The sequence below is a fragment of the Notamacropus eugenii genome, chromosome 1 (genome assembly GCF_028372415.1).
Source record: "Notamacropus eugenii isolate mMacEug1 chromosome 1, mMacEug1.pri_v2, whole genome shotgun sequence".
NCBI classification, from domain to species: domain Eukaryota; kingdom Metazoa; phylum Chordata; class Mammalia; order Diprotodontia; family Macropodidae; genus Notamacropus; species Notamacropus eugenii.
The window spans coordinates 442,308,550-442,596,907 of record NC_092872.1 but is presented as its reverse complement, the minus strand read 5'-3'; the positions used below and the strand labels follow the sequence as shown (position 1 = coordinate 442,596,907).

General features: G+C 38.6%; 2 protein-coding genes and 1 long non-coding RNA gene across 5 annotated transcripts in view; 2 read left to right on the top strand and 1 right to left on the bottom strand.

Annotated features, from left to right (window-relative positions):
- The first annotated feature begins 54,306 nt into the window (after nt 1–54,306).
- GGTA1 (glycoprotein alpha-galactosyltransferase 1 (inactive)) lies at nt 54,307–179,513 on the top strand. The gene is made up of 7 exons (XM_072631799.1): nt 54,307–54,957; nt 126,403–126,491; nt 131,508–131,543; nt 138,597–138,668; nt 139,682–139,735; nt 140,699–140,836; nt 176,843–179,513. Exons 1-7 carry the CDS (start codon nt 54,781–54,783, stop codon nt 177,534–177,536), a joined length of 1,260 nt encoding a protein of 419 aa, XP_072487900.1. The 5' UTR covers nt 54,307–54,780; the 3' UTR covers nt 177,537–179,513.
- Nucleotides 126,294–143,667, bottom strand: LOC140519096 (uncharacterized). Of its 2 annotated transcripts, none has more exons than XR_011972098.1 (5): nt 142,771–142,994; nt 140,845–140,896; nt 135,087–135,301; nt 127,430–127,506; nt 126,294–126,549 (listed from the first exon to the last, which is right to left on the bottom strand). It is a non-coding gene; the product is annotated as an uncharacterized lncRNA (long non-coding RNA). The 2 variants fall into 2 exon arrangements; XR_011972099.1 differs by having other exon boundaries at nt 126,434–126,549; nt 142,983–143,667.
- A 98,013-nt stretch (nt 179,514–277,526) lies between the features above and the next one.
- The window catches only part of LOC140519094 (N-acetyllactosaminide alpha-1,3-galactosyltransferase-like), a 20,438-nt gene continuing 9,606 nt past the window's right edge, over nt 277,527–288,358 (top strand). Inside the window, exons 1-3 of one of the 2 annotated variants that reach the window (XM_072631797.1) lie at nt 277,527–277,650; nt 279,623–279,711; nt 283,904–283,969. In XM_072631797.1, coding sequence (XP_072487898.1) covers nt 279,632–279,711; nt 283,904–283,969 — 146 coding nt within the window. In that variant the 5' untranslated portion in view covers nt 277,527–277,650; nt 279,623–279,631. Of the gene's footprint in view, nt 277,651–277,676; nt 277,770–279,622; nt 279,712–283,903; nt 283,970–288,358 lie in introns of those variants that run through there. The other variant, XM_072631798.1, reaches the window with a different exon arrangement.

Genomic DNA, 288,358 nt, shown 5'->3' with positions numbered 1-288,358 from the left:
CATTTAAAAGTCCTATTCTGATAAGAGGTCCTTGGGTTTTACCAAATTGACAAAGGAGTCCATGATACACAAAAAAGGTAAAAACTCCTGATTTAGGGGATGGAAGCTCAGACATGGGAAGAGGAAGGAATGTAGGCATATGGTTGTATGGCGGTCGAGTGAAAAAAATACTGAATCTGGAGCCAGAAGAAATGGATCTGAATCTTAGCTTTACTACAGAGGACCTATGGGACTTTTAACCTCTTTGACAATCATTATTTCATCTATAAAATCAGGCAAGGAGAGAATAGGATTCAATTAGATTAGGTTATCTATAAGAGATTTTCCAGCTGGAAAATTCCATGACTCACCCAGCACCAATAGAGCTAAGAGGAACCGCAGACATGAAGAAAGATCATATCAAGGGCTCAAGTCCAGGGCATCTGACTTGAAATTCAAAGTTCTCTCATTCACATTCTTTGTACTGAAAGGCATGTGCCTGTCACTGCAAAGAGAGCACATGCTCTCTACTCTCCTCACTCCCAGAGGTTCCCTGTCCCATCCCCCAACAAGCCCGAAGGAGCTTAGGGCAGCATCACTTAGCTCTAGCCAACCCAACAGGGAAGGGGTATGTGTGTGTGTGTGTGTGTGTGTGTGTGTGTGTGTGTGTGTGTGTGTGTGTGTGTGTGTGTGTATCTCCAAGTTCCTTGGGAGGCTTTGTGGTCAGACAACCAAGGATGTGGGTAGGTGATACATACAGTCTTCAGTCCTGATGCTGCCTGTTTACTTGCCTTTTCCTACGCTTTCAGACATACCCACCATTCCCTTTTTAGCCTCCCCCAGAGCCTTAATTATAATACTTCAAAACTTCAAGGACCCATCATTTCATCATTGAAAAAGTTCTTCCAATGAACCAGAGAAGTAGGGTAGCACAGTGGAGTATGGACTCAGAGGAGCTGGATTCAAATTTTACCTCTGCTGGAAATTACCTATATGAACTTGGGCAAGTCAGAGCCTCCATTTCCTTCTTTTTTTTAATTCAATTTTTTTCTTATTCTTATTTCTTATTCTTTCTGTACTCTTTCCTTCTCACCTCTACCTCCTATTGAAAAAGCAAAAAAAAAAATGAAACCTATAACACATATATATAGCCAAGTAAAACAAATCCCTGCATTGGAAAAGTCACACAAATATGTGTTTGTTTGTGTGTGTGTGTATGTGTGTGTGTGCATGTATGTAAAGACAAACAACTTTGAAAGACTTGATTTTTGTTAACTCGATTACCAACCACAATTGTGTATATGTATATTTATAACATATATACACACATACATACATATTTGCATACATATACATGTATATGTATATAAAATACATGTATGCCTCAATCTGTACTCTGAGTATTACCTCTCTATTTGGAGGTGGGCAATGTGTTTAATCATGAGTCCTTTGGAATAGCAATTCGTCATTATGCTGATCAAAGTTCTTATTTCTTTCAAAAGTGTTTATCTTCATAATATTATTGTTATCACATAAATTGTTCTCCTGGTTCTGTACACTTCACTTGTATCAATTCAAAAAAGTCTTCCCAGGTTTCTGAAACCATCTGCATAATTTCTTACAGCACAATAATATTCCATCAGATTCATATGCCACAGTCATTCCCTAATTGATGGACACTCCACAGTTTCCAGTTCGTTGCTACCACAAAAAGTGTTGCTACAAATATTATTGTATAAATGTGTATTTTTCCTCTTTCTTTGATTTCAAGCATAGACCTAGTAGAGGTATTTCTGGACCAAAGCATAGACGCAGTTTAATAGCTTTCTGGGCATCGTTCCAAATTGCTTTCCATAATAACTGGACCAGTTCATAGTTCCATCAACAGTGCACTAATGTACCTGTTTTCCCACAACTCCTCCAACATTTGTCATTTTCTGTTTTGATCCACTTTTAGGTCTTAATTTCCTTTTGTGTAACATGAGGGGGCTGAATTAGATGACCTCTGAAGCCCCATTCAATTCTAGATCTATCTTTGCCCCCAACTCTTCCAAATTTTCTTATAACCATCTAGGACAACACCATCCTCTCTGCCACCAACAACTTATAACCTGGGTGTCATCCTCAACTCCTTACTCTCATAGCTTATATCCAACCTATCACCAAGTCTTACTGAGTCTACCTTCTTAGCATCTCTCATATATTCTCCCTTCACTCTCACACTGCCACTACTCTGATCCAGGCCCTGATCATTTCATGCCTGGACTATTGTAATATTCTGCTGGTTGTGTCCCTGCCTCATGACTCTCCCCCTACAATCCATTCTCCACTCAGATGTCAAATTGATCTTCCCAAAGTACAGATCTGACAGTCACCTTCCTATTCAATAAACTCCAATGGCTTCCTGTCATAATTTCCAGGATCTAATAAAATCCTGTTTGACATTCAAAGCCCTTAATAACCTGACCCCCTCTTACCTCTCTCATCTCCTTACACATGATTCACCCTCAAGTACTCTGGGATACAATGACGCTGGCCTCCTTATTGCTCCTTATATACGACATTTGTCTCCCAGTTTGGGACATTTTTACAGGCTCTCTGCCTGCCATATTTGAAATTCTTTGCTTCCTCATCTCCCTCTCTTGACCTCCCTAGTTTCCTTTAAGTCTCATGTAAAATCTGACCTTCTACAGAAAATCTTCTGTAATACCTCTTTTTAAATTTATTTTTAATTTATGGAATAAAGCATTCATTTCCATAACATAGTATGTTAAAAAAAAGATGATTGCGTATGAAACTGCAATTGTGTTTGTTATCCCTTCTCCATGTTGATCAGTTCCCATTTATCTTGAATATAACTTATTTGTACAAGTCATACATGTATATTGTCTCTCCAACTTGACTATGAGATCCTTGAAGGAAGGAGTTGTCTTTTCCCTTTCTTTGTACCCCCATATCTCAGCACAATACCTAGCATGTAGGTGGTGCTTAACCAATGCTTGTTGACTAACTGAGACATTCTGTGGCAGGGGTTCTTCTCATAATTCCTTAAAAATGTGTCCACTATAATGTGTACAGAACTGAACAAGAGTCATTTGTATTTAGATTATTTGGGGGAATGAAAAGTTTCCAGATTGGGATGCCAGGAGATCTAGCGGTGAGTTAAGCCTTGGCTTTGTCTTGTGTTTCTATTGATAATATCCCTGTACAGTAACCTACAAGAAATTCTCCAGAATAAAATTATAGAACTTCAGGACTGGCATGACCTTAGAACACAGAAATTTAGAGCATAGGATGTTGTATATGACAAGGGTTTCAGAGATTAAGTCTCTCTTTTTCTAGATGAGGAGCTCAAGCCCCTGAGAGGGGAAGCATCAGAAAATCAGCAGCAGACTAGGGCCTACACTCCTGATCTCCAGGCACCCGGACCAGGGCTCTTTAAGCCACACTCCACTGTCTCAGATAACTTCCTGGTTTCTGTCAAGGGAACTGCCATCCTTCTAGTCACCCAGGCTTCCAGATACAGAGTCATCCATGACTTGTCACCAACATCCCTATGTCCAATTAGTTGTTAAGTCTCGTCCTCCTCCCTGATGTCATTTGCACCTGTCTCCTTCCCTCCACTTACTCAGCTACCACCCAGTTTAGGGTCTCATCTCCTCCTGCCAAGATTACCACAATAGCCTCCTAATGAGCCTTCCTGCCTCCACTCCTTTCCTTCTCTAATTCAGCCTTCATACAAATGCCAAATTGATATTCCTAAGGCATAGGTCTGACCATGTCATTTCCCTTCACAAGAAGCTTTAGCAACTCTCTAGGATGAAATGCAAACTCCTCAATTGGCATGTGAAGTCCTTTACACCCTGGCTCTATTCTGTCTTCCAAGATTCACTGCACAAAGTTCCCCTTCTTGTACTCAGTGTTGCAATCCAACTAGCTAATGTGCTGCCTTTAAGTCACACAGAACATCCTGCTTTCAACCTCCACGTTTTTGCAAACTTTTTCCTTGTCTGTGATGCACTCCCTCATTGCTATATGCTCAGCTTTCTTCACTACAAATCAAATGCTGCCTCCTAGACAAAGCCTTTTCTGAGCCTCCCAGTTTTTAGCGCCTTTCCTTCACAAAGAAATTACTTTGTGTATGTTTTTATTTATTTAGTCTGTGTATCTGTTCCTTCCCACAAAACATAAGCTCTGTGAGGACATGAATTCTTTCTTTTTATTCTTTCCCTCCTTCCTTCCTTCCTTCTTTCCTTCCTTCCTTCTTTTCTTTCTTTCTTTTTCTTTCCTTCTTTCTTTTTCTCCCTTTCTTTTTCTTCCTCCCTTCCTTCCTTTCTTCTCCTCCTCCTCTTTGTATTCTCAGAAGCTACCATAGAAACTGACAGTTAGTGGATGTTTAATAAGTACGTATTCAAGGAAAGAAGGAAGAAAGGAAAAAGAAAAGAAGGAAGGAAGCCCTTTGAATGCTAAGAGAAGGTAGTGGAATGAACACTGTGTTTTGAGTCAGAGGATCTGGGTTCAAATCTTGACTTTGCTACCTGTGTGATTTTGGACAAGTCATTTGATCTTTCTGAGCCCTCAGATTGGAATAGAAAACTTTGAGTTCCCTTCCAACTCTAAGTCAATGGTCCTGCGATGCTAGACCAAGTTTAAAGTTGCTTTGTATTAGACAGCAGTGCCTCTCCTCTGTGAATACAGATGATTATAATAGGTAGCATTTATTAAGAGCTTTAAGGTTTGCAAAGTACTTTACAATTATTATCTCATTTTATCCTCAGAACAACGCTGGGAGGTAAGTACTATTATTACTCCCCATTTTACAGATAAGGAAACTGAAGCAGACAAGTCTTAAAGGAATTACCCAAAATCACAAAACTAATAAGTGTGTGAGACAAGATTTGAACACAGGTCTTCATTACTCCAACTCCAAAGCACTCTCCCCAATGCCATCTAGCTGCCTCATACTACTAGTAGTACTAGCATTATCACTACCAGTACTACTGCTGAAGAAGAAGGGTTAATAAAGATTTGACTGGGAGCCAAGATGGCAGAGTAGAAAGATACACATATGCTAGCTCTTACCCCGCAGCCCATAAAATACCTCTAAAGAAGAACTCTCAACAAATTCTGGAGCAGCAGAAGCCACAGAACAACAGAGTGGAGGAGATTTCTAGCCCAGAGTGACCTGAAAGACTGATGGGAAAGGTCTGTCCCACCAGACCAGAGCAGAGCCCAGCTCAGCCTTGGCCATGCAGCACTGAGAGAAGCAGATCCGAGCAGGCTTCAGGAACAGAATCTTCAGTGGCAGCACAGATCCCTCAACCCACAGGTACCAAAGGGCAGTGAGAGGGTCTTTTCAGCTGACCAAGAAGGGAGCAGGGTGTCCCCATAACTCGAGCCTCCTCAGGCAGCAGCAGTGGAGGCAGCAGTGGACAGGGGCTCCCAAAGCAGGCAGCAGCCCACATCCATTGTAGAAGGTCCCATTGTAAAGCCCTTGAGGGATCTGAGCCCTGTGTGGCAGCCCTGCCCCCACCTAAGCAGCTGATCTTAATCTCACACTGAATAGCAGCCCTGCCCCTGCCTAAAGCCCCTGAGGCTTTGGAGCAGCTCATCTGAATCTCAGCCCCCAGTGCTGGTGGAACTAGAGGCCAGATAGTTAGGAAGAGGAAACTAAGAGATCAGTTAACTGGCTGGGAAAATGGCCAAAAAAAAGGGGGGAAAAAATAAGACCAAAGAAGGTTACTTTCTTGGGGAACAGGTATCTCCCTCCATCCTTTTGGATGAGGAAGAACAAGGCATACTGTCAGAGGAAGTCAAGGCCTCTGCCTCCAGGGCCTCCAAAGGAAACTTAAACCGGGCTCAGGCAATAGAAGATCTTAAAAAACAAGTTAACAGCTTACTAAAGGAGAACCAAAAAAATGCTGAGGAAAATAACAGCTTTAAAAAGAGGCTAACTCAATTGGGAAAAGAGGTCCAGAAAGCCAATGAGGAGAAGAAGACTTTGAAAAGCAGAATTAGCCAAATGGAGGAGAAGGTCCAAAAGCTCACTAAACAAAATAATTTGTTGAAAGAGAGAATTGAGTTCAGGGCAATGAATGACTATGAGTTAAACCAAGAAGTTAGTAAACAAAACCAAAAGTTTGAAAAAATAGAAGATAATGTGAAACATCTCATTGGAAAAACCACTAACCTGGAAAATAGATCCAGGAGAAAGAATTTAAAAATTATGGGACTGCCTGAAAGCCATGATCAAAAAAAGAGCCTAGACATTATCTTCCATGAAATTATCAAGGAAAACTGCCCTGATGTTATAGAATCAGAGGGCAAAATGGATATTGAAAGAATTCATTGTTCACCTCTGGAAAGAAACCCAAACAGAGAAACTCTTAGGAATATTGTGGCCAAATTTCAGAGTTCCCAGATCAAGGAGAAAATACTGCAAGCAGCTAGAAAGAGACAATTTGAGCACTGTGGAAATACAATCAGGATAACACAAGATCTGGCAGCTTTAGCATTAAGAATTGAAGGGCTTGGAGTGGGATATTTCAGAAGTTAAAGCAACTGGGATTGAAACCAAGAATCACCTACCCAGCAAATCTGAACGTAATACTTCAAGGGAAAAAATGGTCATTCAGTGATATCGATGACTTTCAAGATTTCATGTTGAGGAAAAGCTCAGATCCATATTGAAAAATTTGACTTCCCAAGACAAGAATCAAGAGAAGCATGAAAAGGTAAACAGAAAAGAAAAATCATAAAAGACTCTCTGAAGCTGAACTGTTTACATTACTACCTGGAAAGAAAATATTTTTAACTCTTGAATCTTTTCTCAGTATTTGGGTAGTTGGAGAGATTGTACACACACACACACACACACACGCACGCACGCACGCACACATTCACATAGATAGATGGAGAGTACAGGGTGCGTTATATCAGAAGAGATGATACCCACATACACACACAAAAAAATAAAATAAAATAAAATAAAAATTAAGGGGTGAAGGAGGAAAATTCCGGGAAGAGAAAGGGAGTGATGGAAGGGGGCAGGTTATAACTCATAAAAGAGATAAGAAAAATCTTATTCAGTGGAGGAGATAAGGGAGAAGGGGAGAGGGAGGAAATAAAGCTACTCTCCCCACATGTGGCTGAAGGAGGGAATAACATGCTCACTAAATTTGATATGAAAATTTATATACCCCAGAGGAAAGTAGGAGAGGAGGCAACAAGTGGAGCGAGGGGAATGTTAGAAGGGAGGACAAGTGGGAGAAGGGAGTCACTAGAAATAGACACTTTTGAGAAGGGACAAGATCAATTGCAGGGGGGAAAAATAAGGGGGGATAGGGTAGGACTGAGGGCAATATAATTAGTATTACACAACATAATTATTATGGAAGTCTTTTGCAAAAGAACACATATTTAGTCTGTATTGAATTGCTTCCTTTCTTAGTGGGGCTGGGGAGGGAGGGGGGAGGGAGAGAAGTTGGAATTCAAAGTATTATAAACAAATGTTGAGAATTTTTATTGCATATAATTGGGAAATAAGAACTACAGGGAATAGGGTATGGAAATTTATCTTGCCCTTCAAGAAAAGAGAGAAGATGGGGATAGGAGAGGGGTGAGGTGTGATGGAGGGGAGGGTACATTGAGGGAAGGAGTAATCAGAATGCAAGGTATTAGGAAGTGGGGGAAGGGGAGTGATGGGGAGAAAAAATGGACATGTTACAAAGTGAGGTAAAAGCAATTAGTATTAAAACAGTAGACTGAATTAATTACTGAGAATAAATCAATGGTATCTTTAGTTTGGAGAAAAGAATTTCAGTCTAAATTTCCTAGAGGAAGGTAACCTCGAGTAAAATTTAGCACTGATGGAAAAGTCAAGGTTTTAATGGTAAATTTGATTTTATGATTGCTATATAATCAGGAAGTAGAACATGTATAGAAAGACATGTAAGCCACATAAGACTTGCCTCAAAAGATGTTCCTTAGTCAAAGTGAAATTATAATCATATCTGAAACCTGGTTATTGGAACTTGCCATTTTTAGATGCTATCAGACTATTAAGTGACTGTTCTTCTGAGTCTAACTGCAGGTATGGATAGCAAGAAAGGTGGTCTGAGCCTCCAATCCATGATGCCAGTAAGCTGGTGAGATGCTGTTATGAACTGCAAGGTGATCTCACGGTAAGGGTGGGAAAGCAACTGTTCAGCCTGGGCTGAAGTAGGATTCTCCTGACTCAATTTCCCCGTTGACATCTGGCAGACTTTAAGCCTGACTGAATGCAAGTGGACAATCTAATCCTGCCAGGAATTGACATGAAGTTGGGGAGATATTGTATCCCTGCAATGTCCTTACTCTTGGTGGCAATTTCCTATAGTCAAAAGATTTGTAAGCTTAATACCAGATCTATTCAATTATAGATTATTGGTAGGGGAACATCCGAGGTTGTCTAAAATTAAGGTATTAGGCATAGGACTTCAGACCAACAACAATAAGTTAGGGTCCTTTAATTCTTAGTAATACTGTGGAGACAATTAGGTCAAGAGTTTGTGAAGTTAGCAACATAAATATTATTTGTGTCTCAGTTGGTTAATGTTTAAAAAAAAAATTATTTTGTGGTCCATATTGTAAATGCTTTAAAAAGACGTATCACCTGACCAAAAGTTTGAATTGCTTTATCTGTTATAAACTGTGTTAAAAATAAATTAAAAAATAAAAATAAAAAAAGATTTGACTGTATGCCACAAAGGGGGAAACTTTAGAATGAACCGTAACTCAGTAATGCAGCCAATAAGCATTTTGCATGACTGCTCCTGTGTCCACTGTTTACCATCTTATCTAAAACCTTGATGATCACCCTGAATACCCAATGGTCCTGACAGAGAAAAAAGACTCTTATCCATGAGCACCCCAGAAGCTCAGTACCAGATAATTCAATGCACACAGCACAAGAGTAGGCAATCAGTTCAACCATCAGTCTGTAAATCTTAAAAAATCAGTTGAGATTTCTCGAAGGGACTGTGTATAAGAATTGGAAATAACCACAGAACAAAGGACTGAATTCAGAATGCAGAATGTTAGCAAACTAATAGAAAGTTAGTACCCTTTAAGGATAAGCTAGGTGGCTCAGTGGGTAGAAGGCTGGTCCTCCTTCCTGAGTTCAAATCTGACTTCTGACACTTACTAGCTGTATGAGCCTGGGAAAATCATTTAACCTTGTTTGCCTTAACTTCCTCATCTATAAAATCAGCTAGAGAAGAAAATAGCAAATGACTCCAGTCTCTTTGCTAAGAAAACCTCAAATGGGGTCATGAAAAGGTCAGACATGACTGAAAATAACTGAACAGGCATGACAAAACAACATGACAGGCAGTGTACTGAGTGCTGGGGATTCAATTAATAAAGACAGTCCCCACCCTAAAAGAGTTCATAATCTAATGGGAGGAGACACCATACAAAAATGTGTGTGGTTAGGGAGCATTAGGGAACACCTAGTGGGAATTGAAACCAGGAAGAGCAACAGGGTATTTTCTGTTTATTCAAAAACTGGGGTCTGTAGTGAGTCATGTAGGTGGGACTGAAGGGCAGCTTTCATTTTATCAGTGATGTTGTATATCCTTGATTCAATATTGTCTTCATTGGAAAGGGCTTACCTTATTTGACCTTCAGAGCAAAGAGCTTGGAATGTACATAAGATATCCCATGGCTTTTCAGACTGTGACTCTGTAATGGCAAGCAGAGTGGGATCTTTTACTATTTTTGATTTAGTATAATTTGATGCCTCTGATTGAATCTTGCCTTTATCAACCAAGAGTCTTTACTCGTGTAAAGTACAGAAACAAGAGTTTCTTTAACTAGAAATAGTATATGTATTTGTATTTTTGGTGTGATTAAAGATCTTCCCCACCCATTTATTGTTGGGCTCGCCCTTTGAGGGAAGCTTGATTAGGGGAGTTGTTTTGTAGGAAGGTCTCAAATACTATTTATTTTTTCTGCTAAGGCACTGGGTCAGAGGGTAAGAAGCTTTGTGTGCTAGATGAGACTCTGGGAAGCCTAAGGAGCCCTGCCTCCCCACCTTTGAAAACCCAGATGCTTCCCTCTCTAGCAACTATGGTCAGACAACTGTCTGTTAATTTGCTATATATGTGTTGCTTATGTCAGATAGTTTGGAAGCACTGCCTGTTGATTTTCTGAACTAAGTGAATGATATATGTGCTTCATTAAAGGAGATTGTTAACCCCTCAGAAAGTTGCCTTTCCTTTTAGAAAAGCAGATCAAAGAAACTGTGATAGCAGACTCCCCTGTGTATGTTGGGGCACTTACTGTTACAGACCCTTGGCAGCCACTCTTTCCAGAAAACTATTGTACCAGAAGGTAATTTGGTATTAGTTGTCAACTATGATGTTGCCGAGGTAGACTCTTACCATCTTATATTTTCCCACATGGCAATTTGCTCTACTGCACCAGGCAGGTGCAGCTCAAACCCTTTGTTAAGTTGTGACTTACATCTCTGTTGACCCTTGTCACTTAATCTGCTTCCCTCCCTTGGGACCCATTATGCATTCCACCAAAATGCACTCTAGGAGGTACACCCTGTGCTTGGGTGAAGTCAAACACAGAGGCCTAGGATGTAGGGTCAAATTTCAAGCTACCAGTGCTGGATAAGAAAGCAGGAGGTATCATGAATCCCTAGCAAAAACCCTTCTCTGAGCTTCACCTTTGAGTCTTCTTCCCTGGGCACTCTTGGTTTTTCATCTCTAGGTTCAAAAACAAGGACTACTGGGTGCCTGACTGATCATCTGCAGTCTAAGTGCCCAGCTATGGAAAATTACTCCCTTCCTTCCTTCAACATTGAGTAGAGCATCTCTTTCAAAGGTCTCTTAGGCTAACTGAATCCTTTTCTGCTAAGGAATTAATTCCCTTAAATCCAAGGTTGGGTGGTAGTATGGTGGGAAACAAACAGAAACTGTGTTCTGATGATCATATATTCTAAGGTCCTTTCTAGCTCTAACATCCTATGTTCTAATGTCTAAGGTATCTTCCATATCTACTATTTTTCTCCAGTGCCTTATACATAGTAATCACTTGATAAATACTTTTTGGATTAGACATTCTTTGTCCTAGAATTTTGTATCCTAAATACTTGCAGTTGTCACTCTGTTCTGCAGTGAAAAGTTAGTTTGTAAACTAACTAATATGGCATTTTTGATAATTCAGTTTGAATTCTAGGAAGAATAGGCTGTTGGCATCTCTAATATTCCTCCACCCAGCTGCCAAGATGACATTCCAAAAACACAGATCTGACATGCTTTAAATATCTTCTGTGTCTCTCCTTTGCTTCTCAAATAAAAGGCATTCTCCCCTATTCAGTATTTAAAGGGCTCCATGACTTGGCTCCCACTTACCTTTCCAGTCATATTTCTTATTACTTCCATTCACTTACTCTCTGTTCCAGTCAAACTGGCCCTACTAGCTATTTCTCCATACACAACAAGGTATCTTCATTCTCTGTACCTTAGCTCAGGTGGTCCCATGGTTTGAATGCACTTGCTCCCTACTTCTGACTTGTAGAGTCTATAAGGACCAGGTGCCACCTTTTACCACAAGAGCTTCCCTGAATCTCCTTAAAGTTAGTTCTTTCTTCCCTCTTTAAATTCCTTTGGACATACGTTGCATTCACTTCTCTGTATACGCCTATAGTATCCCCGCAGAAAGATGTAAGATCCTGGAAAATACAGACTTGTATCATTTTTGTCAATTTGTCCCAGGCACTGGGCACAGTGTCTGGCCCTTATTAAGGGCTAATAGATAAATATTAGATTAAATTCAATTGAGATAAAAACAAATGAAGTGCATCTCATGAAAACTGATAAAAACTCATATGGAGTGTTGTGAATCTTATCAAGAGGGCTTAAAATAGTAGAGTGAAGAGGAGGAAAAAGGCTAGCCATACCAGATAGATGTCCCAAGATAGAAACAATATGTTCCACACAGGAAGGAACAGCCCTCAAGGGGACCAGCAATTCATAGAAGACAGCATCCAAAAAGAGAAAAGGCAATAAAAGTCATGAGCATAGATGTCTCCACACAAATAATGTGACATGGTGTGTGAAATGAACAGGGTAAACAAGATATCCAAAAACAAGAAGGCATTATTTGACCTCATAGATATCCCTGAGATATAGCAGGATTTAACTCAACACCAGAATATGACTATGGAAAGGCAAGCCTTGTTCAAAAGGCTCAGAATAAAAGAAATGATAAAGGAACAGTCAATCAATGAATGTGTGTGTATGTGTGTGTGTGTGTGTGTGTGTGTGTGTGTGTGTGTATTAAGCACCTACTATGTGCTACGCACTCTTCTAAGTGATGAGGAAACAGAGAAAAGCAAAAGACAGTTCCTGCTTTCAAGGAGTTCACAGTGTAATGGGGGAGACATGCAAACTATGTATAATCTCTATACAAGATAAATTGGAAATAATCACCAGAGGGGAGGCTCTAGAGTTAAGGGAAATCAGAAAAGCCTTCCTGAAGAAGATGGATTTTAACTGAGACTTAAAAGAAGCCAAGGAAGACAAGAGGCAGAGATGAGGAGGGAGAGAATTCCAGGCATGATGAATTCTAGCCAGAGAAAATGCCTAGTCAGGAAATTCAGTATTTCCTGAAAGGATCTCAGCCTTACATTAATCAAGTTAAGATCATTAATCCTTGTCTTTTTGCCTTATAACTTCCAACTTTGTTAAGGTCTAAAAGAAACACACCTCTAAAGTGGCATTAAGAGAAACATTACATCTCAAAGTACAAAGTATGGGAAAGAAAAGGTATTAGACTCTGTAGACCAAACTGAAGGTCTACAGAGCCATTGTGCTGACCTCATAGTTGTATATCTGTGATACATGGACAGTCTGCCAGCATCATGCCAGAAAACTGAATCACTTCCATTTGAACAATCTTAGGAAGATTCTGAAGATCACCTGGAAGGATAAGGTATCAGACACTGAGATCGTTACTTGAACTAAACTGCCAAGCATTCAAACTATGCTTCAGAGAACTCAACTCCAATGGTCTGGCCACATTATTAGAATGCAAAACGTATACTTGCCAAAAAGACTACTTTATGGAGAACTCACACAGGGCAAGCAATCACATGGTAATCAGAAGAAGCGGTACAAGGACACTCTCAAGGTCTCTCAAGAACTTTGGGATTGATTTTGTGACATGGGAGTCACTGGCATAGAACCACTGAGCTTGGTGTGCCCACATCAGAGAAGGTGCTATGCTCTATGAGGAAAGCAGAATTGAAACATAGGATGCACAAATTTAAAGAATCCTTCCTCAAATGATCACATGAACTATTTGTGCTTGACCTACGATAGAGCATTCTGAGTTTGTCTGATCAGCCACAGTTGGATATAATGAAACCAGACTCTAGTGTAGTTATGTCCTTTTGGTCCTCTTTGAGAATTAAGGATAACAACCAACCAAGATCTAGAAGTAGGGAACTTAGAGTTCTGCTATCAGAGGATAGCCTGGGCAGATCACTTAGAAAATATTTTTTAATTTAATATTTTATTTTTCCCAATTACATGTAAAAGCAATTTAAACATTTTTTTAATTTTGAGTTCCAAATTCTCTCTCTTCCTCATTGATAAGGTGAACAATTTGACATAGGTTGTACATATGTTATCATATAAAACACATTTCCATGTAAATCACACTGTGAAAGAAAACAGAAACAAAAAAACAAGAACAAGTCAAATAAAGAAAGTAAAGAAAAAGTATCTTTGATCTGTATTCAGGCTCCACCAGTTCTTTCTCTGGAGATGGACAGTACCTTTCATCACACATCCTTCAGAATTGTCTTGGATCATTGTATTACTGAGAATACCTTATCACTTAGGGAACATTGATTTCATAACTGGATTCCATATTTAATGGCAGTTATAAGTTCAAGTACATTCAGAATGGGTGACTAGAATGGAGAGATGACTAGAGTTTATGTCATAAGAGGCTAACTTGAAGGAACTGGAGATGTTTAACCAGAAGAAAAGATTTGGGGAGATATAATCACTGCCCAATATTTTTAGGGCTTTCATATGTAAGAGAAGATAAATGTATTATTCTTGACACTTAGGGGGTAGAAGTTGCAGAGAGACGGATGTGAGCACAATACAGTGAATATTTTCTAGCTGTTAGAGCTGTCCAGGAGTGGGCTGCCTTTGAAGACGCTGATTTCTCCTTCACCAAAGGTCCTTATTTGTAGAAAGAATGACTACTTGTTAAGGGTACCAAAGAGAGGATTAGGACATAGATTATGTTAGATGATCTCAGAGATCTCTTCAATCAACTCTGAGATTCTTGGACCCATGCAATTCACTTTCTGTATCTGTAAAATGGAGGAAAGGGGTTGGACCTAATCATCTCTAAGGACTTGGAACTCTAAAATCCCATGACCTCATCCTAACACTATAATTTTCTAAGGTTCTTTCCAGTTCTCTTTTTATGCTCTATTGTCTAAAATTCCATGTTCTAAGGTCCCTTCTCGCTCTATTTTTTTTTTGTCCTCTGCTGTACCATTCTGAATGAAGAAGAAGAAAATAACTGTCACCTTAACAAACGTTTATTGACTGACTGATCTTCTCCCAAGGTAAACGTATGGCTTGTTATCTACAATCGCATCTGATACCCGTACCAGGGGAGAAGGGAAGCCAAATTTTCAAGGTTAGAAGAATGTGGGAAAGAATTCAGAAGAGAGAAGAAACAAGGTGTACTTTGGAAGAAAACTAGGATTAAAGCAATGAGATTTTTCAATGAGCTAAGAGAGGATGTTGCTTAGGTGGCAGGATATAAGGAAAAATATGACCTAGAGTGTCTAAAAAGAGAAAGTCTAGATCTGACTGGAAAGGGAGAGGCTATAAAAATTGTGAACAAAGTTGAATCCTGAATTTCTATTGTGTACCTGTTTTGACCTAACTTGGAAATGACCTGTTACTATATGGCCCTCACTGTAGCCAAATACTTTCTGATACACTCAGAAGGACTGGTCTGAGTATGGGTTTCTAGTGAAATGACTCACCCTAAAAAAGGGGGCAGGAATTTGGGGGAAGTTAAATTCCTGTAGCCAGAGTTAATAGATTCCTAACAGATTGCACTTGGGTGGCGGCTGCAAAGGATAGATCCAGTTGACTTCAGGACATCTCTAGGGATCAAGTTTAATAGATTTTCAAAATTTTATAGAAAACATTGAGGGAGAGAAGGTTCAGAGGAAGCTGGGATATATGTAAATGCTTACAGTCAACAAAGATGAAAAGGTAGGATGCAAATGGAGGGACTTTTTTGTACATGAGGAACATCCAGGTCAGATGAAGGAATTGGATTAGATAATGTGTAAGCTCTTTTTGAGCATTCTGTTCTGACATCTCTCCCAGAGCTATGTTCTAAGGTCTCTTTTCCTAAAATCATGTTTTATTAACAAACTCTCACATTATATAATTCTACAGAAAGGACTTATTCTGGATACCTGTCAGTATCTTATGCCCTCACTAAGGGTCCCCAAGTATGCAAGGGCACACAACCTGGGATGAATCCAAAGCCTGTTTGTGCTAATTAACGGCTCTAAAGCACTTTAGTACAATTTAACTGAAAGTCTCTAACATGGATGCCAGTTCATTATTAAAAATGCATAAGCCACCAATAAGCCATTCAATTAAACTGAAAAGTGCTTAAAGAGAAATGCTACATGTTTTCAGAAGGTGATAAGACTGAAAAACAAAGAGATGAAGTGGTGCTATCTTCATTGTGACACAGTGGAAAAGTGTACAGATCCTGGAGACAGAGGACATAGGCTCAAATTTGACCTCTGATACACATGATCTTGCAAAAGTTGCTTCACCTCCATAGACCTCAATTTCCTCATCTGTGAGATGAGAGGGTTGGACTGGGGTTCTATCCAACTTTAGATACAAGATCAGGAGAAGTATCTTGAGGAAAACAATCATATTATATACTTTCCCTAAGGCAATATTCTGATTAAAAGGGTCATTCCTTGACTCACTTCTTAAATAGGGTTATTCATTAAATGGGTGTTGCCTCACTCAAAGTGAGAACTTGGAAAGACCTTAGCTTAAAAAAGCCAAGGTCTCCTACTACACCCTGGGTCATCTCCAGTCATCCTGATCTATATCTGGCCACTGCATCCAGATGACTCTGGAAGAGAAAGGGAGGCTGGTGACTTTGCACAGCCCTCCCTCACTCGAATCCTGACTATTATTTACTAATCATTGTTGCCTTGGACATTTCACTTAAATTCATGGAGCCTCAACAGTTTCATGTGTAGCCCTTAAACTTCCTACAGAAGCAGGGCCATAGAGTAAGTAGCAGAGTATTTCCAAGGTAGATCATAACAGGTACACAATAGAAATTCAGGATCCAGTTTTGGACACAGTTTTTACAGCCTCTCCCCTTTCCTGTTATGATGATTAAAAAGTTCAAGAGACATAGATTCTCGGTAACTTAATTTTATTAACAAGGTCAGGAGGTTATTAATAAAAGGACGGTCATCTGGCTGTCTCTTTTAGACCAAAGACCCCTAATATTGATGAGATCACAGTTTATGTGCCCTTCAAAGATGTTCCTGAGGGGTGGCTACTCAACTCTGATTCATTAATCAAATGGGTAGGTAACTTGGGTAACTCAAATCTTGATCAAAGAGACATCAATTTCCATTTCACTTGTTTTGATAATAGGGAGAATCAAACTTTTCCCAGGACCTGTCTAAGCAAACACAATGAGAAAGACTATACCCATTAACCCAAGCTTATTATTCTTTTACTGTCTGATTAGATCTTGGCCGTGGTCAGTCTTTGAGAGAGAAATCAACCACACTGGTTCTGGATAAGGAAGTAGAAAAGGGGAAAAACTTTGGTCCTAATGTAATAATCAGCTATGAAATATAAGAAATATTCATTTCTTACACTAAAGAGGTATTATAAAAAATTATCTTAAAAATTATAGAGTGCTGTGGAACCTGGCCCTGGATCACAGAATCAAGAAATCCAAGGTCCCCCACAGTACGCTACACATAGTAGGTGCTTAATAAATATTTGAACAGGGTTTAAAGTTGAAGGTACCTTAGAGATCATCTAGTTCAATTTCCTCATTTTTCATATGGGAAAACAGGTTCAATAAGTTTAAGTACTGGGCTCCAAGGACACAATGAATAGCAGAGTCAGAATTCAAGGTCATGTTATCTGACTGCATTTCTAAACACAGTATTCTTCCACTAAGTCACACAAGAAAACAATACTTTATTTATTCCTTCAGCATTTTTTATTATGGTTTTCTCTTGGTTGTTCAAATCCCCTTGGTCAATTCAACTCAACAAGCTTTTGTTTATGTCTATACAGGCAGATAGGTGCCACAGTGAATAGATCACTGGGTTTGGGATCGGGAAGATTCATCTTCATGAGTTCAAATCTGGCCTCAGACACTTACTAGCTGTTTAACCAATGGGCAAGCCACTTAACCCTGTTTGCTTCAGTTTCCTTATCTGTAAAATGAGGTAGAAAAGGAAATGGCAAACCACTCCAATATCTCTGCCAAGAAAACTCTCCAAAAAAGGGCTATGAAAAGTTAGACGCAACTGAAATGACTAACTATAACAATAGATTCCTTTCATAATATTCATTCCATCATTTCAACCTGGTTTTGGTGTTTCTGACTTGTCTCTTTGACTGGATGTTCTCATTCATAAGTCCTGGTTTAAACAACAGCTTGTTGCTTTGTCCTCTGTTCCACTTCTGCTCAATTCCCTCAACTATGCACATTTAGATTTCTAGGACTAGATATTCTTCCTGGTTGTTAGCATGTGAAACAGACCACTTATTGTTGGAATAGAATATTAAAGGTTGAAAGAGTTGAGGCAAGCTCAAGAATGAAAAATAAAGGGAAAGCAAGAGCCAGGGATCAAAATAAATCCATGAATCGAGAACTAGATAAGGTACCTAGAACGCATATGTGTTGGAGGGTAGGAGGCAGTATATAGATGCTGAAGGTCAGAACAAGCTCAAGGGTCCAGGTAGACTTGTCAGGCTTGTCAGCTCATGTAATATCAAAAGTCAAGACAGGTAAGAGGTGCCCTACCAGAAGACTGTCTGGGCACCAAGTGGTCAGAACCCAGACAGGGCTTCGAGGCATCAAACAGCATCAAACAGCGGGACCTCAATCCTGAGTCAAAGAATTGCTTTACACATGTACCTTTGGCTTGCTTCCTGTGGACCCAGCAGCCAGTGCCAAGGTGGTCACTACCAAAGTGAGCTGCTCAATGGAGTTGGTTAGCCTAGGATGGAGGCACAGACAAATAGTACACCCTGGCATTCAGACTATAACTCGTGGCATGTATGTGGTTGGAGTGATTCAGATAATGTTAATCAGAAAACATGCTACCATCACCCTATTCTCTCTTCTGCTAGGGAGGTTTATTGCTTGTTCCCTCAATGTCTCACACAAACAATTTTGATAGAGTGCCTTGGATCTCTCTGACCTGATCAGTCTAGTGCTAGCCTGGGATCAGATCTCCTTAGGATTTAATCAGCTCTTACCCTCTCTGAGCTCTTTGGGTACTGCTTAGCAGCCTAGAGATAGAACAATTAGTCTAATTCCATGGCAGCTCCTTTCTCTCAGGAACACATAGACAAGACTCAGCTCCCTGGATCCGTACTAGAATGGGTGGGCTCTGAGAAAAAACTGTGAAATCATACAATAGGAAAATACTGAGCAAAAGAGTACTTTTACAACATCTCTTCACCACATCGCTCTCATTCCTGCTCTATTGCAATTGCCTGCTGGTTTGTACTCCCTGCCTCAAGTCTCTCCCCATTTCAGCCTACCCTCCAAGCAGCTGCCAAAGTGATCTTCTTAAAATACAGGTCACATCACCCTGCTGGGACTCAACAAACTCCAGTGGTTCCCTATTACTTCCATTGCTGCCATTGTTGCTGTTTTGTTCTTTGTTTTGGAAGAGGACCGTGACATCATGAAAATGATACCATGACACGAAAGCGGATTTATATGAGGGAGGGCTGTGCAAAGTCACCAGCCTCACTTTCTCCACCAGTGGCCAGATACGCATCAGAATGACTTGAGATGGCCCCGGATGAGGTGGAAGATCTTGGCCTTTTAAAGTTAATATCTTTAGCAGATCTCAGTTTGACTGAGGCAATACCAATTTAGTGACTAAGGCTAGGTTAAAAAAAATGAGGCAAAAATGACTTCTTTAACCTAGTCCAGGAAAAAAACAAATTAACTGGAAAGGGAAGACCCTATCACTTCCTTGATCAAATATAAAATCCCCATTCATCCCCTGTGCATTTTTGAGTGGAGGACAAGCTTTTGCATAAGGTTATATCTGCCTTCTAAGTACTTCTGAGCGTATGATCCTGACAGAACACTCTGGCCACATCTTCACATTATGTATGACCTGGAAATGATGAAAATGACTCAAACTTCTGATATCTGGAATTACTAAAATAAGTCATCCAACTTAATTATTTTCCTCCTCAATGGTGGGAAAGTGGTATAGTGGGGAAAGTAATGGATTTTGGAGTTGGGTTTAAATATACACTCTTGTTTACAACTTGTGTGACTTTAATCAAGTCACCTTTCTGGACTGCTATAAAATGAAAGGGGTTTGATCTAGATGACCTCTAAGATCTCTTTCAGCCTGAGGTAGGCTGGTAAATGTTGAACAACCAGCTCTTACAAGGAAAAAAAGTATGTAGAATCTACTTTTAAGTTTAATCTGCATTATCAACATTTTCTTCATCACTTTTATAAGTCTAGAAAATCAATAATAGAATAAACCAAGCCATGATTTATACCATCTGCCAATTTCCAAGGTGTAAATTCTTACACTGAAAATTTAATAATCAACTCTTGCAAGCTGTTGGAGAGGGTTCCAGCATGCCACTACTTCTAGTTCTAAATAGACGATCTGAGCAAAACAGAGATAGGAAAGAGCCTCTACCAGCCTTCTTTGCCCTTAAGTCATTGCCTAGTGTGGAATTAAGGGTTTTCTGCACATTCTCCACTCTTGCTTCCCTGGGGCCACTCCTAAATCTCCACATACTCCCATGGGGAGAAGGAGTTCTGCTAAACTGATTAGTTTTTCTGTCTCCACAAAATTGCATTATACTTGATGCCAGGGAAGGGACAGGGTAAAGAGCCTTTCCTGCAAATTCATAAATGCAATTAACTGTTTCAGCTCCTGCCTAGAATAGTGCAGATCCATTGGTGACCAGAGAATATGCTAGAATAAGAGGAAGTTCACAGATCATTAAAAATAGAAATAGGTTTAGAATACAGAATATTAGGGTGCAGGATATAGTATATTGATGACCAAAACCTTGCATATTAGAATGTCACCTCCTTGAGAGTAAGGACTGTTTTTCTGTTCTACTTTTTTTATTCCCAGCACATAGTAAGCACTCATTAAATGCATTCTTCATTCATTCTGTTAGAATTAGAACAAAGGACCTTGGGAAGCAACATAGCATAACAGAAAGGGTGTGAAATTTAGATTCAGGAGACCTGGGTTCAAATCCTTTTTTGAACACTTACTAGCTCTGTGACCATGGACAAGTCATTCTCAGAGCCTCAGTTTCTTCATTTGTAAATGGGAATAACAAGATTTACATTACTTACTGCATGAAGCTATGAGATAAGTTTTACTGCAAGCTCCTTGAGAGTGGAACTGTTTTTTGTCTTTCTTTGTATCCCCAGCACTTAGTAGTCATGTCATCATCTTGATGTCATGGTCCTCTTCCAGAAGAAAGGACAAAGACAAACCGGCAAGGAGGTACATAATACGTGGTACATAGTAGGTGCTTAATACATGCTAGCTGACTGACTGAAAGTGCTACCTAAATTGTTAGAACAGAATGTTAGCACCAGAAAGGACCCTAGAGCATAGAATAAGTGCCAAAACTACAAGCAACCTTTGCATCATTTTGTATCACTCCCATATTTCCTGCATGAGGAAACTGGAAACCAAAGAGGGGAAGTAGTTTACCTCAGCTCATAAAAAGAATTACTAGCTATTTCTTGTTTCCCAGTTCAGGGTTCCTCTTCTACCTCATTGATTTTTTAAAAATTGTATTTATTATTTTTTAAATTTTTTAAATTTGTTTTAGTTTTCATGATCACTTTTCTAAGATTTTGAGTTCTAAATTTTCCCTCTTCCCTTCCCTCCCCCTTCCCAAGACAATATGCAATCTGATATGGACTATATATGTTGATCATATTAAACATATTTCCACATAGTCATGTTGTGAAACAAGAATCAGAGCAAAAGGGGAAAACCTTGAGCAATAAAGAACGCAAGAAAAGAGAGAGGGGAAAATAGTGCTTCCATCTGCATTCAGACTCCATGGCTCTTTCTCTGGATGTGGATGGCATTTTCCAGCTTTAGTTTTTTGGAGTTGTCTTAGATCATTGCATTACTGAGAAGAACTAAGTCCATCGAAGTTGGGCCATTTCATTGATTCTTGACATAGACCTCAGTTCTAGGCTCAGCACAGGGCTGAGCACCAGCAATTAATAAATTCTTTTAGAATTCCAAGAGAAACAATATTCAAGGGAAGAGGGGCACGGTGACCTTTTGGGAGCAGATAGATACACTTGGATTCATGAGAAATAGGGATTCCTTCTCCGATTTTATTGGTAAAAGGAGATCTCAAAGAAAACTCCTCTTACAAATGCAGGGCAATCCATTTTCTGTAATTTAAAGACATTAAGTGACTTGCCCAGGGTCAGACAGTATGCATCAGAGATAAGACTCAAACCCAGGTTTTCTGAGTTCTGATACTGACTTTCTGAGGTGTATAGGGTTCTCAGAGAAGACTAGCACCTCTGGTGTAAGGGCTTGCCAAGCCTTTTCCAGTGCTGTTCATTCACCTTTGGTGTGACTTATCACCAAACTCTCTCTCACCTGTGGTTCCAAGAAACTGTAGCATGCACAGAGGTCACATTTCAGTGAAACCACTCCACAAATGGGCTGAAGCATGTTGAGGGTAACCAACAAGTCTAAACCCATTGATGAGTTAGGGGGATGTCTACACCAAGCATGGGAAGACTTCCATCAGCACAATGGGCCAGTGAGAACAGTTTGTTCCAATGACCAAGAAGATGGCTAAAGCAGGAACTGTGGAGCGCTCAGAACTTGGTCAGGCATCAAAGAAGCCAAGGTCATTCACTGCATTCCAGGCCTTTTGCCACTTGTCTAAGCTTTTATCATTGTATTTCAATGACTCTGGAAGAAAGAATGAGGCTGATGGAACTCTGCCTCACTTAAATCCAATTCATGAGCCAGTCAAAATATCATCTACGGTGTCACTGGTCCTCTTCAAAAGTGAAGAACAAGAACTGGTTCTCTATCCACTCCACAGGTTACCTGAGAGAGATGCGGAAGGAAAGAAGAGAAGGCAGTCTGAAGCCCTCAGTTCAAATCCTGCCTTTAATGAGGGCTGTTGGGATAGGAGCAATTGGCCAAAGTAACTCTGAACTCATATTATTCATGTTGTCTGGTAGAGAGGGATACAGGCCATCCTCCTATCTTCTTGGACATGAGGAGCTTTTGAGAGCTTTATTTTATTATTATTATTTTGAGCTGGTATACAACCAGGAAGTGAACTGGAGAGGCATTACGCTATTTCCAAAAGAATACTCATTTCAAGTTCCAGTTCCCAGCTCTTTAGCTGTATAGTCATGGCCAACTCTTTTTCCTTCTCTGAGTCATTTTGTAATTCACCCCAACCTCCTACCAACTGGCCAGTGGAAGAGTTGAAACTGGAAAGCCCTCTAATATTGGTTTCTTTCAGACTACATTCAAAGAATGTTAAAGCTGGAAGACACCTTAAAGGTCATCTTGTTGATCCGGTTGGTATTGGTGTTCAGTTGTGTCCAACTCTTCGTGACTCTCTCTAGGGTTTTTTTGGCAAAGAAATTAGAGTGGTTTGTCATTTTCTTCTTCAACTCATTTTATAGATGAGGAAGCTGAGGCATAACAGGGTTAAGTGACTTGCCCAGGGTCCCACAGCTAAAAAGTATCTGAAGCTGTATTTGATCTCAGATCCTCCTAACTCCAGGTCCAGCACACTATCCATTGCGCCACCTAACTGCCAACCAAACCCCTATTTAAAGCAAATATCTCTCTTTGGTATCACTAAGAAGTGCTTATCCAGAATCTAGTAGAAAACATTCAGAAATTCGGAATTCACTACCTCCTAAAGCAGGACCTCAAGACATTTTTAAGTGTTAAGTTCTTCCCTATACTGAGACCAAAGCAGCTGCCTCTCTGCATCTTCCACCCATTGTTCCCAGGCCATCCTTGTTTCCCACCTCCTCCCACTGCAGACCTGATTGAGGTTTAGTCACGGACACACCATCCCTTTAGCCTCGTTCACTGTTAACCTCCCTTGGCTGACTATTCTGGAGTGTCCAGGCCTTTGGTACATAAGGCAATTCTCTTCCTGTGCTGGCTGGCTGGAAGCCCAGTACAAATGATTCCCTCACACTCAGTGCCTGGTTTCTCACACACACAACAATCCCTCCCCTCCCCCAGCTAAATTGCAAAATGATGAGACAATGAAAACTTGGGGCCAAATTTCCAACAGGCCTGCCAGCAACCCACCCCCAGCATCTGCACGCACATCTGCATACAGTGCAGCAGCTGATCCGGGCTAAGATGACAGAGTGGAGGTATCCTGGTGTACTGGAAAGACTCATAGTCTACTAGGAGCAGGGGCGTGCTGGTGAATATTTAACAACTGGTTCTCAGGGAGGGAAATGTAAATTTAATCTACCTTAGTAATGTTTTCTCCACCATTTTCTTAAAGCTAAACAATCAACAAAACAATAAACCTTGATTTATAGTGTTTACCCTTCCTGAGATATAAATTCTGACACTGAAAATTTAACAATCAGACAGCGGGTATGAACTGGGAGCAGGGCATTTCTGGTTAACAGGTTTGGTTCCACATGTTGTATGACCTTAGAATGATCTTTAATTTAGCGTCAATAGTCTATATTCTTAGTGCCAACATTCTAGGTTCTAAGAGTCCTTCCATCTCTAACGTTCTAAGTTCTGAAGTTCTTTCTTAGAATGTTCAAATATTCTAATATTGTATGGTCTATGTCCTTTCCACATTGAACATTTTATGTTCACAAGTTCCTTTTAGTTTTTTTCTGTGCTATAAAATTCTATTTCCTGAAGTCTTTTCTAGCTCTGTAGACAATGAAATGATAACAATAATGAAATGTAAAGTGATAAAGAGGATATTCTATGATAAAATGTAAAATATAGATAATGACACTGTTACCACCTACCTAAAGGTTTGTTGTTAGGTGGGCTAGTTCAGGTCAAGTATTTTGAACAGCTATGTCAGCAGACATTCACCTATGTGTTTCATAGGTTACAGAGAACTGTACAGACGTTATTTAATATGCTGCTAACAGTAATCGAGTTAGGCAACGTTTTACATATAGGGACACTGAGGTTTAGATAGAGAAAATGGATTTCCCAAGTTAATCAATAAACAAATGATTGAAGTTGGAGTCAAATCTTGGTCTCTGTTACTCTTCATGCTGTACCAAAGACAATATTATTAAAGAAAAGGATGATTTATGTTTAACTCAGAAAACAGAGAAGGAAATTATGTTACTTCTTGTAAACTGGCTCTAAACTGATGGTTTTTTCTCAGTGACCCCAGAGAAACAGAACCGTTTCTCCACTCCTGCTACACCCATTTTGGTCATGCACTTTCATCCCTCTTCCTAATGTGTATCAATCTGGTCCTCACCAAATAAAAAACAAAAGGGGAATGCATTTCTGCAAAGAGTACCAGTTACATTGTTAGTTAGTCTTCTTAGCCCAGGATCAGTGTTATCTGTCTTCCTCCCAATTCCCTTGGGAGATCACGGAACATTCTTCCCCTTTAAGCCATCAGCAACAGCAATACCAGTAAATGTTTCCATTGACTGAGTGCCCACTGAGGCAGAAGCTCAACTAAGTGCAAAGGAGTCAGCCTTGGCCCTCTGGCTCTCTTATAGAAACAAGATAAAATCTGGTCTGGTGCTGTTTGGCAAGTCATTTTCCCACTCAGGGTAGAATGCTCTCTGAAGTCCCTTAAAAGTTGTAACAGTCCATATTCTAATATTCTATACAATCCTTCCCAGCATTAACATTTTAAGGCATATTCTACCATTATGTTAAAACCTTGAGACAGTGAGAGAGAGAGAGAGAGAGACAGAGACAGAGAGAGACAGAGAGAGAAAGATAGAGAGACAGAGAGACAGAGAAAGAGAAGAGACAGAGAGACAGAGAGAGAGAGTCCCCTTTCAAATGTTTGAAGGGCTTTCAAGTGTAAAAAGAATTAATCTGCTTGGGCCTCTGAGGGTAGTAATGGGAGCTATCAGGCCCTGAGAAGCAGAATTAGACTCTCTCTATTTAAGGAAAAACCTTTAACAATTAAAGATATTCAGAAGAGGAATGAGATGCCTTTGGAAGCAGGGGTTTACTCTAATTGAAAGGGTTCAAGAGAAGGCCAGTTGGTCACTTGCTGGGGATATTACTGAGAGAATAACCTATGTTACAGGTCTGAGGCACCTTCTAAATACGATTCTTTGTACTTAGTTTCCTTTGTACTCTAGAATGTTATACTCTGATCAACATTTTATCTTGTAAGGCCTCTTCCAGCTCTAACATTCCATGTTCTAAGACTCCTTCTCCATATCATTCTATGATTATTTAATCATACAGATTCTGAGGTTATACACTAACTTTCTTCTTTCTTTCTCTTTTTGCCCAGAGGTGCATAGGAATTCCCAGATTCATAGATTGTCAAGGCTGGAAAAGTATTTAGACGTAAGATATTATTTCTCTCCAAGTCTCTCACTTCATGGCTGGGGAACTTAAGACCCAGAGGGCCAAGTAAACTTTCCCCAGTCACACATCTAGCAAATGCTTAAAGCAAGGATTAAAACCCAGATCTCTTTGAGCTAGGCTTATGTTTTTTTACTCTGTAGAATTGGAGAAATGCCCTTTTTCTTATCTTAAGCACTGCATATAAAAATTACTGTCAGCTTCTCTTGAATTTTTAGGGGTTGAGAAGCCTCTATCTGGATGGAAAGAACTGAGGCATCTTCAAAATAAACTGAATATAGACATGTGAAATGCTAGTTGCCATGGAAATGCAGCAGCAACCTCTGGCTTTCTGTTTCCCCTAATAATGCAAACAGTCCACCACAAATTCCCTCCAGTTCTTTAGCTGAAACCCTTCCTCTCTCTCGGGCTACCCCACTGCACTCCCATGCCCCCAGGCACATGTTTTCCAAGGCCCAGGCTTATTCCAGATGCTGGAGGATGTCACAGCCAGCCACTCCTCTCGTTTTGCTTAAGGAAAGTTGGGATTGTTAGTTTCCTCAGTGAAAGAGGTAAATCCAGAGGTCAGAAATTGCTGAGGTATAAATGTACAATTTCCCAAAGACGAGGCTAAATCAGTGTGTAATAAATAAAAATGTGTGTTTGTGTCTCTATGCATACACACATGTGTGTCTATGGACATGGATGCTGGGGTGTGGGTCTGAGTCTAATTAGCTAAATGCTTCTTATACATCTTCCTTCCCTCATACCAAACATAGGAATCTGTTCTTCGTTATAGTAAGACACTCCCAGTGCCTTAGGACATGCTCTACATAGATTCTCAGAGCTGAGAGGAACCTCAAAAGTCATTCAGATCACCCCTTACCTGAAACTTAAATTCTCTCCCACACATCTCTAAAGAATAATATCCACACCTTGACTGTTCGACCTGCAGCAAAGCGAAACTTACTACCCCTGAAAGAAACTCCTTCCTCTTGGGATAGCTCTAACTGTTTAGAAGGCTACCTCTATGTGTGAAACTGATCCTGCCCTGCATACAATTTCTACCCATTCTGTTCCTCTGAGACAAAGCAAAATAAGTCTAATCTTTCTTCTACATGACAACCTTTCAGTTTTGTAAGGCAATAATCATGCCCCGTTAAGCTCTCTCTTCTCTAAGGGAAATACATTCATTCTTCTATGGATGACATGGTTTCCAGACCCTTCACAATCTTGGCTGACCTCCTTTGGTCACAGTCCAGCTTGTCAATGTCTTTCTTAAACTGAATACAAATTCTACATGTGGACTGACTAGGGGAGAATATAAAGAGCTATTATTGGTCAAAAACATTTCAGAATTGAAAAAAAACCAAAACCCAGACTGGTGATTATCCAGTTCAGCTCTTTCATGGAAAGGAAGAGGAAACTTAGGCCCAAGATGAGTGAAGTGACTTGATTCATGTCAATAATGAGTCTGTGGGAAGAGCCATGTCTAGGGCCCAGATCAAATCAATGCAATTTAATTCAAAGTAATTTTCAGTTCAAACAAATAAACAAGTGCCTACTTTGTTAGAGGATTTAAGTTCCTCCTGTAGTGAAGTCCCTATGTGAGGCAGGGAGGATACAAAGACAAAGCAAAGCATGATCTCTACTCTCAAGAAACACATTTACTTGGGGAGATAAAACATATACCCAAGTAAATATACTACTTGGTGCAGTTGATTCAGTGCTGGACTTGGAGTCAGGGTTTGAATCCTGCCTCAGACAGCAGCAAGCTGAATGACCTTGGGCACATCTCTTAGCTTCCCTGAGCTTTAGTTTCTTCATCTGTAAAATAGGTGTAATAATAGCACCTACCTCATGGGGTTGTTATGAGGATCAGATAACATACACAAAATGTTTTGCAATCCTTAATGTGCTATATAAATATTAGCTGTTATTAGTAAAAGCATATGTACTGTATACATTAAATGCCAATAACTGGGGGGAGGGGTTGGTTTTCTATCCAGTGCTCTTTGGACTTCCTCACAGTTGCCTCTCATCTCCTACTTCTATTATTGCATTAGCCTTTCTGGCAGTCACTTCTGCCAAATTTTGTCCAGGCCTCCCTTTATTATTTAGATGAAAAGAACCAGGCTTCTTAAAGAAATGGATAGAAAAGGAGCATGTGAACCTCTCAGGAGTTCTGCATGTATGCGGTTCCTGAGGTTTAATATTTGACTAAGGAACAGAACAGCTACAAACACAAAAGCCCTGATAGCCAAAGCTCATAGAAAAATGGAGAAGTTGGCAAGGGGAAATTTTATAATTGGGATGATTTAGAGCTAATGACAAGTACTCTCATTTCTCTAGTTTCCAGCACTTGCAAATGTCATTTATTCCAATTGTTCTCATAAAATTGCATCACCTTATTTGATAGAGAGAGAAACTGAAAGAAAGGAACATGTCTGTGGTCAGTTCACAAGAAATGTGAGAGAATCTTTATCTACTAGCTTCTTTCTCTGAACTAAGAAAGACTCCTGATCAAAAGGGAACTCTGTCACAAAACATAATTCTTTCTCTGAAAGATCTTTTGAGCTTGATTCCACCCCTCCACTTCCAAGGCCACTGCCCATGTCCTCACCACCTGTTAAATGTCTGCAGACTTCCTCCTAGGGATTTTCTCTGCATTGTTCTCTCCTGGCTGCACAGTTCCCACCTGCTTTTTCTGGTGTAGAGGACTGATAATAAAGAAAGCTAGCCACTTTCTGACAGAGTGGTGGTGGACTAATTATGCAAGATGAAACATATTTTTGGACATGGACCAACTTGGAAATTTGTGTGACTATGTATATCTGTTACAAGAGTTTTACTTTTCTTTTTCAAGGGTGGGGAGTGAGAGGGACAGAAAATAAATGCTTCTCAATTTAAAAATTAAATTTCACTAAAACACAATTACATTTAAAAATAACAAATGCCAACAAATCTCTTCTGCTCAAGAAACCACAGTGACTCTCAACTACCCATTGTACTAAAATTACTTTTTATTTATATTTTTTTACATTTTTTATATTTTTTTAATGAATAAGCATTTATTTTCTTTTCCCTATACCTCCCTCCACTGCACTGGAAAAAGAACAGAAAAACAAAACCCTTGTAACAAATTATAGTTAATCAACACAGTTTCCTACATCAGCCATGTGCAAAAACATAAGCCTCATTCACTCCACCTTTCTATCAGGAAGTGGGTAGCATGTTGAAACATCATAGGCCTTCTGGACTCATGGTGGATCATTTCATTGATCATACTTCTCAAGTCTTTCAAAAGTATTTTGCTTTACAATGTTGTTGTAAAGCAAATTTTTCTCTGTATTGGGTAACACAAATCTTCCTCAATTTGTTGGAAACCATCCCTTTCATCCCTTCTTATGGTACAGTAGTCCTCCGTTACATTCATATACCCTAATTTGTTCAGTCATTCTCCAGTTCATGGGCACACCCTTAGTTTCCAGTTCTTTGCATAGCAAAAAAAGAGTTGCTAAAAATATCTTTTTGTATGTGCCCTGGAGTTCAAGTCTAGGTCATTTACATATGACTCCTCAATGATGGAAAAGATGATGACCCAGTGCTGTATGAGAGGCAGGGTTGGTATGAGAACTTAGAAGGAAGACTTTCTTCCAACTCCCAAAGAAAATACACATAGTTCTAGACTAGGGGTGGGAAACCTGTATCCTTGAGCCCACATGTGGCCTTTTTTTTTTTTTTTTTTTTTACAGAATAAATCCTTTTATTAAAGGGATTTGTTCTGTAAAGTTTAGATTCAGTCAAAGGGTCAAACTTGAACTTGACGACCTAGAGGGCCACATGTGGCCTTGAAGCTTCAGGTTCCCCTCCTCTGTTCTCTTTTGGGGGAAAAAACTCGAAGAGACAGGGAAAAGACTTTGGGAAGTCTCAGACATATAGAGAAGCCAGGGCCTCATCATGCCCATGATCTCCAGCTTGCCTCTCTAGAGATTTCAGGGAATTTCCCTTTGGGTATGATCAAAAATTCTTTCGCAATGGGGAGAGGGGAGAGAGAGAGTGGAGAGGTCTCTCTGTGTCTCTGTCTCTGTCTCTGTCTGTCTCTGTCCCTGTCTCTCTCTCCCTGTCTCTCTGTCTCTCCCTCTCTCTCTGTCTCTCTCTCTCTCTGTCTTGCTCTCTCTGTCTCCCTCTCTCCCTCCCTCTCTCTCTGTCTCTGTCTCTCTCTGCCTCCCTCCCTTCCTCCCTTCCTCTGTCTTTCTTTCCTTCACGGTTCTGTTACCTGTGTGACCCAGGGCAGATCACTTCCTCTCTCTGGGCCTCAAATGCCTCATTTGTAAAATGAGCAGATGAATTAGGTGGTCTCTAAAGTCTCTTCTACCTCTAAGTCAGTGAGGTGACATGAGGGTCTTAATAGATGACACCCCTCAAAAAAAGCAGAGCTCAAGGCTTTCTTGTCTACATCTGCCTCCATGAAAAGCTTTTGCCATCCTTCCCTGTATCCATCTTAATACCAAAGTCACTGAATATCAAGGTAAATATTGATTTAATTTTGAGTTATTCATTAAACTCTCTTGGGGATATTTTATAGTTTGAATCATGGAATATCATAGCTTGGAAGAACAAAAATTTCAGATAAGCCCAAGGGCAGTGGAAAGACAGGTGATAGGTATCGTTGGCAAGTTGCCGTATATTCCCAGGGATGATTTATGGATGATAAGAGAAGTAATGGTATTAAAAGCCTTCCTCTCAGCAGTGGATGGGAGGTTACAGATATGAAACACATCAGAAGTTACATGCTCCATGGATTGGCTTTGCCTAAAAGTTTTTCTTTCTGACAAGGATACGTGCAGTGAGAAGAGGAATTTAAGAGGAAGTAACTAGTATAAAAACAAAAGGTGACAGTAAAACTTTTTTTTTTAAAGATATCAATCATCAATGATAAAAATAACTGGAACAGGAGATGGGCTGGTAGCTGCATTTTGAGAGTGAGAGATTCTTGAATGTAAGAGGACAGACGGCTTTTTTCAGTAATATCTAGGAAATGTGAAAAGAAATAGTGGAAGTCTTTTGGTGGGTTGAGAGGATTTAGGAAAATATGGATATGAATGTTACAGTATCAAAGGGCATTGGTAGGTTATGAGCTGTACCAGCAGAGAAAGTATCTCTATTAATGAGCCCACAAATTCATTTCATTCATTCAACAAACAGTGAAATGCTGACATAGTCTTAATTTTTAAAAAACTGTCCTGTCTTCACAAAAGCACTTGTGGTCTCACCATCAGAATATATAAAAACATAAAAGGGGTAAAGAAGTTGCCTTGAAATAGAGGAAGATGCACTAAAGGAAAACATGTTGACTATAAGATCATAGCTCTAGAACTAGGAGAGACATCAAATGTCATCCAATTCAACCTTCTCATTTTAAAGATGAAGAAACTGAGACACAAGGAAATTGTGACCCCTCTAAGGTTTAGGGTCAGAAGGAAGTTTGAAACCTAAATTTTCTGACTCTAGAATGGCTGTTCTCTCTACTCTACCCCACTTCCTTCTTCTCTTCCAAGAAGTGGCTGCACCTGGAGGGCAGGGTGCCTAGTCCATTCTGGGGATTTGGGGCCACACTGGCAACCCTAAGGAGGGATTTTATGGGGAAGAACTCTATTAGGACTTAACAAAGAATCCCTGCTGATAGAAATCCAGAAAAGAAGGTGCTTTGAGGTTCTGGATGTGATCAAAGTCTCCCTCCTTCCCCCCTCCCACCTCCTTCCTCCTGCTACTGTTCTTTTCAATTCTTTCCAAGCTTAACTCAAAAGAGCCAGATGTGCCCATATTTTCAAGGATGGGGTAGAACCACAGGAGATGGAGGCAGTTAACAAGTAAGAGAGACATTGATTATGTAATAAGTGGTTTCAGAGTCAGAAGACCCAGTTTTAAATCATAATTTTCTTACTACCTGTACAAAGTCATTTTCCTGAACTGTGTCTGTTTCCACATTTGAAGGATAGACATGTGGGGCTAGAATGATTTCTAAGTTCCCTCCTGGTCCTAAGTCTTAAGACGTAGAGATGTGAGAGAAAATGAGATATTACGTCATCCAGCAGAGTGTTGACTGATTACTGGTGCTGTCATCTCTCACCCCCTTCTGAGAATCAAGACATTTCTCCCTCCCTCCCCCTCATGAAGCATTGTGCAACAGAGTAACAGTTCTCTAGATGGGAATCAGAAGATATGATTTCTAATCCCAAACTTAACGTTAATTTGCTGTGTGATCTCCTGGGCCCCTCTCTCTTCCTATAATCTGAAATAAAAGATCCCTTTCAGATCTAACAATCTATGAGTCAGTAAATCCACTCTGCCTACAAGAGTAGGGCACCCCTCTTTTGTTACCACAGATGAACAGGGATCAGAATTTGAGGTTCCCACAGACTGAAGGGAATGTTCTGTAGGGCAAAAGTTTTTAGAGAAGAATAAACCAATTGCCTAACATTCTAATGCTACAGCTGCTGCCAACTTGGCTGAGGTCACTTAGCCTCTGTTCCTGAATCTAAGGAGCAGAATTGCCCACCAACAGCAAGGGTGCTATGGAGAAAGTCACTATATACTGAGAAGGATAAGCAACTGAAAGACACCCACTATTTCTCCTTGGTGAAAAGGGAATTTTCACTTTGTCATTTTTGTAGGAAAGCAACTTTAGATATCACTAATTTTAAAAGCAACCCATCTCTAAAGGGAGTTAAGGAAATCAAACCATCTACTTTTTTTTTCCAGAGTGAATCATGTCAGAAAAAGCAGGGGCAGCAGAAGGAAAGGGCTCCTATTTTAGTCACTCAGTCAGTCAAGCAATAAGCATTGATTTAGCATGTGCTTTGTGTAAGATATTGTGTTAGGTCAGGGGAGACTAAGCAAAGACGAAATAGTCTTTATGAGTTTACATTCTCATACTTACTATCACCACCTAAGGCTTGAGGCACTATCAGGTGATAGTAGTAGAGGTGGTGATGGAGAGAAGAGGGTATTTCCTGTTGTCCATGACTTCACAACTTGTCCTTTATGTCTCTGTTGCCTACAGAATTACAGAACATAGAATGACAGAGCTTAAATGAAACTTAGGACACAGAAGGGGAGCTAGTAGGGAATTTAGAACACTGAATGTTAGGCTATAAAAGATAGGATTTCAGTATGTAAAGGACTCCTCTCCCCATCCCATTTTACAGATTTGGAAACTGAAATCCAGAAAAGGGAAATGACTTGCCCAAGGGTGACATGAATAGTGACAACCCCTGGGATAGAACCAGGTCTTTAGACCTCCACTGTAATGCTCTTTTTAGGATATCATAGTCCTCCATCCTACCCCAGCCCTAATCTCAGTCCTGATGAAAACAGGAAATTTCATCCAAGATTCAGATGTTTCTAAAATGGATGTTTTACATCATATATATCTGTCCTCACTGAGGGCACCTCTTTGATAAAACATGAGATTTCCTGCTCTTGGTGAGTCAGAAGAAAAGCTGTGATTCATTATTCATTATCACACCTCCTATTCCTCACGCTGAAAGTGAGGGAGCCTTCTAGTCAAGCACAAGATGGTAATGCCACAATGAAAAGTGGACTGCTAGAGAACCCTCCAGCTCTGAGTGTCAGTCATACTAGTCTTGGACGCCAGTTCTGAAGTTTTACAATTTAACTACCCTCTACAATTTAATATACTGTGTTTTAAAACTATATATACCAATATCTTTTCCAACCAATACATTCCTTACTCAACATTCTCAATTAGAAGGTCCTTAGTAGAGCTAAAAATCCTTTTAAAAAAAACTCTATGGGAATAGAATAAATGGAGGGCAGGATAGGATGGAGGTAAATATAGTTAGTCTTTCACAATATGACTTTTACAGAAGTGTTTTGCATAACTACACATGTAAAACCTATATTGAATTGCTTGCCTTCTCAGTGGGAATGGGTGGGGAGGGAGGGAGGGAGAGTAGTTGGAACTCAAAAGTTTTAAAAACGAATGTTAAAATTTGTTTTTACATGCAACTGGAAAATAAGATACATGGGCAATGGGGTATGGAAATCTATCTTGCCCTATAAGAAAATAAAAGGGATGGAGATAAAAGAAGGGAGGGGTATCATAGAAGGGGGAAGTGGTAACCAGAATGCATGCTGTCTTGGAGTGGGCAGAAGGGAGAGATGGGGAGAAAATTTGGAACTCAAAATCTTGTGGAAATGTCTGTTGAAAACTAAAAAGAAATAAATAAATTTTAAAAAACGTTATGGGTCTATGACAATATTCCAAAGTTTTCAATTTTTGAAAAGAGAGATTGCATAGATTAAGATAGAAAAAAAGGAGAGAAAAGAGTAAAGACATGAAAATTAACAAGAGACAAGAGAAATGAATACAAAAGAAATGAGGGAAGAAAGAGAAAAGAGAAACAGAAAGAAGAGAGAAAGAGAGAATAAAGAGAAGAATCTGGAGAGAGGAAAGAAAGAGTATGAGATAGTCAGGGTGTTGCTTTGTTTTGTTTTACTATCCTTACTATCCTAGTTACAAGACAAGTTTTATAAGGCGGGGAAGGGAATGGAAGATAGTAATGTGAAAGAATGAAAGAAAGAGAGAAAAAAAGGAAAGAAAGCAAGAAAGAGAGGAAGGAAGAAGAAAGGAAGGAAAGAGCATCAATAAGAGAAAAAAAGTCCATGAGAGAGCATAAGAGAGTAGGAGAGAGGATAAAGGAAAAGAAAAGAAAATTGGCTTTAATCAAAGTTAATTTCACCATCTGGACAAATCTTGTCTGAAATATTTAGGAGGAAAAGTCAAAATCTGGGAGGGACCGTAATTTGGAAATTAAATTCTATATAATCTACCTTTTTGCCTTAGGCTAAAGGACTAAGATACTTATTCCCCTAGTCTCATTAACTGTAATTCTTTATTCACATTTGGCCTTATATCCAGGAAGCTCTTTGTATCATGTTTCACTGATATACTGGATATACATGGCATGTTTCAGAGAAAGGATTCAGGGAAAGGATCATAAGTCCCATTTTACAGAGGAAAAATTGAGGTTCAGATAGGCAAATTCAGTTACTTAAGGTCACTTAGGAAGAGAAAACAGTTATTCTGATTTGTCTAAATCAAGTAGAAATAATTTTCTTTCCTTTTAAGAAAAATTAAAAAAAAAAACACAGACTAATTGATACAATATCAATCTAGCTATTCTCTACTCCTGCAGAATGATTTTCTCTTGCCAGAAAGCAACTTTTTTCTTCTCTCACTCATTAAAAAGAAAATGCAACCCAAAGATAGCAACCCCATTTTCCCCAAATGCTGGAAAAGAGAAATCAAAAGGTATTCAATTTCTGATTTATGCATGCACATATAAACCTGTATACTCAAACACCCAACAGGCAACACATATAGACACTCATACACAGATGCTAATGTATGCATGTACTCACTAATATATGTTTGCACATGTACAAATAGTAAACACACACAAGTGCACATATTACACACAGACACTAATATACACAGACGGTAAAGTTCTACATTAGCTATTAGTCCAGTTGATCTCTTAATCAAGAACTGGTTTTAAGCCAAGGAAGGAGTTTATACTCACCATTTAGTTTATTCAGACTTTTTTATTAGCAAAGAATGTGTTTTTTACTTAGAATTTCCTCTGGCTCCCGGATACCCAAATGCACTAGATATCCATCATGATACAACATTTGCTTCTGACTGGAACTAGAGCTCTTCCACAACTCAGTGGAACAGTCAATCAGTCAACAAGTACTTATTAAGCACCTAGTATGCACCAGATCCTGTGCTAAGCACTAAAGATGCAAAGAAAATTAAAAAATACAGCCCCTAAAATCAATGATACATATTCTAATGAAGGAGACAACCTGAAATTAACTATTAATTATTTACAGAGTAGGAGACAATAATACTAGAGGAGCAGATAATTTTCTAATGAGAAATTTGAGATGGCATTAGTGCTATATGTCAGAGGGTAAGTGGGATGATGATAATGCCCTTAATGATAATAAGGAAGTTGGAGAGAGGGGAGAATTGGGGGGAAAGATTATGAATTCTGTTTAGGGCATGTGAGTTTGAGATTCTTAAGAAACATCAAATTCAAGATTGTCCAAAAAGCAGTTGGGGATCCAAAATTGGAGCTCAAGACAAAGTCTGGTGTGAGATAGAGCATTTATTAAGCATTTGCTACATACCATGTATTGTAGATGTGGGAATTCTCTGCAAAGAGATGGCATTTGAACCTATGGGAATTAATGGTCTCTCTTAATGAGACAGTATAGCAGAAAAGAGAAGGGAACCAAGGACAGAGCCTGGAGGATATCAACAGATAGTGGCTATCACATGGATGAGGAGTCAAAGGAGACTGATAAAGAATAATGACAGAGGTAGGATGAGAACCAGGGGAAAGCAGTGTCACAAAACCTAGAAAGCAGAGAGTGTCTAGAAGGAGAAGGTTATCAATAGTGTCAAATGCTACAGGAATTAAAAATGAGAATTCAGAAAAATCCACTAGATCTGGTAACTAGGAGATCATTGGTAACTGTGGAAAGGGCAGTTTCAGTTGAATGATCAGATGAGAAACCCCAGATTGCAGAAGAGTATGAAAAGTATAGGTAAAGTCAACTACCACAGGAGTTTTTTTTCCAAGGAATTTACTCAAAAAGGGTAAGAGAGATATCATACATTAGTAGTTATTGGGGATGATCAGAGCAACTGAAAACCTGGAAAAGAACTAAGAGGTGAAGGAATTGGAGGTCATGGTGAGGATGAAGAGCAAGGTTAGTTGATATAGGGAAAGGCAGAATGATAATATGTTGTGATGAGATAAAGAAATTTTGGTACTCAGGCATGGAAATGGAACACTTGTGAGTTACAGTAAGATCAGAAGTATGACACTCTCTGTATCTGAAGTGGAGTAGAGGAGCAGGTCATGGGAATTGAGTAGATTGAGGAACTTGGAATTTAGGCTATTTGAATAAGCATCAATACGTATTTTGAAGTTTCCTAGAGTGACGGCAGGAATTGAGGTGGAGAAAGAGACAAGTCAGGCATGGAACTCATTGAGAAAGGAAGGAGAATGTTCTGTGGACCAATAGATATAAGCAATCAGCATCTCCATTAGATGATTATGTATATATCACATATTTCAGAGGAAAGGACATTGCTGAGTGATTGTGGTAGAGGGAGAATCTGGAAGTGGAAATAGGGAGCAAGGAGTATTCTGATTTCCCCATCATGATCAACAAGTTGAAGGGTATGAAAGTATAGCTAGTAGTAGAGAGGGTGGCAAGGGAAGCAGTATTATCAAGAGGGTGCCAGATCTTAATCTGTGCTAGAAGATGGAAAGAATGAAAGATGAAAGGAAGTTTATAGAGCAGAGGGCACAGTAGACTATGGAGAGATCCAAAGCTAGACTTTAGTGGGGAGTATAGCTGTAGCGGATGAGTTTAAGGGAATAGGCAGTTGTAGACAGGCACTAGGCTTAACCTGTTGGTAGCTGGGGGTGGAAAGTCAGTGACATGGGGAGAGTATAAGGGGGTAGGAGTAAGCTAACCATTGAGGAATGAGTCCTAGAAGAGAGTTATTGCTTGGAGAGAGGTTTGTTGAGGGGAGAAGAGTGAGTTCAAATGCCTTCCTTGAGATCTAACCTCACAGTAGGTAGTTGTGTACCAGGAGATCCAAGAACACCTGTGTCATAGGAAGCAGGATCAGGAGAAGGTAAGGCCCTCACTCAGAGTCCAGGCTCCTGGACAGAAATTAGGAAGTGGCTATGCAAGGTGGGTCCTTCAGAAGAATACTCTGGGGGCTAATATAGAAGCTGGGATTTGGGTGGTAGAGTCGGATCCTGAGAAGGCTGGGTGATTGACAGTCAGGATTCTCAGAACTCGGTCTAAAGTCTACTGACATTGGGGAATATTCTCTAGATTCAGTTCTAAAATCTTTTTTTATTTAAAAATTTTCTATTAAAATTTTCTTTTTTATTACACACAAACATCAACAAACATGAACCTTTCAATAAATGAGGAAGGACAAAAAAGGAGATTGTATGTGAAACCATAAATTTCTATTAGGTATATTTTTTAAAATTAAATTAAATCTAACAAAATCATAACAGAATTGCCTTGTTTTCTTTGGAACTTCTTTTTATTTTCTTCTATTTTTTAAACATTTTATTTATTTATTTTTTCCCTCCCCTATCTCCACCACTCTGCCACTATCCATTATCTCCCATCTACTGTAAATTTGTTTATTTACTATCTTCCCTGTTAGAATGGAAGTTCCTTGTAAGCAAGGTTCATTTTTGCCTTTCTTTGTATCCCTATCACTTACACAGAGCCTGGAACATAGCAAACACTTAAGTTTGTTGATGAGCTGATTGATTGACTCATGTTTAATGATTAAGCTTCTGAAGTCATCATTGGTCACTGTATTGATCAGAGTTCTGAAGTTTATCGAAATTGCTTTTTTTTATATTATTGCATATAAACATGTAAATTATTATTCTGGTTCTGTTCACTTTACTCTGCATCACAATTTATGATTCTTCCAGGTTTCTTTGAAACTGTCATGTTCATTATGACATAATAATATTCATTACGACATAATAATATTCATTACATTCATATACCACAGTTTGTTCAGTCATTACCCAACTGATATGTACCTATTCTGCTTCATTTCTTTGCCATAACCAAAAATGTCATTATATGATAGTATCATTAATATAATAATATTTTTGTACAAATATAATAATATTTTTGCATATTTTTCTTCTGTCTTCAACCTCTTTGGGGTCTATGCCTCATAATGGTACACCTGGCTCAAACTAAAGGGTACACGCTCTGACTTTTTGAATATAGTTCTAAATTGTTTTCCAGATTGGCTACACCACTTCAAGGTTCTATGACAAGTGAATTAGAGGACCAGTTCTCTAACAGGCCCTTCTAACAATCACTATTTACCTCTTTTGTTATCTTTGTAATCTGGTGGATATGAGGCAAAATCACAGATCACAGAGTTTTTTTAATTTTCATTTCTCTTATTACTTGTGATTCGAAGCATATTTAATTTAGTTGTTGATAATCTGCATTTCTCCATTTGATAAGTACTTTCCTGTTCCAATCATTTGACCATTTATCTATTGGGAACCAGATGTCATTCTTAGGTATTTGGATCAATTTCCTAAATATCTATTTCACTTTTATATCAGACTTTTATTTTAAAAATTTGCCACAGAGATTTTTCCTCTGGTTAACTATTTCCCTGCCAATGCTAATTGCATTGATTCTGCTTGTACAAAAAGGTTTTCCATTTTGTGTAATGAAATTTGTCCATTTTATTTTCCAGGGGAATCAGTCCTCCTTCAAACACAAAAAAACATAATGGGGTTGATGAAGGTGTAGTGTTTTACAGAGTTTCCAGTAGCAGAAACAAAAGCTACAGCCTTGAACCAATCAGTCTTTCTAATTATAATTAGAATTATAAATTATATTATTTAAATTTATAAATTATAAATTAGAATTAGAATTATAAAATTATAATTTTTAATTATAGTCTAAAGAATTTTCGTATATGAGGGGGGGAAACAAAACAAAAAACAAAGAAACAATAACAGGAAAGGAGAAGTTTTGATTGCCTTTGGGAAACTGAGCAGTGTTTTATTGGCCAAAGGATTCTTTCTGAAGCAACAGTGATGCTGTGTGACAATAATGAGTCATGAAATACCCCAGTCTCTCAAGACTTAAGGTGGAGGGTCACACCAAGGACATGTGTGGCATGAGCAGACTACACTACCCTACCAATGAATAATAGTGCAGAAGAAGCAGCACAAAGATAGAGTGAGGAATAAATGGAAAAGGAGATGAGTTGGCCACACAATGAGAGTGAAAGGTCATTATTGGCTAGCCTGTGAGCTTCACTGCTATCAATCAACTATTAAGAATGTACAGGAAGACCCCTAACACATTGGAGCCTCGGATTTTTTTTTGAAGGATACAAACAATCATTACACAGGTTGAGAATCATAGAATTTAAGAATTCATAGAAACTGAAACAGCCACTTAGTCTAATCCAAACATAAAGAAATCTCCATCCTAAATTACCCAACACGTGGTCATCTAGCCTCTCCTAGAAGACCACTTCTCAGGCAGCCCGATCTATTTTTGGACAGCTTTAACTGTTTAAGAGTTTTTCATGACAAAAGCGCAAATTGATCTTTTTTCAGATTCCACCCATTGCCCTTAATTCTTTTTGGGGGTCCAAGTGCAGCAAGTCTAATCTGTCTTCCACATGACCATCCTTCAAATACTTGAACACAGCTATCATGTCTTCCCTAAATCTTCTCCAGGATAAACACTTATAGATCTTTTAATGGATCCCCATAAAATGTGGACTTGAGGCCTTGGTTGTCTTCCCCTGGATATCCTCCAGTTTATCGATATCCTCCTTAAACCCTGGCACCCAGAATTGAATATAATTCACCAGATGAGGTTTGAAGAGGGAAGAGCATAGCGGAATCATATTGGTCCTTAGTCCTAGAAGCTATGTCTCTCTTAATGCAACCCAAGATTGCATTAATTTTTGGCTGCCACATCACAACTGTCTTCTATTAAGTTTGTGGTCCACTAAAAAGCTCGCATCTTTTTTTAGAACAACTGCTGTCTAAACTATGCCTCCCCCAAGCATAAGACTTTATTTTCATCCTCACTGAATTTCATCATATTCATTTAAGCCCAATGCTCTCTATCCTGTCGGGATCTGATCCCTTTGGCTCCTGGTTCTGTCATCCACCATGTTAGTTATCCCTTTTAGCTTTGAGTTATGTACAGAATTGATGACCTTTCCATTTGTGCCTTTATCCAAGTCATGAATAAAAATGCTAAATAGCACAGGGACACACACACAGATCCCTGGGGTTCCCCCACTGATACTCTGGCATTCAACAATTGACAGTTACATTTTTTTTTAAAATTTAGTATTTATTTTTCCCAATTACATGTAAAAATAATTTTTAACATTCTTTTTAAAAAGTGAGTTCCAAATTCTCTCCCTCCCTGTGCACCACCCTCATTGAGAAGGTAAGCAATTTTTTTCTATCATTAATGATGAATGAATAATAAACCTTTATTGACTACTAGTTGACCTTTATTGACACCTTTTATTACAGTTGCTTAAACTACCCCTTGTATATTTCAGGTACTTCTTTTTTTTAAGTTAATTTATTTATTTTCATTTTCAACATTCACTTACATAAGTTTTAAATTTTCTACCTCTACCTCCTTTACCCCCTCCCCAAGATGGCATACAATCTGATATAGGCTCTACATATACATTCTTATTAAACATATTTTCACATTAGTCCTGTTGTATAGAAGAATTAGAATGGGAGGAACCATGAGAATAAAAAAACAAAACAGAACAAAACAAAAAAAGAAAATGGTCTGCTTCACTCTGCATTCAGACTCCATAGTTCTTTTTCTGGATGTGGATGACATTTTCCATCATGAGTTTGAGAAAGTAAACAATTTGATATAGTCATACATGTATAGTCATGCAAAACATGTTTCCATATTAGGAATGTTGTAAAAGAAAATATAGACCAATATAAAAACCCAAGAAAAATAAAGTAAAAAAGTATGCTTCAATCTGTATTCTAACTCAATCAATTCATTCTCTGAGGATGGATAGCAACTTTCATCATAAGTCCTTCACAGTTGTCATTGTATTGCTGAGAACAGCTAAGTCATTCACAGTTGATCATCTTACAATATTGCTGTTACTGTACACAATGTTATCTTGGTTCTATTAACTTCACTTTGTATCCATTCATGTAGGTCTCCCAGGTTTTTCTGAGAGCATTTAGCTCATTATTTCTTAAAGTATAATAGTATTCTATCAAAATCATATATCACAACTCATTCAGCTATTCCCCAATTGATAGACGTCCCTTCAGTTTTCAATTCTTTGCTACCAGAAAAGAGACAGCTACTCTTTTAATGTGATTATCCCATCGGTTATTAATCTGTCTAATTGTATTATCCTCTAGTTTTCCTCTCACCATCTTCCACAAGAACAGTTTCAGATACTTTGTCAAAAGCTCTAAAATGTAGGTAAAATATATTGAAAGTATTGCCTTCATCTACTAATCTGGTAATGCTACAAAAAAAAAAAAAAGGAAATGAAGTTAATCAGGAATGATCCATTCTTGATGAAGTTATGCTGACTTGTTGTATGATAGCACCAATGTCTACCTGGGTTCTCCTCTTCACCCCAAACAAGGATTACTTTTCTCTAAAAGGCAACAACTCTCTCCCCGGGAACTGATTGGCCTTTGCCTCTCTTGATGAAGCTTCCTGGTCACTTAAAGTGATACAAAGACACCCCCCCTCCCCCAAAGAGGAGTTCAGAGCCCTCCAACTTGGTAGATTTCTGAAGACCACACAACTTTTCACATTCAGCCATCTCGGCCCTACTGATCTGATTAACTTCCACATAGAGATGAAATTAGTAGTCTATAGAAGCTAAATGCTATTATATCTTTGTTGCATTTCCTTGCTACGTTAGGACTAAGTAACCCTCCTTTTCTTAACTGCCCAGTAGCTTTTAAGTGTCTCATTTACACCCCATACCAAATCTGAATTATCAGGGTACCTGCACTAGACCCACCCCTAACACTTTTTGTTTATGTATAACATTAATTTTTTGGAACTATGCCCAAAGGGCTACAAAAATGTGCATACCCTTTGACCCAGCAATATCGCTACTAGGACTGTATCCCTAAGAGATCATAAAAATGGGAAAGGGTCCCACATGTACAAAAATATTTATAGCAGCTCTCTATGTAGTTGCCAAAAACTGGAAGTCAAGGGGATGTCCATCAATTGGGGAATGGCTGAATAAATTATGGTATATGAATGTAATGGAGTACTATTGTGCCATAAGAAATGATGAACAAGAAGACTTCAGAGAGGCCTGGAAGGACTTATATGACCTGATGCTGAGTGAAAGGAGCAGAACCAGGAGAACTTTATGCACAGCAACGACCACAGTGTGTGAGAGTTTTTTCTGGTAGACTTAGATTTTTGTAATAACACAAGAACTTCTTACAAAAAAAAAAAAAAATCCCAATGGTGGATCTCAAGGCAAAATGCCTTCCACACTCAGAGAGAGAAATATGGAAGTCACTCACATAATGTAGCAGATCATGTTTGTGTATGTGTATGTGTTTATGTATCATGTTCTGATTTGTTATACGATTTCTTTCATTTATCTTAGTCTGACTACATAGCATGACTATAGTGAAAATATACTCAATAGGAAAGTATATGTAGAATCTATACAGAATTGTATGCAGTTGTGGGGAGGGAGGGAGGTAGTGGGGGGTAGGAGGGGGGGATAAAATCGCAATTGTATGGCAGTGATTGTTAAACATTAAAAAAAAAAAATAAAATGTATAACATTAATTTTGTTAAATTTTGGAATGGCAAATTCTCTCCCTCCCTCCCTCTCAATTCTTTCCCACCCATTGAGAAGGCAAATGATATGATATAAATTATACATGTGAAGTCTTACAACAGATATTTCTATATTAGCCATGTTGCAGGAAAAAGGCAAGAAAAATAAGGTGAAAAAAATCTGCTTCAATCTGTACTCAGAGTTGACCATTTCTCTTTCTGAAGGTGAACAGTATTTTTCTTCATGCTACCCTGTATCAGTAAGCACCCTGACATATACAGGGGGGCCTGCTATCACAGATTCTTACATCTGCATTCAGAACAGGAAAGGCAACTTTTGAGGGGTTAACAACCACTTTAATCAAACACATATATCATTCACTTAGTTCAGGGGGAATCGTCAGCACCTTGAACTTCAGAGAAAACACAGAGAAATCTAAATCAACAGATAGCACTTCCAAATTGTCTTACATAAGCAATACATACATCACAAATCAACAGACAGTCCAACTGTCTGGAAAGCACTCATTGGTGGCTTCCCAGAGTCTAAGTCTGGCACATAAAGTTTTTTCCAAAAACTAATCCCCAAAGTAAAACCTTGACCTCAGAGTATTTATACCTTTTTTTAGAGCCAGAGGGCATCCCAATCCTTGAGAACCAGTGTCTCATTAACAAAAGGTATGGGCCAGCCTTCCCTACAATCTTCCCTAATCAAACTCTCTTTAATGAGTAGGCCTATTAACTGGTAGGGAAGATCTTTAATCTCATTAACAATATAAATACCCATACTGTTTCTAGTTAAAGAAACTCTTGTTTGTATACTTTACTCCTAATAAAGCTTCTTGGTTGATAAAGGTAAGATTCAATCAGAGGCACTTGGTTATACTAAAACAAAAATAGCAAAAGATCCTACTTTGCTTGCCCTTACACACCCCTAATATCTTGTAATCATCACTTCCCTTTCTTGATTTTTCAACTGTTTCATTCATGAACTCAATTTTTTGGCTAAATTTCAATCTGGTTCCTTAATTTTTCTTTGAAAATTAGACATTTGTCCTTCTCTAGCCTTGTGGTATCACTCTCAATTTCCTTCATCTTTCAAATATCACAGATAGGGGTTCAATAAGGATACTTGCCAGTTCTTTTAGTGTTCAGAGAGAAGAGTTAATTTATGCCAGATGGTTTGATATTATCAAGTGCAATTAAATGCTCTCAGAATTTCCTTACTTATCTTAGATATCAATTCCCTGTTAGTGATTTTTGTTTTACTATTTCAAGTGCAAAGTTCATTTTCCTGAATACAGTAGAAGCAAACAAGAATTGAGCAGCTCTATCTTCTCTTTGTTGTCACTTATCATCATGTTAGAAGTGAGCCTGACTAACAGGCACCCAACAGTGAGAAACATGCTTACCTTAAGTAAAGAACAATACCTATTGTGAAATCAGGAAAGCTTTTATTAATCTTTATGTTCATTCCCCTGAGGCTGAGAAAGGTTAAATGACTTGTCCAGGGTCACACAGCTATGAAGGTTCTGAGGCAGGATCTGAACTCAGCTCTTACAGTTTCCAAGTCCAGTACTCTATCCATAATTGTACCTAAGCTGCCTCTAGCATCTTAGTTCATAGGATCCTACCTATCTTTCCTCTGAACCCTTTGAAATCTGATTTCCTAAAATCTAGGATGCTTCTTAGACTATGGAGGGATTTCCTTTCCTCTATCACAAACTCTGTGAAAGGTTGGTCACTTTTCCTAAAGTTCTCATAATACCTATATCCTTTTTAGTGAAATCCAGAATAGAATTCTCCCTGTTCTTTCTTCCACCTTTTGAAGGATGAAAGTTCCTTCTGCTTCTAACATTCTATGTTTTATGAACATTCTTTAAGTCCTCATCAAATCCTTTAAATGAGGGCGATGTACTAGTTGAGAGATAGCTCAGCAAAGTAGAAAGAACATTGAATTTTCGATCTAGATTCAAATACTGGATTGCAAAACAAAATCAATAATAGTTAGCATTTACATAGCATTGTTAAAGTTTTCAAAGCATTTTCTATACTTTATCTTATTTGATCCTCACAACAATCCTGAGAAGTAGGTGCTATTATTATTCTCAGTTTATGGAGAGGAGGAAACTGACAGACAGAGGTTAAATGACTTACCTAGGGTCACACAGGTAGTGAGTCAGAATTTGAACTAAGGTCTTCCCGACTCTAGGTTCAGTACTCTATCTACCATGCCATTTATTTGCTTAGCTGTGTGATTTTAAGCTAAGGACAACCTCACTGAACCATGGTTTTCTTACCTTTAAAATGGAGATAGTAATACTACCTGCTTCACAGAACTGTTAGGAAAGCACTTTGTAAACTTTTTGGTCCAATTCAATCCCCACCAGTTCTAAATCATATGTTTTAAGCTCTTTTATAGCTCTAACATGCTAAGTTCTTCATTCCAGCCTGGCCATTCTATGTTGAAACACCTCCCTTTGTTAGCTGGGAGACTATCCAGCCACTGCCTGCTGGCTCTCTTCGTTGGCTCTGTATGTCTTGTTTAATTGGACTATACACAACTGTTCACATTCAGCTGTCAAGAAGGATGACTCTGTTTAGAATGGGAAAAAAAATCCCTTTCTCCCCTGAGGTATGGCCCTTAGCTGTCTGGAACCATTGTTTTCCATGGAAACTTAATTTGTTCAGTTCATCCAGGTTGTCCAGATAGGCCAAAACAGTTTGCAGGCATCCATTTGGATCAAAGTCCGTTCCACAAATTTGTCCTGAAGACTGCTTAGACTTTTGTTGATGGAGAACCTGGCACCATTCTTGTACCTCATGGAGCGAACTTGATTCCAAACATCATGCAGGGAGGCAAAAAAGTGCCTCAGCTTGACTCCCTTTACTCAAAGTCTTACCTTGTGCAAGGTAAGTACAAGGATCTTGCAGGCGACATGAGAAAGAAATGGTGAGAGGCAGTGTGATGTAACAGCAACATCATTTTTATAGCATCTCTAAGTTTGCAAAACACTATAAATATCTCATTTTATATTCACAACTCTGGCACATAGATGCTCATTTTACTGCTAAGGAAACAGGCTGAGAGAAATAAAATGACTTACCTAAGGTCATACAGCTAGTGAACATCTGAGGCACGAGTAAAACTCAGGTCTTCCTGACTCTTCATTTCAACAGTTTTCATCTATTTAAAAAATATGTATTTATTTATTTTTAGTTTTTGACATTCACTTTTATAAGATTGAGTTTTAAATTTTCTTCCCCTCCTTACCTTTCCCCCTCCCCAAGAGAGCGTGCAATCTGATATAGATTATACATGTATCATATTAAACATATTTCCACGTTAGTCGTATTGCAAAGAAGAATTAGAATCAAAGGGAAAAACACCGAGAAAGAAAAAACAAAATTTAAAAAAAGGGAGAGAAAATAGTATGCTGCAATCTGCATTCAGACACTATAGTTCTTTCTTTGGATTTGGATAGCACTTTCCATCATGAGTCTTTTGGAATTGTCTTAGATCATTGCATTCCTGGGAAGAGCTAAATCTATCAAAGTTGATCATCTCAAAATGTTGCTTTAAAAGCTTTCATCTTAGAGTTTCTTCTGGGTTTAAGTTCGAGTAGCTTAACCTCTAAGATCCATGTTCTAAGGTCCCTTCTGATCCTAAAATTCTATACTTCTATACTTTCTTGGTTTTTTTCCAACATTAGAGAGGCAGCATGACTTTAACTTCTCTCCAACATTCTGTAGCCTTGTGCTGTAAAGAAAGTCACATAATCGCTCTGACAGTTTCCTTATCTATTAAATGTGGATGACATGCCTGTAATATTTCTCTCACAGCATTGAGTTCTTTTCCTGACTTTTAAAAAATGTCACAAGAAGAGTGTGCCAGTGAGAGAATGTATGTAAAATCCTTTGCAATGTGTAAAGCACCACAGTATATATCACTAATTATTTTTAACTTAACTATAAAAACATTTCAAGATATGGAGAAAAACAGGGAAGAGGATCATAAAAGAAACTGTTAACACTTATTGTTGTTTTCAATTGTTTTCAGTCTCTTTGTGACTCTATTTGGGGTTTTCTTGGCAGAGATACTGGAGTGGTTTGCCATTTTCTTCTCCAGCTCTTTTTACAGATGAGAAACTGAGGCAAACAGGGTTAAGTGACTTTTCCAATTACACAGCTAATAAGCGTCTGAGGACAGATTCAAACTCATGATTCCAAGCCCAGGATTCTATCTACTTTGCCACCTAAATGCCCCTGATCCTACATAGAAGAGTTTATGTTAAAGCAACAGTGGACTACTTGTGTGTTGTTGAGAAGCTGCTTGTACTACAAAAAGGGACTGCAGGAGAGCAAAGATGCCTCCTGTGTGAGGATGGAAAACTATTGCTACAACAAAATGAGATCAAAGTAAAAAAGGAAGGGATATACTGGAGGGTAGGGATGGGGAAAGCATTTAATAAGAACATATATGTTAGGCACTCTGCTAAAATTCCACTCATTGGGGTTGGAACATTGAAAGGTGAGTATCTTCATGTCCAGGCTGATGCAGTCCCTTCACTAGGCAGGTCTGATTTCCTAATTCTTGCAGAACCATCCTTGATGCCAGTTTGTACCTGTCTCTGTAGTACAATCAGCTTCTGATGGGTAGAGATTTAAAGTATCACACAAACCTGTTACTTGCTGCCTGAATGACTTCCCTAAACTACTTTGGAGCTATTTCATCTTTCTCTTGGCAACCCCCAACTTGTCTTTTCATTGAGGCTTACCTGTTTGTTGACATAGTTCATCCTTGCGGAAAGTCCTTATTAGGGCAATGCTGATGAGTTGGCCGAGTAAATTTCTGATTGTAAGCCCTGGACAATTAATCAAGGGAGAGTGGAGTAGGGGTGGGAGTGGAAAAGGGGAAGCCTGGGCAGATTTCCCCAAATGACCAAATTAAATAACTGAATGCGACAATAACTAAAGAATTAAAATACACATGATAAGAAGTGAACATATTGCAGACCTGGTTACCTTATGGGCCCAGTACAGAGAAAGGGGAAGGGAATAACCATTTCTATAGCACTTACTATAGGCAAAGTGCTGTGTTGAGAACTTGGCAAATATTATCTCGTTTGATCCTCACAACAGCCGTAGGGCATGAGTACTGTTATTATCTGCACTTTACAGTTGAGAAAACTGAGAGAAAGAGAATGATTGGCCCAGGATCACACAACTAGTAAGTATCTGAGGCCAGTTGTCAACTAAGGTTTTCCTGACTCCAAGCCCAGGGCTGCATCCACTGTACCATATAGCTGCCATTACAGATGGTAAACTCGGTGGGTCCATTGTGGGATACAGCAGCCATGTAATATCAGGCTGTATTGAGAGGTAAAGTGTTCAAGAATAAGGAGGTGATGACACTAATCTTTCCCCTGGTCAGATCACATCTTAAGTTCTGTGTTCGGTACTGGGTATCACATCTTAGAGAAGACATTGATAAATAGGAAATTGTCCACACAAGTACAATCAGAATAGGGAAGGAACTTGAGAAGCACAGTAGATAGACCTGAGTTCAAATCTAGCCCCAGACACTTATTAGCTCTGTGACCCTGGACAGGTCATTTAACCTTGTTTGCCTCAGTTTCTTCAGCTGTAAAAATGGAAATAACAATAGCACCTACCTTGTACAGTTATTGTGATAATCAAAGATGGTAGTATTAGTAAAATTGCTTAGCACAGTGCTTGTCACATAGTAGATTCTATGTAAATGTTTATTTTTTTCCCTTTCCCTCTCTTTCCTTTCCCTCCTTTCATTCCAAATGAAGAGTAGTTAAAGAAACTAGGGATATTTAACATGGAGGAGATTTAAGGGAAATGTGTTAGCTTTCTTCAAGTAGCTGAAGGACCGTCACATGGAAGAGAAATTAGATTTGTTCTCTTGGCCCCACAAGGCAGACCTAGGAGCAATAGGTTATATAGAAACACATTTAGATTTGGTGCAATGAAACACTTCCTAACGACTAGAATGATCCAAACATAGAACTGCCTTAAGAAGTAGTAGGCTCCAAAGGATAATAAAACTGTCCATACCTTTTGATCCAGCAATACCACTACTAGTTCTATATCTCAAAGAAATTTTTTTTAAGGAAAAGAACTTATTTGTACAAAAATATTTATAGCAGCTCTTTTAGTGGTGGCTAAGAATTGGAAATTGGGGGATGCCCCTTAGTTGGGAAATGGCTGAACAAGTTGTGATATATAATTGTAATGGAATATTATTGTGCCATAAGAAATTACGTGCAGGACGATTTTAGGAAAATCTGGAAAGACTTACATGAACTGATACAAAGTAAAGTGAGTAGAACCAGGAGAGCATTGTACACAGTAACAGCAACATTATAAAATGGAACAACTGTGAGCGATTTAGCTCTTCTCAGCACACAATGATCCAAGACAATCCCAAAGGACTCATGATGAAAAATGCTATCCACCTCCAGAGAAAGAACTGATATCATCTAAATACAAACCAAAGCATACTATTTTTCATTTTCTTTCTTTCTTTTTCTTTGAGTTTTCTTGCACAAAATGACAAATATGGAAATGTTTTAAATGATCACACATGTTTAGCCTATATCAGATTTCTTACTGTCTCAGGAAGGGGAGAGGGGAAGAGAGGAAGGGATAGAATTTGGAACTCAAAACTTTAAAAAAAACCTCAACAAATATTAAAAAAAATTTTATATGTAATTGGGGGAACAATAAAATACTATTTTTTTAAAAAAGAAGTAGTGAACTCCTCAATGGAGTTCTTCAGGCAGAGTAGATGACCCTTTGCTGAATATGATGTAGAGAATATTCTCATTTAAGGACAAGTTGAAACTAAATGACTTCTCACATAAATTCAAATTCTGAGAGTCTGTGAAATTATGCATCATAGATCACAGGAGTCTCTTGCTGAGAGATAATCCCATAAGTCAAAGCACATACAAATATTACAGAGACACACAGGAGGAAGGGAGAGAAAAGAGAGTAAACACACCCTCATAAGCCCACACATATGTGCATATTCATATTAAGATATATCAATGAATCAGTCCTTTCCAGAACTGCCTGTTTGTTCCCTTAGTCATTCCTCCCTCTCGAACCACTTGGTCTAGGATGATGATGAATTCTTCCACTCCCTTCTCACTTCCTTTCCCCCTCTATCCTGGGGGTTGCTAGACAGAGAAGGGAATTGGGCCTTTCTCATTCATTTGAGATGAATTATGCCTAAAAATGATATGGGTTCCCCAAACCTTCCCCACATCCTTCCCATGTTAGATTTCATACGTATGCATGTATACCTATATGAGTGTGTGCACACATGCATGCGTATGTGTATATATCCATATGTATCTATAGGTGTTTTAGACACCTCAGGATGTCTAAAGACCTTCCATAACTTGAATTAAAACCATTTCAAAGAATCTATTGTAAAAAAAAAATCATAGTTTAGAATGCAAAGTAACATTTAGTCCAAAAGTTTAAAGGAGGCAAAGTTTAAAGTAGACTAGTTCTGATTCAGGATGGTTTGATACTCCAAGTTAGAAATTGGGATGAAATAAGATACTTGCACACCATGACAAATAACAAAAAGTGGTTTACTTAGCAATAGCAGAAAAAGGCTATTCAGCAAGCACACAGCAGTGATTCAGATGGGCACAGCTTTCCTTCCTTTCTATAGGCTATGCTGATCTACTTGAAAGAGGAACTCCTAACTGAATATTTGCTAACTTTTTACTTAGGCCACCAGGAAGCTGTATCTGGGATTAGGGGCTTAGTGTCCTGGACCAATTAAGGCTCAAGACCAATTCTAATACCTTCTAAGAGAAACAAAAACAAAAAACTAGCCTCAAGGACTCCTGGCTGCACTACTCACCCACCGAGAAAGGAATGGACTAGACCTCTGAAATTTCCTCTGGTTCTTACATTCTATATTTTATGAACATTCTATAAGTTCCCATCCACTGAGCCACCTAGCTGCTCTGTTACAGAGTTTAATATAGATATATGATAGATAGATATAGATATATCCACATACGTACACACACATACACATATACATACATATATACGTATGAAATCTAACATCGTAGTAGCAAAATTGCTTTGTATCACTTTCTCCATATTTTTCTTTTCTTAATTTTAAAAAAAAATGCTTTATTGATACTTTTCTCCCATGTCTGTCACTACCCATTAACATTCTTTCCCTCCCCCAAAGATCAACCCTCCTTCGTTATCAATATGTATAGTTGAGTAAAACAAGTCAACACATTGACCATATCTAAGAATGCTTTTCTGATTCTGTTCCTCTAGTCCATTACCTCTTTTCCAAGTGTGAGTGTGCAGGGGGGGGAGGGGGAGGAGGATAGAGAGGGTTAATCATCAGTCTTGAAATCTTCATAAGTTCTTGCTTTGGTCAAGATTCTGAGGGCTTTCAAAGTTGTTTCTGTCACACTATTATTGTGGCATTGTTCTGATTTTTTATTTTGATCTGCATCACTTCACACAAATCCACATTTCTCTGAATCTGCTGCATTCATCATTTCTTATGTTGAGTTATTTTCCATTTTATGGGTAACCCCCTTAGTTTCCAGGTTTTCTGTGACTGAAAGTACTGATGCAAATATTCATATTCTTATTGGCTAATTATGTGTTCTAATATCTATCATTCTTTTCAACTCCACCATTCCATAATTATATAACCCCCTTATAAGGCAGTTTGGTAACTCAACACAACAGATCATTTCTTTCCACCAGGGTGACCCTGATCAGCATGTACTACAAGGATGGAGTGACAGTCATGGATCTTCCCATTATTTTGACATTTTTTTAAGGTTGGGAAGAGAAAACTTTTAAAGTTTGATGGAATTCAAGGAGGGTCATTTTATTAATATTATTTACTTAGGTCCAATAAAATTTTATTTCAGGCTACTTTGTTTCTTGACCTTAAGACACTGAAGTTGAAAAAAACCAAAATATCCTAAATGTATTTTTAAAAAAATTGGCTAATCCCCTCTGTCTCTGCCTTTTAAATTTGCTGTATGTAAATACCAGAAGCGAAATTTAATATCATTAAAAACAAAAGACTTCCAAGTGTTTGACCAAATAAAAAGATAGGGAGATTTTCCCCCCTTAAAAGTGATGGTTTTAGGAGTTTTTTTCCCAAGTTCAGCAAAGGGCAGATAACCTGATGGGCTTTTGGGGAGCCAGGTTGGTCTACATCCTTCACTGCTCGTGAATTTCCCTCTCCTTGTATATTGCTAAGGAAAAAATGGAAGAAATTTTCCTATATGATTCAAGAATAAGACAGTAATTTTTTTTCAGTTTTCTGTGAGGAAAAAGCTGGTAGCTGGTAGTCTTCCTCTGCTTCTTTCCTCTGGTGTCACCTTGGAGCTCACTTGTCTGAGGTAGTTAGACTAGAGGATCCTTAAGATCTACTCCAGCACTGAATTCTAGGATCCCCAAATCATCAAACACTTTATCACGTGACTTCCCTCCTCCAGAGTTTTAAACTTCCCCTTTCCTGTTCCATTGAAATGGAAACTCTGGCATTTACGGGGAAGAGGTGGAAGGGAGAGGGAAAACTTTTGTTTTCCCCAAAAGTACATCCCATTTCTTTCAACTTTCAACTTTCATACCCAAATTGTTTGGGGGGGTGGGGGGGAAGAGATACCTTCAAAAGAATCACTTTGCATTTATTCTTACATATATCCTGTATGTACTTGTCTGTGAACATAATGTATCTCTACAGTAGCATATAAGTTCCTCAAGAGAAGTCACTCTCACTTTTCCACTTATATGCCCAAAATTTAGCACAGTGCTTGACATATAATACATATGAAATTAATTCTTTTTGGCTGATTGATCTATCTCTTTGTGGTCTCCTAAGTTGGAATCTTCCTTCATTCATGTTATTCTCCTTGGTGTTTAGAGAATATGTGAGGTGGATCTCAGAATATAAAATGTTGGAGCAAAGAGCTTGAAGAGACTTTAAGATGTAAATATTAGGATTAAGGCAGCTAAATGTCACTGTGGGTAGAGCACTGGATCTGCCATCAGGAAGACCTGAGCTCAAATATAGCCTCAGAAACTACCTGTGTAACTTTGGGCAAGTGATTTAACCTCTATTTGCCTCAGTTTCTTCAACTGTAAAATGGGGATAATAGCACTTACCTCACTGGGTTGTTGTGAGGATCAAATAAGATAATATTCTTGCAGAGCCTGGTACATAGGAAAAACTAGCTATTATTATTACTTAGGAATTTTGACTACATAACAGAACACTAGAACTGGAAGAAATTTTTGCACACAAAATATTAGAGCATCAAATTCTAGAACTGGAAAAGACATTGAAGATCACAGGATCATAGATTTTGACCTAAAGAGACTTTAAATATCACTCTGTCACTTCCTTTCTTATTTTTTTGAGGAAGATATTGAGACAGGACAAGTGAAGTGCCAGTCACACATAGGAAGAAGCAGAGAAAGTATTTGAGCCTATGTGGCTTGACTAAGCTTATGACTAAGCTTAACAGATCATTTTACAGCAGAAGAAACAGTCTCTCCCAGCCTCAGTTTCCTCATCTGTTAAGTAAGAAGACAACTAGATAATCAAGTCATCTTGATCTTCTTTATGCTGGCAATCTGATTAATATTTTAGCAGCTTGAGTTTTAAGGTGCTTTCCTTCAGGCATTCTGTGGCCTAAAATCCCTTCCAGGTCTAAAATTAAGGACAAATCCAGCCTAACCCAAGGCATGCAGTGGAAACTACCAACAGTCCATTACAGAGAAGACAATGTAACTAGCATTTGGTTGATTTCCTCCTTCCGGGGGAAACAAGTGGTGAAATAGATAGGCTGTGCCTTTGATAATGTGCTGTGAACACCGTTTATTTTTGAATCAGGCACTCGGCAGTATTAGAGCCAAGCTCCCACGTCCCCCTCCCCATCAAGGGTGGTACTAACCCCCTTCTCCAGCCCCTGGATTGCCCTGTAGTCTCTCCACATCTGCTGTGGCAAAGAGTTTAGGCAGGGCAGGGTTGCCCTGATGAGTTTTTTTTCTTTTTTGCTAGCTTCAGGGTTTTTTCCGCTTGAGTTAAATTTTTTTTAAGGGGGAGGGGGTGTAGCTCGCAGCTGTCTGCCTAGGGTGGGGGCTGGCAAAAGCAGCGAGAAACATTAACAGGGCGGAGAGAGGAGAGTTCTGGGTTCTGGGGTAGCAGTCCCAAGCGCTCTGCCCGGCATGTGCAGAGGAAGAAGAGAAAAACACATTCACTCGAACACACACACACATACATACACACACACACACGCACACGCACACACACCCAGCCAGCGCTATTTGTAAGGGAGGAGGAGATAGCTGGAGTAATGCATAGGCAGGAGAGGAAGCCGTGGCCAGCGCCGAGCGGAGGAGGAGGAGAAGGAGAAGGAGAAGGAGAAGGAGGAGAAGGAGGGGGAGGCGGCAGCAGCCGCTGCCCCTCCAAAGATCTAGTCCACCGACTCTGCTCCCGCACCAGCCTCATGGCTGAAGTTCTGTTCCGGCAGGTGGGTCCTAGCGACCGGCTCGTCCTCCCCTCCTTTCCCTTTGCCTTCCTTTTCCCAAGGCGGCTTCTTTACGGCTGAACCCGCATCTCCCCCCCACCCCGACCCCGGGTCGCCTCCAGATCTGGGAGGGAGTCTGGAAGGGCGCAGGACCCTGCTTTCAGGAACGAGGAGGGTGTCACAGTGTACGGGAGTTGGGGGCGAGGGGAAGGGACGCAGAGTGCAGCCTCGCCCTATCGGGCAGCGTCCGGAGGCGAGAGGCGGCGAGCAAACCCCTAAGGGAGTCATAAGGACAGTTACGATTTCTTTGGGCACTAGGGGACCTTCGTATGCCTAGGAGAGGGGAAAAGAACACTGGATGCAGGAAGAAGGAGAAATGAGACGAAGGAAAGTGTTGGACATTTATTTCCTTCCTTCCGTCCTCTCTCTCCCTCTCTCTCCCTCTCTCTCCGTCCCTACCCCCGCCCCCCCCCACCCCCACGTCTCACTGAAAACTTAGAGAATGTGAAAACTTTAAGGTAATTTAGAATAGAGAATATTACAACACAGAACATGTGCTAAAGCTTGAAGGGACCTTAAATGTGTGTGTGTTGTGTGTGTGTGTGTGTGTGTGTGTGTGTCTGTGTCTGTGTGTGGACATAGACATTCCCTGAGGTCACGCAGTTAATAAATTAGGACTCGAACCCAAATCTCCCGGCTCCCTGGCCAGTGCTCTTACTTCTACCACATGTCTGGGAAGTTCTCAAAGTTTCACTGTAGTAGTTAATAGTTCTTGCTCAGCCGAAGTTGCCAGAGATCTAAGGGTACAACTTCAATCTAGCCGTCAAACCTTGCCTCCTCTCCACAAAGCCTCCTCTCCACAAACTCCAGTTCCCAGTCTCCCATATGCATATGGATATATGGCAGAAAAAATAGAAAAATGAACCGATTGCAAAACTCTTGAAGGATGTCCGAGACTTTAAAAGGGGCAACCTCCCCCAAAACAAAACAAAACCTCCACCTAAAATGAATGGGATGGAATTGAGAAGGGAAGGAGGAGAAAGCCCAGAGATTGGATTCAGGTTTCCTAAAGGCTTTGCCAGGAAAAGAGTGCAGCCATCAATTCTTTCCTTTATCTGTGACCCCTCCAAAGCCCTCCCCCTCAGCAGGCAAAACCCTGAATTCTAAACATTGCACATTATCACCTGAATCCTTCAGATGGTTCCTACAGCACTCTCTGGTGCTAAGAGGTTGGGAGCTTCAGAATGGATAGGATTTGTAATTGACAACCCTCCCCAGGTTCCCAACTCTCCTCCTTCCCCCAAGACAGAACTTTATTTGGCCGCTTCCTCTGAGCTCACAACTTTGCTCATAGACAGTAGATATGAAATAAATGCTTGTTATCTGTTGAATGAATATTGAGTGCTGTGCTGTTAGATGAATTTGTTGGTGGTAATGCTTAATTAAAAAAAAATTATTACAAGGGAAGCCACATTACACTTCAAGAGCATTTCCTGAAATGACCAGAATATGAAAACAAAAGGCATCAATACATCTTTAAGCAAATATTTTGAATTGTAGTGCAACTAGAATAAGGTTCCCTCTGCCCAGGATGAATCTTGAGCCTCAATTTCCCCATTTGTAAAGTGAAGATATTGGACTAGATAAAATCCAAGCTGCCTTCCAGAACTAAAATCCTATAAAATATATGGGATGTCATTTTTAATCTTTGCACCTCCAGCACCCAGCCCATATTGAAGGCCTTGTACTTAGTAGGAGCTTAATAAGTGTCTGCTGTATTTAGTGAAACTAATAAAATTTAATGAAATAAGATATTAAGGAATAGGCTTAATTTTTCCAATTTCTCTCCCTCCCCCACTGTCATAGGTGGAATGAGTTCCGTCAAAAGTAGCGATAGAGTGTAAGAAATTAATAGGAAGGATAAAATGAAACATTTTTTCGGTACCTACCATATACCAGGCACCGTGCTAAGTACTTCGTAAATATCTCTTGATCCTCACAAGAACTTTGGGAGATACATGCTATTATTATCCCCATGTTACAGTTGTGGAAACTGAGGCAAATGGGTTAAGAAACTTGCTCAGGGTCACAGCTAGTAAGTCCTGTGTACCCTAGACAAAGCCTCAGGTGCAAGTCCTTACTTTTAAAAATTATACACCTGGTATATTTCTGTCACTCCCCTATCCCCCTTCTCTTAATTCCTCCCTCCACTTTGAACTTCACCTTAGCACAAATACTTCACTTGTCACAAGATAAATTTGCTATAGGTCACAGAGAATAGGATTTTTCTGGCACAAAAAATATATACCTTTATAGAATTAGAATGTTGAGTAGAAAGAGACCTTGAACTGAAAGGGATTTGAGAATATAGATTTATTAGAAAAGAAAACTGAAAATGGAAGGGGTTCGATTACCTAGTTCACATAAAAGAAATGGATAGGGATCGCCACATAAAAGAAAAGGTTTCAAGAGTCATCAGAAGTATGTGGCTGTAGTGAAAATCAGGACACTTGGGCACCTGTTCTGGCTCTAACATTCATTGGCAATGTGACCCTGGCAAGTAACTTCACCTTCTTAGAACTCTGTTTCATCATGGAAAATGAGGGGGTAGACTTGATCAGTTAAGATGCCTCATGTTTTGGGCTATTATTGATAGAATTTTATGGGGTCAGAACCTTAGCTTGATACCATTTCCTGATGACTTTGTGCTCCAAGGGCATCATTAAAAGATAAACAGACATATTCTTCCTGGACTCAGAACAAGCAAAAACCATTTACCCATGGAAGCATTAGGTGTCTAGATTAGACTAAAGGCCTAGACTCCTTGATTGTAAAGATTGTTAAGTCCTGAAGTGGGTTAGTGACTGGAGAGAAACTTGGATCTCAAGAAGGAAATCTAGAACACAATTGAAAATATCAAATTGGGTAAAGAGAAGAGTAAGAGATACATTGATTATATAAGGAAATCTTGTTAAAAATATTTATTCATTTACATTTTACCCAGAATTCTCTGTATATGTAAAGAACATTTGATTCTAAAAAGAAGAAATTTTGAAAGAGGCAACAGTGAGCTAATATATTTTTTTTTTGTTGGAGAAATCTTAAATATAGAAGCAATTGGCATTACTTTGAGAGACAGCATGGCATAGTAGGAGGAAATCTGAACTGGGTTTGAGGAGACCTGGACCCTAGCTTTGTGATTTTGACATTTTCCCTTTCTAGACCTCAGAGTTTATTTGTCCGTTGGAGATAATAAACTGCCCTTACCTCACCAGATTGTGGTGAGGAAGATAATGAGATGATGAGTCAGAAAGTACTCAAGAAAGAGTCCTAGCTGTGCAGTAAGGAGGTCTAGGTTCTTGCCATGGCTCTTACCTTTGGTAGTTTCAGGAGCTTGGACAAGATAATTCTTTATGAAACTTAGCTTCCTCTATAAAATAAAAAGTGTTCTTTAAAGTTCCTCCCAGATCTGAGATATTTATTTCTATGTTCTAACATTCTGTGTTCTACAGATCCTTCTGTTGTTAATATTCCATATTGTAAAGGTGTCTGCCAACTTTAACATTTTGTGTTCTAAGGCTCTTTCCAGTTCTCACATTCTAGGTTGGAAAGTTCTGTCCAGCTCTGAAAATTCCATGTCCTAAGACTCCTTCTGATTCTAATATTCTCTGTTCTAAGACCCCTTCCAGCTCTGATATTTTATATACTAAGATTCTTCCAAGAAGTATGTTCCATGTTCTATGGAAGGGAATATTATTATCATGTATTCAGCACCAAGGAAATTTAATTATTTCTCCAACTTAGTATTAAATAATATTGCCCCTCAAAAAAAATTTTAAAAAAGAGGAATTAATATCAGTGTAGCTGCATTAAGAAACAGAGTTTAGATTTAAGTACAATTGAAAAATGCAAAACAAATTAGTCAACCAACCCTCAGAAGAATATCCCTAGGGTTAGGGGAGGATTTGGTACATAGAGACTCCAATTACCTTCTGGTTTCCCAGACTTATTTTGCCCTTGATGAAAAAAATATGTCTAAAGGCCAGGGAAAGCCATGCCTGAACTAAAGGCAAGAAAAATAGAACTCTCCCTTATACAGAAGGAGGATGGGGCCTAATACATGGCCAAGGCCAACGTTAGGAGTAAGCAATGGAGACAGATTAGCCCCATGTCCCAAAAATAACAAACCTAATTCCTATTGTTAAAGCTTCCTTCCTTTGGCTCTTGAAAGCTATTTCATCTTTCAGAGTTTCTTATTAAAAATGACTAGGCCCTCCAGAGGAAAGAAAAGTCCCAAAGCCTTTATTAGCTGATGTTATATGAAGTATGATATAGCAGGAATAATTCTGAACTTTAAGTCAAAAGACTTGGCTACCGCATTTATTAGTTTTGGAAATGCTCAGTTTCCTTGTCTGTAAAATGCAGATTATAATTCTTGAACTCCCTACCTCACAGGGATATTAATAAGAAAAATACTTTGTAAGGACTAAAGCAATACAGAAATGTAAATTATTATCAGTTATCATAGACTGCTAGAGCCATATGGGATAGATTGAGAGCTGGAAGAGTTGAGGGGTAGTCTAATCTAATCTCCTCATTTTACAGAAGAGGAACCGAGGCCTAGAGAGAGAGAAGTTAGGTGAATTGCCTGGGGTTACATAGCTGGTAGAATCTGAAATGGGGTTTGAGCTAATATCTTCCTGACTCTTTGTAACAGTAAGCACCCCAACATACACCGGAACACCTGCTATCACTGGTTCTTAGATCTGCATTCATAAAAGGAAAGCAACTTTCAAGGGGTTAACAGTCACTTTAATCAAGCACATGTATCATTCCTTTAACTAAGCATGTATATCATTCACCTAGTTTAGGGGAGTCAGCATCCTGAACTTCAAAGAAAATACAGATAAATCAAAGATCAACAGGCATGATTTCCTCTGCCTGACCCATCAACAGACAGGTCAGACTGTCTGACCATAGTTACCAGAGAGGGAAGCACTGACATCTGGGTTTTCCAAGGGTTTTCCCACTCTTCAAGTCAAACAAACACTTCAGTAAGCCCCAAAGTAAAACCTCAACTCAGAGTATTTATACCTTTTTTAGAGCCAGAGGGCATCACAACACTTAAGAACCAGTGCTTCATTAACAAAAGGCTTGGGCCTTCCCACAAATCTTCCCTAATCAAACTCCCCTTAATGGGCAGGCCCATTAATGGGTGGAGAAGATCTTTAATCACATTAAAATAATTAACAATACAAATACATATACTGTTTCTGGTTAAAAGAAACTCTTTCTGTACTTTACTCCTTGTAAAGACTCTGGATTGATAAAGGCAAGATTCAGTCTGAGGCACTTGAGTATACTAAAGCAAAAACAGCAAAAAATCTTATTTTTCTTGCCTTCACACTCCTGGCCCAACATTCTATCCATGCTGCCTCTCAATATGAATTGTCAGGCCAGAGAGTATAGAATATTCTGGTAGCAGGGGCCCAGTAACATAGAATGTTAGAACAGAAAACAAAGAATGTTAGAACTACATGGGAACTTAGAGATGATTTATTTTAACCTTGTTTAAAAGGAGAGTGAAACCTAGAAAGAACATGATTGGTGGGAAAATACTGGATTTGGAATCAAAGGAACTTCTAATTCCTTCTCTTTTGCTTATTACCACCTGAAAAATGGGTTGGGGTGATGGAGCAGGATAGATGGCCTTGGAAGTAACTTCTAGATATAAATCTACTGAAGTTACATTGATTACTTAGTGACACCCTCAAAGACAATTGTGTGATTAGGGGTGTTTGACCCAGCACTAAAGAGTTGACTCTATCCAGTCATTCTGGAGAGCAATTTGGAACTATGCTCAAAGGGCTATAAAAATGTGCACACCCTTTGACCCAGCAATACCACTTCTGAGTCTGTATCCCAAAGGGATTATAAAAAAGGAAAAAGGAACCACATGTACAAAAATATTTATAGCAGCTCTTTTTGTGGTGTCAAAGAATTAGAAATTGAGGGGAGACCCATCAATTGGGGAATGGCTGAATAAGTTGCGGTATATGAATGTAATGGAATACTTTTGTTCCATAAGAAATGATGAGCAGGTAGATGTCAGAAAAATCTGGAAAGACTTATATGAACTGATGCTGAGTCAAGTGAACAGAACCAGGAGAACATCGTGCAGTGATCAACTGTGATAGACTTAGCTCTTCTCAGCAATACAAAGATCTAAAACAGTTCCCAAAATCTCATGATGGAAAATGCTGTCCATATCCAGGGAAAGAACTATGGAGTCTAAATGCAGAGTGAAGCATACTATTTTGACCTTTTTTCATTGTTTTTCCTGTCTGGTGATTTTCCCCGTTCATTCTGATTCTTTCTTCACAACATGACTAATATGGAAATATGAAAAAAAAAGTTGAATTCATGGATTTGTTTTTTGTAGCTTTCCATCTTACTTTCTTGATTTTAATCTATGGAGTCCTGCTTATGAAAGTAATCTTGCCTGTCTTTATCAATTGTTTGCTAACAGCAGAGGTATCCCACCTGATTTCTTTTCTCTGTTAATAATGATAAAGATCGTATGAGATTTTGGCTTAATACCTATTACAATTTACAAAACAGTTGAGTTTCATTGGCTCATCTGAGACTCGCAATTTTGTCTGTCTTTGGAAATCAGTCCTTGTTGGGGAGTTATGAGAGGTGTTGTAAAAGTGGAAAGAACACTGTCTCTAAAGTCAGTAAGAGCCAAATATACATCAAGTGATAAATGACAGGGAACATGAGAAGGCAGTTTTCAAAGGGAGAAATCCAAGTTATCAAATTTGTATCCTTTGTGCGACGTTGGGAAAGTTTTTAAAACTCTCTGGGCCTCAGTTTCTTCCTGTGTAAATTGAAGGGGCTAAACTGCATAAACTAAACTGGATCCCTCAGGAATGAAATCAGCAAGCATCTATTAAGTGCCTACTATGCTCTAGGTACTGTGCTAAGCATCCCTACCTTCAAGAAGCTTGAAATCTAATGGAAGAAAGGAAATAAGCATTTATTAAATCCCTGGTATATGCTGGGCATTGTTCTAAACACTTACAAATACTATCTAATTTGATCATCACAACAACCTTGGGAAGTAGGTGCTGTCATTATCTGCATTTTACAGATGAGAAAACTGAGGTAGACAGAGGTTAAGTGACTTTGCTAGAGTCATACTAGTAAGAGTCAGGGACTGAATTGAACTCAGATTTTCTTGACTCTTATCAGCTAAGCTCCTGGCTGTCTGCCTCTGACATGGTGCAGACAACATTCAAACAAGATATATGCAGAGTAAATTGAAGAGAATGACAGATAGAAGGTAGAACACAGTATTTTTTTTTAAATTCTAGATCGGAGGGCCTAAGGAATGATTGAGAAGACTAAATTAAGTGGATAAAGAAGGGCTGGATCAGTATGGGAGAGAAGAGGACTGAACAGGAAGTGGGAAGAGAGCAGAGATAAACCTCAGCTTCTTCACTGTTTTGCTGATGGTCTAGGTTTTAAGCCCAGCCAGACTTCCTTAAGTGGCTGTACAGTAAATTGTACCTAGTTTTAGAATATTGCTTTGCACATAAGGTAAAATCAAAATAGACTTCACTTCTGAGTTGGGACACCTTGAGGTAGGCTGGAAAGAGAGAAATGTCAGGTTTTATGATTATTTCAAGATGAAAATGATTACCATTTTCTTTATTCTCATTGGGATACAGACTTAGAGCTGTTACTGGGACAAAGGGTATATATGGTTTTATAACCCTTTGGGGTAATTCCAAATTTCTCTCCAGCATGTTTAGGTCAACTATGATTTTGAACTATGCTCAAGGGACTATAAAACAGTGTCTAGCAATACCAATACTAGACCTGTACCTGAAAGAAATCAAAGGAAAACAACCTATGTGTACAAAAATATTTATATTAGCTCATTTTATGGTGGTAAAGAATTGGAAATTGAAGAAATGCCCATCAGTTGGGCAATGGCTGAACAAGATGTGGTATATGAATGTAATGGAATACTGTTGTGCTGTAAGAAATGATGAGTAGGATGATTTCAGAAAGACCTGAGAAGACTTACATGAGCATTAGCAAAGTGAAATAAGCAGAACCAGGAGAACATTGTACACAGTAACAGTGATATTGTACAATGATGAACTTAGATGTTCTCAGCAATATGATGAAAAATGCTATCCACTTCCAGAGAAAGAAATGGAATCTCAATGTATATTGAAGCATACTTTTTAAAAACTTCCTTTGTTATTCTTGGGGTTGTTTTTTTTTGGGGGGGTCTGTATTTTCTTTTGTAACATGGCTAATAAGGAAGTGTCTTACAAGATTGCACATGTGTAATCTATATCAAATTGCTTGCCTTCTCAAGGAGGGAGCAGAAGGAGGGAAAATGTAGAAGTCAAAAATTTAAAAATAACTTAAAAATTTTTTACATGTAATTGAGAAAAAATAAAAATTAAATGTAAAAAAAAAAACAAAACAGAAAATGAACACCACACAGCAGTTACATTGATATTTTAGGTAGGACAGTGACATAAATGTCACCAATTCAGAGTCCCTTCTTTGGGGCTCATTTTTCTTGTTTATAAAATGAAGCAGTGAAAGCAGATGATCTCTAAAGTTCCTTCAGTTCTAACATTCTCAGAAGCTTGGAGCTAGAAGGGACCAAGAAGAGGTCATCTAGTCTAACTTAAAACTGAGTAAGATTCCCCCCTTCTCAACATATCTGAGAAGTAGCCATCAAATCTTCACTTGAAGACTTCAAAGAAAAGTAACCATCTGGGATGGCACAATAGAAAGAGTGTTGGACTTGGAATCAGGAAGACCCAAGTTTGAATCCTATTTCAGACACTAGCTATATAATTTTGGATAAGTCATTTAACCTCTGTGTGCCTCAGTTTCCTCTCATGTAATGTCTGGATAATAGTAGCACCTATCTGATAGGATTGTTGGGAAGATCAAATGAAATTGTGTGTGTGTGTGTGTGTGTGTGTGTGTGTGTGTATACGTATACTCTGTCAAACTTAAAGAACTATATAAATTCTATTTTTCATAACCCACTACCTTTTGTTGCAAACCTATTAAGCTTTTTGTTGACTTTAATACTTGAGAAATTTCTTTGAGATTTCCTTCCTTTGTCCTCTGATTCTACTTAGAACAAACCCAATCCTTTCATGTGGCAGGCCTTTGAATAAGGTAGTTATCATATTCCCCTTTCTTTTCTCCAGGCTAAATATTCTCTATTCCTTCAAGGAATCCTATATCATGAGTTCAAATCCCTTCATCCTCCTGGTTGCTTTCTTCTGGATACTTTCCAGTTTGTCAATATTCTTCCTAAAATGTGGAATCTAGAACTAAGCCCTATACTCTAGCTATGGTCTGGGCAGAACAAAGTACAGTGTATGGGAACATGGAGTTTTCTATATAGAATTTTGATCTGCTCCCTGGTCCTTCACACTGCGGCTCTCTTGAGAATGCGTTAGCTTTTTTGGTTGCCGTATCTCACTATGAAGTTCTTCTTCAACTTGCAGTCCTTGAAAATCCTCATATTTGTTTTCATCTCCTGCATTTTGTACCGATGGAGTTCTATAAATTCATTCGTTCACTCATCGTTCTTTATTTACTTGTTTGTTTTTGAACAAAGAAGTAAGACTTTATTACATTTGCTCCTGGTAAATTTCATTTTGTTAGTTTCAGATCAGTGCTCTGGGCTGCCAGAATCTTTTTGAATCCTGATTGTCAAGTAATACACAGGCGATCCTTACCTAGCCCTCTCGTCTTTGCATCCTCTGCATATTTGACAAGCATTCTGTCTCTGCCTTTATCCAAGTCATGGATCTAAATGTTCAGTAGCTCAGAGCCAAGTGCAGGTCCCTGGGGCATTCCACTAGCTCTTAGCATTCTGTATCCTAGCGTCCCAGCTCTAATACTCTTTGTTCCAACATCCCTTTCACCTCCTAAAGCTTGATGTTTCAAGTTCCTTTCACTTCCCCTATTTTATGATATGCTAACTAGGAAATCTACCCTGCAGGTGCTTAGGATAGAGAAAGTCTTTTTGCTTGTGTGAAACTTTAATCAAGGACATTAAGGAGCAGCTAGTTGAAGTGACTATGTCCCTGTTGAAGGCCATGTCACCCAACTGATGTTGAGGCTTGGAAAAAATAGGCACACTTCTCCCAATCTCTTTTTCATCCTCCAAAATGTAAATCATTTCTCACACCTGCTTGCACATCTGTTCAGAGAAGAAACCGTCCTTGGGTCAGTAGGGACCATCTCAGTGCCCTTCAGTGTTTTGTGATTTCTGGGGTTTGATACCAGCAAATGTTTTCTTCCTTTTTTAAAAAAATGATATCTTTCATTTATATTTAATTTCTCAATATGTCCCCCTGTTTTCCTGAACCAGAGAACTACCCTGACTTAATCAAAAAGGAAGGAAAAAAGAAAGTTTTGTTGAAGTGCTTACCTCCAATCTAAATAATATATCATTTCACACCATGGGGAACTCTATGAAGATGGCAAGGTAGATTTAGCAAGGATTTTGGAAAGGTACAGGTCAGGGTGCGGGGGAGGGATGGAAAGAATTTTTTAGGAAAAGATTTGAACCTACGTAGAATTTTTTTTAAAAAAGAGCAACATTTAGGAGAGGAGCAAGTGAATGTTTAAAATGCCATGCCTCATCTTATACATGAGATGTCTTCCTCAAAAGGTATCAGGGAAGCAAAATTTTGTCTAGCAAACCCCCTTTCCCCATACACTCATGCTAAATAATTAGACCTGTTTTCCTCTCCTTAGGGTAAAAAGAGTGTGATCAGAAATTCAGAATTTCCAAGTAACTTTAACATAGACTAAAAAAAAATGCATTCCCTGATTTATATATGTATATATACAGGTATGTATATATACGTGTATACATGTACACATATATGCACATGAAAACACATATTCTCTGATATATGTATGTATGTATGTCTTACAGATGGGGAACCTGTGGCCTTGTAGAAGTTTGGATTTATTCAAAGTTCTGCACTTGAGGACCTAACAGATCACATGTGACTTCAAGGCCACAGGCTCCCCACCCTTGGCTAGTATGTCTGTATCTTTTTGAACTAGACTTGTGGTTTCAACAGTATAGGTAGCTTCAGGTAAGAAATTTCCTTTACTGGTTCAAATAATATAGTCTTAGAGAGTTACCTGGGTCACTTGAGAGGTTAAATGACTTTCTATGGTTACAGATCTAGCATGTGATAGGTGAGACTTTAACCCATGTCTTCTTGACTCCAAAAGATATAGAGAAAGAAATGGCAAACCATTCTGGTGTTGTTGCCAGAAGACCCCAAATGGGGTTGCAGTCAAACATGACAGAAAGTAGCTGAACAACAGCAAATCATTTGGGGGCAGCAGGGTGGTACAGTGGATAGAGAGGTGGGCCTAGAGTCAGGAAGACCTGAGTTCAAATCTGGCCTCAGATATTTACTAGCTGTGTTATCCTGGGCAAATCACTTTCCCCTGTTTGCCTCATTTTCCTCATCTATAGAATGAGTTAGAGAAGGAAATGGCAAAGCACTCCAGTATCTTTGCAAGAACAAATAAAGAAAAAACCCAGATGGGGTCATGAAGAGTCAGACATGACTGAAATAACTGAACAACAATACATACATACATACATACATACATACATACATACATACATATATAGACATTAATTCCTTCAACAAATATTTATAAAGTGCCTATTTTGTGTAATACACCATGATCATCGTTACAGAAGTTTTTTTTTTTTGTTTTTGTGAGGAGAAATGAGGAATTCACCTCACCAAAGCAGACAGGCAATTGTCTGTAATACAGAGGCTTAGAGAGTTGCTTTGGGCATTGAGGGGCTACGTGACTTCCCCTATCAGTATGTGCCAGAGGCAGGATGTACTCAGATCTTTTTGCTGCCAGGGCTGGCCCTCTGTTCACTAAATCTTATTGATACTATGTGTTAAAAAAGTAAGTGCCTCCCTTCATGGTGCTTCTAGTGCAGCAGGATGATAAGACATATAGATATTATAATATATGACATTTAAGTGGTAAGTGCTTTCAAGAGATGCAAAATGTTACCTGTCATTGGGCTTGAACTAGAGTTGGAGAGAAAAGTCATTTGTAATCAGATTTAGGGAAGACTTCTTGGGGCCGGTGGCATTTGAGCTGGATTTTAAAGGATGAGCAGGAATTCAAGGGGCAAAGAAGGGAAAGGAAGACCTCCCACGTGTAGGCAATAGAATAACAGGGGCCAGGCATGGAAGCAGAAAAACACAGGCCATGTCTGGAGGACAGAATGTCCTTCTGTTTATCTAGAATATAGATTTTGGAGGCTCTTAAAAGCTAGACAAAGGACTTTGAATTGGGAAGGGAGTAAGGAACCACTGAACAAATTTTAAAAAGAACTATCATGATCAGACATATATCTAAGAGAATTTTTAAAAAGTTTGCTTTGGGAGGCACCTCAGGGATGCAGTGGATAGAGAACACTGGCCCTGGAGTCAGGAGGATCTGAGTTCAAATTGGACCTCAGCCACTTGATAGGTCCTAGCTCTGGGCAAGTCCCTTATGACCCTGGGAAGTCACTTAACTCCAAAAAGTTTGAATGTTGTCTTTCTTTTTCACACTATTGTTACTCCCCTTTACATTCATATACTGAGTTGATGAGCACCCATTTTGTTTCCAAGTCTTTGTTACCGCAAAGAGTGCTGCTATGGGAATTTGCCTGTACTGGAGTCCTTTTTTACGTCTTTGGTCTTCTTGTGGTTTATCAGTGCGATCTCTGAGTCCGAGAATCTGTACCTTTTAAAAAATTAATTCACTGATATGTTCTTTTTAGGAATTTTTGTTTTGAACTTAACCAACAAACTTTTAAAGTTATAAATAAATAGGAAGAAGATTGTATAGGAAATTGTGAATTTCTTTGTGTATAGTGGGTTAAAAAAAGATGTATAAGGCATTCCAAGAGTCTTAGTGTAGCTGTATCTTGAAAACTACACTAAGACTTTTTGGGGCAGTGTGTGTATGTGTGTGTGTGTGTGTGTGTGTGTGTTTATATAAAATTTAATAAGACAGTAATAAAACATGTGGATGTTTCCATAATTGTTCTTAATGCATAGCTCCAGATTGCTTTCCAGAATGGGTGAATCAGTTCACAGCTCCACTAACCAAGTATTTAGTATGCCTGTTCTCCCATAGCTTCTCTAACACTTTCCTCTTTTGTTATCTTTGGCAATTTGTTGGGTGTGAGGTGAAGCCACTGAATTGTTTTGATTTGTATTTCTCTTATTAACTATATTATTTTTTATTGTTAATAATATAATTGTTTGCATTTCTCTTATTGTTACTAATCTGCTATATGGTTAATAGTTTGCAATTGTTCTTTTGAATACTGTTTGCTCATATTTTGTGATCACTGGTTTATTGGAGGAATTGTTCTCGGTCTTATATATTTGTGTTAATTCTGGGTATGTCTTGGTTATTAGATCCTTATAATTTGATATAAAAATCCTTTCCTCCCTTATTAAGTTTCCCTTATCTCAACTGCATTGATTTTGTTTGTCTAAAAACTTTTGAATTTCACAGAGTTAAAATGATCTGTTTTAACTTTGGTAATCTCCATCCCTTACTTGGTTTAAGAATTCTCCCTCTAGCCATAGTTGGAGAAAGTCCTGTTGTACATTTTCCTTCAATTTTTTTTAATGACCAGACATTTACATGCATACATACATGTATGTGTGTGTGTGTGTGTGTGTGTGTATCCCCTTCCCCATAGAACTCTTCCTTGTACAAAGAAAAACGGTTAAGCAAAATAGCCAACATATACTTAGGACCCCAACTTTGTTAGCATATACAATATTCATTCAGCATCCATAGAGTAAACCTAAAGTAGGGAGATGTATTTCATTATCTGTCCTTTGGGACCAGCATTGGTCATTGTATTTATTTCATTGTTTCCTTTCAGGATTGCTTTCATTTATTCTTGTTGTCTACATGGTTCTCTAGTTTCTACTTCTAGGGAAGCTTTTTCTTTCAGTGTGTGAAAGATGAGCTGGATCAGTGAGAAGGTAGAAGCAGTTAAGAAGGCTTTGATAAAGCAGAATGCGAGTGGAAATGTGTACCTATATGTGGTTGCTGGTGGTAAAAAAAAGTAGAGACAGAATTTGGCAACTATCTGGATGTGTGTGATATGGGAAAGGAAGAGTCAGAGGTGGTCTCAACTTTTCAAAAATAGGACACTTAGTGACGGTCCATACTGGACTTGAAAGACTAAAGTTAAAATGCTGCCACAGGTACTTAACAGCTGTGTGACCCTGGGTAAGTCATGTAACCTTCCTTAACTTCAGTTTCCTTGTTTGTAGAAGGAGGGTAATAATAAAATCTACATACCTTTCAGGTTTACTATAAAGGTCAAATAATACATGAGCTATAAAGTGCTTTGCAGACTTTAAAGAACTATATAGCTACTACTGTAACCTTTATAACATTCAGCAATTTATTATCTACTCTGATCTTGGGGGGTTGGCCTAATTGAAGTTCCAGATGTAAATTCATGCTTCAGTTTGGAATTTATCTACCTGGAATAGAAAGTAAACATCCTGAGGGCAGGGTCTGCCTCATTTTTGTATTTGTAGCTCTGCTGCCTAGTAAAATGCCTGGTATATGTTGTTGTACAGTTATTTCAGTCATGTCTGGCTCTTCATGACCCCATTTGGAGTTTTCTTGGCAAAGATACTGGATTTGCCATTTCCTTCTCCAGCTCTTTTACAGATGAAGAGACTTGATTAAGTGACTTGGCCTGGGTCACACAGTTAAATAAGTGTCTGAGGCTAGATTTGAACTCAGGAAGATGAGTCTTCCTAACTTTAGGCTTGGTCCTTTATCCTAGTTGTCCTACTTGGCACATAGGAGATGCTTAATAAATGCTTTCTGATTGATTGACTTGTGCATAATGAGGAAATATGTGTTCCTGGTAATTATTCAAGCTAAGAAGTACCGGGATATTTCCAGACTCCCTAAGTTTGTTGCTTGGTACCTAGAAATTCATTGTCTCAAAGAAACAGTGCTCTTGTGTCCACAGTGGTGAGGTTTCAGCTCATGAAAAGCCTTATAGACCCTGAAATATCCTTGAATTAAAAACAATTACTGAATACCTATTATATGTACCATTTGAAGTGCAGGTAGAGCCTGTAGAATCATGCCAAGCAAAATGTTGTTTTGTATTTACAGCTTTAAGTTATCCCATAATCATACACCAAGATGGCATAGTGAAATTCCAAGGTACTGTTTGACAGGTTGCCTGAAACCAGCTCAGCCCAGCCCACTCTCCTGGTTTCTCTAGTTCAACCCTGAAATTTGTCGGCCCACAAATGTATCTCTCACTTATTGTTCTTTGAGAAGAAACTGTGTAACATTGTATTTTTATGGAACAAATTAACACCCATTGAAGAACTGTGTATGCTTGTATGGTAACGGCAAACCTAACCGCCATATGTAACAAACTTTTATGAGAAACTGTATCCCATCTTAGAGCCCAGGCACCATGGCTACAGTGGGATTAGGCCTTGGGAGAGTAGGCTGCCTTTAGTTTGAATGCTGGCACTGTTACTTGCTACCTCTGAAATGAGAGGGTTCAACGCAAGTAGCTCTAATTCCTTTCTAGTTTTAAGTGTTGTGTTCTCTACTTCCTTTGGGCCTCTAGGTGGTGCAGTGGTTAGAGTGCTGGGACCAAAGTCATCTTCGTGAGTTCAGATGTGGCTCCAGATACTTACTGGTTATGTGCTCCTGAGCAAGTCACTTAATCCCGTTTGCCTCAGTTTCCTCATCTGTAAAATGAACTGGAAAAGACAAAACACTCTAGTATCCTTGCCAAGAAAACCACAAATGGGGTCATGAAGAGATGGATATGACTGAACAACAATCTCTGCTCTTCTGCTTTTCATGTCCTTCCTCTAATGTATCTGGAATAATTTATTCCAAGAGCAGAGAGTGAGTAAGATAGGACCTAGATGGGACCTCAGAGGTCATTTAGTCCAATGCCCTTATCTACACATGAGGAAACTGAGGCCCAAAGAAGTAAAGTGACTTGCCCAGTGTTTCACAAGTAGTAAAGGTGGAATTTGAATGCACTCTGTCTTACAACTGAGCCATGCTGCCTCCAGGTGTCAGGTCTAGAACCCGGGGCTTCTGGTTCTAAATTCAGTGCCCTTTAGTTACCCTCAGCTCTTTGAGGGCAAGAGGTGGGAGAGACCACTCAAGAGAAGAACTTAAGATAATTTATTATTATTCTCTTGAAGAAGCTCTGCCTTTAATGGAGGCAAAAAGTTTGCCACATTTGGTGCCCTATGGCACGAGACCAATAAGGAGCAAGGCCTTCCTTCAGCCACTGTATGGTGTAAAATAGGCCACAGAGCAAAGCTGCCTGAACTGGGGCTGAAAATACCTCCTGCTTTGCTGAAACCACAGCTTGGGTCCAGAGCCCACTCTGAGCAAAACAAGAAAGTCCAAGACGGGTAGAATAAGGATAACAAAGGGGCTTGCCAAGATGGGCGGGTTAAGAGTTCTTTACTCCCAGAAAGTGAAAAACCATGTCTTTCTTCTCTCTCTTGCTGTGACTGGAGGGAGACATGTATCAGACATCTGCAAGACGATTATGTACATATACACATACATACGCGCGCACGTGTGTGTGCGTATACACTGAATTGTTTAGAACCAAAGAGACTTCAAAACTCATAAACTTAACAAAAAATAGCAGCCCTTGGTAGAGCAGTTTAAGGTTTACATCGAGATGTCCCCATGACAAACCTGTGAAGTTGAGCAAGTGTTATTATCCCCATTTTACAGATAGGCAAACTGAAGCTTAGAGAGGTGATGTAGTTTGTCCATATCACACAGTCAGGTTTCAAACCCAGATCTCCTGGCTCCAGGTCCAGCACTTATTTCCCTAGCCTCATGCTGTCTCTTGGGAGAAAATGTCTGGGAGGACAGCTACCAGGGCATGTGATAGATAGATGGTGTTTTCAAGTTTACTGGCCTTTCTGTACAAAGTATAAATAGCATTATTCCCATTTTATAGATAGGGAAGGTTCCATAAGACGTACAGATATCAGTGCTAGAAGGGACCTTATAGAGCACAGACTGTTTGTTAGAACATGAAAGTTAACAACTGGAGGGAATTTTAGAGACCTTGGGAAGGGTTTTGTAAACGTTAAAAACCCATATAAATGTAAGTAATTGTTAGTCATCTCTCTTATACCAAGAAGTTAAGGCTTAGAAGACTCATGGAACTCAAATTTACATAGTGCCTTAGGGTTACAAAGCACACATGTTGTCTCATTTGAGCCTCATAAAATGCCCTTGTATTAATAATAACAATAACTAACATGTTTCTAGTGCTTACTGTGTCAGACATAGTGCTAAACACTTTACAGTTGTGTTATTGGATCCTCACTACAGTCCTGTGAGGTGAGTGCTATTATTATCCCTGTTTTACAGTTGAGGAAACTGAGGATCAGTGAGTTATTTGAAGTGAGTTATCCACATGATTAGTAAGTTGTAGGGCTTGGTCTTGCACCCAGGTCTCCAGGCTCCTATATCAGTGATCTTTCCTTCAGCCCCACCCTTGTTTCTCTCTCCTGAAAAATATAATTTAGAGAAAAGCTACTCTACATGAAAACAAGCTGAAATGTTGACAGTTAGTAGCCCCATGACTAATACTGGCTTGTCTCTGATATCAAAGATCCAGAAGAATAATAAATCACATTTATATTGTATCTGAAGAGTTATGCAATACTTTATATAATTTTCCCTTTTGATCTCCACAATACCCCTTTGAAGTCAGTAATACAAATATTATTATCCCCATTATTATGGATGAAGAAATCAAGAAAGTATGTGACTTGCCCAAGATCACGTAGCTAGAAAGTGGTAAAGTCGAGTTTTGAATATGGATCCCCTGACTCCAAGTTCAGTGCTGTTTCCATTGCCCCAGCAGAGGCTGTTCACTTTCCCAAGGAAGTTTATCTCAGGCTGATATTTTAATGAGTTGGCTTTCCTTTAAGAAATGCTGGTGATAATGGTGGAGAGCTGGGGGAAAGTTAGGGAGGATAACCCAGTGGTATAGCAAGTGATTAATTTTACATTTGCTGAGAAGAACCTCCATACTGTTAATAGTACCGGAGTTCTGTCTCTGTTGATTTCTTTACCATGTCTATTGCGTACCTGTGGCTGTTAGACTTCCTTAGAAAGTTTTGCACTAAACTTGCTCACTAATTTGATATGTGACCTTTAACAAATCAGTTTATCTGTCCTCAGAGAGAGTTCTTAGCCTTTTTTAGTCATGTATCCTTTTGACAGTCTGGTGAAACATATAGACTCTTCAGAATAATATTATTTAATGCATAGAATAAAATGAATAGTGTTACCAGAGATACTAATTAAATTTAAATACGCTAATCAAAATATTGAGAGAAGAAAGCTTTTGCTCCCCAAGTTTCGCCTTTATCTCTGAGTGTCACTTTTATTCATCTGTAAAGATACTTGCTGTCACTTTCTTGTCTGCCTTTTTTAAAAAAAATATGGATGGCCTTGGTTTTTTTATAACAGTAATTTCCGAAGTCTCCCCCCACCCATATAGTACCCAACCCTTGTAATAAAAAAAATCATTAAGTAAACACATCATAATTGATACAGGCAACTGCCTATACCTGCAGGTCTTCTGCTTCTATTGGAAGGAGGTAGTGTGTTTGTTTCTTTGTCTGTTCTCAGAGTTTAGCTTTCTTCTGGAGTGTTCTTTTCTTTTGAAGGCTTTTGATAAATTCATATGTTCTCCTAGTTCTGCTCACTTCACTTTTCCAAGTCTTCCCCTATTTCCCCTGTTTCTCTAAATTTAATGATATTCTGTTCATTTGGTCAGTTACCAGTTAATTGTCAACTTTATAGTTCTAGGTTTTTGCTGCTACACATAGATAAGCTACTATGAATATTTTGGTACTTAGAAGGCTTTTTTATGCTTTTTTTGAATCTCCTTGGGGTATATGTCTAAAAGCGGGAACAGTTTAGTAATAAGAAGGGGTTATTCCTCAATAAGCAATCAAAGAATATGATCCATTTCTACTCAAAAAAAGAATCACGAACTAATACCAACTACATGAAATTGAACAACCATATGAAAATTGTTTTCTGGAAGGATCGAAACTTTCTGTTTGGATTTAGTCAAAGGGCCACACTTGATGACCTAGAAGGCCACATGTGGCCACAAGTTCTCCACCCCTGGATTAGACCAATCCACAGTTCTACCAGTAATGCATCAGCATGCCTGTTTTCCTACAGCACTTCTAACTGTGTCCATCTTTTGCCATCTTTGGCAATTTGTTAGGTGTGAGGTGCAACCTCAGAGTTAGTTTAATTTGCATCCACCCATCTACAGTCTAATAAGTGACAGAGCCTAAACTGATGCCCAAGTCTCCTCATTTCAAGTGTAGGACTCTTTCTGCTACACAGCAGTGCTTCCTCTCTGGGGCTCAGTCACCAACTCACTGTGTGATCTTGCACAGGCTGTTCGGTATCTCTCATTCAGTATTACAATATTCAGTATTATATTCTGCTCAATATTATAGAATCACAGAATTTTAGATTTATAAGAAAACTCATTAACCGTATAGCTGATGCCTGAAAAAGGATTCCACTCCCATGTACCCAACAGATGTTTATCCAGCCTTCTCTTGACGACCTCCAGTGATAGGACACCCCCTAATGACCAGAGCAGTCTAGTCCACTTTTGGATAGTAGAGCTTCCTTAGGAAGTTTTTCCTGACATCAAGCCTAAATTTGCCTCACTTCCACTGCCCTTGAAGACCAAAGAGAACATATCTGGTCCCTTTTCTGTATGATAGCCTTTTATATGATTGAAGAGAGGTATCATGGTCTTCCCACTCCCAATCAATCAATGAATATTTATTAAGCATGCACTATGTGCCAGGGGAAGCTAAGTGACATAGTGGTTAGAGCACTGGGCTTGGAATCAGGAAGGTATATCTTCCTGAGTTCAAATCCAGCTTTAGACACGTATTAGCTTTGCAGCCCCAGGCAAGTCATTTAACCCTGTTTGCTTCAGTTTCCTCATCTGTAAAATGAGTGAGAGAAGAAAGTGACAGAGCCTTCCAGTATCTTTGCCAGGAGAACCCCAAATGAGGTCACAAAGAATCAGATGGGACTGAAACAACACAAGAATGACATATGTCAGGCACTGTGCTAAGCACTGGACATACAAAAAGATGAAAGACAGCTTTCTCTTCTCTAGGCTAAACATCTCCAATTTTCAAATAACCTTTATATGGCACAGACTTGAAGTCACTTGCCAGTCTGGTTGCCTTAATCTGGACATTCTCTTGTTTATCAATGTCCTCTCTAAAATGTGATCGCCGTTATTACTACTTGTGATTTGTTGCAGTTTTGTACATGATTGTTAATAGTTTGCAGTTCTTCTTTTGATTAATATTTGCTTATATCCTTTAGTCATTTATTGAGGAAAGACCAGTCCATCTTCAATTGGGGAAATTAAAATCCAGGGATATTGAATGGCCTACACATGATCACATAGTAAACTGGTGACAGATCCCCAGACAGAAAGCGCTGAAATATAGTGGAAAGAGTCCTGGACTTGGACTTGGGAGACATGGGGATGAGTCAAGCCTCTGCCACTTATTAGCTGTGTGACTGTGGCTGGGTCACTGAACTCCTCTGAACTTTCATTTCCTACTCTCTTGAATTTACATGATCTCTAAGGTTCTTTTCACTTCTGGAATTCTTGCTTCTAATATTTCAGAGGAACAATTTGGTGTAATGTAAATAATATATGATCATTTTCTCTTCATAAGCAAACAGATAAGCAGCTGTGACTATTGCCCTTCCCAACTTGTCCTTATATTCCTGGGATCTTAGAATTAGATGGGGCCTTAAAGGTCATCTAACCCAAAGATCCCATTTATAGGCAAGAAACTGAGAAGCTCATGGAGGGAAAGATATGCCCAACCTTAAACAGGTAGCAAGTGGGAGAGCCAGGCTTCTAACCCAAGTCTTCAGTGCCTTTTAAAACTTTTCAAATGTCTTATTGCAATTCTTTTCTTTTTAATACCACTTTCACTTCTTAATGATTCCCTTCTACCCTCCCTTTTAACAAAGTCAAGCAAAACAAATCAAGACAACTAAGATGTCTTCAAATGTGCCTCATTCCTCAACTACAGTCCACCATTCTGTTCCAAAATGGCGGGCAAGAGGTATGCTTTACCAGCAGTGTTTTGAAATCTCCAGTACTTTTCCTACGAAATGCTTTCTAGCTGTTATATTCTGAAACCCTAGCCTTTCTGACTCTTCCCTAATACAGTGCCTTTCCTATAGGGGGCTGCTTGTTTTGAACCTGCAGGAGGTATGTGTACATGCATGCATGTAGGTATATACATAATATAGACATATACATGCATCATGTGTGTATGTAGATGGATATATACATATATAATGTACTCATATACATACTGTATGTATGTGTCTGTATTATATGCATATATGCATGCATGCACATGTCCTGCAAATTCAGAGCAGGCAGCCCCCTATAGGATGGGAACTGCATTACAGAAGAGTCAGGAAGATGAATACGAATAAATGAATGAATGAATGAACAATGAATAAATAGATGAACGAATAAGTAGATAAATATATGTGTGCATATGTATACATACACATACATATACGTGTGTGCGTATGTTTATGTATTTCCCTACCTCCCCCAAGGCCATTCAGGCATTACTGTTGGATTTCTTTCACAGGAATTATTCATTCCATAGTTCAGATAATCTTATCTATATGGTATTGATGGCAATACAAGATGATTTTTAATATACTCTTGAAATGGATAGAGAGCCAGCCCCAATGCCAGGTACACATGGGTTCAAGTCCAACTTCTGACACGTTCTGGCTGTGTGACCCTGGGCAAGTTGGAACCTCGGTCTGCCTCAGTTTTCTCATCTGTAAACTGAAGAGAATCACAGCATCTGCCTCACAAGGGTTTGTTGTGAGGGTAAAGCGAGATAATATTTGCAAACCTTAGAGTGCTACATCAATGCTATTATTATTATTAGTCACAGTTCTAAGTGACTCTATAGTACTGACTATAGATGCAGAGATGTGGCCCTGCATTGGTAAAGGGAATATCATCCTCACCTGGAAGTGATAAAAATAAAATCAAAGGTCTAGTCCCTATTCATATTGAGGAGTTTATAGACTAGCTAGGGGGAGACAACATATACACATGGATACACATGTATATTTCTCTTCTGATGTAGAATTTCATATGTACACACACAATAGATACAGGTACTTTTGTAGGGAAGGTACAAACAGCTGGAGGAATTGGGAGAAGCATCATGTAAAGCAAAGTGTTTGCTCTGAGCCTTAACAGTGGCCAGAGTTTCTAAGATGAAGGCAAGGAGGAAGTGTTCCTGAGAATGATAGATCAAAAATCAGAAAAAACCTCAGAGGTCACGGAGTCCAACTCCTTCATTTTACAGTTAAGTAAACTGAAACTCAATGAGGTTAAGTGACTTGTGCAGGGTCACATAGCTATAAGGATAGCATTTGAACTTGTGGTTTGTTTTCCAGCACTCTTTCTACAGTGTCACCCTGATACTTACAGGAAGGGAGTTTCTTTTTTATCTTGGTATTTTAGTACCTACCACTAACTGGAAGGGTCATAGAGTCCAACCTTTCATTCTGCTGTCACACAGAGTTTGTGTCTTGCTTAGAGCCATACAGGCTGTAGGTGTCTAAGGCAGGGTTTAAACCTAGGTCTGACTCCTGACTCCAAATTCAGTGCTTTATCGGCTACACTAGCTAAATGCTTGTTAAATTCAATTAAATCCCTAGGCAAACTGATAGGGAACAATGTCTTTTCTTTCCTCAACTCCCTCCAAAATGTTGCATTGTTCTGAAGCAACCGGATAGGTACAAGGAGTAATAAATGTGTTTTGCTTCAAGAATTTTTTTGTGTCACAAACAGCCTGAAAAATACTCAGAATAAAGACTTTCTCTTCCAACATTTTGTTTCCTGTTTTCGTGCCAAGCTAGAAATAGTTTTTTGGGTGAAAGGGTGAGGGGTGGGGGTGAGAGGCCTCCTGGATTTAACCAGTCCCTCATACCGATTCCCTTTATTTCCCATTCCCAAAAGTATCTTTAGAAAAAGCCTGGAGAGTTTGACTCTGGCGTCCCAGCTGCCTGGCTTCTGGCCCATTCCCTGGGGGCCTGGCCCACTTTTAGGCTATCTACGTAATTCCCAGGTGTTTTGCTTAAGGTGTGGCTCCTCTATTAGCAGCTATCTTCATTTAAAAAAGACATTCCTCTTAGAATCTTAGAAAATATGTACATACATGTGTGTATGCAAGATTATGTATACTGTATGTTATTTATACATATATACACACACATATACATACATACTAGTCCAACTCTTTTATCTTATATCTGGAAGAGTCCTTAGCATCCAGTCCAGGTCCCTTATTGTACATATGAGGAAAATAAGGATCAGAATAGTTAAAAGACTTGCTTAAGGCCATACTAGCCTTTGACAAAGGCTGTCTGGCATGCTTTCTGCTGTACAAATAATAAAGGAAGTCTCAGAGTTGCCAGAAATTTTATAAGATTATAGCCTTGTTATGCCTGATCTTGGTTGAAAAATCTTAATTTTTTTCATGGACAACCCTATGTTTGATTGTTCTTAGGAATCAGTCCCACTCATCTTCTCAGATCTCACCTTTATTCTCCCTTTGATGCTTCCAAGTGCCCTCATCATCACCACTGCCTTATATGAAAAAAGCTTATCTTAAAAGGTTTCTGCCTTTCTTTCTCATGGGTAAACCACAGAATAGCAAAATAGGGGATAGTAGCCAATCAAATCATAACATTTTAGAGCTGTAAAAATCAGAGGATCATAGGTTTTAGATCTTGAAGAGACCTAAGAGACCATCCGATCCAGCCTGAAAAGACCAACGTACAAGTGGGTTGAGTCCTGGTGTAAGGACAAGTAGGTTGAGTCCAGGAGTAAGCCTGGGTTCAAGGCCAACATTTGTTACTCACTGTTTGACCTTGGGCAAATTGTATTACTTTCCTTGGACTACAAATTCTTCAGCTGTAAAGTGAGGGGTTTGGACCAGATGACTTTGAGGGTCTCTGCCATCTCTAAATCTTATCTCCTATGTCAAATGATCTAGAAAATGAAAGGACAGAGTTTTGTTAGATGACACCTAAGGTTCCTTTCATTTCCATTACTATTTTGTGATTCTGTAACACAGAACCAGAAAGAATGTCACAATGATAGGACAGAATGACAGAATTGGAAGAGAACTTAGAATAGAGGAATATTTCTCAAACTTTTTGGTCTCCCGAAACCTTTCGTCTTAAAAATTATTGACAGTCTTCCCCTTCCCCCTAAAAGCTTTTGTTTACGTGAGTTATGTCTATCAATTACTGTATTTGAAATGAAAATATCTCAATATTTTTATGAAAATAGTTTTGGCTTCACAGACCACATTTTGAGAATCACTGAAATAGAGTTATCAAAGCTGAAAGAGACCTTAGTAATGACTAGTATAACCCTCTCATCTAACAGGTGAGCAAGCTAAGCCCTGCAGATTGAACCTGATGCAGTTGTAAGTAAGCAGTGTAAGACTCTATAACTCACATCTCCAGTCTGCCAGGCCAGCTGTTTCCCAAATCACCTTTGCTTGAAGTGAGATTAATTTACATCTCGGGAAAGTTCTAAACAGGCCTTCTTAGGAGAAGAGCTGGATTGGGTCTTGAAACACATGCAGCAATTTTGTATTAATGGAACCCCAGAAATGATTAGGAGGTACATAGAAATGTAAATAATGGGATAGTGTGGGATTTCCAACTGGGTTCTGAGGGTCCTGAAATTGGGCCATATCCTCAGATGACTCTGGTTGGGATAGCCCTTAGGCCAACCAGCATATTCCTGAGGGAACGGTAACTACAATCCATCTCTGTTTCATACTCTGTTCCAACTTGCTTTCCTGCCTTATTCTTGTGATTCAGAATAATCTCTGAAGCCTTGTTTGGTTTGTTTCATAATTACCATAGACACTACCTGAGAAATGTGACATGACAGCACTCTGGGTGCTTCCTGTTGAATGCTTTAGCTATAGATTTCATAGAAAACTTGACTTCGTAGAAAACCTGAGCCAGCAGGGACTTTAGAACACAGACAGAACATAGAATGTAGGATTATAGATTTTGAGGTGGAAGAGACTTGAGGCCATCTAGACTAATCCCCTCATTTTACAGGTAAGGAAACTGAGAACCATAGAGGTTGTGTGACTTAAGCAAAGTCACACAGTTAGAACGTGACCAGGCCGAATGTTGAACTAAGGTCCTCTAACATCAAAACCAGCTTTCTTTTCTCTGGACCTGGCAACCTCCATTAAATGTAATAGCTGGCAGGAACTTAGGGCTGGGAGAGACTTTAGAACATGGAATGTTAGGGCTCAAAGGGTTCTTACAACATAATATTTACATCTGAGTCGTGCTTTAGAGTTTGCAAAATACTTCACATCTCTCCTCTCACTTGATCCTTACAGCTTCCATATTGTCATACTCATTTTACAGAAGAAAAAAAACCTGAAGCTTCTTTGAGCAGCCACTTCCATTTGGCTATATGGCTAGCAAGTAAAAAATATTTTGACTCTGAGCCACATGCATTTAATTCACATTGCCCAGCCTCTCTTATATAGAAGATAAAATAGGAGAGCTTGATGAGACACTCAGACGTAGAATATTAGGAGAAAGGACAGAGTGTCCAAACATATACCTTAAAGTTTAGCTTATGGTTCAGTCTTACTCATTGTACAAGTGGAAAAACTGAGGCCTAGAGTAATTAGCCCCAAGGTCACAGAGAATTAGTAGGGAAGCCAACTAGGTAGGATAAGAAGAGCCCGGGTCTCCTCACTTTTTAAGGGAGTGACCACATTTAAAATTTTTCCTCATTTCAGAAAGTTCCTCTTTTTTGCACTTTAGCTGATATCAGACTTTGGTTCTTCTTTAGGCCAGTGGTGCAACTGTACTGGCTGACAATCTGCTGCCACTTACTAGTTTTTGTGCTGAATGAGTAGCTAAGTTTAGCGTAGCTACTTTATTTCCAAGTTATAACCCTGCCAGGAATCTTTGGTCTCTGGGTTGCCTTTATTTTATCATTTTTTTGTTGATGGCTTCTGTTTTTATATCATCTTTATTTCTGAACATATCTCCTCCCCCTCTCCTATTCATCCAGCCATTCTTTATAACAAAGAACAAAACAAGAAGGGGGGTATTCCTTACCCAGAGTCCCTCACCTCTGCAAAGAAGGGTAGGAGGCGAATTGTTCTTATCTCTTCTTCTCAGGACCAAGCTCAGTCATTATAGTTACACAGTGTTTAGGTTTTGTTCTCGTCATTCTTCCCATTCAAGTGATTTGTTATCATTAAAGCTGATGTAGTCGATGTAATATACAACAATTTCTGGTTCTGTTTAGGTCAGTCTGCATTGGCTTGTATCTGGGCTACCTCTAAGTTAGTAAAATCCAAAGAAAAAAGAAAACCCAGAACTTTCCACTTATAACTTCAAAGTATTATAGCTTTAGAACTGGAAAGATCTTACATTTGATCTATTTTCAATCTTCTTACTTTAATAAAAGAAAAAAGCTAAATGCTTATTGACAGACTGAGTAACTGGTGCAGAAAAGGAGAAGTACCTTCTAGTAGAACTTAAGATCCCAGAAGGCTGTGGGGCTGCTTTCATTTTCCTATTTGTATTCTCAGATTCTGGCACTTAGTGCTTAATAAATGCACGTTAAATTGAATTGTCCAAGATTTCACAGAAATAAAATGGGTATCATAATATCTGTTATTACCTACCATACAGGATTGTTGTAAGTAAAGTGCTTTGTCAGCCTTAAAGCACTTTAGAAATGTTAGTGATTATCATTCTGACCATTCTCATCAAAAGCAATCTGACCCCAGGGTTCAGGGTTCAGGGAGTAGTACCTGATGGTAAATGTTATAGAGAGTCTATAGGCAGGATGGTGGACTATGGACTGGGGTTAGTTAGGGAATTCTTCAAGGAGGAGGTGAATCATTCCTACCTGGGTCTTGAAGAATGGAAAGAATTTGTATGGGCGCAGAGGAGGAAGGACATACTGAATGAAAAAGAGAATGGCATGTTCAGAAAATTATGAGACCACCAAGTATGGCTGGAACAGAATGGAGAATCATAGAAGATTAGCTGGAAAGTGAGCTGGAGCCTGATTACAGAGTTGTGTTCTACAGGGAAGTAGGAAGCTATTGAGTAAGGCTTTTTAGATGTGTTGACTTAGATTCCACTAAATTATATCAAGTGTCAAGTGTTCTTTTCCTCCAGTGAAACAGCTCCTATTTTTACCCTGTAGCATAAGTAATGCAAGTATTATCATGCCCATTTTATAGATGAGGAAACTGAGATACAGAAAGGTCAAATAAATAGCTTGCCTCTGGTCACAGTTAGCAAGCTAAACTTAGTATCATTTGTCCTTGTTTTTGAATTTAAGTAATTGGTATCCCTGAACAGGATGTATCTTAAACTTTTCTAAGCACCCTGATATACAGGCTTATTCAATAAACAGGTATCTACAATTTAGTAGAGGAGATAGGACATAGGAAATATATATGAAACTGCCTGAACAAACACTTGGAAGTGGAATGGGTCCATAGCTGTATGTCAGTGCTGAAGGAATCCAGGGAAAGGGGAAAGAGGAGGCAGAGGGATCAAGGACAGTTTTTGTCCTTGCTTTTGCATTAAATCCCTGCATTACTTTGGGAAGAATGACTTCTCTGGGCCTCAATTTTCATGTTTATAAAATGAACATTCCTTTCCAGTTGTAAAGTTGTGGTCTGTGTTCCAACATTTTTCATTCTAAGGTGCTTTGAGTTCCGACATTTTGTGATTCTCTGGTGCTAGAAACTTTCTGTCACTATATGTGAAAGACTCTAAAGGTTTCACTGTGGAGTTTGATCAGCTGTGGTGGGATGAATGCCAAACAGACTCTGAGCTTAGAATTTCTTCCACCACAGTCAAAGTTGGAGAAGCATGCTGGATAAAGTCAGAGAAGGACGATGGTCTGGGGTGAGCGTCAGAACCTTTAGATTGTCCCCCCAACAGAGGTTTGGGCAACTCCATTTTCCAGAGCTAGGGCTTAGAGACTGTTTTTGGCTTCTGCCTCTGGTCTTCTTCCTAGTGAGGCATGGAGGATGTGCTTTGCAGGAAGGTTGGGGAACACTGTCCAGAAGCCACAGCCAGAAGCCCAAAACATAGTAGGCAGTAAATTTTTTTTGAGATCCTACTATGTGCCAGTCACTTTGCTAAGCAATGGGGAATGGAAAAAGAGGCAAAGAACAGTCCTGCTGTCAGGGAGCTCACAATCTAAAGGAGAAGGAGCAACTAGGTAGCACAGTGGATAGAGCACTGGTCCTGGCCGGTCAATCAGGAGTTCAGATAAAGCCTCACTTACTAGCTGTGTGACCCTAGGCAAGTTACTTAACTGGATAAATTAATTGAATAACTAGGAAATAATTAAAAGAAGGAACTCACTAGAATCAAGAGGGGTTGGGAAAGGCTTCCTATAGAAGATTGGATTTTAGTGAAGTCTAAAAGGAAAAGAGACCACTCCGACAGAATCATAGGATTTAGAGCAGAAAAGCCCTTGGAGTCAGTTAGTTAAGTTCCTTCATTCTATAGGTTAGGAACCTGGTGTTCCAGAAATAGGAACTGAAGCCACAGAGGTAGTAAGGAGACCTCTCTATTCAGTATTCTAGCTATTCATCTTGCTCCTTTCATAAGTATACTTTTTTGGGGTTAAATTTTTATTTTGGTTTTGAACTTAAACACTAAAAAAGGAGCATTTTCATACATAAGATAGAATATACAATTCTGTGAAACTCCATTTCACACAGCTTCCTTTTTAAGGACATAATGAATTCTACACAAGTCTTTCACAACTGTCCTGCTTATCTGTGCTTCCTTCTCTTCTCCTCTGGGCTTTTTAACAGTGTTAGAATAGTCTTCTTTTTTTGGTATCACCATGACTAACCTCCTCTCCCTCCCTTCCCCAATTAATTAAGAGAAAGGATGAAAATTAAATGCATATATGTGTATGTATACATGTGTGTTTATATGTAGAGAGAGACACACACATATATTGTATGTGTATTTTTATACAACTATTGTATAGTCACATGCATCCCCAGGGATGGGTCACTTTCCTCCTGAGAAGCCAGAAATGAAGCTTTATGTCCATTGACCTAGAAAGGACCCAAAATGACCAATCCTAAGAGATAAGAGATTCAGGGAGTTCTCAGCACCAGAAACATCTGGCTTGGGACTCCCGAGTGGCTGGAAAATCATATGAGAACCCTACCTTTTCTCAAAGGCATTTTCCCCCTGGCTTTTTCTCTCTTATTTCTAGAACAGGAACCAGGTGGAAAGAGAAAGAAGGAAAAGACCTACACCTGTGTGAAGCATAGGGGATTGGAGGAATGAGGATCAAATGATAATATGCGTAATTTTTTATAGTTATAATAGTAGAAAATATGAAAAAAAAATTAGCTGTCATCATTAGGGATGGCAGTTGGACCTGTTATTTCTTTGTTGTAGGGAGCTCACAGTGAGGAACTTCTGCCATTATGAATCAGTTCTTTCCCTGTGACTTGTAGTCTTAGACTAGGATTTTTTTTAACCTTTTTGGTGGCATGGGCCTTCTTTTGAAGCCTGGCAAAGCCTATGGACCCTTTCTCAGAACAATTTTTTTTTAAATACATACAATAAAATATATAGGATTGTGTTGAAATAAAGATGTAGGATTTTTCCCATATAAGTTCACATACATGCATGCATGTCTCACACATACACACACACACACACACACACACATACACAACTGAAATCTGTCCATAAATCATGACCCCCAGGTAAAGTATTTCCATCTTAGAGAGTTGCCTAGAACATTGGGAGGTTAACTAACTTTCCCAGGGTTACTCAACTAGTGTGTGTCAGAAGTGGGACATGAATCCAGGTTTTTATGGCTCTGAGACCAGTTTTCTATGCCAGCTGGTCCCTTATGCTTCCATAATTATCATCATAATTATTATATGATAGAATATAAGCTCCTTGAAGGCAGAGATCTTTTCACTTTTGCCTTCATATCATCAGTGACTAGCTGATATTTAACAAAAGCTTGTTGATTGATATACCAGATTGGTTACAATTAAATTGTTGTGTGATGAACATCTCCTCCATGCCACTACTGAAAGTAAAATCTAAGACAAAGCTGATACATTTTTTTAAATAAATTTTTTTTCCAAATTGCATGTAAAAGCAATTTTTAACATTTGGTTTTTTTTTTAATTTTGAGTTCCAAATTCTCTCCTTCCCTCTTTCCCCTCCCTCCTTCTTGAGATGGTAAGCAATTTGATATAGGTTATACATATGCAGTCATGCAAAACATTTCTATATTAGTCATATTGTGAAATAAAACACAGACAAAAAAAAACATGGAAAAAAATAAAGTGAAAAATAGTATGCTTTGATCTGCATTCAGATTCCACCATTTCTTTCTCTGGATGTGAATAGAATTTTTTATCATGAGTCCTTTGGAATTGTCTTGGATCACTGTATTGCTAAGAATAGCTAAGTCATTCAGTTGATCATCATATAATATTGCTGTTACTGTGTACTCTGTTTTCCTGGTTCTGCTTATTTCTCTTTACATCAGTTCATGTAAGTCTTCCCAGGTTTTTCTGAGAGAATCTAGCTCATCATTTCTTATAGCACAGTATTATTCCATTACAATCACATACAACAACTTATTCAACCATTCCTCAATTGATAGGTCTCCCCTCAATTTCTCATTCTTTGCCACCACAAAAAGAGCTGCTTTAAATATTTTTGTACAAATAGGCACTTTTCCCTTTTTTAAAATCTCTTTGGAAGACAGACATGGTAGGTCACATGATATGCACAAAACTGACATATTGCAATGAAATTCATTGAAGAATATGGGTTATTGTGGAGATGAATTAAAGCCATCTCATTTTGGGCAAAAAGTGAGTGTTCAGAGGGGATTACTGCCATGGTTCCTTTGGGCACTTCCAAATGAAGGGCAAGTTCCTTTCAGCTTATAGAGTTTCTTCTGGTCCTATCCCATTCTTCTCCATGGTAATAGTACCCATATTTATGTGAGAGTTGAAGACATCCATACAATTTGAGGCTAGGTTGCACTTGCTTTAGCAATGAAACAGTTCTACTTCTGACAGGAGTTCTTTCCAGGAAGGCCCCATGCTCTTAACAGGTTCATGAAGTTTTATGAATGCTAATTGGTCAGGTTGTGCATGCCTAAGGTGGCAACCATTTTTTTCTGAGTTCTCATTTTCCAGAGTACACAAGTCTAACTCAGGACAATATTTTCCATATTTGTGCTTGGTCACTCATGCTCAGTTACTCAGATGTGGGTACTTTAGATGTAGTGAAATCTGGGATTCCCATAATTAATCCAAGGATGATATGCAGGCTCATGGCTTTGAGTGTTGATGGTTTTATCTGAGGATGGGCAGTCTACTCTTCTTGGATATTAATAAATAGTCATTCCTGAGGATGACTTTGACCTGAGCTACTGTTATCTTTGGTGGTGGTGATGGGAAAGTGCAGCTGACTTTCCAGGAAAGCTTAGAAGGAAAGGAAATACTTGTTGAACTTTGGACAAGCAAATTTACAAGGCTCCAAATAAATCACTATGCCTCAAAGGCAATGATGAATTCAACATGGAAATAAAAAGGGTCATAATAAAGCATGCTTAATACAAAAATTTCTTCTTAGGAAAGAAATCTCTCAAAATTGGGGGAGGGGAGGCACAATTATAGTTACAGTCAAAAATAAGTAATAATTAAAATAACCTTAATAATCAAAGAGCCTTGATCCAACACTTAGCTTCCCTAGTACAGGTAGAAATTCATAAGTTGTCCCTCAAACTGCAAGGATCCTTCAGAATAGTAAAGTAAGGTAGTGGCTAATGGAAAAGAAGGCTACCTCAGAGAGGTGCTCTTTACCTCTTATCTGAACTATTAAAATTGCTTCCTAATTCATCTCTCTGCTTCATATTTCCCCTTTCTCCCATTCATCCTCCATGTGCATGCTAGAATCTTACTAAGGTACAGGTCTGATCATGTCACTGCCCTACTCAGAAATATCTAGTGGCTCCTTATTGCCTCTAGGCTTTACAACAAATTCCTCCTTCTGGCATAGCTCAATCTAACTCCAATCTGTGTTTCCAAACTGATTTCATCTTGCTCCCTTTCTCACATTCCACATTCCAGCCAAAGTGACTTACATATGAGAAATCAGTATTCCATTTATTGTCACTGTTAAAATGAATTCATTTACTTATTTGTTCATTCAACAAGTATTTGTTAAGCACTGAACTGTGTAAAACATTGTGATAGAATCTGGGGGCAAAGTCAAAATGAAAAATAGACTCTAACCCCATGGAACTTAAATTCTGTTGGAGTGATTTTAATGGAATGTCAGAGCTGGAAAGAACATTAGAACGTAAAATGTTAGAATTGAAGGGATCATCAGTGTCAACTATGTTACAAGGGACTCAAGGCAAAATGGTACTGTAGGTCCCTTCTCTGCTCAGCTGAGATGCATTCAAAACAGTGTCCTCCCATCTTTATACTGTGCAGTCTGAAGCTTGATTTTTTTTTCTGTGAATCAGGTGATGAAGGGCATTGTTAACAAAAAACTTTAAACATTGAGGTCTTTTTTCCTTGACTGGAATGACAGGATTTCCTCTCCTGACGTAATGGAGATATACCAGACTAAACCTCCAAGGAACCAAAATCTGGTAACTTCTGGCATCATACAGTTCTTGTAATGCCTTTTTCAGTGAGAGTTTTGGGGAATTTTAGGACTCCAGATATGGGATTAATCAAATAATTGAACATAAGAAGTAGGAGGTCCATTAGGACATAGACTGTTACAGAATGGATTGTCAGACATGGAATGTCAAAGCAAAGAGGGACATGGGAGATTATTCAGCCTGTCCAACCCTGTCATCACAAAGAAGGAAATTAAAACAGAAGTACTGTAATAGCATGTCCAAGAGCATACAACTAGTTACTGGCAGAACCAAGTCTAGAAACCAGGTCTCATTTCTCCCAGTCCAGTGTTACTTGCCCTTCGATAAACTTCATCACCAATAAGAAAGTAAAAAAATTAAAAAACAAAAACCCAATACTGTGCTACTTAGAATAATTCTCCCATTGATTTTTGACATTCTTTCTAAAAGCTCAGAGCAGGAACTGAATGAAATTAAATACAAAGCGTGAGAGAATCACATCATTCCACTACATTATTCTGCCTGCTGCCATCTGTTTCACCTGTTTTAAGTTTTCTTCTTATCATGGTGGGAGATAGGAGAGTCCATGGACATAGCCTATGCCCATAGAAACAGATGAGGTATGTATTTGTCTGTGTTTGTATCCCTAGCACCTTAGCACAATGCCTGGCATTGTGATCATTTAATGAAGTCTTCTTTTCCTTCCTTGCTGGCTCTCCCTCCTTCCCTCCCTCCCTCCCTTCCTTTCTTCATTTACCTTTCACCTCTTTTTCTTCCTCCTTTCCCATACCTGCCATCAGTGGTAATCCAGATTAGTCTAAACTAGATCCTGTAACTATATTGTATATCTGTCTTTCTCTGTGACCCATACCTGATTCTAGTGGTATCAGTAATTGCTAGCATTTATATAAGCCTTAAAGGTTGCACAAGCAATCTCATTTGATCCCTATAGAAACCTGTGAGATCAGAATTATTGTTACCCTTTCTTTTATGGAAGAGGAAATTTAGGCTGAGAGGTTCAACAATTTACCCAGAGTTTTAAGGTAGGATTTGAACTCCTCTCTTCCTAATGCCAACTTGAATGCTCTAAACCATTCTCCCAGGAGCTGCCCCTTGACAATTCAGAGACATCAGGTTAGTCTTTTCATCTGTCTTCCCTCTGGTCAAAACCTTCAATGACTCTTGTCTATAGGATTTGTCAATGCAGCATTCATGGACTACCCAGTTTTCCTGATTCAACCCTGTGTTCTGTCTTCTTCCTAACACTTCCTTGTGAAACCCATAAACAGTTTTGAAGACTTTAGTAACAATCACTCACATTTCTGCAGAAATTACTTTTCTCACAACATCCTTAATAGGTTGGTAGGTACCACTTTATTTCCATATTACAGAGGAGGAAGCCCCAGTTTAGTGACTTGTCCAGGGTGACCCAGCTAGTATTGGAGATGAGTCCAAGGCTCCTTCTAATACCTGGTGCTATCTCTCCTTTGAAAACGAATTGCCTCTTAGGAACCACAATAAAATAAAGCCAAAAAAGCAAAAGAGCAGAGAGACAGCTAGAGTTCAGTTTTCTGATTTGCCTTGGGTGGGAGACAAAGATCATAGGGTCATAGGCCTTAGTATTTGAAAGGACTTCACAACCTAGAATGTTCTGATAGAGTTAGAAAAGACTTAAACACTGGGGATACAGGATACTAAAGAGAGAAGGAGACTTAGAGAGCATCCTTCTAGTCCAGTATCTCACCAAACATGTAAAAAGTTTCATAGGATTTAGAGATGGAGGAGACCTTGGCAATCACAGTCCAACACTTTTATTTTAGAGAGAAAGAAACTGAGTCCCAGAAGAGGGGAAGTGATTTGTTTAAGGTTAGACAAAATACTATTTGGTTTTATTCTAGCCTCAGCTTAGTTTGTTTTTGAAGCAATGGGGTTAAGTGACTTGTCCAGGGTCACATAGCTAGTAAATGTCTGAAACTGGATTTGAACTCAGGTCTTCCTGATTCCAAGCCCAGTGCTCTATTCACTGTACTTATTACCTAACTGTATTTTGTAAGAGTAATAACATCCATGCTTAAAAACCACAGAATTAAAAACACAACCAAAGAGATCAATGAAACATATATAGCATGAAATCCAGCACTCAGTTCATATAGAACTAACTAAAAATGTGAAAATGTGCTTAATCTGGTTTCATCTGGTCAACCCAGACATTGATTCAGTCTAGCTCATTAGAAGCCCAAATGCATGAGCTTTGGACCTGTGATTTTACTGGAATGGGGGAATTCCCAGGTGAGGGAACTCTCTCCCAATCCTCGTTGGAATCTTCTCTGCAACATAGAGTTTTAAAGTTTCCTAGAGTGCTGAAAAGTTAAGTGACATTGTTGGGGGGAAGGCACTACTACCCTTATGTGGTAGAGGAAACACTTCCTGGTTTTGAGGCTGGCTCTATCCACTATGACGTTCATAAAATGAAACCATCCCAATTATTACTCATCCCAAGAAGTGTTCGTGGCATGTAATAAATGTTTAATAAATGCTCAAAGATGGATTGACTAGATGACCCCTAAGGCTCTTCCCTGCATAAGCAGATTGTAGCCCAGAAAATTCTCCCCTTTGCAAGAAGAGTAGAAAATGAAAGAAATCCTGGCCCTGACCAATGGGACTCTACATGCTTGTTTATACTTTACAGCAGAGGAAGTGAGTGATTCATTACAGACCCTTGGTGTTGACATGGCAGGCAGATACTAATTCAAGATAATAGGTAAATTCATTACATATCAGCTAAAGCAAAGCTCTAAACTAAAAAAGCAGGAAAAGAAAGAGACCCAAACCCATTAAGGGAGAGAAATGTTCTCCTGTTACTTTTATGTCTAAGCCATGGTTTTTGGTTTTGTTTTCATTTTGTAAAAAAATTTTAGCTCTTTTGATCCTCTCAGTAGCTGTCAGGTAGATAGCACAAATATTAATGGTCATAGCGCTAGAATATTAATCTAGAATTAGTCTAGAATAATAGAGCACTTGAAGTTCTCAAGATATCCTCTGTGTTCTGACATTCTAGGCATTTGAGCGGCTAGATTGCGCAGTGGATAAAGTGCTAGGCCTGGAGTTAGGAAGATCTAAATTCAAATTTTCCTCAGATATTTACTGTGTAACCCTGGGCAAGTTACTTAATCTTTTTAGTTTTCTCAGCTGTAAAATGGGGGTAATATCAGTGCTCTACCTCACAGGTTTGTTGTGAGTGTCAAGTGAGATAATTTAAAGTTATTAGCACAGTGCCTAGCCCATAATAGGCACACATTCCCTTCCCATTCTATGATGGTTTCTAGCCACAACTCTCTAAGTTCAGATGGCTTGAAAAGCAACCACCACAACAAGGAAAGTACGTTAAGACACTTGAATTTTAAAATATTGGGAGTCTTTTGAATTGGAAAGGACCTTTTAAGGTCCCCTTCACGTCTAGGAGGTTTTCTTTGGTCACTTACAATCAAATCTGCAAATCTCCCAGTACCCCTGGAGAGCTGATTGTAAGCTGCATGCATACAGAAATGAAGGAAACCCACAAGCAGTTCCAGTAAATGCTTTCAATATGCATAGGCCCTAGCTATTCAATTATTTCCTTTACATTTTATAGACATGAAAAAAAATGAGTCTGCTCAGGAACCAAACTGGAAATAGTGCTAAAGGGTCAGTACTTCCCTTTGGTACACAGACACTCCTTTTAGCAGAACCCACTGGGAAGCTACCTCATTGGGGCACACATTTGAGGCAATCCAATGGAAGGAACAGGAAAGAGGACCATAGGGTTTAGTGTTGTTAGAGATATTAAGGGATCATTTAGATCAACGATTAACTTTAGCGATGAGCAAATTGAGATCACCAGAGAGGGGCAGTGATTTACCCCAAATGACAGCTAATAAGATAGGATTCACATGTCAGTTTCCCATGTCCATCACACATTACCCCAGAGAGTCTCATGCTCCACCACTATCAGGTAATGTTTAAGTAAGATAGGAGAAATGAAGAGAAGCCAGGCACCCAGCAAAGGTGAGGGAAGGAATTGTGATTACATGAGAATATCTTTTCCTGAGGAAGAGAGGACAAATTTTATCCTGCTAAATGTATCCCCTTTCTTTCTCAGAAATCATCCTTTTATAATATGGGGGCTCGAAGTGTGGAAGAGGGGGGAGGAGGGAAATGAACATTCTCCCAGAACTTGCCACACACTACCTCTGGTAATAGATAAAATTTCGTGTGCTGCTTTATAAACAAGAACAAGATGTGACAGACCTATTGGCTCCTGCTTCTCTGCCACCTTCTGCCCAGAATGCTTTTTCTCCTCCAGAACTTTGTACATCCTCCACAAAGTCCCATTTTAATTAGCCTCCCTAGCCAACTTCAGTTATTCCAGTAAAGTTTATAGGATATTAGAGCTGGGAGATACCTTGGAGATCCTTTAGTCCAAACCCCTCTCCCCAATCCCCATTGCATAGATGAGAAAATTAAGATCTCGAAAATGGAGAAAGGTCAAATTTTGTAGTGAAACAGGGTACTAGACTTCCTGAGACTGGGTTTCAAGCCCGTCTCCATTTCTTATTACCTACATGATTCTGGACAGATCATTTTAGCTCTCTGGGTCCTAATTTTTTATCAGTAAAATAAAGGAGCGAGACAAGACGCCGAGTACCACAATCCTATGAGTTACCGATGGTCCCACATCAAGTGGCAGAACCAGGGCTCAAACTCACTTTTGGTTTTTTTTGTTTTTATTTTTATTTTTTCTGATTTCTAATTCCAGGTTTTTCCTGCCATACAAAGTTGCCCAATTGGGAGAAGGGTGGGACACTTTATTTTGGACCATAAGGCTTAGATTTGGAAGAGAATTTAGGGATCATCCACCCCAGCCTTCTCATTGTACGAAGGAAACTGTGGCACAAAGGATAACAGAGGTTGGAAAATCAAGTGTTCCTTCTGCTAGTTATGCTGCCTATTTACACCACTAGAAGTTCAAAAACTACTCTTAACTTAATGCTCAAGAGCATTCTTTTTTTTTTTTTAAGATCCATTTAAAATGTTCATTTCTCCTTTTGGAGGAGAACTGAAACCTTCAGAAAGGCAAAGAGTAAGAACCACAGCCCCTGGCAAGGTAGTTCCCTCCTTTCTCCTCTGCCTGCATTGCTGCAGAGTTCTGTGCAGTAGAGGGGCATGGAAACACTGAAATCAATAGTTTGGAGATGCAGCTTCAGATGCCAGCTTGGGTGACCCTGGGCAAGTCACTTAGAATCTCTGAACCTCAGTTTCTTCATAGGTAAAATGGAAATGATAATTCTTCCGCTACTGTTTTACAGGCTCTCTTGTTGGGAAAGGTGCTTTTTTAAACCTTAATGTGCCATAGGACAGGTTGTTATGGTTATGACTTCATTTTAGCCTGCCTGGTCATTTCTGAGGCTTTGTAGGCGGATTCCCTACCCCAGCTCCTGCCACAGTTAGAGGCCCTGGGGCAGACAAAGCACGTGAGCCCCCGTGGGGGTGTAGGAGGAGGGGCTTTCCGCTGGAGCCTCTGCTTTGACTTCCTTTTTGTTTCTGTACCTGAATTAGCACCCTCATTTCCTCTTCAAGCAAGAAAGCCCCAGGCCCAGGCTCACATATCTCCTGTGGAGAGGACTCGGGAAGGTTGTTCTGCTGTGCTGGCTGGACCACACAGATGTGGCCCATCCTTGGCTTCTCTTGCTTGCACATGGAAAAGAAAACAAGCTTGCTTTGGGGCTGTACCTCTGACAGAGTTTCTCCAAGAGTCTGGACAAATTTTGGACTTGATGGGTATTCTGGACGAGGATAGTAAGACTGCTTCATTGTCCCCTCTCTGCTGCTTGGCCTTACTCCAGTCTGGAGAAAGGCTTGAAGAAAGACTGGGGTAGGTGAGTTCGGGAGGCGTTGGCCTGGCATGGAGACCGTTGACTCTCTGATTCTCAGGTTCTCACTGTTCTACTTGTTTCAAGATCAGATGAGCTGTTCCTTATCTCTTTCCCTCCCCTCCCCTATTTTCCTTCAAATTCATCATTATTTAACCCTTTGAACTGACAGGGAGTTAGAAGGAGAGATGAGCTCCGCTCTGCTTGAGCCCTGTTGGGTTTGGCTGGGGAAGAGGGAAGAGCAGTTTCACCTGAAGGAAGCCATAAACTGTTGGAGCTGAGAGGGGCCTTAGAACATAGAATGTGGGAGCTAGGAAAGGCCTTAGAACTTAGAATGTTGGATCTGGGAGGGCCCCTAGAACATAGAATGCTGAAGTGGGGAAGGAGCCCTAGAACAGAATGCTGGAGTGGGGAGGGGCCTTACAACATAGAATGTTAGAGCTGGGAGGGCACTTAGAACATAGAGCAGAAAGGGATCAGGAACAACCATGGAAATCATTCAATAAAACTCTTGTACACAGCGAACCTGTAACTCAGAAAGGAAAGGGATTTTCCATAGTTTTGTTAACCTGTTGCACCGACCTCCCTTCTCCTCTCTATCATTTTAGTTGCTGGACCTGCTTAGTGATTTGAATGTAGAGCAAACAAATAGGATGAAGATTCAATGAGAATTACAATGAAATTTTGTTTCCCCAACCAGATTGTGAGCTCCCTGGGGAGGGGGAGCCTGCATCCACTTTTTGGGGGGCTGGGAGAGGGAGTAGGCAGATCTGGCATGGGCCAACAGGACACTGAGTAGGTCCTCAGTAAATTAGCAGTTGGTTGAAAGAGGAAACTTAAGCTGTGGGTGTCAATGAATACTTTGATTGATGCAGCCAGATAGGACCGTCATTAGAAAATCACCACAATCTCAGAAGCATGACCAGGAAAGAAAGCTGTGGAAAATGGAAAGGTTATTCCTTGGTACACTTGACCCAATCATTAGGCAGCTAGAGTCCATTGTCTGGAGGTGGGTTCTACAGCTGAAGAGAGCTGTGGAAAATTTAGAGCATCAGAGAAATGACTAAAGATAATCACTGTCCTGAAAAAATTACGTAGACTCAAGAAAACAAGTCTGAAGTCTTCTCCCAGTGAGGGCTTTTACCCAAAGGATGATAATTGGCAGCTGGCATTGCTTGCCCTTTACTGACAAACTAAACCAGGCAGTATCAAGTATGGAGAGGCAGTGGGGCTTAATGACAGGATCACTGAAACTAGAGTTGAGAGCTGGTTTCCAGTGGTGGTTGGGGAATGGGGATAAGAATATTTACCTTCTTTTCCTCCAGATACTAGTGGAAAGGGAGGTTTTGAAAGTGTTATGTGGGAATGGCAACCATGGTTATTTACGAATGTACAGAGGTAGAGAATCTGCTGCCTTGAGGCCACATGTGGTCTCCTTGCTCCTCAGGTGTAGCCTTCGGAGTCCCAAGTTTTACCAAACAAATGCTTTTATTAAGGGAATTTCTGTGAAGTTTGGATTCTGTCAAAGGCCACATTTGAGGACCTAGAGGGTCCCTGCCCTGGAGCTCTATGTAAATGGTTGCCCTAGGTGGAATGGTGAGACCCTGGGAGCAAAGATCCATTTTTTGCTAGATCCACCTGGGCCTACTAGGTAGGATCCCTTCTAGCCAGGGACATCTTAGTAGGTGGGGGGAACCTATGTGGGTGAAAGTTCCTCGACCTAATAGTATATGAGGCTGGGATCTTAACCTTTTTTCATCTTGGATTCTTCATGTGATGAAACCCAGATACCTTCTCAGAATGATTTTAAATGAATAATATAGATAAGATTCCAAAGGAACCAATTATATTAAATTATAGTTATCAAAATATTTTTAAAATCAAGTTAATGGTTCCCTGTTTAAAAACCTTTGCTATAAAGAACATGGTTACAGACCAGGGAAGCAAATGCTGTTGACTTCTCCTTTTTCATCTGGAAAACAAATCAATGACTAGACCCCAGAGAAGAGGAAGCGATAGAAGAAATCTGAGCAAAGAAATAGGAAGTGGCAGGAAACCCTGCATAAACAAATTCCCTTCACGTAAATCCTGATCATTCCACAGCCTCCTAGATATACTTTCGGAGTAAAAAAAACTTTGAAGGCTGGAATCACTCGTCTCTTTTTAAAGGTAATAATGGAGATGGAGGCATTTTCCTAAGGTACTGAGGGCAGATTGCACAGATCTATGACAGATAGGGTGGTACAGTGGAAAAATCACTGGGTCTGGCATCAGATGATCTGGGTTGGAATGCAGTCTCTTCCACTTATTACCTGAAAAGCTTGGGGGAGAGTCACTTGATGTCTTTGGAAACAGATGAGCCTCTAAGGTTCTTTCCAGCTTTGAATCCTGTAATTAGGGAGCCAAGTAGGAGAGCAGGAAAACCAGGAAGAATAGGAGACTCTTGCTGATCTTAATTGTGGATAAGAAAAGCTCAACAAGAAAGAAGGCAACATGTAGGGTTAACTTTCTGGTGTGGTGGACAACGTTTAATAGAGGTTCAGCAGGTTTGGGGAGAGATAAGGGAAGAGCCTTTAACTCCACAGATTGGCTTCCAGCAAAGACCTCTGGAGGGTGAGGGAAGATGCATGACATTTTGTTGGGGAGACTTTGGAAATCCTAGTCCCCTGAGAAAACTTTAAAAGTCCTTTAGGATGGTCTGACTTGGCAGGGGCAGAGGCAGCAGGTACAATATGGGATGGCTTAGCACCTCTGAGATTTTATGACTGAGCCTAGAAAACAAATAAAGTATTTACTGCTAAGTAGAGACATAAGGAAATATTTAATATTTTAATATGTATGAGTAATATCATTTGTATTCTGTTGCCCCATCTCAATGGATGTGGAAGCTTTTCTAGGTTCTTGAAGGTTATTTCAGCAGGGTGTGAAGTCTAGCAGGTTCTAACCAGCTGGAAAGACCAGGCAATCAAATGAGAAGCTTCTATTAAGGTCATCCTAGGCCAAGTGAGTACAAGGATAAAATTTAAACTGACTGTTCTCTGGGTGCTTGGGTTACGTATCAGTGTGTATAGAATAGGAATTAAGTCAGTGGAAGAGGGAAGCACTAATCCTAAGCCTGGAGAACTTCATCCATAGAGTACTGTCTATCAAGGGATAGATTTCTTTGACTACAGTGGCTCATGAAGGTTCTCCACTAAGGTGAGGTAGGGCTGTGACTTACCTTGATGGAGCCAGCAACCACATCGATTGCAGCATCCTAGATTTTGATAGAACTGCAGGGGAACTTAGAGCATTTTACTGATCAGCAACTGAAGTCTGGAAAGGTTAATTAAGTTGAGGGTCATGCTAGGAGTGAGTAGCAGAGCTGGGTTTCAAACCTAGGTTCCCAGATTTCAAATCTAACCCTATATCCACTGTATCATGCCATGCTTCCCCTTAAAATACAGTGAATAAACATGTATTAAGCATCTGCTATATGCTAGAGATACATACAAATACAAAAAGATATTTAGAGCCTACAATCTAATGGAGGAGGACAAAAGAAAGATAAAAGAGGGTGTGAGAGGTAACCAGTGAGTTTAGAGGCATGATGAAGTCAAAGTAGTCCAAAACAAGTCCTGCCAGAGGAATGTAATTTAAAAAAAGTCCCAAACAAGTACATGAGTAGAATGGTTGAAAATTTAAGAGATATCTGAGGATATATACAGTTATTCCTTCTACATCATGGGGGTTAGGGGAATATCACCCCTCTGATCTGGAAAATCGATGTAAAATTTTATGGCCCTCCCTTTGTACCAGAGAAGAAGTCTGAATTTTTTTTTCTTTTATAAGGTTTCAGTATGAAAAGATAAAATATGTAGATATTATACAATGCGTGTATTTTATGCATTTCTGAGTTTCTAAACTTTTTCTCTGTCATCTAGTGGTCTTCACGTGCTGTCTGCAGCTTCAGTAAAACTCCCCCAAAATTCCCATTTAATTTCTTTTGCCAATCCCTGATATATTGAAACCAAGATGGGGAAAGTCAAGATGTGGAAGGGATAACTATAGTTGAATAAGGTAGAGAGAGATAGAGAATATTTTTATTTCTTTCCTTCCTTCCTTCCTTCCTTCCTTCCTTTCTTCCTTTCTTCCTTCCTTCCTTCCTTTCTTTCTTCCTTCCATTCCTTCTCTATATGTATGTATATATGTATATATACATATATACATACATAGTATGTATATATACATATATGCATACATAGTATGTATATACATATGTTTGACATTTGAATATTATTTGAAATTTGATACAACTATATTATATATACATATATACCATTTGTGTATATACATTATGTACACATACATATACATGTACATATATACATACATACGTATATATCATTTGTGAAATGTTCAATCCAAATGATTCAGTTATGCTTCTTATCTCAGATGTTTCCCAATGAGTCACATCATAGGTGAGAAGAGAGCACTGAACTGGGCCTGGTTTTGAGGCTTATTTTTCTCACTTTTGTCTTTCAGCTAAGCTGGTTCAGATTTATATACAGGTTTAAGCCTTACAAACACTCACGCATGCACACACACACACACACACACAGTAGGGAGAGAAAGAGAGATGAAGTATCCTTAAAGCATATTTTAAAACTACATGGAATGTTAGAACTGCATAGAACCTTGAAACACAGGATACTGGAACTAGAAGGGATCTCAGAACATAGGATGCTAGTGCTGTCTTAAACCATAGTGTTAGAGAGAATTCATCTGGTTTAATTCTTTTGTTAAGTTGACAAAACCAAGATGCAGGAAGATGAAGTCACTTAATTAAGGTTATACTGGGAGCTAGTGGCAGTTGAGACTTGAGCTTCAGGCTGGTGTCTCAGGCTAGTCACTAAGCTCCATGGCAGCTTTCTTCCGCCACATTTCCTTGGGAATTGAATCGGAATGCTTCCTGAGCTCATGGGAAGTTTTTCATTTTGACCTTTGAAGTATAAAAACATTCTTGGGAGTGGAATGTAAGTTTTACTGTTCAGCCAGGTGGTAGGAGCACCTATTGCTTTTGCGAAGGGATGGAAAAAATAAAAGACACGAGCTTCCCTACTTTTTCTGATTGGATGCGTTAAGCTCAGTGTGGCATCAGCACCTAGAAAACAGATCAGTAAGTGACAGGCCCTGCCTGGGGCATTTCTGAGCATTGCACAAATGTTTGATCCAGATGATTCGGACAGAACTCTCCTAATAAGCTGGAGCATAGGTGAGTAGAGGAGCACTGAACTGGGCCTGGATTTGAGACTCATTTCTGCTTGTCAGCTAACCCAGAGGCCTTAGGATAGTAACTTAATGATGACTGTATTGGTTCATATTTATGCAAGACTTCAAGACTCGCTTAAGAAGAGTTTTATATATACTGTCTCTTGATCCTCTCAAGAAGTGATGCATCTTAGTCATACCTTCAATGAGTTACGTTATTGCTCTCATTTTACATTTATTAGGGCTAATTATTCTCTAATTATTTACATTTATTTGTACTAATTATTTATTAGTACTTAGAATTTGCATTTATATACTGCTCTGTGTACATTTAATTTATCCCTCACAATAACTCTATAGCTATTATAATCCCCATTTTACAGAGGAGAAAACTGAGCCAGATGTGTTCAGGGTTACACTGTTAATAACTATCAAAATTGGGAGTTGTGCCCAGATCTGACTGTCCTCCTCCAGCTTTTTGGCACTATACCATATTGCCTGCCTTAGGTCTCAGGTTTCTTATTTGTAAACCGAGATGTGTGGGTAAGGGTGGAATGGAGTAGATGATCTTGAAAGTTCTTTGTTAACTCTTAACATTCTAAGCTCTGTTCTAAAGCACCTACCTTCTAGCTGTAAGTCTATGGTCTATATTCTAAAGTCCCTTCCAACTCCAACATTCTTTTATCTGGCTTATCTGTTTGTATCTTCCTGAAAAGGTAGTCAGAAGGATTAGTAGAGAGAAGCAGATACTTGTCCTGTGGTGCCAAAGAATGAGTCCACAAGAAAGCATTTATTTCCCAAGCATTTCCCATTTCTTTCATCTGGATACCTGGGTGCATATAAGTGAGACAGAGAATGCTGGAGCCAGGTACCAGATCTCACTTCCTTGTCTTCTAACTATCGCTTAGACTTTCTTCATCAGGCAGGCAGCTGTACCTCAGGCATTATATTTTCTATGGAAAGCAGAGCCCAAGCTGGGTGAGGTTTCACAAAGTTCTCAACATTTTTATGGTTTTTATTTGTAAATAAATACCTCTACCTTCTGGACAAGGTAAAAAATGACTGGGAGATATGCCCTTCTTAGAGGTCTTGACTTAACAATCGCTGGGATTTGAATATTCTTGTCAGCAAAAATGCTGACAGAAAAAAATATCTGTGAATAACTCCTTCAAGATTTAAAGCTGGAAGAGATCAGAAAAACCAAATAGCCTAAACTGCTCATTTTATAGATGAGAAAACTGAGGTCAGGCAGGGTGAAGTTGCTTGTTCAGGCAATGCATCTTATTTATCCTAATGTGTGCCCCAGTGCTAGTAAATTAGATGTCATTATTTATCCTAATGTGTGCCCCAGTGCTAGTAAATTAGATGTCATGTAGTGAGCACCTTATTGTCCCAACACTAGTAAATTTGATGTCATGTAGTAGTCACCTTATTTGTAATAGGGATGTTATTGCTCCAACACTAGTAAATTAGATGTCACATAGTAGGCACCTTAATGCCCCAACACTAGTAAATTACATGTCACAAAGTAGGCATTTTATTTGTCAAATGAATTGAATGAAAAGGTTTTATCCCCTGAGATGTGATCTCCTTCAGAAAAGTAAAGCTTTTCTCAGTGGAGATGACTTAGGTACTGTTCTGTCTGAAGACAGGCAGATATGCTAAATAGTCTCTTGAAGTCTTTTCAAGCTTAGGTTTATGAATTTGGAAGATCATAGAATCCTATGATATTAAATCATATGATTTAAAGCTTGGCAGGCCCTTAGAGATCATCTGACAGTTACAATCCCTTCATTTTACAGATGAGGAAACTGAGATTTAAGTTGTGAAGCTCTAGTCTCTGCTTTTAAAAAAAATCCTTTACAGATGAAGGTTTTAGAGAAAACCATTTAAATAAGCAAATATTGCAGTAGACTGACTGAGGAGAGAGTCCCTTAGTTTCTCCCTTGTTGTCTCCCTAGTTTTGTTTTTTTTTCAGATTTTCCGTTAAGCGTCAGTTGCTGCAGCAGCAGCTAGCAGACGTATTTGTTCATTTCAGCTATGAGGTGGCTGACTATTTTTGAGTTTGCAGAGCTCTGTATGTGGGAGTGTGGAAGGGGGCAGGCAGACTTGTTTGGTGGTGCCTGGTGGGTGGGAGGCTCTTGTCCCCCGCAGACACAGCCTTTTGGCCAGGGGTGGAATTTTGGTCACCGGAGCCAGCATGGTCACAGTCCAAGAGTGAGATATTATGGGCTTTTGCATTTGGCTCTGAATCAGTTATCCCAGTAAACAACCTATTTCCTGATGGTCTAAGGAAAAATGTTCTCTGCAGCCTAGAGATCAGTCTTCTGTCTAACCCCTTGCTACTGGTGATGATGTTTAGTCTCTAACAGGAGGCCTGAAGCCTGGCAACTTCCTTTAATTCCAGTTCTGCCTGATTCAGCAGAGCTGGACCCAGTAGAACTTTTCTTTTCTCCCCATTTATACTTGAGGAAGGGAAGAAATAGACAGTAAGCCATACGAAATACTAACAGGGAACCAGGCAAGTTATTCCTTAAGGTTTGCACTTTACATACCTTATTTCATTTCATCCTCACGATAACCGCTGTGAATTATGATTCTCATTTTATAGATGAAGAAACTGTAGTTGAGAGAGATTAAGTGACTTCTGCAGGGTCACAAACTAGTATGTCTCCTCATTTGTAAAATGAGAGGGCGAGGTTTCCATACTCCCTTCCAACTCTAAATCTCTGGTCCTATGAGCTGATGACATGATTTACTTCTACATTTGTAGACGTTCTTGAGACATTTTTTGGTAAATTAAGAGGAATTTCCTGTATGAACCTACCTGGGGCAAAAAAGAAAGGTTTTGATCCTTCCTATCCCAATCTTTTAAGATCTCCTCATCATGAGAAAAGACAAAGTTCTCTTTCTTCCCATTTTGGACCCAAAGTGTGAAAGTTGAATATTGACTTTGGACTTTCCAAGTAGGTTTCTTCTCCACACTTGTTCATCCATACCATTCTTCATTTTTGCACCTGCCCTGACTGAGGACTAGAGGTTGACTTCGTTCTGCCCTTCCAAAATAAGATTCAGTGGTATTGGGAAGGTAGACTCTAGCAAACACAGCATAAGAAATCAAATAGATAGATTTCAGGAGCCCAGAGACCCAGGTTCAAAGTTCAGATCTGCTCCTTTCTCCCTTTGTGACCACTGGCAAGACCCTTTGGGTCACCATTTTCTCTTCTAGAATGTGGACATTGACCTAGATGATCTTTAATATTCTTTCCATCTCTAAATCTGATTGTTTTCTGATGCCCAGTCTTAGCTCTGCCACTTACTATGTGACTGTAGGTAAGCAGTCTCACCTTTGAGCCTCAGATTTTTCTGTGAAATAAGAGGGTTGGTCTAGAGTACCTCTGTAAAGTTCATATTGGCTCTAAAAATCTGTGATTTACTGAAAGAAGGGAGAGTTAGCAATGTTGTTACCCAGCATAGAGCATCAGAGTTCCCCCACTCTGCAGCAAGTTAGTGCAGACCACTGAAGTAGTTGCCCTTGTAACCATACTTGTATGCTGGAAATCATAACCATGATGTCTTGACTCTCTGTAGTACGGACAGCTGGGGTGTGTGTGTGTTTAAAAATCACTGTTAAGAAGTATATGATGGGAAGTTATTAAATACATGATAACATGAAATAGATAATCATTAGGTTATTAAATATATCATTGTATATGATTATATATTAAATATGTGGTAGCAAGCTGGTTATTAATTATAACAAATTAAGATACCACTTTGGTCTTATGCCTTCAGTTGTCTTTAAATCTGAGTACTGTAATTCTCTGTGGTGAAAAGACTGTCCGTTCCCCATAGCAAGTAAGTGAAGTAAGTGGGGGAGGAATGAGTCTCACTATTTGACAAATCAGGAAGCTGAGGGGCCCAAGTGGTTAAATTGCTGGCTACGAAGTGATAGAGACAGGACTGAAACCCAAAGCTTTGGCCCCATTTTACAATATACGTTGTTCCTTACTCTGTGGCTTCCACTAGTTTCTATAACCTGTTTTCATACTTCCAAGAGCTGTATGGTTTCCATGTCATGGGTCTTCTTTCCACTGATATATCTGGTAACCTCTCCTTGCTCTCTTGCCTTGACACAATCATTGTTTGTGTTTTTCTTAAAAACAGAAACAAAAACAACTCCATAGAGAATCTTTTCAAGGTGCTGGAGATCCACTTGGGATTTTTGGAACCCTTGAGGCATATCAGTGCTTGGACTGGATGAATAACCTATCTCCTGATTCTGATATTTCCTACCCAAGTGACCTTGAAAAAGGCACATCACTTCTTTGACCTTAAGTTTCTCATCTGTAAAATGAGAAATTGTACTAGTTAGCCTCTGAGGTCACTTGTGGCTCTAAAACCATGACCCTTTTCCCGGCTTTCATTTCCTTAATAACTTATCTGCCTAAATTCTCCATTGATGCCTCAGAATCCCTGAATTTGAAAGTTGGGAGAGAACGCAGAAACCATCTGGTCCAACTGTGAATGAAAAATATACAATAACATAATTGACTCATGTCATAGAAGGGATGCTATTATACCAGCAGAATGAAAACTTGGTTTGTCAGGTCCCACCGACTTGGTAAGACCTGGAAACAAAGGCATATCTGGTGCCCAAGGACCAGTAGAGCTAAGTATGAAGAGCCATGTCTCTAGAAGTTTGGCCATATAACTCAACCTTGAAATATCTAAACAGGTACAATGTGGTTAGGATGACTGAGGGAGCATTTTTGTTTATTCTTATTATCCATAGGAAATGAGACCTAAGCTTAGATCATATGCATTATTTGAATGACCCTTATCCAGGAGCTATTGTGAATGGTGGATAGAGTACTGACCCTGAAATCAGGAAAACTTGAGTTCAAATATGGCCTCACATACTTGTTACCTGTATAACCCTGGGTGAGACACTTAAGCTCTGGCCTTCCCTTTCCTCATCTATAATGTGGAGTTAATAATAACAACACATACCTCCCAGGGTGGTTGTGATGATATTTTTGAAGTGTTTTTATGAACTTTAAAGCACTCCATATGACATGTAATACATAATCTATTATTAATGCTCATGTGAAGATGTTTAAAAATCTGTGGTTTGCTTGATTATTTTTATAGTTTGAATCTTATTTTTTTATTTTTTTAAAGTCCAATATCAAGATGAAACTAATTCGTCTGGCCAGTGACTTAAACATGAACAATATGAGGTTAATAGAGTCTTCTTAAAGAAGACTGCATGGTACCATGAATTTCTTTTAAGCATTTGGAATCATACTTCAGTGAATTCATGACTTCATTGATGACAATATATATTTCATTGGCATAGCTTATCCATCTGTGCTTTTTCATCCTGCATGATTCCTGTTCATGTTGGTCTACATCTTCAACATTGGATTGATCCAGTCTTGGAAGTCTTCGCTTTACCCCTTTCTCTTGCTTATTCATGTTCTCTTGCTCTGTCTCCCTGCCTCCCTTCCTTCACTTCCTGGGTAGCAGTGCTGTCCCTCCACTATCCTGTGTTCATAATTACATGGCCAGCCAAACTCCTTTTCAGATTATTTATTTTTCACAGTGATTTCTCTCATATCACTTATACATAATAGATTATGGTGTGAAATGTGCTACCCGCTTTTGCTCACCATGCTTATTTTCATCACCCATTATGTCTCCTGCTACTTTAATCTTTTGAAGATTATGATATTCCAAGATTTTCAACTACATAGCATTGCAGGATGAATGTGTTTAAAAAAATATGGTTTTTTGCATTTGTGAAAGGCTTGGAATGTTTAAAAGTACTGTATGTTAGCCCCAATGCAAGCCATCTTTTTCTTCTGATTCAGTTCTGAGCCCAGTTCATTGTCCCTCTGCTAGGTCTATTCCAGATAAATGTACTGATGTCGTAAATGAGTCTACTTACCATCCAAATGCATGTCAAAATCTGGACAACAAGTATTTTATTTTGATTTGATTTTTAATCAAATTTTTAATTTGATTTTTTCCTCTTGTTAAATCTCTTTAAGTAAGTAGGTATCTTACTAAGGAGTCTCTGAAATGTTCTGGGGCTTGATGCAGTGATGCATCCATAAGTATGAACCTCTATAGGACCTTATCACTTATAGCAGTTCTCAAACTTTTTTGTGTGTCTTGGACCCCTCTTTTCAGAATAATTGTATACACACAAAATAAAATACATAGGACTATTTCAAAGAAAACCATAGATTATTGAAAATAAAGATGTGATTTACACACACACACACACACACACACACCCATCCAAGTTAATGGGTTCATGGACTCTAGATTAAGAACCTTTGCTCTACAGAGAATAATCCCTCTTCTGTTTAGATTCTGGGTAAACTGTCCCCCATGGTTACCTCACTTATGGTAAGCATTGTATTTCCTTGATTTTTACTTTGCTTGACAGTAATCAGAGGGTCGTTGAATGGAATTTTATCTCTAGGGTTGCATTTATCAAGGCATATCGTATGGTGTTCATTTATACATGAGAATCCCCTTGACAAGGAGACACTTTAAGGTATTGTTTTTACTCAAGTTCATTTTTATAACCAACTAACAGTGAATGGCAGTGGGGTCTTGCCTTCTTTTCATCAGTCAGAGATGCCTGCTATAGAAAAACTGTCTTCTGAAAACCTGCAAGGTAGGATGGATTGAATGAAGGACTTGAAGTAAGAAAGAGCGAAGTTCAAATCTTGCTTCTGTTTTATACCATCTGTGTCACTCTGGGGAAGTCCCTTAACCTCTCTGAGCCTCAGTTTCCTCATCTGAAAAATTATGATCATAATGGTACCTACTCGCAGTGTTATTTTGAGGACCTAAGGAAATAATGTGTTCAAAATGCTTTGCAAAATTATGTGGCTATCAGCTATCATTATTATCCCATGAATTTTTTTCAACTTTTTAATTTTTGTTATTTTTAAAAATTTATTTGTTTTCAGTTTTCAATAATCATTTCCATAAGTCTTCAATTTTCTCTTCTTCCCTCTCCCCTCTCTCTCCAAGATGGCATGCAATCTTATATGGGTTCTACACATACATTCTTAATAAACACATTTTCACATCAGTTTATGTTGCATACTCTTGAACTTTTTTTAAAGAAAATATTCACTGAGTATTTAGATTATTCTGTCAAAGATTTTATAAAGATAAGATTATTGATCAGTAGTTAATGATGTTCTCATGATTGCTTTTGTGTGTATATTGTATTTTTTGTAATCAAAATAATTTACTTTATTGACTATGTCCCTGTGCCCTGCTGTAGGGCCTTTAAGACTGTTTTTAAAAAGCATCTTTGCTGCTTTACTCATCATGTGATATTAAAGGACTAGATCTCAGCCTGCATATTTATTTAGTCATAGAGAGGTCTGCTGTTTAATTGGTTTTAAAATAATAATAATATTTTATTTTCCCCCTATTACATGTAAAAAGTTTTTTGATATTCATTTTTAAAGCTTTGAATTCCAAATTCTCTCCCTCCCTCCCCTCATCAAGAAGGCAAGCAATTCGATATAGGTTATACATGTGTAGTCATGCAAAACACATTTCTGTATTAATCATGTTGTGAAAGAAAACATAGACTTTAAAAAAAAACCTCAAGAAAAATAAAGAAATTAAAAAAGTATGCCTTAATCTGCACTCAGACACTATTAGTTCTTTCTCTGGGGATGGATAATATTTTTCATCGTAAGTCCTTCAGAGATGTGTTGGATCACTGTATTGCTGAGAATATCTAAGTCATTCACAGCTATTTATCTTATAATATTGCTGTTCCTTTGTATACAATACATTTCACTTTGTATCAACTCATGCAAGTCTTTCCAGGTTTTTCTGAGAGCATCCTGCTCGACAGTAGCATTCCATCACAATCACGTAGTACAATTTGTTCAGCCATTCCACAGTTGATGGGCATCCCTTCAATTTCCAATTGTTTGTCACCAGAAAAGAGCTACTATAAATATTTTTGCACATGTAGATCCTTTTCCTTTTTGTTTTTATCTCTTTTTAGATACAGATCTAATTGTGGTGTTGTTGGGTCAAAGGATTTATGGTTTTGTAGCCCTCTGGGCATAGTTCCAAATTCCTCTAGAGAATGGTTGAATCAGTTCACAACTCCACTAATAGTGCAGTGTCCTTTTTCCCACATCCTCTCCAACATTGTTCTTTTTCCTTTTCTGTCGTCTTAGCCAATCTGATACATATGAGGTAGTACCTCAAAATTGCTTTAGTTTTCATTTCTCCAATCAATAGTTACTTAGAGCATTTTTTTCATATGACCAGAGATAGCTTTGGTTACTTCATCTGAAAACTATTCCTATCTTTTGATCATTTATCAATTGAGGAATGGCTCTTATTTTTATAAATTCAACTCAGTTCTGTACATGTTTGAGAAATGAGGACTTTATCAGAGAAACTTGCTTCAAAATTTTTTTCACTTACTACTGTTAATTGTGTTTCCTTCCATCCTATTCCCTTAACTCAGTTTATTCTATGCTCTCTCTCTCTCCCCTTTTACCCTGTTCCTCCTCAAAAGTGTTTTTGCCTTTGACCACCCCTTCACCCAATTTGTCCTCCCTTCTATCATGACTCCCACATCTTTGTCTTATCCCTCCTACTTTCCTGTAAGGTAAGATAGATTTAATTGTGTATGTTATTTCCTCTTTAAGCCAGTTTTAATGAGAGTAAGGTTCACCCATTTCACCCTTACCACCTCCCTGTCTTCCTCTCCACTGTAAAAGCTTTTTCTTGACTCTTTTATGTGAGATATTTTACATTTTACCCTCTAGTTCTTGAATATCAGGGCAGTTTTCCTTCATAATTTCTTGAAAGATGTTGTCCAGACTTTTTTTTTTTAATCATTGCTTTCAGGTAGTCCAATAATTCTTAAATAATCTCTTCTGGATCCATTTTCCAGGTCAGTTGTTTTTTCAATGAGAAATTTCACATTTTCTTTATTTTTTCTTCTTTTCATTTTATTTCATTATTATTTTATTTTATTATATCTTGATGTCTCATGGAATCATTAGCTTCTACTTGCCTTGTTTTTATTTTTAGGAATTTAAGAATTATTTTCTTCAGTGAACTTTTGTACCCTCTTTTCCATTTGGCCAATTCTATTATATGTATGTGTGTTATTTATTTTTCAGTTTTTAACATTCGCTTCTACAAGAATTTGAATTCAAAATTTTCTCCCCATCTCTCCCTAACCCTCACTGCAGGACAGCATGCACTCCATGCACCCCTTTTTCCAGTCTATCCTCCCCTCTGTTACTCACCCTTCTTCCATCCCCCTTCCCTTCTATTTTCCTATAGGGCAAAATAGATTTCTATATTCTATTGCCTGTATAGTTTAATTTCCAGTTGCATGCTAAAACAATTTTTAACATTCATCCTTAAAGCTTCGAGTTTCATATTCTCTCTCTTTCTCCCCACCTACCCTCATTGAGGAAACAAGCAATTCAGTATAGGTCATACATGTGTAACAATGCAAAGCACTTCCATAATATTTATGTTGTAAAAGACTAACCACATTTCCCTCTGTCCTATCCTACCTTTCATTTATTCCATTCTCTCCCTTGACCTGTCGTCCCACAACAGTGTCTGCTTCTGATTATCTCTTTCCCCAATTTACTGTCCCTTCCATTACCTTCCCTCTTCTATTCCCTTCCCCCATGCCTTCCTGCAGGGTAAAATAGATTTCCATATCCAATTGAGTATGTGTTACTCTCTCCTTAAGCCAAATCCCATGAGAGTAAGGCTCAATTATTTCATCTCCCCACCTTCCCCTCCATTGTAAAAGCTCTTTCTTCCCTCTTGTGTGGGGGATGATTTGCTACATTCTACCTCTCTCTTTCTCTTACTCTTAGTGCATTCCATTCAACAGTAAATTTTATTTTTTTAGGTATTCTCCTTTCATATTCAGCTCACCCTGTGCCGTGTGTGTGTGTATGTATATGTATATGTAAATATATATGTGTATGTATATATATATACACACATAGCTGTAAATATACATACCTACACATATATAATATACACATACATACATACCCATACACAACTACACACACACACACACACACACACACACACACATATGTAAATATATTCCCTCTAACTACCCTAATATTGAAAAAGGTCTCATGAGTTATAAATAACATCTTTCCATGTAGGAATGTAAACAGTTCAACTTTAAAGAGTTCCTTAAGGCTTCTCTTTCCTATTTACCTTTTCATGTTTCTCTTGATTCTTGTGTTTGAAAGTCAAATTTTCTATTCAGCTCTTGTCTTTTCAACAAGAAGGCTTGGAAGTCATCTATTTCATTGAAATTCTGTTTTTTTCCCCTGAAGTATTATACTCAGTTTTGCTGAGCAGGTAATTCTTGGTTTTAATCCTATCTCCTTTGACTTCTGGAATATCATATTCCAAGCCCTTTGATCCCTTAGTGTAGAAGTTGCTAAATCCTGTGTTATCCTGATTGTATTTCCACAATACTTGATTGTTTCTTTCTGGCTGCTTGTAATATTTTCTCCTTGACCTGAGAACTCTGGAATTTGGCTACAATATTCCTAGGAGTTTTCCTTTTGAATCTCTTTCAGGATGTGATTGGTGGATTCTTTCAATATTTATTTTACCCTCTAGTTCTAGAATATCAGAGCAATTTTCCTTGATAATTTCTTGGAAGATAATGTCTGGGCTCTTTTTTTGATCATGATTTTCAAGTAGATCAATGATTTTTAAATTATCTCTCCTGGATCTGTTTTTCAGGTCAGTTGTTTTTTCCAATGAGATATTTCACATTGTCTTCAATTTTTTCATTCTTTTGGCTTTGTTTTATAATTTCTTGGTTTCTCATAAAGTCATTAACTTCCATCTGCTCCTTTCTAATTTTTAAAGAACTCTTTTCTTCAGTGAGCTTTTGCACCTTTTTTTCCATTTGGCTACTTCTGCTTTTTAAAGCAGAATTGACTTTTTGGACCTCTTTTGACATTTGGGTTAGTCTATTTTTAAAGATGTTATTTTCTTCAGCATTTTTTTGCTGTTGACTTGTTTTTCATGATTTTCTTGCATCGCTCTCATTTCTCTTCCCAATTTTTCCTGTACTTCTCTTACTTGATTTTGAAAATCCTTTTTGAGCTCTTCCATGACCTGAGACTATTGCATATTCTTTTTGGAGGTTTTGGATGTAGAAGCCTTGACTTTTATGTCTTCATCTGATGGCATCCTTTGTTCTAACTCATCTGAAAGGATGGAAGAAAATACTTCTTCACCAAAAAAGTAACCTTCTATTGTCTTATTTTTCCCCCTTTTTTGGGCATTTTCCCAATCAGTTTCTTGACTTTTGAGTCCTTTGTCAAGTGGAGGGTTTACTCTAGGGACCTGTAAGTTCTCGGTTCCTCCAGGGTGGCATAATCAAGGGAGAGGAATTTACCCCTCTCCTGGCCTGCACTCTGGTCTGGGAGCAACCACAAGCATTCTTGTCTGCCCTGAAACTGCAAGTAGGATTTCCTTTCCACAATTGCTACCAGCTCCACCATGCCAGCACTCCTCCTCACCCCAGAACTGCCACTCAGAACTGAGACGCAGATCAGCCACTCGATTCCCCCAGGATCTTTAGGCCGAGGGCTCCAAAAGTGGATGCTGCTGCCTCAGTGGCTGCTGGCACCAGGGGCTGAGACTCAACGGTGCTCCCCTCTCACTCAGGTGAAAGAGCTTTTTCACTGACCTTTGAAGCTGTCTTTGACGTTTGTGGGTTGAGAAATCTGGGAACCGCAGCTGCCACCCATGATTCTCCTCACTGAAGCCTGCTCTATTCCTTTCCATGCTGCGTGGCCCAGGCTGGGCTGCGCTGTGCTCTGAACCTGGTGTGATAAACCTTTCCTGTTGACCTTCTAGGCTGTCTTGGGCTGGGAATCTCTTTCACTCTGTCATTTTGTGGCTTCAGATGCTCTAGAATTTGTTTAGAGTCATTTCTTACAGGGCCATGAGGGGAGAGTTAGAGCAGGTCCGTCTTTCTACTCCACCATCTTGGCTCTGCCCTGGCCAATTTTATTTTTTAAGGTGTTATGTTCTTTTGTTTATCTTTTTCCATTTTCTGTGGTTTTTTTAACCAAGCTAGTAACTCTTTTTTCACAGTTCTTTTGCATTATGCTCATTTCTTTTCCCAACTTTTCTTCTACTTCTCTAATTTGCTTTTAAAAAATTTTTTTTAGCTCTTTTATGATATCTTTTTGGGCCTGAGAGCAAATTACATTTTTCTTTGAGGCTTCACGTGTGTCTATTTTGACACTATTTTCCTCATCTAAATTTGAGCCTTGATCTTGTACAGCACCATACTAACTTTCTATAGTCAAGTTGCTTGTTTTGGTTTTTGCTCATTTTTTTCTGCCTATTTTGTGATGATATTTTTGTGTGAAAGTTGGGCTCTGCTCCTGCACTGTCCCAAGCTTCTTGCGCTGGGACTTAGGGCCTTGTTGCAGGCTTTCACTAGAAGGGACACTTTCCTGTTGGCCTCCCTTGGGCATGGGGTTGTGCAGCTGGTCTGCCTAAACAGCAGCCTTGCTGCTATTATAGAAAATGCCTTTCTAATGCCGGGCCCTGGGGGAGGAATCTCACTGTTACTTGGCCCCAGGTGTGTGGTTTTACTTCCCACCATTCACCTGTGAATGAAGCTTCACCGGTGGCCTGTGTTGGAGGTGGGGCTGCTGTGGTAGGGCCTTGCTGTGCTGAATAGATCACTTGCTTGTCTCCAGGCTGTTGACTTGCAGGAGGGCAGGGCCTTGCTGATGGATTGCCCCAGGGCTCAAAGCCTGGTTACAAACCCCCTGACTGTTGCTGCTGCTCTTGAGCTTAGCTTCCCTCCCAGTGAGAAAGACCTTTCCTGCTGAGTTCCTAAGCTACTTCCCTACTCCTAAATCAGTTTTGAGAAGGATTTCAAGTTGCTTGGAGGGGAATTTGGGAGAGAATCAGGGAGTTCCTGCTGCATGCTGCCATCTTGGTACCAGAGTTGTCTGTTTCCCATCTTGGGCATATTGACAATTCACTTGACTATATCCGTTTAAGATGGTAACATTGTAATGGTCTTTTTGTCCTTGCACTGTTGTTGGTATGTAAACTATTGTTAGAATATAAGCGCCTTTGGGGCTGAAACTTTTTTCTCTTTTTGCTGTATCCCAGAGCTTAGATCATGAGCATTGTATAATAAGATGACAAAGAGTCTCATGAAATGATGTTTCTTGTTGCTTTTGGTTGGGCCCACAATGAAACTAACTGCCTACTCCTCTAGGGCCTTGGGGAAGAAGAAGTAAATTTGTGTGGTATGTTGAGCAAGGCTAGTGAGACTGGAACCCTGATCTTCTGCCTCTCAGCTCATTCTAATACAGCACTATATGATTTCCCTGGGTAGATTTCCAATCGGTAGAATCCAGTTGTTCAGTTTAGGGAATAGGCTTAGGAGGTTTCAAGCAAGAGTTTTGAATTCTTTGGCGTAGTTCCTCTAATCCATTGCTGGGATCCTTAGTCATTCAGCCAAGGAAAAAGAATAGAGTTAGCTGTACTGTTTCTGTTTTTGTTATAATGTTTTTGTGTGTGTGTTTGTCCTTCATTGCTGAAGAAGACCATGCCATCAGAGAAATGATGACATGACTTGCACTTGACTTTGCTTTGACTGAGGGAGGGCTGTGCAGGTCACCAGCCTCAATTCTCCTCCAGAGCCATCTGAATCCAGTGACCAGATATTCATCAGGATGACTGGAGATGAGCCAGGATGAGGCAATTGGGGTTAAGTGACTTGCCCAAGGTCACACAGCTAGTGAGTGTCAAGTGTCTGAGGTGAGATTTGAACTCAGGTCCTCCTGACTCCTGCAGTGGAGTCTATCCACTGCACCACCAAGCTGCCCCAATGTTTTTGTAGTCACTGTGTGAATGAACTGTGGTTTATGTGAGTATCTTAGTTTTTCCTCCATTTGACTTAACTGTGAACTCTAGCAGATCACTACCATTTTCAACTCAACAGGTATTTATAAAGCACTTTATTCCATATTGAAGGTCCTGTTAGGCCCTAGGACTGCCAGAGTGGAAAGGTGAGTGCTGTGGTAGATAGAGAGTTGGATTTGGAGTCAAGAAGACTTGGGTCAAAGTCTAATTCTGACACTTAGTGAATATCCATGGGCAAATCACTTAATCTCTCTGAGTCTCACTTTTGTCTTCTGCGAAATGAGGATAAAAATACCTTACAAAGTTGTCGTGAAGCTCATGTGAAGTGCTTTGCATGCTTTTATGCTATATTAATGCCATTTGTTATTAATCTTATGGTTTCTAGTAGGGTAAAATGTATACACAATTTATAACATAAAATAGAGGCAGGTAGGTGGCACAATTGGTCAAGAGGTAAACCTGGAGACAGGAAGACCTGAGTTCAAATCTAGCCTCAGATATTAGCTTTGTGATCCTGGGTAAGTCACTTAACCTCATCTATAAAATGAAGATAATATCTTCTACTTCCGCAGGGTTTTTGTGAGAATGAAATTAAATGATATTTGTAAATTATTTGTAAAACACTTTGCAAAGTTTAAAATGCTACAGAAATGCTATTTCAATAACAACAATTAGAAATGCATAAAAAGATGTAAATAAAATGCTGTGAGTAATTTTCATAGGAATAAGAGCTATCTTCAGAGGGTTGGCAAAAGCTTAATGGAGGAGTTAGCCTCAGAGTCTTAAAGGATGAATAGGATTGTAACAGGTATTGGGGGGAAATGTTTCAGATAAAGAAAGGACAGGAAGACCCTTTGGGGAACTGTGAAACAGTGGGTTTTAGTTGAAAGAGCATTGGATTCAAAGTTGAAGGACCTGGGTTCATACCTCAGCTCTGCTACTTACCAACTTTTGTGATGTGAGATGATTTTCTTACCCTCTATGGGTTTATCATTTGTTAAGTCAGACTACAAGACTTCTAAAGTTCTTTCCTTGGTCTAAATCTTATGATCCTCTGGCTTAAGCAAAATAGCACATTTCCAAGTGTTTTTCTGCCAACTAGACAAGATGATCAGCAGGCCATCAGCTGTCAGAACTGAGGCAATCTTGAAAACTGTGAAAGGTCTCCACTCCAAGTTAGCTGCCAAGTACCTAATTGTCTTCCAGGAAAAAATGGGAATGTGTTTCTCAAGATATGTTCTCTGCCAAGAAATCTCTGAAGAGCCAGTGATATATGTTGTCTCCGAGGCTTGGAATACAGAAGTGGAGAACTCACAGATTCAACCAACACCATTCTGAAATGCTTTGCTATGGGAAACAAGAATAAATCTTTCAGGAAATATTCTCAGCTTTAAGCTTCAAACAAAAACAACCTTTAGGTTCATCAAAAACCAGCATAGGCAAGCATTTTGTCATGACAGTCAGAAAAAAGTTTGTTTTAAATGTTGCCTTTCATACATTAGCTTTTCAAAACAATTTTTAAACAAATGTTCCATTTGGCCGAGAAGTATCACGTCAATCTGTTTCTGCCTCTCCTTGATGAAAATTTCAAGTGTCTCCAATGTGTGGGGCCTTGGCTTAGTTTCCTTTTTCCTACTGCTCATTTCTAAGAATAAATGTTCTCATGCAACTTGAAAGAGATACAATTTCAATTCAGCCACTTAGAATTCACTACTGTGTGTAAAATCCTGTGCCAATCTAGTGGCCAAATGGCAAATACTGATAAAGGGAGAAAGGCATTTTGGTATTACCAATAGAGGGCTGGTGACAAAGGCAGAAAGACATTTGTTCATACTTGGCTCTGGGCAAGTCTCAAAGACTGTAAGCTGCAGAGAAGGGGCCAGTCTGTTTTAGGTAGAGGCAGTTCTCTAGCTATTCCCTACATGGAAGAAATCACAGTTCTGATAAAAAACAAAGCAACATAAGGTTAAATGCAAAGAAGAGATGAACGCAAAGTTCTGTGAGAAAGTGGAGGGAGAAGAGATGATTTTCAACAGGCATTTTTGGCTTCATGGAGGAGGCAAGGGGAAGGGTGTGTGCAAAGGTCCAGAGACAGGAGAAAGAAAGCTAGGTGAAAACCAGATTTTCAGTAGAAGACAGTGAGGTTACCAAAAGCTTGGTGCAAACTGCTTAGTGATAGTTATTTAATAAATGATCATGAATTTTTATTGCTCGCTTGTAAATGCCACATTTTTCAGACTCCAGCAGTACTGGGTTTTATGATCATATTTTCAGATATAAAAAGCACCTTTGAGATGGCATTGACAACTCCTTTATTTTATAGATTAGGCAGTTGAGGTTGAGAGAGTTTAAGAGGTTATCCCAGGATTACGCAGCTGGAAGTGTTTGAGGTAGGATTAGAATCCCGGATTTTCCTGACTCCCCACCACTCCCCACCACTCCCCACCACTCCCCACCACTCCCCACTACTCCCCACTACTCCCCACTACTCCCCACTTGTCGTGCGTTGTCCTGTATTTGTCAGTTTCCTCTACACTCACCCATTCCAGAACAGATCATTCTGTGTCTTGTGACTTTATGAGAGAGAGAGGGAGACCAGAGTGAGGAGAGGAGTTTTATCACCTATGGGGGGAAGAGAGAGACAGAGAGACAGACAGAAAGGCTTTTTTCGTTTTGTTTCTCCTCAGCAATAGGATTTGATATTTTAAACTTTGGAAGCACTAAAAGATGAATAAAATATGGGGTTTTTTGTAAGTTCACTCTTTTGACAGTTCTTTTGTACAGTTCCCAAAGTGACCTGAAAGAGGTCATGTGCAAATCTCAAGTCTAATGAAGTGCCTAGACGTTGCCCTGCAGGAGCCACATTTGAATATATAGTACAAGTCATAAGGTTGATCCCAAACAAAGGTCAAGTCTAGGCTTCTTCCAAGATATAGGAGGAGACACTAAATATCACTAATTTGGTGTATAGGGGTTAAGTCTAGCACCCTATCCACCATATTCAGATGTTATAGTCCACAACTATTTATTTAGAAAGCTATGTGTCAGGTACAATGCTTACCATCAGGGAAATGAAAAAAACAGGAAAAAGACAGTCCCTGCCCCACAAGGAGCTCACAGTCTGATGAGGGAGAAAGACAACAAGCAAACAACTTGTGTGCATTAAGGAGAATCAGGAAAAACTTCTTGTAGAAGATGGGATTTTAACTGGAACTTGAAGGAATGGGGGCCAGCCGGTGAAAAAGGCCAGATGGAGTATCTTTTTCAAGCAACAGCAAGGAGACCAGTGTAACTGGATAGCAGAATACATGGGCATGAGTAAGGTGTAAAAGCTGGAAAGTAGGAGGGGGGACCAAGGATTTGAACCAAGGCTAGGAAAGGCTTTGAATGCCAAACAAGATTTTCTGTTTGATTTGGGAAGTGATAGAAAGCCACTGGAATTTACTGAAGGGCACAGCCCAAAGGGAGCATCACATTACCACCTCTTTTTGATATAATGCTTTCCAATTTATAAAGTGTTTTGTGGCCATCGTCTCATTTTCCCCCCACTATAGTCATATGATGCATTGCTATTGTCATCTCCTTCCTACAGAAGAGAAGCAAAGAATCTTGTCTCAAATTCTTATAGCTAGGAGGTGACGGAATTGGAAGTTGAACCCAGAATTTCTAAAGTCCAGAGCTCTTTCAACTATTGTACACCTCAGTACAAAAGGAAAAAAAGCAAATTACTCAAAAGAACAAAATGATTTCTGTGAAACTTTGGATCTGATGGGAAAACAACCGCTCTTCTTGCACCCCCAATTCCCCAGCAAGGGCAGAGCAGGGCCCTACTATACTGTATAAAGACTATATCTCATAGATTTCTTCCTTTTGACATACACACTCATGTTTGTACGCTCCATTAATATCAACTGTGGATGGCATGGATTACAGTAAATATTTCGGTGTGTCATCAGTCCAAAAAGCACTTAAGAGTGAAAAATGTAAGAATACTTATTTCCACATCATTTTATTTTCCCAAAGTTCCAGTAATGTTGATGCATTATCAGTATAACTTAGTGCTTTAATTTTCTTTTAGTAGAAGTGATAAATTACACTGAGTCATCCAGTCTTTTTTCTTCTTCAGTCTGTGGAAATCTTTTTCTTTGGTGGGGGTAGGAGGAGACTAAGTCTCCCTATCTCACCCAGGGTAGAAGTACAGTAGCCCGCACTCATGGATCAGTCCTAATACTGATTGGCACAGTTTAGCTGTTCCATTTTTCTGACTTAGACTACTTCACTCTATCATAAGTCATCTGGTAGCCCTTCACACTCAGGGCCCCTGCCATATTTGTGCTCAGTTTAGTGCTTTTGTCCTACTGTAGCTCAGAACTCCTGAACTCAAGCAGTCTACCAGTCTGAGCCTCCCTCAGAAGCAGGAATCACAGGTGTGGGCCACCATATCTGACAGGACTGCCTTTGAATAGAGATACACATTTAGTTATCCTTCTTGTAACTGTTTCCTACAGGGCTCAATCTCATACCTTTGGCTTCATTATCACCAAACCTTAGGTGCTGAAAAGTTGGCTCAGACATGACAGACATTGAATTAGTGGCCTCTAAGATCCTTTCCAACTCTTTAATATTTTATTATATACAATCTGTGATTAATGTTAACATCATAAATATTATGCTAATATAATAAAATTTGTTCAATTGTGTCCAACTCTTTGTGACCCCATTTGAGGTTTTCTTGGCAGAGATGCTAGAGTGTTTGCCATTCCCTCCTCCAGCTCATTTTACAGATGAATCATCTAAGGCAAACAGGGTTAACAGGACTTGCCTAGGATCATACAACTAGTAAGTGAGGATGGTTTTGAACTTTGGATCCTGGGTCTTGCTGACTCTAGTTCTGGCACTCTATCCACTAGCTAACTAAGTGCCCTATATACTAAAATTATAAGAGCTAAATAAATGAGCTCAATCTGTCAGTATATTAACAGGAGTTGTCAGTGGTCTTGTACTTATGCATATCATTTGTCTAGCGCCTCTGACTTCCAAGCATTGCCATTCAGATGTCTTCTAGTCATCTCCAAATCTGACTCCTCCAAACCAGCCTTATCTCTTGCTTCCCTGTTTCTGTGCTATCTTATCATTTCCTATTCAGAGGGACTGACTGGAGACTTTTACATATATATGTGTATATACACATATACACATATATATACATATATATGTGTGTATCTGTGTGTGTGTGTCTGTGTGCATATATATATATATATGAAATAGTTATTCCTTTCTACCTTCTACACAGACAGTCTATAGTGTGGTGCAAAGAAAACATGATTTAGGATTCTAGAACCTTGGTCTCAATCCTGACCCTTTATTTCCTACCTGCCTGGTCTTAGGCAATCATGTAACCTTCATTGGAATATGTGATTTTTGAGATATAATTCCATTCTTTCCAAATGCCCAATGATAGGACTTTGAGACCTTCTATAAACTAGCTTCAATCGACTTTTAGGTTAATTTTCTGTGAGTCTCGTACATGTAGACTGTTAATTTTCTAACCTTGTCATATTTCCCCTCCCCAACATATCTTATGCTTTCCTTCCCCTGTGTTATTCTTAATTGAATCCTCGTATAGAATGGCTTTCCTTAGTCTACTCCCCCTTCCCAGTATGTTAGTCAAAAAATCCTAGGGCAACAACAACAAATGGTGGGTTTACTGTCTTCTACTCTGGTCAGATCATTTTAAGAAAGAAATCAACAAACACCTAGGTGGTACAGTAGTTAGACCTTTGGGCTTAGAGTCATGAAGATCTGAGTTCAAATCCTGTCTTAGTCACTTAATGGTTATGTGACCCTGGGCAAGTCACTTAACTTCAGTTTCTTTCATTATAAATGGGGATAATAACAGCAGTACCTCACAGGGTTTTTATAAGGATCAAATGTGATAATATTTGTAAAAAAGTGCTTAGCACAATACCTGGCATGTGGTAGGTACTGTATAAATGCTTATTCTTTTGGCTCCCAGATTCCTAAACTGCCATATAATGAGAATACTGGAAACCATAACATAGGACCTTTAAGGGAACTGATGATATTCAGCTTGGAAATTAGACTTAGGGGGTATATGACAGCTATTCAAGTATTTGAAGGGCTATGATGTGGAAGAGGAATCCAACTAGTTGTACTCAGCTCTAGAGGGTAGAAGAAGAACAATGGGAAGGAAATTAAAAGCAAAAACCTTGATTTTCATGTAAAAAAAAGATTTGTAATGATTAAAATTGTGCCAATATAAATAGGTTCCCTGAGATAATAGGATTTCCATCCTTAGAGGTCTTCAAGCAGAGGCTGATTTAAAACTTGTTGTAGAAATTGTGGGTGACTGGCAAAGGTTGGACTAGTTAACTTTAGAAAATTCTTCTAACCCTAAAATTGCATGATTCAAGATCAGCTCAAATGCTGTCTCCATAATGAAGCCTTATTTTGTTCCCTCTACCTTGGTATGATTTCTCCTTTGATGAGAACTGGATTCAGACAGTTAAAATATAAACGTGATGGACTCATGATCAGGGATGAAATGCACTCCATAAGGATAGGTTCACCTAAAATCTTATTCATAGGATCAAGAGTTTTTCAAATAGAAAAGAGAGAGGAAGGATATCTTCCAAGCTAGATACATGTGCCATAGAAGATAGTGGGTATAATGCAGAAAAAAAGAATATGGTACAGAGGGTCAGTAATTAACAAGAAGAGACCCAGCAATTTAGCCCATGACCTTAGATGCCTACACTCAAATGCACAACATATGAGCAATAATCAGGAAGAACGAGAGCTCCTAATGCAAGGAGGCAGATTTCATTAAAGCTTGGTAAGATAGTGTTCATGGCTGGAAAAGAACTCTAAAGGAAAAGCCTCATTCAGAAAAGAACTGAGATCCAACAATATGGTGTTTCCAAGAAACATACTTGAAACAGAGAGATGCTCACAGAGTAAAAATAAAGGACTAGAGCAAAATCTGTTATGTTTCAGCTGAAGTAAAAAAGGCATGGGTAACAATCATAATCTCAGACAAAGCAAAAGTAAAAATAGTTCTAATTAAAAGAGATAAACAGGGAAAATATATTTTGCTAAAAGATACTGTAGAAAATGAATTATCAACACTAAACATATGTATCAAATCATATAGAATAAAAATTTTAAAGGAAAAGTTAAATGAGTTATGGGAGGAAACACAGTAAAATTATATTAATGAGGAACTTCAACTCTCCCCTCAATGATATAAATCAAAAGAAAGAAAGAAGTTAAGGAGATAAATAGAATTTTAGAAAAGTCAGATATGATGGACTTCTGGAGAAAATTGAATGGGAATAGAAGGGAGCATACCTTTTACTCAGCTGTACATGGTACTTCCACAAAAATTGACCATGTAGTCAGGCACAAAATTAAATTCAATAAAGGACCAGGGCAACATGGATTAAAGATTATTTGGAAACTGAATAATATAATGCCAAAGAATGAGTGGGTCAAAAACAAATCATAGAAACAATAATTTCCTTAAAGAGAATGACAACAGTGTAACAACATAACAAAATTATGGGATGCAGTGAACTCAGTATTTGGGGAAGAAAATCTGTATCTAAACACATCAGTGAAATTGAGGAAGAACAGATCAATGAATTGAGCATACAGTTAAAAGGAACTAGAAAAAGAATAAATTAAAAATAACAAATTAAACAGCAGTTTGGAATTCCTGAAAATTAAAGGAGATTAACTTTTGAACTATTAAATAAAAGGAGTTGATTTTATGGGAAAAAAGCCAAAATAGATAAACCATTGGTTAATTTGGTTTTAAAAAAGGAACAGCAAATTACCAGTATCAAAAATGAAAAAGGTAAATTCACCACCAATGAATAGGAAATCAGAGCAATTATTAGGAGTTATTTTGCCCAATTATATGCCAATAAATCAAACATCATAAATGAAATGGATAAATGTTTACAAAAATATAAATTGCTCAGATTAACAGAAAAGAAAATAGAATATTTAAGTAACCCAATCCTGGAAAAAGAAATTGAACAAGCCATCAATGAACTCCCTAAAAAAATATCCCAGAATCAAATGAATTCACATTCACTGAATGTAACCAAACATTTAAAGAACAGTTGTTTCCAATATTACATAAGCTGTTTGGGAAAATAAGCAAAGAAGGATTTCTACCAAATTCCCTTTACATCATAGTTATGGTTCTGATACCTAAACCAGGAAAAACAAAAACAGAGAAAGAAAACTGTAAACCAATTTCCCTAATGAATGTTTATGCAAATTTTTCAAATAAAATATTAGCAAAGCGATTAGAGCGATATGTCACAAAGATTATACACTATGACTGGGTAGGATTTATGCCAGGAATGCAGGGCTGATTCCATTAGGAAAACTATCAGCATAATTGATGATATCAATAACAAAACCAACAGAAATCATATAATTATCTCAATAGATGCAGAAAAAGCTTTTGACAAAATACAACATTCCTAAAAAAAAAAATCATTTGAAAGCATAGGGATAAATGGAATTTTTCTTAAAATGATAGGTAGTGTCTATCTAAAACAATCAACAAGCATTATTTGTAATAAGAATAACTTAGAAGCCTTCCCAGTAAGATTACGGGTGAAGTAAGGATATCCAATATCACCACTTTTATTCAGTGTTATACCAGTGTTATATCAGTAAGAGAAGAAAAAGAAATTGGAGAAATTAAAAAATTAGAATAGGCTATAAGGAAACAAAACTATTACTCTTTGCAGATGATATCATGGGGTACTTACAAGAATCCTAGAGAATCAGCTAAACACATGTTGAAATAATGAACTTCAGCAAAGTTGCAGGAAATAAAATAAACCCAAATAAATCATCAGCATTTCTATAACATTACCCACAAAATCCAGCAAGAAGAGATGGGGATATTTAAAATAATTGTAAATAGTAAAAAATACTTGGGAGTTTGCCTGCACAAACCCACAAACCATTTGAACACAACTACAAAACACTTTCACACGAATAAAGTCAGATCTAAACAATTGTAGAAATAATAATCCCTCATGGTTAGGGTGATCTAATATAATAAAAATGGCAATTCTATCTAAACTAATCTACTTATTTGGTGCCATGCTAATGAAACTACCAAAAAATTATTCTATAGAGCTAGAAAAAATAGTAACAAAATTCATCTGGAAGCACATAAGGTCAAAAATACCAAGGGAATCAATGAAAAATGTGAAGGAAGGTGGTCTAGCAGTACTAGTACTGCTAACTAAGGCAAACAGTAATCATGGCAAAGAAATACAGTAGTGGATCAATGGAATAGATTAGGAACACAATGCACAGTAGGAAATGACCAGAGTAACGTGTTGATAAATGCAAAGATTCAAGTTTTGGAGAGAAGAATTTACTATTTGACAAAAATTTTTGGGAAAACTATAAAGCAGTTTGACAGAAACTAGATATAGATCAAAATTTCACACCATACACCAAGATAACATCAAAATGAATACATGATTTAAAAATAAAGAGTGATATAAGCAGATTAGGGGAGCCTGGAATACTTTACCTGTCAGATCTATAAATAAGAGAAGAATTTATGACCAAAAAAGAGATGGAAAACATACAGCCTACAAAATGGATAATTTTAATAAAAAGTTTTTGCACAAACAAAACCAGTGTAGCCAAGGTGAGAAGGAAAGCAGGAAACAGAAAATTTTTACAGCAAGTTTCTCTGATAAATATAGGCCTCAAATATGTAGAGAACTTATTCATATTTATAAGAATATGATTTATTCCCCAGTTGATAAATGGTCAAAGGATATGAACAGATATTTTTCAGAAGAAATCAATTCTATCTATAGTCATATTTTAAAATGCTCTGAATCATCATTGATTAGAGAAATGCAAATTAAAACAGCTCTGAGATATCACCTCACACTTATCATATTGGCTAATATGGCAAAAAAGGAAATGATAAATGTTGGAAGGGATATGGGATAACTGGGACACTAATGCACTTTTTGTGGAGTTGTAAAGTGATCCAACTATTCTGGAGAGCAATTTGGAACTATGTCCAGGCTATAAAGCTACCCTTACCCTTTGACCCAGCAAGCCACTACTAGGTCTGTATCCTAAAGAGATTAAAGAAAAATCAAAATGTCCTATATGTACAAAAATATTTATAGCAGCTCTTTTTGTGATGGCAATCAAATGGAAATTCATTGGAATTGGAAAGAGATGCCCATCAACTGGAAAATGACTGAATAAGTTGTGGCATGTGATTGGGATGGAATACTATTGTGCTATAAGAAATGAAGAACAGGATGATTTCAGAAAAACCTGAGAAGACTTATATAAACTGACACAAAGTAAAGTGAGCAGATCCAAATCATTGTACACAGTAACAGCAATATTGTGTAATGACCAACTATGCATGACTTAACTATTTTAAGCAATACAGTGATCCAAGCCAATTCTGAAGGACCTATGGTGAAAAATGCCATTTACCTCCAGAGAAAGATTTGATGGAGTCAGGATAGAAATTGAAGCGTATTTTTAATTTTTTCTTTAATTTTTCTGGTTTTTTTCCCCTTTCTTTTTGTTCTGGGTTCTCTTTTGCAATATGACTAATATGCACATATGTTTTTCATGACTGCACATATATAATCTATGTCAAGGTGCTTGTTTTCTCAAGGAAAAAAAGGAGGGTATTTTGGAACTCAAATTTTAATGTTAAAATTATTTGTCATTGAGAAAAAAAAATAAAAATAACTTGATATTATACAGCAGCGGTGTCAAACTAAAATAGAAACTTGGGCCACTAAATTATCAATATGGAACCCTGTAGCATTATATTGACTTATGTAACCACATATTAACATTATCTATGTTTCATTTTATTTTTGTTTATTTTTGTAAAATATTTCCCAATAACATTTTAATCTGGCTTGCAGTATGGGCTGGGCCACATGATAGAAACCTCTTTGTACAGTTTATTGTGAAGAAGCATGTTAGAGAATATTTAGAGGAGGATCAATGGAGGGAGACAAAAAAAAGTTAATATTTAGTATTCTATAGACCATTTGAGGGAAGAAGAAATGAAACAGTTAATATTGAAAATAACAATTAAAATAGCCTTTAAGGTAGTGCTTTAAGGTTTGCAAATTGATCTACATGTTATCTCATCACAACTCTGTGAGGTTGATACCCATTAATATCTCCATTTTACAGATGAGGAAACAGAGTAAGTTTTGTAGTGATTTACCCAGGGTCACACAGCTATGAAGTGATGGAGCCATCTCAGATTTTACAACTTGTAGGAGATGGTAGCAAGGGCAAGTGATGATTGTGGACACACACACACAAAAAATGTCAAATCCTGTAAAAATAGCATTAGGTATACTAAAGCTCAGAATGAACTGAGACTGGGAAAGAATGTGCATGACAACAAACACGCACACACACGCACACACACATACAATGCACAGGCTTCTTTATACCTTGGCTAGGGCAAGAGTTAGTCAAGAAACATTTATCAAGTGCCTTCTATGTGCCAAACACTGTGCTGATGCTTGTGTGTGTGTGTTCATCCTTAGTTGCCTAAGAAGACCATGCCATCAGAGAAATGACTTGCACTTGACTTTGTTTTGAGTGAGGGAGGGCTGTGCAGGTCACCAGCCTCACTTTTCCTCCAGAGCAATCTGAATCCAGTGACCAGATATTCATCAGGGTGACTGGAGATGAGCCAGGATGAGGCAATTGGGGTTAAGTGACTTGCCCAAGGTCACACAGCTAGTGAGTGCCAAATGTCTGAGGTGAGATTTGAGTTCAGATCCTCCTGACTCCTGCACTGGTTCTCTATCCACTGCACCACCTAGCTGCCCTTGTGCTAATGCTAGGGATACAAAGAAAGGCAAAAGATCCTGTTCTCAAGGAACTCGCAGTTTAATTGAGGAGCTCGCATTTTGAATGTAGGATCAAAGATGGAATAGAGTCACTGCTCAGGATGATGGGAGAATAACGATTGTATTTCCAGTGGGGTTTTTCCTCTTGCCAAAGATTCTGATCTTTGGACTGATAAAAATAGTTTAGTGAGAACTGAAGCTCAAAGTGAGAGAACAGATGGTGAGACTGTATGGTTGTCCTCAGTACATTCAAGTTACCAAGCCCAGAGGAACTATTTGGCAGAGTACAATGTTCCTCCTCTCCAGGTTTTAGGAAGGATGTTGAAAATTTGGGAATCATCTAAAGAAAGGGACCAGGATGGAGAAAGGCCTGCAGACCAGGCCAGAGGTTCATCTGTTGAAGAAACTAAAGGAATTTAACCTGATAAAGGGAAGACTGGGGAGAGGAAGGGAAGAGGGGTATGCATGTTAGCTCTCTTTGATACTTAAAGGGTCTGCCTGGAAGAGGTATTTGTATAGCTCTGCTTGGTTCCTGGAGGCAGAAATAGAAACAATGTAAGGGTGTGGGGGGAGGGAGTATCAGGAATTAGGGGAGTGAAATTTTAAGATGAATTTAAGATTGATGGAACTTACTTCTTAAGTCACAGGAAATAGGGATCTATTAAAAAGGTCATCAAGAAGGGGTACGTGGTGCCTCCGTGGTACCTCTCATACCACTCTGGGAAGTCTACATCATAAAAATATTGCTGAAGAGCTACTTATGCAGGTCTAGTTTGGACTAGATAGTCCCTGAGGCCCCTTTCTACTCTGAAATTCACCTGTGAACTTCCTTTAGGACCATTGTTAATTTCCTCATAGGTGGCCCTTTCTCTCTTCTGAATTGTGTTTAACTAATAATAATATCGAGCATTTATATAGTGCTGTTTTTTTTTTTTGCAAACCACTTAACCAGTATTACCTCATTTTAACCTTACAACAACCCTAAGTGGTACATGCTGAAGCAAGCAATGATTAAGGGACCAGCCTGGGGTTACCCAGCTAGTGTGTCCAGAACTGGATTTGAACTCAGGCTTTCCTGATTCCAGGTCCAGTGGGTTATCCATTGTCTCTGTTCAATTCAACAAATCTTTACTCTGTGTCTACTGTTAAAAGGCAATATAGTAGACATTTATGGGATACAAGGAAGGCACAACTTTTGCTGCCCCCCCCACCACCACCATGATGTGCCTGAATTATCAGGAGGTCTTTGAATTGTAGGTTAATGAATTAATGCTTTATTTGTGCAGAGAGATAGACATGCCAGGTTTTAGTCCAGACCATTGAATGATCTGTAATTTCTTGTTTTTTCCTTCCCTCCCAGGAGAGAATAATGATCTGCAAAGGAAAAATCATTCTATTTCTGCTGATTTTATTAACTGCGCTGGTGGTGCTCTGGGGATATAATAACAGGTAACTCTGAATCATCAGTGGATGCAACTGTTGCTTTTGCCCTTCTGTGGTTTCTCTGCTAAAAAGAAAATAAGAATTAGCAGCAAAGTATGATCAGTAAGAAATTCTATTTTCCCCTTCCCCAGCCCCACTTTTGTCTCTGCACTTAAACTGAGTTTGGTGCCTTTTCCATTTCAGACACAGTGTGGAGTAGTGGCTACAGTACAGCCCTGCATATTAGAAGATAAAGTCACATCCAGATACTGACACTTACTAGCTTGGTGACATTGGACAAGTCACTTATCCTCTCTGAGCATCCCTTCTGTCATCTGTGAAATGATGGCAATCTCATATGATCTTTAGATCAGAAGATTTCATACTGGAAAGGGAGCTTAGAGTTACTCTAATCAACCCCCTTATTTGCAAATAAAGAAACTGAAATCCATATAGGTTAGGTTATTTGCCAAGGGTCTCATTTAGTCCAATCCAACAAATATTTATTCAATGCCTACTATATGGAAGGCACTATCTGTACTGGGAATAAAGAAACAAAATAATAAAAAATTAGTTTCTGTCCTTCCCCCCAAACCTAAATTTTATTATTACCACTAGTACTACTACCATTACCACACTGCTATTACTACTCTACTACCATGGCTTTCAAGGCTGCTGTTGCTGCTGCTACTACTACTACTACACCAATTAAGAATAACTCAGATTTCCATAGCTCCTTAAAATTTGTTGAATGTCCTTCAAACAACCCTCTGGAGCATAAGGATTATTATCCCCATTTTAAATATGGGGATACTAAGGAAGCACAGCCCAGATTCAAACCTAGGTTTTCTGACTCCAAATCTCACAAGGGAATAAAGAGGAAAATATTTAATAAAACATATTGCTATAGCTAACATAGCTCTCACTTAATTGATTGCTGTATACCTACTGTTTTGTTTTTGTACCTGAGCAATTCTGGTTGGGTCTAGAAACAATGAGATGTAATTGAAACACCGCCCTTTCTTATATGTAAGGTCAGTAACTGAAAAGAAACAAGAAAATTAATCCACCCTGATGTTTACAAGTGTAAGATGTTTGTAGAGAAGAGAAGCTAGACCTGCTGACTCTCTCTGCAAACTAACTTGAACTCTTAATCTTTTATCACCCATCTGTGTGTCTCTGGCTGAAACCTGGGATTCTTGCTGGGAAGGATCTGTCATTATTGCTATCTGGAAAATAATCATTTTGATGTTCTGTGTTTCCCAATAAAGTTACCTCTTCCTTTTGAAGGTTTGAGCAGAAGAGATTCCAATCATTTACAAGGGACTGCTTGTACATTCTACTAAAAATCATATGTATCTAGGCGAGATTATATTGCAACATATGGAGGTTAGCAAATGTGACTGTGTAACTACTGTTAGCTACCTTTGCAGGATTGCAAAGAAATAAAGGAAGAAGAAATAAGGGAAATGTCAGGGGATAGGAAAGAGCAAATGTTGTCTAGTCCTTCACACAAAAAAAAAAAAAAAGAAAGAAGAAAGTGGATTATACAATTTATAATTGAGTGAATTTTATATCAGACTTGGGAAAAAATTCTAGGACAAATTATACAGATGGTTTGTGAGTGCTTAGAATGGAAAACTGATGGTCATAGCTAGCCAGCATAAACTTACTTAGAATAGCTCATGCTAGAATAACCTCATTTCCTTTTTTTCTTAAAGGATTAATTGATTAGTATATCAAGAGAGTGCTCATAGATAAAATGCGTATGGATTTCAGGCAGGCATTTGACAATATCCCACAATATCCTTGTGGACAGAATGCAGAGGTGTGGGCTAGATCATGGAATAGTTGGACACATTCAAAACTGGGTGAGTAATTGTACTCAAAGAATGATCATGAATGTGTTGGAGTAAGCTTGAAAGGAGATCTCTAAGTACATGCCAGAGCCCCAGGGTCTGAGACATGTAAAACCTTTTAATCTATGACTTGGATGAAATGAGATTGTAGATATAACTATAAAATGCCATTTAAATGTAAGGCATTTTTATTAGTAATAATATACCATTATTATGTTAATATCATAGATATCAAATTTAGTTAACAATGAGAGGGAGATTGGAAATGATAGCTAACTTCCCCCCCCCATCAGCCAAAAACTTCAAAACTGAACCCGTTGATGGATAGTTCTTCCTTCCTCTTTTCCCCTTCTCCTATCATTCAAGCACCATTATTTTCTCCTCTCAAATGAAGAGATAACCCATCTTGGTAGGGCAAAAATCCCTCAGCATACAACTTCAAGCCCCTCACTTCTTGTTTTCTCCAACAAACTTCCCTCCAACGTTTTCTCTGTGGTTTTCCTAAAGTGCTGCTCTGTCCACATCAGCCTTCCTCTCTTTATTTAATAAACTCCATCAGTTTCTCATTAATTACCTCCAGAATCGAACATAAGGTTTAATATGAGACTAGCTGGGAAGCTGTTGTAATATTTTTAGGCAAAAGATGATGGAGGCCTGGCCAAATTGTCGGAGTGAGTGTGTGGGTTTCTGTCCCCAATAGCTTGCTGCTGTTTTTTTGCCCAAGAATTTCTGACACAGCTTCCTTGTCTTATTCCATCTCTGTATTATATCCCCATACTCAGTTAAAAGTTTCAAGAAAGTAATTCAGTCTGTGACTAGATGATTGAATATGATCAATGTAAAGACCTATACTTGGGTTCATATCATTAGCTGAACAAGTTATCAGGAAAGGATGACTAGACAGCAGTTTATGTGAAGAGGATCTAAGAATTTTAGTGGACCTTGAGCTTAATATGAATCTGTTGATGTAATATGGCATCCCAAAAGGCAAATGCAATCTTCAATTCCATTGAGAAATGGAAAGACCAGGAAGAGAGATGTAAGAGCCTCAGTTTGTTTCCCCGAGTCATATCTATAGCAGGGCTTCTTACACTTTTTCCACTCATGACCCCTTTTTCACAGCTAGGCAGCATTGGTTGGCATTGCCTGAGAGCATGCACAGTGCAAATTGCCCATGCTTTGTTCTCAGAACCAAGGTGTTTGGTGATACAACACAGACAAGTGCTGCCAGAAACACCTCAGATTCATTGCACATTTGATTTTGAATTAATTTTTGGTCATTGGATATTCAGAAACCTTTTACTGTTGCCAAATTTTTCACAACCCCATATGGGATAGCAACCCAGAGTTTAAGAAGGGCTGGTCTATCAGATGGTGCTCAGTTCTAAGCACTACATTTTATGAAAGACGTTGACAACCTACACTGCTTCTAGAGGAGAGCATGATGAATTGGCATGCCATGCAAGCATTGGGAAGGAATTGAAAATATGTAGCTTAGAGGAGAGAAAACTTATAAAGGGTAGTTTCTTGTATTTGAAGAGCTATCCTTTGGAAGAGGGATTAGACTGATTCTTCTTGTTCTCAGAGAGCAGAACTAGGATTGGAACAATGATATAAGTTGGAGAGAGAAAGATTTAGCCTTGATATAAAGAAAATCTTTCTTAGTGGAGATCGTTGAATTGAGATAGCATGACGAATTATTGGGGGTATTATGGAGAGGATTCCTTTTCTTAGTATCAGCTGGACAAGGTTATCTCTGATATACCTTTCAAGTCCGAGATTCTGGGATTCTGTACCATACCACTGGGCATTTACATCTACTATTCTTTCCTCTTCCCAGAAATATAGAACTGATAAAATGGGGAAGGAGATTGCCCTACGGACATTGTTTTCTTACTCTCACTACTAATCTAATAAGATATCCAATGATTAATGTAGGGGTTTAAGATAACTAACATTGGTCCCTTTGAACTCAATGATAATAGAGAGTCCCTGAAGAAATCATTTTGTCAGCTCTCTTGTGGGTAGATTGGAAAGAGGAAAGACTTGAGGTAGGGAAGTAAATTTAGGAGGCTAAAATTGCAGTAGTGCAGATGAGAAGTGATGAGGGCTTGAACTAGAATGGTGGAAGTCCGAGTGAAGAGAACAGGATACATGCAAGTATTTAGCAACTGATAGGACATGGACGGTGGGGAGCATAAGGAGTCAAGCATGATTCTAAAGATGCCAACCTGGGTGCCTTTAGCAGTAATATGGAAGTTTACAAAAAGGGGTAGGTTTTTTTGGTGTGGGGGGCAGGCATAATTAATGTAAAGAAATCTTACTGTGAAAATCCATCCATGTCTGCTTATCATGTGGATTTTTACTTAACAATTGTCTTTAATTTGAGTAAAGAACCTTCTGGTAAGCTGAGGAATACCCACTGGAGGCATTAGGTGTTCTGGGAGATATAGAGCTGGGTATGCTAGGAGTGCAGAGGCAAGGAGAAAAGTGATACCTGCACAGCTGCTATTGAAGATATTGAATTGCAGCTAGATTATAAACCCTCCCAAGGTGGCCAGTCCAACTCAGAGAGCTGAGTGGGGGAGTGTGAGGGAAACTATGACAGGTATGGTTTTATGGCAGATAAGCTCCACCATTGGTTGAACACAAAGTCCTTGAGGTTGGGTTACATTCCCTTTTTCAGAGATTTCGTATTTAAAGTCACACACTTGTTTAGTGACCCACCTGAGACTAAAACCTGTGTCCTGAGTGGCAGTCATGTACTTTTCTCATACCCAGAAATCTTTACTAAGGTAACCCATTCTCACCATATTTTCTCTTCAAAATTTTCAAAGCAAGCTACCACATAATGAAGCAGATTGGTACATAGGAGATTAGATATTCTTTAGAATCCTTTCCTTCTGATATTTCCCTTAAATATGTTCTCTGATAAAGTATGACTGGTGCCCAAGGTCAACTAGAAGTTGGTTTGAACAGAAGTCATTTGGCTTCAATTGCAACAGTACAATTGGAGACTCATGATATTGGGCATGTGTCTCCTTGGCTTTATCTCAGAGGATGGTGGGATCTTTGTGTAACAACTAAGTAATAGCATCCAGGCAGTCCAGGCCAGGACCTTAATTGTAATCATTACAAAGGAATGTTTTCCAAGATTAATATACTGTTTTCTGTTTGTTTACAGCACAGAAGGATCTCTCTTGTTTATATACCCTTATCGGTAAGTTCCTTTGTTTGACAATGTCCTGTGTGGAAGCCAACTTTGGTAGAAGGACAGTGGGATGATGGTGATGACTTCATCATGTTGACACCATCACGTTGGGTGAACTTGAGAAAGAGAGGAAAAAAGGATATGGTGGGAAGAGCTGTGGATAGGGAGGTAGAAAAACAAGGTTAGTGTCTTGCCCCGGGTCCTCATTCCCTGTGTCACACAGAGAAATTAATTAAACTCTTTGGGTTTTAGTTTTTTCAATTGTAAAATGAATGGGTTTGCCACATGATCCTATCATTCACAACAGAGGGTCACATGAGTAGAGATAGTCAGAGAGCATCTGAATATGCAACCCTGCCAGGTAGATGGGTAAAGGCATATTAGGAACCAGGGCATCCTGTGTGTGATGAGGAGAGTGGCAGGGATTCAGAGAACAGTGTGCCCCTAGAAGAATGGCTTAGTATTTACTATGAAAGACTCACAGCTTAGTCATTCTCCAGATTTGGCATTCATCCATACATGGGGATTGCCAAAGGAGTGTAAGGTACATCTTTTGGCATCTGCCTCATAAAGACTGTATCAGTATTTCCTGGTCCTGCTGCCTTTTCTTTAAATAACTTTACAGAATGATTGTGAGGCTCAGATGAAATAATCTCTTTAAGATCATCACAAATAGCCAAATGCTAAATAAAAATTTGCTGTCCTTTCTTACTCTCTGATACGTTCTGTGGTCTTCAATTCTCAGCGAAATGATGTTTCTGTCCATTTTTGCTCTTCTCAATCTTCCATCTCTCACTCTTGTTACCCAGTCTTGAAAATTCCATTGGGACACAGAGAAGGTACAGCCTGACTTGGAATCAGAAGGTCTGCATTTAATACCTCAGCCCTCTCATGGGTGATCTTTCTGGAGTAGTTATATTAACTTTCTGAGTTTCAATTTCCTATATAATTAGTTCCAAAATATTTCAAGTGATTTCCTCCCTAGAGTTGAAGAGATTACTTGTTAAAGTACTCTATACTCTATAGATCTGAACCAGTTCCTCACCATCATTTTGGAAATAACTCCTGAATTTTTTTTATTATAACTACTAATAAAATATGTATCTATTGAGAAATTCCAGGCATGTACTATATTAATTTTACTCTTAAGTATGAAGGGATAGACAAAGACAATCCAGACATGGTTCTTTCTCTTGGGCAATTTCTATCTGGTAAATATAACTTGTATAGGTTCCTGTGGTCAGTGTCAAATCTGGGATTTCAAGGAACCTAGAGACAAAACCTCACCTAGTTGATCTGACTATGAAGTTTATTGATAGCTTACAAACCATTGGTAAACATACTAAAGACTGCTTCATTGTTTACTCAAGTTCCCAATCTTTGCCACATTCTGGGAATTTAAGTTGTATAGATAACTTCTTCTAGGAAACCAAATCTACCCCGATCTACCCTGACCTTAGAGGTCCTATGGCTAAAAGCCTAAAAGAATCTTGGTATTATGGTAGGTACTAGGTATAATTTGAAAGTAGGGGCAGCTGGGAGGTGCAGTGGATATGGTGCTGGACCTGGAGTCAGGAAGATCTCAGTTCAAATCTGGCCTCACACATTAGCTGTGTGACCCTGGGCAAGTCACTTTCCCCCTGTTTGCCTCAGTTTCCTCATCTGTAAAATGAGCTGGAAAAGGAAATGTCAAACCACTCCAATATCTTTGCCAAGAAAACCCCAAATGGGGTCACAAAGAGTCAGACACAATTGAAAAATGCCTAAGCAACAACATACCAAAATAAATTAAAGGACTAGAGAACTTTAAAAAATTAATCAAACCATGGTAGGCAGATTTCAACCACCTTTAGATGCACCAGTCATAGGTAAATCAGATAAAGATAAATTGTGTAAATTGGTAACAATTCCTTGTTGGTAACAATTCCTTTGAAATCATGATTGTTCATCATTCACCCCTGTTGTCTTGGGCTATGTGGGTGGTCTTTATAGTGGGAGCACACACTCTAGGAGGTGCTCAAGATGATCTGTGAGTATGCAAGAAAAAAAATAAAGACTTTCCTGCTCCCAGAATGGCTGGTTTCAGTCCAGGTCTGCTCTAACTAACAGTGTTGTGGTGGCAGAAAGGGAACAGGTCATTTGCTTCTTTTTCTTCCCCTTTCCTCATCTTCCAAGTCCTAGGTGGTAGTGTCAATGGCAGAAGAGATAGAAACAATCTTGTGTGAAGAAGGGTGGTAGGTGTGAGTGGTAGAGGCAGGAGTTGTAGTCAAGGATGCTGGTGAGGGTGGGGGCAGTGCCAAAGTCAAGAAGGGCTAGCAGGTAACAATGCAAAGTGCTCTTAGGGGGACCAGGGAAGCAGAAATTCCTGGGTGCTAGGTCCAGCATATAGGTAGAAGCTGACACAATGATCCAGAAACTCAGAAAACAACGAAGTTGTCTCTAACTGGTATTGTTATTAAGATTGGGAAAGAAGCAGAAAATGAAGGTGGAAAATCGCAGAGCAGGGCACAGATGTCAGTGTCTTGCTTAACTCTGCAGGCATCTCCTTCTTAAGGTTTCATTTTGCTGGGGATGAAAGTTGTGGTCAAATGAAGCTTCAGCTCCTAAACAGATCTCAGCCCTCTATGGGATGATGGGTCCCTGGTCCAAACCCTCCAACAATGGTCTGTGTCATGCTGGCTAAATATGGCTTCTGCATTAGTCCAGGCTGTATAGTTCCTGAAAACTCCTATAGGTGAAACCAAAGAAAATGTAAGAGACAGGGAGCTGGGTATGCAGATGAGCTACTCCTTGGGGACTATTCTCCAATGTGAGTTCTGATGCTCCCACTCACCCAGCACCCAGAGGAAAAGGTGGACTCAGGCCATGTCCTTCAGAGGCTCTTTAGAAAATTGCTCCACCATGGCAGCCAGCTGTAGACCATTTGGATGAAGAACTAGCTCTGTGTCTCAATTTAAATCTTCTATAAAAGAGGAAGATAAACATATCTTTAAAGGCTCAGACCTCTCAGGACCCTGAATCCAAGAAAGACAGAAGATGTAGCCCAAGAAGAAAATATTCCTAAAAAAAAAGTCTCTGTGTGACTGAAGGACCTAGAATTGGGATGATTACCAAGTATATCCAGAGTGTGCTTGAGGGAAATTTTGGAGGCCACTTGGACATCATGATTTCCTAAAGGAAACACGTAGGCCTGAAGAATTGTACTTCTTCTGAGTGGGTTAAATGAGGAAGACATAGAATAAGGCAGTATTTCACAAAAAGCACACCTAAATTAGAGTTCCAGCAGAGTAACTAAAGCTTGTCAACTTCTACTTCAGACAAAGTTGACACAATAAATTAAAGAGGTGTATTCTAAGCAAGTATTCCTTCCAGACTAGAATTCTAATAACCTGACTTCCTTCACCTAATGAAAGGTTGGCCCACACATTCTGTACTCCCCAATTATCATTAGTAATATCCAGGTGATACTGAGACCCCATTGTCCAGTTACTGCAAATCAGGCCTAAGAAAAGAATTATGGTCAGAGCAGGCAATGGATATATCTATACTTACTTGAGAAAAAAATTGTATATGCTAGGAAAAAATGAAAAAGTTTGAAAATCCAGCTTTACTTGTATTTAATAACCTGATACCCTTCCTTTTGGTCTGTAGTCAGATGGCACATATCCCATAAGGAATCTTGAGTGAACAGTCAGGATTCCATCAGTTGAACAGATTGTAATCGTAGTACACTCATTCATACATTGTCAGCACATCAGGTTACGTTGCTGCATCCAAAAAAAAAAGTGTTAAACCAAGATTTTAAAAAGCAATGAAGCATATTTAATCAGATTGTTCTTACCAAACATCCTTTTAACCATAATATTTTAAGGAGAATAAATGGTTCCCCCTGACATTAGTAAATGAAATAGCATTTAAAAATATTGTTTATGACATCTTTATCCCATATTTTTAAAAAAATGATACTTTTGTATATATTTAGCAAAATAATGTTAGCACAATATTGCATGTACATAATTTATATGAAAATACATCTGTTTTGAGGAGTTGTGATCCAAAAGGTTTGGTTTTTTTCACTGATAGGAGTTCAAAAAATTTAGAGCATACTGATAACATTCTCTTTCTCCTAGGTGAGGGACATAGTCTAAAACTATGTAGAACAGGAAAAGGGGGTGAGGTTGGGGGCAGGAGAGAAGGCTGTATGTTAATAGAAGCATCAATCATCTTAAAGTAGAAAGATTTAGAGTTACTGTCAGAAGAATTGTGTTGATCTTGACTTCTCTACTTATGATCTCTGTGAACTTGGAGAAGTTCCCTAGAGCCTCAGTTTCTTCACGTGTAAAAAGTAGAGTTTCAGTTAGACAGTCTCTAAGGATCACTTCGAGTTCTAAAGTCCTATGAGCCCATTTAAAATGGAAACCAAAAAAATAAAAAATAAAAAAAAAATAAAATAAAATGGGAACCCCAGAAACCTTTCATCTCTCTTCCCCATATTAAATATGTGTTCTCCCAGCCTGTAGTATAGGAATAGCAAAAATAAAATTTCATTGTTATAGTGCAGCTGTTCTGCTTTTTTTCTTTAGAAAAAAATGTCAAACTTTTAAAAAGTGTTTTTTATGCTGTTTCTTTATCATAATCATTTCTGGCTACAATTGCTTCCGTCCCTCTGATGAAAACTTGCTTGTTACAAAGGAAAACAGTTAAAGCAAAACAGACAGTGACCCCTGTCTGATGGTGCAGACAACCTGCTCTAGTGTAGCTTTCCTACTCTACATCTGATGCTAGAAGGCAGGTTCCTGCTGTTGATATCTTATTGGGCACATGTATAAAAAGAGACTGCTGCAAGACTGGTAGGTCTAGGATTCCAGCAGAGTGAACGTAGTCATTATAACCCCCTTGCTGTTCCGTTATTTCATTCGTGTCAGCTCTTTTGTGACCCCATTTGGGGTTTTCTTGGCAAAGATACTAGAGTAGTTTACCATTTCCTTCTCCAGATCATTTTACAGATGAGGAAACTGAGGCAAACAGTGTGAAGTGACTTGCCCAGGTCATACAGCTAGTAAGTTTCTGAGGCCAGATTTGAACTCAGGTCTTCCTTACTCCAGACTCAACCCTTTATCCACTACTTTCTTCTTTTCAAAACATCTCCCCAGTTCAGTACGCCAGCAGGATGAGCATAAGGATGCCCCATTTATTCTCTGCCTCAAATACATGCTGAGAGGAAAACACTTTGTAAACCTGGAAAGACCATAGAAAAATGGGCTATCACATTATCATTTTTTGTGAGGCAGGTAGGGTAAGCATTTATTTCTGTTTTATGGATAAGGAAATTGAGAAAAAGATCTGATCTGATTCTTTGCCCTTATGATTTGGTCCAGAACTGGGTCTAAAACTCAGGTTTCTTTTCTCCTTAATGCAAAGCTAGTGTCTTTCAAAGTCACTCGTATCCGGTGCAAGTTAGTGAGGGAGACATGGGTCCAGAATGATGGCACTGGCTTCATTTTGGGGAGAACTTTATGTCCTCTTTCCTTGCAGCTGCTCCCTAAGAGGGCCAGGCCTCTGGGTCGGTAAGAGGTGCAGTGCTAGAACATTCTCAGTGTGGTTTCCTCACTGTAGCTGAGAGTCCAGTCAGTTACCCTACATCCTTATTTAGCAAGCTGATGTGCAAACCATGTTTTTTGTTCCTTGCTCCCTGCTTCAGAAGATCTCATTCTCTTGGTATGTAGACCAAACAGTGTACATTAAGCAGAAGCAGACCCACCATAACTGACAAGTATGAGGAACCCTTTTTTAACCTACTAACTCAGCTCAGTTCAGTTCTGGTTAAGTTGATGGCATTGTGAGAAAGAGGTCCTAGGTTCAAATCCTAATTGGGCTATTGTGACCTTGGGCAAGTCAATACTTGTAAGTTTCTTTTACTAAAGCCTCATTTTTTGCACTTCAGTCATTTCCTGATAACATCCCCACCACTGAACGCCTCTTATAACAAATTAAGAGTTAACCAATGTTATTTGGTTGGCCTTAGTTTGTCTTGACAATGTATGTTATATTCTGCACCTGTTACCAAGAGGATGAAAACATGTTTCACTATCTATTCTCTGAAATCAAAGTTGAGCCTTTGAGCAAATCATTTTACCTCCATCAGTCTCAGTTTATTTATTTTTAAATGAAGATAAATAACTAGACTAGAAATAAGTGACATAGATTTTCTGCTTGATGTACTCTATCTTATTTGATACATATAAAAGTCTTGAAGTAGGTAGTCTTTAAGTGTTACTATTCACATTTTACTCATGAGAAAATTGAAGGCTCAGAAAGGTTGAGATTTATTCATGGTAACATAGCTGTTTAATTCCAAGGGAGAATTTAATATAAAAGGCTCCTCATACTTGTAAATCTAAAGAGTTCATGTATTAAAATCTGTCTTTCTCAAACCATTTTACTTATTTGTACAAAAATCTGAACCTTTCTCTCTTGTGACTAAGGTACTTAGGATCATGACATTTAGAAAGGACAAGGAATGTAAAAATCCTTCCAAATCTAGCATCATTTTTACAGTTGAGGAAACCGAGGCCTAGAAAAATGAAGGAGCTTGCCTAAGGTCATACAGCTTAGTAAGTAACAGAATTAGAATTCAAATACACCGTTCTTTTGCAGTGTTCAAATCCAGTCCTTACTTTATTGGCCCTTTGTGGCATGCATTTATTTGAAGAATCTCTGATTTGGCCAATTTTTGTTTTTCCATTTATTGGAAACTGTCCTTTGGTCAGCATTGCTTTCCTTCCCACATGGCCTTTCCCTGCCCTCACTACAACTTGCTAGTCCTTTCCCCCTCCTGTTCTACTTTTCATATAATTTGTTTTCTCTATTTACTTATTTATAATCTGATGATTTTCCTTCAGCAGAATGAAAGATTTTTCTAGGCAAGGAAGGTTTTGTTTTTAATCTTTGTGTCCCCAATACCTAACACTTAGCACCATACCTGATTCATAATAGGTGCTTAGTTAATGCTTGTTGGTGCTGAATGACTTTCCAAGTTAATAATCTTTTCTTTTCCTACAGATCCGAAGAGAACTTTGATAACAATGCCAATGTTCAGAAGAGATGGTGGCTGTCCAACTGGTTTAATAATAGGTGAGGATATTTGTGATTGGTGAGGTGCTTTGTTCCATGAGCTCATGATTCCCAGATCCCACACACTTAAATGGTCATCAGTTGACTTTTTCCTTGCCTGTCAAAACATGCCTGGGAATCTTGTCTTGGTGACAGGAAATTATGACACTTGAACTTTCATCAGTTCACTTCTATTTCAGAATGTGTCATCAATTCCTTGTAGGAATGGCCAGCATTGTGGCTTCAACTCACTCCAGTGTGGGGAAGTTAGAAGAAAATAGATTTCCTCTCATTTAGAGAAGGAACCTGCTGTTACTCAGAGCTGGTCAATAACCCAGTGAGCAGCCCCTGAAGGGAATGAGCTCTCTGTCACTGGATATTCTTAGAGAGAAAATAGATGGCTATCTGTCATGCATGTTCTGTATGAGATTCCTTCATTGAATGAAAGTCTGGATTGGGCAGTCTGAGGTTAATTTCCAACTCTGATTCTGCAGGTTTAGCTTTAACAAGAATTATGCAGTTCAGAGAGCTCACTGGAGTGCCCAGATGACAGCACCAGTCAATAAGTGTTTTAACCATACTGATTGCCTCATTTAATGGGTTTTCTGAAACAGCGGCAATCTGGTAATAGTGTGGCTTTCAAAGTCAGGATCACCTGGGTTCTGGAGATTGCCTCGGATTGGATGACTGGTGAAGCACTTTATGCTCTCAGTGATACAGTCAACTCTAAGACATTAAGTTGCAAAATGGTTTCTGACTTGCCTTGTCATAGGGACTTGCCTTACTTACAGTGAGGAAAACAATGCAAACTTTTGGCCAAAAGAAGAGAGGAAGGAAAGATGGGATGGAAGGACACAGTAGGTGTATCTCAAACCTTTTATTCCAAAATAAGTCTCTCAGGGGCAGAACACCTACATAAAGCTGATTTTCTTTACCTCTGTCTAACAAGTCTTTGATCTAACATGTACTTCATCATTTTGAATTATATCCAGTGTCTCCAGACTCATTGTCTTTTTCTCTCTGTTTGCACCCAGGAGCCGGAATTATCATATTGAAGAACCTCAGCTCTCAGATTGGTTTAATCCCAAGTAAGAGACAAACTTCTGCTTCCTAGAAAGTTAATACTTGACATGGCTTAGTGTGAGGTCAAAGGTGTCCTGTGGCCAGCTGTCAGTAGCCTGGGGAAAATTCCAGATGGAGAAGAAAGGAAACTGTTTTGAAGCATTAACACTGGGTTAGAAACCCAAACCCTGGAGATTTTGAGCTCAGTGCTTGAAAGACAAGTGACAATTCCTAAGTTGAATGGGCAGTCCTGGAATGTCAGAACTGCGTGGGACTTGAGTGTTTAACTAGTCTAACCCACTTATGATATAGGTATTCAAAGCAGGGCATGGACTTATTCCAGGTCTTATAACAGCCCTTCATAGAACCCTTCAAGTGGAGTCTGAATGACCACTTATCAAGAGATACTCTAGAAATGATCCTTGCCCATGTTCAATTAGGACTCTGTTTTCTGAGTTCTTGCCCAACTCTTAGATTTAGCATCTCTGTGTATCAATAACAGTATTAAAACCCAGGACTAGACTTCTAGGTCTCCTGAATTCTACTCCAGGGCTCTTACTATGCTCTTAGCTTCAGTGACTTTCATATTCCCTTCTAAGACTCTATAATTCTATAACTTGGTGAAGATTAGGCACAGGGTATCATGGAGTGGTAGAAAGAATAGTGGATTTAGATTCAGAAAACCTGGGTTCAATTCCTACCGATTCTACTTACTCCTTGTTGACCTTGGACAGGTCACTTTCTGGGCCTCATTTTCCTCTTCTTTAAAATGAATGGGTGTGAACTAGACATTCTCTATGATCCATTCCAGCTCAGAATCAATGATCCTATGATCCCAGAAGTTGGTTTGGGACCCACATCTTCTGACCCCAAGTCCAATACTCTTTCTACTCTTTGGGTCCACATAAGCACAGTGACTAGCCTTGTTAACATTGGCTACTGTTTTAATAAAAGAAAGTTTGATCTATTTACTTCTCCTCTCCAAACAGAAAACGACCTGATGTTCTGACACTGACAAATTGGCTTGCTCCAGTTATATGGGAGGGGACTTACCATAGAAAGATCCTGGAAGACTATTATAGCAAGCAAAAGATCACAGTGGGCTTAACAGTATTTGCTATTGGAAGGTAGGTACCTTTGGTGACCCTTCTTCATGTCCACATTTTCATATGAAAAATTGTGATGGTCTGTCAAAAGAGAAGTGATGAATTCAGGGTGCAAAATGAGATATACATTTTTTTTTGTACATGGCAAACATGGGCTTTATATTTCTTGCAGGTTTTCATTTTTGTTTTAGTTTTCATTTCTAATTTCCAGTCATGACAACTTGTCCATGAGGAAAGTGAGTAACAAAACAGAAAGATCATTAGACAGGGTTTAGAGATTTGAGTCAGCTCTACCACTAATTCTATATAACCTTGGTGGATCACTTCCCCATCTTTGAGGGGGCTGAACTATATGCTTTTAAAAGTCTCTTCCAGGTCTAATGTCCTATTATTCCAAAGACCTCACTTGTAGGCTACTTGGGAAAATGTCATCCAAAGAAAACTGCAGCTCATAGCCCATCAACACATTCTTTTCCTCTGTTTCTCCCCCCAGAAATCTCCGCAAGAGCCTTCCGCTAGCTCCTTTGACCTTCCATGGGTGCCAAAGCAGCACTCACCTTCTGTGTCATCCCTCGTCTTTATAACATTTGACCCTCCTCCTTTTCTGGTTCTACATCTCATTAATAGTATCTATTGCTGTACTTTGTGAATAGAATCTGTCATTGTTAATATGTTGCAACCTATTCCTATTCACCATGCAGCTCTCCGTTCTTTTTGTGATTGCTTGGAGATTGTGACACTTACATGATTTTCAGTCATGCAGCATCACCGGAAGAACACTGGTGTTAAAAAGATGGATTTTGGCAGCAGGGTAGGATAAAAAAATCATGCAGTTTCTCACAGGCAATTTTGCCTTCCCTTCTCCTCCTGTTCAATCCTGGGCCCAATGTACAGTTCATCTCTTGTGTCTATCTAAGATATAGCTACTGATGGACCAACTCCATAGGCAAGCAATCAGATTGTCAAATGCTGGTATTTGTTATCCACTTAGCTTTCCCTGTATAGAATATTAGGGCAAACTCTTAAGTGATTATGGTTCTTGTTTAGGAGTCTGCATTATCCTGGAGCTTGATGCAATTGTTATCCACAAATAGAAGCATCTGGAGAACCTCACCATCTAAAGAGAGGCTACTTTCCATTTTGATGATGTGTTAGACATCATCCATGACAGAGACTAACAGCTTCTATTTCCCTATTTTATGTCTTGCATGATAACAGATATTACAGGGGCATCAATGTCATATTAAGGTCATTTTCATGACAGTGGTTAACAGTTTTGAGCATATATTTCCCTGCTTTATCCCTTGTATGATATTAAAAAAATCACAAGAGTGTCAAATATACTTCTGCTATTGCATATATTAAGGATATTATTCAATCTGAACATAAGAATAGTGGTATTTTGTTAGAGGAGAACACTTGAGGCTGCATTTTAACTTACAGGATCAGGGCAGCCTAGTAGAGAGCAGTAGAAATACTAGATTTGGAGTCAGAGGACCTGAATTTGAATTCCAGTTCTGCTTGTTTCCTAGCAATGTGTCCTTGTGCATTTCACTGAAGATCTTGGCTTTCATTTTCTTTACTGTAAATTAAGTGGACTGGATTATATCTAAGATTCCTTCCACCTCTGTCCTTTATTGCCACCTGTTATCAAATACTTTCTTATAGTTAACAGACATAATTATAACTTTCAATGGTGCCAATTCAAATACATGTGATCACTTTATGGGATTCATTATTTGCACCAATCAAGACCTGGCTGTCTAGTATAATTTGTGAAAATCTGCCTTTTCCCTTTTCATATTCTAATCAAGGATATCCTCAATATATGTGTAAATTAATCTCCCAAAGATCCTGTAGAAATAAGAAAGTAGGCATGTGGGTTAATCATTATTGATATTCTCATGACTGCCTTTTTTGTAGTAATAATATCTGTGATTTTGAAAATAACTTACTGTCTTCTTGTCTTTCTTAAAATCATTTAAGTGACCTCAAAATCATGTTGCCACCAACTATTTATAGTCAGTCTGGTCTTGATTTTCTTCCAATTTTTGCTTTCTTTGGTACCATTTTTACTTTCTCGTTTGGCACATTAGGGACTGTGAAGTTAATAAGAGTCCAAATTATGTGGTTCTGACTCAGCCAGTCACTGGGACTGCATACTCACATTCTTGCATGGTAGAACCTGCCAGAGCCTGTGTTCTTTTGGCATAGCCTTTGGAAACTCTGCATCATTTCCACATCACAATGAGGCAGTAGAATAGAATGTTTTGTATACATCTGAGAACAGAATCCAAAGATCCTGGGGAGAATCAATTAGTAAACATTTACTAAGTATTTGCTCAGTGCCAGACACCATGCTAAGCACTAAGGATTCAAAGAATAAAGTAAAAATGGTCCATTCCCTCAAGGAGCTTACAATCGGATCAGGGCAACAACATGTACATAGATAGGTTCATGCAAGATACATACAAGGGAAATGAAAAGTAACCTTAGTCAGAAGCACCAGCATCTGGGATGGTTGGGGGAAAAGCAGTGTGACCAGGAAAGGCCTCCCACCGAAGGTGATGTTAGAATCAATCTTGGACTAAATCAGAATCTCTAAGAGGTGGAAGTGAGAAGGGAAGAACTTTCTAAGCATAGCCAGTACAAAGGCCTAGGGATTAAAGATGAATGAAATATGGTATGAGAGGAACAGTAAATGGGCCAAAATGGATAGACCATCGAGTGTGTAAAATAGAGCAACACTAAAAGACTAGGAAGGGTCCAGGTTGTGAAGAGCTTTAAATGCCCAAAAAGCAATTTTTTAAAAATAATATTTTTCCCCCAATTATATGTAAATTTTAACTTTTATTGGGCATTTTTTTTTTAAGTTTTGGACTCCAAATTCTATCCTTTCCTTTTTATTCTCCTCCCTACAATGGTAAGCAATCTGATATAGTTTATACAAGTGTAATCATATAAAACATTTCCATATTTGTGTAAGAAAGCTCAAGAAAGAAAGAGAAAGATGACATCAGTTCTTTCTCCATAAGCAGATAGAATTTTTCATCCTGAGTCTTTTGGGATTGTCTTGGATCACTGAGGATAGCTAAGTCGTTCACAGTTATCCATCATACAATATTTCTGTTACTGTATACAGTGTTCCCCTGCTCACTTCACTTTGTATCAATTCATGTAAGTCTTTCCAGGTTTTTTTGAAATCATTCTACTAGTCATTTCTTAGAGCATAATAATATTATATTACATTTGTATACTACAACTTGTGCAGCCATTCCCCAGTTGATCCACATCCCCTCAATTTCCAATTCTTAGACATCACCAAAAGAGCTGCTATAAATATTTGTGTGAAAGTAGGTTCTTTTATTTATACAAACCTAGTAGCAATATTGCTGAATCAAGGAGTATGCACAGTTTTCTAGTGCTTCTTGCATAGCTAAAGAAGTAATTTTTAAAAATGGAATTTTTTTGTATTTTTAGATCCAAATTATCTCCCTTCCACTCCCTCTCTATTTTCTGTCTTGAAAAACCAAAAACTACAAAACTTATTACAAACATGTAGAGTCAAGCAAAACAAATGACCAAATTAACCATTAAAAAAAACCCCATAAGCTTCAATATGTACTGTGAATCCATCCCCTCTCTCTCAAGGGGTGGACAGCACATTTCATGAATCTTCTAGAACTGTGTCAGTCATCATATTAAGTCTTTCAAAGCTGTTTGTCTTTAATATTGTTGTTATTTTATAAGTTGTTCTTCTACTTCTACTTAGTCCTGGTTCTAGTCACTTCATATTGCATTAGTTCATGCCAGTCTTCCTAAGTTTTTCTGAAACCATCCCTTTCATCATTTCTTATAGCACAAATAGATTTAGATCTAGGAAAAGAGACTAAGAAGGAAAAGTCAGACAGAACAATCAAGAAAGATTATGCAGAAAGAGGTAGTCTATTATGTCAGTGCTGCCAAGAGGTCAAGAAGGATGAGATTTAAGAAAAGGCCATTAGATTTAGCAATAAATAGATCACTGATAACTGTGGAGAATGAATATACCATCATATTCGTATACCATAATTTGTTCAGCCATTCCCCAATTGATGGGTGCTCCCCTCAGTTTTCAGTTCTTTGCTAACACAAAAACTTAAATCTAATTCCCTTGCCTGTCATGATATCACCTCCCTTATGTCATGGTCCTCTTCAGGAATGAAGGACAAGCAACAGTACAAAAATGGCTACTGTAAATAGGTTGTATTTATTGAGTCCTTTCCATTTTTGTTTTATCTCTTTAGACAAATAACGTTTATATTGATCCAAGAGGTAATGGGGAGAGCCATTAGAGTTTATTCAGTAGGAGAATGCTATGATCAGGTTTGTGCTTTAGGAAAACACTTTGGCAGCAATGTGAAGAATGGATGGGAATGAGATCTGAAGCTCTGAGACCAGTTAAGAGACTATTATGATAATTGTCCAGATGACAGGTGATGAAGGCCCAAATGAGGGTAGTGGATATATAAATTTAGAGGAAGATATATGAGAGATGTTGTAAAGAAAGAAATGACAAGATTAGCAGCTGATTGAGTATGTGGTATGGGAAGATTTGAGGATGACACTGAGTTTGCCAGCCTAGGTGAGTGGGAGGATGATAGTTCCCTTAACCATTAAAATTGTAAGAAAGTTTGGAAGAGGGGAAGGTTTGAGAAGAAAGATAATGAACTCTGGTTTGGACTTATGGGGAAATCTAGTTGACAACATCTAATAGACAGCTGGTGATACAGGACTAGATTCAGGAGAGAGACTAGAACTTGAATATAGGGATCTGGGATGTTAATTGAACCCCACGGTTCTGATGAGATAATGTAAGGACTTCATATAGAGAGAGAAGAGAAGATTTGGGACCTAACTTTGGGAGACACTCAAATTTAGTGGGCATGAAATAGATTTTCTAGGAAAGAGACTAGGAAGGAAGAGTGAGACAGGGGACAATCAAGAGAGACTGTGCTGAAAGAGATTGTTAACTAAGTGTTGGCTAAGATCAAGAAGGATGAAAATTGAGAAAAGACCATTAGATTCAGCAATTGAGAGATAACAGATGACTTTGGACATGAAGCTTCAGTTCAGTGATGTGGTTCAAAGCCATATTGCAGAGAGGTTGGGGAGGGTGAAGGAGAAGCACCCAATGTCTATGACTTTTTTAAGGAATTTTAACTGAGAAGGGTAAGAGAGGCATATGAAGCTATTGATGGGGTCTAGTGAGGGTATTTATTTGTTTGTTTTTAGGAGATGGAGGTTTTGAAGTTTTTATAGGCATCCGGGAAGGAGCTAGTAGATAAGCAAAGAATAAAGATTTTAGAAGGTAGGAAAGATGGGGGTAAAAGGGAGTGCCTGTCTCATGGATGAGATCAGAGGGAATGGAATCATAAGTATGTGAAGAAGGGTAACTTCCTTAGCAGAGACCAACAATAATGTCTGCAGGATGTGAGGTAAACAGGAGAGAAGGAGGGAGGGAATTCTTAGTAAATGGTCTCAGGTTTTGGTGGGGTTTTTGTTTGTTTGTTTGTTTTTTGGTGAAGCTTATGGCTAGGTCCTTAGCTGAAAGAGTGAGGGAAGGGCATGCCATGGGAGGCTTTCAGAAGAGAAGAGAATCAGTTAAGGACAGGTCAATAAAATGATCTCCTTGCTTTAAGGAGGGCCCAATTGAAATTAAATTAAGATTTGTTGTGGACTCATTCATCAGTTTTTGTTCCTTTTTCAAACTTTGTTCAGCTACACAGAAGCAGGAACCTAGGCAGATGGTAGAAATAATCCAAAGTGGAGCTATAATTTTGGCTCCATTTTAGGCTACAGATTAGTCATTTAGTTAAACTTTAGGCTCATTTTGCATCAGAACATGAGTAGGAGCTAAGGCAAATGAGGGAAGTAATTCAGGGAGGAGCTGTAATTTTGACCCTGTTGTAGACCACAGATAAGTTACTTAACCTTATCAAACAAGTGTCATTTGTATAACTAGAGTAAACCACACTGTTCTAATAATAGAGATGAAAAATTTCTGGAAATGATGAAGCCAAAACTTTAAAAAAAAAATACTGCATTTTTTCCCCTGCCTTGGGGAGTTTTCTCTAATGTGTCTTATTTTCTGAATTATCTGTGTCAGAAGTTTTTGCATCAAAGTCTTTTATTTTTAAGCTTCTTTGTGAATTTCTGAGGCAGCAGGTTTGTTCATACGGAGACAAATTTCTCCATTTTTTAATGTGTATTTCAGAAAGTTTTAGTAGAAAGAATCTTCAGTTTAGAGTCACAAGATCTGAGCTCAGGTTTCAACTCTGATGTTTGCCAGCAGTGTGACCATGATCAGTCAAGTTCTTTAACTGCTTTAAGCCTCACTTTTTTCATCTGTGAAATGAAGGGGGTTGGATAAAATCTTAAGTCCTTTTCAGCTCTAAACCCTGTGTTCTTTGAATTGGATAACCCCTTAGAAGTAGTCTATTCTGACATCTACCATTTGGTGGATTTTTTTTAAATCAATATAATTCAAATGTTGTAGATTATGTAGGAATCTGAATGAATTAGTCAAGAAGGAAGAAAAGTTCAAAGCTATGTCATAAAAAAGCCTCAGAAGTATCATTACAGGCTAAGGAGCTGCCCCAGGTCCCAGGTAGGTATTCAGAATAAAGAGCGAGTTCAGAAGTAAGTGGTGTTGGTATGGCTCATAGCCCAGGAGCAAAGCAAGGTTTCAGTTCCCATTTCTAGCATAATCTGAAGCTTTTACAAGAATAACTCAGGGAGGAATCCCAGACCAAAGGGGATTCTGCAGTTCTATCAGTCTGAACCATTGGGCATCCCAGTTGTCTGACAGGGGCTACGCCCAGCAGTCTACTATTACTCAGACCCAAACCCAGGTAGTAACTTGCAGAGTTCAGATCATGGGGCAGTAATCAGACTTTACCTTGGATACAACCGAATGCTTGCAGGTCCCTAGCCATAGAAAGGGAACCTGGAGCAATATAAAACTTGGTACCCCAAGACAGTAGCAACAGTGATCAGTCCAGACCTTCCCTCCAGAAATGGGCAATACTTAGCCTTAACATCAAGTCCAAAGTCAGGAAGTAGACTAGAAGAATGAGCATTGAATGAATGAAAAAGCTATTATGATGAAAGTGATTCTCAACATACAAACTCAGAAAGAGAAAATGACTCCACAACCTCTATAAGCAAATTCTCACAGTAAAACACAGCTTGGGCCCAGATTCATGTAGAATTCCTAGAAGAGATGAAGCAAGAGGTCGGTTTTTTTTTTTAGGAGTTAAAATGTTTTTATCAATGTAAGAGCACTAAAGGAAAAAAATTGGAAAAGAAATATGAGCTATGGAAGAAAGAATTGGAAAAGGAATCAACATCTTGGCACAAAGGGTACAAAACTTGTCCAAGCAGCAAACTCCTTGGAAATTAGTATGAAAGAAATAGAAGTCCATGACTCCGTGAGATAGCAAGAAATGTTAAAAACAAAGTTTGAAAAATGGGGGGGAACGTAGAAGAAAATATAAAGTGCTTCATAGCAGAAATTACTGATCTGGAAGACAGATGGAGAAGAAAGAATTTAAGAATCATTTGACTGTTTGAATGTTGTAACCCAAAAAAGAAGGGCTTAAACATCATATTTCAAGAAATCTTAAAAAAAAAAAATTCCCCAGATCTCTTAGAACCAGAGGACAAAGTAGAAATAGAAAGAATCCATTGGTCACTTTCTGAAAGAAACCTCAAAAATGTAATCTCCCAGGAATATCATTCTCAAAATCCATAAATAAAGAATTCAAGTATTGAGGAGCCATAGTCAGGATCACACATGAATCAATAGCCATCTCTGTAGAAGGAGTGAAGAGATCAGAATATGTTTTCAGAAGGCAAAGGATATAAGCTTACAGCCAAGAATAACTTAATCAGCAAAACTGAATATAGTGCTACTAAGAGGTTGAGAGTGGGAGTGGTAGGGGAGAAAATGGACCTTTAATGAAATAAAGGACTTTGAAGCATTCCCAGTTAAAAGATCAGAGCTGCATAGAAACTTGGAAGTGCAAACCCAGGTGTTAAGAGAAAGATAAAAAGGTAAACATAAATAATCATAAGAGACTAAAATGCAAACTGCATACATTCATGTATAGGAAGATGATTTATGTGTCACCATTGAACCCTGTTATTATCTGGGGTCATATAAGGAACCTATTTAGACAGGGTTCAAGAATAATTCTGTTAGATCTTAATGATCTTAAGAAAGAATGGAAAGAGAGGGGACTAAGAAAGCACTGAGGAGAAAAGAGAAAGAAAGATTAAGGAAAATTATCCTACATGATTAGAGTGCTCAGTTAGGCATCTATGCAAAGAAAGAGGGAAGGGAGAGCAACTTACACTTGAATCTCACTCTCATCTCAACTGATCAAAAATAAGAACACACGCAAACATGGGCATACTTGGGTACAAAAATATATTTCATTCAACAGGGAAATAAGAAGGAAAGTTGAGAAGAGGGAATCAGAGAGACAATGGATTAAAGGAAAAATTAGTCCTAAACAAAACAAGCTCTAAAGATGTACAAAAATATTTGTGGCTTTTTTTAAGGTGTCAAAGAATGGGAATCTGAGGGGGTGGCCACGTATTAAGGAATGGCTGGACAAATTCTGGTATATAAATGTGATGAAATACTGTTATTTGGTAAGATCAGCACAGTGAAGAGGATGGTTTCAGAAAATCTTGGAAAGACTTATGTAAACTGATTCAGGGTGAAGTAAACGGAACCAGGAGAACATTTTAAACAATGACATCAATGTGATCAAAATAAACAATTTTGAAAGAATTAGGGACTCTGATCAGTATAATGAACAACCAAGATTCCACAGAACTAGTGATAAAACATGCTGCATACCTCCTGACAGAGAGCTGAAGAATGATATACATATACATACGTGTGTGTATATATGTGTGAAAGTATATGTTATGAGATATGACCAATGAAGACATTTGTTTTATTTGGATGTCTATACACGTTTAATACAGAATCTTGTTTTCTTTGTTTTCATCTGGGAGTGGGCATGGTGGGGTGAAAATAAGAGGAAAATGCAATTTTTGTGATTGAAAAAATAGGATAATTTTTCAAAAAGTGCCTCCAAACATTATGTCCAAATTATACTATGTCTTTTAAAATCCAGCGGCAGTGGGAGCATCAGTTGCCCTTGACTTTTGGCCATATGAACTGAATGACAATGCATTTCTTCCTGTTTATTTGTAAAGTCTTTCATTTTCTGTTTTGTACTTATAGATTAGAAACACATTTAGATTCTTAAAAACAGTGGATTTTACTGGGTCCCTGAGCACATACGTCATGCCTGACAAATATAGTATCTGAATCAAATCTAAGAAATCTTCAGAAAGTGGACATAGTTGAACTCAGAAGAAACAATTAAAGACAGGCAGCTGTGGTCTAGTGGGATTGCAGTTGAGGTTTGGGTTTGAATTTTGGCTGTGGGACCATAAACCAAAGGCATGATTCTTCCAAGCCTTAGTTTCTTCCTCTGTGAAAAAGAAAAGTGTGTGGGGGAGATTAATAATAATATTTGTGCTTGCTAGTTCAGACAGCTGTGAGAAAGACAGCCCTTGGTAATACTCTCCATAAATGTGAGCTGTTGTTTTTCCTTTAACATTATCAACAATATTTCTGGAAGTGCTTGATTTTTATTAAGCCCCCAGACGACATCATCTCTGACTACAGAATTCTTTCTTTAAATTCTTTTCTCCTCCTTGCTCCTTTCTTGAGGACAACAGGAATGAATACTTTTCACATTTTATAAGTTAGGATCTTAGACTTTGAAGGTGGAAGGAATCTTAGAGATAAGCTAAAGTCTGATTCTTTATTTATGAGGAAACTGAGACCCAGAGATGGGAAATTATTTACCTAAGATCACACAGGTAATAAGTAAGCAGAGCTGGTATTTGAACTTAGATTCTTTGACTCAAAATTCAGTGTTCTTGTGTGACACCTGAATTCCTCTTTGTTTGGCTCTTCTGTATATCTTTTGGAGGAAACTTCACACACACACACACACACACACACACACACACACACACACACGAAAGACAAGCCATACTGTGTTGTAGGCATACCCCACATAATGCAGTCTCCAACACATACCAGCAGTCAAAGTCATTATTATAGAATCCCAACATCACCTGAAGAAGTCCTTCTTTAATATCATTTTGTTTATTGACTGCTGAAGATTCAAGTTGGATGGCTGATGATGAATGTCAGTCAACTTATTATCACATCTTTAATAATTGCAGTAATTTATTTCCTCATCTGTAAAATGATCTGGAGGAGGAAATGGCAGGAACTCTTATTTTTTTTTTTTTTGCCAAGAAAACCCCAAATGGGGTCACAGAGAGTTGGACACAACAACAACCATCCTGTGAAGGAGAAAGTATGTGTGTCATCACCTTCATTTTATTGATGAGGATGCTTAAGCTCCCAGAGTTCAGAATGACTTTATGAGGGTCTAACAGACTCTTAGTGGATGTTCTGAGAGTCAAAGCCCACTCTGAGGCCTGTGTTCTTTCCACTACATTTTGTGGCCATTGTTCCTATGAACTCATTGTTCTCGGTCACATTTTCCACAACATCATTTTTTTGGGGTGGGAGGTGGAGGCAACCTGTTAACAATGTTGGGAAGGCTCCTTGGAAACACTTCACAACCCTAACTATTGTGCTGAGGTTCTTAATTTGCAAAGACCAGGTGCCATATTGATTTGTCACACTGAGCCATAGCATTGTCTCTTGGAACTTTAAGTCACCTAGGACTTAAACAATGGAGAAGACCATGGTACAGCTGAAAGTAGATTTAGAGTCAGAGGTCCTGGATTTGGATCCCAGCTTAATTCATTCATCCATCCAGCATTATTTAGTGTTTCCTATGTGCCAGAGACTTCCAGATGCTAGGCATACAAAGATAAAAATGAAGTATCCCTGTCTTTGAGAAACTTACATTCAGTTGAGGGGATCAGAATGACATGATCATAGAAAAGGAAATGCAAAATTTATATACAAAATAATTTGTGAGGGTACAGTCAGGTGTTATCATGATAGAGCCCACATAGTTGGTCAAGTTAAGCGAAGCCTTGAAGGAAAAAAGAGGTTTTACAAACAAGACATGAGAATTTTTATGGGTTGATTTGCTAGCTAGATCACATTCCCCTTTGGCATGAATGAGGATAAGTCTGTGCTATTGCAACTTAAGGAAACAGTATGTAGCAGGATATGGTGCCAAGACAAAGCTGAGAGGTTCAGTATGTCTTTCTTCAGTGGATCCACTGCTTCTGTGTTTATTCACATTATCAAGGTGGGGCACATTTATTGGATCATTTTAAAATAGTTACAGGTCTTTAGAGAATGGAAGAGAAATTAGGTTCAGAGATTTTCCTGTGTTTACTGAACATAGTTCTTGGCTTTCTCTGTGTATACTCATCCATGTTTTAGTTTGAAGTTCACATTGTCTGATTACTGGAAGGAGTGCTAAGGTTTCCACATGGTCTCTTTTATAAATAGGAATGCATCTAGTCCTGGCTCTTCAGAGAGGTAAGTTGAGACTCAGAGGGATGAAATAACTTGCCCATGCTCATGTAGCAAGTTAATACAAAAGCTCAGAGTAGACCTTAGGCATCAATAAGAATTTAGAACTTTATAAAAGGATTTTTTTATCATTAAGTCATAGGATTTAAAATTGGGTGGAACCTCAGAGAACCTATAGTCCAATCTTCTTTTATAGATAGAATTGAAATACAGAGAAGGCAAGTGAGTCTCCTAAGGTCATACAGGCAGTAAGTAGCAGGCTTGTACTAGATCTCTAAGAAATATTCCTCCTGGCACTGAAATTGTATAAATTTGTATTTCTACTTTTGAAGGGGGTGTGACTTTTAGCAATCAAAATGGCTACTAGCTAATTGACTAACTCCCTTTGGTAGCCTTCATGTATCAGCTTGGTACAGTAGAATGAGACCTGGCTTGGGAATGAAGAGGCTATGGTTTTAATCAAGATTCTGCCACTAACTTGCTGTGTGACCTTCAGCAAGACACCTTCTTTCTTTGGGTCTCAGTTTCCATCTGTAAAAGGAAGGGCTTGACACAACTCCAGAGGTTGATTTGCCAGCTATTAATAAAACATGCCACCCCTACCTCCTGACAGAGTGGGGATGGACTTGAGGTACAGAATGAGACATTCTTTCTTGGATGTAGGAAATGTCTGTTTGGGGGTGTTGGGGGTTTTTTTTATTTTTATTTTTTGCTTGACTATGCTTATTTATTATAAGGTTTGAGTTTGTGTTTTCTTTTTAATTAGGGGAGGTAGGATTTGAAGGGGAGAGAGGAGCTGGCCATAATATTGCCAGAAGACAAGAAGGTCATAGAAATTGTTTTTTTTTTTAAACATACAGAAAAATGTAGAAGCTCAGAGGAAAACAGACAAGCAGGACAGCTTTAACAATTGCAAGTTGTCTGACATGTTGAATTTATTATTGTTAGCTGAGAACAAAAACTTCCTTAACTGAAATGATTTAGGAAGGAATTTATTAAGGTGCCCAGCAGAGAGGAGACCTGAAATAGATGGCTTGCTTTACCTAAACCTCTAGAAGTTACACATTATGAAGGATTCAAAGAAAGGAGTAAAGAAACAGTAGCTTAGTAAGTTTTCCAAATGAGGCCCATATATTAATTAAACTTCACACAGATTAATGAAATGGACTTCTCAGCAAACCAGAAATTAACTGGCACTTCCAAATATCAATCTTTGGGTCCCCTGAAGTTTTCTGGAGTTGGCATGAGCCAGAGTCCTAAGTTAAGCATTAAACTGCTCTGATCTCTAAGCAATACATATCTGTTGCCTTGTCATACAGGGGTAGGTTTAAACAGTGCCATAGGGTTTTCCCACAGTTCCACCCCCTTTGGGCTTTAAGCTTTTATTCCTTTACTACAGGAAGCACAAAACAAATAACTAGGTGAAGGTTTAAAATAATCTGAGTCAGTGGAGACATCTCCTTCACTGCCCACCTTATCAGAAGCTTGATAGAATTCCTTTAAGGAGTGATAGAGACTAGATTGGTAGCAACCTATAGTCAGAAGGACTAAACTTGGTAAGGATCAGGGGCTCTAACTGAGGGGACTTAAGTTTGCACCAGGAAACAAGTGCACTATACAAAACAGGGAGGTTTTTGAGATATTGAAAGAACACAGGGTCACAAGTATCACAGAAAGTTTTTTTTTAAAGATAAATTCACAATCCCATGCTTCCTTCAATCTCATAAAAATTGAGCAAACTTAGTTAAACTGTCTGTAGGTAAATTAAGTCAGATTAAAGATTAAACTATATTTAATCAGCATATGTCATCTTGCGTTTTAGGTCTCCCATGTAGCTGTTCAATAGTTGGAATCATTTTCTCTTGGAACTCCTTGATTATACCTCATTCCCAAGGCATTTGTGGAAGGATGTTCCTCTTAAATTTGATTTTCATGTACTGATATGCAGTTCAAACCTTATGGAGATAGCCTTATACTTGTCTTTTTGTCATTGTTCTTTGTAGCCCCATTGGAAAGCCCCATTTAAAATACATATGTATGTATCTTATCTTGGTTCTTTTTTATTTCTATTTTCATAGGAAAAGTATGAAAATACATACTTCTCAATTCTTTTTATTTAATTTTCTTTTCAAAAGCAGGCATAGGATACAATCACAATGTTACAAAGATGCGACAAAAGATTCCAAAAATTAAATCCAGGGGCTATGATTCTTTTTTGGGGGAGGAGGGGTATTTTAAAAGAAAAAAAGGGATTTGATCAAATATTTGTGTAATGATTATGTAAGCTGTGCATTTCATAATTCATTCAAAACCATTCCCAATAAAACTTATAGATGAAGGGCAGAAGGAAGACAAGACTAAACCTCTGGCATAGCATCTCAGTGCTTCTTCAAAGTGTTTTACAAAATGTTCTACAATATCCTCACAACACAGTTGGAGATTTAGGGAGGCCCAAAAACTTGGCAAAAATTCCAAGGCAGGAGTAAGGAACCAAATGCCAGTATCCAAACTAATTTATAAGTTTATCTTAAACAAAACATTCTAATGTTGTTGCATTTTCTGAGTGGTTTACTCCATTAAAATTTAAAACTTACATTTTTGTCACATCATATCTTTTTTCCTAATTGTCTTATCTTCCTTTTGAAGATATATTTTTTTAAAATCATGCAGAAAGAATGATAAGCTTTATGGACCAAATTCTACACATGAATATATAATTATTAGTGACCAAAACTTTAGAATAGAAAAAATAAACAGTTCTTTTATACTTGCATCCTATTACGGAAACTCTGAGATGTTTAGTATTAAATCAGGATTCACCAAACATGTAAACTTTTAGTTTGCCTGCCCTTGTTATAGAACTTTACTGTGAAAGTAAGGAGGGAGATAGTTTTAGCAATAGCAAGATGATCCCTTCAAGAATACAGACTAACCTCATATAAGCATTCTTAACTTTGTCTGATTCCAGGTTAAGAGTCATCGTTAGTCTTTATTTTGAAATAACCAATCATAAAGCAATCTTCTACAGTATTCACTGCGCATCATGCCCAATCTCAGAATTAACTAGGTATATGGAAATGTTGTCTTGTCTTGGTGCTTATTTCGAATTTTAAAAATGAAATTAAGAGGCTGAATGAGATGGATTCTTTAGCCTCTTTTAGTTTAATTGTTCTGTATTCTAAAGATGCTTCCAGTGATATTTTTTTCTGTGACCTGTGGTTTAACGTGGGGGACGGATTCATAGAAAATTGCAGAATCTTGAGTTGGAAGGGACATTTTAGGACGACATATCCAGCTTGTACTTGAACCAGAATCTCTTCTGAAACATTGCCAGCAAATGGCCATCCAGCTTCCTTGGAAAAGGAAACACCAACTTCTAAAGTAATCTTTAGATTAGAATTGTCCTACACAGCCTGTAGCCCATGATGTTTACTCATTGCTCTCAGTTCTGCCCTCTGCAAAGCAAATGTCAATTCCTCTACCTTGGGACAGTCCTCAAATATAACTGTCATGTCCTTTGCTCCTGCTCTCAAGTCTTTTCCTCTCTAAGTTAAAAATCCCTAATTCCTTCATTTGACTCTAATGAACTAAACTTGGGACCTTTTGTCATCTTGACTACCATCCACTAAGAATCCTTAAGATTTTCAGTTTCTTCCCTAAAATGTGGTGCCCAGAATGGAACATAGCATTCCAGATATGGTCTGATCAGGGTAGTGCAAAACAGGATAATGGCTTGCTTGGTCCTGGGCATTGTGCATGTCTTCATACAGTCCAATATGGCATTAGCTTTCATCTGTTACCATATCACAATGTTGGATCAGTCCACCAAATCCCCCAGATCTTATTTTTTAATTATAAAATTTTATTTTAGCTGATATTTTTATTATTTTAAAAATCAAGTGAATATATAAAACAAGGGGAACATTTTTTTACCTTCAGCTCCTAGACTTAAGAACAACAAACTAATAGGATGTCCCCTTTTAGATGTGACTAAAAAAAATTCTCCCACCTTTAGTCATTTTCTGTTTTTCTTTTTCTTTAAAAACATATAATTGTAGTCAATGCGTATTCAGTTCTGATGCTGCTGATTTCTTCCTGCACCACCTTGTAAAAACTTTGATATATTTGCCCATACTTTTCATTTTCATTGTAACATAATATTCTATTGCATTAATATAACATAATTAATTTAGCTCAGAAGCTACGTAGAATTGTGGGTAGAGAGCCAGCCTCAGATTCAGGAAAATCTGCATACAAGTCCTGCCTTTGGAACATACTATATAACACGGTCAAGTTCTCTTAATCTCTCAATGCCTCTAGACAACTTTCCAGATCTTTAAATTGTTGAGCAATATTGGTTACTAACACTGGTGGTTTCTTCAACAGAACTTCACTAAATCATAGATCTAGTTCCCACCCACAGCCTCACCAAAAGAAAATTATCTAGCCATTCTCCAATTGTTGAATGTGTATGTTGTTTCCAATTTTTTGATAGTATTAATAAAACAGCTATGGATATTTTCATAGATACTGTTTTCCTTGTGAATTTTTGAGAGATCAAGTCCTAACAATGGATTTCCGAAGTTAAAGGTACAATCTATTTTCAGACTCGTCACGTATTAGAATGTTGCCTTCTGAAGCATGTTTACTTCAGTCTACAAAGCAACCAACAATGAATGAGTACCTGTTTTGCCACAATCCTGCCAACATTGAACTTGTTGTCACTATTGTTATAGTTCTAATGGTCACAAGTGGTGTCATAAGATTGTCTTCTGATTATTCAGGAGTCTGAGCATCTTTTCATGTGGTGATTAAGAGCTTATTTTTCTGTTTAGTATATTTTCAGTTTGTGTCCTTTTGTTTTATGGGCAGTATTTCTGTCAGTTTCTGTTGGCAGTGGTATACAGAAATATAAATGTTTTTATGGGTTTATTTTGTATCTTGATACTTTGCTAGAGTTATGTTAATTTTTTTGTTGACTATCGTGGGTTTCCTTGTCTTCTACAAATAGAGATAGATTAAATTTTATGCCTTTGGCTTATTTTTCATGCATTGTTAGTTGTTAATGATACTAACACCTGTATTATCAACCATGTAGGTCTGTTTTGAAAATTCAAATGAGATCATGTAGGTGATATGTCTTGCAAATTTTAAAGTGTCATATGTCCATTATCAAGATTAATAAGCAAGAATGGTGAAGATTGATCTTCCTTTTTAACATCTCTTCTTCATTGACATTCTTTTGGTGTTTGTCGTATATTGTACATAATATTAGTTTGTGGTTTCAAATACAGGGCATCCCGAGTCTTAGTTTGGCTTTAAGCTTTAACAGCTTAAAGCTTTTAATGATTTAAAACTGCACTAAGACTTTGGGGACACCCTGTCAAAGTAGGATACTTTATATTATAATATAGAAAAGTCTTTCTAATGTTATATTTTCAAACGTTTTCAACATAAATGACTGCTATATTTTATCAAGGGCTTTATCTGAATATAAAGACATGAAGATAGTCTTTAATTTTCCTCTTGTTGACAATATTTACATATTATTTCTCCGAATACTTTTTGGTTATGATGGATTTATTTTTTAATGAATGTTGTATTTTATTGGTGAATTTTGTATTCCTTAATGATTTTGATCTATAGTTTTCTTTCTTGACTCTGTATATATTTAGTTTAGATATTCACATTATATTTGCCTCATAGAAGATGGTAGGAGGCCTACTATCTTTCTCTGTGTTTGAAACTCTTTACTCCTATGTAGTGGATAGAATTCATCTTTGAATTCACCTTTGGGCCCTGCCTCTTTTTGTGAATCATCTTCAGTGGTTTGCCTGATTTCTCCATCTGAGATTGTTTAATTTAGGTTGTTCAGTTATTACTAATTTTTTCATTTTGTGCCTCTCTTTTTCCTGCTTCTCATACTTACTAGTTGTGGATCCTTGCATATGTTTCCAGCATCTTATGATTTGAGACAGCAAGCATTTATTAAACATCTATGATGTGTGAGGTGCTGTGCTGGGCACTGGGATAGAAAGAACAGCAAACAATCTTCTGTTTCCAGGAGCTCACAATCTAATGAAGGAATCAGCATGCAAACAATGATGGGCAAGCAAGATACAGACAAAATAAATTGGAAGTAAACTTGGAGGGGAAGTCTTCAGCATTGAAAAGGATCGTTAGGATTGGCTTCTTGCCCTAAAATCTAGATCTGGCATCAGATCTGGAAGACACCTTTGAGGCCATCCAGTCTAACAGCTTCATTTTTCATAGAAGGAAACTGAGGCCTGAGAGATTATGACTTGCCAAGTATCATGTAAGTCAGACAGAGGTAGAATTTAAACTCATGTCTTCAGATTCCAAATCCAATATTATTTTCACCAGACCATGCTTCCTTTACTTACCTACAAAACATACAGAACAGGAATTCTGAGGTTGGAGAATCTGCCTGTAATGGTGGGGAGGGTATTATCTTGATTTTTTTTAACCTTGTATCTTCTTCTTTATTTCTAATATTGCTGATTTGGTTTTTCTCCCTTTATTGGACTCAACAATTGTTTATTAATTTGTTAAAATATTTCCAAATGCATAGCTCTTAGATTTACTTCTTTTATTCACTTATATTAAGCTCTGTTCTGATCTTGGTTATTTCTTTTCTTCATTCTTTTAGCTTGTTCCTTTTCTAAGTTGTGTTTTTTTAAAAATATGCTGATGTATTTTGTTTTTAGGCAGACATACATTTCTTAACACACTTCTGAAAAACACTAGAGAATGTATATTCCCTGAAAAAATAATTTGATTATTGATTATTAACAAAGAGGAAGGTTATTACCTTTAACTCTGACAGTATGATACTAATATTAACTTCTAGTATTGGATCAGGATTTTGTTGCTCATTCCTTTTAATTTATAAAGTTTTTAGTTGCAGAAAGAGTCAGTTTGTTCATTTTATTTCTCTCACTGACAAAGACATTTGGGGCTATTAATTTGTCCCTATAATCTGCTTTGGCCTCATCTCATAGATTGTTATTTGAATTATCTGAATTGTAATTCTCTTTGATTTAATCTATGATTTTGTGTAATAATTTCTTTCACCAAGTCATTATACAGTAGGCAATTTTAAAAAATTTTATGGGGCCTACAACTTTTATTCATTGTATCAATCTTTATTATTAGGCAGTATTGGGTTTTCTTTTTTTGCATTATGGGTTATAAATGACTGATTTGTTTTGTTTTTTTCTATATTTGCCTATATCTTCTTTGTGGTCTAGCACATGGTTATTTGTTTTTTTGTAAGTTGTATGAACAATAGAAAATAAAGTATATTCTTTAATTGTCCCATTAAGTTCCCTCCATACATTTATGAAGTCTAATTTGCTTAATATTCTGTTCAGTTCTTTAATTTCTCCCACACACACACATTTATGTTTTTGTTGAATTTACTATGAATTTATTAGTTGGTAATGGAAATTTTATATATTTTTTTTAAAAAGATTCCATTTCTTGCAAAGCTGTGAGTTTTTCCTTTAGTAATTTTGCTATAGAATTATCAAGTATATGTATATTTAATATTGATAGACTTTAATTTTGCATTGGCCTTTGCATAATATAAATGTCCTTTATCTTTTCTAATGAATGCTTTCTGGTTTTAGTTCACCTGTCTTTTTTCATGATCTGGGGATAGAGTGGAAAATTTTAAATTACCTCTTAATTCTGAAATGTGGTTAGAGCTTCCTGAATGAAATGTGTTTTCTGTAAGTAATCTTGTTTTTATTGGGTGACACAAGCAATTTGCATTTCATACTTATTAAGTTCATCATCAGTCATTCTGTCAAAAGAGAACAAACCCTTTCTTATTCTTATTATTTCTGGTATTTAAACTTAGTAGAATCACAACTAACACTCTGGGTATTCTACCTCCACAATTCATATAACTCCGACATTCTTCTTTTACCTGTTTTTCTAGCTTTCCTCTTGCTTCACCCCTAGGGTTTAGATTCTCTAATCCACCAAAACCTATAGTCATTCTACCCTTCCTTGTTTTTCTCGGTTACCAACCCTGCTCTGGCCTCACTTTCCTCCTTTCAAAATCTCAGTCCTTTAGTTAACCAGTTAAACATTGACTTTGCTACCTGACTCTTTAATCTCTTTTCCCCCTTGTCTTGTTGTCCACTATCTCACCCTGCCTTGGTTTCATACACTATCTGCCTTCCCCACCCCTGCTAGGGCAATACTTTTGAATGCTGGCCCACAGTAATGCTGACTAGTTCCACTACAGATTTATGTTATCCAATCTTTTGGAGGTTATCATTGCTATATGCCAATCATTTTACTCTCATAAAAATATCACATTTTTTATGTCCCAGGACAGATACTCACTTAGGGTGAGGCAACGCCCATCCATTGAATAGGCCTGTTTAAGAAGTAAACAGGGCATGGCCCCTTTAATGAAGTCAAGAAAAACAAAGACTTCAGGCTGGGTGGGAAACAGCAACGGTTACTACTGATAATCAATCTAAAGCTAGAGGGTAGAGGAGAGGGAGGGGAAAGTAGGGGAGAGGAGGGGAGGGGAGGGGAGGGAAGGAGGAGAGGAGAAAAGGGAAAGGAAAGAGGAAAAGAAAGGAGGCAGTAAAACCCAGGTCAACTGGGCAACTTTTGGCCATTCAAATTTACCTTCCTTTGGAGAGGAGAAGGAAGGGGAAGGAGAGGCAGACCGGAGAGGAGGAGGTGAGTTACCCAGCTAGCATTCAGCCATCTGCATCTACTCACAGGATCGTGTTTGTCCTTTGTTGCCGAAGAAGACCATGCCATCAGAGAAGTGATGACATGACTTGCACTTTACTTTCTATATGCTGATCATTCCCAAGTCTTCCTTTCTTGCCCCAGTCTTTGCTAACTTCCAATCTCACTATAGTGAGCCACTATATTTCCAACTGCCTCTTGAACTGGACTGAATTTCCAGCAGGCATCTTAAACTCTATGTGTCCAAAACTGAATTCATCTTTCCCCCTAGATGCTCCCCCTCCCACCTTCCCTATTTATTGTAGAAAGCAACATTATCTTCCAAGTCCTTTAGGCTCACAACATAGGAGTCATTATGGACTCCTCATCCTTTCTCATGCCCCACAACTAAGGTGTTGCCACGGCTTGTCAATTTCATCTTCACAACCTTTCTAGAACATGCCCTTAATTAATATTAATTTCTGAATATACCTTGCCCCCTTCCCCTACCAGTGAACCTTTTTTTTAATAACAAAGATTTTTATGGCAACATTTCATTTTTTTAAAAAATGGGTGGGAGTGGCAGGTGCATTTTTTCATCTCTTCTCTAAGGCCAAGCATAGTCATTATTGCACAACATTTGGTTTTACTGTACTGATCTTTCCATTTCCTTGATTGTAAGTTGTTCTTTATCTTAGCTTCCATGTTTGCTTATTTCCCTCTGCAGCAAATCACAAGATTCTACCATTGTTTTGCTGAATTTCTCAGGTTTATTGTTTGTTTACCTTAATTTGAACTTCTTTTTCAAAGACAGAGGAGCATAACTATGGAATTATCCCACTTGCACCCTGACCCTCCTTTTTCCTTTTTTCCATTTTTCTGAAATACCCTTCTTAACCCTTTAGAGATTTAGCTAATACCATATTTACAATTCTCATGCTTGTTTAAATACTTATCTTTTTCTTCTTCTTAGAAGATTGTTTTTTCAAGTACTTCACTGGAGTGGTTGTATCTCTTTGTAAACTTACCAACATCATCAAATATCCAGATTCTCTTAGCATTTTGCTAGAGAAAATAATTCTGCATTCATACTCACCTTTCTTTGTCAGCTTCTGTCTTTCATTTTTTTCTTCTTGAAAAAAATCAGTTGGGGTGTGTGTACGTGTGTGTTAATGAAAACCTAGAAACAAAGTAGGTTTGTCATATGCATGTATTTTTTTTTTAAGTTGCCCTATTTAAAGGCTAGAATATGAGGGATCCAATTCCTGTGGTCCTTTCATTCTGACATCTTGAATCCATCTCCCAAGTCCACACATCATTTTCAGATGAGCAGCTGTCTGGCTACTCTTTTCTCATCTAGTACTTATGATACTGATTTTTGTTTAATTTGAGGATAAGATTTTACATTTACTCCTATTAAACTTCATCACTATCATCCAGTGTTGTAGCCCACTGAATTCTTTTTGACCCCTGGTATGTTAATTCTCTGAATTTGGTAAGGATGCCATCTAGGCCTTTACCTAAGTTATAAGAGCTGTGCCAGGTGGAAAGAGATAAGCATTCATGTTCCTTAAGCCCTGACCTCTCATGCAGAGCACAAGAATGATAGATAGTTGAGGTGGGAGACTCAGATAGGGGATCTGTACAGAAAGGGAATCCCGTAATTGAATAGACTAACAATCTGGTATCCCGTTGCCCCCTGGTGGTCAGTAATTAGTGAATGAATGGGTAATGAAAGCATTTATTAAATGCTTGCTAAGTGCCAAACCCAGGTCTAATACTTTGGAGTTACAAGTACAAAAGCAAAAACTGTCCCTTCCTTCCCCACCCCAGGAGGAATAATAATAAAGAAAACCATACTTCTTAGGGAGTGGTGGTTAGAGAAGGGGAACTTGGTCCAGAAAGTTAAGAAATGGTGAGTGAGGCCCTAAGGAAAAAGATTGACACACCCCATTTGGGAACAATGGCGAAGTTGATTTACTTATTGTTCATGGTTTCAGAAATAACTGTAACTCTATCCTTAAAATAAGAGTCTCACAGTTAGAGTTATTTCTAGATCCTATCTCCCAATTCTATAGCCCCTTATAATTTTTTTAAAAGTTACTTATTGTAGCTTTACAAGGTAGACCATACATATGTTCTTTCTATTTTAAAGAAGAGGAAACTGAAGCTTATAGAGAAATTAAAGACCATTGGATAATAAATTTCAATCTGGAGCTTGGTGATCTTAGAAAAACATGGATAGACTTGTATGAAATAATGAAGGGTGAAATGAGCAGTCAAGAGAATGTTGTACAGTATAACGGTAATATTGTTTTAAGAACAACTTTGAGGGACTAAGTAATTTTGACTATTACAAATAACCAAATTAACTATAAATGATCTTACAAAAGAAAACATTATCTGCATATAGAGAAAAAACTGATAAATAGAAGGATTTTGCAAATATATACAAGTTCGTGTTTAATGGTAGCTATGGGGGAGGGGGGAGAGGGAGGTCCATGATATCCTTATCATATATTTAAAAGGCATAGCAAGTTGTACAGAATAGATTTGCAGTTTCATGTGTGATCATCCTTTTTTCTGTTCTACTATGTTATGGAAATGCTTATTTTCTTTCTTGTGTTTAGAATAAAATAAATAAAAAATTTTTTAAACCTGAAAGGATCCTTCAGTCGATCAATAGCCCTCCCTCACTCAAAAACAAACCAAAAAAAGTCAAGTGCAAGTCATGTCATTATTTCTCTGATGGCATGGTCTTCTTCAGCAACAAAGGACAAACATACACACAAAAATTTGTAAGTACCTACTATGTGTTAGGCACAGTGCTAATGTGAAGATTGTAGAGACCATTGATTTTTTACTCTCATTTTACTAATAAGGAAATTTGGACACAATGAGGTGGCAAGGTAGCTTGCCTTAAAATGCTGCTTTCCTTCTACTGGTTAGAATTCCTCACAAAATGTGCTACCTTGAACAATTCACTTTCCTCTTTCTAGACCTCAGTTTCTTCTGTAAAGCATTGAGGGGTTACCTAATCTTAGTTGGCCCCCAAGGTCCCCCCCACCCCATAAGCAAATCTTATGCCTATGACTTGCCTACAGTCACATGGCTAACATGGAGTGAAACTGGTGTTAAGTAAATCCAAATTAAACATAAAATCAGAAGATAGAACTTATGATGAACATGTTAAACTCAGAATAATTTCCCTATATTCAGAACAAATATGAAAGATTGTGTTCCAGGATCACTGTGAGAAGAATTATGGAGAGTCTGAGCTGATGTTTATATTAAACCATTGATCTACTGTGTTGTACTGGGATAGTTTCTACTGAGGACCACTCTTGGGTAAGGGGACATTTCTCATAAGATGAGAAAGACTGTGGAAAAATTGTGAAGTAGATGAATAAAATGATTTGAATCTGAAATGAATTTTTTGAAAACTATTTAGAATGTGACCCTGATAGTGTCAAGATAATACATCAGAATTTCATATTGGAAAGTATCTCAAAGTCATCTAAGCCAATCTCTCAACTTTGATAAGGATCACTTCTGCAGCATCCCCTAGAAGTGGTCATTCAGCCAAACCTTGAAAACCTTCATTGATAGTAAAAAATACAATACAATCTGAGGTAGCCTCTTCCCCACTGAGAGAGGCTTAATTATTGAAATGTTTTTTCTTACTGAGTTTCAACTTGATAGTTGAAATCTGCCTCTTTAAGTTTTCTCTTCTCCAGGCTATGTTATGATGAAAATCTGGGAAAAGTAAAAGAGAAACTGAGGCATAAAGTTGCCAAGCATGATCAATTTATTACTATGGCTAGAAAATACCAATAAATGGGATCCAAGACTGCTTAGTAGTTAAGGATGTATCTGACAATCAGAACAACTCTTTAATAACATTTACACAGTGACTATATAGATATATTTCACTCCTAATTGGTTGGGGCTTTTTACATCAGCTCGTTATCAGGTAGAGCAACATCCCATAACTAGCATCCTTTGGAAATTCTTATGGTGGGCAAACATCTTATCCCCAGATTGACTTATCTTCTTCCTACGGTCAGCAAAAGCTCACAGATGAGAATTTTTGTGGTTGGACATTAACCCATAGGAATAGAGAATTTAAATTCATAGCTTTTACTAATGCAGTATTATGTAGTAATATACAGCCAAGTCTGAATTTGATTCACAAATATTGATTCTGATTAAATACGTTGATTAGATACAATTCTCAGTCAATAATTAAATCATGAAATTTCAGTTATATAAATTCACAATAGGCAACTGAAGGGGCTGACCAATACATATTGTATTGATTACTGATACATAGTAAGTTGAAAATAATACAAAAATAAAGTAGCATATCAATTTTAATTTCATATTTCCCCTTTGGATTCTTTGAGATATCTCTAATGAATCACCATCTCTAAACCAAATTGATATGATTAGGAATGATCAGTATCTGTTGGAATTAAATTAGCAATGAGGCAATACAGAGCAGTAATTACAAGTTGCAGCATTTTATGCAAGGTCAGTCATATGAGGTTCAATTGATTATTACTGGGGCTGGTTAATGTAAGAAATGGCTCAGCAAAAGATGGTAAGTCTCCCATGCCTTTTCCATCTGCAGGTTGTGGCAGCTAGATAGGAATAGGCTCCCTTGACTCCTTGACAAAGAATACTTTGGTGAGCAGCGTATTCTACAGACTAAAGCCTAGGTAACTAAGGCCAGTACATTGACAAAACCCACTGGGGGCAGGCCTGTTCCGTAAACTAGATTTACAGAGACAGTGAGGCAGAGGTGGGGAACCTGAAACCTTGAAGCTACATGTGGCCCTCTTGGTCCTCAAGTGTGGCCCTTTGATGAAATATAATTTAGCTACATTTGAGGACCTCGAGGGCCACATTGGCCTTGAGGTCCCAGGTTTCCGACCCCTGTAGTGGTGTATAGGAAAGGAAGAATTTACATGAGTTCCAGGTAATATAATGCTTAAGTGCCTTTGTACTCTTGTAGCCTACTTCCAATATACATTTAATCTTCAGTTGAGTTTCAGATATCTCAGGTATTCTTGTGGTTCCTGGAAACAACTCATGCTTCCATTCTTGTTGCTTGTATTTGTCTTTCGTTTTCAAAGAGGACCATGACATCAGGGAAATGATGACTTGACTTGCAGATGACTTTGATTTGAGTGAGGGAGGGCTGTGCAAGGTCACCAGCCTCACTTTTTCCTCCTGAGCCACCTGGGTCCAGAGGCCAGATATTCATCAGGATGACTGGAGATGGGCCCAGGATGCAATGGGAGACCCTAGCCCTTTTAGGCTAAGACCTTTTCAGGTTCTCACTTTGAGTGAAGTAATGTCCATTCAGTGAGTAGGCCTCTTTAAGAAATGATTCAAGGGATGGTCCCTTTAATTAGAAAGAGAAAGAAGAAACATCAGGCTGGGAGAGGAAGACCCTCAGGGTTGTTGTTCCAAAGAGAAAGCTACCATTGCATTCTTAGCCAGGAGGGCCCCAAAATACAGCTGTTAAGTGAAGCTTGGTCAGGGACCTATTGTGGTCCCATCTATGAGTTTCAGAGTAAACTGGGTTGAAGGTTTTGAGAGAGAGAGAGGAAGCAATCTAGCTAGTAAACCCCAAGTTAACTGGGCAGCTTCCATTCTAGAGGAGATCTCAAATGATCTCTGAAGGGGGGGCAGAGTTTGGTAGAAGGACTACTTGTCTGGTTCAAAGGCACTTGGCAGAGGTTCCTAGATGTTCTTACCATAGCTTTTTGCAAAACAGATCCTAACAATTTGGTAACTAGTTGAGGCAGTGGACTATTGAACACCAAATTTGGAACCCATATTTGAAACTTCAGAGAATTTAAGTCCTATCCCTGACTGTTTGGTTCGAACTTTGTACCTTATATAAACACTGCTATCAATCCTAAAAAGGAAATGCATGAGGGCCTGACTTGTAAAATGAGCTCTTTGTGTGTTAAATCATTTGTATTTGAGAGCCAATGGTGTGCACACACATATCTTGTTACTACTGAAAATTGTATGCTCCATTTGATTTCAAACATTTTAAATTCATTTTTTATCTTTATCTAAATCTAATTCATTCTCTCCTTAGGAAAATATTATAATCCTATCAAGATAACAATAGGATATTGTAGTGTCAATCTCCTATAAACTAAAACTCTATCAATTGTAAGACATATGACTCACATAGTGGGTTAAGAAAACTTCAGGAGATCCAGGCAAAATGTCTTCTTTATTGTTAATAAGATTAAGCATTGAATGGTCTCTACTGTTTGTAATTCAAATGGCAATTTAAAATGATTCCTCACTATAGTAATAGTACTATGCTAGCATATGTTATTCAGTCAGAAGCCACCAATAAGGAGGTTGTCATTATTAATCATTTTTAAAACTACCTCATTTAATAATTAACACAGCTAGTTGGAAAACCAGACAGCCCAATGCATAATGTGACAGAATATACACAATCTCATGTATTGTAAAACTTCTTACAACTTGAGTAACATTAATTCAATTGAACACATTTCCACATTGCTTTACATAAAAAGTCCATTCATTTTAGGACCTCAAAGTAACTCAGTAACAATACACAACAATTCTATAAAGCTTACCGTGTGACAGACACTGTGGTAAATACTTTACAATTATAGGAAGAGGAAAGTAGTGTCTGTCTGAATCTCACTTTTAAGATTCCAACAAAACCTTCTATACTCTAACTTATTTTATTTTTAAATAAGGCTTTCAACAAGGACCTGGGCAATCATTTCCACAAAGTATAATAGTGAAAATTGTAGATGTTAATGCTAATAGCCAAGTAAAAGTCCATGTTTCCTCATCCTTTCAGAGGAACTGTGTGCTGGAAATACTTGCCAAACTTTAGTATGTTTGAGAGTTTAACTGTTCTCTGAGACCTTTGAGGTAATTAGAATTGCTTACAATCGCATTGTTTTTTAACTGATAGTCAAACCCAAATATAACTCACTCAGCACAACTGCAAAGTTTAAGGTTCCTCCCTTTGGCTAAGAGAGAGTTTCTCATCGTAGTGTCACAACATGTTAATAAACAGGGTAACTGGAGACAAAGTCATTTATCTTTCAAAGTTAACCTCTTTCATGCTAGAGAAGCATTCATCCACTTATTTCACAAAGAAGTTACTTGGCAGTGACCAAGGGTATCTACTAGAACCCAGTTATGGCACAGGAACAGAGAGATATTGGTACCTTAGAGCATCTTTCCCACTCCTCTCACACTAGTAACTTATTATCTAGAGTTTTCTTCATATCTTAGCTGTTTTCCTTCCTCAACTTATAAACTAATTGCATTATATAAAGGCAGGTTACTTTTGGTGCTGGTACTTAAATGTATAATGTGCATAATGTTGTAGAAAATTCATCTTTTTTACACTAGTCATATCTACCGTCCAAAAATATTAATGTTTACAAAGAAATTTGTAAACACTTTTTACCTGTGAAAGATTTTAGTTCCTAATTGCCTCTTCCTTTTACAAAGTTTGTGATATTTTCTGATGCTATATGTAATTAAATTGTTGTATCCAGTTAAAGATTTAGCAGTTAGGAGTTTTAGTTGTACCCGTCATCAAAAGAGGAGTTAATTTTCCAATGATTTTAAATGAAAAGAAATCCCTATAAAATGATTTCTCATATACAAGAAAAATTATGACAGTGACAAACAAGTTTCTGGATTTTTAGAAGAGAACACAAAAAAATTTTGTAAGTTTTGCAATAATTTTGCTAATAGGAGAACGGATCATGTGAGAGCACATTAATTTAGTGTTTGGAACAAATTTCAACTAAATCAAGTAAAACTGTGTAGTCACTAATGTTAAAATCTCAATTTTTCACAAAGACCATTAGGATTTCTTTAAATTTCTTTAACCACTAGGATTTCACATTTCAGGGCTGACTGTTTTTCATTAACTTAAGGTTTAATTTTATAAAATGAACTCAGATTGAAAAGTGATGATGAGATTTCAATTGTTAGAATGTAATTGTGAACATCTCTTTGGTTCTAGTTAAAACAATTAAATATAAATTAAACAACAGTAAGTGGCACAGTGGAATAAAATATTGGACCTACCTGGGGGCAGCAATACCTGAGCTGAAATCCAGTGTTAGATACTTCCTAGCTGTATGACCCTGGACAAGTCACTTCACCCTGTTTTCTTCAGTTTCTTCATCTGTAAAATGATCTAGAGAAGGAAATGTCAAACTTCTCCAGTATCTTTGGCATGAAAACCCCAAATGGGGTCACAAAAAATTGGCCATTGACTAGAACAATTGAACAACACTTTTTGATAGTATACTTATACTGAAATGATTGATATACTTCAATATATTTCACTAATTCTTTTATAGTAAAGCAGATTATTATCCTATATGGTCCATAATTAAATTTGCCAAAATGTCAACAATGATTTGAATTAGAAAGATCCTTTTGATTTGTAATGTGATAATTTCTTGTTTAAAGTTTCTGCTTTTATTAAAGCACAATTTTAACTTTGTATAGAGTTAGCAGGAATTCCACTACTAAAAACATTGTCTGATGGGTACTATAATTTTCTTAAGAGCTCCAGGTTTAATTTTTTCTCAGTTTCCTTTAGAATCACTCAAAAGTTAAATCCATTTCTTCTGTTTTTCTTAACCTAATTTATAATGTATCATGTGGTAGATATTCCAAAGCTCTGTAATTTGTTTTATGATTTTATAAGCTTCCAACTGATAATTTTTGTCTTATATACTTCTTATTTCAATCAATAAAATGTTTATTTTTCCTAAAATAATTTGCAAACTCTACTTTGTCCTCTCAAAACTTCAGTATTTTAGACTAGCTTTTTTAAGCTTTATACTTATTTTAATTTGATCTTTTGTAATCTGAGCACCTCATGCAAGTACACACGTGCTCACACACACACACACACACACACACACAAAGTGAGCATAAACTCATTTTACTCTTATAATGTTATGTTCTTGTTAAATTCTGTTCTCAGTAACTCTTACCCTACCTACCTTCACAGAACATTAAATTTTACTTACTTTTCAGTTCCTTCTTCATTTTAAAGTAAGTTTTTCTCTCCGAGGTCAAATCAGAAACTGGGAACACCTTGGTATTCACCTTCACTGTGCAGTTTGAATATTTCTGTAAAACTTGCCAGAAGTATGTAATCCAGTAGTCACGATGTAGGAACCAATAACAGGGCTTGCTTGGTGTTTAAAAGCAGTAAGCAATAGAAAGGCGAATACACTCCAATTTTACTTACTTTAATATTTTGGAAAGAGGAAACTGAATGTGGTCAAAAATTTTCCTATTCTGCCTTTTAATCAGAAAAAAATCTCATTTCCATCTTGCAATAAATTCATCATTTCTTTTAAGGACAGTTTTTAAGTATACCTTTTAAAAAATTTACATTAAAATTAAAACTAATTCCATCAAAAAACCACAAACTGAAACTGCTTGGGAATTATTCTACTGATTCAAAAGTGAAACTGACTGGATTTGTTATCCTACAGTTGGAAAAGCAGAACTCACTATAAAAGTGAGCAGTTAGAGATCTAATAACAATCTTTAATATTCCAACATATTGCTTTACTGTTATATAGCAAACATTTCAAGTTCTGACTTGTGGAATTATTTAAACTCACAGGACTTTTACTCTAATTTTTCTTGTACTGTTTTCCTAATCTTAACACTTTTCTAAATTTCTGTTTAACTGTATCTCTCTTAAACAGATTTCATGGCTATTAAAATAGTTCTTTAAATTCAAACTGCAACTTTAAAACCTCAAGTCATCCTAAAGTTTCTCCTTTATTAAAAGTAATCTAATATATCTGCCAATTTTTTCATCAAACTTTACAAATTTCTATTCCTTTTTAAACAAACTCTACACACTGGTACCTCCAAAATTAATCAAAAGACTTATAAAAACTTTCAAATCGCAATTTAGAAATTGGTTGGTTACAAATTTATGCTTTATTTTTTTTTCCGTATAAGCTAGGAAAAAAAGATCTTTTTGAATCTGTCTTCCATCTCTGCCATTTCCAGCTTGGGTAGAGTTGGAAATATATAGAGAAAAGAAAGTCTTGGGGGTTTTTTCTGAAGACTTTTGAAAATTTCACTTTCTGTATTGCTTTTTCCTTGACTGATTAGACCAAAGGTAAAAGCTAGGTTAAGTTACCAGGACGTGGAACAAAACAGAACATCTGGAAAGTGCCAAACACCAATCAGACACACCTCAACCCTTTTATATCCTAAATTTCTGTTTAGGTCTTCCCACTATCATATTTTTCATTTTTCTGTAAGTCTTTCTTCTTGATGAAATACCTAGCAAAATGTAACCCTTTCTGGGCAACAAAAGCATTCCTCTTCTTGAGGTTTCCTTGGCAAGGCTTAGTAATGGTAGTGACCAAGATTGCCTGAGGTTTCTGCTTAGGTGTCTTCATTTCTTTATCTCTTCCTTCTTATTGGGGAATTTCTGATATAACAAGATAGACTTTTAAGGGTATCATGTTTCTGGGCTGGGTGACATCAGGTATAAATCTCTCTTTGAAAGAAAAGTCTCCAGCAGCTAGTCCCTCTTGTCCAAAAGAGTTTAGTTCTTTTACCATAGTGGAAAACAAATAGGACAAAGGAGAAAAAGAGGAGGGAAGTCAGAACAGAATAGTCAGAAGTGGGCCCTTTAAGGAGCATGTCCCATCAGACAGGGCTGGTGCACACCAAGTGTAAACATGGTTCATTTGTTTTGGGTAAGATTGTTTGATGGCCATTCTTAGTTTCTCTAATGTGCAATAACCCAAAGTGCCAAATTTAGGTCAAAATTGTTCACCAGTTGAATCTCTAGCAGTCTTAGACCAAAGGTTGCTTAATTTAATGGCCAATTGTCATTCCCAGGTGAATTGGCAGCTTGCTTTGATTTTAGGATTTAAGCAATTTTCCCAGGAGGTGGGGGGAGGTTCACTTGGAAACACTACTGTCTGTCCCTGTTGTCACTTGTAAAGGAATATTGATTAGGAAACCAGCAATAGCAGTCACAAGTGATTCTGAGAGGGTATTTATTAGAAAGTTGCTGCAAGTGACTCTATATTGGTGCCCCCAGAGAAGAGGGCATCCCCCACCCATCCCAGTTAAGACATAGAATATGATGATTTCTCTTTTCAGACAGTTATAGATTGGAACAGCCAGTTATATAGAAATGGTCTTCAGGATTACCCTACTAGGATTTTAATAGTACAAAGAAGGACCCAGAGACTGATTCTCAATTTTGAGCCAATTTAGAAAAGATAATTAAACATAATGAATTTAAGTAGTCAATTTTTTTTATCACTAGAAAGCCTGTTTTGCTTTGGCCCACTGCCACTTAAAAGAAGGGAGAATTTGCAACTTGGCTATTTTGTTTTAGCCAGCAGCCAATCTAAGAAAGAAGTTCCTGGGATTGTGTATTTTTCTTGAATTCCTACCCCTTATCTTTTTTTAATTAATTAATTTTTAGTTTTCAACATTCACTTCCACAAAATTTTGCATTCCAAATTTTCTCCCCTCTGCCCACCCCAAGACAGCATGCATTATGATTACTGCTTCCCCCAATCTGCCCTCCCTTCTGTCACACCCCTCCCTTTTCTATCCCTTTTCCCTCTATTTTCTTAAAGAGCAAGATAGATTTCCATACCCCATTGCCTGTATGTCTTATTTTCCAGTTCCATGTAAAAACAATTTTTAACATTTATTTTTAAAACTCTGAGTTCCAACTTCTCTTCCTTCCTCCCTCCCCACCCACCCCCATTGAGAAGGCAAGCAATTTGATATAGGTTATACATGTGTAGTCATGCAAACACTTCCATGACAGTCATGTTGTGAAAGACTAACTATATTTCCCTCCATCCTATCCTATCCATTTATTCTATTCTCTCTTTTGACCTTGTCCCTCTTCAAGTGTTTACCTCTAATTACCCACTCCTCTCATTTGTGTTCCCTTCTGTCATCCCCACCACCACTTATCACTTTGCTTCCTACTTTGCTGTAGTGTAAGATATATTTTCATACTGAATTGAGTGTGCTTGCTATTCCCTCCTTAAGCCAAATCTGATGAGAGCAAGGTTCACTCTTTCCCTCTCACCTCCCCCCTCTTCCCCTCCATTGAAAAAGCTTTTTCTTGCCTCTTTTATGTAAGAGATGATTTACCCCATTCTATTTTTCCTTTTCTCCTTTTCTTAATATTTTCCTCTCACACCTTAATTTAATTTTTTTTAGATATCATCCTTTCATATTCAACTTACCATGTGCGCTCTGTCTGTATATATAATTCCTCCAACTACCCTGATACTGAGAAAAATCTCAAGAGTTACAAATATTATCTTTCCACGTAGGAATGTAAACAGTTCAACTTTAGTAAATCCCTTATGATTTTCTCTTTTCTGTTTACCTTTTCATGCTTCTCTTGATTCTTGTGTTTGAAAATTGTATTTTCTATTCAGCTCTGGTCTTTTCATCAAGAGTGCTTGAAAGTCTTCAACTTCATTGAATGACCAATTTTTTCCTTCAAGTATTATACTCAGTTTTGCTGGTGATTCTTGATTTTAATCCTAGCTCCTGGAATATCATATTCCAAGTCTTTCGATCACTTAATGTAAAGGCTGCTAGATCTTGTGTTATCCTGATTGTGTTTCCACAATACTTGAATTGTTTTTTCTGGCTGCTTGTAATATTTTCTCCTTGACCTGGGAGCTCTGGAATTTCTACAGTATTCCTAGGAGTTTTGGTAATCTCTTTCAGGAGGCAATTGGTGGATTCTTTCAATATCTATTTTACCCTCTGGTTCTAGAATATCAGGGCAGTTTTCCTTGATAATTTCTGGAAAGACTATGTCTTTTGATCATGACTTTCAGGTAGTCCAATAATTTAAAAAATGTCTCTCCTGGATCTGTTTTCCAGGACAGTTGTTTTTCCAATGAGATATTTCACATTGTCTTCTATTTTTTCATTCCTTTCATTTTGTTTCATAATTTCTTGTTTTTCCATAAAGTCATTAAGTTCCATCTGCTCCATTCTAATCTGTAAGGAATTATTTTCTTCAGTGAGCTTTTGGACCTCCTTTTCTATCTGGCCAGTTCTGCTTTTTAAGGCATTCTTCTCCTCATTGGCTTTTTGGATCTCTTTTGCCATTTGGGTTAGTATATTTTTTAAGATGTTATTTTCTTCAATAATTTTTCGGGTGCCCTTTAGCAAACAGTTGATTTGTTTTTCATGATTTTCTTGCATCTCTCATTTCTCTTCACAATTTTTCCTCTGCTTCACTTACTTGATTTTCAAAATCTTTTTTGAGCTCTTCTACAGCCCGAGAGCAATTCATGTTTTTCTTGGAGGCTTTGGATATAGGAGTTTTGACTTTGTTGTCTTCTTCTGTTTGTATATTTTGGTCTTCCTTGTCGCCAAAGTAAGATTCTATAGTCTGATTCTTTTTTTTTGGTTTTTGCTCATTTCCCCAGCCGTTTAGTGGACTTTTGAGTTCTTTGCCAACTTAGTTTTCTGTTTTCAGTGGAGCTGGGGGTAGGGGTGTACTGTCAGCCACTCGATCCCCCCACAATCTGTGGGCCTAGAGCTCCAGAAACAGCAACTGCTAACTGTCCCTGCTGCAGCTGTTATGGGTCTTCCACCTCCTCCACTGTCCTGGGGTTGGGGCCAGACAACTCTACTCTCTCATATAGATTCAACAGATTTTTTTTCCATTGACCTTCTAATTTGTCCTTGACATTTTGGGGTGGTGAAGTCTGGAAACCACCACAGGTTCCAGTAATGCACTACCCCCTAGACCTGCTCAGGTCCTGTCTGTGCCTGCACGGCCAGTGATGGACTGCACTCTGCTCTGAGTGCTGCACAATAGAAGCTTCCCATTGAGTTTCTAAACTGTCTTGGGCTGCAGATTTGCTTCACTCCATCATTCTGTGGGTTCTGAAGCTCCAGAATTTGTTTAGAGTTCTTTTTTACAGGTATTTGACTGGGTTTGGGGAGAGCTCTAGTAAGTCTCTGCTTTTATGCCACCATCTTGGTTCCACCCCTCCCTTACCCCTTTTCTTTAAGAATTTTACTTCCTCTTTGAAATTTTTGCTAAAAATCTAGTTCTTATAATCAGTTTTAAGACTTTTTATAAATTTAAATTCTGCTTTTATAATAACTAAGTGCCCTAGAGACTTTCCTATATTGTTCTGTTGATAAGAATCTCCATTCAGGAGCTTACTTGCCTCCAAGAAAAATTGGATCAAGGCCAAGGTTGGGAGCCCTTACTTGGCTCCTAGGTGGCTCACCAATTATTGTGATAAAAATCTGCGTTAAAGAGAAACTAAGGCACAAAAATTATAAGCATGATCAATGTATGGCTAGCAATAAATTGGATCCAAGACTGCTTAGTAGTCAAGGATACATCTGATAGATCATCTCTTCTATAGTATTTACACAGTGATTATACAGACTTATTTCAGTTCTAATTGGTTGAGGCTGTTCACATCAGTTTCTCACCCAGTGGACCAAAATCCCAGGACTAACATCCTTTGGAAAGCCTCATGGTGGGCAAACATCCTGTTGCAAGATTGACTCATCTCCCACCTCACCCGCCCCCCCCCCCTCCCCATGGTCAGCAAAAGCTCACAGATTAAATTTTTATAGTTAGATTTTATCCCAGAGTAATAGGAAAGTTAAACTCTTATAGATGTACAATCAAGTCTGAATTTGATTCACCAATATTAATTCTGATTAGATATGCTGATTAGACACAGTTCTCAAAGAATTTCAATTATATAATTTCACAACAGGCAGCTGAGGTTACAGGTTTTAGGGAGTTCAAACTCACAATTAACACATAATGTATTGATTGATCCTTAATACATAATACATGGAATATAATAGAAAATAAGTTGGGGCATCAATTTTCAGTTACACATAGGCATACAAAATTTCTTCAATTGATTTTCATGTGGCATAGTTTTTTATGCATTCCCTATTATCATGGCCAACCTTTCTGCATTTCAGTTTGCCAGTGACAAATTGTGACATAGAGGCAAAATATTATGGTACCTAGATAGACCATCCATCCAAAACCCATCCATACTATCAATTTTGAGAGAAAATGGGAAGGACAGTATGGATGACAGCAAGGTGGTACAGTACTAGATTTGAAGTCAGAAAGCTCTGAGTTCAAATCCTGTTACAGAAACTTATTAGCTGCATGATAATGGAAAAGTCTTTGATGTGTCAGATGCATCTGACTACTAAGGAACCCATTTTATTGATATTGGCTAGCATTACTAATAAATTGATCATGCTTAGAACTTTATGCCTCAGTTTCTCTTTAACACAGCTTTTTATCACTACAGTTGGTGTGCCAGCAAAGAGCCATGTGAGCATCCCCAGTCCCCTTCTCAGAAGAATGTTTCTCAAACCTCTGTCTGACTCAGTTTCTTAAAGTGTAAAATGGGCTTACTAATAGCACCTACTTCACAAGTTGTTAAAAGGACTAAATGAGATAGCATATATGTGTGTACGTGTGTGTGTGTGTGTGTGTATGACCCTATATAAAGGCTAGCTATTATTTTTATATGACAGCATGATGTCACTAAACCTCATTATCATCATCTAGGGGGATAACTTATTTCTCGTTTGTTTCATAGGTATCTTGATCGATATTTAGAGGAGTTCATGACATCTGCTGAGAAGTACTTCATGGTTGGCCAGAGAGTCATATTTTACATCATGGTGGATGACTACTCTAAGATACCTTGGATACAGCTGGGTCCCCTTCGTACATTTAAAGTATTTGAAATCAACAGAGAGAAGAGATGGCAGGATATTAGCATGATGCGCATGAAGACCATTGGGGAACACATTATAAATCACATCCAGTATGAAGTTGACTTCCTCTTCTGCATGGATGTGGATCAGATCTTCAAGGATGATTTTGGGGTAGAAACTCTGGGTGAGTTAGTAGCTCAACTCCAGGCATGGTGGTATAAGGCCGATCCCAGTGAGTTTACTTATGAGAGAAGACCTGAATCTGCAGCATATATCCCTTTTGGCCAGGGAGATTTCTATTACCATGCAGCCATTTTTGGTGGCACACCCCTTCGGGTTCTCAACCTCACCCAGGAATGCTTCAAGGGAATTCTTCAGGACAAGAAAAATGACATTGAAGCTGAGTGGCATGATGAAAGCCATCTCAACAAGTATTTCCTTCTCAATAAACCCACAAAAATCTTATCACCAGAATACTGCTGGGACTACCATATAGGCACCTCCTCAGACATTAGACTTGTCAAGATTGCTTGGCAATCAAAAGAGTATAATGTGGTTAGAAATAACTCCTGATATTTTTGATGGGATGGTAGTAAGTTTCTGGATTAGAGTGCCTATCATTCTGACTAATTCCTCAAAGCAGTTGCACTTAAAAAAGAGTAAAGCCAAAAAAATTACAAAAAATCATCACCTCACTCAAAATCAAATTCACAAAACCTCTTCTTTCTTTATAATTTTCAATCTTCTGCATGGGCAATACTGGATAAAGAACTTATGTATGGAAATTATATGTAAATACACACTGATTTTTTTTAATCTGCTGTGGGTCATGGGGAAATATTTTGACCTTAATAAAATATGACTAAATAGATTATGTCATAAATATGCAAAGTCAGAAACACTCTTATTCTGTAAATGAAATTCAATCATCCAAAGGTTGGTAAGGAAGATCTAAGTCGTGGATTGGTTCCTTATGACTTTGTAATGTATTGCTCTCTCTTTATCTAGCCTGAAGAAGGATGGTGACATCTGCCTTGTGCCAATACTTTATAAAGACTATGGGCTATGACATAACCCAAGTTTACAATTCTTAGTTGACTATCAATGGCATGTTGCCTGAACCTATTTGAGGACTGTGGTCATTCCTGATCAGAAAGTGATGTGTTCATGTGCGAAGTTTGTAGAAACATTAGGAGATACAACTTGCCAAACATGAGGAGTTTTCATAATGATGCCCAGGGACTTTGTCTCAATGACTCTTCCAGGACTCGGTATTAAACATCTATTCAGCAAGAGGCAGATTAGCTACTAAGTGAGTATTAAACCATCTGCATGAGCTAAGAGGGCTAGAAAATGTAAAACAAGTCTAGAGACTGGTCTGTGGCACTGCTACATTAGATCCCATTGGTGCATTGAACATGGTAGAGACATGAGATTGGTGTTTAATAACCTGTGTTAAAGGAGTGAGGAAGGTATCCTGGTTCCTTATTTCCAGTGGACACAACAAATTCACAGAGCTACCTAATGACTCTCCCACAGGCTAATGTTCACCTTTACGTATCTTGTTTTGTACTTATATACAGCTATAGTTTCCATCTCATGGTTTTCACACCCGGAGTGAGGAGAAGAGGTAGAGACAGAGAAAGGACCAGTGCAGATTAGAAGGAGAGGGTGAGAAGCTTTAAGTTCTTTACTTTGGGCTTCCTCCAAACAAGAGAAAGTCAATGTGAATGCTCTGTTATTCAACTATTACCACCAGTGCCACTGGGATTAGACAATGCCTGAGCATCAAGGGTGGAAGAAATAAAAGATAACAAGTGAATGATTGTAGGCCCTCAAAAATGGAATTCTATGTGAATTATTATGAAAGCAAATGCAGATGGCAAGGTTAGCCTTTCCTTCTAATAGCCATCATTCTTGCAAAAGACATCAGTATCCTCTGAGAAAGACTGTAAATGTCCTTAAACCTCATTGGTAATTGAGCCACTAGCTCACTGAGAAGGCAGGAGAAGGAATGTATACTGATATTTATTTTCCTAGCTTTCTCTTGTGTTCTAGCTCCTTAGTTTCCAAGTAAGTATCTCCAGGGCCTATTTGTCATTGCATATCTCATGCTGACTACTGTGTAGTGGCTACTTTGACACAGTGTAGCAGTAGTTAACAGGAACATTTTCCTGCTTCCTCTCCGTATCTAACATTTTCTTTGTAAAAAAATAAATTATAAAATGTTAAATACCTGCAGGGAAAAGTAGATCATATGTCAGTAAAGCCCTTGTGATCTCCATAAATATTAGTCAATCCATTTTAGACTAAATTTGGATGAAAGAGGAATAAGATACCCACCCTTCACTCAACATGATGTATTCTGAGTGTTCTGGTATCAGGTTTAAGAGAACTTTATGGGGAGTTGCTGATTAGTTTTCTTTTGCTTTTTTTTAAGGAAAGAGTCATTGGAATTCCAATTGGAACAAATTCAGTATATCTTTAATGATTGTTTAGAGCTTTTAATATCATTTAAAATGTAAAACAAAATAAATTATTTTCTCAGAATGTACTGGTGTATTCATTGATTATGCATGCCACAATCAGCCATTTTGTCATTTTCCACACAACTGATCTCCTGGATTTCATTGCCTCTAGTAGCTTATCTTCCTGCAAACTTGCATCAACTCTGAAAAATCAAATATTTGTATATCCCCTTCCCTTGGGACCCCCCTTCCATCTGATTGGAATAGGTTGAGGGCAGACATCTGAGAGTTCCTCTTGTTTCTTCCATTTAAGGAAGGGCCCAGGGCAGCCCTCTCATCATTTCTTACCTGCCTGCATGTCTTCATCATGTTCCAATGCTGATTACCTTCCCATTTCCCCCTCCTTTTGGCTTCTTTTTATTTGTTGTCTTTCCTTATTACGCTGTGAGCTCCATGGGGGCAGAGACTATCTTTTTTTTTTGCCTTTGTATCTTGACGCTTAGCACAGTATCTGGCACATAGTAGATGGTTGTAATAAATGTTCATTGACTGCATGCATGCATGTCTTTCCTAAGAAATTGAGAGTTGACAGTATTGGTGGTACTTTCTAGGAGCTGAAATTGATCATATTAAATTTGGGGTTCAGTTCATTTTAGGGCTCTGCAGATTTGTATAATTATTGATAGGTAGAATATAAAAATTAGAAAGATGAAAAATTAGACCTAGAAGAATATATGAATGAATGAGTGAATGAATGAATAATGAATGAATGAAAGATGCATTTATTAAACACTTACTATGTACAAAGTCCTGTTCAGAGTTGAGGTAGAAATAGGAAAGGCAGGGAGGGACAGTCTTTTCTCAAGGAAAACTATCTAACCCCCACATGCTAATGGGAAAGACAACAAATAGATTTGAGGTGCATGTCAAATGCAAAGGTCCTATGAATCTTAGGGAACAACAGCAAAGCATCATCATTAATATCATTGCTATTGCTAATTACATTCATATGTAAAGATGGCTTGGGTAACAACAGGCTTTCCCTCTTCTAGAGTAAATGCCTTATAAAATGGTCATTTAAAAAATAAAGAACTTTTATTGTCTTTTTTGTCTATTTCACTTGAAAGCTAAAATTTCCATATCTGCCATTTCTTTCTATTACACAAGGTACTTGACCAATAACTTTGTTATTTCATTTATTTTAAAAAAGTGTTGGTATCTTTTGTTTTTCCTCAGCACCTTCATTTCCCTATGTCTTTCGCTGTTTCCCTCCCAAAAGTTATCCCTTATAATAAATAATAAGAAGGGAAAGGGAAGCAATTCAACTCATCACATCAAATAATTCTGTGAATAAATGCAGTGTTCCACACCCAGACTCTACCATCTTTGCAAAGAGATGAGGAAAGGGAATTCTTATTTCTCTTCTTTAGGGCCAAGCTTGGTCACTATGCAGCAACTGCATAGTATAGTTCCTTTCTTTTTATTTTTTGTCCTTTCCATTTAAACTACTCATTGTGCATGTTGTTTTCTTGGTTTTATTTTGCTTCATTATTTCATATAGGTCTTCCCATGATTATTCACATTTATCATTTCCTGAGATTCAATAATATTCCATTTTGTTCATATACCACCATTGCAGTCATTCCCCAATTGATGGGCATCTACTCTGATTAAAGTGTTTGCTGCCACAAAAAGGAGCAGCCTCTTGTTATAATTGAGAGCCCTTGTGTGCCTAGAACCAGTCCTCTCTTAAGAATATGAGGGCCAGTTTTGGGAGCTATAATATAATGGTGGAATAAAGGACCCTACTCTCTCAAATTCCACTCCAAACAACTTTAAAATAACACCTCAAATCAAATTCTGGTATGTCAGAACCAAGAAAAGTATGGAGTAAAACCATTTTCCAGCCAAAGACAATGTAAGAAATCAGCAGAAAATGTCTATCACACTGAGGCGGAATACAGTGCAGGTTACCCCCTCCTCTCTCCCCCCAAGTCCAGCAGCAGGCCTTAGAGGCAGCTGATTAGTAGCAGCAGGAATTTCTGGTACTCTCAGCCCATAGATGGTAAAGGGTAACTAGTTAGAGATTTAAAAATTACAAAGGATCCTTTGCTGGTGAAGGCTTCAGCCCCCTTTGTTCTGCTCATATGCAGTTTGGGGTCACAGTCCCAGAGGAAGAGGAGCACTAGTGCTTGGGGTGGAAGGGGAGCAGACACCCTGGTCACAGTTCCTGGGCAAAGAAGAGCGCTTGTGGTTGCTCACAGGGGAGTGGGGACCCTGGTCTCAGTTTCAAGGCAGAAAGAAACACTAGCACTTGTAACTGCAGCAGTGCAGGACAACAGGTCACAGTTCCACGAACAACAGAAGCACTTGTGGCAACAGGAGAATAAGATCCCTTCCTGGGTAAAGACCAGAGAGCAGTGACTACACTTTTCCTTAGATCCTCCTTAGATCATCCACTTAGGAGGAGTCAAAAACATACAGCCCCTCAGAAGGAACTCTGAAAACAGCAGCACAAAAGTGTGCCCTCCATCCTAGAAACATAGCCCAATTTTAACATAAAGTTATAAGTGTGAAAAATGACTGGAAAAAATTAACAAAAAAAAAATAGAAAACTCACCATAGAAAATTACTATGGTGACAAAAAAGATCAAGACATAAAGACAGAAGACAACAATGTCAAAACAACTACAAGCAAAGTATCAACAGGGAAGAAATACAAATTGGACACAAGCCCAACAAGAATTCCTGGAAGATCTCAAAAAGAATTTTAAAAATCAAATGAGAGAGACAGAATTAAAAGCTGGGAAAAGAAATGAGTGTGACACAAGAAAATTATGAAAAACATCAACAGTTTGGCAAAGAAAATACAAAAACTCACTGAAGAGAATTCTTTTTCTTTATTTATTTGTTTTAAGTTTTCAACATTCATTTCCAAAAAATTTTGAGTTTCAAATTTTCTCCCCATCTCTCCACTCCCCCTACCCCAAAATGCCAAGCATTCTAATTACCCCTATCACCAATCTGCCCTCCCTTCTAACATCCCTCCCTTCTCTTATCCCCATCTTCTCTTTTGTCCTGTAGGGCAAGATAAATTTCTATACTCCATTACCTGTATTTTGTATGCAAGAACAATACTCAACAGTTATTCCTAAAACTTTGAGTTCCAATTTCTCTTCCTCCCTCCCTCCCCACCCATCCCCATTGGGAAGGCAAGCAATTCAATATTGGCTATATATATGTAGTTTTGCAAATGACTTCTATAATAGTCATGTTGGTCCATCCTATAGTCCATCCTATCCTGCCCCCCATTTCTTCTATTCTCTATTTTGACCCTGTCCCTTCCTAAGAGTGTTGACTTCTAATTGCTCCCTCCTCCCATTGCCCTCCCTTCCATCATCCCCCTTACCCTGCTTATCCCCTTCTCCCCCCCTTTCCTGTATTGTAAGATAGGTTTTCATAGCAAAATGAGTGTGCATTTTATTCCTTCCTTGAGTTAATGTGATGAGAGTAAGCTTCATGTTTTCTCTCTCATCTCCCCACTTTTCCCCACCATTGAAAAGTATTTTTCTTGCCTCTTTTATGAGAAATAATTTGCCCCATTCCATTTCTCCCTTTCTCCTCCCAACATATTCCTCTCTCATCCCTTAATTTCATTTTTTTAGATATGATCCCATCCTATTCAACTCACCCTGTGCTCTCTGGCTCTCTCTCTCTCTCTCTCTCTCTCTCTCTCTCTCTCTCTCTCTCTCTCTCTCTCTCTTTCTGTAATCCCACCAACTACCCAGATACTGAAAAAAATTTCAAGAGTTACAAATATTGTCTTTCCATGTAGGAATATAAACAGTTCAACTTTAGTAAGTCCCTTATGATTTCTCTTTCCTGTTTACCTTTTCATGCTTCTCTGGATTCTTGTGTTTGAAAGTCAGATTTTCTTTTCAGTTCTGGCCTTTTCATCAAGAATGCTTGAAAGTCCTCTATTTCACTGAATGACCATTTTTTCCCCTGAAGTATTATACTCAGTTTTGCTGGGTAGGTGATTCTTGGTTTTAGTCCAAGTTCCTTTGACTTCTGGAATATCATATTCCATGAAGAGAATTCTTAACAAGCATAATTGATTAAATGGAAAAAGAAGTACAAAAATTCCCTGAAGAAAATAATTCCTTAAAAATTAGAATTGGGCAAATGAATGTTAACAATTCCATGAGACATCAAGAAACAAACAAAATCAAAACAATAAAAACAATAGAAGAAAATGTGAAATTTCTCCTTGGAAAAATAACTGACCTAGAAAATAACTGACCTAGAAAAAGTAACTCTCCTAATTCTAGGAGAGATACTTTAAGAATTATTGAACTACCTTAAAGCCATGATAAAAAAAAAAAAAAAGAACCTAGACATAATCTTTCAAGAAATTATTAAAGAAAACTGCCCTCTTGTCCTAGGACCAGAGGGTAAAATAGAAATTGAAAAAATCTCCCTATCATCTCCTTAAGGAAGTTCCAAAAGTAAAAATTCCAGGAATATTATAGTAAAATTGCAGCGCTCCCAGGTCAAGGAGAAAATATTACTAGCAGCCAGAAAAAAACAACTCAAATACTGTGGTTCCACTGTCAGGGTCAGGCAAGATTTAGCAACTTCCACATTAAAGGTTTTGGAAGTCTTGGAATTTTGGAAATTTTGGAAAACAAAGGAACTAGGATAGCAACCAAGAACCACCTACCCGACAAAACTGATTATAATCATCAGGGGGAAATGAATATTTAATGAAATAGAGGACTTTCAAACATTCCTGATGAAAAGACTAGAGCTGAATAGAAAATTTGATTTTCAAATACAAGACTCAAGAGAAACATAAAAAGGTAAACATGAAAGAGAAAGCATAAGATTCAATAAATTTAAACTGTTTACATTCCTAGATGGAAAGATAATACTTGTAACTTCTAAGAACTTGATCAGTACTAGGGCAGTTACAAGAAGTATATATAGATAGAAGGCATGGGTATGGGTTGACTATCATGGAATGATTTCAGAAAAATAAAATTAAGGGGTGAGGAAGAGATACACTGAGAGGAGGGAAAAGGGAGAGATAGAATGGGGTAAATTATCTCATGTAAAGGACAAGAGGAGCTTATATAGCAGAAAGGAAGATGAGGGAGGTGGCAGGCAATGTTTGAACCTTACTGTCATCAGAATTGGCTCAAAGAGGAAATAACATACAAACTGAGTTGGATATAGAAATCTATATTACCCAACAGAAGTAGGAAGGGAAGCGAATAAGAGAAGGGGCAGTGGGCTAGTAGAAGAGACAGTAGACTAAGGGAAGCAGTGATCAGAAGCAAAAGAGACTTTCAAGGAGGAATAGGGGAAAAAGAAAACAGCTAAATGGGAAAAAAGAGGATGGACAGAAATGCACAGTAATCATTACTGTGACTATGAATGGGATCAACTCACCCATAAAATGGAAGTGTAAGCAGAATGGATTAAAAACCATTGCTTTGTCTGAACAAAGCAAAAGCAAAAATAAATCCAACTAAAAGACGTAAACAAGGAAACTACATTTCTCTAAAAGGTAAAATAGACAATGAAGTAATGTAAATACTAAACATATATGCACCAAATCGCATAAAATTCAAATTCAAGGAATAGTTAAATGAGTTACAGCTAGGTGGTACAGTGGATAGAGCACCAGACTTGGAGTTAGGAAGACCTAAGCTCAAATCTGGCCTCAGATACTTACTCACTGTGTGAACCCTTGGCAGGTCACTTCTGTTTGCCTCAGTTTCCTCATCTGTAAAATGAGCTGGAGAAGGAAGTGACAAACTACTCCAGTATCTTTGTTAAGAAAACCCCAAATGGAGACATGACCAAAATGACTCAACAACAACAGCAACAGTTAAAGGAAGAAATAAGACAGTAAAATTATACTGGTGGGGGGACTTCAATTTTCCTCTCTCAGAACTAGATAAATCAAACCATAAAATAAACAAGAAAGAAGTTAAGAAGACAAAGAGAATTTTAGGAAAGGATAGACCTCGGGATGAAATTGAATGGGACTAGAAAGAAACATGTCTTTATTTAGCTGTACTTATCATTTTCACAAAAATTGACCAGGCATAAAAATCTCATAACCAAATGTAAAAAAGCAGAAATATTAAATGCATCCTTTACAGCTCATAAGATTATAGAAGGGCCATGGAAACACAGATTAAAAATTAATTGGAAATTAAATTATGTAATCCTAAAGAATGAGTGGGTAAAAGAACAAATCACAGAAACAATCAATAATTTCATTGAAGAGAATGGAAGCAGTGAGATAATATACCAACATTTATATACTGCCAAAGTAGTACTTAGGTAAATTGTAGGTTCCTAATTTAGTATTCTTCTTATAGCTTTGTTATTAAAAAGATCAGGATCATAAGGTTTGAGCTAGTTTTCACCACATGACCTAGTTATTGAAAAGAGCAAATATAAGAAGTTATACTAAATTGTATTGAGTCTTGTTACTGACAGAATTTTAGCTGAGTTAACTAGGACTCTGCAGGTGACTTGGAACCAGAGAAACAAATCTACTGGAGACCACTTCAGAGTTTCCCTGAGAATGAGGCCTATTCCAGAATGTCCAAAGGAAGGTGTTTCTAGGGACCACATCTGGGATTCTAGATGAAATGTGTTGATTAATTGAACTTTGAAAGTGGGTTAACCAAGTTAAAAAGATAATTGATGTTATTTAATATTGATGATCATTACCATATTACTTTGGTCTTTTGTTTCATGGTGCTTATGTTTACAAGTTTTCTTGGTGACATTGCTGATATGTAAATCTCCCCTCTAAAATCAGTACATGGCTTGATCTGTAACATATCTTAGTTTACATACAGAGTCTATTTAATAAGGTTTATCTCCGTGGGAGAGACAAGAGATTATGACTCTGTGTATCTAAGTTTATTCAACTTTATGACACTGATAGAAACATGAGATTATGTTTGGTGATACTCATGACCTCAGTATATTTGTCTTTTGTTGTAAATTTAAGTCCTCTAGCTTAAAGCTACTAAGGTTTGCTCAAATTGGTTGGCATGAGCAACAGAGATTAGGATGGTGCATTTGAGGATAAAAAAGGGATCAAAAACTGAGTGTGGTGCTGAACCATACATATTTTGTTGTTCAGTTGTTTCCATTTATATGGGTAACACCAAATGGGGGGGTGGGGGATTATTGAAAGTTATGCTGACTCAGCAATGCATTGTTCTTGGTCTTGTCTGTAAATCAATGTTGGGGGAGGCTTGGTTGGGGTTGACATCAGCCAGTCTGCAGACTTTGTATTCCTACTGTTTATCATGGATCTCTTACCTACTAGACCTCATTGAAAAGATGCTGATGTGAAATGGTTCATTGCCTTCTCTGACATGGATCTATCTATCTTTTTCTCATTATAAAGGTTATCAATATAAGCTAACTTCATCTTGAGTCTCTTTCTGATCCCCAGTGAACATCCCATGGGGGTGTTGACATATTTTAATAAACTCCTTTTAATTCTCTTTGTTTTGAGTTTTACCTCATTAATCAAGGTGAAAGCCTAAACAAAGAATTTTCCCTTTAACAAAGTAAAAAAATGCCATTAAAAAAAGCAAAACGAAATTCCTCGAATAAGAGACTGCCAGGCCTAGAGGCCTGTATTGGGCTACCCGAGTCTTTCTTACCTGTCCCAGGTCTTCGGTTGGCCAAACCGGATGCACATATGAGAGAAAGGACGTTCCAGAGTCGAACAAGGGTTGAGCTTTATTTCAGGGTCTAGTTACAAGTGCAGGGGGGTCTTCCTTAGGAGGAAGAGGGGGAGATTTCCTAAGGAGGCTAGGATCTTAAGGGCTTGGAAATAGAAGTACAAGCGGGGAGAGAGGGGGAGGGGAGAGAGGAAAGAAAAGAAGCGGAGCCTACTGTCCTCTTGGCTCCTCACGTGCTAAGAGAGCTTTCAGGCTTCCTCAATCCTACTTAACCTTCAGCCACACAGTTTGCATCTCAATACCGTGCTGTAGGTAACTAGGTGTGCTCCAATCCGGGACGTCCTCGAGGGCAGGGAGACTCCACCCATCACGTATCTCCCAGGGAGAGGCGGAAATACCCGAGCTAGCCGAGCTAGCTCAGTCTGACCTTCTCGAACCCCCGCTGTTCATGGAGGGCCTCGTAAGACTCTAAGATTTAGAAGTCCCACTTTTACCCGCCCGAGACCGTCCACACGGAATTGAGCTTCCAATCCTCACAAGAGACCATTGACCCTAAAGATATATGAAAATTGCTAATTACTTTTAGTCTTGAGTACAAGTACTCCTTTCTCACCATTGTCTTCATTGAGCAGTTAAAGTGACAGGTAGACAGTGTACATTATTTGGTAGCAAGGGACCAGATTTCAAATATTTTTCTTGAGGTGACCTTGGGCAAGTCACTTGATTTTTCTAGGTCTCATTGGTAAAAGGGTGGTAGACTAGATGAGTTCTAAGAAGTCTTACAACTCTTAATTGATCTCCTATGACTAACCTGCTTCTCAAAGAGACTCTCTGACTTCCTGCTAATTTTCCTGGTTCACAAATACACAGTCCACTAATTACTTGGGGAAGGCTTAAGATTCCTTCAGTCTTTTAATGCTATCTCCCCAGTGCAGGATGAGAGCCACACTCCAAAATTGTTCTCTTCTTCCTTATCTATTACTGCTTTTTGCTTGCAGGCTCTTCTTTTAGGTCTTCTTCAGTCTCCTCTCTAGGTGGCAAAATGAATAGAGTGCTGGGCCTGGAGTCAGAAGACACTTTTTTCTAAGTTCACATCTGGCCTCAGACTAGCTATATGACCCTGGATAAGTCACTTAACCCTGTTTGCCTTAGTTCTTCATCTGCAAAATGAGCTGGAGAAGTAAATGGCAAACCCCTCTAGTACATTCACCAGGAGAATCCCAAATGGTGTCATAATGAGTCAAATATGACTGAAACTACTGAACAACAACAGTTTCTTCCCAGTTGTCCACCCTACCTATTACTATTCATTTATTCTTTGAACAAACATCTATTATACTCCTACTAGGTACAAGCATTGTTTGAGATGTTGGGGATACAAAGACAAAATATAAACTAATTTCTGGCCTCCCAGAACTTGCTTGAGGAAGAGATCAAATACAATATGAACATAGTTAAGTAAAAATAATTTGAGGAGGGGAAGGAAGAATTAATTGCAAACTAGAGGGATAAAGGAGGGTCTCCCAACCTGACTTGAATCTCAAGAAAGCTAAATATTAGAGGGGGCAGGGTGTGAAGAAGGAGTATATTCCAGGCATGTAGGACATCATGTACAAAGGGTGAAAGTAGTAAACAGAATGCCAAATCCAAGCAATTGCAAATAGATCAGTTTGGCTGAAACAAAGAGTAAGCCAAATGGAGTAATATATAATTCAACTAGAGCCAGACTGAAGGACTTTAAATGTCCAGCAGAAGGGTTCACATCTTAGCCAGGAGACAACAGGAAACCAATGAAGATTCACCGAGTAGGGAGTGATTTGATCAGAACTGTACTTTTGGAAGACGATCTTGGCAGCCATGAGAATCATGGATCAGAGAGGGTAGTGACTAAAAACAGGGACACAGTCCTCATTGCAGTTAGGCCATTGCAGCTGTCCAGGTGAGAGGAGAGGGGGTCCTGAATGGTAACAGTGAGTGGAGGAAGAAAATGAATGCAAGAGATCCTGTAGGAGAGAAACAATTTTTGATAAGACAGTCCCTGCCTTCAGGGTTCTGGGGGGAAGAAGGGGTGTCAGACACCAATACAGATACAATATGGAGTAGAAATGTAAAGTGATGAGCTATATGAGGTCTTAGCTAAAGGTCTTTAGCAACTGGATGGAGAGGGAGAAAGAGAAGCACCAAGGGAAGCTCCTAAGGTATAGATAGTAGTTGAGTTGGATTACAAAAGAAGAGTTTATATAGTGGGTTTAGGAGCAATGGATACACTTTTCCCATCCAAGGGGAAAAAATTAAAATTAGGCTATTTTTTTTGAGCAAATGGATAGAAACTTGACCATGGGATCTATAAGCCAAGAGCAAAGTAGGAGCAACCAACACAACATGTGCTGAGGGATTTCTGTTAGAGCTGATTTCTGTAGACCCCAGAGAGCATCATTCTTATACCTCCAAATCTCAGTTTTGCAGTGTGAAGGAGAGGCAGTGGGATTTATGCTTCTCCTGAGGACGTGTTGTCTCCATTATAAGCCCTAGTTTAGAAGGAGGAAAAGGTGAAGCATCATTTAACCCGGAACATTTTTCCAAAAGGAGGAGTGACTTCTTTATGAGTTCAAATCCGGCCTCAGACATTTACTAGCTATATGACCCTGGGCAAGTCACTTAATCCTGTTTGCCTCAGTTTTCTCATCTGTAAAATGAACTGGGGAAGGAAATGACACAATTGAAATGACTGAACAGCAACAAAAATGAACGGAGAATTTACAAGTTCTGAAGAGAATGAGTTTGGCTTGGAGGTCTCTGCATTGTACAGAAAAGAAATAAAACACAAAGAGGGATAGAGGTAGTACCTATGGGATGGGTGAATCACCTTTCAAAACTTCAGTTTCCTTATCTGTAAAATGGGGATGAGAGTCTTGCACTAACTGCCTAATAGGGGTATGTTGAAGATCAAATAAGAAAAGTATATATAAAGGACCTGTTAAAAGAAATCTTTGTTCAGGTTGTACCCTGATTGATAAAGCAAACTCAAGAAGAGAAAGTTAAAAGATTTTATTCATCATGTCAAGGGCATAAGCATTGGGTGGGTTCATCTTGATTAATAAAGCAAACTCAGGAGAAGAAAGTTAAAAATTTATTCAGGGAGTAAATATTAGGTGGGTTAGTGGAGATTTGACTTCTGCCATTGCTTTTTATAGACAAGAGTAAGCAACTTCCATATAAAGGCAAAGGTTATTTTGATTAGAACATCCAATCAAGAGGAGATGGGATTAATGCCACCTCAGCTCCTCCCTATGTATTTTGATTGGACTACATAATTATGAGGAGATAGAATTAGGGAACATCTTAAAAGTTTTAAAGAAGGCTGACTCAGCACAAATAACTGACTGTACATTCTAAAGCCTTAGATAAAGATAAGTTAATACTAATATTATCACAAAAAACATCATTGCAAGATCTGAAACAATAAATCTGTATTGCAGCAAGTCTAGTAAGGTGACCTGCAGATTAAGGTATACATTTCAGTATTCACCCAGACACACAATCCAGACCATGCAGTGGGACCTGAACACCTAGTCACAAAGGTCTACCAGACATCTAGAGTCTTGACCACATCATTGATACCCTCTGTGGTTCATAGAATCATAGCCCTAAAGCTGAAAAGGGTCTTAGAGATCATATAGTCCTTTCCCCTTACTTTACAAATGAGGAAACTGAGACCCATGGAGATTAAGTGCCTAAAGTAACACAGGTAGGAAGTACCAAGGTGGAATGTGAACTCAGGACCTCTGACTAGAGCCATGTCTCTTTCCACCATATCAGATTGCCTGGGCATTTGGTGTTTCTATAAGAGGAAGCATCTTGGATTTCTGAGATGGCAATAGGAGCGCTACTGAGAATCTCAGAGGTTCTATTTTAGGGAGATGGGGAAACAACACAGCAGTATGAACAATGCTCATACCTCATATATAAATGGTTCATAACAGTTACAGAGCTTGTTACCACCAATCACTTGGTTCAGTCTCTGAGCACCCCTTTGAGTTAGGTAGGCCAAAAGTTATTATATAAATATAATCAGATGCTTTCCAAATATATGTATGAATGTATACATAAGTCATATATGTATATATTCATATATATTTATGTACACATACATATCTATGTATCTATACATGTTAAGTGGCTAATTATACTGAGTAGAGCACTGAATTTGGAGTTAGGAGAGATCTGGGTTAGAATCTCTACTCCCACACTTAATAGCCTCTCTGAGTCATAATTCTGTCATCAGCAAAATGGGGCTAATTCTACCTGGAGAGCCTGCCTCAGAGGTCATGTTGCTATGATGAACAAACGAGGTAACTTGGAGATTGTTTTCAAACTTAAATCTCTCTATCAGCTTCAGTTGTTATCATCCCCACTTTAAAGAGTGTGAAATTGAGTTTTAGAAAGGACAGAGGTATAACTTGTCCACATTTTGATCTGAATTTGCTGTAGGTTTTTCAATCTATTCTTCATCTCCCCCACCCACCCACCCATTGCAGGAAAGAAAAATGTTCTCTAAAGGAAAAAATGTTCTATTCCTGCTGATTTTTTTTCTGTTTTGGTCTTACTTTGGGAATTTCTTCTGGTGACTTCACAGTCTGGCTCAAACCTATGTTTCCAGTCTGATTTCATATTACTGCCCTTTATGTAACTCTATGTTCCAGCCAAACTGCCCTGCTTACTGTTTCTGGCATGACACTTTAATTTCCTCATGCACAACATTCCTACTCCTTCCTTTGGACCTTCACACAAGCTGTCCCCATGCCTGGGATTCTCTTCCTCCACCTCTTGGAACCCCTAGCTATCTTCCAGGCTCAGTTCAGGTGCCACATTCCATAAGAGGCCTTTCCTGATGTCCCAAATGGTTACTGCTCTCCCCTTCATAAGTAATCTGCTTTTATTTGATATGTATTTTATAATGGCTTTGGCATAAATGTGGCTCATCTCCTCCAATCCCCAACCAAATGGAAATTCTTTGAGGACCAAGACTGTTTGGCGTTTGTTTTTGTGTCTCCAGAGCTTAGCATAGTCCCTTGAACTTGAATAAATGTTTTTTGAATTTAATTAAATAACTTGAATCAGCCAAGATGATATTTTATGTAGGTGTTTTAAAATATATTTTATTTCTAATTTATGGAATAAAATAAGCATTTCTATAATGTAGCATAATAAAAAAGATGATTCCACATGAAACTTCAAATCCATTATGAACAGCTTGCTATTCCTTTTAAACATATAATTAAGTTATGTTAATTTCTTTTTTCTTTTTTTCCTTTTTTCCCTTCCCCTTCCCCCAACTTAGAGAAGGCTACCATTAGACACAAATAGGTATATAGATATAAAATTATTCTATACATATTTCTATTTATTAGTTCTTTCCCTGGATGTAGATAGTATCTTTTTTCATGTCTTTTATAGATAATTTGGATATTTATAATAATCAAAATGACTTATTTGCTCAGTTGTTCTTAAAACAATGTTGCTGCTCCTATATGTAACATTCTCTTGGTTCTACTTATTTCACTCTTCATTATTTCATGCAGATCTTTCCATGTTTTTCTAAACTCATTGAGCTCATCATTTCTCATAGCACAGTAGTATTCCATCACAAGCATGTACCATATGGGTATTTTAAAAAATTAGTTACACATAATATATTAAATGAGGTATTTCCCCTCACCCTCTTCCAGTAGCAGCTATCTCAAACTCAAAGTAGCATTCTAGAGCAGTGGTTTTTAACCTGAGGAACATAAGCTTTTAAAATATTGATTAGTATTGCATTATAATCAATTTCCTTTATAATGCTATCTATACATTTTATTTTATGCATTTACAAACATTATTCTGAGAAGAGGTCCCTAAGCTTCACTAGGCTGCTAAAAGATTCCATTCCAAAGAAAAAAGTAAGAACTCTTGGGTTACATGAGCTGTAACGTAAGTAATTTGATCTTAAGAAGCTTGGAAGAGTCTGAACTTCTGTAGAAGAGAATCCTTCAGCTCAGGCTGTCTCTGAAGAAGACTTAAAATGTGGAATTTTCTGCATAGAGTAAGCATCTAATGTTTGCTTCACTTCAACTTGAACATGGAAACCTCAGATTTGGAAGTAACACTTGATATTATCTGTCCAATTGTTCACTCCTTTTAGGAAAGGTCGCTAGAATAAACTTGCAAAGTGGTCATCTGCTCTCTGCTTAAAAGCTTCTGTTGACTGGGAGCTTACTACCACACTTCCTGCCATTATTGGACAGCTCTCCTTAGAAAGTTCTTCAAGGAGGGAAAGGAGGGGAGAAAATTTAGAATTCCAAATCTTATAAAAGTGAATGTTACACTAAAAATAAAGAAATAATAGATTGGAGGGGGAGAGAATAAAGAAAGATAAAAGGGGGAAAAAAAGAAAGTTCTTCCTTACTGATTCAACTATTTTGTAGAGCAATTGGAAACTATGCCCAAAGGGCTATAAAACCATGCATACCTTTTGAGCTAGTGATGCCACTACTAGGTCTGTATTCCAAAAAAGTTTTTTTTTTAAAAGGAAAAGGACTTATATGTTCAAAAAATATTGATAGCAGCTCATTTCTGACTGAAAGGAATTAGAGATTGAGGTAATGCCCATCAATTGGGGAATGACTGAATAAGTTATGGTATGTGATTATAATGGAATATTATCATGCTATAAGAAATGATGAGCAGGGTGCTCTCAGAAAAACCCTGAAAAGACTTGCATGGACTGATGCAAAGTGAAATGTATTATATACAAAGTAACAACAATATTGTAGGATGATCAGTTGTGAATGACTTAGCTATTGTCGGTAATACAATGATCCAAGACAACTCTGAAGGACTTATGATGAAAAATGCTATCGATCCCCCTGATGACTGAATACAGATTGAAACATACTTTTTTTTACTTTATTTTTCTAGAGTTTTTTTCTGTTTCCCTTCACAATATGACCATTGTGGATATGTTTTGCATAACTACACATGTATAGCCCACATCAAATTGCTTGCCTTGTTAATGAGGCAGGATGGGAAGGGAGGAAGGGAGAGAATTTGGAACTCAAAATTTTAAAAACTAAGGTTAAAAATTGTTTTCACATGTTACTGGAGGAAAATAAAATACTTAATTTTTTTTTAGGAGAAGAAAGTTCTTCCTTATTTGCAACCAAATTCTTTTTCTTCTTTACTTCCATACTTTAATCTTATCTCTTCTGTCGTCTAGAGCCATCCTTCCAATGACAGTCATTAACATCCCTGAACACAATTTTTGTGGGTCTTCTTCAATCTAACTACTCCCAATGCCTTCAGCATATTCTTCCTATGACATGGCATCCAGACCCCTTAATAAGCATTTTTGGAACAGTCCTTAACACTGTGCAGAGCACTAGGAAAGATACCACAGTTTAGCAGTCTAAGTCCTCCCTTCCACAGAACTTATAATTTTGTATGTGTTTATGATATAGAGACAACTCTTATTCAAATAATCACACATGAGGTGTACTGTAAAGAGTCACAAAATAAAGTGCTAAGTAAGAAGAAAGGGTATAAGGTTGTTACTAACCAGAAATACCAGGAGAGACTACATGAGAGGACGACAATAGATCTAGTTAATCTAGATCTATTGAAAAAAATAGAAAGATGGGGGCTCAATGATCATACAGTTACATGGATGCAGAACTAGTTGGTTGTCCCCACTCCAAGAGTTATCACCAATGGTTTCACATCAACATGACAGGAGGTTTCCAGTAGAATTCGTCTCAGGAATCTATGGTTTGGTGATGGATGAGTGAAGGACAGTGAAGAGTTGAGTCCATATCATGTGAAAATTTATTAACAGAGCTGGTAGTATTTAGTGTGAGAAAGAGATCGTTTGGAGAACTGGACATGAAAATTGTGTTCAATCTCAAGAGAGATATTATGATATTATGCAGAAAGAGAATTGAATTTGTTCTATTTGGCCCCAGAAGGCAGAACTAGATAAATTGACAGGGGTTACACAAAGGCAAACAAGACTGAAGTCAGGAAAAACTTCGTAGGATTTAGAACTGTCCAAAAGTAAAATGGACTGCCTTAAGAGGTGGTGGATTTCCCTTCCTTGGAAGTCTTCCAGCAAAGGTTAGAAGACTACTTTCTGAATATGTTATAGTGGGGATTCCTTCTTGATATGAGGTGAACTAGATAGCCAACAAGGTCCTTTCAAACTCTCAAATTCTGAAATTCTATGATTATATGAAGGACATGCCCTTTACTTTGGATTTTAAAGAACAGGTGAAAAGAAACAATAACAAAGATAAAACTTATTGTTGTGTAAATATAATGACCATGATTAACCTCAAAGAACCAATATGAGAATGTGCCCCTCTTTTTTGAAAAAGTGGAGGCCTATGGATATGGAACTTTTATATGTTGTCTGGCTTGGTTGGTGTGTTGGTTAGCTTTGCTGAATTTCCTTTTCCCCTCCTCTTTCTTTTATTTTTTGTTATAAGGTATGACTCTCTAAGTAGGAGGGCAACTAGGTAGCACAATAAATAAAGCATTGGGCCTGGGGTCAGGATGACATGAGTTCAAACCTGGATTTAGACACTTATTAGCTGTGTGAGCCTGGACAAGTCACTTAACCCTATTTGCTTCAGTTTCCTCATTCATAAAATGAGGTAGAGAAGGAAATGGCAAACCACTCCAGTATCTTTGCCAAGAAAACCCCCCTCCTGGTGAGTCACATATGACTGAAAAAAGGATGACTAAGCAACAATTCTATATGGGAGAGAAGGGAGGAGTATATTGGGAAATGAAGGTAATGTAACAATAGAAGATTTCAATAAAAATTTTAAAAGTAAAGACAATAAAAATTCAACGAATGAAGAGTGAGAGAGAGGCCATTCCAGGTATAGGGAGAAGTTGCTTGAGGATAGAGAAGCAAGAGAATGCAGGATGCATTAGGCAAAAAGAAAACAGTGCGGGTTAGCTAGAGTATAAAGTTCAATTAATCTGTTCATGGTCTTCGGCACATGAACCTGGACCTGAAGGTTATAGTCTCCACAGAGATATAGTGTCCATTGAGTGCTAGTTCTTGGATTGAGTATAAAGAAACCAATCCTGCTCCACTAACCCCCTGTAAAATCTAGACCTCAGGAATGACTTTCTCAAAATTAATGTTCTACTTTTACCCAAGAATCATTGCTTTTATGATTTATTAATTGCATGTTTCATTTATTTTTCACCAATTGCCTATTTTAAATTAGGACACTAAATGAGAATCAAGCCTTTTTTGTTGTTTCAACCCCACAGCAAGGAGTATGGTTGGTTTGTTAAACTAGAATGGGAAAAAGGATAAGCTCAAAGAAGGGAGAGGACCATTGCTTGGGATAGAAGGGATGATGCTGAAGAGAGATAATGCTGAATGGTTGAACTCTTAGTTTGTTTCGGGGACTAGTTTGGTTTTATGGACTGAAAAGAACAAAACAAAAATGGCTGAGAGCTGATGAGTAAAAGTAAGCCAAAATAAGGAGGAAAATAGGAAAAGGGCGGGTAATCATCTTCTGTGAGCCTGGCCCTGAAGAGTGTATCCCAGGGTACTGAACAAAAGTGTGAAAACTGAGTTCCTGTCAGGGAGCTTTGAGAGACTGTGATGAACAAGACAGGTGCTGTAGGCTTTGAGAAGGGCAAATGCCCCAGTCTTCAAAAACAGGTGTAGAGTGGACTCTGCATATGGGTTGAATGAGCTCAATTTCAATTTGAGACAAAATTTTGGAATATTTTATTAAAGGGCTGGTTATTGAATGACTACGACATTAGATGACCAAAACAATCTGCTTTATTTTTACTGTGTCAAGTTTAATATACACTTTATTTTTGAAATGTAATATTTAGAAATTCAATTTATTATTTTGGTATCCAAATTCTTTCTCTCTCACTTTCTCCTCCTCCCATTGAAAAAGCAAGAAAAACAAAATCTATTATAAACAGCCTGAATAATTTAATGAGGAACAGGTCATAGGGTCATATATCTGGAGCTGGAAAGGACTGTAAAGGTCTTTTAATCCAATCCTATCTTCTACAGCCAAGGAAACATCTGCCCAGAGAAGTTAAATAACATAGAGATGGTAACTGGTTGAACTAGGATTGAAGCCCAGGTTCCCTGATTCCAAATCCAATTTTTCCCCATCATATCACATTGCTAAATTCATTGCCTTGTGTGTCAGAATTACCAGACTAGTAAATCAGGATAATGCTATAGATATCCCTTTGCTTAGATTTTAGCAAAACATCTGACAAAATCTTCCATTCTATTCTTATGGACAGGGTGGAGAGACAAAGCTTGTTATTGTTCTGTTGGGTCCAACTCTTCATGACCCTACAGAACATACTGTCCATGGGGTCTTCTTAGCAAAGATACTGGACTGATACGCTATTTCCTTCTCCAGTGGATTAGTGTAAAAAGAAGTTATGTGACTTGCCCAGGGATCACACAGCTCATAAGTGTCTCAGGTTGGATTTGAACTCAGGTATTCCTGACTCCAGGTATAGGGTTCTACCCACTGTGTTATCCCTAAAAGATGAGGCTAGACAGTTAGGTGGATTTGGAATAGGTTGAAAGGTCTAACTCAAAGAATAGTCCTTAATAGTTCAATGTAAAACTGTATAAAAAAACTCCAATGTCTTGCCCTAGGCATCTGTCATTGACCCTGTGCAACCTCTTTATAAGTCTCTTGTGTAAAGGCAGAGATGGTTTCTTTGTCAAATTTGGGGATGACATAAGACCCAGAAGGATGAGTAATACTTTGGATGGACAGTCAAGCTCCAAAAAGATACCAGTAGTTTAGACTATGGAGCTGTGTCTAATAAGGTGAAATTTAATGAGAATAAATGTTCATTGTTAAGGTTCCAACAGTTCTCTTCGCAAAACCCAGATGGGGATGCTTTAGAGAGATGGCATTTTGTCTGAAAAGGATTCTGGGCATTTCAGTGGATAGCAAGTTCAATGTAAATCCATGGTGTGATTTTGTAGCCAAAAAATTTTAAGCTACACTGAGAGGTGGAGGTGACTGCCCTATTGTCCTCCTGACAACTGGGTCCCATTCTGGGAGCTTCATTTTAAGAAAGATATTACTAAGCTAAAGACAATCCAGAGAAAGACAACTAGGATGGTTAACAGCCCCAGAATTATGCTATAGGAAGGTCAGTTGAAAGAAATGGGGGTCTTTAGTCTGGAGAAGAGAATAATTATGATAGCTTAGCATTTGTGTAGTATTTTGTGGTTTGCAAAATACTGTGCAAATTTTATCTCAGTTTATCCTCACTAGAAATCTGTGAAGTGGGTGGTGTTATTTTCTCCACTTTACAGATGAGGAAACTGAGGCCAAGGGAAGTTAAGTGATTTGCCAAGCTAGTAAGTGCCTGAGGCAGGATTTTAACTCAGATCTTCTTGACTTCAAATCACTGTGCCACCTAATTGCCTCCAAAGGATGTTCTCCAAAAGAAAACTTATGGAGGGTAGATATGAAGTATTTGAAGGATTACCATGTGCAAGAGGAATTGGGCTTGTTTGGGTTGGCCCCAGAAAGCAAAAGTAGAAATCGTAGGTAAACATTGCAGAAGGGAACATTAAGGTATTGGGTAAAGACAAACTTCTGTCATGGAAATTTTAAAATTTCCTTTTATTATTTGAAATTCAGGACTTGGGGTCACTCCCCTTGCAAATTTTGGTTAGTATTAACCTCACTTGACCAAAACTTGTCACATGGGATAAGAAAATTTAGAGCCTTAAACATTCATTAGATATTTTGTTCACAAGAACAAACTCCAATATCTGAAATAGTTTTAGAAAGAAATACATCATTAGGTCATTTGGTCAAAGAGAACGAGAGAAAAGGGAAGTATGGTTTCTTCTCACCCAAGCTCTGCAAGGTTCACGTTTTATAGAATTTAGACGAAGTTGCCGTTCACTAACCGCACGTAGACAGTTAAGCAATTCTGCCCAGAGAGCAAAAAGGTTGTTCTTGTTTGTCCTTCAAAAGAACCAATGACATCATGAGGGCAATGTCTTGACTTGGAGTAGATGAGAAATAAGTGAGACAGAGCTGTACAAAGTTGGCAACCTCACTTTCTCCTCTAGACTCATAGAAGTCCAGCGGCAAAACGAAAGTTGAGATGACCAAGATGCAGTGGGCGACCTTGACCTTTCTAAATTCAGGTCTTTCCCAGATCTTAATTTGTCTGAGGCAACACCAAGAGGACAATTTGAAAGCAAGGTAGATTGAAATGGATATGAATAAATATAAATAAACAAGCACTCAACAAAATTGGGGCAGAGCCAAAATACAAGGGAACCCAAAACACAAGTTGGGTAGACCCAAAACAACACCTAGGCAAGGGGACTCAAAACATTCTTGGGTGGATCCAGGACCTGGGGGAACCCAAAATTCCTTGTAGTAATCTTCAGCATTCCTGGAGAGTTACTGAGGTCAGGGTAACATTCTGGGTTCAAGCAATCTCTAAGCACATACAGTTGGATTTAAAAAGCACAATAATTAAAAGTTTTCTGAATAATATAATAAAAGATAAATAATCATCAAAACTAAAAAGCCAGAAGAATAATTTCAACTTTTCCTAACTCTTTTCGTGACATATGAATCCTCTTCCTCAATTAGTCTGTTTGTGAATACTCTAAATGTAGTTTAATCTGTAATATGATTTAGTTGGTTTGATGGGGTTCTTTTCTTTAGGAGATATATGAGATTATGACTGTTTAATAAAGTTTATTCAGCTTTTATGACATTGAAGCAAGCATGGGATTGTGGATCTGTCTTCTCTTTCATTTTTATGGCGTAAGAGAAATGTGCAAGATTGCAATGTGTAAATAAATTATTTCTCTGTTACTGACGTACTTTTGACTACAAGAAGGCTTGACAGAATCTTCCTAATTGTTCAGGTTTTCTCTGAGGCATGAACCTCTGCTTGAGTATAATAGTGAAACCTAGGTTTTTGATTTTTGCATCGTGGTAAATATGTATTTGGAAGTAGTTACTCATAATATGAATTTAGAGAGGAGATATTTTTCAGTGAGGTTGGAAAGATCAGGGTTTCCACTGCAGAAGTTCTCCAGTGCACACAAAGGTATGTTTACCCTGGAGGAATTTTGAAGGAGGAAAACTCAGCCAGGCCACAAAGACTACTGTCCAAAAAGAAAAAAAAATTCACAGAAAAGGAGGTCAATTTGTCTTTTTTGTGTGTCCTGTGTATTTCTATGTGTGGTTCTATATATTGTCTTCGGTTTTTGTTTCTTCCATTTGAATAATGTCTGTTGAAACTTTTGGAGTACTCAGTCTGGTAGTCACCCAGACATTCTAATAAGCAATCCTCTATGATTCTAATGCAGGGGTTGGACTGAGGAATTCTGGGTTTTAACAGGCAGGACAAGGCATTTCCTCCCCCTTCTCCCTAACCCTTGTGTGCTATTTGCCTCGGTTCCTTGTGTCTTTTTTTTAATCTCATTTTTTGCAGGCACATAAGCAAGAGACTTTCCTGTGTGCTATTGTGCTCATTGTCCTGGTTCAGCCTGGTTTGGTCTGGCACAGTGTTTCTGATCATTGGTTAAGTGGTTGTGGTTCAGAGGTTCTGGTCTGTTATGAAAAGCACTGTGGTAGATTACTCAGAAATCTTCTTTCTGGTCTGATTCTGGTTCTGATTTGATCCAGGTATGGTTCAGTGCTGTGGTTTGATCACTGCTTAAGTGACCCTGGTAAGAATGTACCTCTGGCATGTATCTCAGTGTTATATTGAGAATAGAAGAGAAATCATCTGGGGATCTCATTCTTTCTTTTTACTGTGTCAATTATCTATTTTACAGCATTGGTGGCGTCACCAACAACAAAGCTGATTCTGACATATAAAAAGGTATTTTGAGGGTCCAATAAATTGACTTTAGTGAATTGGCTTCATTTAAAGTAAGCCTGTGATTTAGTTTTGGTTAATTTGTTTCAATGAATTGGTTTTCAGCAATTCTGATTTGGTACAAAAATTGGATTTTAAAATCATTCTTCTTTTGGGTCTCTCATATTCTGGTTCATATATTCCTGATACAAATTTTCACCCCCAAGTATGGTATCTAGTCAGTCCATTTCTTCTGAAGACAACCTAGTGAAGTTGTCTCCTGGCTAATTAGGGAAAGACTCTTTTCAAGGTATCCAAATTATCTAAAACCTAATTTAAAAATCTATGTTTGAACAGGATTAATTTTAAGTAATAGATATCCTTGGTTTCAAGAGTGATCCTTTGATTTCAACACCCTGCTTGGGTTTATATAACTATAAGAAATTATATTACTATAGAAAACCAGTTCTTTTATTAAATGACTTACTGGTACATTTGGGCAGAATTTTTGAGAATTTAAGACATTTTTGAGAATCAGAAACTCTGCCCTAAAATTGAAAAATAGGCTACCCAACAATTAAATCCCTAAAAATATGTCTAAGGTCTTTGATAATCAGAAAACCCCACCTCCTTTTGCTTCTAGAATCAACACACAGTCTCCTATTTTAATTGAGGTTTATCTGCATTGTAGGCAAGGAGGTCATTGGTTTCTAGTCCCCTGAAGCCCCTTTATTCTAGGATGAATAGGATTTGGCACAATTATCAAGTTAATTAACAAAGTTTTATATCTAAATCAGCTGTCCCTGCTCTCTATAATATACTTCAGTTCTAATAACCATCTTCCAGGTGAAAGATTAGTCTATTAAGGAAGACTCTAGCAATGACTAAAAAAGAGACCCTCACCTCTGTAATTGTCACAGGACAACCTATTTCCTTTTTTTTATAAAAATGGACAATGGAGACATCTTCAAACCCCTGGGAGATAACCTCCTCTTGCCATATAACCCTGAAGATTTTAGTCAGCTTTAGTTTGAGCAGTGGATGCCTTGCCTTGCACATCTCAGCTGCAACAGAATCAGCAGCAGATGTTTTGCTGCATGACAGGAGTCTAAAGGCATTCAAAACCTCTTCTTCAGTTGGAAGTTTGGCTCGAGAGGGATTGACTTCATGAAACCTGAAGTATATAGTCAATGGCTTCAGCGTTGGTTGTTGGTCTGTTGAGAACATCATGGAAATTGTCCAGCTCATCTCTCCAGGATCATGTCCTCACTAAGCAATGTGGCTCCATCAGCACTGAGTAGTTGAAATGCACTGTATGTCTTTGGTCCATAAATAGTTTTCAGGGCATCATAAAAGCACATAGGATTATTACTATCAATATAAAATTGAATTTCATCTGCCTTCTTACTGAGCTAAGAATCCTGTGTCTCCCTAAGCATCACTTGCATTTTCTTTTAGTGGAATTAAACACTGGCTTCTTAGAGACAGAGGAACGAGATTGTGAAACCTATATTAACTTCATGGCACTCCCTATCACTGCAGCCACTCCAGAAAAATATATTCAGCTCCAGCTTTGGTAAACTGACCTTCATTTGCCAGTCTTGTTTCACTTAGGACAGCTATTTGCATACAATACCTGCTGAGTTCTCTCAAAACAAGAAGTTACACATCTCATGTAGCAATGGTGAGAGAAATCATCTTCATAAAAGCTTTTCTATTTGTGTGTGTGTGTGTGTGTGTGTGTGTGTGTGTGTGTGTGTGTGTGTGTGTTTTGACCACAGGATAGAATCTTCCCAGTAAAAGCAGACCGGGGTTAGGTTTGATGAAGCTGACAATTTTTAGGGCACCTTTACCAGCCCATTTCTCATATCAGGAGGTGAGCAGTGTGATCCTTAAAAAGGGCTGCTCAGACAGTCAGGGAGTTGCCAAATTCCACTATTGCTTCAGTCTAGTGAGAAGTTGAAACTACCCTGGGCTGCCAGCATATCGAGTAGCGGCTACAGCTCCCAGTGTATCCACACTTGCTATTTCATTACCTGCCTGTCACCACAGGACTTTAAGGTAGGTAAAAATGCTAAAGCTCACAGATAAATTGGTTTTAAGTGAGGCAGAATTGAATGATGTCATGGACCTCACTCTATCTTCCAGAGTCATTGAAGTCCAATGACAAGACAAAGTCAAAATGAGTGGTGATGGCTTGGGATGCAGTGGATGACTTTGGTTTCTTCAATGTCTAACCAAGCTCTAAGTCCTCCATAATGCCTACTTCTACAGCCTTCGTGGGCACTAGAACAAATTATTTCCATCTGCCCATGCCACCAGGGGAAGTCTTCCCATGCTTGCAGTAGACATCACCCTAATCCATCAATGGGTTTGAGGCCCATCGGTTACCCTCAGTCTTGTTTAGCCCATCTGCCAAAATGGTTTACCAGGGTGTGACCACTGTGCATTCTATAGCTTCTAGCTATAGAAGCTATAGAAGCTTTTCTCTTATTGGAGCCACAGGTGAGAACCAGGTGACAGGTGGACACCCAAAGTGGATGAGCAGCCCTCACACCAGAAGTACTAGTGTCCCCTAACACTTATATACACCATGATGCTTATGTAATCAAAACCTAAATGATGCAATTTAAGAGTGATGGTTAGGAGCTCACTGATTTTGCTGTTGTTTCTGCTGTTGTTAAGTGATATATGTGCTCTGAGTATAATAGACTATGGATTTTTCCCCTATCTCTGCATCATTCACTGAATGATTGGCAGCTGTACTTAATCGGTGGTTCCTCAGACAATCTCCATTACACTGTGCCAAATCAGAATTGGCTACCTCAAGTGACAGTTATTTCCCTTTTACTCTGTCTTGTAGACAGAGACCAGATGACCATTTACCCCCATGCTGGAGAGGACATTTGTGTCAGATACAGTTAACCCTTGATGACTTTGGAGGAACCACCCAACTTTAAGATTTTGCCATTCTTTAAAGCTTCTTCTGAACTAACCAACTGAACAAACTTACCCCTCAATCCTCATCTAGCACTTGGGTCTTTCTAATGCTGTCACTGTCACATGATAGTGTGTATTAAAGTTAACCAGGTGAGTTGTTTAGTTCCTTACTAGGCTACAAATTCCATAAGAACAAGGAAAATATCTTATCTATACTTTGTGTTTTCCTAGTCGCCAGAAGAATGGTTTATATGGTGTAAGCATGGGTTGTTGTTATCTCCCTTTGAGTCAGTTTCCAGAAATAGAACAAAGGAGATTCCTCCTATCTTGTGTAATGAGAAGTTGAGGGTCCCTGGGGGAAAGGGGAGAATCTTGTCTATCTGCATGTCATTGATCAGAAGAAAGTGGGGTGAGGTTGGGAAATGACCTGAGCTGGTCAGGTTGTAAGGAGGGAAGGCAGAGTTGCTGATCAAAAATAATATTTTTTTCACCAGAACAGTGATTTCATCAGGATAAGGTGTTCCAACTGAAGAACTTCCTCTACTGATCCAGATAATAAATATGATGATAATGTAAAATGTTTTAAGATTTGCAAAGAGCTTTACAACTATTATCTCACAATTTTTGTCCTCATAACAACCTTGGGAAGTTGGTATCATTATTATCCCCTTTTTACATATGAATAAATTGAGGATTAAAGAAGTCCTAGAATGAGTTCACCCTAATCTGAAATCTCATATATTTACCAGTAGATTTAAGACAAGACTTTTGAAACTCAGACACACAATAAATTGACAATAGAACCAAGCTTTTCAATTTTGAATGTCAGCTTAACAAACAGTACACCTCAGTCAAAGTCTTAGGAAAAGGAAGAAGATGTGAGAGCTCTGCCCCCAGGTCCTCTTAGGAGTAACTTCTTTGACTGCACGTGGTGTAACATTTTCTGCCTCAGTACTTTGGGGAGTTAGAAGCAGATTCACAGACAAGATGCACTTCAATAGCATAGTCTATTCCTTTCTTGCCCAGGGTCACACAGCTATATGTCTGAGGCTAGATTTGGACTCAAAGTCCAGTATTCCATCCACTGTACCACCTATTATTAGTACCTCCTCTACAATTATAGTTTTAGAGAGTTGCCTAGGGATACTGGGAAGTTCAATGACTTACCTAGAGTCAATATGGCCTATTTGTCAGAGCTGAGACATGAACATGAACTCTGAGGCAAACTATCTACCAGTGCACCCTTTAGAGAAACACTAACTCTATGACCTATAAGAAAAACAAGGAATAGACTATGCTATTGAAGTTCATCTTGTCTGTGAATCTGCTTCTAACCTCCCAAAGTACTGAGGCAGAAAATGTTATACGTGCAGGCAAAGAAGTTACTCCTAAGAGGACCTGGGGGCAGAGTTCTCACACCTTCTTCCTTTTCCTAAGACTTTGACTGAGGTGTACTGTTTGTTAAGCTGACATTCAAAATTGAAAAGCTTGGTTCTATTGTCAATGTATTATGTGTTTGAGTTTCAAAAGTCTTGTCTTAAACCTACTGGTAAATATATGAGATTTCAGATTAGGGTGAACTTATTCTAGGACTTATTGGCTTTATCAACTTCCCAATTAAAATGTGAATTGGACAGGTGCACTTGGAGAATGCTAACTTGAGCTCCACTGATCCCATTTTATTTCTTTGACACAGAAAACAATCCCAATATGGATAAACTAGAAGCGTTTTGTTTGGCAAGATTTCAGATCATCAAACGGAACCAGTTCAGTTTTTTTTTTGTTTGTTTGTTTAACAGCCATAACCCAGTAGAGGGAACTCCCTGAAAGTGACCCTGAGGTCAAAATGTCCTTTACATCAGCATCCAGTCAAAACCACAGCTCACAATCCTTCCCACGGTCTCTTTTAACAGATCAAACAGTAGATATCTAGTAAGAAGAAAAAGGGAATATAATTGAATAGCACAGCTAAATAAGTGAGGAATACTTACCCGTGTACACAAGGGGTACAGGATTTCACAGATATCTATAGTACTGAGAGAAGAAACCTGTGAAGGAGACACTCATAGCCTGGGAAGACATGAGGGAAAGGGATCTACATATGTGGCAAGGGAACTCGTGTGGGAGAGGACCCATGTGTAAGACACATGGAAGTAGCCAGGGCAACTCAAAACTCCAAGCGTGCATCCAAGCACTCACTCACTGCTAAACTAAGGCTTTCTACTCTTCTGCTGACTAGTCAAGTGGCGTCACCTGTTACTTTCTGTAGGTCCTCCGCTGCCATCTGCAGGGCTGGCCAGACCAGAAGTATTGTAATAGCCCTCAGTTGCTTTGTGACCTCCACTTCTCTTTTAAGTCTTGGCTATTTCCTCTTTTTCAGATGCATATCCAGAAACCAGACCGAGCAGTCCTAACACATTTCTCTGTCTTGTAAACTCCTTTGCTTCTGGCTCTTAGGTTACTCCCTGGTCCCAGTCTACTATCTGATATGAGTTTAGAAAACTCCTTTCAATTCCCATCATTACAATGCAAATTTATGCAAATTTAACTTCTGGAGCCAGATCTCTTGGGCCTGGTAGAGCTTCTGTTTACATTCCTGCCAACAACCACTATTGCTGTAGCTGCTACCACTACTACTCCTACTACTTCTCTGCTACTGCTATTTCTACTACCGCAACCAGTAATAACAATGTGCACTTAACTGAAGCCTAAGTTTTGCAAAGCACTTTACATAGGTTATTTCATATGATCCTTTAGACTACCCGCTGAGATAAGTGCTCTTTTGATCCCAGTTTTATCTAGGGAGAAAATAAGTGACTTACTTAAGCCCTAGGTTCACACAGCTAGTAAATGTCTGAGACTGGATTCCAACTCAAGGGTTTTTTTCACTTCCGATGAAACACTCTATCCATTGTGCCACCTAACTGCCTGTCTATGTATGGAAATCCAGCTTACTATGGATCCTTTTGAGAGCAGAAGTAGGGGAGGAGGAGTAAGGGGGGTTTGGGGCAGGGATGCATTTAGTTATTTTGAATATGGCACTAACGAAAGCAAGATACCACTCCAACTTCCCAGCCTCATCCCATTCTATTAGCCACCATATATTCTATCCTACAATCTATACTGTTTTGTTTTGGCTTCTTCTGGTAACATCCAGGAAAATATTTATTTCCATCACTTTCCCATCTATCTTGATCTTTGTTTAGAAAAATTGTTAATGTCTGATAACAAGTACTTCGCGGTAGGCCATAAGGTTATATTTTCCCTGGTGGTGAATGACCACTCCAAGCCTTATATCAAATTGAGTCCTCAATGAAAATTCAAAGTGTTTCAAGTCTTTAGAGTGAATTCATGGGGATATCATCAACATGATGTACATGAAGATCATTGGAGAACTCATTGAAGGCCACATCTATATGAAGCTGACTTTCTCTTCTGTATGAATTCGGATAAAGCCTTTAAAAATGAATTTGATGTGGAAACCTTAGGTGACTCTGTGGCTCAGTTCTGTTCATGACTATGCAGTATGGGTTCTGATGACTTCACTTATGAGAGGCAATTTGAATCAGCTGTGCTCATCTGTTTGGGCATTGGAGACTGTTACTTATTAATCAGCCATCTTTGCTGGCAACCTCCTCAAGGTTTGAACTTCACCCAGGAGTGCTTCAAGTGAATTATCCATGATGAAGACATTGACATTAACTCTCTGATGTAATATGAAAGCCACCTAAACAAATATTTTCTTCTAACACACACACTAAAATCTTATCCTATAAATACTGCTAGAATTACAAGAAAACTCTATCTACAAATATTGAATTTGTCAAGCTTTCTTGACAGTTCAAAGAGTACAATTTGTCAGTAGAGTTCCTTGATTTATTTTTAATCAGGATAGCAGAATGTACTCCTCAATATGTAGCTCTTAAAAAAATTTTAAACTTTAATTTGCCCCCAAAATAGAATCATTTTTATAATAGCTAACTTGTAGTATTGAGGTTATTTTAAACTTTCTATAATTCTCAATCTTCTGACTTCAGTGACGTCAAAAATTTATAACCACAGTTATAACTACAGTGACCACTCTAGGCCCCACTACCTACTGGCCAGGTATATTACACCTTTTCCTCAGGGTTCTTCAGTACCTTTAAGTGGGTTGAGGATGTCTAGTATCTGTTATTAGCTCAAGCTCCCACCAACTGTGTTTCTCCCAGAATCCTGTCTCCAAACTTTCCAGATTTTTACTGCCTGGCTGCCAATAGAAAGAGGCTGCTCCCATTCACATGTAGGGAAACTAATGCAGGTTCCTGCCTTCTTCCACATGCATGCCTCCATCTTAAATGATCTGGGCAGGTTCAAAGCCTGGCTACATATCTTTTATAGGTAAATGAGGAAACATTAATAAAAGAGATTAAAGGAAACTGAGCCAGAAATAATTTTCTCAAATAAAGTACTCATGGTTGTGTGGGGCCATTTGAGGACTGGGCTCATTTCTGATCACAGAGTGGTCCATGTGAGCATCTTGTGGAAGGTACACAGAACACCCAAGAAACACCACTGCTCAATTGTGGCACATTTTAGAAGGGTGGGGAAGGTATTGCAATGACTACACTGTTAGGCGAGGCTAATACTCTATTCCCCAAAAAGCAAATATGCTTTGGAGTATTCATTAGATCACAAATTTAGAGCTGGAATGATCTTTGGAGTATATCTAGTATCATTCCCTGGCCTTTTATAGTTGCGGGAGTAAGGCCCAAAGAAGTTAAATTACTTCTCAAGGTCAAACAGCTTAAAAAAAAGAACAGTTCTGAGACTTGAACTTGAGTCCTCTGACTTTTAAACCCAATTTTCTTTCTACTATGCTATTTCTTTCCATCTAGGAGTCTGTTACTGAGGAGTAGATTTGTAAATGTGTAACTAGGTGCTGCAATTGACAACATGCCTAGCCTTCCTGAAAGTTCAAGGCTTACCTTCTGAGATCAAATCTAGCCTGAGATATTTAGTAGCTGTGTAACCCTGGGCAAGTCACTGTTTGTCTCAGTTTTCTCATCTGTAAAATGAGCTGGAGAAAGAAGTGGCAAACCTCTCTAGTATCTTTGTCAAGAAAACCTCAAATAGGGTCACAAAGAGTCAGACATGACTGAAAACCAACCCCACAACAACATCTGTAAATTTTAATTCTGGTACTAGGGGCAAATTTAGTTGGGGATGAGGAGCATGGAGTAGAGTCACACTCCTGTGCAGAGTCAGTCATCAAGTATTTATTAAGCACTTACTAGGATAAGCTCTGCTTATACAAAAAAAAGCAAAAGCAGTCCCATAGTTGAAGTAGATGGAGACAGAGTTCATGGGAGTTGATGAGGTTAAAGAACTGGGCAGCCAGGGTCTTCAAAGAAAGGGTTCTAGATTCCATGTAAAGAAGAAGATTGTGAACCAGATATTGAACTTCTTGACAAGAGAGAGTAACCTGGAGGTCCATAGATGACAACAAGCATTGGGAAACAATGGAGTAGATTTAAAGGAAGAGAGCTGCTTGCTATTTGATGGGGACAGGTCTAAAAGTGACCACAGGAAGAAAAGAGCCTGCCAACTTTTCCTCCTTGTTCTGTAGGTCAGATGATGTGAGACAAGGAGCAGGCTTGGAGAGGGTGTCAAGAGATATAGTATCTTTGAGGAGAAAACTAGGTTTCCATGAGCACCAGAAGATGGGGGGAAAGTGAGAAGAGATCCAGGATGAAGGGAAATTTGTTAAACAAGAGCTTTCCAGAAGCCACTCTGGAAAGGGAAGGCAGAGGAAGATAGGGACTTCAATGGCAGCAAATAGAAGGAACTTTTTTTTAATGCTTGTTGAATAATTGACTGCTCAGAGAAGGCTCTTGTTTTCTCTAAAAACAATGTATAGACTATTTTGTCGATTGAGATCCCTTGTTTAAGGAAACCTGGATCCCTCCCGTTGGTATTTGCTTTATTTCCAAAACCTATCTAGGACTCAGTTTCTTCATCTGTAATATAAAAGAGTTGGATTAGGTATGTTCTAATGTCTCTTCCAGCTCTAAAGCCTATGGTCCCATGATCCTATGAGAAAGGCATAGGGGAGAGGAGAGGCACAGATTAGAAGGAATTGAGCGAGAAGCTGTAAGTCTCTCTCCCTGGATTTTTTCTACAGCCAGAGTTCTTAGCATGTGGGTGTAGGTGTGTTTGATCCCTTTAACAGTCTGGTGAAACAAATTATATTAAAATAGAGCTATCAAAATATTTTTTAAAAAACAAAACAAGTATCCAAATCTTAGGTGAAGAACTTCTGTTAAAAAAGGGTCAGTAAGTGCATCTGCTCTGTAGCTGACTGCTACCATCAAGGCCAAAGGGATAGATGGGAAGCACTGTAAAGCAATGTGGATGAGCCAGAGTGGATGATGATGGCAAATCAAGGGCTAGAGGAGAAGGATAATCAGGTTAACAAGAGCATGCATTCAATAAAGATGCATATTTAATGTAATTTGATAGGAAAGCAAGTGAAGATGATGATGTTAATCTTTTGAATCATCATCATGCTCACAAAACAGATTTTTCAATCTCATTCTTCAAAGAATTTTTTTTCAATCTCAAAAAAAAAACCCAAAACCTTCTTTATGACTTTGTCATTACTTCTTGTGCTCTCTTCCTTCCCTCCCTAAACCTCTATAGTCAGTCCTGGGACTAGAGTCTTAGAAAGATCTGAATTTAAATGTGGCCTCAGACATTTATTAGCTATGTGACTCCAGACTTCTGTTTGCCTCAGTTTCTCCACCTGTAAAATGAGGATGACAGTAATAGCACCTAGCTCCCAGGGTTGTAGTGAGGATCAAAGGAGATGATAATTATAAAGTGCTTGGCACATAGTAAGTGCTATATAAAGGTTAGCTACTACTACCACTACTATTGTCTCTACTTCATTGTTGCATTCCATTCAGTTTACATCACCTTCTACTCAATTCTTATCCCCTTAACTTTTAAATTCAATGGTATTTTCTCATCCCTCATTTTCCTTGACCTCTCTGCAGGGTTTGATACCATTAATGACCAGACCCTTCAGTGGAATTTTCTTTTTCCCTGATCTCTCCTGGTTCTCCTTTCTCTTTGCTGGAGTAAGTCCATTTCCCACACCATTTTGGTGTTGTCTTTCAGTTGTGTCGAACTCTCCTCAAACCCATTTGGGGTTTTCTTGGCATAGATACTGAAGTGGTTTGCTGTCTCCTTCTGAAGCTATCCTAAGGTTCTGTCCTGAGCTCTCTTCCCTCTCTTTTCTTTCCCTTGATAATCTTATTGGTTCCTAGGATCACGGGATCATACCTCTTAAGCTGAGAAGGAATCTTGGAGACCATCAAGTAAGATTCTCTCATTTTACAGATAAAGAAACTGAGGCACAGAGAAATTAAATTATTTACACAGACCTGGGTGGAGAGCTTTGGTCTTCCTTATTAAAAGGTCAGTACACTCCACTTTGGAGGTTCTCATTCCCATTGATTCAACCATCACGACTATGCAGTTGAGATACACATCTATATATCTAACTTTAATCTTTCTTCCAATTCCAGTCCTGCACCTTACCTGGCTGCTGGATTTCTCAAACACCTGGATACAGCTCTCCAAATGGCACATTAAGCTCATGTGTTCAAAACTAAACTGGCATTCAATAAATATTTGTTAAATTATATTAGACTCTTTGGAAAAAACTGTGAAATCCCTGTATGTGATTCAGCAATTACATCACAGAGGAAGGAAATGTACATTTATGTAAGTTCACACTGGGCAAAAGCATTTTTCAATGGAGGGAGAATTGGATCCTGCATCATAAGATCTGGGTTCAAAAATTGTCTTTGACATAAGCTATATGATCTTAGGCAAAAGTCGCTTAAAATTCGGTGCCTTCGGTGTATTTATCTGTAAAATGAGGATAATAATACTGTATACATTTCATAGGGTTTTTTTGCAGAAAGTGCTTTGCAAGTCATAAAACCCTGTAGACATGTGAGTCATTATGTTGCTAAATGGACATTTTCCTACCTCACCCCTTACTTAAAAAAAAGTTCTGTATCATAATCCCCTCCAAGCAAACTCCTCCCCTTACCTTCAGATAACACCCACACACACCACCAGTTAAGGGAAACCATCTGATGTATGAACTGTGACTAACAAGAGAGAAGAAAAAGCAGTCAGACCTTCCTCTGACCTTGCGGCTTTCATCTCCTGTTGCATGTGTCATCTGCAATAGAAAGTATACTTGGTTCGGAGTCACAGGAACTGGGTTCGGTTTCTTGTTCTTCTATTTACACTCAAATGACTTTGGCAATTCACTTCCTCTCTTGTGTTCTCATTATTTTCATCAGTAAAATGAGGAGGTAGAACTAGAAGATTTCTAACGTCTTTTCTAGCTCTAAACAGACACGTACAATAAAGCCCCCATCTGGGTTAGTTGCCACCATATTATGGGTATTAAGCAGGTTCTGGGATTCATGAGAACACTACTTCCCTTTACGGGGCTTATGCCTCACTTTAATCAGATCCCCAGGTAGAACTGAATGCAGAAAACCTAAACTGTTGGGATTGACAATAATCATACTCAAATAGATCTATGATTTCATCAGTATGAATGTTCCATCCAGATCACAATCAATCCATGTCTTTCTATCTTGGGTAATTTCTGCTTTTCTCCTGTTACATTTGCTGGGAGCCTTTCTGACATTCTCTAATCAAGGAAACCTCTCTATATCTGCTGAGCTGGGGCACTTCCCATGGAGTTGAGCGTGTGTTTTGTCCTCTTCCCATGGTTCACTTGCTCTAGAGCCTTACTAAAGGACATGCACAACCTAGTAGCTCCTAGTTGGTCCTTTTATGTCCCAGCTGATTGGAGCTTGTGTAAAAGATGATTGGCAACTGAGAGCCCAGTAGATTGTAAGAGCTGTAGATAAACTCTTCTGGGACTTGGCCAGTTCTCTCTTGGACTTCCAGCAAGGGGGAAGGGTAGAAAAAATATTTTACTTCCCTCCTCTCCTTGTCAGCATGCTACATTTGCATGCTTGCTGAGGTGAACCTGAAACTAGACCACAAGTCCTCAGCTGCCTCACCTGTTTTGCATTTATTTCGCTGAGTCCAGGACACCCAACAGTGATTCTAAAAAATGGATGTTTCCAGTTAAGGAATGAGTTTGACAGATAGTTTCTAAGTTGGATGCTGGGATGACTTCTGTGAACCAGGGGAAATCTGTCCTAGAAAAAAGGACTGGGCTCAGACAAAGAAACACAAAAAAGAAAAGGCAACCAAGAAGGTGAGGTCATTAGCTGGCTCATCTAGGAGTAACTTACTCCTTTTATCTAGGCTACACTGAGGAATTTGGGGGCAGGAGTGGGTGGCCAGCTAACACTATGTCCTGGCCTCACCTATCTTCCACTCTTCTCTCAAATTCCAGGGGCTTCCAGCTTTCGTTCCCTCCCTCAGCCAAGGGATACAGAAATCTGCCCTGGAAGCTGGAGAGTGGGGTTACTTAGGCTTGTGATTGTTGAATCATTTCCGTCACATCCTGACTGTAGGCTCTGATACACTAACCACTGCACTACCTGTATTTAATGCTAACACATGTTTTTACTGTCATGTATATGGAATTATTGTTGTGTCCATGGTGGGAGAAGAGAAATCCTTTTCCTTCCTTAATGGAAGTCCATGGGAGAATTAGCAGAGTCTCAAGTAATGTAAGCAAAAGAGGGAGAAGTCAATTTTTCTACAATTTCTACAATCCTTGAGCCTCTTGAGAGTCTTCTCAACGTTGTACCAGTCATCTTCAACACTACCTCTAGTCTCAGGGACCAAAAGAGCAATGGGGCCAGATCATGTGGTCCAGTGGAAGGAGCCAGAGTTTACTCAGCTCCATAAGGAACACCCTTGCCCACCATGTCAAGAGAGGCTGTCCTAAATGCCCCTGTTACACTTGAAATATTAAGGACATGAAGCTCTTGTGATATGGCCAGTCCATCTTCTTTGTGAAAAGAAACTTAAAGGCAAACTAAGCCAATTCTTTCATTTTACAACTGAGGAAACTGAAGTGGGAGAGGGAGAGGAAGTCACTTGTCAAAGTCACATTAGGAATTAGCAATAGAAGCAGAATTTGAACCTGGATCCTCAAACTCCAGAGCCTATATTCTGATTCATGTGTATACAGTGCTTGAGAGTCTGCAAAATAACCTGTATCACATTGCTTGCCTTCTCAATGATGGGGCAAGGCAGGAAGGGAGGAAGAAAATTTGGAACCCCCACATTTTTTTAAATGAATATTAAAATTTTTTCCTTGTAATTGGGAAAGTGTTTAAGAAATATTTTAAAGTAAAGTTTATAAATTAATTTCCTCATAAATCTTCAAGGTAGGCAGCTATTGACAGAATTATTTTAAACATGAGAAAACTGATTCTCAGAAAGGTTCAATGATGGGAACAGAGTCATGAATTCACTGTCAGTCATGATTTAAACAGATTTCTTCTGACTCCATATCTGCCACTCTTTCTACTGCAGGGAAAAGGGAAGAGATTATAAGCATTTATAGAGCACCTACTGTGTGCCAGGTATTGTGCTAAGCACTTAGTACGAATATTATCTCATTTGATCCTCACAACCCTGGGAGGTAGGTGCTTTTATTCTCCCCATGTTACAGTTGAGGACCCTGAAAACAAACAGCAGTTGAATGTTTTACCAAGGGTCATACAACTAATAAGTATCTGAGGTGGGATTTGAACTCCAGTCTTCTTGACTTCAGGCCCAGTGCTCTGTTCACTGATCCACCAGTTGCCTCCAGCAACATGAGGGTCCCAGACTTCAGAGCCAAAAGCCCACAGGGTTACCTCTTATACTGCCATGAGCGGACTTCCTCTCCTTAAACCTGACTGATCAGGGACGGACTCAGCTCTTCAGGCCTGACTGAGCCTTCATGATTCCTACTTATATGACCAGGCCTTCTATCTGTAACAGCAGGACATCTTAATTCTGGCCTAACTGATCAGGTCTCTGGCTACCTGCCTTGTTACCAGGGTGACTGTCCCTCTCTAAGTGAGAACTCGATTCCTGCCTGGAAGATAGCAGGAGAAAGGGGCATGAGGCTAGCCATTCTATTTTCCTTATAAAAAGGGGTGTAGGACTAGAATATATATATGTGTGTGTATGTGTGTATTTATATATACACACACATATGTATGCATGTACACATAATATATAATATGAATAATATATACTATATAATGTCTATAACATATATGCCTATATGTGAATATGTATACATGTAACTAATAATCTATTTATTTGTCTAATAGTCCAATTATCTCTCTGTATATCCATATCTGCCCCTGAATATTACTAGTCTGGGGAAAGATTGTTTTTGTAAGTTCAAGCTGCTTTAGTTGGCACAGTGGATAGAGAACGGGCCTGGAGTCTGCAAGACGTGAGTTCATATCTGGCCTCAGACACTCACCATGTGACCCTGGGCAAATCATTTAACCTGCTTGCCTCAATTTCCTCAACTGTAAAATAGTGATAATAAAGGTACCTATCTCCTTAGGTTGTCGTGAAGATCCAATATGATAACTGAAAAGTGCTTAGCACGAATATAAAATATATAAATACTTCTTCCTTTCCCCTGCTCTCTATCCTTTATAGAGGAAAGGATGTCCTAAGATTATATCCAAATGCTTGACTCTATCACACCAAATGGTAGTGAATAGACAATAAACCTATTCATCAAAGTGGAAAGCAACCAGAAGTCAGAGAAGTTTTGTAGAGTACAATATATCACATAATACACAGAGTGAATTAATTCTCTTGCCTTCAGCTCAACCAAGAGAGGGGTCTTTTGCCTTATTCCAAAAGAAAATTTCTAGAAGTCCATAGGGAGACCTCCCTAGAGCCTTTGAGGCAGCTAGGTGGACTGTGAATAGAGTGCTGAGCCTGAAGTCAAGAAAACTGAATTCAAATTTGACTTCAGACACTTCCTAGCTATGTGAGCTTGAGTAAATCACTTAACCTCTGCCTGCTTCAGTTTCCTCATCTATAAAATGGGGATAATAACCTACCTCCTATGGTTGTTGTGAGGATCAAATCAGAGAACATTTGTAAAGCATCTGACACAGAGGAGACATTTAAGAAATGCTTAGTCCTTTCTCCTCTTCCATCCCACCTCAGGGACACAAGCTGGAAATCAGGGACATGTTTACATCTGCCTCTTCCTAAAGTCTTTTTTTTTTCCATGAGTTTCTCCTCAAAGTGTGTCGGAGACTTCTTTTGCTCTCCCTCAAAGTCAGATGCTAGAAGAATGGCTCCCCTCCCGCAGCCTCTCAGGACAACCTCACTCCTCATTCAGGCTTGCAGCCTATTAAGTCTTTTTCTCCACTAATGAGGAGATTCTCATGCAAGTTCTCCAGCCTTGAACCCAGAGTTATAGCTACAATTGCAATAGCTTAATGGAACAATTTCTCTTGGAAGTAAACTAACACAATCTTTTCTAAGCCTTTAAGTGGAAAGAAGGGTTCACCCAGAGTTTATAAGAAGTCATCACTTGGAATACTATTGTGTCGTAAAAAATGATGGGGCAGTTAGGAAGTACGTTAGGTAGAGTGCTGGACCTGGAGTTAGGAAGACCTGAGTTCAAATATGACCTCAAACACATACTAGCTGGGTGATCCTCTTCAAGTCACTTAACCCTATTTGCCTCAGTTTCCTCATATGTAAAATGAGCTGGAGAAGGAAATGACAAATCACTCCAGTATTTTTGCCAAGAAAACCCTGAAAATTCCTGAAGAAGTCAGACACAACTGAAAATGACTGGACAACAACATGAGAAATGATGCTTTCAGAGAAACCTGGGAAGACTTTACATGAACTGATACAGGGTGATATATACACAGTAACAATAATACTGTATGATGATCAAATGTGAATGACAACTATTCTCAGTAATACCATGAGCCAAGACAATTATATAGGACTTAGGGTTAGAACTCATGGAGTCTGAATGCATACTGAAGGATACATTTTTTTTTAACTTTATTATTCTTAGGGGGTTTTTTGGTCTTCATTTTCTTTTGCATCATGGCTACTAGGGAAATAAGTTTTGCATGACTGCTTATGCAGAATCTATATCAAATTTGTTGCCTTCTCAAAGAGGGTAGAGGAGAGGGAGGGAGGAAAGAATATGAAACTCAAAATTTTTAAAAAGCAAATGTTACAAATTTTTGTTTACATATAATTGGCAAAAAATAGATAATTAAATGTGAAAAAAAAGTCCTCACTGCTAAGATTTATATTAATTCAAAGCTAATTAGTAAATGGCATAGAGGATGGAGAGGTGGCCTTGAAGAGAAGAAGACTTGGGTTGAAGACCTTCCTCTAACACGCACAGGCTGTGTTAGACCCCAGGCAATTAATTCCTCAATTAGCCTCACTTAACCTTCCAATGCTCCAGACAGAGCTGGAAAAATTATAAATTGTAGAGAAGTGCCAATGTCCATTGATGACAAGAGTTTGCTGTCCAGCAGCTTTCTATTTAAATGATACCCCCAGAGGCAGCCCCTACTCCTTATGATGTTGGACTATTCCATATATTTAACAGTGGTTTTTTTCTTCAACTCAGTTTCTACCTTACTGAGACTATCCACAATGAAGACAAAATGAAAATAGCGGCTTCTTTTTTTTCCACTGATTACAAAATTTTTTATATAGAGTCAACAGCAAACATTTTTCAAGTGGTTACTATGTGCCAGGGATAGAGAAATGAAAAAGCCCTTACCTTCAAGTCACTGTCAACAAGGAATTATTAAGTGCCTGCTAAGGCCAGGTATGGTGCAAAGGCTAAGGCAGGGGTGGGGAACCTGCTGCCTGGCCTTAAGGTCACATGTGGTCTTCTTGGTCCTCAGATGTGACCTTTAGGCTAAATTCAAACTTAACGAAACAAAAAATAACAAAAATATAAAAAACCAAAACAATTATGTACAAATGAGCTATATATAGATTTAATTGGAGATAATCTCATAGGCAAGGCACTAGCATTAAGGGGGATCTTACCTTCTTGGAGGAGGTGACATTTTGGCTGAAATTTGAAGGAAACAAAGGAAACCAGAAGGCAAAGGTGAGGAGGGAGAGAAATGTCTGTAGTTGAGAGATGGAGTGTCTGACTCAAACTATAGCAAAGAGGACAGTGTTGCTGGATCACAGAATAAGATCAAGACTGTAACATGAAGTAAAAGAATGGAAAGGTAAGAAGGGGTCAGTTTATTATGAAGGGCTTTAAAAAGTCAAACAAATGAATTTATATTTTATCCTGTAAGTAATAGGGAGCCACTGGAGTTTATTGAGTAAGGAAGTTACATGGAAGATGGACTAGAGTAGGATAAGACCTGCGGCACGGACACTAACGAAGAAGCTTTCCATTTCTGATATCCAAGATGGAATGTGTGCATTAGAACAGCTTTCAGAAAATGCATATGAAATTAGGAGTGGGACTGGATGATCTAAGGTCCCTTCCAACTTGAAATACTATGACCTTATGATCCTATGATCTGTTTAGTTCAGAGGTGAATGAGTTTTCTTGGAGGTTAATGGACAATCACAGGCCAATTCTGTAAACTGTCAGTGGAGTAGGGGCCAATGATGAAAGAAAGGAAGAAGAATAATGGCTTTTGCTGGGCAGGTCATATTCCAGAAAGGAAATATGACAAAACTCAGAAAAAGAATGTTTATGGAACCTCCTGACAGGGGAGAGAAGGGGGCATATAGATTGTTGTCCACCCTTCATTCTGGACATCAGGAGGCTGATGTCTTGACTTGCAAGTGAATTGGATTTAAGTGAGGCAGGGCTGTGCAAAGTCATCAGCCTCGCTCTCTTCTTCCAAGTAATCAGAATCCAGTAGCAAGACATTAGGTCAGGACAACTGGCAATGGTTCCAGATGCAGTGGGAGACATTGCCTTTTTAAGCTAAGGTCCTTCCTAGGTCTCAATTTGTCTGAGGCAATACTCATTCAATAATTAAAAGCTAGGTAAGAAGAGAGATGAAGGATGGCCTAGTTTGCCTTCATAAAAGAATCCAGGTATGTATACAAGAGATTATGAACATTGAAACGATAGGACTTGGCAACTAATTGGGTGTGGGGGTAGGGTGAGAGTGAGGAGTCCAGGATGATATTTAGGTTGAGAGCCTAGAAACAGGATGGTGGTAGCCCTGACAGTGTCAGCAGAGAACAAATCCAGAACTAAAAAAATTTAGAAAGAAGTTTATTAAGCTGTCTGGTGGGGTAGGGCGGAGACCTGAAAAAGGTGGCCTATTTCACTCCCCATCTCCCAGACTCTAAGTTTTGCATTATATGGAGTTCAAACAAAGAAAAAAGGAAACAGTAGCTGATTGGCCAGCACAGAGGCAGTTTCTAAATAAGACAGGTAGGTTGTTTGAAGTGTATAATGGGAGAAAATGTTTTACATCAGCCTTATGATTGGGTTTCCCTGAAAGCTTTTTGGAATCAGCACAACTAGAGTTAAGCATTAAACAAGGCTGATCTCTAAGCAGCAGATCTGGTCTCTCCACACACAGGGCTAGGTTCAAACAATGCTACAAAGTTTTCCCACAACAGTAATATGGAAATTAGGAATAGGACATCTCCAACTGGATGTTCTATAGACATCTTAACTTCAACATGTTCTCAAGGAACTTACAATCTATTGGCGGGTGAAAGGGTGGAGGAAAGAGGGGTAAGAGCATATACATATATAAGTATGTGTATATGTGTGTATGTGTATGTATGTGTGCACATATATGTGTGTATTCACACATACACCACACACACACACACACACACACACACACACACACACACACACACACACAGTCTCCTCAAAGTCTTGGTAAACTTTCAAGCTTTAGTGGCTTAAAACTCCACTAAGGTCTTCCGGGGCAGCTAGGTGGCCCAGTCAGTAGAGTGCCACAACTGAAGTCAGGAAGATTCATCTTTGTGAATTTGCATCTGACCTCAGATGCTTACTAGGCAAGTCATTTAACCCTGTTTGCTTCAGTTTCCTCATCTATAAAACAAGTTGGAAGAGGAAATGGCAAACCACTCCAGTATCTTTGTCATGAAAAACCCAAATGGGTTCATAAAGAGTCGGAAATGACTGTACCATACCAGGACATTCAGGACACAAAATAAATACAGAGTTTTTTGTCTTTTGTTTTGTTTTTTTTTTTGAGGAGGAAAGGCTAGGGGATCTGGAAAGACTTTCTGGAGATAATACAAAGATATATAAGAGAATGCAAGCTACCTGAAAGCAAAGGGCATTTTTTCATCGTATCCCAAGCACCTAGCACAGTGCCTTACACAAAGCAAGTGCTTAATTAGCATTTATTTTATTGGATTAGATTAGATTTTGTTAGATAGGAGTTTACTTACAATTTGGTAGAGGAAAAGATTAGTATAGAAACAATTATAGTTCAAGGAATAAGTGCAAAAGGGAGGCCAGGGCAAAGTTCTTTCACTCAATCTTCATTCATAATCCATTTTCTTAAACACTGTGATTTGTAGAATATTGGAACTTTCTAGCTAGAAGAGACTTCTTAGGCCATTCAATATTTATAGAAGAGGAAACTGAAGATTAGAGTTATCAATTGCCTTATATTTTTAAATTTTTTATTTTATTTTTCAGTTAACAAGTAATTAATTTCTTCCCCCCCCACCACCTCCCAACTGAAAAAGAAAAGCAAAACCTTTGTAACAAATAGGTATAATAAAGCAAAACAAATCTGCCAATGTCCATGTCTCATTCTTCACCTTGAGACAATCACCTCTCTTTTAGGAGGTGGGTAGCATGTTTCACCACAAGTCTCTGGAATTGTATTTAATCATTGTTTTGATTAGTTTTTCAGTTTTTCAAAGATTTTTATCATTGTTCTATTGTTTCTATATGAATTGTTCTTCTGGTTCTGCTCATTTTATTCTGCATCAGTTCATACAAGTCTTACCAGGTCTTTTTGAACCTGTCTGATCATTGCTTAAATGTATTCTTTAAGTAATTGGTAAGAGATCTGGGGTTTGAACCCACGCCTCAACTGCCAAATCATTTTTCTCTCCACTACACAATGCTTTAAATTGTGCTTTAAAAATAACCGGAGGAAATTTAGTATTGGTAATAATCTCATTGGTGGGTCAACTTTGGCGGACAGATTTTTCAGTGAAAGAATAGACCACGCTGAGAATTACGCAACTGCACACATATTGTTACACTGAACTGTTGGTATCATCACACCATCCATGTCATTCCGGTCTTTCTTGGCCTATTTCATGATAAAGAACGTCCCTCATGTAAGCTATTATTGCACATAAGACTCATTGAGTTCAGAATGGAGATCATTACCATGGTCAGCTACTATCCTGAAAGGTACATGCCATAAAACTTCATTTTGTCCTTGAGCAAAATCCATTTTTTCATGAGCTATCTAAAACCTGATGTCTTTGGCCTCAGAAAAAATTACTTTTCTGTGTTCTGTCATACTTCATTTATGTAATGTGACCTGCTCAGCAAAATGGCCTTACCATCATTTTTCTCCCTTTTTTCATCATTGGCCCTTCTTCTCTGACAGCTTACAGAATTGACCTGTGATTGCCCATTAACCTCCAAGAAAACTTATTTACCTCCAAACCAATCAGGTTATAGGATCATAGGGTCATAATATTTCAAGTTGGAAGGGATTTTATATCATCCAATTCCACCCCCTAATTTTATATATATTTTCTAAAAGATGCTCTAACGCACAGCATTCCATCTTGGAGGTCAATAATAGAAATTCAGTGATGCAATAAATCATAGTCAATCAGATTCCAGGAAATACTATTCCAGATATATAAAAATCTCTTTATATATGGATATGTTTCCTACACATCAAACATGTTAGTGGTAATATACCCTATTGTGGATATGATGTGGATACAAAGGTGCCTTTAAGGCACCTTTCCCTGGTTCATCCTCTAAAGGCGTCCTAAAGTGTCTTGATACAAAGGCACCCTAAGGGTTGAATTGCCTTTTTCCTGGCACCTTAAAGTCTCCCCTTATCTTGGAATACCATAAAACTTCCCCCTTACCCTGATCCATGGAATTCCTTATCTCCCCTCCCCCATCCTGGGTCATAAGATTTCCTTGTCTCCCTTACCCTGTCCTTATATAAACATGCCCCTGTCCCTCTATAAATTGCTAGTCCTTCTTCCAGGGCTAGCCCATTGCTTTTGCATCAATAAAGCTCCCTTTGGCTAAAGAGGGCTAAGTGAATTCTTTCATGTTTGAATCAGCTCTCCCGTTTCTCTCTCTTCAACAGATACATTTATTAAATCTAGTATCTCAATTGGACAAAGCATGAAACAGATTTGAGAACAGTTATAGGTTCCAACCATATCACCATGAAGAAAATAATCAAGGCCAAAATGAAGGTAATGTTTAAAGATATTTACAGAAAATGGCATATGAGATCTATGAACAAAGAAGAGGCAGTAACATCTTGAGGAATAAGTTGCTGTTTTTAGTAAAGTAGAAACAGGATTCGACAAACAAATTAAATGAATGATGAGTGCCTGTTCTATGCAAATCCCTATGCTGGACTCCATGGGGATGGAAAGAATATGACACCTGTTGTTGATTAGGCAAACTCTGGAGCAGGGAAAGGAAATCTCTGCTGGGAGATAGACTGGGCAGGATCCAAACTGGAAGATGAGCAATCACATTCCCCAGACTCAGGTTGGTACCAAGATGTCGCCAAGAGGCTGAAATCCAAACTCTTGAAACATGTGGGGAAAACTGGCTGTAGGAGATGAGATTTAGATCAGCTGGCAAGATACAGTGAGCGGGAGAGCTGGAGAGCCAGTTATGTGTCTGGCTCAGTCTGATTCCCCAGCTTGGGTCTTTTTATGGAGGCTGCTTAGGCTTTTGACTCTTAGTTTTTCTGATTTCCTTCAAACCTTGGCTCAAGCACAGGTGGTGACTTATTCTCTGAGATTACTTCCCATTAACTCAATGTGTATTTTATGTGTATGTATATATCTTCTTAGATATTTACATGTGGTTTCCCTCATTATAATATGAGCTACTTGATGGCAGGGACTGGTTATTTACATGTCCCCAGTATTTAGCATAGTGTCCAGTATATAGTAACTGCTTAATAAATGTTTTTGATGGAATAAAAACAAGCAATTTTTAAGATTCCCAAGATAAATAGGGAATTGACACAAGTTTTTAAGACCAAAAACTATTTCCTCAATAGATGGGTGAGCAAAGAATATGAATAGATTATTCATAAAAAAACAAAAGACACTCCTTCATAGTAACTATATGCAAAAATGTTCCAAATTGCTACTACTAAGAGAATTGCAAATTAAAACACCTTTGAGGTCTTGCCTCACACCCATTAAAATAGACAAAGGTGATACAAAACAAAAGTTGTCAATGCTGGAGTGACAATAGGAAGTTGGGCACCCTAAGACACCTCAGATGGAACTGTGAATTACTGCAACCATTGTGGCTGAGACAATCAGGGAAATATTCCCCTAAGAGATAGCTTTTGAACTATGTTCAGGATAATCAGTTCAAATCTCTCTCCCAATCCTGACCTTGATCAAACCTTTTCTCTCAGCAATGTCTACGGTAGACTACAACCAGAGGTGTGAACAACACATTCTTTGAGAATGACATCAAGGAAAACAACTGCATCATTCCCACAGCCTGACCCCATAGTCTCAAACACTGAGCATAAGAATATGGCACCTGAAGTCAGACGACCTGGGTTTGAATCCCAGCTCTGACACTTGGTATGTGTGACCATGAGAAACTCACTTGCCCTCTGTGACCCTGAACTTACACTTTGGAAGATGGGAGGAACAATACTCTCGCGAGACATCTCACAAGGTTTTTGTGAGGAAAGTCAATTATAAATATTTTTTAAAATATAGAAAAATTACTAATGGGGTACTTGGGTGCATGTGCTTGGACCCCAATTCTAAAATCACATTTCTCTTTAAAAGTCACATTTCTCCCTAGCCTCAAAATACTATCCCAGGCAGTTTCTCCCCAGCCCAATGACACAGCCTGCCCAGCAATAACCATTATCTTCTTTCCTGATACAGTAGCCAGATGTGCTTATAGAACTTATTAGTCTGAACCAGCTAAGTACTGGCTGAATGGGCTGTGCACTGGGTCATAATGATATTTACTACTCACTGACCAATCATATGTATCCTAGACTTAGACATATGTATACTCCCTTAAATTTATATTGTCTAACAAAACATTGATGAGAGCAACCTGGTATTTCTGAGTCAGTCCTGACTACTAGTTGACAGTGACATTTCAGGCCTAAAACTACACCTCCAGGTAACCCCTCCTTGGGCTATTTCCTGACGAACTCTGGGTAAAATACCTGCACAGTAGATATCAAAAGTGCATGTTCCTTTAAGAGCTAACTACTCCTTAACCACTCCTTAATTCTACCCCAAAACATCTAGTAAGCATATTTGGCACATGTTTCACTGATGGCCTGCATCCCCACATGGCTCAGTGATATGGTGAAGAAGAAAGAGACAGGCAGGCGAGAGAAGATAGACCAACTCCATTTATTGATCCAAGGGTCAAGGTATATATAGACAGAAACTGCAAGTCTATGTGACATTCTGTTCGTCTACTGTCCTAGTGATTTGGCCAGTCTTATTGTCTTAAAAGACTGTTAGCCTAGAGGGCATCTATTTTACATATCTCTTGTTTTCTATAGTTCTCTTATCTATCTCACGGAGACAGCAACATCTGGAGGGCATGGAGAGCCATTCCAGATGATAATGATCACAGTCTCAAAGAACAGTTTCCCAGAAGGTCTATCCTGAACTTGTCAACTGCACTCCATCCTGACCCTCAACATTTCACTATAGAATATCTTATATAAACTTTACCTGTATCCCTCTAAGGTTGCAGATTCCCTAAGAACTCTTGCCCTCTGAAAAGCATAATAGATCTTTATCTTGACCATAACAATGCTTGAGTTCACAAACTCCTTCCAGGTGGCTTGCCCCTGGTACCCTGGTCTTTGTGGAGGTCTCACCACCCCCCTTCCAGCCCTCATCATTTCTGTATATGAGATCCATCTTGCCTCCATGAAGGCGCTCAGATCCAGTCTAGCTCAGACTCAATCTAGCTCAGACTGTGTCTAGCCTATATGTTAATACAAGCATTACAAATACTTAGGCTCCTTAAGAGTCAACCCAATACAGGAAATCTTTAATAAACTTTGTTTTACTTTGGCTGAAAGAAGGCTTGAGTAGAATTTGAGCAGGACCTAGCGTGTCAGTATTTTGGGATCCTGATCACCTGAAACCTCAAAGTAAGTGGGGTGTTCTTTTGTTTGTTTTTTGCAAATCTCCTATATGTTCTAGATTAGGGCCAAGTATGGTGACAGGTCAGTGAGATGACTGTAATAATGATAGTCTGGTACAGTGGCAAGAACTTAGGATCTGGAATCAAAGGACATGGGTTCAAATCCTGGCACCACTAATTACTGCCTCTATGACCTTAGGCAAATCCCTTCCCATTTCTGTGCCTCAGTTTCCTCATAGTTAGAATGAGGGAGGTGGACTTAATGACCTCTAAGGTCTCTTCTATCTCTAAGTCCATGATCCTTTGGTATTCAGTCAGCCTATGGCTCCAGGTTAGGTGAACATAAGAAATACCATAGAGTCACACTGAGGGCAGAAATGGAAACAATTATAGATTGGAGAACAGATGGCCATGCTGCCCTCCGAGATGGACAGATGAAGACTCATCATGAACCAAAGTGTTTGGTATTTGATGAGGGGAAAGATAAGGCTTCATGTGGCAATGGCTTCCTAGAATAACAGCTAACCAGCCTGAGGCTTTGTGGAAAGTCCAAGGTTTAGTTACTTACCAGACTTGCTTGGCATTTACTCCCATACATGGGCATCCTGAGAGACACAACCATAATCCCCTCTCCTTTTGCTTCATAGAAGTTCTGCCTCTTTAGCTAGGGTCCTTTCAGCATTAGTTTCTGATCCTCAGAACAACCATGGCAGGTAGATGGGGGAGGAAGAAGTGGAGGTATTATCTCCATTTTAGAGACAGCAAGCTGCAGCTCAGAGGACTTGAATTATTCAGCCAAATTTGAGTAGTAAGATAATGGATGGGGTAGAGAATAGGAATCCAAGTCTCCTGTTCCTGGTGTGTAGCTCCTTTTGCCAACAGCATTGTAGAGGTAATCTTTGATCCAAAGGATGGAATCATTTCCATCTACAGCACATGCCTCCTGCTTCACTAGCTTTACCTTCTTTTTCTACTCAGGAAGAAGAAAGCCAAACAAATTCCTCAAGACGAAAAGCCTTTCTCATCACTGGTTTGATTCCAAGGAAGAACCAAATCTTTACTGGTAAATCAAGTAGATACCTTCCTGGCCTACTTCTTTATGGGATCCATAGCTGAACAGCAGCATGGAGAGTTTTCCAGATGTGTGTGTGTGTGGGGGGGGGGGGGGTGGAGCTCTTTTTTAGCCTTTATTTTGTTTTTCCCCCAAAGCTCATGTATACAAAAGGAAGGTCTGATAAGGATCAGGCACAGACAATGAGAAAGTTAAGTATTTGACCTTATACCTGGATGCCTGTTTTACTGGAAAGACAGGACATCCAGATCTGTTTAGGGGATAAAATTTACCACAAGAGGATGCTTATTTATGTACCTGTGACCCTTGCCCTAGAGAGGAGCAAAGGAGGTGGAGTTGGAGGTGGGAAGAGGATGCAAGATCCAGATGAGTAGAGGGATGGAAAATTCAGAATTTCTATCAAGGCAGCTTATTTCTTGCTTAATTGTATGCATTCATATACACAAACCTATGTATACAAATACATAGCTCTGTATAATATATATGGATAAATATATAAATGTATGTACTTACACATGTGTAAATTTATCTACATATGTATTATAAGTGTATGGATTAATGCAAGAAGAATTGCATCTGTGATTTGATTAACATAGAGAACTCCCAAGTGATGAAACTCCCTCTACCAACGCATTGACATCATCCCTGCAGCACATAATCTTAGAGAGTTGCCTATAGCTCTGAGAGGTTAAGTAACTTGACCAAGTCACACAGCTAGTATGTTTTTGTATTGATAATACATTTTTGCTTATTGTTAATGTAATTTTGCTTCTTAATGGGAAGATCTTTGCCATCTATTAATAGACCCATGGAAGTCACATGGAAGCCCAAGTCACATAAGTCAAGTCACATGGAACAGGAAGGGGTGGAGCAAGAAGGGTGAAACAGGAAGAGGCAGAGTTAGAGCAGAGTTGAGAGGAAGTTGGTCAGACTAGTCAGAGCTGGGAAAGAGCAGGCAGCAACTAATGTGAGTGAGAGAGCTTGTTTGTGATTTGTTTAAGGGAGCTGGTTTGTGGGAAGCCTAACAGAAGGAAGGCTTGGGGATGGTGTTGCCCTCTGCATTGTTATTGTGTATAGATTTGTTACTTTGTTACAGATTTGGCTTTCTGGTATCTGAATAAATGTTTTGGTTCTGTCCTCCATGTGAACAGTCTGTTGTATTTCATGATTCAGAGTTGCACTGACATACTCATAGCTGCTGTAGGTGCTGTGAATATCATGTTGGCACTATAGTGTCAGAGGTAAAATGTGCTCAAGTTTACCCAGGTCTCTCTAGATAGCTACATACATCATATACACATACATACACATATGGACATATGTGTGTGACTTTAAAAAATTCAATACAAAAATCTCAGCTAATCAAAAAATAAATTAAGGCATAATTATTTAAGAATAACAGCTCACATTTGCATGGGGATTTGCACTTTTAGCATAAGTCATCAAATTTGTGAGGCAGGAATTAGTCTTTTCATTTAAGAGAAGAGAAAACTGAGGCAGAGTTAAAGTCACTCAGACAGAAGGAACAAAGGAGTGAGAGAGGGCAGAAGAAGAATTCTGACTGACTTTTACTGTAGGTTTTTCCAAATTTTTAACTGAAGATGGAGAGAGGAGGATGCAGGAAATTTAAAGTCAAAGTATTGAGAGTTCATGAGATTCAGATCTAGATGGGACCTTAGAGATCATCTAACATCAAATTTGTTTATTTTATGTACATATGACCACACTAAGTCCCAGAGAGGTTAATGGAACTTGCCCAACATCATAAAGCTCGTAAATAACAGAGCCAGGTTTTCAACCCAAATCTTCAACTCCAAGCCCAAAGCTCTTTTCATTACATCACATCTCTTGTGATCACTTTTCATCTCTTGTCTCTCCAAGTCTTTATATGAAACAAAAATCTGACTACCTAAAGCTGGAACCCACTTATTCAAATTCTATACTTGGGAGTAGGTTTCTGAAGATAACTGTAAAAACCCCTCTTAAGTCCCTTTTTCTCCAAGATAAACATTTTCTGCTGTTCCAATTGATTCTTGCATGATATAATTTCCACACCTCTCACTTGGATGAACTTGCCCTCCTCCTAACTACCTTCATTTTGTTAATATTCTTTTTAAAAGTTCCCATAACTGGACAACAACATTGTAGACAAAGGATCATGTGATTATCACCTCCTTTATTATCACACTCTGCTTCTATTATCTTAGCCCAAGATTATATTAGATGTTTTTTCAAACTACTTGGTCATACTGTTAACCCAGTTAGAGCTTGCTGTCCATTAAAATCCTTAGGGCTGCTAAGACAGATCTACCTTCTCCAAAACCATTAAGTTCAGTTTTTGAACATGTATGAGTTTATTTTCCCTCTGTTAAATTTCATCTTGTTAGTTTTCTGGTGATACTCTTGTCTATGTTTTCCCAAAAGCTCTCCAGCATGTGTTTACCCAATGTGTTGGGGGCTTTCTTGTTTTCTATTCACATCACAAGAATACCAATGGAGTACATAAGCTATCCTATCCTTATACCTTGTTATTGTCAAGTGATAAGCCCATCTTCCTTTTGGCTTATCAATTTTTCACAACATGTTTTACTCTATTTTTAGTAATACCTTGTTTATAATGCCTGCCTCTACCATGTGCCTCTCAATTGCCATTTGGGTAATTCTCAACTTAAAGTCTTCAGTGACTCTAATATTTTATGTCTCATAGTAAGACATCATTAGCTATCCTTCCCAGCATCCAAAAGTTGCCAAATATGCTTTCTCAGCGTCTCCATTCAAATTATTGATAGTGTAACCCTTGGCTCAAAGGGCCAATTATGTAGGACTCTCTTTTTGTTGGTGGAAGTTGATTTCTTAATACTGCTTACTTGCATAAGGGGTGGGTGAAGTTGGTGAGAGCTAGAGAGAAGAGAGATCCAGGCTCTTTTATCTTCCAGCCTCAAGAGATAATGTGCCATTCCAACCTCTCTTCAGGTCCCTAAAGGGAGAGAAAGAAACTGGAAGGAATGTGATATGTAGAGGAGCTGGAAATCTCTCATGTGCTCTGATCAACAGCTTGCTATATGAGAGACTTCAGAGAATTTCCCCTTGGATGAGATTTGGGACTCTCTCTCTCTCTCTCTTTCTCTCTCTCTCTCTCTTTCTCTCTCTCTTTCTCCCCCAAGCTATCTCATTCCTTGACTCCATATTACCTATCCACTCTGCCATCCAGCTGCCTCAAGGTTGTCTTTTTTGACATTGTTTGCAGCTCCTTCTTTCTGGATACCATCTCCTCTTTGGTTTCCATTACTCTGCTCTGTTGTGTTTCTCTCTCTTACCTGATCATTCCCTCTTAGTGTCTTTCTCTAGTACAACACCCTTCTTCCCCTTCAGTGTGGGTTTCCTCCAAAGTTCTTCCCTCTTGCCTTCTTCTCTTCTTGTCCCATACTTTCATAACCTCATTCAAACTTCTGGGTTCCATCATCATCATGTATCACATCCCAACATCTCCCCTAAATTCTATTCTTGTATCTTCAATTACCTTCTAGACATCTCCCCCTTGATGTGATGCATAGCTCTTCAAATTCAACATGTCTAAAGTGGAACTTATCTTCCCTCCTAAATCTTCCCTTACTCCCTATTTCCCTGTATCTGGTGAGAGATAACACGATTTTCCTCTCAGTCACCCCAGCTCAACATCCTCGTTTTCTCTTTTCCCTTCCTCATTCCTAATATCCAAGTTTTATCATTTCTGCTTCCTCTACATTTCTTGAATCAGGCCCTTCCTCTCAGCCCACACAACCACTAATCTAGTTTATATCATCACCATATTTTGCTTAAACTATTATAGCAGCCTTTTAACTCCCAGCCTCCACTTTCTCCTTTTATCAGTCCATACTTTATGTAGCTAGTCAACTAATCCTGACCACACTATTCTCTTGCTAAAAGTTCTTCAATGTCCCTTTCCTGCTCCTTACCCTCACATGGCAGTCCTTGCTGGTGGAAACAAGTTATGTTCTGAATCCAAGTCCTTTGTTCTTTCCGCTGAGCTGTACTGCTTGGATGGGCTCATAGGATTTTACAAGTGTCAGGGATCTAAGAAATGTACCAATGTCTTACCCACACAATAGTGTACTAAGGTAGAAATGGACTCTACTAGAAAATTACTCATCTTCTCCAGGCCTTCTCATTTTTTACCAAATCCTTCAAGTATATTGAGAATTGAATTTATATCTTTTTAACATTGACCTGTTTTCTATCACCTTCCTCTTCTATAAAGCAGTGGATTGCAGCTGGAGAAAGAAAGTGAATGATATTTATTTTTTAGAGAACCAGTCACAGGAGATTAGTGCTTGAAAGGTACGCAGAATACTCACCAGCTTTGGATCTGAAAGGGTATTTGGATATCATTGGAAAGTGACATCTTCAAGAGAATATTACGCAAGTTTCTCTTTTTTTGTGTGTCTCAAAGGATGATAAGAATTCCTGAGCAGCCAAGAATCAAGACCTACTTACTACTAATCTTAATTTTAGTCATTGTAAAAGACTTATTCCAAATCTAAAAAAAAAATAATATGACTCCATTTTCCATTTCTCTAAAGTGAGGAAGAACACATTTGTTTTACAAATCTCCTCTCCCCTAATTGGTTAGGACCTGGTTCTGGTTGAAGAGTGGTGATACCTGGGTGATAGGAGGCTTGGCGATAGGAGGCTAGGGTGATACCTGGGTGATAGGAGGCCTGGTGACTAGCAGGCATGCTATATAGAAATATAATATTATATTATATGTATAACATATAGTATTTGTTTATGCTATATAATATTTAGAGTATTACATTATATTTAAAAATATACATTAGATGTATTATATATGTGTATGTATATACATAGATATATCTGTATGTGTGTAAACGTATCTATCTATATTTATATAAGATACACAGATAAAATATAATGACTTTTAAATATATGAATATAATATATGATATACATACACACATACACTTCAGTTCCACGTGGGTGCTAAGAAGAGTGGTTAACCAGCCTCTAGGCTTAGCCACTCAGCAGACTGGTCAAGCACACCCACACATGGGCATCCCCACCACAACAGGGCACACTCCATGACTGAGTCTTAATCTTGAAACCCCATAGATTTAACTTTCCCTAAACTATCTGTGCTGTTCTCAGCTTACTATTTTAGGACTTTACCTCACTCAGAACTCTTCCATCCCTACCTACCCTCATTCATTAGTCTTCCTTCCACAGGAGCCAATATACATAGAAGCATTTCAAACTAGAGTGAATAACTCTTGCCTCACTCTCTTTACTTTCAGGAAAGATGCAAAAAAAAAAAGGACCTTAACACCATTCAGAAGAAGCCTACCTATTAGACTGGTTTAATCCTTAGTAAGAACAAAATCTCTGCCATATAGGAAATGGATACAGGGGCAAAGCTCAAGATGAGATGGCAAATTTGTTCCATAGCATCAACCTAGGGATGATTCCAGATGTTGGGAAAAAGAGGTTGGATTTTTTTAAAGCGTTTGTCTCTTTTCAGATACTTTTGCATATTTGAAAAGAAGGAAAAGAAAAGCAACTCCAAGTCTGTGTTCTTACACAAATTTAATGAAAAATTTGGTATACTTGGCTTCTCTCCAGGTAGAGTGGGATGAGGTTAGAAAAAGTCAAAGGATTTTTTAGAGGTAACTATTATTATTGTTTTATAACTGAGAAAACAGGCACTCAGAAAAGGTTAGTGACTTGCTCAAGGCCACATAGTTAGTAGACAGCTGAACCAGTGTAGAACTTCAGGTCTTTTGATGTCAAGTTCTGTGCTTCTTTTTCCCATGGCCTCTGTCTACCTAGCCATGGCCTCTTTGTATCTCCCACTAGCAAATGTTTCTATCCTTTTATTTTCTCTGTTGGAGAATAATGGAAGGAATAAAAATAAGAATTGGCAAATTCAGGGAAAATCTGGTCTATTAAGTGGAAATTTATTTGACCATGAATTCCTGCCTAATGTATATACAGCCGTTCCTAATATTAAGCAAATTGTATGAAAAAAAATTTTCCAAGTTACCAAAAAGAAAAATTAAGGGATAATTATTTAGAATAATACTGTTTTAGAGCTAGAAGAGGCCTTTAGCAATCAATTAACCTGTACCCTTGAATTCACAGACCAAGAAATGAAGACCAAGAGAAATAAAGATAGTTGTCTTCATTGTACAGCTAGTCGGTGGCAGAGTGAGAATCAGAGAATTTCCAAATGGAAGTGATTACAGTTAGCCCAACCCCTTCATTTTATAAAAGATGAAACTGATGCTGAGAGTTTAAGTGACTCACTTGGGTTATCTAAGTGATAACCTTGGGTTATCCAAGCAGGAAGTAGTATAGCCAGGATTTGAACTAGATTGTCCCTAACCCTAAATCTAACACTAATTCCATTAACTCACAGAGCCTCTCTGATAAAGTTTGGCTCTCCTCACAGCCTTGGTAGAAACAACAAAATTTACATTTTCGGGAGGGGAAGGGGGGAAGCACTTAGATTGAAGCATATTTTTTTCACTTTATTTTCCTTGTGATTTTTTTTCCCACAACATGGCTAATATGAAAATATGTTTTGTATGACTTCACATGTATAATTGATGTCATATTCCTTGCCTTCTCATTGGGTTGGGGAGGGGCTGGAGAGAAGGAAAGAATTTGGAACTCAAATTTTTTTAATTAAAATAAAAAATAAATAAGGTATATTTTTAAAAAGAAAAAAGCCCTCAATGAAAATAGTGGAAAATTCAAGAGTCTCAGGTATTTGAGAGAGATGACAAAAATAAAGACTTTAATTTTCTTTCCATCCCTCTTGCCCCAGTATAATCCCGATGTCTACATGAATTTTTGTTGGGGATGGTGGACCAGTTTCCACCCAGGCCTCCAACATGCTAATGTGTAGATGTAATTAGATGCAGCATGAGCTTTCTTTAACCACAATCATAGTTTCAAATAAATAGCCTGGATACATCTGGTCTCCTGAGGTCTTTCCTGGAGAGGCCACTGGGGTAACTATTCTTGGCCTTCGGCCGTGCTAATCCCAGGAAATGACGAGACTATGGTTTATATTCAAGCTTCCTTTGTGATGGGGATTTAGGGGGTGTCATTCCATGTGACACTCAACTTTGGTCACTGACATCAGCCCCCATCTATGCAAAAGTGGTTTTTTCACTTTCTTTTGTTCTGCATGCTGTTGTTTCTTTTGTTGCTGCAGATATTGTTTTTCAACAGAGGATGCCTAGATGTTCTGTGACAGATTGGTATGCTCCAAATGTGTGGGACAGCACTTATGAGAAAAAAAATATCATGGTGGGTTTAATCGTGTTTGCCTTTGGAAGGTAGGTACAGGGAATGACTGCTTTCTCTTTCCATCGAGAACTTGCTGGGGAGTGCCCCCAAACACTACAGTAGTATAATAGAAATCCCCTTGGTTAAAGGGGATATATGCTGCTGAGTCAGGCTGCCTCTCATAATTGAAATCATTCAAATTTTCTGAATACCACTTGGACTGGGGCTGAGCAACCAACTTACCCAGTCTCCAATCCAAATTCATACTTAATGATTTAATCTACATCCATGCAGAAAAGGAAGTCAACTGCATCCTGGATGGGATTTATGATATACTCCCCAATGATCTTCGTCCTTAGCATGTTATCATCCCATCTCTTCCCCTCATTGATTTCAAAGACTTTGAATATTCAAAGAGGCCTAACACAAGTGGAGGAATCTTCATGGAGTTATCTGTCATGATATAAAATACAACTTTCTGGTTCACTATAAAATATTTGTCAGAAAATTTGACAAATTTCTCCAAGGTTTTATATCCATACCTAGAAAATCAATGAGAAATAGGCAATTTTATCTTCCCAGATGTTATCAGTAAGATACTAACAAAAATTGTGCTACTAAAGCCCATGTGCTTCCTACTAGAAAAATTGGGGAGAGTTCCCCTGCCTCCAGACTTATGAAAGACTATCAAACTGCCCATCAGCAACCTTAAACATTTCCTTAATCCCTCATTAGTAGTAATTCAGAAAAGTCTTATATCCAGGATATCACCTGTTTCCATGGCCAATAACACTGATGCACAACAGATAGAGCAGGGAATTTGAAATCAAATGGGATCTGGGTTTGATTACTGATTTTGATCATTTTTAGCTGTGTAATTTGGGGTAAGTCATTTTATATTTCTGAGTCTTTTTCCTCATATATAAAATAGGCATGATAATATCAATCATATCTACTTTACTGGGTAGTTGTGAGGATCGAGTGAGATGATATATGAAAAGCATTTTGTAAAGGCAACCTTTGTTTCAAGAGGCTCCATGTTAAAGAAACTTTAACTTTTCTAGATCGTTGATATCACTCAGGTAGAATCTGATAACTTCAATATCTGGTGATCTCCTTCTGAGAATTACCTATTTATAGCCTTTAGTTTATATCCAAACATTCTTGTTTGCGTATATTGCATTGATTGCCTATATATCTTGAATATTGGATCCCTTAAAAGAGAAATTTGTTGCAAAATAAGTACATAAGTTTCAAAAGCAATTTGAACATAGTATTCAAGAAGCCCAAAGACATCAAATACTAGGGTAAAACCTCTTGGAAATCTACTTTTTTTCCTTTTTTCCCTTCTAAGTGCCTTGCTCCAAGAACTTTTAAATTTTATTAATCAAAACTTTCTACTTTTATGTTTTATGATTCTTTCCATTCATTGGTCAGGAACTCTTCTTCTATGTGTAGCTGTGAATACTGTATCTTTTCCTTTCCCTTTAAATTGTTGTGTATAGGATTATTACACTGTCCACATCCTCCAGTGTGGAACATTGTCCTTTGTACACAGTGGATATTTCTGGATGCAAGTAGCTCTGGTCTCATCCAGGAGCTCAGTTTTTAAGGACCAAATCTTTTGGCAGAGGGAGGAGGAGACAACATGAGGGGGTGAAGCATGAATGGAAACCTCTCTTCCTGGTGCATATGAGGATGGTGAGTCCCTCCCTCTGGGGACATACATGGGTAGGCAGTATAGCACAGTGGAAAGAACACTGAGTCTATTATCAGATGGCTTACTGTTAAATCTTACCTCTGAAACTATGTGACCTTGTGCAAATTACTTTACCTCCCTGGGCACGCCTCAGGGAGTTCTAAACCTCACCTAGGAATGCAGCAAAGGGATGCTTCAGGATAAGGAGAATGAAATTGAAATTGAGGGGCATGATGAAAGTAGTGTAAATCAGTATTTCTTTTTAAACAAACTTACTAAAATCTTATCACCAGAATACTGTTGGGACTATCATCTGGGAGATAATTCACATGTAAAATTAATTAAGATGGGTTGGCAGTCAAAGAACAAAAAGGTGATTAAAAATAACCTTTGATTTATGATTGTACCATTAAATTTGTGAATTACAGAGCATATTCTACAGACCAGTTCCTAAGGAAAGAAGCAATTAAGAATTTTTAAAAGTCAAAAACCTAGCAAAAAAAACAAACAAACCTTGTCTTCTTTTTTTTTTAATTTATTTTTTTATTAATTTATTTAACTTTTAACATTCATTTTCACAAAATTTTGGGTTCCAAATTTTCTCTCCATTTGTCCCCTCCCCCCACCCCAAAACACCGAGCATTCTAATTGCCCCTACCACCAATCTGCCCTCTCTTCTATCATCCCTCCCTTCTCTTGTCCCCATCTTCTCTTTTGTCCTGTAGGGCCAGATAACTTTCTATACCACTTTACCTGTATTTCTTATTTCCTAGTAGCGAGAACAGTACTCAACAGTTGATCCTAAAACTTTGAGTTCCAACTTCTCTTCATCCCTCCCTCCCCACCCATTCCTTTTGGAAGGAAAGCAATTCAATATAGGCCATATATGTGTAGTTTTGCAAATGATTTCCATAATAGTTGTGTTGTGTAAGACTAACTATATTTCCCTCCATCCTATCCTGCCCCCCATTGCTTCTATTCTCTCTTTTGATCCTGTCCCTCCCCAAGAGTGTTGACTTCAAATTGCTCCCTCCTCCCATTGCCCTCCCTTCCATCATCCCCCCCCACCCTGCTTATCCCCTTCTCCCCCCACTTTCCTGTATTGTAAGATAGTGTGCATTTTATTCCTTCCTTTAGTGGAATGTGATGAGAGTAAACTTCATGTTTTTCTCTCACCTCCCTTCTTTTTCCCTCCATTAAAAAGTCTTTTTCTTGCCTCTTTTATGAGAGATAATTTGCCCCATTCCATTTCTCCCTTTCTCCTCCCAATATATTTCTCCCTCACTGCTTAATTTCATTTTTTTAAGATATGATCCCATCCTATTCAATTCACTCTGTGCTCTGTGTGTGTGTGTGTGTGTGTGTGTGTGTGTGTGTGTGTGTGTGTGTGTAATCCCACCAACTACCCAGATACTGAAAAGTTTCAAGAGTTACAAATATTATCTTTCCATGTAGGAATGTAAACAGTTCAACTTTAGTAAGTCCCTTGTGACTTCTCTTTGCTGTTTACCTTTTCACACTTCTCTTCATTCTTTTTTTTTTTTATTTAACTTTTAACATTTATTTTCACACAATTTTGGGTTACAAATTTTCTCCCCTTTTATCCCCTCCCCCCTCCCCAGACCCAAGCTTTCTAATTGCCCCTGTGACCTATCTGCTCTCTCCTCTATCCTCCCTCCCTGCCCTTGTCTCCGTCTTCTCTTTTGTCCTGTAGGGCCAGATAGCTTTCTTGACCCCTTAACCTGTATTTCTTATTACCCAGTGGTAAGAACATTACATTTGGTCCTAACACTTTGAGTTCCAACTTCTTTGGCTCCCTCCCTCTCCACCCCTTCCCCTTGGAAGACAGGCAATTCAATACAGGCCATATCTGTTTAGTTTTGCAAATGATTTCCATACTAGGTGTGTTGTATAGGACTAACTATATTTCCCTCCATCCTATCCTGTCCCCCATTACTTCTATTTTCTTATGGTCCTTTCCCTCCCCATGAGTGTCGACCTCGTATTACATTCTCCTCCCCTACCCTCCCCTCTATCCTCCCCCCCACCCTGCTTGTGCCCCTGTCCCCCACTCTCCTGTATTATGAGATAGGTTTTCCTATCAAAATGAGTGTGTATTATATTCTTTCCTTTAGTGGAATGTGATGAGAGTAGACCTCATGTTTTTCTCTTGCCTCCCCTCTTTATCCAACCACTAATAAGTCTTTTGCTTGCCTCTTTTATGAGAGATAATTTGCCCCATATAACTTCTCCCTTTCTCCTCCCAATATTTCTCTCTCACTGCTTGATTTCATTTTTTTTTTAAGATATGATCCCATCCTCTTCAATTCACTCTGTGCACTCTGTCTCTATGTGTGTGTACGTGTATGCATGTGTGTGTGTGTGTACTCCCACCCAGTACCCAGATACTGAAATGTTTCAAGAGTTACAAATATTGTCTTTCCATGTAGGAATGTAAACAGTTCAACTTTAGTAAGTCCCTTATGATTTCTCTTTGCTGTTCACCTTTTCATGGTTCTCTTCATTCTTGTGTTAGAAAGTCAATTTTTCTTTCCAGCTCTGGTCTTTTCATCAGGAAAATTTGAAAGTCCTCTATTTCATTGAAAGACCATTTTTTCTCCTGAAGTATTATACTCAGTTTTGCTGGGTAGGTGATTCTTGGCTTCAGTCCTAGTTCCTTTGACTTCTGGACTATCCTATTCCATTCCCTTCTATCCCTCAATGTAGAGGGTGCCAGATCTTGTGCTATCCTGATTGTATTTCCACAATACTTGAATTGTTTCTTTTTAGCTGCTTGCAATATTTTCTCTTTCACCTGGGAATTCTGGAATTTGGCCACAATGCTCCTAGGAGTTTCTCTTTTTGGATCTCTTTCATGCAGTGTTCTGCGGATTCCTTGAATATTTATTTTGCCTTCTGGTTCTAGAATCTCAGGGCAGTTTTCCTTGATAATTTCCTGGAAGATGATGTCTAGGCTCTTCTTTTGATCATGGTTTTCAGGTAGGCCCAGAATTTTTACATTGTCTCTCCTGATTCTATTTTCCAGGTCAGTTGTTTTTCCAATAAGATATTTCACATTATCTTCCATTTTTCGAATCTGCGTGGTATGTTCTGAGATATCTGTCTTTCTCATAAAGTCCTTAGCGTCCATCTGTACCATTCCAGTTTTGAAAGATTTATTTTCTTCAGTGAGCTTTTGAATCTCCTTTTCCATTTGGTTAATTCTGCTTTTGAAAGCATTCTTCTCCTCATTGGCCCCTTGCACCTCCCTTGCCAACTGAGTTAGGCTAGTTCTCAAGGTGCCAATTTCTTCAAGATTTTTTTGGTTCTCCTTTAGCAGGGAGCTGATCTGCTTTTCATGCTTCTCCCTCATCCCTCTCAGTTCCCTTCCCAGTCTTTCCTCCACCTCTCTAACTTGATTTTCAAAATTCCTCTTGAGCTCTTCCATGGCCTGAGCCCGTTGGGTGGGCTGGGACACAGAATCCTCGATTTCTGTGTCTTTGCCTGATGGCAAGCATTGTTCCTCCCCATCAGAAGGGAAGGGAGGAAGTGTCTTTTCTCCGAGAAAATACCCTTCAATAGTTTTATTTCTTTTGCCTTTTCTGGGCATTCTCCCCAACCAGTGACCTGACCTCTGAATGTTCTCCTCACACCCACCTCACCTCCTGGTCCTCCTAGCCAGCGTTTGGGGACTGAGATTCAAATGCTGCTTCCAGCCTGAGGGCTTTTGGTGGGGGCAGGGCTGCTATTCAGTGTGAGAATTAAGTTCAGGTGGTCAGGGGCAGGGCTGCCTCTCTGGTTCAGTTCCCTCTGGGGGTTTATGCACAGACCTTCCACAATGGATCCAGGCTCCCGCCCGCTTGGGGAGCCCCTGTCTGCAGCCGCCTCTCAGCTTCTATCTCCCGGGGGGCCCGAGCCATGGGGGCACCCCACTCCCCTCTCAACCTGCCAAAGAGACTCTCTCACCTACCCCCATCAGTCACCTGTTGGTGGGAGGGCTTGTGCCACCACTGGAGATCCCATCTCTGGAGCCTTCTCAGATCTGTGCCTCTCGGAGCCGCGGCTGCCGCAGGTCTGGGCTGGGCTCCGCGTCTGCAGCGCGACGGACCTTTTGCGAGAGGTTTGCAGGTCCCTCTGTGGGTGGGGGGACCCGCGTGGCCACTGGAGATCCCGTCCCCGTAGCCCTCTCGGATCTTTTCCTCACGGTGTCGTGGCCGCGGCAGGGCTGCCCTCTGCTCCCCGTCCTGGCGCCCAGTCCACGGCGCGAAGGACCCCCCGCAAGAGGTTTGCAGGTCCCTCTGTGGGTGGGGGGACCCACGTGGCCGCTGGAGATCCCGTCCCCGTAGCCCGCTCGGATCTTTTCCTCTTGGTGCCGCGGCCGTGGCAGGGCTGTACTCAGCTCCTAGTCCCGGCGCCCAGTCCGTGGAGCGAAGGACCTTTTGCGAGAGGTTTGCAGGTCTCTCCAGAACAGAAATCTCCCTCGCTCCAATATTCCGTGGTCTCTGGGTGCAGAATTCGCCCTGGGTTGGTCCCCTCTAGCCGTTCTGTGGTTCGTGGGTTCGGAACTATGTGTATGTGCGTCTTTCTACTTCGCCATCTTGGCTCCCACTTCTCTTCATTCTTGTGTTTGAAAGTCAAATTTTCTTTTCAGCTCTGGGCTTTTTATCAAGAATGCTTGAAAGTCCCCAATTTCATTGAAAGACCATCTTTTCCCCTGAAGTATTATACTCAGTTTTGCTGGGTGGGTGATTCTTGGTTTTAGTCCTAGTTCCTTTGACTTCTGGAATATCACATTCCACGCCCTTCGATCCCTTAATGTGGAAGCTGCTAGATCTTGTGTTATCCTGATTGTATTTCCACAATACTTGAATTGTTTCTTTCTAGCTGCTTGCAATATTTTCTCCTTGACCAGGAAACTCTGGAATTTGGCCACAATGTTCCTAGGAGTTTCTTTTTTTGGATCTCTTTCAGGCGGTGATTGGTGGATTCCTTGAATACTTATTTTGCCCTCTGGTTCTAGAATCTCAGGGCAATTTTCCTTGATAATTTCATGAAAGATGATGTCTAAGCTCTTTTTTGGTCATGGCTTTCAGGTAGTCCCATAATTTTTAAATTGTCTCTCCTGGATCTATTTTCCAGGTCAGTTGTTTTTCCAATGAGATATTTCACATTATCTTCCATTTTTTCATTCTTTTGGTTTTGTTTTGTGATTTCTTGGTTTCTCACAAAGTCATTAGCCTCCATCTGTTCCATTCTAATTTTGAAAGAACTATTTTCTTTTTTTTTTAATTAAATTTATTTATTTAACTTTTAACATTCATTTTCAGAAAATTTTGGGTTACAAATTTTCTCCCCTTTTATCCCCTCCCCCCCAAACACCAAGCATTCTAATTGCCCCTATGACCAATCTGCTCTCTCTTCTATCATCCCTCTCTGCCCTTGTCTCCGTCTTCTCTTTTGTCCTGTAGGGCCAGATAGTTTTCTATACACCTTTACCTGTATTTCTTATTTCCTAGTGGCAAGAACATTACTCGACAGTTGATCCTAACACTTTGAGTTCCAACTTCTTTACCTCCCTCCCTCTCCACCCCTTCCCTTTGGAAGGCAAGCAATTCAATATAGGCCAAATCTGTGTAGTTTTGCAAATGACTTCCATAATCTTTGTGTTGTATAAGACTAACTATATTTCCCTCCATGCTATCCTGTCCCCCATTACTTCTATTCTCTTTTGATCCTATCCCTCCCCATGAGTGTCGACCTCAAATTGCACTCTCCTTCCCATGCCCTCCCTTCTATCATCCCCACAACCCTGCTTATCCCCTTATCCCCCACTTTCCTGTATTGTAAGATAGGTTTTCATACCAAAATGACTGTGCATTTTATTCTTTCCTTTAATGGAATGTGATGAGAGTAGACTTCATGTTTTTCTCTCACCTCCCCTCTTTATCCCTCCACTAATAAGTCTTTTGCTTGTCTCTTTTATGAGAGATAATTTGCCCCATTCAATTTCTCCCTTTCTCCTCCCAATATATTTCTCTCTCACTGCTTGATTTCATTTTTTTTTAAGATATGATCCCATCCTCTTCAATTCACTCTGTGCACTCTGTCTCTATGTATGTGTGCGTGTGTGCATGTGTGTGTGTGTAATCCCACCCAGTACCCAGATACTGAAATGTTTCAAGAGTTACAAATATTGTCTTTCCATGTAGGAATGTAAACAGTTCAACTTTAGTAAGTCCCTTATGACTTCTCTTTGCTGTTCACCTTTTCATGGTTCTCTTCATTCTTGTGTTTGAAAGTCAAATTTTCTTTTCAGCTCTGGTCTTTTCATCAAGAATGCTTGAAAATCCTCTATTTCATTGAAAGACCAATTTTTCCCCTGAAGTATTATACTCAGTTTTGCTGGGTAGGTGATTCTTGGTTTTAGTCCTAGTTCCTTTGACTTCTGGAATATTCTATTCCACGCCCTTCGATCCCTTAATGTAAAGGCTCCTAGATCTTGTGTTATCCTGATTGTATTTCCACAATACTTGAATTGTTTCTTTCTAGCTGCTTGCAATATTTTCTCCTTGACCTGGGAACTCTGGAATTTGGCCACAATGTTCCTAGGAGTTTCTCTTTTTGGATCTCTTTCATGCGGTGTTCTGTGGATTCCTTGAATATTTATTTTGCCCTCTGGTTCTAGAATCTCAGGGCAGTTTTCCTTGATAATTTCATGAAAGATGATGTCTAGGCTCTTTTTTTGATCATGGCTTTCAGATAGGCCCATAATTTTTAAATTGTCTCTCCTGGATCTATTCTCCAGGTCAGTTGTTTTTCCAATGAGATATTTCACATCATCTTCCATTTTTCCATTCTTTTGGTTTTGTTTTGTGATTTCTTGCTTTCTCATAAAGTCCTTAGCCTCCATCTGTTCCATTCTAATTTTGAAAGAACTATTTTCTTCAGTGAGCTTTTGAATCTCCTTTTCCATTTGGCTAATTCTGCTTTTGAAAGCATTCTTTTCCTCATTGGCTTTTTGAACCTCTTTTGCCAATTGAGTTAGCCTATTTGTCAAGGTGTTATTTTCTTCAACATTTTTTGGGGTCTCCTTTAGCAGGGAGCTGATTTGCTGTTCATGCTTTGACTTCATGTCTCTCATTTCTCTTCCCAGCTTTTCCTCCACCTCTCTAACTTGATTTTCAAAATTCTTTTTGAGCTCTTCCATGTCCTGAGCCCATTGGGTGGGCTGGGATACAGAAGCCTTGACTTCTGTGTCTTTGCCTGATGGTAAGCATTGTTCTTCCTCATCAGAAAGGAAGGGAGGAAATGCCTGTTCACCAAGAAAGTAACCTTCTATAGTCTTATTTCTTTTCCCTTTTCTGGGCATTTTCCCAGCCAGTGACTTGACCTCTGAATATTCTCCTCACACCCACCTCACCTCCTGATCCTCCCAGCCAGCGTTTGGGGTCTGAGATTCAAATGCTGCTTCCAGCCTGAGGGCTTTTGGCGGGGGCAGGGCTGCTATTCAGTGTGAGAATTAAGTTCAGGTGGTCAGGTCGGGGCAGGGCCGCCTCTCAGGCTCAGTTCCCTCAGGGAGTTTATGCACAGACCTTCAACAATGGATCCAGGCTCCTGCCTGCTTGAGGAGCCCTGGTCTGCCGCCGCCCCTCAGCTTCTGTCTCCCGAGGGGGCCTGAGCCATGGGGGCACCCTACTCCCCCCTCGACCCGCCAAAGAGACTCTCTCACCGACCCCCGTCACCTGTGGGTGGAGGGACTTGTGTGGCCGCTGGAGATCTAGTCCCTGAAGCCTGCTCGGATCTGTTCCTCTCGGTGCCATGGCCGCGGCAGGTCTGGGCTGGGCTCTGCATCTGCAGCGCTACGGACCTTTTGCGAGAGGTTTGAAGGTCCCTCTGTGGGTGGAGGGACCCACGTGGCCGTTGGAGATCCGGTCCCTGAAGCCCACTTGGATCTTTTCCTCTCGGTGCCGCGGCCGTGGCAGGGCTGTACTCAGCTCCTAGTCCCGGCGCCCAGTCCGTGGCGCAAAGGACCTTTTGCAAGAGGTTTGCAGGTCTCTCTGGAACAGAAATCTCCCTCGCTCCAATATTCCGTGGCCTCTGGGTGCAGAATTCGCTGTGAGTTACTTCTTTGTAGATGTTCTATGGGTTGTGAGTTCTGCGTCTTTCTACTCCGCCATCTTGGCTCCGCCCCCTGAAAGAACTATTTTCTTCAGTGAGGTTTTGAACCTCCTTTTCCATTGGGCTAATTCTGCTTTTGAAAGCATTCTTCTCCTCATTGGCTTTTTGAACTTCTTTTGCCAATTGAGTTAGCCTATTTTTCAAGGTGTTATTTTCTTCAGCATTTTTTTGCATCTTCTTTGCAAGGGGTTGACCTGCTTCTCATACTTTTCTTTCATCTCTCTCATTTCTCTTCCCAGTTTTTCCTCCACCTCTCTAACTTGATTTTCAAAATCCTTTTTGAGCTCTTTCATGGCCTGAGCCCATGGAATATTTATTCTGGAAGTTTGGGATACAGAAGCCTTGACTTCTGTGTCTTTCCCTGATGGTAAGCCTTGTTCTTCCTCTTCTGAAAGGATGGGAGGAGATATATGTTCACCAAGAAAGTAACCTTCTATAGTCTTATTTTTTTTTCCTTTTCTGGGCATTTTCCCAGCCAGTGACTTGACTTCTGAGTGCCCTCTCCACACCCACCTGGCCTCCAGATCCACCCAGCTAGTGCTTGGGATCTGAGATTCAAAGCTGCTTCCCAGCCTCAGGGCTTTTGGCAGGGGCGGGGCTGCTATTCAGTGTGAGATTAAGTTCAGGTGTTGGGGTGGGGGCAGGGCCACCTCAGGTAGCTCAGTTCACTCAGGAGGTTTATGCAGAGACCTTCAACAATGGATCCAAGCTCCTGCCTGCTTGGGGAGCCCCTGTCTGCCGCAGCCCTCACTGCTGCCTCCTGAGGGGGCCTGAGTTATGGAGACACCCCACTCCCCTCTCAGCAAGCCAAAAAGACTCGCTCACCCCTGGCGCCTATGGGTGCAGGGACCTGTGTGGCCGCTGGAGATTCAGTCCCTGAAGCCTGCTCAGATCTCCTCCCCTCTGCGCCTCATGGCCAAAGCAGGGCTAGGCTCGGCTCCGGTCCAGGGTGCAACGGACCTTTCCCGTCAGGTTTTCAGGGCTCTCTGGAACAGAAATCTCCTCAGCTCTGTTGTTCTGTGGCTTCTGCTGCTCCAGAATTTGTTGGGAGTTCTTTACAGATATTTTATGGGCTGTGGGTTCAGAGCTAGCATATGTGTGTCTTTCTACTCCGCCATCTTGGCTCCTCCCCCCTTGTCTTCTTAAATAGCACATGCACATATTCTTTTTGTTCTCTGAAATAGCAAACTTTCTAACTCGCATGATATGAGATAACAAATAAATCTATGGTAACTGGGATGTAAATACGCACTGACTTTGTCTAAAGGGAACAAGCCAATTTAACAAACAGTTTTTAATTGTTGAGAAACACACCTGGCATGATAAAATATGAGAGGATACATTCTCAGTAAACAATGATCTACATGTTTTAGTTAAGTAAAGTCAATATTCTCTTGGTAGAAGGGCAGTCACACTGTAGGTACAGAATAAAGCATACACAGATAATGTCAATGTGGTAACAGATTTTTCTTAACTGTACTTCTAAGAGAAAGTTCTATAGGAAGTGGGGCGCATGTGTATGAGTGTGTGTGGAGAGTATTAGGAAGTGAAAAAGATGTTTTTTTAAAGCATTACTGAGGTATTTTGAAAGCTAACACAAATAAGCATAATTTAGTGAGGATTACAGAAGTCATGCTTTGATTTCCTATGATTAAGTACAACCTTAGGTTTATATAGTTCTGCCATAACAAGAACACTTGGTTTTGATATGATGTGCCATTATCTAAGTTTATAATGGTTAGTCTGTCCATGGCAGATGGATTGTGGTCATTTGAGGACTCAGAATCTCAGAGTTGAAAGGACTATCAGAGATCATAGGTTTAAGAACATAAGGATGCTCTTTAATTTAAACTGTTATAAATACTATTGGTAGCACTATGTGGGGGTCAAACAGAGATTTGGCAGGAAGCAGGGTTGTATAAGAACAAAGCCCTGGTCCAGATGAATTTAAAGGTGTATTCTATCAAACACTTAAAGAGCAATTCTCAAAAATTGAGATTTAAGCAGCTGTAAAATTCATTTTATATAATATAGTCCCAACTCCTTAACCAAGAAAATAAAACAAAGAAGAGAACTATAGGCCAGAAGCTAAAATAACTGACCCCTTTAGTACTCAACATTAAATACCTACTTAGTGAGAAACAATTAAATTTCTAAGTGAATATTCAGTTTTTCCCATGATCTATCAAGTCAGGTTTTCACTATCTTGCACTTATGAAAGTAATATTCTTATCCTTTTTATTGGTTATTTTTAATTAAATTTTTTTCACTTAACAACTATTTTCTTCTCCCTTACCCCATAAAAAAAGAAAAAATCCTTATAACAAATACAGTCAAGCAAAATTAATTTCTCCATTGATCATATCCCTGAAACTATATTTCAGTCTGTCCCTTGAGTCCATCACCCCGCTGCCAAGAGACAAGTAGCATGTTTCATTGTTGTTCTCTGGAACTGTGGTTAGTTATTGCATTGACCAGGAATTCTTAAGCCTTTCAAAGTTGTTTATCTTTACAAAGCTGTTGTTAGTGAACAAATTATTTTCCTGATGGTTCAGTTCATTTTGCTTTGCACCAGTTTATACCAAGGGTGGGGGGCCTTGATGCCACATGTGGCCCCCCAAACTCCTCAAAGTGTGGCCCTTTAATTGAATCCAAACTTCACAGAACAAACTGAAATTCAATGAAACAAATTCAGTCAAAGTTCTGCACGTGAAAACCTAGAGGGTCACATGTGGTTTCGTGGCCACAGGTTCCCAACTCTTCTTTTACACAAACCTTCCTAGGTTTCTCTAAAACAGTCCCTTCCACAATTTCTTATGACATAGTAGTATTTAATTTTCTTCAAGTTCCATAATTTATAGAGCCATTCCTCAATTAATGGGCACTTCCTTAGTTTCTAGTACTTAACCAACACCAAAAGAGCCAGTATGAATATTTTTCTACATGTGTCCTTTCCTTCTTTGTTTGATTTCTTTAGGGAATTGTACACAATTCCGTAACTTTTGGGATATTATCTCAAATTGCTGTCAGAATGCCTGTACCAATTCACAATTTCGCCAAGAGTGCATGAATGTGTCCATTTTCCTGCAACATTTTTCCAACATTTGTTGTTTTCCTTTTGCATTTGATACTAAGTTTTATCCTTATGAAGTTCTGAATAATTGAAGTTTTGTGGTGAGAGACTTACGTGTTTTAGGAAGAGGTTGCAGGCAAGACAACTGTTTAGGGGGCTTTCATAAAACCAGTTAAGAGGGAATGAGGGCCTTAGGATGGGAGCAGTGGCAAAAGAGAAATGAAAGAATGCTAGAAATATTATAGAAGACTCTAAAGGACAACCTAACTAGATTAGGGGCAGAGCATAGTGGGGGAACTGAGAAAAGGCAGTAGGGATAGGCAAAGGAAGCAATGCAAAATAACTCCAAGGATTCAAGCATCAGTAACTGAGAACAAGAGTCAGCTATAGAAATAGGGACATCAGGAGGAGGAGCTATCTTTGGGACAAAAGATGCTCAAGTGTCAGACCCGTCACTAACTGTGTGACTCTGGGCAAGACTCCTCATTTCTCTGTGCCTTAGTTTCCTAATCTATATGTTGGGGTGGAGGGAAAAAGAGTTTTGGTTCCTCTCTCCCTCTCTCTCTCACTTTCTCTCTCAGTTTCCTATCTCTTTCAGTAAGTGAGGAGGGAGTAATATCATTGGATGAGCAAAAATTGGTCATACTGTTGCAGAGATTTAAATAGTTGAGCCCTAGAGGTAGTTGATGGTTCAGGTGAGATGAAGAGAAAGTCAACAGTCAAGGAAGAAGCTAGTTCTTATCCTCTTGGGGGTAGAAGAGGGGATTTTCTCTCCCCAACCCCCTATATTGGTCATGACTTCTGGAAAGAGAGTCACTTGACCGTAAAGTGATGCCTTATCCAGCAATGAGTCAGTTCCAAAGAGTTTGAGGCACAGCTAAGAAAGGAGAGATACCCACTTTAGACAGATACAGATCAGTCCTTTGAGATAGGAAGCAGCTACCAAGAACAGGAATTCTTACAACAGAAAAGAGCACTAGAAATGGGCTGAAGAATTAATTAGCACTAGCATTAGGGAACTGGAGCACTCCACAAGGAAAGGATATAAATGCCCTGCATTTCCAAAACTGTGAGTTCTCTTGGACATATGTAGACCTTCTTTTGCTGTACTCCAAGTTTGTGATGACTCTTCCCATTGACAGGGTATATTTGTGGAAGTGCACCCTTGGTTTATTGAGGGAGATGAGGTGGGGTGGGGGTATAGTTACTGTTGTTACTATGCCATCTTAGTAAATGCTTTGCTTTGAGTTAATTGTGCAAAAACCCTGTCCCAAGGCTCCTTACTGGTGTAGATAAAAGTCTCTACCCTTCATGAGAGACAAGTGGAGCTGTTGAAAGGCAGCTTCAATTCTTAGCCAGTCTCACTTTGGGATTCATCATTTGGGTGCTCTTAGCTTCCATCTTTGAGAGAGAAGATGGAAGAGGCCAATCCCACATGAGGTTGCTGAAGGAAAAGACTGGGAAGACACAAGAGGAGTGGATAGTATCTATCATGTTCCTATTCCCAACTTGCTCCTCTAGGGACTTTGGGGAATTTCCCCTTGGGTGAGATCCAGGACTCACTCTTTTGATTAAGATGAGTTACCTCATTCTCCTTCATTCTGTCTTGTGTATTGTCATGTATACTCTTACGTTAAACTTCTATGATTTCTGTCTTGCTGTGATTTGGTTAAATGGATTTCTTTGCTATCCTCCATGTGTGTTCTTTGTGAAACTAGTATTTGGTCGAAAAGACACCATTTTGGATATACAGCTTGGGGTCTGGCTTCTCCCCTCGACATGATAAAGCAATCCCCTATCCCTGAATGAAGAAAGCTAACTCACAATGTTGATAGCCATCATCTATATCAGCTAAACTTTTTTGGTTGGGAATCTCCAATCAATAAAACATTTCAAGCAATTACCTCAATACATGTATATTTATCAATTCACATACAAAAGTATTGATGAAAAAGGATAAGATGACAACAAAATAAATGTTTTGAACTACTTCATCTTATTAATGGTACAAAACTCCTTTTGCTCTTAATATTGTCATCAGTATTTCTAGTGAGAACACTGTGATTGAAAATGCTTTGTGATTTTTGAAAATCTTAGTGCTTCGTGGTGTTCAGGCATTTTTTCAGTCATGTCTAATTCTTTGTGACCCCTTTTGGGGTTTTCTTGGCACAAATAGTTGGACTGGTGTGCCATTTCCTTCTCCAGCTCACTTTACAGATGATGAAACTGAGGCAAACACTGTAAGTTGTCCAAGGTCACACAACTGGTAAATGTCTGAGGCCAGATTTGAACTCAGGAAGAGGTGTCTTCCTTATTTCCAGGCCCTACACCACCTAGCTGCCTAATACTTTGTGGTATAATGATGCCAAGTTCTGGTTCTAAGTGTTTGATACTTGGTTTTAGCAGCTGTCATCACTGAAAAAAGACACCTTCTTAAGATAGGTCCAGTCCAATGAAAGAAGTGAATCATTTGCTGCACTCACTAAACCATAGCATTCCTTTTTCAGTGCCACATGTCAACTATACAAAGGTTTTTACTAGAATCTGACAATTCAATTTCTATCTTCTCTGCTGCTAATCCTTTGTTCTAGCAAACTAATCAGAAGGGCTTGTATTTTTAACAAATTGTTCCAAATACACTGAATATCTTTGTTTGAAAGGTTTTTGAACAGATTACAAAATTTCATTTCTAAATTTTCTAAGTGAACAGAAAGGAGAATTTTGTTTTTGTTTTTAAACAAATGACATACATACATCAATTTTGGCAACAAAAGCCTATTTAAGCATGAACCTTTCTTGATCTTCTCCCTTTCCTTTCCTCCATCTGCCTCTCTGTCTCTGTCTCTGTCTCTGTCTCTCTCTCTCCCTCCTCAAATCTCCCTCATCTCCCTCTCTCTTAATAAGTCAGGAGGGAGCACAATCATTGGATGAGAAAAATTTCTTGCTCCTCATGATGGCTTTATACTGTCATTAGCTAATATCTCAAATAAGAGTGTACTGGAGCCAGCTCCTAATGGAACTAATGTGTCAAATTTCCAGTGTGAACATTTACACCTCAGAAATTGGCAAATGTTTCAAATCAGGGCTTGATTTATTGTTTTAATGATTGTATAGATGAAAAAATAAAGGAGAAAATGTTAGTAAGGCAAAGTCAACTTAAAAGTTTGTCAGAAGCACATTACACTACTGGTAGGAACACCAATAGTTAAACATTTATCAACACACTTCTGTTCTCAAATCACAGTATGAACTTAGAGGGAAGGGCTTTGTTAACAAGGGAGACTCAGAAAGAAGACAGGTCAGAGTAAATCCATATCTTCAATAATTTTGATAATTTCAATTTTTTATTTTGTCCAGATTCTTGTCATATCTGATTAGACCATCATCGTTTTTACCTTGTAATGTAACTCATGAAGAATTTGTACTAGGAACATGAAAAGACCAAATTATGCTGCCATCTCGATAATAATTATAACTATATCCAGGAGGTTAGCCTTGGCTGGGAATAAGTACTACAAATCCATTTTTTTTTAAACCTGCAGGAAGCCTCCTAAACTTAACAAGACCCTCCCTCATGCAAACTACTCCATGGAAGACCAGTTATCCCTTCCACATTACAGGAGGTTGTGAGTGTGGTGCCCTTGCAATTTGGAAAATTGTGTAAAATTTTTTCACCCTCCCTTCATACCATAGAAGAAGCCAGAATTATTATGGTATTAGGAGATAAAATGTTGATATTATACAATACTATACATATATTTTATGTAGTTCTGAGTTTCTAAACCTTTTCTGTATGATCTGCTGGCTTTTGTATGTCATCTGTGGCTTCCATAACGTTCCCCCCAAATTCATTCCCATTTTTTATGCCAACCCATGATATATCAAAAATGTAATGGGGAAAGTCATAATGTGGAAGCAATAACTACCTGCATGGGAATCAGCAGCAAAAAAAAAAAAAAAAAGCTGTAAAATTATCAGCCACTGGGTCTACTGAGAGGCCACGGTGCTCCGTCCTGCAAGAATTCCTGCTTTAATTTTGTATCCTTGCTGAAATAAACCTTAGCATTTGAGGGCAAAAAACATATGGTCAGATGGTCACCTCTTTACTCAGGATTCCAAAAGGAACCCAGACCCATTGGTAGCAGTTGTAGGATACTGAGATAATAATAACTGGGTTTAGAAAAGAGAATAAGATAGAAGGGAAGGACCCCTCATTATCATGATGTTTAGTCACAAGCCCTAAGATGCCCCATAACTTAGTTCATTGGGTAGAAAATATAGATACAAGTTAATATATTTATAATATGCTACATTTATAGTATAGTGTGTTATATGAATATAAACATATAAATGTTTTATTTATAATAAAAATTATATTGCCATATAAAATTTTTATTGCAATATAAAAGTTAAAATGAGACCCTGGAAATGAAACAAGGAGTGCTAAACCCTCTCTTCTCCCCTGTATGAAATTAACAGGTATGTTCTTTTTTTTTTTTTTTTTTTTTTTTTTTTTCTATTAATTTTTTTATTTTTTTCAATGTTTAACAATCACTGCCATACAATTGCGATTTTATCCCTCCCCACCCACCCCCCACTACCTCCCTCCCTCCCCACGACTGCATACAATTCTGTATAGATTCTACATAAACTTTCCTATTGAGTATATTTTCACTATCGTCATGCTGTGTGGTCAGACTAAGATAAATGAAAGAATCCGTATAACAAATCAGAACATGATACACAAACAGATACACATACACAAACATGATCTGCTACATTATGTGAGTGACTTCCATATTTCTCTCTCTGAGTGTGGAAGGCTTTTTGCCTTGAGGTCCACCATTGGGATTTTTTTTTTTTTTCAGAAGTTCTTGTGTTATTACAAAAATCTAAGTCTACCAGAAAAAACTCTCACACACTGTGGTTGTTGCTGTGCATAAAGTTCTCCTGGTTCTGCTCCTTTCACTCAGCATCAGGTCATATAAGTCCTTCCAGGCCTCTCTGAAGTCTTCTTGTTCATCATTTCTTATGGCACAATAGTACTCCATTACATTCATATACCATAATTTATTCAGCCATTCCCCAATTGATGGACATCCCCTTGACTTCCAGTTTTTGGCAACTACATAGAGTGCTGCTATAAATATTTTTGTACATGTGGGACCCTTTCCCATTTTTATGATCTCTTGGGGATATAGTCCTAGTAGCGATATTGCTGGGTCAAAGGGTATGCACATTTTTGTAGCCCTTTGGGCATAGTTCCAAATTGCTCTCCAGAATGGTTGGATGCGCTCACAGCTCCACCAACAATGAATTAGTGTTCCAACTCTCCCACATCCTCTCCAGCATTTATCATTTTCTTGTTCTGTCATGTTTGCCAATCTTATAGGTGTGATGTGGTACCTCAGAGTTGTTTTGATTTGCATCTCTCTAACCAATAGTGATTTAGAGCATTTTTTCATATGATTATAGATAGCTATAATTTCTTCCTCTGAAAATTGCCTGTTCATATCCTTTGACCATTTATCAATTGGGGAATGACTTGTATGATTATACATTTGGGTCAGTTCTCTATATATTCTAGAAATGAGGCCTTTATCCCCGAGCTTAGCTGTAAAAATTTTTTCCCAATTTACTACATCCCTCCGGATTTTGGTTGCATTGGGTTTGGTTGTGCAAAAACTTCTCAGTTTAATGTACTCAAAGTTATCCATTTTGCATTTCATAATGCATTCTATCTCTTCTTTAGTAAAGAATTCTTCCCTTCTCCATAGATCTGATAAATACACTATTCCTTGCTTCTCCAGTTTATTCATGGTATCAATCTTTATACCTAAATCATGTACCCATTTGGACTTTATTCTTGTGTACGGTGTCAGGTATGGGTCTATGCCTAATTTCCGCCACACTGTTATCCAGTTTTCCCAGCAATTTTTGTCAGACAATGAGTTCTTATCCCAGAAGCTGGGGTCCTTGGGTTTATCAAACAGAAGGTTGCTATATTCCTTGCCTACTGCATCTTGAGTGCCAAGTCTATTCCACTTGTCTACCTCTCTGTTTCTTAGCCAATACCAAGTGGTTTTGATAATTGCTGCTTTATAGTACAGTTTAAGGTCTGGTAGCGCTAGGCCACCTTCCCAAGCATTTCTTTTCATTAGTCCCTTTGATATTCTGGACCTTTTGTTTTTCCAAATGAATTTTGATATTATTTTATCCAGCTCTAGAAAGTAATTGTCTGATAGTTTAATTGGTATGGCACTAAATAAGTATATTAATTTGGGTAGAATTGTCATTTTTATTATATTAGCACGGCCTACCCATGAGCAACTAATGTTTTTCCACTTACTTAAATCTGACTTTATTTGTGCAAAGAGTGTCTTGTAATTGTGTTCATATAGTCCCTGGGTTTGTTTTGGCAGGTAGACTCCTAAGTATTTTATACTGTCTACCCTAACTTTAAATGGGATTTCTCTTTCTATCTCTTGCTGTTGAACTTTGTTGCTAATATATAGGAATGCAGAGGATTTGTGTGGGTTTATTTTGTACCCTGCAACTTTGCCAAAGTTGTTTATTAATTCAAGTAATTTTTTACTTGAATCTCTGGGATTCTCTAGGTAAATCATCATATCATCTGCAAAGAGTGATAACTTAGTTTCTTCTTTGGCTATTCTAATTCCTTGAATATCTTTATCTTGTCTAATTGCTACAGCTAACATTTCTAGTACCATATTGAATAATAGTGGTGATAATGGACAACCTTGTTTCACCCCTGATCTTATTGGGAATGCATCTAGCTTATCCCCATTGCATATAATGCTTGCTGAAGGTTTTAGATAGATACTGCTTATTATTTTATGGAAAGTTCCCTTTATTCCTACGTTCTCCAATGTTTTTAGTAGGAATGGATGTTGTATTTTGTCAAAAGCTTTTTCTGCATCTATTGAGATAATCATGTGGTTTTTGTTAGCTTTGTTGTTGATGTGGTCGATAATGCTAATAGTTTTCCTAATATTGAACCAGCCCTGTAGTCCTGGTATGAATCCTACCTGATCATAATGTATTAATCTCGTGATTAGATGCTGTATTCGTTTTGCTAAAATCTTATTTAAAATTTTTGCATCTATATTCATTAGGGAAATTGGTCTATAATTTTCTTTCTCTGTTTTGTCTCTTCCTGGTTTGGGTATCAAAACCATATTTGTATCATAGAAAGAATTTGGGAGGACTCCTTCTTCCCCAATTTTCAAGAATAGTGTATGTAGTATTGGAATTAACTGTTCTTTAAATGTTTGATAGAATTCACTTGTGAATCCATCTGGCCCTGGAGATTTTTTCCTAGGGAGTTCATTGATGGCTTGTTCAATTTCTTTTTCTGAGATGGGGTTGTTTAAGTATTCAACTTCCTCTTCTGTTAATCTGGGCAATTTGTATTTTTTAAAATATTCATCCATCTCGTTTAGATTATCGAATTTGTGGGCATAAAGTTGGGCAAAGTAGTTTCTAATTATTGTTTTAATTTCCTCCTCATTGGAGGTGAGTTCACCCCTTTCATTTTTAATGTTAGTAATTTGGTTTTCTTCTTTCTTTTTTTTGATCAGATTAACCAAAGGTTTATCAATTTTATTAGTTTTTTCATAAAACCAACTATTGGTTTTATTTATTAATTCAATAGTTTTCTTTATTTCAATTTTATTAATCTCTCCTTTGGTTTTCAGTATTTCTAATTTGGTATTTACTTGGGGATTTTCAATTTGTTCTTTTTCTAGCTTTTTCAACTGCAAGCCTAAGTCATTGATCTCCTCTTTCTCTATTTTATTTATGTAAGCATTCAGAGATATAAAACTTCCCCTAATAACTGCTTTTGCAGTGTCCCATAAGTTTTGGTACGTTGTCTCACTATTGTCATTCTCTTGAATGAAGTTGTTGATTGTTTCTATGATTTTTTCTTTAACCCAATCCTTCTTTAGAATTAGATTATTTAGTTTCCAATTGATTTTTGGTTTCTCTTTCCATGGCCTTTTATTACATGTAATTTTTAATGCATTATGATCTGAAAAGGATGCATTGATTATCTCTACCTTTCTGCACTGGATTGTGAGATTTTTATGTCCTAGTACATGGTCAATTTTTGTAAATGTTCCATGTACCGCTGAGAAAAAGGTATATTCCTTTCTATTCCCATTTAATTTTCTCCAAAGATCTATCATATCTACCTTATCCAGAGTTTTATTTACCTCCTTAACCTCTTTCTTGTTTATTTTAAGGTTGGATTTATCTAGTTCAGAGAGGGGGAGGTTGAGGTCCCCCACTAGTATAGTTTTGCTATCAATTTCTTCCTTCAACTCCCCCAACCTCTCCTCTAAGAATCTGGATGCTATACCACTTGGAGCATACATGTTTAGTAATGATATTGCTTCATTGTCTATGGTGCCTTTTAGTAGGATATAGTTTCCATCCTTATCCCTTTTGATTAGATCTATTTCTGCTTTTGCTTTGTCTGAGATTAGGATTGCTACTCCTGCCTTTCTTACATGAGCTGAAGCACAATATATTCTGCTCCATCCTTTGACCTTTATCCTATGTGTATCCCCCCGTTTCAAATGTGTTTCTTGTAAGCAGCATATTGTTGGATTATGGCTTTTAATCCATTCTGCTATCCGTCTCCGTTTTATGGGAGAGTTCATCCCATTCACATTCACAGTTATGATTACAATCTGTGTATTTCCCTCCACCCTCTTTCCCACCATTTGTGCTTTTAACTCTCCCGTCTCCCTTCCCCTCCTCAATAGTATTCACTTTTCTCCCCCTCCTCCTGCAGCCTTCCCCTCCTTCTTTTAGCCCCCCTCCCTTTTAGTCCCCTTTACTCTTATTGCTTCTTTCCTCCCTTTTAGCCACCCTCCCCTTTCTTCCCCCTTCCCCTCCTACTACCTATAGAGCTAGTTAGGATTATCTGCTTAAGGTTATTGTTCCCTCCTTTGAACAAATCAGATGAGAGTACCTCTCAAACAATGCTCATCTCCCTCCCCTCCTTCCCTCTACTATGGTTTTGTACTTCTTCCTGTGATATAATTTGCCATTTTCTGCTTCCCCCTTTCCACACCTCCTATTACATTCCCTTCTCATACTTAAATCATATTTTTGCCATGACATCATTTACTTTATGCCCGTTCCCTCTACATATATCCCTTTTATCATAATAGCTGCACAGTTCTCAAGATTAACAGGTAGCATCTTCCCTTACAGGGAGGTAAACAGATTGCCCTAATTGAGTTGCAAGTTTTTGTTTTTGTTTTTTCCCCTCTGTTTACCTTTTTATGATTCTCTGGAGACCTGCATTTGAAGATCAAATTGTCTATTGAGTTCTGGTGTTTTGGTCAGGAAGCTCTGGAAATCCCTTATTTCGTTGAATGACTTTCTCCTTGCCTGAAATGTTATGCTGAACTTTGCTGGGTAGTTGATCCTCGGTTGGAGTCCCAACTCCTTTGCCTTACGGAATATTGGGTTCCAATTCTTTCGATCTTTTAATGTAGAAGCTGCAAGGTCCTGTGTGATCCTGACTGTGTGACCTTGATATTTAAATTGTTTCTTTCTGGCTGCTTGTAGTATTTTCTCCTTCACTTGATAGCTCTGGAATTTGGCAACTATATTTCTTGGGGTTTTGAGTTTGGGATCCCTTTCCGGTGGGGAACGGTGGATTCTTTCGATGACTATTTTGCCCTCTGAGTCTAGTACTTCTGGGCAGTTTTCCTTGATGATTTCCTGGAAGATATTGTCCAGACTCTTTTCTTCATCATGGGTTTCTGGCAGGCCAATAATTCTTAGATTTTCTCTCCTGGATCTATTTTCCAGGTCAGTTGTTTTTCCAATTAAATATTTTAGATTTTCTTCCATCTTTTCATTCTTTAGATTTTGTTTGACTGACTCTTGTTGCCTCATTGAGTCATTAGTTTCTACTTGCCCAATTCTAATCTTGATCGTATTGTTTTCTTCAGTTAGCTTTCGCATCTCCTTTTCCATCTGGCCAATTTTTCCCTTTAAGGAGCTATTTTCTCCATTTAATTTTTGTACTTCTTTTTCCATTCGACCAATTTTCCCAGTTAGGTTTTGGGTTTCCTTTTCCATCTGATCAATTTTCCCTATTAGGTTTTGAGTTTCCTTTTCCGTTTGATTAACTCTTCCTTTTAGGGAATTATTCTCTCCAGTTAATTTTTGAACTTCCTTTTCCATTTCTTCAATTTTCTTTTTCAGATTGATGTTCTCATCAGTGAATTCTTTTTTTATGGTTTTAAAATCATTGGCCAGTTTTTCTTTTATATCCTTCTTCAGACGTTCCAGGTAATCTAGTTGTGCTTGCGAGAAATTCATAGTCCCATCTGAGGTTTCAGATGGAAGTACAGTCTCAGCTCTGACCTCTTTGGTGTTTGTGTTTTGGTCCTTATCCCCATAGAAAGATTCTATGGTTTTTTCACTTTTCGTCTGCTTTTTCCGATTCATGATGTTGGCTGAGTGTTGTAGCTTTTGGTTCTTTCAGTCAGAAGATACAGATCTTTTAAGTTGAGTTGATGTTTGTCTAGGCTAAAAGCAGGCTTTTTTTTTTGTTGTTGTTGTTGTTTCCCAGATCAACCCTGGGTTTAGCTTGATAGGTGTGTGGGAGGTGTGGTCTGGTCTCAGGCTATCTCCTCAGCTGGCCTGAGGCAAAGGCAAGGTCCGGGGGGGATGGTGATCCCAGCTTCCCTATTGTCTTCCCTTTTCCCCTGGAGGGCTTGGGCACGCCTAGAGGCTAATGCGTGTTCCCGCCCCTCCTGGGGCTCGTCTCCCGGGCTGAGGCTTGCTTGGGTCTCAGTGTGAATTTTTCTCTGCCCTGGGTCGTCTGTCCCTCCAGATAGCCTCCACCACGGTAGGAAGAATTCCCCTTTGCCACCTCTCCAGCCTCTGGTGTTACGAGACCACTCGCCCCTTTCTGCTGCTCCCACTGATCCAGGATCAATCTGGGGAAGAATTTTATGGTTCCCTCACGGTCATCGGGGGGGAGGGGAGAGCACTTACTGATCACTCCGGCATCCCAGCTTCTGGATGTTCAAGTAGTGACCCACTGAAGTCCCGTCTTTAGGCTGAAGATTTCAAAGGCTGTTGCGCTGATATCGTTGGTTCCGCCTGGCTTATCTCCTGCTCCGCTGGTCTCGCCCGCCACTCTCGGGCCCCTCGGGCCGCCTCCGCCCTGCCGCGCCGACCGCGCTGCGCTGTGCGCCGGGCTCTTACCCCCGCGGAACAGATCCCTCCCGTGGACCTTCCAGTGCAGCCTGGGCTCCGAATCTGTCAAAGTCCGTCTCCCACTGGATTCTACACCTCCAAAGTCTGGTCAGACTCTCCCCCCAGAAATATCCAAAGGAGTTTTTCCAGGAGCTTAGGTGAGTCGTTGCTTTCACTCCGCCATCTTGGCTCCGCCCCCCAACAGGTATGTTCTGAAGAGGCAGAGAGAGAGAGGAAAAAATTCCAAGCTGCAAATACAAACCATTTGCAAAAGTCCTTAGAGAAAAAATAAATTCTCTTCCCTGAAAAGTCTGTTTAAAATAGAGAGCCTTTCAGAGCCAAAGTGTAATATTCAAAGAAGCTAGAAGCTGACATCTACCCCATCACACTCTCTCGCTCCCTCTCCCCTCCTGTCTCTCACTCCAGAAGAGAGAATTGGAAGACCTGGCATGTATTGACAAGGATACAAAAAAGTTCATTTTGTATTAAATCTGTTTGGGGGTTTGAATAGATGAGCGAATGTCAGCCAAAATGTTCATTTTTCTTATCTTTGTATATATGTCTATTTAAAATGAATCTTTTTCAGTTTCTAATGATAGTCAATTTTAAAAGAAGCTACAGTTTTCTCTGATGAAGTTTCTCCAAGCTATCTGATTGGAACTAGACTTTGAATTCAGTAGACTTTCTCTTGGTAGGATGGCATTTAAAAAAAAAAGGCTAGAAAATACAACGAGAAGACTGTCTCTTCCTTTTGTCCCCCAAGATTTGTTGCATTAGAGAGACAGAGATGGACAGAGACAGAGAATTTGTGATGAATTTGATAGAGTTTAGTGCAAATTATTATAATGGAGATAATAAGATTTCATAGGAAAATTTCTTCAGAGAGTGAAGAATGCCTTTCACTATGGATTGTTAAACTGAGAATTCAGATTTTAAGGCATTTAGATATTTTGGCACCCAGCATGCATTTTCTTGAGCATGTTCTTTTCTTTTGTCTCTGAGCACCACAAGTCACTATTACCATAGGAATAGAGATTGTAGTAGAGGCTAAGTATTCTTTTATACTTTTAGCAGCTTTACTTATCTCCTATTAAATGGGCATGCATTTATGTCTGAAATGTATTTCCTTTAATTAGGTCTAAGACCTCAGAATAAGAAAGATACAGATAGACATAGATATAGATGTATATGTATGGATTTGTATGGATAGCTATACATATATATGCATATGTGTATAGATATACCTATATAATCTGCTATATTTTATCTCAAAGCAGACCTGTAGATTGTACGATTTCTCAGAAGCTGTTGAAATTAGTCCATTTTCATTAATAGTTCTGATTGAACAAATACATATTTTACTGAACATTTTTTTCTGTAAAATTCACCCTTCTTGAAAAAAAAATATAGACCAGTAAGTTTGTAAATTGTTACTAAAGTTAAATGCCCCTGAATTTATGAAACACTTGAGATATGTATTTTTCAAGTATATTTCAGTACACTGGCAAAGACAATGGAACAGCAAAAAGTAGCATATTCAAGGTCTCTCATATCCAAGAAAACTAAGGAAGAACACTAGACCAAGTAGTGAGTGGGAGTCCAAGGATAAACCCTAGTGGGTAATGCTTCCAAGCCTACAGTGTAAATCCAGCTTACAGGCAAGTAAGAAGGAATGGTCTTACAGCCTTATCACTCTGACCCTGAAAGACAGATCAGTGGGCACAAACCAGGGTTGGGTCTTCAGCACTGTCACTCTTCTCTCCGATGGATTGATTGGTAGATTCAACTCACACATGCAAAAAGGGATGGACCTGTCTATAGCTTTGTTTCTATGACTCCAGAGTAGCTTCTCAGATTTAGCTTAGGGAAGAATTACCAGGGTAGGGCTTGTGGACAAGGCCAATAACTGTCACTTTGATGCCAGAACAGGACTGTGGATTTAGTCGAAAAGTGAGTGACCAAGGTGCAAGACCACAGTTTTATTGCCCTGACCAAACTAAGGTCCAGAACCTGCAAAGCAAACCAGGAAGGCAGTAATTAAACCATGCTCTATATCAAATCATTTCTGGGGTCACTAAAAATTTGCGGCTCCCTAATCTGAGCTCCCCTCTGTAACACTTGGCGTAACAGAGCCTTCAAAACCTGGAGAATATAGTCACTGGAGCCTAGATAATAGACATCAGGACCATACAAAGGTATAATATTCCCTCTAAAAGTGCAGAGAGCCTGGCCCTAATACAAAGTCTCCATACAGGAAGTAAGGCTGAAAGAATTAGTTTTTTAAAATACTGATGATGAAGAACAATTATTTAACTAAGATGCCTATGACGCAGCTCCAGGAAAGGAGTATAACTTGGATATATTTACAAGCAAAGTTTCAAAGGAAAACAGTTTGCCATAAAGTCAAACAGAATTCCTGGGGAAAAAACGGAGCAAGAGATTTTCTTAAAGAAGGATTTTAAATGATACTATAAATGAAAAGCTCAATAGGAAAAACCTGGAAAAGAAATGAGAAATCTGGAGGAAACACTTAGAAGAAAAATTAATAGCTCAGTACAAGAGGAACAAAGCCTTGCCCCAAAAAGAGACCCTCTGAAAATTAGAACCCATCCAACAAAAGTTAATGACTTTATGAGAGTAAGAAATATTGAAGCAGAAGTCAAAGTACTGAGAAAATAGAAGAAAAGAAAAGGCTCATTACAAAAACAATTGTATGGAAAATAGGTCAAGAAGGGATCATTTTAAAAATCACTGCATTTCTGGAACACCTCCAAAAGAGCCTGGATATTAGACTTCAAGAAACCATGAATGAAAACTGCTCAGATCTATTCGAACCACAGGACAAAGTGAAAATAAAAAGAATCCACTGGTCATCTCTTGAAAAAATCCCCAAATTAAAACTTTGGGGAACAACATAGACAGAATCCAAAGCTTCCAGTTCGAGGGGGAAAAAATTCCACAATGGCCAGAAAAATATTAAGTACCGAGGAGCCACGGTCAAGATCACACAAGATTTGGCCACTGACATTTTAAAAGAAAGGAGTATTTGGAATATGGTGTTTCAAAAGGCAACAGATATAGACCAAAAATAATTTACCTAGCAAAACTGTGAATAATCTTGGGGGCAGGGAGAGGATGGAAGATGAGGAAATGAATCTTTAATGAAAGAGATGGCCTATATTTGTGGCATCAACTCCATCAGAGCAGGGGCAGTCTTGCTTTTATATCCCCAATGCTTACCACAGTGCTTTGCACATACAGTGTAAATCACTTAATAAAATGCCTTTTCATCATTGTTGGTCCTCTGAAAACACAATTATAAATCAAATTTCAGTATTGTTTCCTTTTGTGCTAATGGGACCATTGTGTAAATTGTTCTCTTGGCTCTGCTTGCTCTGTTCTTCACCAGTTCATAAAGGGCTTCCATTTAATCTGGTATATAACTTGTATGTACGTAGTTATTTCTAACTGTCTTATCCCCATAGAATATGGATTCCTTGAGAGCAGAGACCATGTTTTTGCCTTTCTCCTTATCCCGAGCACTTAGCACAGTGCCTGGTGCACAATAAGCACCTAAATGGTTGTTGACTGATTTCTTCCCAAGTTTTCCTAAATTCTTCATATTCGTAATTTTTTACTATGTTCCATTCATTTTCATAAATCCTCCATAGAGCATCTATACAGTGAGACCTATCTCTGGTTCTTATATAAAGTTGCAGACACCCTTGTAGTATCTGGGCTGAATTTCTGTTATCTTTCATTCTCATTAAATTACTAATCCACTTCCTTTTCCAGTCACTCATGTCTTTGATGATATCAGCCACTGTACTACATACAGAACCATAATTATTAATTTCTTCATTAAGTACAACAGCCACAAACTTCTCATGGGCCAAATAGCACACAAGTTGTGCCTTCAACTGAAAGACTGGGGAAAAGTCATTTTTCTATGCATGGGGAGACAAGGACTCAAGTGTCCCCTAGAGAAGTGTAGGAGACGGATAGGGTAAGGGAAGAGCCATCTTATTAAGCTATTTGTTCTTCCCAGTTTAACTACTTATTCTTGCTTTCTAGGTGCTAGATTCTATTACTTCTGCATTGCCACAGCATTACAATAGCTGCACTGGCCCTCTTTATTTGGTTACTTGGAACAAAGCCCAGTCCTGCAACCCTAGTTACAACTCTGGTTGCATCCTGGGATGTAGAGCTGGAAGGGATTTTAGAGATCATCTAGTCCACCCCTTTTGTTTTATAAATAAGGAAGCTAAACTCCAGAAAAGTTAAATGATTGTACAGAATTACAGTCTCGATGAGAAGGCATTTCATAGGTCATCTATACTTCACTACAATATCTTGGACAAGCAGTCATTCAGTGTTCCTTTGTAGATATTCAGTAAAGAGGAACCCACTGTTTCCAAAGGCAGCCTATTCCACTATGGGCCACTTAATTGTTGGGAAGTTTCTCTTCATACTAAGTTCAAATTAGCCTCTATAACTTTTACCTATTGCTACTATCATGGACCAAGCAGAAAAATTCTAAGTACTCTTCCATATGCCAGCCCTTCAAGTACCTGAAGATAGCAATCATGTGTTCCCTATCCTCCCACCAAATTTCAACAGATTTGCCCAAAGTCATGCAGACAGGAAGAAGTTGAGGAAGGATCTTGTTCCTCTAATTTCAAATCCATTGTTCTTTCCATTGCACCACCTGTGTCTCCTCCTGAGAAAAAAGAAGTTGATGATGACTTCTGTTGTTCAGTTACCCCCGACTCCTCATGACCTCATTTGGGGTTATCTTGACAGAAATACTTGAGTGGTTCACCATTTTCTTCCCCAGCTCATTTTACAAATGATGAAACTTGAGGCAAACACGGTGAAGTACTTGCCCAGTTAACTCAGGTCTGCTCCTTAGGCAAGTGACAGTATGTTCTGAGCCCCAGTTTTCTCACTTGTAAAATGAGGTCAACAATATATGCACTAAGATGCCTTAGGATTTAAAACCACTTAAACTCATTTAAAGCACTTTGCAAAACTTAAAGAGCTATACAAGACAATGTCAAATTAAATGGAGTCACTGGATGTGAAGTCATTGAAGGTGGGTCTTGCTTCTGGGTTATATGCAGCACTCTTGTTGTTTCCACCAAATCTTACCTTACCATCCAGGGACAAATGGTGCTATCCACTAGGAAGGCTCTCAATATCACAGAAACCTCTTTCACTGATACTTTTCTAAAGCATTTAGGCATGGAATCTCTTAATCTTCATAATACCTGAGCCAATGAGGACTACCTTTTCAAGGAATCTGATGCTTAAAGGAATTCTAGACCAGATGGAAATGGGTTTTGGTTGATCAAGTATCAAAGAACCATCCTAAGGAATATTTCCTTACAATGATGGAGGTACCATTTCTTATAAATAAAATATCTGGTCTATCATAGATTTAAAGGTGGAACCGACTTTGGAGGCCTTCTAGTGCAACCACAAAATGTGTTACTTGATAAGCTCAGGACCTCCACTGAACTCAGCCAACATTCTCCCCACAAGGTAATTACCACTGCTGGCCCTACTTCAATGGCATGACCATAGATGAAGTGTCTGATGAATATATGTTGGACTCAGAAATCAAGTGAAGGTTGAACTCAGCCTACAACCCTTTGCCATGTGATTATTTTGGAGAACATACTTGAGAAGACTTCTTTAAAGTTGTACGTAGAATCTGTGAGCTGAGAATAAAAAGCGAAAGCAGAAGAAATGGCACTTTGAAAAATAAATAGCTGTTTTATGTAGACAAGGAATTTCTCTTTCAGTCAAAAGCCATGTGATATAGTGTCAAGAGCACTGAATCTAAAGTTAAGAGTTTGTTATTGTTTTTCCATTGTTTCAGTCATGTCTGAATCTTCATAATCTATTTGAGGTTTTCTTGGCAAAGATATTGGAGTAGTTTGCCATTTCCTTCTCCAGCTCATTTTTATAGAAGCAGAAACTGAGGCAAATAAGGTTAAATGACTTGCCCCAGGGTCAGCTGGTGTCTGAGGCCAGCTTTGAATTCAGATAGATGAGTCTTCTGACTGAAGGCCCTGCACTCTAGCCACTGTGCCTCATAGCTATCCTGAGTTAAGACATCTGGGCTAAAATCTCAGCACTACCAACTGGCTGGGTGATATCAGTCATAGCACTTTATTTTTCAGAGCCTTGGCTCCCATACTTATCGCATGGGGATATTAACATGCACAAAGAAGGTAGATAAGCACCTTTCCCCATAACTCCATCCAGAACAGGATGCAAATTACCTAGACAAGATTTGACTTCTTTTCCTGGGTTCCTATTGCTCCATCAATATGGCTTTTGTTTGGACAGGGGTAGTGGGAATTATTGAGATGATAGCATGTAAATGAGCTGGCCCTTGTTCTTGGATTTTAAAGGAAGATACTCACCAAGAGATAAATACAGAAGGGACAGATACCTGTGCCTGTGAAGGATGTAGAAACTGGACACAGAGCAACTACATAAGAAAAAGAAGCATAGGCACAGAAATATATAAAAGCACACACCCAATGGGAGACACAGAAGTTCACAGACACACAGCTCCATGTATAGGACTTCATGTAGGCTTCATACATAGCTCCATGCTCTTAAGGGCTATTACCAATAGAAACACAGAAAGAGATCCTTTTCAAGAGAGACAGAGAAAGAATTAGAGTCTTAGAAGGTGGGAAAGAAGAAGGAACCATTCTGCCTACCTTGGACCTAAAGACCATAGACCTTCCTGAAAGGAAGAAGAATTAGTACAGCCATAAACTGCATGTACTGAAGAGTAACCCATCTAACTCTTTGGATCTTAACTCATCCACAATATAGCCGGATTAAGACCAGGAGTCTAGATTGCATAGAGAAAAGGTGGGATCCATCAGAGAGCAGGGCTTGCTTGATGCCCTCCAGAAGTAGAGAAAAGTTTTGCAAATTGTCAAGAAACAGGTAAAAGGAATATCTTTTACAAAACCGATATCTTGTTAGCCTGAATGCTTGCAGATGAGCTAAGGATCCTCTCTTGCAGACACAAATTTTGATGCTCTCAAGAGAATTCCTGGGACAGAGGGAAAAGATAAAAGAATTTCTATGGAGACAAGTCTCAAATTGAATGTAACTCATGTCAAGAACTAGGATACAATTAACAAATGAACTACAAATCCGACTATTACTCACCCAACCATTCTCTTATCTCCACTGGGGGTAGCTATGCTCATGCTCATCTCTTTTGAGATCTCTTCAGGGATTTTAGATTTCACTGAGAAGGCTATTCAGTGTTCTGGGACTCAGTACAATATCACTGGCAAATGAGAAAATCTGGAGAACCTCATAATCAATAAGAATCCACCTTCTATTTGTACTTTGTACAGAACACCTCTATGACTCTCTGGCAGGAAATCTCTGGGTGAATATACATCTTCTTATTTTATGCTTCAGTCAATATTGTCTCAGAAGACTGTTAAACAAAACTCTCTTTGTTAGAGCATCTGTCACAGAATCTTACATAAGCCCAGATTATAGAACGTAGGTAGATGGAAGTCCCATTGAGTTGGCCTATCAACCTAGGAGAACATACATAGGTGTAGAAAGATAGATAGATAGATAGATAGATAGATAGATAGATAGATAGATATGATAGATATAGATCTACACACAGATATGAATCACCTATATGTATATATATATGTGTGTATTATACATATACAACACATATATTTCTACATTTATGTATGTTTTATATGTACATGTTACAAACATGCATGTATAAGTATACATAAGATATATGTATATATAAAAGCATGTGCATCTATAAGTATATATAAGGTATATGTGTATATATAAAAGCATATGTATATATAAGTATATGTGTAATATAAATATATGCCTAAGTAATTCCTCTTCTGGATTTGTGTTTATACTACATATATTTGTCTAGGTAATTCACATTTGGATCTTAGGATATTCTCAATAAGGAAATGTAACAAGGCAGATTTCTATGTGCTTTCCACTTCTAGTCTTCTAGAGTTGCCTGGGACCCTGGGAGGCTTAGTGGCTTGTCCAGAGTCACAATGCCAAAATGTTTCAAGGGGAAATCCTGTTAGAACTTGACCTCAGATATCCATGATGCTGAGGCCAGCCTTCTACCCCATTACAGCATGTAGGCAGTTGACATACTTGGATGACATATATAAATCTACACATATATAGGGAGACCACATGGCCAAGTGGATAGAGTGGCCTTAAAGTCAGAAATATAAGAGTCAGCATAGAATAGTAGATAGAGAACCAGTCACTGAGTCAGGATAACCTGGGTTCAAGTCCAGTCTCTGAGAGACATTGCATATGAGTGATCAGAGGAGGGTCATTGAACCTCGGAGGGCCTTAGGAATCTAAGAAAATAAGTTAGTAGGAGTTGCTAATCCATCTTAGTAGAGGAAGTTTCAGTGCCCATGCATGGTTCCCCACATGGATTAAATCACAGATCAGGATCAAAAACTATGTATAAATGTAATAGGGCATGGCGGCTTGTACATGGTTTTTCTGAAACCTTTCCTTTAATCATTTCTTACAGAATAATAATATTCCATCATATTCATATAATTGTTCAATTATTACCCAATGGAAAATTATCCCCTCAGTTTACAATTCACCACCACAGAAAGAGCTGCTGTAAATGTTTTATGCATATAGGTCTTTTCCTTTCTTTGATGACTTTAGGAGAGCCCTTCAGTTTAAAACAAAATTTGGCAGGATCCCTGTAGTAAAATCCTCTAAAAGTGATCACTATTAACAAACAACATAAGGTTTCACTAAAAAAAAACCTTGGAAATGTTTCATGGTTTCCTTCTCGTACAGTCTGAGAAACATTGCTAAAAAAAAAAAAAAAGAGATGTAGGAAAAAAAGGATTAATGAACTGCTGATGAGGGTGCCAATGAGCTTTGCACTATGAGAAGATAGAAAGATAAGAAGGAAACTCCAAGAATACCTAGTCCAAAGACTTCATTTTACAAATGATGAAAGAGGGGATCCAGAAAGGGCTAAGGTAAGGTCATATATCCACTTATTTGCAAAGTCAGCATGAGAGTCTAGCTTTCCTGCGTCAGTCTGTTACATCTCTCACCTCATCTATGAGGTTGAAATGGTATTAGGTGAAGCAACATTATTTTATGAGTACCAAATTAACTTCCCTGGAAGACCAGTGTGGCTTAGTGGGTAAAAGGTCAGTCCAGAAAGAATGAAATGCAGGTCTAACTTCTAGCTGTATTATTGTGTTCAGTTATTTTAGTTGGGTCCCCAATCTTGGTGGCCCTGTTTGGGGTTTTCTTTGCAGATATATTAGAGTGGTTTGTCATTTCCTTCTTCAGCCCATTTCACAGGTGAGGAAACTGAGGCAAACAGGGTTAAGTGATTTGCCCACGGTCACACAACTAGTAAGTGTCTGTTTTTGAGTTTAGGTCTCCCTGTCTATAGGTTTGGCACTCTAACTACTATGCTACCTAGTTGTATCATTATAGGCATTTAACCTCTCAGCACCACATAACTCTCTGAGTGTATACATACATACAAAAAACATATATATACACATGTACATGTATGTCTGTATATATGTGTGTTTATATATGTATGCAAATACGTGTGTGTGTATAACAGATGTATTGCTGATCTAAATTACTTGAGAGATTTTCATGCTAGAATCTCCCAACACAGCAGCAATCATAGTCTTTCCCTCACTTCCTATGGTATTTTTCCTACAGCATTTTTTAATATTAGAACACCACCATTTATTTATTCAATGATTCTGTGAACTAGGGGGTTCTCTCTTGTTATCTCAAATGCCCTACAGGATCTCCCCTTTGACTAGGAATGTCCTGATCCCTTTCTGCCTTCCTTGCACTCCTAACAGCTGTACACATGCCATATTGATCACAGAACATTGTTCTCTTAATAGTTAGAGCAGAGGTGATTCCTCAGGTTGCCACAGATAAATGCAGGGGAGAGCCTGGGGCCCAGAGATAAGGCTAATTTCTTAGATACAGAGTTAAGTGATTAATTCTAAGTAATATCTGTGAGCTGCCTTCCACCTGCCTTCAGTAGCAAATTTCAGTGTATTGGGTAGAAAAAATGAAACTATTATCAAGTATTGATTTCCTCACATCAAGATAATAAAAAGGAATATAACATATTGGATATGATCTAGGGATGGTTTGTGAGCATTTAGGAAGGGGAAACGGTGATCGCTAAAAGCCAATTCATATTGGCTTCATGAATAACAGTCATGCTGGACTAACCTCATTTCCTTTTTTCACAAGATCGCTAAATGAATATATCAGAGGAATGCTATAGATGCATATCAGAGGACTTCTAGACATAAAACACACCTAAATTTTAGCAAAGAATTTGACAAACTCTCTGTTGTTATCCCTGTGGTCTGGATGGAGAAATGTGGGTCAGTTGGGAATAGGTGGATTGAGATCTGGTCAAATGAGAAGATAGAAAGAAAAGTCATTAAAATGGTCTCAGCCCTTAAACCATATATTTCATTGAAAGGAGTTCAATGACAAAAAGAAAGGCCTCACATACATTCAAATGTTTATAGAAGCACTTTTTATAGCAATAAAGAACCTGACAAAAGAAGACTTATCAATTGAAGAATGGCTACGTTGTGGTGCATGAATGTGGCAGACTATTGCTGTGCCATAAGAAATGCGAAATATGATGGATGCAGAGAAGCTTGGGAGGATGCATGAACTGATTCAAAATGAAGCAAGCAGGACAAGGAAAACAATATACATTGATGAACATAACAATGTAAATGCAAATAACAGGAGCAACAAAATCTAAAATAAATGCCACAATTGGGAGCCCAATCAGCTCCCAAGAGGGCATATGAGAGGACCCCTCCTCTTATTTCTTTGCAGAGGTTCAGAATTATTTATATGGGACGCAACATATATCAGCCTTCTTCAATATGTTAGTCTTTGTGAACTATTTTTCCCTTTTTTTTTTATTCTGTGTTATGAAGAATAACTCTCCGGGAGAGGAAGATGGGAGGTACACAAATGCAAGCGGTATAATGACAAAAAACATGAATAAAATTATTTTTAAAAAAAAAGTATTAATGGGTTGATGCCAGCTTAGAAATATGCTCCTAGCAAAATGCACCTTTGGACCTATGCATGTTCAATATTTTTATCAATGACATGAACAAATGCATAAGCAGCATATTTATAAAATTTGCAGATTTCACAAAGCTAGAAGTGGTAGCTAACAAATTGGAAGACAAAATCCAAAAAAGATCTCAACACCCTGGAGAATATAAATTATTGAAGAAAGACCCCCTTTCTGAACTGGAAACTAAACTTTCTAAACAGGAATGCAGTTCAGCAGAAATTAGATTTAGACTGCATCTTTTACTATATACAATAAGCTCAAAATGAACACCTACCCTTGAATATTAAAGATCATATTACTAAAACATTTGAATAGAATGAAATCAGATTCCTTTTTATAACAATTACTAAAGGAAAAATTCTTAACTAAACAAATAGACCATTTTAATTGCATGAAATAAAGACAATTTTGCATGAATAAGATCAATAAATTAGAGTAAAAGTGATAGCTTGGGGAGGTGGGATTTGCAACAAATGTCACCAATAAAAGTCTGATAACCAAATTATAGAGGGAAGTAACTTACATATGTAATTCCAAGACCCATTCCACAATAGAAAAGTTGTCAAAGGATATGAACTAATGAAACAATGAAGTTTGCAACAATCCTATGAAAGAATAGTCCAAATAATTAATAATTAGAGAAATATAAATTAAAACTATGAGTTGCTACCTCATAGTCATCAGTATAGCAAAGATGACAAAAATGAAAAATGACAGTTGTTTGAGAAGATATAGAAGGAGATTCACACTAATTCACTGTTGGTGGAGTTATGAATTGATTCAATCATTCTAGGAAACAATTTGGAATCATGTCACAAAAGTTACTAAATTGTGCATCCCCTTTGACTAAGCAATACCAAAAATAAGCAAAGAGGTTTGAAAAAGAGGGAAAAGACTTAAATGTACAAAAATATTTATAATAGCATTTATTTTCGTGAAGAACTAGAAACAAAATGGGTGACTGACTTTCAATATAATATTTCAATGTAACAAAATAACACTGTGAAGTAAGGAATGATGAATAAAAAGAATTCAGAGAAACTTGGGAAGATTTATATTAACTGATGCAGGATGAACTGAGCAGAACCATGAGGACAATTTACATGATGATCAAAATAATGTTAAGGGCAATGATCAAGTTCCTTCCATGTGGCAGTCACTTCACTGGACATTTGGGTCTATATTCATTTAATGGTTTATACTGTATAAAATATTTTACATCCATTTTCTCATTTGATTCTCACAATAACATTATGAAGCAGGTAGGGAAAAAATAAGTTTACAATCATGACTTCAGAAGACTAATGATGCTGTCTCATTCCTCTTGGCAGAGAGGTCATGGACTAGAGATGTAGAATGAAGCATTCATTTTCAGATGTATCCAGTGTCTTGATTTGTTTTCCATGACTATATTAATTTATTCAAAAGAGTGTTTTTATTAGGGGAAGAAAGGTTTGTGAGTAGTAATAGAGATGTACAAGAGTCAGTAGGCTGGTAAGCAAAACTGTCAGTCACTCTATTCTCCCCTGGGGCCTGACCTCCAAAATCACTTTTTCTCTTCTGCAAACTTAGTTTCCTTTCAAATCCAGCTATATAGCAAAAGACATATGGCGATATGCTACTGTGATTTCTGACCCATTTTATTTTATTTTTAATTTTAATTAATTTATTTATTTAACTTTTAACATTCATTTTCACAAAATTTTGGGTTCCAAATTTTCTCCCCTTTTGTCCCTTCCCCCCACCCCAAAACACCGAGCGTTCTAATTGCCCCTGTCTGACAATCTACCCTCCCTCCCTCCCTACCCCTTCCCTTTGGAAGGCAAGCAATTCAATATAGGCTAAAGCTGTGTAGTTTTGCAAATGACTTCCATAATAGTAGTGTTGTGTAAGAACTAATTATATTTCCCTCCATCCTATCCTGTCCCCCATTACTTCTGTTCTCTCTTTTGATCCTGTCCCTCCCCATGAGTGTTGACCTCAAATTGCTCCCTCCTCCCCCTGCCCTCCCTTCCATCCTCCCCCCCACCCTGCTTATCCCCTTATCCCCAACTTTCCTGTATTGTAAGATAGGTTTTCATACCAAAATGAGTGTGCATTTTATTCCTTCCTTTAGTGGAAGGTGATGAGAGTAAACTTCATGTTTTTCTCTCACCTCCCCTCTTTATCCCTCCACTAATAAGTCTTTTGCTTGCCTCTTTTATGAGAGATTATTTGCCCCATTCCATTTCTCCCTTTCTCCTCCCAATATATTTCTCTCTCACTGCTTGATTTCATTTTTTTAAGATATGATCCCATCCTCTTCAATTCACTCTGTGCACTCTGTCTCTATGTGTGTGTGTGTAATCCCACCCAGTACCCAGATACTGAATAGTTTCAAGAGTTACAAATATTGTATACTTTCCATGTAGGAATGTAAACAGTTCAACTTTAGTAAAGTCCCTTATGACTTCTCTTTGCTATTTACTTTTTCATGTTGCTCTTCATTCTTGTGTTTGAAAGTCAAATTTTCTTTTCAGCTCTGGTCTTTTCATCAAGAATGCTTGAAAGTCCTCTATTTCATTGAAAGACCAATTTTTCCCCTGAAGTATTATAGTCAGTTTTGCTGGGTAGGTGATTCTTGGTTTTAGTCCTAGTTCCTTTGACTTCTGGAATATCCTATTCCATGCCCTTCGATCCCTTAATGTAGAGGCTGCTAGATCTTGTGTTATCCTGATTGTATTTCCACAATACTTGAATTGTTTCTTTCTAGCTGCTTGCAATATTTTCTCCTTGACCTGGGAACTCTGGAATTTGGCCACAATGTTCCTAGGAGTTTCTCTTTTTGGATCTCTTTCAGGCGGTGATCTGTGGATTCCTTGAATACTTATTTTGCCCTCTGGTTCTAGAATCTCAGGGCAGTTTTCCTTGATAATTTCATGAAAGATGATGTCTAGGCTCTTTTTTTGATCATGGCTTTCAGGTAGTCCCATAATTTTTAAATTGTCTCTCCTGGATCTATTTTCCAGGTCAGTTGTTTTTCCAATGAGATATTTCACATTATCTTCCATTTTTTCATTCTTTTGGTTTTGTTTTGTGATTTCTTGGTTTCTCATAAAGTCATTAGTCTCCATCTGTTCCATTCTAATTTTGAAAGAACTATTTTCTTCAGTGAGCTTTTGAATCTCCTTTTCCATTTGGCTAATTCTGCTTTTGAAAGCATTCTTCTCCTCATTGGCTCTTTGAACCTCTTTTGCCAATTGAGTTAGCCTATTTTTCAAGGTGTTATTTTCTTCAGCATTTTTTTGGGTCTCCTTTAGCAGGGTGTTTACTTGTTTTTCATGCTTTGCTTGCGTGTCACTCAATTCTCTTCCCAGTTTTTCCTTCACCTCTCTAACTTGATTTTCAAAATCCTTTTTGAGCTCTTCCATGGCCTGAGCCCATGGAATATTTATTCTGAATGTTTGGAATACAGAAGCCTTGACTTCTGCGTTTTTTCCTGATGGTAAGCATTGTTCTTCCTCATCAGAAAGGAAGGGAGGAAATGCCTGTTCACCAAGAAAGTAACCTTCTATAGTCTTATTTTTTTTCCCTTTTCTGGGCATTTTCCCAGCCAATGACTTGACTTCTGAGTGTCCTCTCCACCCCCACCTCGCCTCCTGATCCTCCCAGCCAGCACTTGGGGTCTGAGATTCAAATGCTGCTTCCCAGCCTCAGGGCTTTGGGCGGGGGCAGGGCTGCTGTTCAGTGTGAGATTAAGTTCAGGTGCTTGGGTGGGGGCAGGGCCACCTCAGGGGGCTCAGTTCCCTCAGGGGGTTTATGCAGAGACCTTCAACAATGGATCTGGGGTCCTGCCTGCTTGGGGAGCCCTGGTCTGCTCCCGCCTCCGCTGCTGCCTCTCGAGGGGGCCTGAGTTATGCGGGCACCCCACTCCCCTCTCGACCTACCAAAGAGACCCTCTCACTGGCCCTTGTCACCTGTGGGTGGAGGGACCCACGCGGCTGCTGGAGATTCCGTCCCTGAAACCTGCTCGGATCTGCTCCTTTCGGCAGCGCTGAGGCAGGGTTGGGCTCTGCTCCGGGTCCGGAGCACGAGGGACCTTTCGCGAGAGGTTTTCAGGCTCTCTGGAGGAGAAATCTCATCCACTCCATTCTGTGGCTTCTGCTGATCCAGAATTCGCCAGTGGTTCTTTTTTTTTTTTTACAGGTATTTTATGGGCAATGGGTTCGGAGGTAGCGTATGTGCGTCTTTCTACTCCGCCATCTTGGCTCCACCCCCTCTGACCCATTTTAGTCCTACAAAACATCCCCCTCCTTCACGAAATTGTTGAAAATAATCAACATATTTTCTATTGAATATAAGAAATAAAAAAATAATATTAAGGAAGACTACTTCTATGGCACTGGCAAAAATCTTTGGTGAGCATGTATATCTCCTTGTTTCATGACTTCATTGGTATTGTTCTCAGAGGACTGTTAAACAAAACTCTCTCTGTGGTGACGTCTGCTTCAGAATCTTATGGAGACCCAAATTACAGAATGTAGAGAAGTGGAAGTCCTAAGTCTATCAGCCTAGGTGTACAAATGGAGAGAGAGACAGAGAGAGAGAGAGAGAGAGAGCGGGGGGGGGGGGGGCACAGCTCCAGATGTGAATTACCTAGGCATGTATATATTACATATGTATATTTAAGCATGCATATGTATTTGTATATCTCTGTGTATGTATGCATGTGTGTCCCTTAACTCCAAAGACAAGTTAAGTCCCTTAATTCTTTCTACTTAGCTGAGCCTCTAAGAGGGGGAGGTACAGTCTTGGAGGACAACCTATATAAAGACACAGAAGCAGGAGACTGAACTCTTGAGTTCAGGATAAAACAATAGGCCAGTTTGGATGAAATATAGAGATGGGGAGCACAGGAGAGAGGTAGTAATGTCAAACAGGCCTGGAAATATAGACTGGACCCTAACTATGAGACGCTTTGGATACCAAGTGGAAGAGCTGAAATTTTAACTTAGAGTCAATAGAGAACCACTGAAGGTCATTGAACAGGAGAGCAAAGGACTTGTGCTTTAAGAAGATTATTTTATCAGCTGTGTGTAAAATGGGTTAAAAAGGATAGTATAAACTAAGGATCCAACTAGAATGCTTTTGCAATAGTCTAGGCCAGAGATGATGAAAGCCTGAATCATGAGTGGTGGCCATGTGAATGAATGAATGAATCAATTTGTTAGCCTTGATTAAATAAATATTAAATATTGTATGTCAGAAAATTGTGTTAGGTTCTGGGGAGACAAATACAAAGAATGAAACAATTTCTACTTTCAAGGAGCTTATGGAGGAACATGTCTTCATAGAAGTATAAAGAGACTAAAAAGATGATGGCGCACCCCTTCCTCACCTCTGACACCTCTCATCCCCAGATTTTTTCAAAGCTTAAATTAACCCAAGCATCACATGAGGCCTTCACTGAGCAACACTCTCCTCTTCAGCTTTGTATTTTCTTTGTATAACCTTGGAAATTACTTAATATTTTCTTTGTTTTTTGCATTGAGATGCAAAACAAACAAGTTCCTCCGAAAGGGATATAATTCTATTTGGACAGGGACAACATGTTTTTATCTCCATATCCTCTGTACCTAGCATAATGCAATATATAATCAATGCAAAATAAATACTTATAATTGACCAACAGAAATGGGGAAGTTTGAAATGCTCATGGAACATCCAACTGAATGGCAATGGGTGATATGGAACTGGAGCTCATAAGAGAGACTAGAGCTGGATAATTACGCACTTTCAGACACTAAGTCCATTAGTTCCACCCCAACTGTGTTCTTTTCCTAACATAGAAACCACTGTGATACCCAAACATCACACATCTCCCAGAATACTTCTCTCATGTCTTCTCATATGCTAGAAATACTCTTGAAGTAATTTTAGAACAGGACTCAAAATGTCTCAAGGAGCCTGGTCATACACTGCCTGAATCTTCTATCAATCTTCCTAAAAAAAACTTCCATTGGCAGGAACACCCTGAAATTTCTGGAGATCCAAGTTTGAAGGCTCAAAATGCACCCTCAAATTGCACATCCCAATTTACTTCCACTGAGTTACATTTTCTTAGCTTGCACACCACTGTCACTTGCAGTCATCACCAATTACTCTAACTCCCAATATAATTTGCTCTCATCTTAATTCTTCCCACTCTGTTCTCTGGTTACTTCATGCCCAATCACTCCACACTTCACAAATATATGAGTGATTTTCCATCCATGTACTTCCTCCGTATATCCTCCTGTACATCCTGCTGATGACTAGCATTAGGAGGATGTCTTGATGCTCTCTTATAACTTGGGGTTTGAGTCGATCAGTCAATAAACATTTATTAAGCACCTACTATGTTCCAGGTACTGTTGTAAGCACTGAAAATACAAAAGGAAAAAGGAAAAAACTCCTCAAGGTGCTTAGAATGTAGTCAGAGAGATAACAAATAAACAAGTATGTACAAAAAAGCTACTTGCAGTATAAATAGGAAATAATTAAAAGAGATAAGGCACTAAATTAAAAGGAACTGAGAAAGGCTTCCTATAGAAGGTGTATTTTAGTTCATACAAAAGGTGATGTTAGTTGAGGCTTGATGGAAGCCAGGAGACAGAGATGATGAAGGAGAGCAGTCCAGGTATGTGGAACATCCAGGAAGCAAGTATCACTGGATCAAAGAATACATGGTGCACCTGGAAAGTTGGAGGGCTATGTTGTGAAGGGCCTTGAATGCCAAACAAAGGATTTTGTTTTTTATATTGGCAACCACAATGAACCACTAGAGTTTATTGAGTAGAGATAGTGACATGGTCAGACCTGTTCTTCAAGAAAAATCAGTTTAGTGGCTGAATGGAGGTTGAAATGGAGGGGGGAGATAATTGAGGCAGGCAGATCTGTCTTTAACACACTATTACAATGGTCCAAGAGTGAAGTGATATACGGACATGAAGTAAAGGGTGTGGGGAGTGAGCCTCTCATATAATAATAATAGCTAACATTTGTATAGCTCTAACTATGTGCCAAGGCACTGTGCTAAGTTCTTTATGATTATCATCTCATGAATCTCATTCTTATCTGACAAAAGAGGGTTGAAAATACACACTTCTTTGCATATGGAAATGTTCTTGTTTATTAATATTTTTCAGGTTCATAAAAAAGAAAAATTATTTTTAAAAATGAAAGACTTAAAAATCTGAAGAATGTAATGACCAATCATAACTCCAGAAGAATAATCATGTTTTTTTCTGTTCTCTGCATGTGGGAATGTTTGCATTCATTGATGTTTTGTTAATTTCACAAAATTTTTTTAAAAAAGAAAAACAAGAAAAAAATTAGTACAAAGCTGTGTTTCTGATGGAATAGAGAGTAATTCAAACCACTTTTAGGGAATTTCATGCACTCAAGTTATTTCACTGGTATGGACCATAATTTATTGGTCACTGCTAACAAAAGCAGTAACTTTGTTATACTATGTTGAGTAATATGGCATGCACTATACTTCCTTATGGTCTTTTCAGTATTAGAGTCCATTCCAGGCATCAGACATAGCTTCTAGCAAAGGTTTCCTGAGAACCATTTCCAGATGTGCTACATCTTTCAGCCAAGAAAACACAATTACTGACCATTGGAACAGCATATTTCTAACAGAAGAAGCATCCCCTATGAATTTTGAGATATTTTATAAGATCATCAAAACTTCAGATGGGGTCTCAGAAATGGTATAATATTCTCTAATCCCCATAGAAAGGATAAATCACCTCGACTAGTGATCAACCACTATCACGTTGAAAGAACAAGAAACTCACCATCTCCCAAAGGAAAATAGTCCACTTTGGGATCGCTCAAATTGATAGGAAGGTACTCTCTATGAGTCCAATTATTCTTCTAAGAGGGACTCTGGGAAAGTAGAAGATCCAAGGAAGAGAGAAATCCCCCCCCAAACCCCCCCCCCCCAAAAAAAAAGCACTTGACTCAATGTCTCTTGAAAAGAGATTGTTTGGGCAAGATTAAGTTTTTTGAAGTCTTTTCTCCTTCTCCAAGAACAGCAAAAGATTGACTCTGGGCACTGGATATAGACACTGCTAAAATGCTTTACTACTTCTACACTTTTTGTCTTCATAAAATGTCACCTTATCATTGTTTAGTACTGACATCATCCGCTGGGCATGTGACATTGTAATAATATTTGTTTTCACAAATGTCATGTTTCTGGACCTCTTATCTCTAGTTGCCGTCCACGGCCAATCAGAAGGATCTTCTGAAGGAATCTGATTTCCAATAGAATTCTAGTTTGTAGCATTCCACCTTGGAAGCCAACAATAGAAACTTACTGATGGAAAACACTTTAACCAATCGGATATCAGGGAATAAACTTCTGGAATGAACTTCTTTACAAAGGCTCATCCAACTTCTGATCCATTTCTTATGAATCAGACTTCCAGGGGTAAGATACCTTTCTACACTTGCAGTTGTTAACACCAACACTTAAACTGGTCAGCTAATACTTCATCCCCAAGAGGGCAGTAGCTCCCATTTTCCTTACCCCAAGGGCATGAACATGGAGTAAGTAGGAAGAATTCAGCGATGTGGGCTAATGGAGAGAGCAGTGATTTTGTAATCAGAGGTCCTGGGGACAAATCCTGTCTCTGATGCTTCCTAACTTTGTGACTACAGTTCCCTCCTCTGAAAAATGAGAGGATTGGACTAGATTATCTATAAAGTTATTTCCATCTTTAAATCTATACCATAAAAACGGCTCTCAAATATTTTGGTCTCAGAACCCCTTTACACTATTCAGAATGATTGAGGACCAACCCCCTCTCCCAAAGTTTTGTTTATGTGGGTTATATCTACCAGTACATACTTTATTTGAAATTAAAACATCTTAATTACAAAAACAGTTTTGACTTTACAGATCCCCTTAAAGGGTCTAAGGAACCCTCAGATGTCCCACAGTTTGAGAACCACTGTTCTATACATGTATCCTGTCTAGAGGTCCAGAGATTGGGGTAAAGGGTGGGGTAGATTGCTAAACCCTTTACCGTAACTAAAGTGAAATGAAGTTATATTGGAAGATTCTTAATGAAAACCAGAAGCAGCAAAATTCTGAGAAATAAATTGCTGCTGCATTTAGCCAGGAGTTGCCCTTTGAAAGGGAATCAGAGAAACTTATGTGTCCCTATGTGAGACTGTTTCTCAGTTCTAAGTCTGTTGCATGGACAGAGAAGAAATCATGCATATAACCAGGAAATCTGGGATTAGAGAAACCCAAATAATGTTACGGCCATTAAGCCTCTATGTATCCTGATCAGTTTATGCTCATAGGACCAGGGGGAAGATCAAGAATAAACATTAGCATGAGGGAATTCCTGCTACTGTTCATTTTTTTTGTTGTTGTTAGTAAGTTTGACTGTTAGTGTCTGACCCTTTGTGACCCCATTTGAGGTTTTCTTGGCAAAGACACTGGAGTGGTTTGCCATTTTCTTCTCTAGTTCATTTTACAGATGATGAAACTGAAGCAAACAGGGTGAAGTGACTTGCCCAGGGTCACACAGCTACTGTCTGAGGTCAGATTTGAACTTAGGAAGATGAATCTCAAGCCACTTAGCTGCCCTAAGATTGGCTGACTTTATCTTCAGTGGAGAAAGAAACACGTTATGTTGCCACAGCAACATTCTGCTATGCCTCTATATTTTTGTGCTCCTGGTATCAGCATTCTTGGATGCCATTTTTAGGAGGTCCTATGACAAAGGTCCACCAAAGGCTCAGAGCCTTGGCCACAACATTAAATCCAGCCCTAATTTCTCCCCAAACAGATCGCCTGGTATCTTCCATTCTGACTTAGGAAGGGTAAAAAGACTCACAGTTTCAAATATGAATCTTTTCCCCTTTGGATCTGCTATACAAACACATGTACTTTTGTGTCTTGGCCCTGGGAAGGGCAGAAGCATCAGGGCAGAAACTAGGGCATTTTAAGGTGCTTCCCAACAGAGAGAATCCTGCTGAAGACAAAATTACTGCTTTTTTGAGTGGGAAAGAAGCAGTTCCCAGAATGGACAAATAATGAAGCTAATTAGGTTATTCCTGAAAGAAAGTGCTTACGCACAGAGGAGACATTCAACCCACAGAAGCCTTGTCAAGCTGGCAGGTGACCCTCTATAATGTAACAGGAGAAATATGGTTATAAGTATGCCCTGGTCTGGGAGGGGGCAAGGGGCAGAGGAGAAGGAAGAGTGAAGCCTGAACCAGTGGGCTGCTTCTGGGTTATCTGGAATGAGCTCATCTCAAAAGAATATTCCATTATTCAATGGTCACAAATAGTTCCTTTTTTTAGGAGATGGGGACGCAAGCTGGACTGTATTTCACTACAAGTTCATTGTAACCTACTATTCCTCTATTTGTTTTTTTTCTCCCAGGAGAGAACAATGATCTCCAAAGATAAAATCCTTCTCTTCCTGCTGTTTTTGCTAACTTTGGGGATCATCATTCAGGAATTTGTCAATAGGTAAAAATGAAATTCTAATGAATGTGAGTTTTTGCTTTGCTTTTGAGGACTGAATTCAATCAGCCAGAGTGTCGTAGAACACTTTTGTAAGTGGACAACAACTCAGGATAAATGAATAGAGCCTTCCCTCTTTCCTATATCCTTGCCCCATCTCTAGTACTAAAGTTCAAAATAGCATCCCATCCAATAAGTTTTTTAAAGCGTGCACTAGGTACATCTGCTAAGAACTGAGGATACAAAGACAGAATGAGAAAGAGGAGGCAGGAGAAGGTGAGAGGTCCCAGGGTTTAGCACCTGATAGAGGATAAAGGATAGAAGGAACATTGAAACTAGGGGGGATGCAATAAGGCTTCCTGTAGGAGAGTCATGGAGAGAGAATACATTCCAGGCATGGGGAGCAACCTATTGAAAGTCACAGAAACAAGAAAAAGAATGCTGAGTTTGGCTGGAAGTTAAGTGTGAAGGAGAGTAATGTTTATTAAACATGGAAAGGTAGGTTGGAGCCAGATTGTAAAGGGCTTTAAAGGATAAGCTAAGAAGTTTGTTTTTCATCTTAGAGGTAACAGGGAGACATTGGAGGTCCTTGAACAGAGGAATGATAGGAAGAGAGAGAGAGAGAGAGAGAGAGAGAGAGAGAGAGAGAGAGAGAGAGAGAGAGAGAGAGAGAGAGAGAGAGAGAGAGAGAGAGGGAGAGAGAGGGAGGGAGGGAGGGAGAGAGGGAGAGGGGGAGAGGGAGAGGGAGACGGAAAAGATAGAATATGGTGGATTCTAATAGGAAGCAGCCACAACTGTCTCAAATATAAAACTTTCAACTCCTTCCTCTGACTCTCAGGAAACAGAAAAAAACTTTTCATATTGTCCTTTTTAATTTTTATTAGCTTTTGTTGTTGGAAATACTTTTAGATAGCTACTTTATTGAGGTAAGTAGCTGACCTTTTTTTTCTTTTTTTTAATGAATCAGTTCCAGGATCTTGGTGGCTTAAGGTACTAGTATCAGACTTTAAAAATAAAAAAATATACCTGCAAGTAATATACGGACTTGGAAACCTAGAAACTCACATTAACTATACTGTGTTGTATTTTTATTAATTTTGTTACACACTTTCCAATTATATTTTAATCTGGTTGGGGTCACAGTGGGAGTTTTGCCAGCAGGAGTTTGACATTTCTGTGTTAAGGCATAACTAAAGCTTCCTGCCCACAGCAGTAGGATCCAAGCAGAGGACATTTTCATGTATTGGTTTCATCTTTCTAAGGATGATAAGCAAGTTTCTGTTTGGCTTGTGCCTCAAAGGTGGTCTCTGGCAATTAAGACTAATTTAACTTTAAAAATGTCCCCTTTGGAAATTGCCACGGTGGAAGCCCCTGATGGCTGAGTCAATCAGCATATTCTACATCTACATTCACATGTGTTCAGCACAGCAATGGCAAAGGTGTTTGCTTTGCATGTGTTCATAGTGGTAATAGAGTCACTTACTTACCTGGGAGACAAAAGAGCTGGGTTCAAATCCTGGCTCTGTCACTCACTAAATTTGTGACTTTGAGCAAGTCACTTAATCTCTTTAGCTTTCAATTTCCTCATATATACAATTATCTCTTCCACATCCAAGGGGTTAAAGGTGTAGTGCCATAACCCCTACCCCAATCTGGAAAATCCATGTAAAATTTTTTAGCCCTTCATACCACAGAAGTCTGAATTATTATGGTATTAAAAGAAAAAATATGTTCAAATTATACTCTACCTATATTTTGTGCATTTCTGAGTTTCTAAACTTTTTTTTGAGTTATCTACTGACCTTCTTCTCATGTCATCTGTGGCTTCCACAAAACTTCCCCAAAATGTTGACAGAAATAACTGTGACAGGGAAAGTCTCAATGGGGAAAGGGTAACTAAAATGAGGAGGTTGGACAGCTACTTCTCAGAAGTTGCTTCCCTGACTCTGTCTATAAGTCTGTGAGTCTATGAATCTTAGTACCAGTTACCCTAGCAGAGAATGACTAGTTACCCTAGCAGAGAATGACCCTAGTCTCCCAGTTTCAGATGCAGTATCTAGATCCAGCTGTGGCAAACAGACTGTCTAGAAATTAATTCAAGTCTTCTACTCAAGGAACAAGATTCTGGAAGTTGGAGGTTAACTGGGCCCTACCTATGAAGTACCAATCAAAGTCCAAGGGAAGGATTGGAGATTTAACAAAATCTCAGAGTTATATGGAAATTCAGAGGTCATCTAGCCAACCCATAACTGAACAGTAATCGTTTTACAACATCCTTCTCAAATGGATAATTAACATTTACTTGATGCTCTCCAGAGCTGGAGAACTTAGCACTTCCTGAGAAAACTCAGGCTATTTTTGGACACCACTCTGTTCAAGGGAATTTTTCCTTTGTTTCCTTGTAATTTTCCCACAGTGCTCCCAGCTCTACCCTGGAGAGCTAAGCAGAAAAGTTTAAACCCTTTCCCATATGACAACCCTTTAAATAATTTGGGGGATTTAACTGAAAATTGGAAGCCTTCAGGGACTCAAGAGAGACAAGAAGCAGGGAATATGGTACAGGAAGTGCTCAATGATTCAGAAAGTGCAAAGATTGTGGGATTCAAGACAGATGGACTTGGCTAGGCACAAATTTAATATTGACACAGTGGAGAGAGCACCAGACCTAGAGTCAAGTTGACTTCAGACACTTACTGGCTGTGTGACCCTGGGCAAGTCACTTAACCCTGTTTGACTCAATTTCCTCATCTGGAAAACAAGCTGGAAAAGAAAATGGCCAACCACTCCAGTATCTTTGCCAAGAAAACCCCAAATAGGGTCATGAAGAGTAGGGCATGAATGAAAAGACTAAACAGCAACTACAGAATCAGTCTCTTTTTGATGAGAATCAGTCTGGAGGATGTTAGACTTCCCATCTTCCTACTGGGAGGGTACTGGGTTTAGAATCATCTTAAATAAGTGGCCTTGGCTCTTACTTAACCTGATGATCTTTGTGTAAATTCTCTGGGTCTAAGTTTCTCTATAAAATAATCTCTAAGTTCCCTTCCCAGGCTAATGCCTATGATCCAAAGCTGAGAGGGTATAACCCGTTGCGTACTACCAGGATGCCAAAAATGGAAGCATGCTAGACTTTGGTCAAAGCAAGATGCTCCTAACATCTGCTCTAGATGAGATTACGTCTAGGAGAGGTGCGACTTAGTCTCTTGGCTTCCTGTTGGATTTCCCTTTTAGCTTAATCTTAACTTAACATTCAAAGCATCCTGCAGTCTAAAACAGCCTACCTTTCTAATTTTAACACACTTATCCACACTAGTCCTTCCCTTCTTCCCTCTGTGTCTACACAAAACTCCATTCAAACTTGACTATGTACTATTTTCTCTTCAACAGTGTGGTAAAGTAAAAGGATTGCCTACTGTCAGAGAGCTTGGGCTTGAATGTTTGGATGAGTAGTCTCTTAATATTCCTGGGACTCAGTTTGGTCTTCTCTAAAATAAGGGCATTAGACTGGGTGACCTGTGAGGTCTCTTCCAACTCTAAATTTTTGACCCTATGAAGTAACTTCTCTGGGCCTCAGTTTCCTCATCTGTAAAAAAAACTGAGGAGATTAAACTAGATGGTCTATCTCTAAAATCCCTTCCAACTCTAAGTCTGTGATTCTGTGACTTCTTTTGCTTTCCTACCCCCATGACTTCAGTTCTCATTCCCTTTACCTGGATTTCCATCCCCTCCATCAAAAGTATTTAACACCTTAGAGATCATCTATAGTCCAATTGCCCTGATTTTACAGATGAGAAAACAGACTCAGAGAGGAAATCTTACCCATCCTTCAAGGTCCAAGTCTAATGATACTTCCTCCATGAGGTCTTCCCTGATCCCATATAGCTGAAAATGCTCTTTCTCTCTTCCATGAGCTTCACAAAACAATATTTTTATCTCTTCCATGCATATTCTGTCTTCTATTATGCTAGGCATCTGTGCCACAGTTCCTATGAGTAGGGAAACTCCCATGACTCAAAGGCCCACATCTCATTTATCCTTGTATTTCCACTGCCTACTGCAGGGCTCTGAATCAAATTGAAAGTGTGTGTGATGTCTTACAGTGAATTGTTTGATCTGACAGACATTTACAAATGTAATGTAACCAAATGGTAGCCAATGATCCCACAATCACCATTTTTGCTTTTCCATTTGCACTCAGGGTAGATGAGCAGAAAACATTTCATCAATCCCATGAGCTTCAGCTGTCAGACTGGTTTAGACCCAGGTAAGAACAAAACCTCCATCCTACATGAAGTAAATACTCAGGGTAGCACTTAGCAAGTGGTGTCAGGTGGCAGCAGTAGCACAGAAGAAAAATTGAGATAGGAGAGGGACATTTGTTTAGAAAGGCTTATTCACCACTCAGTGGACTCAACCACTAATGGCTCATGCCAGTCTGTCTTGTGTTTCTGAATTGTTGTTGTTCAGTCCTTTCATTTATGCCTGACTCTTTGTGACCCCATTTGGGATTTCCTTGGCAAAGAGATTGGAATGATTTGCCATTTCATTTTCCAGCTCATTTTGCAAATGATTAAACTGAGGCATGTAGGATTAAATGACTTGCTTGGAGTCACACAGCTGCTAAGTGTCTGAGGCCAGATTTGGGATTCAGGTCTTCCTGCCTCCAGGCCTGGTATCCTATCCACTGTACCACCCACCTGCCCTGTGTGTTCCTGAGATGCAGGGTAATAAGGAGGTATTGGTGTTGAGGTGGGGTTAATCAAGGCACGATGTCTTTAACATGGCAGGCACATAAATAAATTTAAATTGAATGTGATTATGACAAAGGAAATAAATTGACTTAATTTACCAGCAGACATTCAAGAGGAAATGGGCGCAGGTTGCAGGGCCAGGAAATCACATAATTATGGTTGCCATGTGCATCCTTCTTTCCAAAGTGCTTTATATGTATCATATATATAACAGACTGCTTCTTGGTAGCCCTGTCTATGAAATACTGGAAATACCACCCAGGATGCAATGGAAAGAACATGACTTTTTCAGTACAAATAACCCTGAACTTGGAGTCAGAGGATGTAGGTTCAAACTTTGGTTCTTCCACTTATTATTTGTGTTACCTTGTTCAAGTTATTTAAATGATCTGGCCTACAGCTGCCTCATTTACAAGATGCAAGGATTGGACTAAATGACCAAGAAAATCCCTTTTACTTGTCATTCCCTGAGACTTTGATCTCATATGATCATTACAAAAAAAAAAAAAAAAAACAAATGAAATAGGAAGGGCAAATATTCATTCAATACTTAGATGGGTCTATGATCTTCTCTGAGAGAAGTATGTTTACTATCATGATCATCCATGGGAAGCATGGTATTGATTAATTTACTTAACCAAAACATCTTAAAGTAAGTCATAATACCCTGAGAGCTTAACCAGAGAAAAAAATCAGCCAATCAACCAATCATAGGCTTTAGACTAAGAACCAAAAATACTTGGAACTGGAGTGACATTGCACAAGAAGGAGAGTTCAGCTAAGCTGAAGAAACTTGGTCATGTCCAAGCATTCATCTTTATATTATCTATGATCCAATGACAGGGACTCAAATCCTGGTTTTGCTACTTAATACCTATATGATCTTGGACATCCTCATCTGTAAAAGGGGCTGGCTAAGACAGTAACTATGGTACCTTATAGCTCTAAGTTCATGGAGTTCAGGAATGAAAATAAAAGGAGTCTCAAAAGTCTGCTGTCACCGGCACACTTGCTAGTAAAAATCTGCACCTGGTTTCATCACTACCTCCTTCCTGTAGGATCATGAGCATTTCTGATCGATCCTGAGTTGTCTCTCATTTTCAAATAAATGTGTCTTCAACCAGAAGAATCCTGTACTTACTGGGAGAGAGACAGATGCAGAGAGAGACATAGACAGAGAGACGGAGAGAGTGTGTCCAGGACTAATGAAATTGTTCCTAAGAGAGGTGTTCTAGTTAAAAAAGGTATCAGAGGTTATGCTATTTTCTGCTTCATCCATTCAAGCCTGGGACTGTTAATAAAGGTGATGGATCCCCTGCTGTCCCGGGAAACAATGTAATTCCCTGGAAACACCTGTCACAGTCAAAACTGATGGGGGTAAGCTGTGTAAATATACTGACTATACTCAGCCTCAAAGAACAAGGAAAAAAATTTACCTCTCTCCCTCGATGGCAAAGATAAGGGACTATAGGTGTGAAACACTATATATAATTGATCTTAGTAGATGTATTAGTTAGGCTTACAGAACTATCTTTTTCATTTTGTTTCTTTTTTATTCTTTGTTAGAAAGGATGGCTCTCAAGAGGAAAGGGAAATATGAAAGTGATATAAAAACAAAAGATAACAATAATGTTTTTTTCAGTGATCAGATTGAAATTGATTAGGTTTTCCTTTACTCTTTTTCCCCAAATTATTTTTGATGATAGAGATAAGGATAGGGGTAGGAACAATACTAGGGCTAGGGACAAGACTTGTGATTTCACTGGTATAGGGAACTCTCTGATGAAAAAACTCATTCTGGGTGGCAAAGCAAAGGGACTTGATAGAGCTCTCCCCCTCAAACTCAGTCAAATAGCTGTAAAAAATGACTCTAAAATTCTGGAGCTGCAGAGCTCACAGAATGATGGAGTGAAGCAAATCTCCAGCCCAAGGTAGCCTGGAAGGTTGACAGGAAGTATCTATCATGCCAAGCTGGGATCAGGGTGCAGTCCAGTGTGAGCTGGCACAGACTAGACCTGAGTAGGCCTTGGGGGGCAGATTGGGAGGGAGCTGAATCATTGGCACCTGTGGTAGTTTCCAGACTTCATGACCCCAAAACTCGGAGGACAAATTGGAAGGGCAGTGGAAAAAAATCTGTCATACCTATGTGAGAGAGTAAAGTGGTTGAGTCCCAGCCTCCAGGTAGTTGGAGGGGTTGGGCCAGCTGCAGCAGTAGCATCAGGGGCAGTAGGGCTGTTTCTGGAGCTCTAGGTCTACAGATTGTGGAGGGATCAAGCAGCTGATAGTACACCCCTCCTGGAAACAGAGAACTACCTTGACAAAGAGCTCAAACGTCAAGTAAATGTCCAGGGAAATGAGCAAAAATTGAAAAAAGAATCAGACTATAGAATCTTACTTTGGTGACAAAGAAGACCAAAACATACAACCAGAAAGAGACAACAAATTCAAAGCCTCCAAGAAGAATATGAATTGGTCTCAGGCCATGGAAGAGCTCAAAAAGGATTTTGAAATCAAATAAGAGAAGTAGAGGAAAAATGGGGAAGAAAAATGAGAGTGATGCAAGAAAATCATGAAAAACAAGTCAACTGTTTGCTAAAGGGGACCCCAAAAATGCTGAAGAAAATAACATCTTAAAAAATAGACTAACCCAAATGGCAAAAGATATCCAAAGAGCCAATGAGGAGAAGAATGCCTTAAAAAGCAGAATTGGCCAGATGGAAAAGGAGGTCCAAAAGCTCACTGAAGAAAATAGTTCCTTAAAGATTGGAATAGAACACATGGAAGCCAATGATTTTATGAAAATTCAAGAAATTATAGAACAAAACCAAAAGAATGAAAAAATAGGAGACAATGTGAAATAACTCATTATAAAAACAACTACCTTGGAAAATAGATCCAGGAGAGGCTATTTAAAAATTATTGGTCTACCTGAAAGCCATGATCAAAACAAAAAGAGCCTAAACATCATCTTTCAAGAAATTGTCAAGGAAAACTGCCCTGATATTCTAGAACCAGAGGATAAAATAGATATTGAAAGAATCCACCAATCTCTTCCTGAAAGAGATCCCAAGAGGAAAGTTCCTAGGAATATTGTAGCCAAATTCCAGAGCTCCCAGGTCAATGAGAAAATATGACAAGCAATCAGAAAGAAACAATTCAAGTATTGTAGAAACACAATCAGGATAACACAAGATTTAACAGCTTCTATATTAAGAGATTGAAGGGCTTGGAATATGATATTCCAGAGGTCAAAGGAGCTAGGATTAAAACCAAGAATCACCTACCTGGCAAAACTGAGTATAATCCTTCAGGAAAAAAATTGGTCATTCAATGAAATAGAGAACTTTCAAGCATTCTTGATGAATAGAAAATTTGACTTTCAAACACAAGAATCAAGAGAAGCATGAAAAGGTAAACAGGAAGAAGAAATAATAAGGGACTTTTTAGAGTTGAACTTTTTACATTCCCACATGGAAAGATAATATTTGTAACTCTTCAGACTTTCTCAGTTTTAGGGTAGTTTTTAGGGATTTGAGAGAGAGAGAGAGAGAGAGAGAGAGAGAGACAGACAGACAGAGAGACAGAGAGAGACAGAGGGCACAGGGTGAATTGAATAAGAAGGGATGATATCTAAAAAAATAAAATTAAGGGGTGAAAGGAATGTATTGGGAGAAGGAGAAAGAGAGAAATACAATGTGGTAAATTATCTCTTATATAAAAGAGGCAAGAAAAAGTTTTTTCAAGGGAGGGGAAGAGGTGGGAGATGTGAGAGGGAAAGAGTGAACCTTGCTCTCATCAGATTTGGCTTAAGGAGGGAATAACATGCACACTCAATTTGGTATGAAAATATATCTTACACTACAGGAAAGTAGTGGGGGGGAAGGTGGGGGGATGATAGAAGG

Bases quoted from the DNA above. Each gene is read 5' to 3' on its own strand.
- GGTA1 (XM_072631799.1), top strand. From the start codon at position 54,781: ATGCATAGGCAGGAGAGGAAGCCGTGGCCAGCGCCGAGCGGAGGAGGA. The intron at 54,958-126,402 runs GTGGGTCCTAGC...CTTCCCTCCCAG, and splicing joins CTGAAGTTCTGTTCCGGCAG to GAGAGAATAATGATCTGCAA. The intron at 139,736-140,698 runs GTAAGAGACAAA...CTCTCCAAACAG, and splicing joins TCAGATTGGTTTAATCCCAA to AAAACGACCTGATGTTCTGA.